The sequence below is a fragment of the Ascidiella aspersa genome, chromosome 9, assembly GCF_963924565.1.
Source record: "Ascidiella aspersa chromosome 9, kaAscAspe10.2, whole genome shotgun sequence".
In the NCBI taxonomy this organism is placed as follows: domain Eukaryota; kingdom Metazoa; phylum Chordata; class Ascidiacea; order Phlebobranchia; family Ascidiidae; genus Ascidiella; species Ascidiella aspersa.
The window spans coordinates 23,330,868-23,546,997 of NC_139455.1; the positions used below are offsets into that span (position 1 = coordinate 23,330,868).

General features: G+C 36.5%; 9 protein-coding genes, 1 long non-coding RNA gene, 2 other non-coding genes and 2 pseudogenes across 12 annotated transcripts; 4 read left to right on the plus strand and 10 right to left on the minus strand.

Moving 5' to 3' along the window:
- Nucleotides 1-2,714: 2,714 nt before the first annotated feature.
- On the minus strand, nucleotides 2,715-20,632 carry LOC146133695 (N-acetylgalactosaminyltransferase 7-like). The gene is made up of 15 exons (XM_083397581.1): nucleotides 20,410-20,632; nucleotides 19,657-19,749; nucleotides 19,007-19,083; nucleotides 18,133-18,285; nucleotides 16,089-16,255; nucleotides 13,669-13,796; nucleotides 13,093-13,217; nucleotides 12,094-12,231; nucleotides 9,716-9,833; nucleotides 8,466-8,588; nucleotides 6,802-6,857; nucleotides 5,956-6,078; nucleotides 5,430-5,568; nucleotides 4,765-4,917; nucleotides 2,715-4,021 (listed from the first exon to the last, which is right to left on the minus strand). The coding sequence occupies exons 1-15, from the start codon at nucleotides 20,602-20,604 to the stop codon at nucleotides 3,827-3,829; spliced, it is 1,983 nt and encodes a 660-aa protein (XP_083253707.1). The 5' UTR covers nucleotides 20,605-20,632; the 3' UTR covers nucleotides 2,715-3,826.
- A 3,783-nt stretch (nucleotides 20,633-24,415) lies between these two features.
- LOC146133696 (uncharacterized) lies at nucleotides 24,416-27,461 on the minus strand. Its single transcript, XM_083397827.1, has one exon. It carries the CDS (start codon nucleotides 27,459-27,461, stop codon nucleotides 24,639-24,641), a length of 2,823 nt encoding a protein of 940 aa, XP_083253953.1. The 3' UTR covers nucleotides 24,416-24,638.
- LOC146133697 (alkaline ceramidase-like) lies at nucleotides 25,176-36,869 on the plus strand. Its single transcript, XM_083397828.1, has 9 exons — nucleotides 25,176-25,314; nucleotides 27,760-27,833; nucleotides 28,087-28,199; nucleotides 32,872-33,012; nucleotides 33,360-33,480; nucleotides 34,414-34,555; nucleotides 35,379-35,516; nucleotides 35,812-35,952; nucleotides 36,665-36,869. Exons 4-9 carry the CDS (start codon nucleotides 32,911-32,913, stop codon nucleotides 36,867-36,869), a joined length of 849 nt encoding a protein of 282 aa, XP_083253954.1. The 5' UTR covers nucleotides 25,176-25,314; nucleotides 27,760-27,833; nucleotides 28,087-28,199; nucleotides 32,872-32,910.
- A 438-nt stretch (nucleotides 36,870-37,307) lies between these two features.
- On the minus strand, nucleotides 37,308-41,762 carry LOC146133698 (3-galactosyl-N-acetylglucosaminide 4-alpha-L-fucosyltransferase FUT3-like). The gene is made up of 3 exons (XM_083396934.1): nucleotides 40,988-41,762; nucleotides 39,737-39,940; nucleotides 37,308-39,532 (listed from the first exon to the last, which is right to left on the minus strand). Exons 1-3 carry the CDS (start codon nucleotides 41,707-41,709, stop codon nucleotides 38,884-38,886), a joined length of 1,575 nt encoding a protein of 524 aa, XP_083253060.1. The 5' UTR covers nucleotides 41,710-41,762; the 3' UTR covers nucleotides 37,308-38,883.
- A 16,650-nt stretch (nucleotides 41,763-58,412) lies between these two features.
- On the plus strand, nucleotides 58,413-123,878 carry LOC146133699 (uncharacterized). The gene is made up of 6 exons (XM_083396703.1): nucleotides 58,413-58,450; nucleotides 117,234-117,687; nucleotides 118,100-118,209; nucleotides 119,159-119,220; nucleotides 120,390-120,556; nucleotides 122,678-123,878. The coding sequence occupies exons 1-6, from the start codon at nucleotides 58,428-58,430 to the stop codon at nucleotides 123,134-123,136; spliced, it is 1,275 nt and encodes a 424-aa protein (XP_083252829.1). The 5' UTR covers nucleotides 58,413-58,427; the 3' UTR covers nucleotides 123,137-123,878.
- Nucleotides 123,879-126,053: 2,175 nt separating this feature from the next.
- Nucleotides 126,054-133,698, minus strand: LOC146133700 (cytosolic sulfotransferase 3-like). Its single transcript, XM_083397097.1, has 7 exons — nucleotides 132,868-133,698; nucleotides 130,740-130,850; nucleotides 129,942-130,051; nucleotides 129,139-129,289; nucleotides 128,243-128,358; nucleotides 127,551-127,719; nucleotides 126,054-126,576 (listed from the first exon to the last, which is right to left on the minus strand). Exons 1-7 carry the CDS (start codon nucleotides 133,019-133,021, stop codon nucleotides 126,467-126,469), a joined length of 921 nt encoding a protein of 306 aa, XP_083253223.1. The 5' UTR covers nucleotides 133,022-133,698; the 3' UTR covers nucleotides 126,054-126,466.
- A 2,962-nt stretch (nucleotides 133,699-136,660) lies between these two features.
- On the plus strand, nucleotides 136,661-142,399 carry LOC146133701 (sulfotransferase 6B1-like). The gene is made up of 7 exons (XM_083397290.1): nucleotides 136,661-137,248; nucleotides 137,693-137,803; nucleotides 138,699-138,808; nucleotides 139,392-139,533; nucleotides 140,054-140,169; nucleotides 140,766-140,931; nucleotides 142,155-142,399. The coding sequence occupies exons 1-7, from the start codon at nucleotides 137,026-137,028 to the stop codon at nucleotides 142,265-142,267; spliced, it is 981 nt and encodes a 326-aa protein (XP_083253416.1). The 5' UTR covers nucleotides 136,661-137,025; the 3' UTR covers nucleotides 142,268-142,399.
- Nucleotides 142,400-145,418: 3,019 nt separating this feature from the next.
- Nucleotides 145,419-146,413, plus strand: LOC146133702 (protein lifeguard 4 pseudogene; annotated as a pseudogene).
- Nucleotides 146,414-149,426: 3,013 nt separating this feature from the next.
- Nucleotides 149,427-149,558, minus strand: LOC146133703 (U4 spliceosomal RNA; annotated as a pseudogene).
- A 1,959-nt stretch (nucleotides 149,559-151,517) lies between these two features.
- LOC146133704 (sulfotransferase 1A1-like) lies at nucleotides 151,518-169,513 on the minus strand. The gene is made up of 7 exons (XM_083396814.1): nucleotides 169,227-169,513; nucleotides 168,338-168,448; nucleotides 167,718-167,827; nucleotides 165,397-165,547; nucleotides 153,528-153,643; nucleotides 152,951-153,116; nucleotides 151,518-151,837 (listed from the first exon to the last, which is right to left on the minus strand). Exons 1-7 carry the CDS (start codon nucleotides 169,465-169,467, stop codon nucleotides 151,728-151,730), a joined length of 1,005 nt encoding a protein of 334 aa, XP_083252940.1. The 5' UTR covers nucleotides 169,468-169,513; the 3' UTR covers nucleotides 151,518-151,727.
- Nucleotides 169,514-173,794: 4,281 nt separating this feature from the next.
- On the minus strand, nucleotides 173,795-175,349 carry LOC146133705 (uncharacterized). The gene is made up of 3 exons (XR_014501699.1): nucleotides 175,252-175,349; nucleotides 174,741-174,821; nucleotides 173,795-174,024 (listed from the first exon to the last, which is right to left on the minus strand). It is a non-coding gene; the product is annotated as an uncharacterized LOC146133705 (long non-coding RNA).
- Nucleotides 175,350-175,819: 470 nt separating this feature from the next.
- On the minus strand, nucleotides 175,820-210,323 carry LOC146133706 (uncharacterized). The gene is made up of 47 exons (XM_083397829.1): nucleotides 210,127-210,323; nucleotides 208,396-208,636; nucleotides 207,555-207,672; nucleotides 206,295-206,502; nucleotides 205,173-205,245; nucleotides 204,435-204,577; nucleotides 203,214-203,319; nucleotides 202,460-202,574; nucleotides 201,816-201,892; nucleotides 199,051-199,168; nucleotides 198,577-198,757; nucleotides 197,908-197,980; nucleotides 197,045-197,187; nucleotides 196,075-196,183; nucleotides 195,596-195,710; nucleotides 194,541-194,617; nucleotides 193,348-193,372; nucleotides 191,749-191,810; nucleotides 191,557-191,590; nucleotides 191,434-191,494; nucleotides 191,141-191,244; nucleotides 190,716-190,792; nucleotides 190,472-190,537; nucleotides 190,250-190,319; nucleotides 189,873-190,006; nucleotides 188,910-189,020; nucleotides 188,136-188,276; nucleotides 187,709-187,773; nucleotides 187,338-187,398; nucleotides 187,149-187,198; nucleotides 186,787-186,863; nucleotides 184,644-184,748; nucleotides 183,532-183,680; nucleotides 182,911-183,057; nucleotides 182,190-182,330; nucleotides 181,433-181,658; nucleotides 180,963-181,001; nucleotides 180,742-180,839; nucleotides 179,993-180,054; nucleotides 179,598-179,715; nucleotides 179,223-179,361; nucleotides 178,748-178,878; nucleotides 178,109-178,231; nucleotides 177,319-177,440; nucleotides 176,694-176,910; nucleotides 176,005-176,207; nucleotides 175,820-175,826 (listed from the first exon to the last, which is right to left on the minus strand). The coding sequence occupies exons 1-47, from the start codon at nucleotides 210,321-210,323 to the stop codon at nucleotides 175,820-175,822; spliced, it is 5,259 nt and encodes a 1,752-aa protein (XP_083253955.1).
- On the minus strand, nucleotides 177,723-177,797 carry Trnay-aua (transfer RNA tyrosine (anticodon AUA)). Its single transcript has one exon. It is a non-coding gene; the product is annotated as a tRNA-Tyr (tRNA).
- On the minus strand, nucleotides 200,640-200,721 carry Trnal-uag (transfer RNA leucine (anticodon UAG)). The gene has a single exon. It is a non-coding gene; the product is annotated as a tRNA-Leu (tRNA).
- Nucleotides 210,324-216,130: the final 5,807 nt, after the last annotated feature.

Sequence of the window (216,130 nt, forward strand, 5' to 3'; positions counted from 1 at the left end):
CTGACAGGCGCGGTGTAGGGCCGGAATTGTACCTTGGAAGCCGTATCAGGCCTCGCTGGAACCGACTTTGGCGTTGGGGTGGCTTGCTTCGGAATTGCTAGTCGGTCAAACATCTCTTCGATTTCTGCGTTTCGGCTGTTAACTGAAACAGACCTGTACAGCGTTCCGAATTGCTCGTCCATTTGGTAATCTTTGTCGAAAATCTCTAAAGTAAACAAATCTAGAATAGTAAAGTAGAAAAAGTAAAGGATTGGTTTACATCGTTTTTGAGTTATGTTGTATTGCAGATTAGCCTACGAAAGAAGTTACAATTGCTTCAAAACAGTTTCGCTGAACGTAGCATTATATAGGCTACGACGATCCGGGATATATTTCTGGCAGGGCCGAATTACACATTAGTCAAAATAAGCACTTGCTTAGGGAACTAAGGGAAGGGGGCACCACATAAATGTTCACACCTAATTTTTAATGGTACACCAGTATTTAAGAATGAAATAATTCGAGTTGGTCAGACGACTTAGACCTCAATAGTGGCCCGGTTGAAATAAATGTCTGCTTATTTTTTCTTGCTTAAGTATCATCTTTCTAAAACAAAAACCATGTAAATTAATCATATCGTGACCCTCAATTAGATTCGAATACCACATATAGGGCACCAAAGTCTTATGTGCTGAGGCCTATAAAGGCATGATGCGGCCATGATTTCTAAGTATTTAGTAAGAAAACATCTTGTCTAAGTACACATAAATGTATTTCAAACCTTGTACTTGCTTTAAACCTCTTGCGCGACTAGCACTATCTTACTGGGGAAATACCAGAAAACAAAAATCATAAAACCTGATTTTGAAAGTTCACACATGAATCATATTATGTTCTGTAATAGCAATCTTAAGAGAGTTTGCTCTAAGCGGCTCTGTAATTAAGTACTTTTTGCGTTAGGTTAAGACTGACACTAAACATTTAACTGAAAATAACAAAACTACTAAAAATCATTAATTCTACTCAACAGTTTGTATCGTCTGATTGGATCCGAAAAGAGCGACTCGAGTAGGAGATACGGTGATAAACATTAACAATTAACTAAAGCTACGCACAATAAGGACCACTTAAAATTAATATCAAGCGGTGTGCTTGTTGGGTTTTCGCAAAAGAGTGCTCGAAAAGCGGTTGTACAAGGGACGACACACTGGTACACTTCTACGTTTAATAACTGATTTTTAAAGGGCGATGCGGCTTCGAAATACCGGCAAGCGCGAACTTCACAACACAAAGACGAAAACTGCCGACAGGAAAATCGGGGTTGCAAACCACTTACATCAAAACCGAAATGGGAAACGGGAAATATTGCGGGCAAGCCAGCATGATTGAAACTGTCACTATTCTGACACATTATTTCTTTTACGAAATACCCCCAAAATTATCTTCCTTGGTCTCTTTTCTTTGAATATGACCCCGACCGAATCTACTACTTACTATTCACAGATATTAGTAAAAATATGATGTACGATAGTTGAGACATAATGGATAGAAATTGCTGGCAAAAATTGCATTTTGGACGTTGGACGTTTTTTGAGAAAAGAAAAAACAAGCATAGAGAGCAACGGTTCAGTTTTACCGCCATCCTTTTCGTAGGAGAAACAAAACACTTATATATTTATTTTTGTCAATGTCATGGTTTGCTGAAGGCACTTTGGTCGAAAAGTTGCACAAAGCAGTATCTACACACTGCACTGCCATTATCAACAACGATACACAAAAAGAAATACCGAAGAAAAACTCGTCAAACATCACAATCGAAATTCTAAGCACGCGGCGGTTACAAAAAAAGTATATATTCACGTCACAAGTGAAAACAGGGCGGTTAGATTTCACAAAGGGTTGAAAGAATATTTTACATAGCTGGTGTTCTACTGCTGGTTAGTTCAAAGAATGTTGGTTAATAAACGAGCAACGAGTAATAAACAAAAACACTGGCATTTTTTTACATTATATGTTCACTTGTAAACACTGTATAAAACAGTTGTGCAAGTTTTTCACATTTCACTGAATTATTTGGAACTGAAGGTGAAAACTCGGTTTGTTTTGTTCGCTATTTTTACGCACAGTTAACTACGAAAAACTAAATCTCCCAGTTAATTTTTTAACAGTGTAAAAGGTGGAATTTCGCCAAACGGCAAATACAAAAATTCTAAAGATAGAAAAATGGGCTGGAAAATGGAATCGCATGCAAAACGCACTTTTAAAAAAATGTTTGGTAGAAAGTGGTTTAAAATATCGATAGTTAACTATAGAAGCCAAGTGTCTACGAAATATTTTATAACTAAGCTACAATACACGCTACGCAATATATTTTTGAATGTCATGTTTGAGGAAAAAGCTACAGGCAAGGCTATACTAGCAGGGGACCCTCGTTTACAATACTTCACAACAGGTGGCCAACATTTCGCAAACCATTTGCCATCCATTAATATTTACGATAGATTTGTTTTTCAGTTTTATGGGATATGTCATAGGAAACATTTTTGCCAACCAAGATTCAATATGATTACATTATAGTGCCAGTTGGAAAACATTATTCAACGATATTTCCTTGAAAATTTGTCTTTTAATGTATTTCCCCCCTTTTTTCAGGTTATTCATATCTTCTTTAACCAGCAGTTTATAAACTAGTTTACAGTGTGATTAAATGAAAAAAACTGTTACAATTTCCTGGGGCTAGTGATTTAAAATGTGAACTGCACGATGATGATTTGATGGGAACATAAGCGCAAAACACGTGGAAACTGCTGACAAATTTCATGAAATCTTGTACAAAAATAACGAAATACATTCACAATAATAGCGGGATATGCTTAGGTAAAATACACAGTAGATTTTTAACTGCACAGGAGAAAACCTAACTTTGTTTTAGGTCAATAAATTACCCTTTAATACAGGGACATTACAGAGGTTGCAATAGTCTTACAGGTAACGTTTCTTTAACTATACCCTGACTTTTACAAAGAGTGTTTCTCAAGCCAAAAATCTATACACTGGAGTCATTGTTTCTTGCGAAATCACTTGGTTAATATCACATTCTTTTTCGCATAAAAGGTGCAAGATAAATTTATTATTCTATTCTAATTTTCGCTATTTTAACCAAGAATGTGTACTGTTCACTTATAATATCCTGACTAGCGAAACCTCTAAGAACCAGTTGGAAGAAAAGTCCGATTAAGAAACGTTAATCTTAGGGGAAAAGAAAAAGCATTCTATCGAATTTTCCGTGATAATTGTTAAACGGCAAAATACACCGACAGGGAAAACAAAACAAATCGGGAACCTTTTAAAGGAGAAAGTATTCTTTAAATTTAATTATATTTTAAAGTTTTTGCGGCAAATTAGAATTCTTGCGTGAAATTTACAGAAACTGCAATGGAACGATTTGGAATACAGAATTTCAGTCGTTGTTCAAAAAACAAAACAGTGCTTGAATTAACTGTTTAAAGCCAGATAAAGTGGCTGACAAAATGGCAAGTGCGTTATATGACTAAGTATGCGGGATATTGCGTCAATTGTCCCTCGATGTGCCAAGTATATTTTTGTGCGGTGACTCGCTATTGCTTTTAAACTGTTAGCACATCAGATAGCGGCAATATTTACTTAAAAATAAAACGGCAAAATTCCGACAACAAAAGGTTGAAAACCACTAGGCCATTTTACACTATAAATCGTACAAGAGCACTAATGGGCTATATCGTGCCGCTAAACTCTTCCCTGCGTCGCTAAAAAGCTACTCGACCCTCGTGCGTCATCAGTGACGTCACCACGTGGCGATGACGTAGGCCTAGACGTCGACGAGGTACGCGGCCTTGCGCAGGTCGGCGTTGAATCGCACCAGTTGCGTGATGTTGGTTTCGCTCCAGATCCAGCGCTGGTTCTCGTTGTCATGGTCACATGCGCGCGCATACACCTTGCCGTCGCCTGGCACCGCCTCTAGGCAGGAGTCGGACACAGAGTGGTAGAGCTGGCGGTGGTCGTACTGCAAAGAGAGTGGGTTTGTTAGTTGTTTTAAAACGGAACTGTTCTGGGGGGTGCCAAACTTGATATTTGCAGTGTTGTAATGACTGAGGTGAATGACTTGGCTTAAGTCACTGTTTTCAAATGACTTGACTTGACTTAAGTTTTTTAGACAAATTACTTGACTTGATTCAAGTTTTTGAGGCAAATGACTTGATGTAACTTAAGTCTTTTGCGCAATTACTTGACTTAAGTCTTTTAGATAAATGGGTCGAGTTGAAATTACTTTCATTAAACGCTTTTTCGTAAAATTGGGTGATTTATTTTACATTTTGCAAATAAAACAATTTGCTTGCCTATATTGCGCTTTTGGTATTTGTTAGTTCAGGTGTTGCACATATTCTGACCCAATTTTGAAAACTTAAATAAAGTATAATCTTTATGAAAAAAGTTGACTTGGAATTGACTTGCTTTAAATATGACTTGACTGGGACTTGAATTGTTATTTATTCTAAAAGACTTGACTTGGACTCAAGTTATTTTACAATCTACATATTACTTGACTGAGGCTTATGCCATTTCAAAATGAGTTGTTTACAACACTGGATATTTAACACACCTTGTCAAGAACGTCTATCTATTCTACAGGTATGTTTTAATAAAAACAAGACACATTTTCAGTAAAGAAATTCGACAAGAAATATATATTATTGTTTCACATGGCCAGCCACCTGACTCAAAACATCAGGACAAACCGTAACCTACCACGTATTTCCATAGCTGGTTTCCCTGCATGTGATGGCACTCCCAGAAGGAGACCACGTTATCGCGGCCCACACAATCCAAGCACACGTGACGTGCAGTGTCAGGGGTGTTTCCACCAGGACGAATGTCCTCGTGCCAGGTCAGCCACCATTTCTGCAGCGAACAAAAATAACGCTCGTAAATCTACTGATATATCACATTAGACCGAATCTGTCGAGAAATGATACAAGCAATGCAGGCAAGAAATAGCCTCATAAAGGGGTGGGTAACTTAAGGTCCACGGGACCAAAAACAACCACCTTTACGAAATTGGTAAGAACACATTTCTCATATATTACTATTTTACCTAGGTACATGCGTTCAGGTAGAATTTTTTTATCGTTGTGGTAAGATAATATTTTTTTCTATTTTTACCCCTAAACGTAAATGTTATTTTTACCAAATAAGTATGTTCTTGCTGTTTTGCTCATCCCTCATTTGTTGTATTTTCCTCATTATTAATAATAATATAAGTGATGGGGGTAAACAAAAATCTTCCACCAGTTTTCACAAAAACAACCCTCGTTGTTGGCCCAAAAGCCAAAAAGAACAGCGATACAAGCAACTTTTTCGAGATTAACTTTAAAAAATATTTCAAAAGCCCCCCCAAAAAATGAAAAACCTACCAATTCCTGCCCCCTGTCGCAGTCGCTGAGGGCCACCGGTGCCCCGGAACCACCGTTCCTGCCATCCAAACAAGTGTCCGTCCCAAGGTTCCTCATCTTGCCCCAGGCGCCGCTAGGGGGCTCCACAAGCGGGTAGTGCCTGAAAAAAAAAGAATAAAAAAATTACACAACTACCAACGATGCGCCATTTTCATTTATTGTAACTCCAGTGTTGTTATTAGTTACCTAGATAAATGACTTGACTTCAGTGCAGTTAAGTCACTGTTTTCCAATGACTTTACCTTGACCTAAGTCTTTTAAACAAATGACTGAACTTCTTGATGAATGCTTATAAAAATTGTAAATAACGCGATATATAGTTGTAGACAATAAATACAGTTCAAGAATCTGAAAAATATATGACTTTGAAACAACAAAATACATCTTTAAAACAACAAAACCCATCAAAAACAATCCTGGTACGACCGTCCAAGATTGTTGTACCGGGCTATTGCCAGCGTATAGGAGTTTAAAATGTGCGACTTACTGTGGGATATCGTAGGCGATTTCCTTCATAAACCAGTCGAACGATCGGCAGTGCAGCTTCTGGCGGACAGCTTTAACCTCGGTGAGGTCACCTTCATCCATTCCCTTTACTTCTGGCCGTCTCCTGTAAGAAATAAGGCAAATAAGGCGTGGAAATAGTTTTAATAAAGAAAATGCGCTTTTACAACTGATTACGTTTGACTGAATAGTTGCCGTCAAGCAAAAACTTAACGCCACTCTTAAAGCAAAATTCGTTTCGAAAAAGTACGAATGGAATGGTTTCGAAACAGACTAACCTGAGATTACGCCATAGTTGTTTTCGGACAGCAAGTTTTGTTTTTCAACTTTTTACGTAATCTGTACTGCTTTTATATGCTTTTAACTTTTTATTATTACTTTATTAAGAAATATATTTAACTTTACTTATGGGAACTTACGATGCCAGTATAGGAAAAATATATATATTGCTTTAAAATATGTCTGATCCTGGTTTCACACGTTTTTTTTTTTTTTTTTTTTTTTAACTTTAGAGTTTTATTGAACTTAAAATATAACAAGTAAATACAAATTTTTATTCAATTTTCAAATTTTCATAACAGTCAATTATTAATTATTTTTAGCAAAATAAAAGTGTTTTCGTTAGAAAAATCACCCACTTTGAATCGATTGAACTAAAACTTAGCATGGTGATATTTAGGAAACTTAGGATTTTCATTTAACGGTCAGCACGCAACTGATACACAACAACAGAATTTAAAGTGCAGTTTTTGCTACTAAACAACAAATTACCACCAACCATGAGCTGTTAATCGTGTAGTAAAGGACTTTTATCGAGAGAGCAACTTACATGTAGAAATATTTGGCGTATTCGTCCCACCATGTTTCTATAACTCGCTTGTAGTTCTGCACAAAAACAAAACATCACATGTCATGTCGGTGGCTGTGTAACTGGAAAGGATTCACTTCCTAAACTTTAGATTTGAAATAATTGATGTGTGCTTAGTACAACTGATAGCAAGAAAGTGATAAACGTGTTTTTTATAAATATCAGGCGCGGATTGGGGAATTTTGTTTGGTTAAGTATGACAGATCAAAAATTACTTCACACGGCTATGACATATCATAAGATTACGTCAAAATGTGACGTCACAAAGTTACAACTAAACGCTGCTACATCGATGTAATCGATTACAAAAACGCCTTCATAACGTTTAAGTTGCCCAAATGTTTTATTTTCGATGTTGCGATAGGATGTAGGATGCCTTTTGGCTGAAACATTTTTTTGTTTACGACTTGCAACTGGTATACAAGTCATCTCTAATTGGATGCAGTAGGAAGGGTGATTTGTCTGGTCATCACATTCTATCTTCAGCGATGACGTTAAAGCACTCCTGTTACGGGTGATATCATACACACGGTGTCATAAGTAAACCATATTCACACGTATGGCGGTGCACTGTAAGTGTAGTCTAGCCACTCATAAGTGGCATTGGTCAAACAATACCAGCCTGTATATCATTCATACACTTAAAACCAGGGGTTTTTAAACCGATTTTAACACGGACCATTAAAGACATTTTCGGGTTCGCGTGGACGCTGTTTGTCATGACATTTATAAAACTGGCTTCATAATTTGACGTCACGAAACAAGTAGACATAGAAACCTAATGTTTTTTTAAGTAATGTGAAACTTAATCGCCAAAGCGTTTATCTTTCTATTTATTCCAGGTTTAATAATACACTAAGATTTCTATCAGGGTTTCAATATCCCCCGAAAACTAGTCCAGGTAGGGTTTTCATGGACTCAAGTTTATGAAACCCTGCTTATGGATGGATATCAAAATTAACCGGTCAAATAGACTCGAAAGTTGGCATCTAACAGCAGGCCAGATTAATATGCCAGCCATACTTTGCAGACACCTTGCTGATCGACAGGCTTGTTAAGGCATCCTAAAAGCTTCCGGTGTGATGCTATTACAGAGAAATACGACTCCTGTGGTGAAGGCTTATGCGATAAGAGAATGATAACAGAACATGAATCACAACGAGCGCCCTATTTGAGATCCGCATAAAAGTGGTATTCAACAGTTTTGTAACAAGCCATTGTGAAATCACTTAAGCATATGTAAAATAACTTTAGTCCAAATAATTTTTTTTTAGTAAATAACAAGTCAAGTCAATTAATTCGAGGAAGTCAATTCTCAGTCAAATCCTTGTCACGAAAATTGCACGTTAAGCTTCCAAAATTGGGTAAACTCGTCCGATTATGAGCAATACCTTAACTAAAAAATACCAAAAACGCGAAATTCGTCCAGAAAATTGTTTTATGTTTTAAAATTAGGATGAATAACCCAATTTTACGAAAAAATGCTTAATGAAAACCCTTAATTTCAACCCAAGCCAGTTGTCTGAATAACTTATATTAAGTCAAGTCATTTGAAAACAGTGACTTTAGTCTTTAACACTGGTGTGATATTCCGACAAACACCAAATAAATGCCCTTCAACTGACCTTGAAGACGGCGTTGGCGGGCACATAGGCTGGAGGGGGGTTACCATGCCAACCAGGAAGTCTGTACACGTGACCGATTCGGCTGCAAGGAACAAAGAGAAGTTGTCCTCCGCACATCCAAGTCTGGAGGAGGAAGATCAATTAAAGAGCAAGCTCTTGGAGTTAGATGCTGACTTTCGATACCGAGTTCGCGTATGCAGTATTTTCAACGTGTATTTCGGGACAAAAAAGGAAAATTTCTTAAATTGTTATTTTTACACCAAAAGAAACTATAAAAAACTAAGTTGGGGGTGAAATTGTAGTGGCAGTAAAATATGTAGCGGGTGTATGTGCAGACTCGGTCCTCGTACAACCGATCTCCGTTTAAGGAGCTGGTGGTGCCGCCACTTAAAGTAGGGCCAGACTTTTACTGCTCATTGGCAGAAGGTTAACATTGTTACCTTTTTTGTTATGGTGTTTTTTTGTTATGGTGTCCCCCAAATTTCTCCAGCGGTTTCCCAAATTTTGGACTTGCAACTTTTTGGTATTTAAATGAAACACTTGCGGTCTCTTAAAACTGCTTAGCGGTCACCCAAACCAAACCTTTAAAAAAACCCTGATTTATGTCAACGTAAGCCCCCTCCACCCCAAAAAAAAGTGTTACCTGTAAAAAAAATGTCTTGACACTACCCAACAGCGAATAACCCCCGTTATGAAATAGTTTCGTTCACTTAAAAATTCGTTAGCGGCAACCACTTAAAAACCTGCTTACAAATAGACCCCATATAATGGCTGAGAAAAGTGGTTAATTAAAGAAACAACAATGAATGACGTTTTACCCTTTAATGCAGTGCTTTCAAAACCTTCAATTTGCGACCCACTTTTAATGCAAGTTTTATTATGCGACCCACAATAAGATATGGCCAACGAATAAAGTTACATAAAACCTGCATCTTTACGTAGGCTACTGAAATAGTTAATGCGACACGACGCATCTAAGTGTTACGTATTTGTTACATTGTTTCATAAATGTTACGTAATAATAATGCAATATTTTCCGATCTAACAGAAAACTGTAACATTTAGAAATGCTTCGCGACCAACCAATGGGTAGCGATCCACTGGTTGGGAAGCACTGCTTTAATGTATTGTACACTGAAGGCCTATTTGAAACAATAAAGTACAATGTATCTCAGAAAAAATATAAAATGAGTTACATTTTCGCCTAATAAGTTAAGAAATTAACTCCTAATATAAATATAAATGCGAACCTTGTAAGACAGTTCGAAATTCTCGCCGCCCCAAATTTCTAAACCATCGTCATAGAGACCAATCTCGAAGAAGAACTTGCGGTCAATGGCGAAAAGTCCCCCGGCCATGGCTGGAGATCTGAAGACAAGAATTATCAGAAGTCAATTAAAGCGATTTCCCGACTTGATCCGCTAATTTCATCGGCGTGGTAATGCATTTGACCCAAGTAAAAAAAATTGACGGCATAGTAAGGTTAAAATGTCAAGCATTGGACATCCCTGATCTAGTTGATGTAAATCATGACTGACATTTCTATATAAATTTTGTATCGAATGGGCAGCGATACCAGCCTAGTATCGGTCGAGAACTGATTGTGCCACTTGACATCGGGTATCGCTTTCGATCCGATATTATTGGACATCCCGACTTGGAGTCCCGACTTTAAGTTTGTCGATAAAACACACAGCAATAGAATGGAAAAACCTAATTATGTCGGGTTAAGGGTTCAATATAAAGGTTCTTATCACTGCTTACAGGGTTTAAAACTTTTAGAGGATATAATTTTCCGACTGAAATGGTCCCCTAATTAAAAACAGTAATAACATGCTCTGCTAAAATGTTTAAAATATTTCTAAGCAAACAATTCCTTACAAACTACTTAAATAACAGGTTTGTTTGAACGGGCGCTGAGATTTAGTGGAGACAGTAGCAAATAGCTTGACAGTGTTTTGCAAAGCCAAAAAGACATTCATCTTAATTTAGACGTTTTTTCGATAAGAACTTTGACCTTTTTGACTTTGCAATTGATCGTTATTAAGCTACATTCCAAATCCGTGCATAGCGTACTTAAGTATCAAATATATTTAAATACGAAAAATCTTGGATCAATTTATAGCCGTTAAACCTTTACTTTATTTTAAACAATTTAGGTATTTAAAGGCAAGCGTGGTTCCAAGCTGGGAACCTTTAAAAAATCGATAGTAATTTAAAATGAGACCGTGGGTCAATTGATTTGCTTAAGAGGAAAGATGGGTACTTTTTGGATCTTGAATTGGCAACAAAGTTCAAAATCGATTAATTAGGAAGCCGAAATGCAACAGGAAGGTTGACCAGTAGGCATGAATGCCCGATACTATCACGTAATGGATTTGGTGCACATTCTATTTTTAAAATCAGAGGCAGTTTAGTTAAAACGTAGCGTTTGAATCATTAAATCGATCGAATTAAGATATACTGACGATGCTTTTGCAGGTGATATATATATATATCTTTTAAGGCATTTTAATAGTGTCTGACCAGAATTGATAGCTTTGCTAAGGTATCAGGAATTAAGGTCGACATGTATCTTGTAAGGGTCAAGGTTATTTCTATCACATATTCAGTGCTACACTGAAGGTAATTAAATCGCACTTCCGCCAAAATATATTTGGGGTCTATACTTAGATACTACGGTCAATGTACGTCTCAGTTTGAATATTATAATTGTATTGTCTACAATAATGACGTCATTTTATATTTCGGGATTAACAATGAAGCATCAGACAACTCTATTGAAATATAAATTTAAATTTCTTGTTACAGAAAAATTCCACGAAATTTCTAGACTAGTTGTCGTTATCCTTTCAAATTATGTTTGGTAATGAACGCTACACCTGTGAAGCACCTAATGTGCTTAAATTACCGTCTAGACTTGGAATCAATCAACGAATGAACAACACTCCAATACCCAAATGCATTTTAATATGCATTAAAAGTGAAAAAAAAACTAACAGATATCAACGGTCATGAATGTTATCGCGCATATCTTTGAAAATACCCCCATAATAGTCAAATAAGTCATTTAATTACCCAAAGGAACCCCAGTGTTGTAATGACTTGACTTAGTCTAAATATTTTGGACAAATCACTCTGATTGGAACGATGCGTTTTCATTAAACATTTTTTTTATAAAATTGGATTAGTGATCTTAATATTAGCAAATAAAACAATTTTCTTGCTATATTTTGTGTATTTGTTATTTTTAGTTCATGTATTGCTCATGTCAAGTTTACCGATTAATGTTTACTTTTATAATCAAGGACTTGACTTGGAATTGATTTGCTCTTTTATGAATTAACAGGGACTTGACTTGGACTTCAGTTATTTCACAAATGACTTGACTGGGACTTGAGTCATTTTACAAATGACTTGAATGGGACTTTGTCTTGGACGTAAGTTATTTACAAATGACTTCAATTCGACTCAAATTATTTTACAAAAAACTTGACTTGGAAAGTTATTTTCAAAATGACTTGGCTTGGACTACTTGTCTTTAACTTTAGTTATTTTACAAATGACTTGACTGCGAATGCTAATAATTTATTTTACTGATGAACACTGTTAGTTAGTGACGCTTCACCTGTAAGGTTCAGTGAGTTGTTCCCGCCGCGCTTTTTCCTTCTTGGTAAGCGGGATTCTCTTCCAGGAGAAACTCCAGTCCCACGCCCCCCTGGCCAGCCCGTCCGAGTCTCCCCCGGCCTGTTCCGTGAACGTGTACCTGGACACAAGGTAGCGCTTTTTGCAATTGTTTTGTAAAGTTTTTGAGGCGAAATGGTTGGGTGTTGTAGTAAGATATAGTACGTATATCAAGGCCCATTGTTAGGTATAATAACGTTTCGAATAACTCTTCATTTATTCTTTAACATGGAATATTTCAAAAATGAATAAAGAGTTTATTCGAAACGTTCAAAATGCTACCTACTTCTGTATGGGCTTTGATATTCTTATTACGTTTTGTTATAATTATAAGCTTTGCTGAAAATCTTGTGTTGCACGTCAAACAAATGTTTAAAAAAAATTTAATACGGTTATAACATACTTTGGATCACATTTAGCGGGTCAGCAATTTAACTAAAAAGGTTTATTTTATTGGCAAAGAAACAGCTAAATCAATTTCCCCAGCATACTTTAGGACATATTACACGGGTTTCGTAACATTTTAAATCAAAAATGACAACTTTTACGTGAAAATTCTCGGTTTTAAAATGGAGTAAGTTGCACGTATGTACACTGTTGAGTATGGCAACATGAAATACTGCTGTACTTCTATAAATACCTTACGCGCCACTTAGACAAAACAGGAAACCCTAGGACTCTGCCTCTAAAAACACTACTGGACATGTCTTAGATTTTATACGCAATATGTGTTATAAGTTTACATATCTAAAAGTTGGACTTTGTTTCCCGTCGTTAATATAGAAATTAAATTATAGTTTCATCTCATCATTGACAAATAGACAAATTTAGCTGCGCATAACAATAACTTCAGAACTCATGCTAATGTAAATAAATATTAATAGCGATAAAAGTAAAAAAACTAAAACATTATATACAAACAAACAACGAAAAATAGACTGACTTGTTGCCGTCTATGACGTCAATAAGAGGTACGGTGCAGGCGCGGTGGTCGTTCACGATGGGGGTGATAAGTGGGGGCAACCAGTTAGGGCCAGCTTCACAATGGGCGTCAAGGTACACCAGAATCTGGGGTGAAATCATTCGTCAGCAAAACACAACGAAAACTTACAATAACATACTTAAAAAAAGTTATTGATGTGCGCGTTTAAAAACATTAGTTCGTCGAGGTATCTGGGGTGAAATAAATCGTTTTAAAGCCCAAACACGCTATAAATACTACGGCATTTTGCACTGTGTGACCTATAAACGCTACAGAAATGTTAATGTTAAAACTCATGATTTCAGTAAAGACAAAAAAACATAACTTAATGGTAAATTGCAAGGCCAAAAAGGTCGAGTATATCGACATCATCTTGATTAAGACGTTTCGATACGAACTTGTATTATCTTTTAGGTAAAGCAGTTCATTATGGTTAAGCTACATTACAGATCCGTGCATAGTGTACACAAGATCATAACTGTTGTGAAAGTTTCCGTGCTAAGTCAAAAGGGGCGTAAAACAATAACGCCCACAAACCTCGCCCGTAGACTTCTTAGCTCCGATGCTGCGAGCTCGAATCAACCCTTCCCTTCTGCTGTTGCGGTAAAGCTTCACGATGCCGTTGAACTGCTGAATGTACTCGTCCAACTTGGCACCGAGGTGATCTAAAGCACAATTGACAATGCTGTTATAGTATTGAAGGTGTGTAGCTACAGGGTTAAGGCAAGAACCGACTGCTGCAGGGTGGATTCAGACAATATCTCCCCTTTTTGGGTGGATTAACATAGGGTGTAAACAGCATTATCCTCCTTGAAGGTTAGAACGTTATACCCACATTTGGGTGGTTTTCGGAAAATAGAACCCAGGGGCATAAAAATTGATCCACTAGCGAAGGTAGGTAGATATATCTACTGTTTCAGTTTACAGTGTATGGTCTCTTACACGTTCCGTGCCACACCTAACTCCAAGGAGCAGGCCGCTAAAATACAGGTCCTTAACTTATTGAACTCTAGACAGAGTCACTTCACTCAGTTGAAATTGCTTGTTAAATCTATATTCACAAATCGCAGTACACACGATAACGTAACATGGTGATTCAAGCCGCTAGTATAAAAGCCGTATATAGTACAATAAATTGCGAAACGCCGATAACGCTCGGTTCGGGTGCTGGTCACACCTCAGTGGACACCGGTCACGTGCGTTGTGACGTCAAGTTGAGCAACGCAGTCGAGTAAGACAGGAAAATAACTTCCTAACCCTAACGAGAAAGTCGAATAAAGATTAGCTACAACAGTGATTCCCAAAGCGTGTGCCGCCACACATTAGCGTGCCTCGATAGATTGCCAAGTGTGCCGCGAAACTTTTTGTAATTTCGGAAAATAGAGTATTTGTATTACAATAGGCATACCCGCAAGCATTTTTGACTTAAATACGCACAATCCTTTACAAATTAGTTAGATATTTACATATAGTTTGTCGTGTGTTAAGGGCGATTGTAAAGTTACTCTATTGTTGTTCTGTTAAAAGTGTGTCGCAAAATATTTCAGCTTTTTTAGTGTGCTGCAAGCTAAAAAAATTAAAGAACCACTGAGCTACACCATCTTGGGAAAATTAACACGCAATGTTTTTTTTAAATGAGCCAAGGAAGATAATAACGTTGAACGAACTGGTGTGACGTTGGTGTGGGTTTTAGCTAGCCAGCGGAGTCTGTGGGTAACGGCTAATGTGCGATTTGCCGATGTAGCTAAATAGTGTGAGATTCTACTCGACAGATAATGCACATCGCAAAAACATCTTGAATAAATAATAATGTAAATATCTTTGATTACGTGTTTATATGAGCGTGATTGCGTGTTCATATGAGCGGTTTGGAATCAAATGCTCACATTAGTGTTTCGTGATTCTTTTAGTGAATAGGTATTCACATAAGCATTTCGTGATTATTCATATGAACCTTTCGTGAATAGGCATTCACATGAGGATTCGTGATTATTCACATGAGCATTCGTGATTATTCATATGAACCTTTTGTGAATAGGCATTCACATGAGCATTTCGTGAATAGGCATTCAAACAAGCAAACACTTCGTGAATAAAATTAACACTTGTCGAAAGATGTAAACCCTTTGACTTTTTCGACCTGAATATCACGTGTTAACAAAAAGTTTACACAAAATCGAAAAACATTTCGTTGCCAAAAAGTCCCAATAGTAATCATGAAAAGCAAAAAAATAAAAAAGTCCTACATGACAATAGGATATCCTAATCTAATCAATTTAATAAAACGAACTTTTATTTAACAATAACGTTACACGGATGGGCCTGTGTAACAGTTTTAAAGCAGTTTTATATTTTTTGCATTAAAAACAATTGTCACATTTTACTTGAATTCGATTTTTGTCACGGCTTGAATGAATGCAGGAAGCTCATTTAACTCCAGAAACTGCAAGCAAACTTAACTAACCATTGATTCCAAGTGAACTGCCTTATTTAAAATCAAGGGTTAAATTCAGAATTTAGAATTCGAAATAAATAAAAAACATTTGAAAACATAGTGGTTTTAGAGCGGGTGCCACTATTTTTTTAAAAAAGGGCTGGTTAACTCTTTAGGCTCGACCATTGAAGGCCGGATATAAAATTTTTCGTCAAACTTTATTACCTTGATCATTGTTAAATGAAGGAAATATAAATAACTATGTGATTAAATCTGTAGTATACCTTAATAAATAGCTGTTCCAAAATTAAAACAAAAATTCGTCAAAATTCAGTTTTGAATTGCAATCAACAACATTTCAACAATATTCATTAAGAAAATATGCTGTGGGCACTAGTTTGGCTGCCTCTGTTTTAGGTGTAAAATAAACAAAAAGGCCGATACAATAGATTGATTCATAGTGTTCCCAAATCGCTACCGACTTGTGTCTGGGTTTCGGTATTTGCAAAACCATTCAGGTTACCTTTTTTGCTGCCGTCATCAATCATAACGATCTCATGTAGGTTTTCCTTGGGTGTGTTGTTAATTATGTTGTGCACTGTTCGCATCAGGGGAGACCAGCCCTCGTTGTGGAACACAATGACTACACTGACTGCTGGAAGTTTCGGTGGGTAGTTCCAGTGCTTGCATCTGGAAAAATGTCAAAGAATATAATGAGTAAATATACCCAAAGTGATTAAAGGGTTGATTAGACACAACAGTGGTTGCAAAACAATTCTAGCTATTGTTATAAGTTTTCGAAAAGATTTCCTAAATTTTTCCTCAAAATTAAACTAAGTACAGAACTTAGCAAACCGAAAATCTTGCTCAGTTACTAAGTTCTGCACTAACCTTTATCATTGATGTGCAACCAGAATCGTTTGTTCTGTGCCATTCAGATTCAGGAAGATTTTGTTATTTGAAAGAAAATTCTGAACAGTTTTCCTCAAGGTAATAAAAATAAAATTAGTTTGGATATCTTTGTGTGAATTTCTTTTTTTTAAATGTAGGGTATTTTTATTCAAGCTGCTAAACATAATGGCATAACTTGTGGATAAATAAGCTGTAATACCTATTAATATTGCAGACTAAGTTGATTTGATTTTGAGTTTTTTTCTAATTAATGTTTTTTTTATTTTTTTCTAGTAAATGTTTAGATTTAGAAATTAGAAGCTACATTAGAACTGTAGAAAACATGTGTGTTTTCGAGAAATGCCATCAGAATCTTTTGGAGAAGCAATTGTTGAAAAAAGTCCTCATACTATATTTTTGGGAATAAAAATGTTTTATTCAACCTGTTAGGCTTGTTAAACATCACACAACACAAGGGTTACAATTTTGTACATACAATACAAAACATACACTTCTAGGGCTTGGTTGAAAAAGTTGTCGAAGTGAGAAATTTTGAACCGGCAAACTGTGGTTAAAAAGGGCCGGACATATTTTTTCACATGTGGATGACAAAAGTAATGCACTACCCACGCCAAACCTAAATGACATCCGATCTAAAAGCTCCACAGCAGGCACAACAAATTAGTTGGTATGAAATGTAAATCAAAGGTATCAATAAATACTGACTTACCTCTGTAACAGTGAGAGGGTTTTCTGAAGCTTTTAATGGGATTTGGCAACCTTGAGTGTCTTGGGTTTTGTTTTTTTGAAGATTTGGGTTTTTTGGGGGGGCATTTTCTTATTTTTGTAAAATTAAGTTTTAATGCAATTTAAATGAGAAATGTTATAATCCTTCCCTTTTGGTTTAATTATTCTTGTATTTTCATTAATTTTGTTAAATACAACAAAATAAACAGCATAAGAAAAAATAACTTATGCAGCTAATTAAGCATTTTACCTGGTTTTTCTATTTATCGGAACATTTTCAATTATTGATAGGGTGAATATGAAACACAGCACACCATAACCACATGGCATATACTATATGACCTCTTGACAGACTACCTACTGAATTTTGCATGATTTTACTTGTTGATCGCTCTGAGTATACAAATTATTTGGCAGTGTAATCATCACCTAAAACACAACATTTTGTTCAGAAAACGGGCAATCATAAAAGGCAATGCTTTTTTACAATATAATATGCATTTTCCACCTGTTATCACGTAAATTTTGGTTGGATCAATGATTTGAATTCTCGGCCGAAATTCTCTTAAGATTTTTTGAGTCCCTAAAGTTAAAAGCTGTGTTCGCTTGACAAATTCATGAAACTTGCCATGTTTAGGCGATAAACCAGGGAATATTTTAGCAATAGTCACCTAAGAAATAAAATATTCAAACACTTAATAGGGCAATTACCAACGAAAATAGTGATCTTATCTATTATATTTTTAAATTAACCTTTTTTTATAAATAAAACAATTTTTTGCACCAAATTGTTCGGTTTTCTGGCCAATTCTTCGGCCAACATAGTTGACAAAGTCACCAGCATTATGCCATACTGCTGAACAAGTATGTTAGGCTGTGTACATTCAGGAGACCAATACTACTAAACTCGCCTAGAGATAGCAACTTACTCCTGATGCCTCAAATCCTTTGGTGCACGATCAAGCGATATTCGATCACTGGCGACCATGTTGAAGCCGAACTCGCCAATCGACGATTTTACTGCTTGGTCTAGACTCTTGTCCAAAACCACTTCTTCTCCATACTCCCCTGCCCCTGCCCTCCTACAAAATAATCGGAATTATTTACATTATTTCTAAGTTTTGTGTTGAGAAAGCTAAACATGGCGCGCGGTTGTTTCATTATACTGTATGGAGCATTTTTAGCCAATTTAAAATCTTTATTTTGATTATTTTTTTTACAAAATCAGTAAAAAAACATTTAGTGTAAAAAAGTATTATATTGCAATATGTTTACAGCCCAACAATAATCTTTTTTTTTTATACAAAATCAATAAAAAAATATTTAAAAAGTAATATATTGCCATACATTTAAAACGTAAGACCTGTGCATGGCTGAACCCAAAATTCCCCAAATGCACATAATAGTTTTGCCCACATAGTTCCAAGTAATTTATCAAAAGCTTGAAACTTAACAGGAAAACCCTGGCTACTCTTGCAGCACAAAAGCATTATACAGCCGTTATTGTATCTCACTATAAAGGAAAAACCCTATTAAGACAACAGTAAATCATCCATTGTAGATAAGAATACTGTTATTCTTTGTTCTGGGGTTTATGTGTGTTCCAATAATCAAAACAGTTAATAATGTTTAAAATAATCTAAACAATAAATTTCAAAACCAAAATAACATAAATAAACACATTATCAGTTTGGATAAAATAAATATTCATTGCAATAAGGTTTCGGCATCTAATTTTTAAATCCATGTCCACCCAATAAACAATAAAGGCACAAAATATCAAACTAGATGACAAATTCTTACTTGGCTTCGGAAGAATCAGATTCATAATTTCCAAGTTTGTCATGATCCAGAAAGGGATATTGAAAATCCCCTGGACTCTACAACAAATAGAAGAAATATTAGTCTTCAGATTCAAAACTTACAACATATACAGAAAAAATTGCTGGGGTTTGTGGTTAGATGTAGAACAATAGCAAGCCTGTGCTTTCTTTAGCATGTTAAAAAAAGTATTTAATAAAACATTCAAAATATGCTTCCTACATTCCAATCTGGTATGATAATTTTTCCAAACCCATTTTAGCAAATTAAAAAAAAAGATTTGTGAGTGGTATTGCATTCAGAAAATAATGGATAGATTCAACCAGGGGGTGGCCAACCTAAAGCCTGTAGGCCAAATTCAGCCTGCCAATGAATATCATCCTTAAAATCTTTAAGGTAACATATGCTCAATGACCTAAGCAAAAAAGAAAAGTAAAATAATGATGAAAAATATTGCAGAAAAAAAGTGGTTAGTTTAAAAAAATCTACAAATGTAATAAAGTAGTAAATATCCTGTTGCCAAAAAAAAACTAAAAAAAAACTAAGTTCATCTGGTATTTATTTGAAAATAAAAATACTACAAACAAATACCAGAAGAAATTATTTTTAGTAATAAAGTAAATTGTACGCACTCTTCTTTCCCAGTCAAATGGAATTGAATCTCGTCCTTTCGGCCAGTCACTTTTGCCAACATGAATTTTCTCTGGTGCTTTCTTGTCGATAGGCTAGAAAACAAAATGGGCAACTGAACAGAAAGCAGCAAGTTCAACTTTAAAGATAAATATGTGCCCTTTTCAAGGATGTGATTTTTAGATATTTGTATATCGCTTATAACATGTTCCTTTTTTTAAGGGACCCAAATATAAAGGTTTGGTACAACAGCAAAGCTTTTGGCAACTGAATTACTAAACAGAAAGCAGCAAAATACACTTTAAAGATGAGCATGTGCCCAATTTCCAAGGGTGTGATTTTTACAAATTTAAATATCGCTTATAACAGTGTTCCTTTTTTGTGGGACCCAAATATTAGGGTTGAGCATCACAGCAAAGCTTTGGCGACCCAATTCACCTTACTGAACTCTGTGTGTAGCTTAAAGTGAACAAAACAAAAATAAGACAATAGCAAAAATAATTGATTGAACAAATATATTTCATGCCTTTAAGTACTTTGCAGCGTTTTTTAAACATAATAAGAATACTAGACCCACCCAAATAATATTAGCAATACAAACCCGAGACGAAAATGTGGTAACATTCTAAAACCAGCGCCCAATGAAGGTGGCCAAACAGAGTTAAAAACCATCCTACTCTCACAAAGAAATTGGGAAAACTAAATACAATTTTGTTAACCAATTTTTTACTAATTATGAAACAGTAAAGACCTACTTTAAAATTATGCCTTCCATCATTAACTACAGGTTTTTCAAAAGAGTCAGGATCTTTTAAGTCCTTGCGACTGTCTCGGCTTTTCACATCTTCCACTTTATGCTTGTCTTGCAAAAAATAGTAATAGTAGACACAGGAAAATACCAAAAACACAAAGAATGTCTTTAACAGGTTTTTAGATTTCCTTCTCATCATTTTTCTTAGTTATGTAAAAATTTGAATCTATTCTGAAAGAAAGAAGCTCTAAGTTAGTATTGTACTCAACAAACTTGTTACTCTTATTTAAAACATTAGCAACTTTTAAAGCTCTATTTAGGTGAAAAGTTGAATCTATTTAGAAAGAAATAGTGTCGCTATGTTAGTATTGTACAAATGACAGACTTGTTACCTTTATTTAAAACATTAACAGCTTTTGAAGCTCCTTTATAGAAAAAACTTTAATCTTATCTAATTTGAAAAAAAAATTGAAGCATTATGGTAACTTTAAACAAACCACGGCTTTGAAGTACTTTTCAAGTTTTTCTCTGTTAATAATTCTCGTTTGAATCCAACCGTTGCTTCACTATTAGCGAATCATCACTTAAACTAAAAAATGTTTGCTGATTTCTTGATAAACACACTACAACACATAATACCCAACAGTTTAATTAATATCGAAGCATCTATCCAAGCACTATAAGCCTAGCGCAATCACTTACCCACATATATTAAAGAGTATTCGTTAACTTTCTTTAAAACTTCTTACAAAATCAAATCGTTAACAACGTCATTTCTGCTAAGTGCTGTTACTGACAACACGACTGACAAACTATTTGCATGCACGATTTTTTTTTCTATCGCATTACGCAGTGAATTAGTAATGTTAAAGGCGCCTTAAACCGTTCAAAACCGCACACCAAGACTCGCGTTTTTGCATTACGCGCTTTAATATAGCTCGAAATTTACGTCGAACTTTCGTGCCAAAAATCTTTTATCGTGAGTAACTCATCTGCATGTTATTGTTGTGACGTCACGCTAACGACGTGTATGCGAGCAGCAGAGCGTGACGCGTCCTATACGTGACCAGTACTCTGGTCGACTGACCCTAGATCAGCTCCTTATGCAGCGCTATTATTAAATACAAGATGGTGTTTTTAAACCCATGTGTTGCAACATCCATGTATTTTAAAACCACATTCTGTCGAAAATAATACCGAGCAAATATTTCAGAACAGACTAAAATGTGAATATTTTGAGTTGGTGGCAAACTGAATGTGTAAAATAAGAAGATATTTCCTCGTCGACAATGACTTCAAATGGAAGAAAATATTCTTTAGACTTTCCTGTAGGTTAAAAAAGTGACTTATAAAGGGAGAAATAACAGACTATATTGTAAAAGGCAATTATTGCCGCTAGGTGACAGCCAAGATAAGTTGGTCGGCCAGAGCCAGAGGTTACCTCTGTCAATTAAATAAATGTACTGACATCCTAGGTTAAGAGTCGTAAGCCCTCCCCCGAGGGCTTTCTTAGGGTGCACATTGACTCGTAAAAAGTCCTCGCTATACAATGGGATTTGCGTCTAAATTCTGTTACAACCACAAAATGGATATCGTACATAAAGAATGGACTCGCTCAAAAATAAATTGTAACCCCTGTGTTGTACTTAAAAAGCAAGCTTTACATTGTCGGAAAAAAATCCTTGTTCTGTGAGGAAGCACAAGGTCAAACTGAACCACCACGGTGCGGCATCTGGCGGACGGCTTAATAGATTCTATTCTAAAAGGCAATGGCCGATAGGTGGCAGAAAAGGTGGTTTATTCGGTGAGAGAGCGACCTCTCACTATTAAATAAATGTAAAACCCACTTAATAGGTTAAAAGTCGTAACCCACAGATTTAAATTAGTTCCACGAAGCGTATTTTTGACTTTTTGTTTAAAATTGTTAATAAAACCCTATTTCATTAATATTAATAGACATTTTTCTTCGTAAGCTACATTTTTTACCTTCGAATAAAACAACGCAACTGCGAACAGCATTAACCAATTTAGTTTCGAAGTATTTCTGACGTTACGGATTTTACCAACTGCCATATCAAGCCTGGGCCAGTCTCAATTAAAGACAGCTCAGCAATTACCAAAAATTCAGAATAAATCCCGCAGACCTGGAATTGCTTGGTTTTTGTACCAAGATATAAGAGACCCAATTTAATCACTTACTACACTTTATTGTTTTAAATAATATTTTTTCTTTTTGTGCCAGAGCAGGTCCACGGGGCAATTTCCTGCCAAACTGTAAATTACGTAGGCTAAATGAGAACAACTTTAGATTTTTATAGCTATTTACATGTTTACACGATTTGAAAAAATTAATGTTTCACAAGGACGGTTTTTATCTTTGAATGTTTTAACTAGTTTTTTTACATTTGTCCACTAGTGTGCCCGAAAAGAGTAAGTTCTTAAGGCTAGGCTACTTGTTTTATAGCATCGCGTTATGTCGTAAAATGTTTTGCCAGTCAAAATAACATTCTGGATCCGCACCCTGTTCTTAAATGCGTTGCGATTTGTTAGGTAAGGCCTATGCGTAGTTATTCATGGTTGATAAGGGCACAACAGAGAAAAAGGATTAAAGAGCAGTGGTTTGGTTTAGAGCGGTTCCTTTTATTTCTTTGAATTAGTAAAGGACTCCCGCCAGCACAAAAACAAGTAATTTTTTGTGCACAAGCTGTCCAAGGGTCTGTGGACCCAAATTTAAAAAACACTGGTGCTGGACAGGGTGCGGAGTCGGTTAAAAATAACCCGATTTCGATTTACGCACAGGTAATTAAATCCATTGGATATTCAGCAATTTCACGGTGTCATATAATTCATCCAACCACAATACATGGTTAGAAAATAGCTACCACATGCTACTCCGCCTTTACAATTTACAGTTGGTGGCTATCAGTTTAAAATCTGGTACTGAGCGTGCGCAGGTCGGACTCCGGTATTTTTACGTGATCTTACTCGAGTCCGGAGTCTGACTTCGCAGCCCTGGTATATCTAATTCAGGAACAATATATAATAGTGAAATTAGTATAAACTTAAAACACAGCAGCAAGCAAAAACAAAGTTGTAGTTTTTTTATAGGAGGGGATTCCCCAAAACTCGCGCGAATTTGTTGGCTCGTGTTTTCTGTTGTGGTAAATTAACCGAGCTCGCTCAAGATAAGAACTTCAAAATATGCACTACTATAACCGGATCTGCAAAATTGCTACAGTTGTGCCAATTTCGAAGCTCGGTAAATGGCGTAAAAACTTCGGCGCTGGTCTACAATCCTGAACATAATTAGGTAAAGGTGCGGGTTTGGGTTTGGTTTGAGTAGGACAGGTTAGGGAATTGTAATAAATAAAAAACTATAATAACACTTGACCTACCCTCATCCAAACACCCACCCAAATATTGCAGAAAAGAAGCTATACTTCTTAGATTGCTAATGCTATATAGATGTTTACTGAACTTTAAACTTCCGAACATATGTTTCTAGTTTGAATTGACATTTAGGCGCTGGTCTAGAAATACCACAGTTCTAAAATCAACGCAAAAAATTTGAGTTAGGATGCGGGTTAGCGTGTGGGTGTGGGTGGGTCAAGTAATATTATATTCCTAATTTAATAATAATACTTGACCCATCTTAACCCAAACGCTAACCTGTACCCTAACCCAAATGGTGGTTTGTTGTGGTAGGATTCTAGACCAGTGCCAACATTTAAGTTATGGATTTAGCTCTTTGCCACATTAATAATGCAATGAAAATTGGTTTGATTGCAACCAATCTAAAAATACACACCTGCCTATATTTTATTATTTTATCATTGACATTCTGTTATAACTTTAAGTTGTGATTAACAGACCATTTGGATTTCTGCCATGGTAAAAAAACACAACAAAATATGATTTGTTACCTTATCTTTTTAAAAGAAAGAAAACTCGATATAAAATTAAAAAGCAATCAATAAGAATCTAACTAATGATAGAGGTTATGGGTAAGTATTAAAAAGTGCAACATAATGGATTATTGACATTAAACATGGCATTAAGCATCCTGATTGTCCATACATATGTTAATAAAACTGGTAAATGGTATGGTTGGTATGAAATGTGTGGATTTTATATTAATATATTAAAATACGTTTCTTCTGTTTCACACCTCTATGAATTTCCTGTTTTTATTCAGATAAAAAAAAACTGCTTTTTCAGTCTGTTCCTGCTTTTTCAGTCCAACGTTGAATAAAGTTGAAATGCCAGCTGAATGAGTTTTTTGGCATTCTCCATTTTGCCAAGATTGTGATATGCAAGGCCAACGTATAGAAAAAGCTCTAGATCTATGTCAGAATTGTAAAAATATTCCTGACCTTGTTCGTAATGCTGTACAACATTTTGTGGTTTGCCTAAACAAAAGTTACAATCTATAAGTGTACTGAAACACTCACCCAGACAATTGTCTCTCTCTGTACATTTGCTGAAGTTTAATAACATGTCTACATTGGTTTGCAATATATTGTTAGCTTCCTTGTATCGTTCAAGAACATTTAAACAACTCCCCAAGTCCAGCAAAGCTTTTGCCTTATATTGGCTATTTTTTAACCCCTGGTGACTATCTATTGCAGACATGGATAGGTTTAATTCCTCCAAAGCCTTTTCACAGTCATTGTTATTGATGTGAATGGAAGCTTTGACACTATGCCAACGAGCAAGGTTTATTTTCCTACGTTTTTCAAAACGGTCATTTTTGGGAAGCAGCGTTAGTGCGTCATGATAAAGATCTTTGGCTAGATGGTTATTTCTATTCTGGTATGCAATCTCGGCTCTCCGTGCTTTGCATTCCGATGGAAGACTGCGATAGACTTCGCTTAAAAAACAAGAATTCACTTCAAGGATACTTTCAGCTGTAAGTAGATATTTTTCGGCTGTTTCAAAATTCTTTATTTTTAAATACAAACCAGAAATGTTTAACATTTCCCAGGCTGTACGGTGATCTAAATCTTCTTTAACTGCTTTTTTACGGCATTGTTCAAGAAGTTTTTCACCATAAATTATGCTTTCATGCAAATCACCTCTGTAACCAAAATAAGTGCAAAGGCTGTTGAGAGCGTCTGTGCTCTGTATTTTTTTGATAGAGTCTAGCAGTTCTTCTGCTTCACACAGCTTGTTTTGATCCAAGTAACAGCGAAAAATTTTTACCTGCAAGTCTTGTAAGTCAGACTGTGGAGCACTGTATTCCAAAGCTTTTTCCCAGCATTCAATCGCCTTTATATGCATGTTCAACTCTCTGTAACAATATCCAAGATTATATAAAAACAGCCATCGTTCTGGGTTTGCCTCATCAGCCTCTGCCAAAGCAGATTCAAAGCATTTTAAAGCATCTTTGTATTGCTTCATTTGCAATAAACAATTACCTTTTATGTTGTAGAGAATCAGTAAAGATTTTGAGTCATTAACAAAACGGGAATGTAGGTTTATTGTGGTATTGACAGCACTTTTGTAATGACCTAAAGCAAAAAGTGTAACTGGGATAAGTACAAAGCTGTGACTTCCACTTGAATCTGAAAAGAGATGCTGCAACGAAAATACACAGGTAAAAAAATAAACTATCTTTATTTCCTCAACCATGCCACTTATCAAATCAGCAAACAGCTTCCCTTCTTGTCTGCTATCGATATAGTCAAATTGACTTGAGTATTTGAGGTAAATTCGCAATCGAACTTCACAGGCAAAGGCAAGAGCAAACGAGAAATTTTTAAATTGCTTTTGAGTTATCCTGCTAGTAGACAACTCTTTCAGAACCTTGAAAGAAGATGCAGAAGTGCAACTGCTCATTCTCCCGAGTGCTGATATAAATAAAGTGGCGCTACGAAAAAGTACTTGCTTGATGTTTATGAACTCTTTTTCCATTTGGTTAAGGCATCTTCTTGTTTGAAAGTTATCTATGTCCTCCCTAGTTTGAACATACAGACTTAACATAGAAAGAGGTTTTTTAATTATCTCACTTTTTCTCAGTTTCATTTGCATGTAGGTTGCTTTATCGCCACAAACATAACACAGTTTTGTCAAAATATCTGCCAGGTGATAGCCGTTCTTGAGAGCTACATCTCCTTCAAGATATTTTAGCATTTCGGAAACCGGTTTGATCAACTCAGTATCCCAGGGTTTGTTTGGTGTAGCTGACCTTCCAAGTGGAAATTTACAAGCGAAGGGAACCATGCCATCGAACGAGACACCGCGAGGCGTGTACGCATCAAAGAACCAACCCTTGCCATCATTTTCTTCAGGATCGTTTATGTAGGGCAAGGATACATGTGGTATTATGGTTTCACCAAAGTTCACGACAATTACTTGAAAAAGAACACTCACCCAACGAAAATATTCCAATATATCTTCATATTGTGCAAGTGACTGTATTCCATCTTCCAATAGAATGATGTGCTCAAAATCTGAGTAAGGTGTTATTTCCTTCTTAGCTAATGACCCCATACCTACTAAAGTATATTTACAAGGAGCTGGGCCTTTAGCTACTATACAAAACTCCATTACATTTGCCATGAGCAATGTGTAACGTTCAGAAATAATGTTTTGCAATTGCTCTGTCAATTGAACCCTTTTCATGTCACTCTGTGATCGCGACAATACTTCCAAACCTATTGCGTTTACCCAATGTCTGTGTTCATGCATTTGTTTAACACACTTTTTAACAAATTCCCCAATTTTTTCCGTTGTAACTTTAGATCCATTAAGTCGAATAATGTGTGCACAAAGATTGCCAAGATCCTTTTTAACCTCAACAACATTGTCAGGTTTCCGTACAATAGCTGCATTTAACAACACAGCGCTGCGAATGAGAGATATTTTCTGTTCTCGGCCATTACTTGACTCTTCGGCAATTTGATGATACACCAAGCCGAGCTTGTGAATAACATTTGCAGATAGTTTTGGGTTGCGTTCTTTGCCGTTCAGGTAGCACAGTGATTTTAATTCCTCTGCAAGGTGATACATTTTTCTTTTAGTAACTTCTGCTTTTCTTGCTGAATACTCTGCCATCATGGTATTATCTTCACAAAAAATAGTGATGCTCATTAAATTAAATAGCTGTGTTCACAAGTAAAATTATGTAAAAAATACATAAAAAATATTTTACAGGTTGTTATATGAAAGTTTTTTAATAAAACTATTTAGCAACTTAAAACCTAAATACTTCTCGTATTACTCTGACTTGTAAAAATATGATTAAAATATTAAACTTAAAGTAACATGCTCCTTAATGATCTAATTTTTTTACTAGTTATCACTATCTCATTTATTAAACATTATTTTAAATAGCCATTGTTTATAACTTCAGATCTGCCAGGTTTACATCATGAAGCATCATGAATTTTTATCATCCATGAAAACTGTATAACAACACATTTCCAGGTAAGACACACAGCTAAGTATGATGTATTTACCATATTTTACCAATTGTAATTGGTTATCTTGTCCAATTTTTATTTTAAACAGTTTACTTTTGTCATCATTTTGGATTAAAAACTTGTTATCATTTCTAGCTTTAGGAGTAACCCGTCTGAACAGATTTGCTTTGGTTCTACGTACATTAACTCATGCCACCCCCATACACTCTCAGGGAAACCAGAATTTTTTGTTAATATCGAGGATTTGTTTCTTTTAGCAAGGTACCCTTGACCGGTGGTTCTCAACCTTTCATGAGCAGTGCCCCTTCTGTGATATAAGCTTTAACAATTCGTAGTCTTCTCAAAAAAACATGTCACACAACTTCACAAGGTAAGTCGCTAAAGTAGTTATGGAAACCAGTGTTTTAATGACTAAAGTTAATTACTTGTCTTAGTGCACTTAAGTCACTGCTGTCAAATGACATGACTTAAATTAGGTATTTTTGGTAAAGTTACTTATTTTTTATTTTTTTTGGTAAAAATGACTTTACTTCAATCATTTAGACAAAAGACTTGACTTAGATTTAAGTGATTTACACCAATGACTTGCCATATGTTAAAGTGCTTTAATTGAATACTTTTTAGTAAAATTGGGTGCCTTAAGCCAATTATTTGATGTAATAAATGTTAACTGGACAGTTGTTTCGTTTCTTTGTGTTTTCAATGTGAAATATTGGCCAGAATGTAACGTGTTTATTATTTTTAGAAGGTTAATATTAACTTTTGATGCCAATATTGTGACTTGAAAATAACTTGCGTTACAAATGACTTGAATTAAGCAATACTTTTTACTGTTTCTTTTTACCTATAGACCTATTAAAATAGAGTTTTGAAATACATAAAAAAGCATTTTTGCAAAAGGCTAGTAAATGGAGTAACCACAAGTGACGGATTGTAATATATGGACAGAAAATGTGTTTCAACACAAACCTGTACACTTCAAGGAGACTTTAAAACTTGAGGTCTTGTTATTTAATGTTAGTGAGCAATTGAAAAATTAAAAAAAAAAGTTTTTGATTTTGAATCAAAACTTGTCTAATAAAAAGCATAAATAATTTATGGTAATACTGTAAAACTTCCCCTATATGAACAGAGCCTTACTCCAATCAACTTATTAGGTCACTTCTGTATTTCTTTTAAGTCAGGGTAACAAAGAAAGACATGGTTGCTAGGCAACAAGGGTAGCCACAACTTATCAATTTATGCATTACATTCTCTGCAGTCCCCTTCCACAGGAACGGGTTAAGTCCCAGTCAAGTCTAATGCAAAAAATTAAAGATAAGTCCCAGTCAAATCGTTTTGAAGCAAGTCAAATCACTGATATAAAAATAAATAGTAAACCATTAAGATTGGTAACCTCGTCCGATAATGGGCAATAATTCAACTGAAAAATAACAAAAACGTAGCATATAGCAAGCAAGTTGTTTCACGTGAAAAACTTAGAAAAATGAATTGATTTTATTAAAAACGTCCAAGCCAATTAATTTTTTCAAACATACTTAAGTCAAGTCATTTTGGTCAAAGGACTTACGCGCAGTCAATCACTTAATAACAGTAACTTAAGCGCAATTAAGACAAGTCATCGACTTTACTCATTACAATCGACTTAAGTAAGAACACTGAAAAAGGGAGTCGGGAACAATTATATTCACTGTCAATTATTTACGTGTTTTTTGAGGAAACAATACGGAATATGCACAGCCTATAATAAATAAGTTGTCTCCGCAATTATGGGTATTTTCACACACTTAATATTTGCGGTCTGTTAACTTTCCTAGCATACACCAAATAAAAGTCTGGATAAAACCTGTCGCTATCAAACCCAACTACAACGACGCCTTCAACGTTGATACACATGTTTCCCATTCGCGAACACTGCGATGTTTTACCTGAACAAAAAAGTCTCGGGTGGCATAGGCAACGGTTGAGTGCCAGTGCTTAAAAGGCTATTGTTGAGCCGTATCGAATTTCAATACCGCGCTATATTTGTCAAGTATTGCGACTACAGAAACTTGACACAATTTTAAGTGTCTACCAAGGCTGGTTTAATCACCTAAATACGTGTCAAAATGTCCGGATAACTTACTATTTAGCTGCCAACGAACAAAGTCTGTAAATTACTTAAACAGTTGACTTTCCATGGTTTTGCGAACCGTGTCACTGTAACTTGATTGATATTCACCCAAAATGTTGTGGAAAGGCCACCTCACGTTGAAAAATTGTGTGTCGATTAAGAAAAGTTTGCTTATTTGCGGTTTGCTTTTGGATTTCCAGTATTTATTAAATTTTAGACAAAGTTTGCAAGTTGCAACCCTTTTAAAATTTTACGATAGTGTTTGTCAAACTTTAAGGGTAAGTATTACGAAGCTTTGGCCACACAACTCTCTTTACTGAAGCTTTCGTAAGTGAACAATCAAATTAAAATTTACATTTCTGCTTAATGCTTGGAAGACATCTTGCTCAAAACCAATTTTAATAAATCGAACCATGTGAACCACTACAGTCGGCAACCCAACAAATCAAACTGCCAAACAAATTGGTGCGCGACGCATAGCTTGTGAAACAGTTACCGACTGTTGTCCATTAGCTGCTACAATAGTTCGCCTTAGCTTTGACAGCGTTGTTCAGTTATATTTATCATAGCCAAGAGATGATGGTGTTTTACTACAAGTGAAACAAATGACATATTTGTCTATTTTATTCTGTATTCTTTGATTGGACCCATTAAGAGCAAAATTGTACTTGTTCCTGTTTGACGTCATTTCTACAGCATGAAATTTGCATATTTTAAATGGGGTTTAACACTAAAAGATTTCGTTTATAAACGTTTTTAAAATTGTCTTGTCAATTTGCAATATTTAATATCATAGCGTGTTTAATAACTCTGTAGTCTGCATACAAAATTAATGCTTGTCTTCCAAATTTAGATAAAACTGCGCAACACAACAATGATTCATGATTTTAAACAAGCAATATCTTTTAAGAATTTTAAGCTAACGTTGAAGTTGTGTAGAAATTTAGCGTCTCGAAATGTGATACGCGTGTGTACGTTTAAGTGCTTCTTACCGTTCGCCTTATTCCGTTTTCGACGGTTTTCAAGTTCAATAAAAAATAAGTCCACCGAGGCATGTTTGCCTGCTCTGTATATCTGCTTTATAAACAAGCATTTTTTCAGAATTATAGAAGCTCTTTTTTTTACTTACAGTATTTCTCAACCTTTTTGCGACTCTCAAATAACAAGCGTGAATTATGTTAAGAAAGAATATAAACGAGTTAAAAATACATAACTTCGAATTTAATTAATGTAGGCATTTACTTTATATTCTTTATATTTATTTAGTAAATTTATTGCTGTTTTTTTAATGCAAGGCTCTTTGACCCCTAGTTTTAGGGGTCCAAAAATCGATGTAATTTTTAGTTTCTAATTTTTTTATGAAACTTAAAAAAAAAACGTTTTATATCTAAACCTTTTTTTTTTTAAACATCATATTGGGAGACTCTTTGCCGATCTTGGTCCACGCGAAGCAAAAATTATTTTATTAAAGATTGTTTAATAAAAACACAAAATTATTTGACACAATGACTTAATTAAGTGATGCCCAAATCATTGTCCAAACGACTTATTAAAGTAAAGTAATTTTGCCCAACAGACTTGAGTAAAGTCAAGTAATTTAAACACATTGTCAAGTCATTGAAGTCATTACAACATTAGCTTGAGGAATGTCCGGTAATAACTATACTTAATGGAAAAAAAGTAGGCAAAATGGCTTTGGGCAACGTTTTACGCGAAAAAGGGCATATTTCGCCCGTAGAAGATGCAAAGTTGGCGACTTCCAACCCTAAATGCATATTAACTGTAAATATAAAATACATCTGTTACGCGTGGTGACGATAATGCCTTGTAATATAAAACGCGACTGCAATCTCCGCTGCCTAAAATTTCCTCTAGTGTTTCTTGGTACACTTTTAATCCCCAAATTAAAACTCGCTACATCAGGGGTAGGTCGTTATAAAAAGTACTTCTAAGTAGATCGGGCAAGCAGTGGACTCTGGCAATTTACTTGGATATCAACCGCACAAGACAAAGGTATAGGAAAAAGCTGACAGTTTTTTTTTCGCTAATACGTTGATCTTTTTCTATGCGTTTAATTTGATGTAAAAGTTCAATGAACCGTTCTGCTGAGGCCTTTTTGCTCGTGGTATAGACTTTATTCTTTAGCTGCTTTAACATTAAATAATAGAGGATTGTTTAATACAATGCGAGTAGCATATGCGAATAAATCTCTTGCTAAAATTGTTTAGTTATTTATAGTTTTAAAATAGTTTAATTCGAGGACGTTCACATATATTAAAAGAGCCTTGTTTTTTTTTGTTATTTTAAGTCATACTCGCACCGTCCAGGCCTAGGCCCTACATCCATTTTTTTGTGCAAACGAATACTAAATGAACTCTATAGCCTTTAGCCTACTACATTTGTTGGGTATAGCGTAGCCGTAGTGCAGTGTTCTCAAATTATTATGGGTCGCGGTTTTGTATTTGGTTGGGTCACCGACTGCAGAAGTTTACATCATAAGATTTCTGTTTGGTTTATTTATAGAAAGATTTCTAGAATAAATAAAAAAAAAATGTAAAAATACGAATACATGGCTCATTTTATTCAAAATCACATTTATTTACGCTATTTTTTGTGGGTTTTGTTTACTAACAAAATTCACCAAAGATTTTCTGTTATGTTTATGCTTATTATATAGGCCTATAGCCTATTTCGGTCGCTGCCAAAAAGGTAAAGAACCACTGAAGCAGTGTATTGTTTCCACTTTTGGTATGGGTTTCTCTAGATGGGTTATCCCAAAAAAATAAAATAACCACGTTTTGCACCAAAACGTCGTTATAATGGATTATAAAACAGTTTTTTGTTTCTTGTTGGTTCGGATCGCTGAGTTTGACACCCATGTTCTAAAAGTCACATTTTAATCCAACCGTTGCTGTATTTTTCTTTCTAGCTGCCAGGCTTGATACAAACAAGAGACCAAGGGGCTAAAATGAACTTGTCTGACGATATATTCAAGTCCCTTTCTTCGGAGGTGGATTTGTGCGAACCGAACTACACCCAATCACTTTATATTGCTGAGATGTGGAATACTGTGAGTCAGTGTTGTAATGACTTGATTTGACTTTTTGCTTAAAATTACTTTTTTTAGCGCTGCTTTAGGTAACGTAAGTCTTTTGGACAAATGAATTGACTTAGATTTATATCATGGTGTCAAATAAATTACGTACGTTCATGAAACATACATTTAACTCATCCAGCCACAATACATGGTTGGGAAATATTCGACCATATGCTATTTCATAATTTACATTACAAGTTTCGAAATTTGGTACTGCGCATGCGCACGGTAGTCATACGGATCCTTATTCAAGTCCTGAGTTCAAATCAATCTCCGCAACCCTAAAACGTAATGCTAAGTCAATTTCGTTTTTTTACTAGCTTTCAAGTCTTACGATGGTTGTTATTTCTCTGGTGATGATGAACCTCTGCAAAGAATACGCTAGCAAAGTACCAAACTGTCACCACGTGAACTTCGTTTGGTTTCTGCTTCTAGTAGTCGGTGCGTATATAGTGTATCCTGTTCGCATTTGCAATTCGCTTTGCATTTGTGTGTGACAAGTTTCTGACGTTGTCTTGCGCTGTACGATGCTTTGATGTTATTGCCATACCCAACTTTTTGACGGGAGTATTGCGATCTGATCTGACACCAAACGGAAATAGATTACAGCATAGTTTGCCAGTCCGAGACCAACAGCCACATTTCTTACTTGGTTAACTGCCATAAGTCATGTTCCTTACTTGGTTAACTATGCCAAGAGTCACATAATTTACTTGGTTGACCGCAAAAAGCCACACCTTACATATGGACAGAAATAAATACCACCCTGTTTCTTCCTCATTTACAACCGATAGATTACGTGGAAGGCATTTATTCAATTAACCTAGTAAAGTACGATACTTTGAGGGTTCTTTTTAAAACCTCTTTTTCGGAATTGTTTTACGTTTTGCTCAGTTAAAAATGGACGCTTTAATCTCTAAACAATAGTTCCAAACCAGTGCGCCACGGGCCTACAGAAACAAACATACATTTTTATAATTTGTTTGGTTAATTCTATGTGACGTCACGTTAAAATATGGCTTGTGACGTCACATCTGAAAAAAAATTAATGTCGCCAACAAAAATCCTGCATCCTCACCTATGAGGCCTATTTAATAAAAACTTTAAGCAATGGAAAGAAATAGCAAAAACAACTCGCGTTTGCTTTGCACAATATACGCAGGTGCGCCCTGAAAAAAAAAATTAGGAAACACTTCTCTAATCGGACATACTATTTGCAATTCGGTTTTCGTGTAATTTCAAAGTGTATTTGCGTTAATAAACTTAGCTTACGATTTCCCCTTTATTATCGCCATTTAAATCGTAGGGTATTCTCATAAGAATAAACCTTGGAATCTCGGGGACTTTAAAACTATCAGGTTTATTTTTGTGTAGGAGTTGGCTCTGCTTTCTTTCACTCCACTCTGAGTCTCCTCGGACAATTTCTTGACGAACTCAGTGTTATCGTGATTTGCGTGGCTTCGATAGCTTTCTGGTGGCCAGAGGAAATGCTGATAAAACCGCTGCAAAATAACTGGTAAGAACTAAATTATTGTCAGAATTGGATCTGAAAACAGATGGGGCAGAAATGCATACTGAAACTCCCAAGTAGCAAAAGTTGGCCTTAGTCTAGAATCCCACAGCGAACATTATTTTGGTTAGGGTGCGGGTTATCGTTTGGGTTCTGGGTTGGTTAAGCAATATTGTCAAATAGTAAATATAATAATTTTAACTGACCCAAACCGACAACCTAACCCATACTGCGTGCGTTGGATTATAGACCAACGCCCAAAAGTTTTTTTTAAAAGATTATTTTTTTTTAGATTCTTCTCACCTCACCTCACTTGCACGATAGTCCTGATTAGGCCGACCGATTTGGGTAGACCTTTTCGAAGGTATCCGCTGTTACTTGGTTAGACTCTGCTAGAGTGACAAAGTAATATTTTTTGCACCACGGGTTATCCAAATATTTTTCCGAAAATCTAACAATCAAGGATGTCTGATATTTGGCATTTTATTCCGATCTCGATATTGTGTACAAAGGGTATCGTGATGCGGCCCGATACCAAATGACGTCATTACTATGTCCAAATAATCCTAACAGAATAAATTTAAGCGTTCAAAGATATTTTTTTGTTTCAGGTTATCAGGCCAAAATTCCTTTTAGAGTTTTTTATGTTAATTCGATATCACATCGAAACCGATGTCACCCTAGTATCGGGCGGACACCGATACTGCCACTTGGTATCGGGTATCGGCTCCGATCCGATATTATCGGACACCCCATCATGTCATTTTTACTTTTAAATGTAGCTGAGAAAACGAGTCCCGATGATAATATTTTTTGTTTCCCTAACTAGGAGTGTCTACCATTTGCTGACGGCCGTCATCGGGATTTTCGCAACTTCCCTCAGCTTTTTCAACCCCGCAATGAATCACTTGCTGCTTTTTGTGTTTAGCATTTCCGCGGGAAGAATGATGATCTGCATGATAAGGAGGTACGCAAAATGATTTCGCTGGTAAATGTTACCTACTTCTGTATAGGCTTTGATATTCTTACTATGTTTTACTACAACCTCCAGCCATTATCTTAGAGTTATTCGTAACGTTCAAAATGCTAGCTACTTCTGTATGGGCTTTGATATTCTTACTACGTCTTACCACAACCTCGAGCCATTATGCTCATTCACTGTTATATTTACGCTTTGTGTTAAGATCGCCGAAAAAAAGGTTGAGAAACACTGATGTAAGCTAAAGATTTCGAAAGTTGACGGCCGGACATTTTTATCGCAGGCATAAAGACAACCAAGACCTTCACGAGTTGATACGATCCGCCCTTAATTCGTTCTTGATCGCGTTTGTGTGTTGGCTGCACGACCACTCCTTGTGTCAGTTCTGGCTCAACATCAACTTTCCTTATCTGCACGGTTTCTGGTAAGTTTGGCGCAAGCTCAAAATTATTTCTTTAATTTTCTTTTCTTCTGCCGACTAAAATAAACTTTTGAAAAATGTTATTGGAAGCCGAAATGTTGTCAAACCATGATTCACTTAAAAAATATTAAGCTCCACATTGTAGTGAAACATGTTAATTGTTTAGTCACAACATTTTTTAATGTAATTTTGTTTTATTTACTAGTTTAAAATTATTTCTTTTCTCTACTTTTTTTTGCTGAATGCCATTAAAGTTTATAAAATGTTAATCCTGTTCTCTTCTTATCAGACATGCCTATCTTTTTTGAAAGTGTTTTTTTTTTCATCCACACACTTGTTTATTTATAATTTCGCGTTGGAGCAAGGGATTTTTATTTGGGGACGCTATGACATTTGTTTGCAGAGATGACGTCACAAATTAACGTCAAAACGTTACGTGAAAAAGTTACGTCTAAAGGTGGCGTCATACAAAAGTAATCTTAAGAAAACTTTGCGATTTGCGAACTTTTGGACTACTATGTTTAGTTGTTCGGATTTTTAAAGGGGGCGCGAAAAAAAGAGTTAAGAACCACTGTTTTAATTTCTCCAGCTGCACTACTGTATTTTCCAAATTATAACTTTAAGAAACGCCCCTCACACATAATTGATAATTCGGATAATCAGTGGGCTGTAGACTTTTCCCAAAACAATCTCAATGTTTCTCTACCTATTCCAGGCACATCATGATATTCAGGGCGTCATACAAGTTTTGCGTGGCCCTCTCCTGCTGCTACACACTTGCGAGTCGAAATCCGTCCTACCTACCCTACCTCAAATACCAGCACCTGTCTATTAACCGAAACCTCGGACTGTGGAGTGTTGGATTCCGACATCAACGCAATGAAAAGGAGCGTTGGAATGACTATTTTCAAATGACTTGACTTGACTCAAGTCTTTTGGACAAAATCACTTAACTTGACTTAAGTCTTTTGGACAAATAAGTCAACTTGACCTAAGTCTTTTGGACAAATGACTTAACTTGAAGCAAAACAAATATAAACGCTCAATTATAACAGCCACAGTTGACTATATATATGAATGTCCGATACTTGACATATTGTTTCGATAGCGCTATCCGATATTTTAGACAACCAGTATCGCGACCCGATACAAAATGACGTCATTATCGTGCTTTTTTCAGATAATTCGGCCAAAAACGATACCAGCCTAGTATCGGACGAGTACCGATAGTACAACTTGGAATCGGTTATCCGCTCCATTCCGATATTATAGGACTTTCCTATTTGTAACAAAGTCGACTTGGTATCGGTTAGAAACCAAACCAATCCAAACTAACAAAAGAGAAACAATTTTTCGTTCTCCCCACGACGAGGTATTCAGGGGTTTTTCAAAAGAGATTCACTATTTGTTACTATAAGGTGTTTTTTAAGTTCCAATCATTCAGCTTTGGTGATAAATGATTCTTGATGGGACAAATAATGCATTCGTGTTCTTCCACAAAAAGCGACTTTATATGACAACGAAAACACTTAAAATGTGAATCAGTGACGTTCTTGATGAAACTTTTCGGTCAAAAGCGGCAACACCCCTAATACGTATGCACGCTAACAATATGAATGTCGCTCATGCACGAATACAAAATAAACATCTACGCTTGAACATAGCAGCCAAACGTATGTAACCAGCCTAGAGACTACGAAGGTCTTTCTTAAAACAATTATCCAGAAACAAACTTTTCGAACAACTTAAAAACTTTTTGAAACAAACAGTTTAAATGCGTAGCCAGCCAGCCTTACTGAAAAACGAGACTTTATTTAGATATACAGAGGCATTTGCGTATGGTTTTAAAACGTTAAACCAAGTCTGTTAAAATACTACAAGTGTTCTTCCAAGATAAAGGTTCAAGATATTGTTTAAACTTTAAACGTGGCAGTATTAAGTTTTGCAGGCCGCCCTTAATTTTTCTCTTGCGTTTTCCTCGACCGTAGCGGACCGGACACCATCTACTTATAGCTGTGGTTCTTAACCTTGGGTAACCTGCCGAACCCCTATGTTCTTCTGCAAGCTTTCGTCGAACCCCAAGATTTCGCTCAGTTTTCGTTTCTTTCTCCCAGCAGCTGAAACTGGGCATAATAAAAAATTATAAACTTGCATTTATATACGTTAAATTGGCCTTTCAATTTATGGTATAACGTTAAATGGCACCTTGGCACATAAAATAGATTCGAATTTAGCTTGAAATAACAGCATTTATGTTTCAGAGGACGTTTTTGTCGAACCCTTGAAACAGCTTTGTCGAACCACAAGGGTACCACTGACTTATAGTCATAAAGTAAATATATACGCATCAATGCAGTCACATTTTGCGAAATAGGGTATTCAGGTGACACTATATAAAAACAACCTATATTGATTCTGGACAAGCATTCACACAACCGTGCTTCATCAGGTCAAACTAGAAAAATATGATTTCGAGAATCAATACAATTTGTCTTTATATACCAGTGTTTTAAACAAAGTCCCAGTCGGGTCTTTTAGAATATATAACAAGTCACATAATTAGAGCAAGTCACGTCCTTGTCATAAAAATAAAACGCTATAAAACTCTTAGAATTTTAAACTCTTACGACATTATGAGCAATAACTGGACTAGAAAATAAGATAAACCCAATATACAGCAGGCAAATTGTTTTATAAATAAAATTTGGAATAAATAGCTCAATTTTATAATAAGTCATTTGTACAAAATACTTTCATTTTGCCCGAATGATTTTAGTCAAGTCAATTATTTAAAAAACAGTAACTTGAGTGCGCTCAAGTCAAGTCATTGATTTAAGTCATTATAACACTGCTATATGTAGTGCCACCTGATTACTATATTTAGAACTAGACAAATACGGCGGTTTATAATTTGGAACCAATTCATTTCAGCAGCTAGCCTTGCCGGTCGCTGTACTTAAGGCACGTGCTGTTGTTCTCGTCTCCAAATAACCACCTCACGGACGATTCCAGGCGTTTAGGGGGCAAATAGCCGCCGTTTTTGCTTATCTCCATGCAGAGTTTGCACACGGCCGGTTCGTAACCAGGCCTAAGTAGCTGGAGATTGCTTTCTGCCGGCTTTTGAGCTTCCCTAGTCCTCCAGTCCAAGTACTTGCGATACTCAGGCTCGTTTTCAGCCAGTAGGTGCAGGTAATCAACCAATTCCTGGGGCGATTCGAAGTCTTCCGAGTGAATGTAGGAGTGCGCCGGCGCCACGGCGGCCAAGTCGGCCCGGGAGGGTCCCCAGACCACCGGAACCGCGTTAGCCATGAGCCCGTTGCGCCAGAACTTCTCTGTGACGTAATCGCGACAGTGGAACGAGTTTTCGAAGGCCAGGTAGAAGCGATAGGGCAGAAGGAAATCGTAGAAACCGCGCTTGGGAATCGCTCGGCCGAAGCAGGATCCGTAGAGGTCTACCTCCAGCCCTGCAGCGATCAGCTGCTCGACGTAGGCCTTGCGCGCAATAGCGCCCCTGGTGTTATTGCAGTTGCTCACCACCCACACCGCTAGATGGCGCTTGGCGTCAATGGCTCGTTGCACGTATCTGGTGCAAAAATGAAGGTATTATTGTTTAGATTAAGCTAACTCTTGAAATTAGTTTTATTTTTTTTAAATTGAACGCCCCAAAATAGTGTTCGCAAAGCAGGGTAAACTGATTTAGGTGGTGAAATTTAAGCAAACTTTAGCTCTGGTCAAAGTCTATAAGTTGAGAAATTTATTAATGATTAATCAGTTGTTATTTCCTTACTTTGGTGGGTCGACAAGGTAGTGATGCGCAATGGATCTGCGCGCGAACTCAGCGTTGCCTAGGAACCACACGATATCGGCGTCTCTCCTGTAGGACATCGTGTAGTTGAACATCGAGTCGAAGCGGCCCGACATGTGGCGCCTCAAGTGGTATGTCTTGGTAGGCGTCTCACGGTGCCAGAGAACGTAAGCCTGGCCGGGACTCCTGCCGAAAAAAAGAGTTTTTTTTCTTGAAATGTTTTGGACTCAGATTCGGACCCGGACTCGGCGAAGTTGGTGTTTCTCTGAATTGGGATACGGGTCTCGAGGAATACTACGTAAAACTACCCGAGTTCCGAATCTGACGTGCACAATGGGCCTTGCTAGGACAATAACTAGTATGGCCGCAACTGTGAATTGTAAAGGTGGAATAGCGTACTTGAGAATATTTTCCAACCACCGAACCGCGTATTAGCAGGGCTGCGTACTGAAACTCGAAATAGGACCTGAATTGAGAGTCGGTGTTTCTCTATTCGGAATTGGGACTCGAGTAATACTATGTAAAACAACCCGAGTCCCGAGTCTGTCGTGCGCATGGGCCTTGCCAAATTTAGTACCTGACAAGACCGAAAACTGTAAATTGTAAAGGTGGAATGGCATGCGGTAGAATTGCCAACCACGTATTGGGAGTGAATGAGTTATATGACACCCCCTATAAGTGGAAGACTTCATTTTCACGTTGTTTTAGTTACGTAAATGGGTAAATACAGACTGTAGAGTCGCATCCGGAATTGGGACTCGACGAAATCTCTCAGCTATGGCTCCACTCCACATAGCAGGGCTGCGGAGTCGGAATCGAATTCGAAAACTGAGAAGGCCGCAACTGTAAGTTGCGAAGGTGGAAAAGCATATGGTCGAACTTAGGCTCTCGGGCTTGATAAAGTCTAGCTGATGGTCATTTCTTTTAGTTAACCAGTATTTTAAGAAAAAGTTTAATTTAACTCATTGTTATGGATTTACTAGTTTCAGCATAAACCTATAAGTACCTCGTATCTTGTCAAATCTATAGAGTTTTTGTTTAATGTTGGTTTTTCAGAATGTGAAGTTTTCCTTTGGCATAATTGCTTACACATACTCCGGGAGTCTCTAAACGCACGGAAAACAAAATTCGACCAATTGAGTTTTGAGTGGATTCAATGTTTTTCAAATTTAGAAGTGAAGATATTTATTTCCGCTTATGAATTACATAAATTGCTCCCTATGTGTCCCTCACCTCTCAGGAGGTAGGTCCTCTAAATTCTCAGGACTTGGGACGTTATCAAAGAGGACTGCCGCGCTTCTTCCCAAGTACTTCCGCTCCATCGTGATCCGACAGTTGCCGCAATCTCCACGAAAAACCCTTTCCAGGAACTTAGCGTCCCTGGAGAGGTAGGCTGGAGGCCACCAGACCAATATTACATGCTGGTCGTCGCGTACAGGCTCTGTAATTCCGTTTTCGTTCACAACAGGGCAGGATAAGTCCTTAAAGAAGACGCTCAGTTCGTTTTCTGGAGGTTTTTCTTGTTTTTTATGAACTTTTTTAGGTAGTTCGTGATTGTTTCCTTTATCTGAACTTGTGCTGTCAGCTAGGTAATCTTCCTCAGCAGTTGCGGCCATTTCTGGCTCAGTTTCAACTTTTTCCGCATAGTCCAGCTGCGTTCCGTCTTTTGCAGCTGGCCAAGTCCGCTCATTTTCCGCGTATTCCCTTAATTCCAGATTTAAGCGGTCGCCATCCGCCAGCAGTCTCAACGATTCAATGTCGATTAAGACCGCTTCTGATTGGCCCCTTTCGTGCCTGTTGTAATAAACGCTCCTTGTTACGTAGATAAGGGTGAGAGCGCAAACTACTATCTTGATCGCCCTGAAGAAGCGAAACACGGCGTTCGATCCTAGTTTTCTCATCGTTCCATCTTTTGCTTTTGTGTTTGTCCGCCAATGTTTTGCGCTTATCCGCATCGCTTCATTTTCCAGCCTTTGACAGCTTAAAATTTTCGGAATCCAAGGTTACATTTAAAATTTGCCGGAATCATCTAAAAATGCAGCTCTGTAATCAATAAAGGGTAGAATTGAAAGATTTTTTATGTATAGTTTACTAGGGATGTCTGATAATATCGGGTCGGAGCCGATACCCCGATCGGACATTCTTAACTTTTGCTATATGAAAGCGTGTACTTGTAATTGGTTTAAAAAGTCACTAAGCTAAAACTTTTCGGAAGGAATTTTAAGACTATAAACTTATTAGAATTCTAACTCACAGTGTTGAACACTTTTACATTTCATTCCCATATCCAGGGTTTTAAGGTTTGGTTTGGGTGACCGAGTAGTTTTAAGAGACCGCAAGTGTCCGTTTCGGTCCCCCCAAAAAACCTTAAAAAAACACTGCCCATACCGATGCTCGATATTTTTACACTTGGCCAAACCAAACTCCACACCACATGACGTCATATCTATTTTGAAATATACAAAGTGCACTAATTTTTTCCAGGTTAGTAAGCCGAAATTAGCAGGGTAATGCAATTTTATTCAAAAAATGCATCTTTAAAGGGCAAAAATTCCACTTTAGATCGCAAAAGAAGGCTGTAATCCACGTACTAATTTGGTAACGGATCAACACTGATTCAACTCTTAGAGTATCGGACAATTACCGATATTATCATTTCATATTGGCTATCGGCTCTGATCTGATATTATCGGAAATACCTACTTATACCTTAACGATTTTCTCAATTCTGGTCAACATTGCAAATAGTGTAGTTATATCCAAATATCCTAAAAAGTTTAGCGTTGTATGTATGTATGTTGTATGTATGTATGTTGCTAACATAGGGTATTTACAAAATCGTTGGCAAAAATATCTAAATACGTTCAACAGGGATCCGCAAAAAAGGTCTTTAGAGTTCGCAGACTACAATGCACGACCACAAACTTATCTCCCGACAAAACAAGGCATCGGGCCTCGGGCCTCGGGCTTTTGCGCAATTACGATATCAGGTGATGCTTCGGCCCACATCAGATATATATTCAAAGGCCCTTTCTGCATTCTGGGATGCTATAATTCGCCCAAAATCGATGTTAAGTTGGAAACTTGATATCGCAGGCATTTCTTAGCGCAGAAAAGCTAAATCGTTTATCACAGCACGGTTTAACTAAATTTTTTAATACTTTTCTGAGTTACAGTTGTTAAAACAGACCGAGTGTGGACCATTCTAAATATGTAATTAATGGGCGAACTCCTAATGTAAACGTTAGGAGGGTATTGGCTTAAGATTGTAGTTCGACCTAAAATAAATATATACCAACACACGTACAAACGACGTAGAATACCATAGGTATATTTTTTTAAACGTTTGGAAGAAATCTTTATAGCATTTCTTGAAACGTTTACAAAATGCGACCTACTTTTTTGGGGGATTTATACCTACATGTTCAGACCTTACTAAACTAAAAAAATACCTTCCGTTGTGTACTTTTCCTGTTTCGAGAAAGGCAGCACCTACAGCTCCGTTATGGTCAGCACAATTTCCGTTAAAGTGGATTACGGGACAAGTTTATTATTCGCGCAAGCAATCGTGCACCTCGATGCCCTTTCGGGGCAATTTAGAAGGCGAACCTACACTACTCTTACCACTTAAAGTGCAATTCGCAGCTGCGGTAGGGCAATCAACTTGCCCTTTGTCCTAAGTAGGTCGCTGTAGGCCGGTTAGAACTGAACTTTGGTCAGGGAAAGAAATGCCCTATTCAATTACATGTTCCACGCGACATGCGTGGATTCCAGTTCCGCTTTGGCTTAACAATTTTGAACCAAGCAAAATAAAAGCAAATTCGTGTTTTTCCGTTGTACAATAATCGAGATGATATATTTTGTATCGGTTTGGATGTCAAAGCAACTATTCTCAATAGCTTAATGACAATAAGAACTCTGAGATTTGGCTTTTGATCGATTCAATACTGTTGCCGCCAGTTCTTCCAGCAAACAGTTTTATTACCAAATGTATACCGACGTTTCAAAAACCCATACAGAAAATCTTCATCAGTGCTTACTGCTAGCAAACTAGGCGAAAAATCTATATAGCAGCCCAGCAACAAATAAAAACCACAGTGGAACACGGTTTGCAAGACGAAGCGAGAAGAACAAAGGAATAAGAACAATTCCGGTTTTCTACATTTTTTGACTAAAATCGGAAGAAATTTCTTTCAACGTTTCAGAACGCTTTAAATTTTGAACTTTTTTACAAAAATGTGTCCCGTAAGTTTGACTCAAGGTATTTTCCGCGGAAAGTTAGGAATTTCACTTGGATGTTTAAATTACTGGGTATGGGTTGCCTTCAAATATCTCAGCCCCAAAAAGTGGCCAAAATGAGCTTTGTTTGCGAAACTTATATTTTAATCTACGATAAGGCGGATACAAAAAATAAGTAAAACCGTGTCACCTTAATTCAAGCAAGAAATGTTCTTCAAACACGCAAAACAACAACACTCAACTTTACCTCATGTTGCGAAATCGACGTTTAAACAGTTTTAAAATACTTTTCTATTTTAAAATACTTTCGGTAATACGAGCAACACAATGCTCGTTGGAAAATGTAATTTCGAAGGATGTACCTACAACAATGTCGCTTTGATATTCGAAAATAACCTTAATGGCTGCAATTTCCTATTTGCAAGTTCCTATACAGACGGGTATTAATCAATCGCACCCGCCGCTAAATATCCTTGACGCGTTTCCTGAAAATTGTTCTAAATCGGTTCTATTAGCAGGCCGTGTATACAATGCTGCCTACAAAACGGCTTTCGAAACACTAATTTGTATATTTTTCATGTTTTGCAAATTCACAATGTGATTGAAAATATTTGTAGTGACTAACATGACCGCTCTACAAATCCTTATCTGCTTGACATGGCTATTACTTCGGACTATTTCACTTGCTTTTGTACCGAGCGTGCACTATTGCTTTCGCGATACATTAACTATATAGCCTGTATTTGTGATTTAGGCTTGCCCGAAATTTCTGAAACTTGTCTTATTTCGACACAAATGCTATGTCGGGCAAATATCAAATACGGTATCTCCATAATAAGGCGCCATTTCAGCCGCCGTGATATTTTCATAACGACGTTTAAAGATTTTCTGACGTCAGCAGCCATTTGTTAATTTTATCCATCCAATGAAAAAAACACTAGAAGCTGTTGTGGTTGCTTATAACGATGAGCACAAATCTAGAAAGTCCTACGAAGTATATGTTTTCTGTGTAAATCGCAATTCACAACGTTAGACAACCTATAGTATTTGTATTATTTGTTTTTAACTGTTAATTTTTCCAACTTTAATTTGTAAAATTAACCAAACAAAATGGCAGATCTGGTGCCATAAAGAAGTAAATATAGTTTCTAGTCTTTTAGAAAATACAAGTTGCACCAACAGCAATTCTATCGACCTTTCGTCAAATGCATCTGCGAATTTCACATCAACGAAATGACAAACCCTTGCCATTACCTGTTTTCAATTGTTTATTTTTCCCAACTTTAATTTGTAAAAAATTACCCAAACATTATAGCAGATCTGCTGCCATTAAAACGTAAAACCTACTTTCCTGTCACAGCAACGTCACTGGCAGCAAATCACCTGATGCACCTGCGAATTTCACTTCAACGAAATGAAAACCCTTGCCATTACCCGAAAGGGCACGAGAGACATATGATTTCGTGACGAACGTCAGGAGTTGAAACCGATTCTAAAGGCCCGGGGCTATCGCGCATTGTTTTGTTCCTTGAAGGGTTTTTATGTATTCGACTGTTGTATCGCAAGTGTGATATTGTGCTTCGCATTAAGGCGACTTCACAAATGGTGAAAATTAAATCAATACCGTGCACTGAAACGGAACTTATTATTTTTAGGGATCGTGTAAATCAGAGGTAAAAGAAGAAACATTTTCTTGTCGTAACTCTTAAATTTTAAAGATGGTGTCACAGAGATACATTATTACTGGACGTCTAAGACAAGTAACTTAAGGCTATCGTTCGATGTTGTGCACAAATATGCAACTGGAATCTCATTTTAAACGCGTTCAAGAAGATTGCAGGCTGGCCTGGTAAAAAAGACGTTTTTTTAACGGTACAGTGATCCTGCAAAAAATATTTCACCATGACGCCTTTCGTTAGCGTTTCCTTTACCGGAAGGACGATTTTTTCCACTCATAAAAAACGTGCTTTTCAACCTTTGCATTTTTGTTATACCCTTATCACAGAAATCTGTATTTTGTTCACCCCACTGCAGAAACGCCATCGTCGTAAAGATCTTAATGACTATAAATGCAAAAAGGAAATAAAGCCTGAACAGTCCTGAATGGTGCTCCGGTGAAAATTTCTGGCAAAACAACAATTGCCTATACACCGTACCGCCAAAAATATTTTCTTTAATGACCCAGAATTTTGTTTTCCTGTTTTAAATGTATGTTTGTGCGCGACATTGATCTATCGCACAAAATGACATTGGACGATAGCACTGATAACACATTATTGTGTCGGGTGAACCATTTCACACCAGTTTCAGAAAAAAAACCTATAAAAATATTTCTCTGTAATAATTTTATGGTTTTGTACGGTCTGCGGCCCCATCCTTCCCGATGGATTTTCCACTGCATTTGAAGATAAAATCTGATGTGAACTACAATGTGGCGGATGGGCCCTTGACGGGCCGAAAGAGAATGTTTTTTTATTTATTTATGTGTAGAATCGTTAAGTTGGCATAAAATACTAAACAATGATTTCATTCCCAATATAATTTGACAAGTTTTAACTTGACGTAATGTTACAATATTGTCTCACCCACTATATCCATTGTTTTTTTAATGAAAGGAATGACCTAAATCCCTTATACTTGGGGAATATACTAACTGATTTTATACAAAAAGAGTTGGATTTTCGCACAGTCTTCTTTTTACGTCACAAAGAGCAAAGTGTTATAAGAAAACAGTTTCATATTTTATTTTGGCAAAACATAAATGCCATAAATGCTGTTATAACCATGCCTTCCTTAAAATGAGCTTTAAAAAAACGTTTCGGAATAGGAAGTGATTTGCTGGTATGCCAAAATAGTACTGCAAACTTTAGCATTATGGCTGTTCAGGCAATAAGATGTAAAACAGCTCAGTTAAATCAAAACAAAATCGGGCATTCTAACTTTAATAACATGCGCAGATAATATTAATGGCGTATTTCAGAAGGGATCAATTTGAATTAAAGACTTCCAACGTTTAAATTATACCAGATAAGATGTTTACTGTTAATAGCACCATGAATAATAGTGAATTGCAATTAGACTTTATTGAAACGATCCGATGATAGTACCAGGTTTAGCACCCGGATCCGAACGTATGGCGCCAGCTACATGGAACACCAATTTGCGCAAATATATTGCTTTCGCCTAGGGATCTTGTATTTAAATAAAGGACCGCCTAAAACCTTTTAAACTTTGATATCCTTTAGAACAGTGGTTCTCAACCGCCGGTCCGCGGACCGGTGCCGGTCCGCGTCAACTTTTCTGCCGGTCCGCCAAATATATTACAATTTTATATCTCAATTGCAAAATTATGCAAGATGTTAAAAGCTTGTTCACCAAATTAAGAACTTCGCCAGTTCCGTAATTTGTAGCATTGTCACGTAACATAAAGTTAATTGTCTACTTTGGACTTATTGTACGTTACAATGCGCAGTGTTGCCCAACTGTTTATAAGTAGGCACGTCGTTGAAGTCTTCTACTTTAAGATTGTTGTATGTGAAAACTTTCGTATACCACGTATGATATAAAAAAGACAGCAGAAAATTGCTAATTTAATTGAAGTTTCCAGTCTTTGCTTTTAAGTTGCATACTTTTGTCGTAATTACATTTTGAGTTGATTTTGATTTTTAAAGGTCCACCGGTCCGCAAAATTTGTTTTGAAATTTCACCGGTCCGTAAGCTAAAAAAGGTTGAGAACCACTGCTTTAGAACAGTGGTTCCCAACTTTTTCGTCTTCGCGACCCCCTTTTCACTTATTAAAAAGATATCTGAACCCCAAAGTTTGGTTAGTTCCTAATTTTAGTATTTTTTCTCTCCTATAGTATACTGTTGAATTTTAGTTTGTATTGTTTTTTTTTCTGTTAATTTTTGTTTAACAAATAATACAGGGCGACACCCTGGACAATCTTTCGCGGCCCCCAGGCCAGGAATATCTGCTTTAGAAATATGACTTTTTTGACTATTTACTGAAAGCTATAGTTTAAAAAAGGCAATCAATTTGGCGGTAAAGTTGCTTTGCAATTGAAAGCTTCATAAAGATATCACGTGATTGCGTTAGGTAGCGGGGAAATAGAAATTCTATTCGTGGATAAGTGACATTTCGATCTCGCGAGCGAAATCAATAGCTATTCGATTGAGAGTTTCAATTGGCGGCTATTTGGGCAGCAAAAGGACGACATCCGCTCTGTTATAGTTGCCTATGAGGACTGTACCTTGAAATACACAGGCAGCTTGAAAAGAGAACATAAATATATACAGGTGATTTGGCTCTTCTGATGCGGCCGAGTTGTAAAACTGAACGCGGATTATAAATGTGCATAAGTCAAAATAAAAAAAAATGTTTTGGGGAATTAAATCTTTACGCGGTTGTATAACTAGAGCTTGTTTTTGACCAGGCCTTAAAACATTTTATTATATTGGCTTTAGGCCTTTTTTAAGGCTTCAGTGGATTTTCAGTGGACGCATTGGTACATATCTATAGGGCAAACCTCGTACTTAAAATTGTAATTAAATGAACAATTTCGTGCAGTTGTACTGGAGATTGACGCGATAAGTCTACCATATCACGTTTGTCGAATGTGGACTTGAATTTTCACGACGGCCGTTTATTTTGCAAATAAGATTTGCATTTTATAGAATTCTGGTTAAATAGCGGAATCGTCGATCTTGCTTCGTTGTTTGGCGTATAAAAAAGTTTTCTCCTTTTTCCAGTAATACGTAAATGGCCTTGGGCGAACCTATAATTCTATTTTACATTTATTTAACTTTAATACAACGTTGGTGTTAAAACTTTCAAAAGAATTGTTTTTTGCGACACTTAAGTTTTGAAAAACATTGCAGGAATACGTTTAAAGCCCATTTGGTTTATTTTATTGCTTATTTATATAAGATGCATTAAAAAAGCTTCTATTCATCAAAAATAGAAACTATATATCGATCAGGTTTTCACAGGCAAAAAGTTTTTTATGAATAATTATAGTAAGGCGCGACATTTACTGAAAAAACGGTAGCTGCTTAATTTAATAAAGCAGTTGCCATTGGCAGGTGGTTTTCTAAAACGTTGCCCATTTCGTCCAAATTACTGCTTTAGGCGTTCGATGCTGCAAATTCAATTAAAGTTCGACGCCGCGTCAAAGTGCTTTTTAGCAATTAGCTGCGCTGTCAAATCTGAAACTGTAGCACACTTAAAAGTTTTTTTAAGCAAGTTGCACTTCTGAAGAGAAAAAAACTTTATTGGAGTTTTGAGAGAACCAATGTAACAAGGTTCGATTTTACTGCAGTGGAGCTTTACGGGAATTGGTCTCAGGGTTTATATTTACCAGTGACGCACTAATTACAGTTAGTTTTTCGACGAAATTCGACGCAAGTTTAAACAGGCGTCAAACAGTTTGTCAAATCCTTAGAATTTTAACTGCTAAAAGTGAAATGACACCGTAAAACATGGCGTTGTAAGTTAGTTGCGCCTATAGAATCTAATAAGCTTTTAAAAATTGCAATAAGGACGCATGACAAGTACTTTAATAAAGTATCACATAGAGGTAGTGGGCATTGACTTTTAAAATAAACAAAATGAGTTGACTTATGTGCACTCAAGTCACTGTTTTCAAAATACTTGACTTGTAATTTTTGACTTGACTTGGAAGTTTTTTTGCAATGACTTCATTTCAAAGTGACTTCTTTACAACACTGTTATATGGCATTTGAAAAACGCTTTGTTTGCGAAAACGTGTTTACGTAGTTTGCATAAATATAGTTGGCCATTATTATTTAAGGTTACTGGTGAAATCTGCCCAATACCTGAAAAGCCTTGGCTTTTATAGTGTTACAACACCGTTTGTATATACTGGTTTGAAGGAACACTATAGGCTGCAGTGTACTGCAAACATCAAACCGCGGAAATGCTTCGAAAATGTGACGTAGTTAGCACTGCTCTACGCGTACTATTACGTCACAAAAGCGTAGGCGAACCAATAAAGTATGAAAAGGCATTCTTATGAGAGGTTGACACCATTTCCGTACCAACATACTACCATATATACGGTTGTTGGAAAAATAATTTATAGTTCAGTGTTTAGAATTCTTTCGGTTATACCTTACTGACGTCATTGTTTTATTGTGACGTGTGAGTCAATTGACGTCAATTGCGGAAAAAACAACGGGAAATGGGGTCGCATTGAACATTGCGAGCTAGGCAGATTTCAAATAAAGGCGAAAACAAAAGAAGGAATTGAAAAAGACGCCGGCGTTATTTTTATATGGAAGTGCATGGAGTATATACTATACAATAGCTTATACAGCGCTTATCCGCTTAGTCGAGTGACGCATTGCATGCATGCATCTCTTGCTTATTGTTGTTTCCCGCTAGTGTGGTGCGACTTTACTATAGTATTACTTGGGCAGTGTGATATACACCGGCTGTGTTTAACTGAAATTAACCTCAGTTTACTGTCAGTTCTACTTCGGACGCAGTTTAGTTTGCAAGTAAACGAATGAAAAGAGAAAGCATAAGCCAGGTGGAGATTGTTTGGCCGTTTTGTGTTTTAGTTTGCTTTACTTTTGATAGAGTTAAGGACGGATTTATTACTCTTGATCTGAAAGCGTATCTATTTAGGGCAGCGGTTCTCAACCATGGATCACTGGTGGGCCATAAGAACATTTGAGGTGGGCCACAGACCAATTTAAAAAAGCTAGATTTAGTTTCATTTGTGTCACTATATTTAATTTTACAGGAATAATGGCTTGGGGAGGAATAAAAAAGGAATGTAACTTTATTGTTCAGCCGCAAGTAACTCACTGATGCGCACGGTTGAATAAATAATCTGTTTTGAAATATGTTCTGCTAATCTGCTGTGTTTTGTTCTAAACCTATTTTACAATTTTTTACTTTTATAAAACTGTTGGGCCACAGAATGGTTTGCAACGTAAATGGGCCACGAAAGAAAAAAGGTTGAGAACCACTTCTTTAGGGGAACACACAATAAGACATGCAAGGCAACAATATCTAAAGCAGAATAATCTATAATACCATAGAAATAAGACCAACGACATAATAAAGCCAAATTCGCAGTGATATTCACGACAGAATGAGATCTAAAATAGTCTGAATAAGACCAAAATATGTCGAAATAAGTAAAAAGCTGATAAAAGTAAGGCCTCTACCCAGTCCACGTCATAAGTTGCCAAAGTTAGGTCCTAGTCAAGTCATTTTTGGGCAAGTCAACTCCAGGTCAAACCACTAATATAAAAATAAAATGACAAACTATATTAAAATGGATAACCTTGTCCGATTATGAGCAATAATTCAACTAAACAACAAGAAAATTAAAACAACATGTATAGCAATCTAAACGTGCAGAACTTGGGACTTAAGTCATTACAACACTGGTATTTCGTACATACACTCTAAAATATTTGAAGACAGTCAATGTGTTGCGCACGCAACTTTCGGGTACAACCAATAGCACGGAACTCTTTTAACCATTGGCCAGCACACTTCTTTTCGTAAAAGACCGGATATCCCTTAATGATTGACGATCACGGACGTGCTATTTAGTTTCGATCTTACTTGAGTAATATTATTATTGTTAAACTAAGGAAGTGCGAAAAAAATCTTTAACATAAAAAAGGAGCATTATGAAATTGTCATTTAGTTTAAAGTTTAGTTTTGTTAAAACATTTAGGGGAGTAAAACTATTAATATCAGGATCACGATCCTAGTATGACCGGAGGTCGTGAGTTCAAACCTCACCGCAGGCTAATAGTAGTTGATTTTTGTAGCCTTCTAGCCTGACCTTGCCCTAAAATTGCACAACTGATTTCGGTTAGCCCCTCTTAAGACTTCCGGTGTAATTGGTATCAGGGGAAATTTAGACCGAAAAAATCAACCGATCGACCGGATCTGGCCGGCGGATTGTGGTTTCGTGACCCCCGTTTTAAACTAAGAAACACGAAAAAGTATTTTCTACTCGCAAAACGTCCTGTAATGCGTCATTCGCCGCTAAATTTCGTCGGGAAATTTCGCGCTGGTAATGTCACGTTTGACCAAGAGTTAAGTTATCCTGCCACAAAAATAGCAGCTGGGTGTCTCAGGGCCTTGAAAGCTAAACCCTAATAGGCCCAACGTAGACCATAAAACAGGGATGGGCAATCAGTTTTGACAGGGTGCCGCATAGAATGAACAAATGTCTCAGGACGGCCGGGTTCACATAGGATCTGGGTGCATATATCATGAAGGCTAAAGGCTGGTTCACACTAGACGCGTCTAGCGTTAACGTAAAGCGTTTTTAAAAAACGCTTCGGTTGCGGAAAAGTTGAAGTATTTCAACTTTGACGCTTTCGGTTAGAAGCGAGGAAATTTGCCGTTATCGCTGGCAATGCGTTATGTGTGAACTGGATGACGTAAGCCGTTAGACGCCAGACGCTAAGTCTAGTGTGAACCAGCCTTAAATTTTATCCAAAGAAGCTGCAAAAAGCATTTTTTATCATATTGCATTTAAAGTTGGCTTTAGAATTTCAAAAGACTAAAACGCCTCCAAGGTTATGTTCACATTAAAAAAAAATGCCAAACGGAATGTTGCGACGCCCTTGAACGATTAAAGCAAAGTACCTGTGCGTCACAACGTTCGAGAACCTTCCTTTCACGAATTACTTTTCCTGGGTTCTAAAAATGTGAATTGTTTTTGCTGTCATTAATGTTCTAATAAGCTAAGTTTCTGACTGTAATTGTACGTCATTTACTGACTCGAGTTTTATGGTATTACTTAAAAATGACTTGACTTGGACTTGGCTCAAGTAGTTTTATAAATGTCCTTGACTGGAATTTACTGGAGTTTTACCAATAAATAATTGATTTAAATTTTAAGAAACCAGTCTAACAACGTATTTCGTCTAACAAACGCATGTCGAAAGCCAATATATAGGTAAAAATGTACACAATTAGTTCTGATTAGACTGCATCAGCAGGCTGTTTTTTGCGATCTTAACTCTTTCCAGTAATGTTTGGATACGTCACTTCTACCTTGCAACTGTTTCGCCTTTTGTAGGCTGAAATACAGTAAAGTAAACTGCCATTATTAGTCAACAACAATAGTAGTTAACTGTTGAATATCGAATTTTCTATTGTTGCTGAGACAATCGATGTGCTTTCAGTGGTAAGGCTGTGGATTTGATAAAAACTGTATTTGTAGGTTTTGCCCTCTAAATTGAATAGTTGCAATACAGAATAGTTCACAGAATAGGCACAGTGTACTAGGCTGGATAGCTTGCTGAAGAAAGTTTTTACCTTTGGTCTAGTCAAAGAAATAAGATACATGTGTAGATTGTGTAGCCTACTGTATTTGCTTTTCCTAATGAAGGCATCCTGGATAGGTAGCTGAAACGTCAGATAAAACAAATAAGTATCGGAATAACTTCTTTTTTCCAGTTTATGCTTAGGCCTACTGTTTTTCTGTAAATAGCCCCCACAATTTGTAGCCTCCTATAAAAATATTTGTCCATCCATAATTAAAATTTGAACATTAAAAACGAGCCGGCCAGATAAACAATGTTTGAAAAAAAGTATGTGTTAGACAGATTTGTGGAAATGTTTGCAATAACATGATTTGTCTGTTACGCTATTGTGTTGAATATAGCTATGTTAATTGAAGAGAAAATTTTTGCAGTCCTAACCGTATAAAATTTTAAAATTTAGTGGTTCATAAGTTTCCTTGATTGCGAATAGATTTTAGTCCTTTTACCCATACTGGTAATTTACCTATATGTCTAAATTTTTTCTAACCGATATTGATAATGAATCTAATTTGACCACCTTGCTTCAATATGGTTTTTACTTCTTTTATTTAAAATCAAACCCATTATCAGGAACTATGGGTAGATTTTTTGATCAACAACAAGTGTGCAGGATATACCGTTATATGGTTGAAGAAAGTTGTGCTCCAAAAACTTAGTTTTGAGGCGTGACTATGCCTTATTCGTAAGCAGGCTTCATGTGCACTGTGTAAGCTACTTATTACGTTAACTTTCTTATCCCATGATCCGATACACAGAGAGTAGGCTGCGTAGTGGACATGTGATTGACATAAGATGTATGTTACATTCGAATGGTTATTAGAACTTAGTTTGCTGCGGTTGGTCAGTATCACAGTTTTTTAGGCGATGTTAAGCCTATTTATATGTTTTTGTTTTGGTGTTTGTTATTTCAAATCATGACAGGGTATATAGAGCAGAGCAAGAAACATGTCATATCTAAAGAAACTATTTGAATGTAAAGGCAGGTGTTGTTGCAACAGACAATATTAGTAGTTTGATGACGTTAATAGGATAACTGAGGTGCAGCATTGGTGATTCACTTTTTGTATGCCAACCTTTCACAGGTCACGTACCATTCTGAAGTGCTATGTGCTGTCACATTTTAAAATCTATGAGATACAATTACGAAAAAACAATAAATAAGGTCAGAATTCCATAATCATTAAGACAAATATGAGTTGAAAAAGACCACGTTTTTATCGATTCAGAAATTATATTGACAGCAGGTTTTTGCATTCCGATCACTGCTCAGCTGACACGCATATTAATCTAATGAAGGCCAGGCGCTTTCTAAAGGAATATGCTACGTCAATATGTCATGACATTGTGCTAGAAAAAAATAAAGTATGGTATAATCTTTCAACAGTTTTTATTTAATTAGAAACCATAATTATATCAATACTCTTTGGCCTTAGGATTATTATTCAGAACGTGATTTTCGTAGAACTGATGTTTGTCGGTGTTTGGTTTTAATCCAATATCTGGTAACTAAGAAATGCACTAATACCCTATTAATTTGTGTGTTTTTATACATTCACCTTAACCAGGGGTTCTTAAACCATGGGATATTTTAAATTCTTTTGGATTCCAATTTTTGCTCTATTGGTTACGATTCTTGCTACAATTTTTGTGTAGGATATAAGTGACAACTATTTAAAAGGTTTTATCAATGTTCTGTCTCAATCTGATTTGTTATGTTGTTACACCTAACAACTCAGTAAAAACACGAGCAAGGGTACCGCGCGTTATTTGTAATTTCTGTAGGGTGCCGCAAGCCAAAAAAGGCTGCGAAACACTGCTGTGTATCTACATCGTGGCCACAATTTTTGTCGCAAAAGCATTAGGAATCCATTAGAATCCATTACGCCCTGGCTGTACCTAAAATATACACTTGTGATCTTAGAAGATGTACCGAGAAAACTGTTTACACGATCGCTATTCAATATGTCTGCCCATGTGTGCGATCCACATATTGTCCCGTGGTTGTGTGTTGGTCTTATGCTTCCGCTGTATCTTTTGGCTGTATTATCGTGCTCTTAAATATAGGTTTTTGTTCAGGGCGCCTACATTTTTTTGATTTTTTGTCAAGTAAGCATGACAATTTTCGCCGAGTATTTTTAAGCAGTCGCGTTGTCCAATTCTGGCTTGGGTGTAATTTCCTGACCGAAATCAGTTTAATATATTGTTTCTGCTTTTGTCCGCACGAAATTTCGTATGGATACTTCCTTCTGGATAAAAGTAGAAAAAACGATTTGTTTGGCGTGTTTATAATAGAGAGTCTATTATATATATAATGCTAAACTGGACTTGCACACTTGATCTCGACCTAAGTCATTTTGTCAAATAACTTGGTTAAAAATTAGGTGTTCATTAATATTTTGTAAAAAAATTGGGTTATTGAATTAAATTTTTGGACGTAAAACAGTTTGCTTGCTGTGTATTGTTTTATTGTTATTTTTAGTTTAGTTATTTCTCGTAATCGGACGAGTTTACCAATTTCATTTGGTAAACGTTTTTTTATGCGATGATTTGACGTGAAGCTGAATTGCTCTAGTTATGACTTAACTGGAATTTGGCAAGTTTCTTTTTGCAAACAACCTGACTGGTACTTCAGCTATTTTAAAATGACTTGTTTTCAGCACTGCTATATACAATGCCAGTGTTTGAATATTTGAAGTATGCGAAGCCGTTTGCTTAACTGTTTGAGCATAATGGTTTGAGGTTGTAGCAAGACGTAATTATGATATCAAAAGTCCATACAAAAGTAGGTAGCATTTTAAACGTTGTTGAAACTGAATAATGAATTATTCGAAACGTTCAAATACTACCACTGTAAAATTTTGGAGGTGGTAATAACCCACCTTGGGGTGGAAATTTGTAAAAATGGTGTAAAAATCCACTATCATAAAAAAGGTAGAAATAAAACTCCGTGTGGATTGTTTCACCAACGCCAATAATATGAGGTTTACCTCTTGGAAATTTCCACCATGTGGTGCGGAAAGCGTGCTGAAAGTCAACGCACTTATGTATGGGCTTAATATTCTTACAACGTTTAACTGTTTGGTATATTAAATTGTGTCGTTATCCCCAATAAACTTGCAGTGTTCGGTTGGCGAAAACAATTTCTTCGGCCCAAATGAAACAAGCGCAAATCCAAAGGCATATACAGTGAGCGCCATGATTCTGATTCTTCTGTCAAGTGTTGCTTAACCAGCTGCACTTTGAAGGAGGCACGTTGAATGCGTAACTTCCTTTCGTTGTGACGTCACAGCGGGGAAGCAGTATAAGGTTTGTGACGAAACAGTCCAAGCTCGAAGGCGGGAAGTTAGACGGTCGTTCGAAATCGAAAAATGCGCCGAAGGTGAATTGTGCTTTACGAGCTTGATTTGCATAGGAAAGCCAACGTCGCTTATAGCTGGTTTGTAGTGATTTGCAGGCGGTATGTACACATCTTGTTGTTTTGAAGCTTGGTAATGTATCACAAAGCCAAAAAGATCGAGTAGATCGACACATCTTGATGAAGACGTTTCGATATGAACTTCTATCATCATCAGTTAATGTGACTTTGTTGTTTGTGTTTGTTATTATGCTGAAGAGCTATATAGCTGTATGTCTGAAACGGTAGTGAAAGCTGAGATTCACTAACTTAAACATTTTCTTCCCGTGCATTACAAAATACAGAAGTGAGGTATCGTTTAGTCTTTAGCCGAAGCACAGGTTGATTATATTATTAAAGAATTGTGTAACAAAAAGTTCGTGAAAAGCACTGCGACCAAAGTATCACAGTATTACCATCAAACCGGATAATCACATAGCCGTATTAAAACTCAGAATACTCTAGCAAAGCTAGCAATTGAGGTCAGGCACTGTTAAAATATCTTAAAAAACGCTTGGTCACTGGTCAGTGTCGCCAAATAATTATATATATCTTTTAAGATATTTTAATTGTGTCGTACCTTAATTGCTAGAGTATTCTGCTGTTACTCACCAGGAATAAATGTCGGAATTTGTCTTGCAAGGGTCAAGGTGATTTCCTATATCACATATTCAGAGCAACAGTATTTATTCACATACAATCCGTCCGCTGCAATTGGTTTCAATCGTTTACCTTGTGTAATTTTAGCTTTTTCTGTTACGCGATGTGTTTTTAGCTGTATGAAAAGGTATTATCCAGGTCTTGCATGTAGTTTTTTTTCCCGTTTTAAAAATTAACACTGCGAACGTGTGGAAACTGCATGCCACTTAACATACAGGAAGTAAGGCATAATATGTAAAAAAGTTTCGCAAACACAGCTTTAAAAAACGTTGACGATTCAAAGAAAGGTCTTAGTGATTCGAAAAACCTTTTTTTCATGCAAAGGATTTAGGTCATTACAAGACATTTTGCCTTGAAGGTTCAAATTCTTTCAGTTGAAAATTGTTACGTATGATTGCGCAATTACTGGAAAATATTAACGCGAAAACGTGTTTGGTATGCACTTAAACCCGCATAATTTTCATGGCTAGAAGTACTTCACCGAGCTGCCAAAAGGCGATTCTTTACGTAGTGTGCGTCTTACAGATTGCTCTCTTTAGTAAATTAAAATAGGTTCGTCTGGCATATATTTCTTCAACCAACGTTTCGGCTTACTATGCGTCAAGCCTTCGTCAGGGACTGACATGGCAACAGCATATTTATTTTATTCAGTAAAGTTTGTTGTTTATTAATGAAACTGATGTTCTATCTGCGCTTTTTGTTCTTCCTTATTTACGCGTATTTTGATTGCTTTTTTATATTACTGTGTGAATAGTGACATTACATGGAAACAAATATTCCCTTTAAAAACATATTTTCAACGGTTGGCTTTGATTATAGGTTTAACTTTAGTCTGAAGATTAATTATACACTCTCATATTGGTAATCCTAACTTGATCACAATCGATTTTTGCATATAGGTTTCCAGCTTGAGTTCACATAGGGCCATTGTACTTAAAGAACCGGACTGCTGCATTTGCGTTTTATGAATAGAGCGACTGACAAGAAAGAAGAACTAGAAACTTGGAGGAAGCTTGTGAAATGAACACAACCACGCCTTTACCACTCAGCAACATGGATGGGGAATTATTCTTGAGGTGAGTTTTTTTAAATTCAATTACACATTGTTTTTACTACGTCTCAATGTGAAAATCTGCTTAAATTGTCGTTTGCTGCGATGAGTTTAACGGCATGCAAGTTGTCTGTACCGACCAGTCAGGCTGCGTATATGCGAAAAGAAAAACTGAGGGAAACCGTCATGTTTAAATGCTTCGCTTATAAATTGTATCCTGCTTTCAAATTTCAATATAACTTAACGCGAAATCTAACTCGAAAGATACAACTGTCTGTTATTATTCATTTTTTTCATTTATTGTTGATGCTATTTTATTTTTGTTTGTATAATCAATTTTAAAGCCAAAAAGGTCGAGTAGATCGACATCATCTTGATTAGGCATTTCGATACCAACTTGTATTATCTTCAGTTAATGTGACAGATTAAATGAAGATGACACACATCAACTAAAGATGGTACAAGTTCGTATCTTAACGTCTTTATCAAGATGGTGTCGATCTACTCGGCGTTTATGGCTTTGCAATTTATTAACAAGTACATTATGTTTATATGCTATGAAATATGAGAAAACCGGTCGACCTTGCATTATGTTCTGAAGTGCAAGTAATGTTTAAGGGCTATCCTGCAAAAAATGACATGATAACACAGACATAGAAATGCCGCAATAATGAGAATAAGGCAGCACATCAAAGAGTCGGTTAGTATTCAAGTTGGCTTTTGAAGTAGTGTTTCGGGTGATTTGTTTTTTACCTAAAACCTCAATCAAACCAGAATACGCAAAGTAATACTCACTGTCAACTAAAGTCAGTGTGTTGTTTACTTGTTTTGCGAATTTCTGTCAATCTTAATAAGCCGTTATCAATTTATCAATATTATTATTAATGGTGCATGAATGTAAAAAAGTGCAAGCCATTTAATAGCTCCTTATCCAAAAATAAGGATACATTCATTACATTATCCAGCTTATAGTGTAAGAACAAAACTTGTTTTAAAATCTACTCCAAAGGTAAGGTTCTTTAATGTGTTTTTACGGTATCATAACATGGTGCTTTAGCACATTGATTGATGCATATTTTTGCTTGTGCTGCAAAGAGTGATGATCAGTCAACACGAACCGACTTCCTGATACAAACACTTGCAGCAGCCTGGCTTAAACACTTTAGATAAACAAACTCGCAGCTACTCAAACTCCGGTTCAAGGTGTTTTATCACAGGCTGTGTGACCATGGTTGGTTCCCCTCAATAGACCATTAATTGGTTGGCAGCAGGTCAATGTTGTTTTATCCCCTTTTCACTTACAAGCCTTGCAGTTAAAACACAAAAGTATTTCCGTGTTCGTTTGGGAGTAGAGCGTTGTTTAAACGTAACCACAAATACGAATATCTCTATGGTATCCCAAACTATTGAGAGCAGGTTTCTGCTTGTCGATCACTGTTCCGCTGACGAGTATATAAACATATAAAAAAACTCAATTTAAAATAAAAGTGAAATGCATGATCAGACGTATGCTTCAAGCATTGGTTTCATACTGATTTTTACCAGCCCGACCCCTTTTGCTAAATTAAAATAATTGAGAACACATTTCAAGTTTCAAATCAAGTTTTAGAAACAAGTTGTAAAACAGTTAAAAAGAAACACTGTACAATAATGATTTTTAGATCAAAATAAATGATAAGGATGTTGATTAGCTAAGATTGATTAGTTACAGAATTTAAAAGCCCTTTAATAATTTCTCACAGACTCTTTATTACTGGTTTAAAGAAAGATATATTGTTGATTATATTGAACTATTCAAGCAAACTGATGATACGCTTAGGCGAAGTATATAGTTTTATGCTCCAGTTCCGTCTTTTTTTCTCAAGTTTTAAAAGTCTTTGCTTTTCTCGTTTAAAAAGAACTATTACGCATTGGCAACCGAAAGCGGTCATTCACAATCGGTTGCCGTTTGACCAAGCAAACGTGCATTCTTGTAATCTGGTGCTACACTTTCGGCATTTCTTCTATTGAATATTCAAGTTGAGTAAAAAAACGTTGTCTGAGGAACCAAGCTCATACCGGTTTCGGTTTGCATAACTTTGTTGTGTGCAGCGGCATTTACTTTTTGTCTAGTTAACCGGTGCGCCATAGAAGGTTGCCAGGCGTTCCGACGGCTAATTAAACAAAATATTCTAAAATATAACATATCTATTTTTTGTCATTTCTTTTGTTTTTTGTCGGCTTAACTTATTCGGTCCACCGTACTTTTGACATACGCAATTATGAAGCCTGTGTAAAACAATCTTGCAGCAAATTCAAGAGACATAGTGCAGTATAAATATATATGCAAACACTTTGCACTCGATTCGCTTGCCAGTTGCGTCACCGCATTTTGAGAGGTCTACAGGTTCGCCCGGACAAAAAAAGCTAAAAAAACGTGGCTTTATGCTATCGTCTTACGTTTTATTTACAAACATGGGTGGTTCACTGGTTCATTTTATGCTTTATTTGGTTAAATCGTGGCAGTTTAACCACTGATCCCACAATAAACATTTGGATATAGTTTGATTTTTTCCACAAACTATATAGTCCTATTCACCATTTGTTTTAAATCCTTTGCCGGTTATTTTCGATGTTCTTGAAATGTGGCGAAATTGAAACAGTGCCGTTGTTTTTCCGGGACAAATTACGTTTAAAATTCTAGGCAAGAAATGCTCTGTTCATTAGGTGCAAATTCTTTGTTCTTAAATCTGATTTTTTCAGCGATTTGTCCAGCCTTTGTTTTGTTGCGCCTTGCATAATTTTACACTGGAAGCTGTTATTTTAAGATAATAATTAAAAACATAACATTTGTGCCATTTACTCCCACCACGTGACGTGATGTTTTAGCATAATTAACCGCAAGAGGCGTTAACGAATTGCTACGATTTTAAAACTCGTGACACGTGCCGAAGTCTTTCTAAAATCCTATTGCCGCTACATGTCGCAGTGGAGACACACGGCGAGAATTTCTGGTTTGCAAACATCACGCAATATACTGGGTAGTTTACCTGCTGTTATTGAGATTTAACTTTGGCTACGCTTTTAAATGTTGAGATTTAGGTATCCTATACAAAAAGATACAAAGTTTGTTGTATTTATTCGACTCCCCAAAGCAGTGTTGTAAACAAGTCATTTTAAAAAGACTAATTCCTAGTCAAGTTATTTGTGAAATAACTGAAGTCCAATTAAAGTCATTTGTAAAATAAATAAAGTTCCAATCAATTCATTTGTAAACGAACTAAGTTCCAGTCAAGTCATGACTAGAGCAAGTCAATTCAAAGTCAATTCCTCATCTTAAAAATTGATAAAAAGTACAATATACCCCAAAACGCAAATATTGCAAACAAATTCTTTTATGTGCAAAACTTAAGATAAATAACCCAACTGAAAAAAATCCTTAATGAAAACACTTCATTTCAATTCAAGTCATTTCTCCATAAGACTTGAGTCAAGTCAAGAAATTAGAAAACATTGACTTAAGTCAAGTCATTGACTTAGATCATTACAACACCGCCTTGAATGAACCAAACCTCGAGTACTTGACAAATGATAGCCCAAATTAAATAAGTATATAGTTTTTAAAATTGCAATCCACCGTTTACAGTCCTATTTGATGTCAACTTTACATATAGTAAAATGTGTCACTCGACGGACACTTAACATTAAAAAAAAGCCCCGTTCCGTTCCAATTAGTTTCAAGCATGCAATTTGTTTTATCTTGTAACACGTGTGTGGCCCAGGCAAAAACTAAAAGATCGATTGTAATTTGCTCCGTGCTTGCTCTTTCTTTTTAAATGGATTTGGCAATTGTTGTAATTAGGGCGCTTTTTGAGCGCTGCATTAGTGTCGCGTAGGGCAGCGCCGAGCGCGACACAAATGAATCTTGACGCGCGCCGACCGAAAACATCGATACCCGGCTTGTGACCTTTAAAAAAACTATTTTTAGCCATACCGGCCTCAAAATAATTGGCAATCTCCTATATTCCTACCAATTATTAATTTGATCAATATGCTGATGCCCTTTCATTATTTCTGTTGAAGAATGTTTTTTGGTAAACCAATATTTGTCGACCAATGCGTGTTGGTTGATCGTGTTGTTGTTTTCAAAATCACACAGTGCCTAATTGCTTTTTGATGTGTTGTCTTGTTAGGCGCCATTCTTGATCGCAAACTCTGTTGTTGGCATAAGCATTTTTAGCAAAGCAAACAGAATAAGGTTATCGATTTTTAGGGATATTTTTGCACCAATGTCCGTTTACACCATGCACGTTTGGCCCAGCTTTAAAACACTTTAAACACACAAGTTAGAAGCGACACTTGGCAAAATAAATTGATCGCAAAACGTCATTTCGACAACCGTTTAGCCATTTCATCTAAGGATGTCTGATGCTTGACTTTTTGGAGAAAAAGTATCGCGATCTGATACAAGTTGACGTCACTACTATTTAAAAAACAGCAAAATAGATTAAATTGAAAGGTTTAAAGGTATTTTATCCAGGTTATAAGGCCCAAATTTCCTTTAGCGTTTAACTCCTATCTATTTGTATTGTGAAGTAAATTCATAACGCCGTTTTTATTTTTTTTGTCACCCGTGGTCCACGCGAGGCAAAAAACAAAGAGGGGGTCGCGATAAAAAAAGTTTAAGAACCCCAGCTGTATAAAAAGCCAAAAAAAATCGGGGTAGACTTCTACAAGATAATTAATCTGTGAAAATCCTTCTGCCTAAAAATTCATTGCGTCCACGATTATTTAATCCTTTTATATAGTTTTAAGTGTTGTTACTAAATGCATCTAAACCGAAAACAACTAGAAGTTCTAATTGATCATTCAGTTTGTTCGCAAAACATGGGCAAGCTCAGTTTCAGTTCGCTGTATTTCTGGACTCAACACAATGCAGCAAATCCGCTCACCCTAAATACGCGGGAAGTACAAATTTAGAAGAATAGAAATGGCATACAAAGTATAGCGCGAGTAAATAGAACTCTAGCGGCAATTGGACCAAAATAAACATTTGTTATATATTTAGATTAACCCCTAAGCCAAACCGAGCATATAGAGGCTTTGCAACAACGCTAAGTCAATAGGGAAAGAGCATCAGCATTCAACGCAATTCATGGGTGTTCCGTGATAGACTTGTTTGTGACTTTGTGTGGGATTTAATGACGCATCTGCAAAATCACTGAGGCATTCGAAATACCTGTTTTTAATCGGCCCGCTTTTGTATTTTTGTAGCCCAAGATCGGTGGACATGGCTGCATTAAATCAAGCTTATTGCTCTTTTTCCTATATAAAGATTAAATTGTACATTACTAAGTTCTGTACTTAGTTTAATCTTTATTATTGATGTGCAACCCAAATCGTTTGGTTTATACCATTCAAATTTAGCCAGATTGTGTTATTTAAAAGAAAATCTGATTACTATTTTAATTACGCTTTTCAACCTTTCGATTAGGTAATGGAAATCAATTCATTGTGTCCGTTTATAATCGAGAATTTGCATACTTATCTAAACCTTGGTTAGCATTTTAGCCACCGTTTTTGTTAACCAAGTTGTTTCACATTTTAACAGTCTTCAGTCATATTATATTGAGCTGAAATCGTCTCTTTTAATCCACGGTTCCGCTTCATTTAAAATTTGACAGTTTTCGTAATCGCAAAACACAGCAAACACTAAGTTGTTTTCCAACCGAAACCCATTTCTCTAACTGGCGAAAAGTGGATGTTGTGAACAACACCTTGTTTTTCCGCAATCACAGAGTGTGTTGTTGTTTTTCCGTTGCAATTTGCAACCAAGGCTCGGGTTAATTTAGTGGAAAACAACACTGTCTTTGCGTTCAGCGGCGGAATAGATCGACCACCCAATGGCGTAAACACACACTTCAATTGGTACATAGGTCAAATTTCAGGTGTAAAATTGATGGGAAGAAAAATTGCGGCAAACATTAGGTTGTTTTCAGTCATGTCTTAGTTAGGTCAAGGGTGGTCCAAGATTGTCGGCTTCTGGTGACACAATATTTTTGATTGTTTTCCACCGGGCGCTGTAGTTTGCCCTGCAAACAAAGGAATGCAATTCAGGGCTTGAACAAAATTGTAAAACTATGAGGTTACACATGGAGACGCAAAAAGTGAAATGTGGTGAAGCAAAGCAAAGTAAAGCAAACAAAAAAACAACAATAAACTAGCGCAACGCAACACGCAACCTTTTCTGCAGTACAGTACTTTAGCAAAGAACACCTCATTTGGGTGAAAAAGGTCGCGAGAAGACTTTGAGGCTTTGTCGCGTGGAGCCGGTCTTACAACTTGTTTAGGGATACACCTTGAATTTTGGCATTAAAACTAACCTATGTTGAATGCCAAACGCTTCACGTTTTAACTTGGATCAACTTCAACCTTTTATATGCTATGTAAACTTGTAAAGAACCGGCTTAAACCCTGTGCTATCGGGAATATCTTTGAAGCATTTGTTAATCAAGATTGAGGTTTTGCCTATACCACGTTTTAAAACGTGCCCAAAATCATATTTGCTGTGTAATTTTTCTTGAATTTTTGTAATCGCTTTGGTTATATAAAATAATACACATATTGTAGGAAATTTTCGCTAATTAGTTGTTATTACAAAATAGGGTTCACAACTTACGTGTTGCATTTGGCCTAGTATTATATTGCGCATAAGGTAACTGTTGAGTTCAGAAATGTTGCGGTACTCCCAACTTTTATGTGTCATATTAAGAACCGGCTCAAACCCTGTGCTATCGGGAATATTTTTGAATCATTTGGTAATCATGTTTCATCTAACCACGATTTAAAAATGTGCCCGAAATTTTATTTTGCATCATATTTCCAATGTGATATTTCTGGAGCTATCGCTTTATATAAAACAAGTAATTTGCCCCAAATCGCTTTCACAATAAATTAGTTGTTATTACAAATTTGGGTTTAAAATTTGCGTGTTGCATTTGGCCCATAGTGTTATATTGCCATGAGGTAATTGTTGAGTTTACTAATGTTGCGGTGTTATCATACTTGAAATGCACAACACACAAAAATCATGCGATCATGACACTCTTCTCGCCAACCTACCTTTTTTTTTGGATTAATAAACCTTTATTCTATGTTAGAACCATTCGTGCCGATTCAGAAACATTTCTGTTATGCACCGAACCATTGTCCACACTAGACGCCAATCATAAGGCCGTATATACTAAGGTGTTTATTTTTGTATTTCAGCCCCAACATGCCAGGTCTTTCTTTGCAAACTGCGTCACTGGGCTTGTTTTGCAGCAAAACAATTAGTGGGCAACCTATAACGGTCTGTGATTGAGCTGAAAACAGCAAAAAGGCGCGAACAGACGGCTTCGGAAAGGCCAGCAAATTTGTCACCTGCCTTGGCTGCGTGCCGCAACCTTTACAATTGCGGTTACAGCAGATCAAAAATAAACTCCGTGCGTCATACGGGCTTCCTAAGGCCAAAGCGAGCTGTTAATTCGCGGGTTTGGTTTGGGGTGGGCGTCTGCAAATTAGCAGCTGTTTTTTGCAACTTACACAACGATATACGGGTTTAGAGCATAATGGTTAGAGGTTGTTGTAAGACGTACTCTGAATGTTTGCCTTCTCACTTTGTCTAAAATGAATAAAGAGTTTTTCGAATGGTTCAAAATGCTACCTACTTCTGAATGGGCTTTGATATTCTTACTATACGTTATACGGGTTTACTTTTGCAAAAAAAGGTATATGTACACTGTTAGTTGTTTGAAAATAATCACTAGCCGTAAAGATATCGTTTTTATGATTTCAAAAGATTAACAACAAAAATTCAAATGACAAAAGAGTTAATTAACTACATAAAAAGTGTTATTGGTAAGATTTATTTCAAGGGATTTGCAACGGTCAAATGTATGTCAAAAACGGTAGAGGCCAAAAATAAGCTAAAAAAATTGATTTTAAACTATTAAAACCGGTAACAGACAGGTAGGCTAGAAATACGTTTTCCAAGGTTTTTCAATGCTATGAAAATGACTGGGAGTTTTAATGGTTCAGAATCATTCACACAAACTTGGGTGTAATACAGTAGAAAAACTAGCAGCAAACTGCAATCGGCTGTGCTAAGAGTTTTTTGTCTGAACACCCAAAACGGCCGTGGCCTTACAGAGAGCTTCGCCAGAGAAAAACACGTGAAGTCAATCATACATCTTGCTTTCTTTTTGCCTGTAGAGGCTTGCTCGTGCGTCACAGACCGATTAAGACGCTTTCGTGCGGTCGCTAAGTTGACAACGTTCATTTAAAGTGTCACGACCACCTCGAAGGCTATGGTGGTTAGTCACTCCGTGATCTAAATTGCTGAGGTGGTCTGTGTCACTTTACGTTACAATAATTAAACTTTGGAAGTGTTTTGCCGAGGTGTTAATCACCATTGCGTACGTTTAACACTTGCACGCAGTTTGTGTCACGTCCACAGTGGTTTAAGGTGACAGTGACAAAGCCTTTGTTGTTCTCAACAAGTTGTTGTTTGCAAAATGCCTGAGTTTGACTAATATTAAAACAATGCAAGTCCAAGACAAGTCTTTTGACAAATTACAAAAGTTCTGGTAGTGCATTTATATGGCCGTACGCTAACTACCGCGGTTTATATAGTGTATTTCTCCTTGTTTCCTTCTTTTCTGCCGTATGCCTCAGCAGTATATACATACTTAGAATCAGTGCCTTCTCACAAATTGAATAAAGAGCTATTCGAAACATTTAAATTCTTTCTACTTCTGTATTGGATTTGATATTCTCATTACGTCTTACTACAACCTGCAACCATTATGCTTCAACGTTCCGATAGTGTAATTTGCAAAATGATTGACCCGAATTGACACAATTTCGAATTACCTATGACTTTACAAAGTAACTCAAGTCAAAGTCAACTTTTTAAAATGTTCAAATTAACGTTTTAAGATTTTGGCCGTAATGCTACAGACAAAGGGAATATATAGGAGGCAATTTAGCACAAATATTGCAACTAAATTGGCAAAATAATTTCCCGTTTTCATGATTGCCTAAAACGGACAAGTTACAATAGTGGAACCGCCCATAATCTATTAATGATACGAGAAATATTGACAGACTATTAGCCGAATAAATGATACCCGTTACCTTTTTCGGTCAGGTATGCGATAACTTTTTGTGAATAGAATAGAAAAAAGTTGAAGAGATAACTAGACTAGGCAACTAAAAATGAATTGTTTCGCAAGGAAAACGAATACACTAACGTCATATACTTGCTCTTTTAAAGATCAAACCGAGGACATCTAAAGTGAACTCGCTTCACACACTATTTTATGTGGGAGCCTTTGTATTAGGGCTGCCTAAACTTAACGAAGACATGTTGCAAGGACGTAGATGCATCTTTAAAAATAGATCTTCCTACGCACACGACGCCCATCCGGCCCACTTATAAGGCCGCTTAAAGGGTGCCCGGCTCCTTTTTTAACCATGCTTCCGTGTTTAGTTTAACCAAATCGTCTTAGAAAGCATATCGTGATTATTTTTCGCCAATTTGAAAGTTAAATGAGAGTTTGAACTTGTGCAACTGTTTTTGGTACCAACACTTTAACAAAATTTCTACTTATTTATATACCTTATATTGGCGAGGTTTCTAAAAAGGTAAAATCGTAATCAGGCCTAGTCGCGTTAAACTGGAAAAAATATTCCATATGTTTACGTTTTATTGTTTTAACACTGCGTCAGACGTTTTAAAGATACTATTATCACTGCTCTTACAAGGTATATGCGTATATTTATTCCCCCCCCCTTCAAAATATGAGAAATACAGACAAGTGTCTGAAAAATGGAGTCCAATTTTTTTGTGTTTTAATGCTCTTTACCAGGCGCTCAAAGCTTAAAAAATGGCCCGAAAAAAAACAAAGCCGTTTTGTTGAGGAAGTGGCCCTTAGGCGGCACGCCAACCTTTACAAGCCAGTCGAAGATACTGCGTCAACGAAACATCGTTTTGTCACGACTTGCTTATATTGCGCCGCAAGGTTTAGCCGGGTTTGTCTGTCCTACTTTACTGTAAACAAACAATTGACCGGGTAATTTAGGTTCAGATTCTCGGATATACTTGATGAAAGATACGCCATTTTGGGCGAGGCCGTTTATAGATAGATGTGACAGTATTTGGTTGTCTCTCGAAAATTGACTCTAGCAATGAGACCTAAATTGGAGAAACAATGATTTATCAACAAACCAATTTTAAATGCGAATTAAGACCAACAAACTAAACTCGGAATAAGGCCTATATTGGAGTAAGTACAACCTTTAAGCTAACCCCGAATCAAACGATTATCTTCTTTACCCACCAATCAATAACGCAATTCATAACCCAACGTCTAAGACTCTAACCCCATCCATTACCGGACCTTACACCTAATAAGGAGAAACAGTTGCAAAAATGGTCTTGTTTTCTATTTCTATACTTGTCGTTCGTTGGTGGTTGCAATACTATGATATTATAGATTATTCCTCTGCATATTTTGTTGCTTTATGGGTCTTATTGCGAAGTTTCGTTAACAAAAAATTCGGTTTTACTTAATTTAAGCCGATCGGGTTAGATCCCGCATTGAAATCAAAATCGGGTTTTTCAAGACGATTGCCTGAAAAACGTAAGCATTAAAACGAGTAAAACACCATCGCTGTGTCACGGCAACCTATATATATATGCAAAGATAAAACCATTAAAAGCAAAATAACGTCTTAAGGTTATTCATGTGCTTTTACTTTAAACGAAAAAAACGCTAATAATCTGATGAATTGAAACATAATTTTTCCATGAGCTTTCAACTATACTAATATCAAACTAATCCCACGAATAATATTAATATCGATGCTTCATAATCACAACCTTGCGCAGAATACGTCGGCCCACTAATAACAATCGTCACTTGGTCACCTTTCGAACTTCTGTACTAGGTACGATTAACCATTTTTTGTGAATGAAATCACCGCGTTTTAGTGGTACGGGACTCCCCCTAGGCAATTTGTAGCAGCGGTTTGTGAATTACCCGTGTTTATTTCATCTCTATAAATCCAACTCCCACATTGTTGTGTTGTTTGGCGGAAACTCCAGCGCAATAATCACGGATTTAGAATTCGAAATGTCAAAGCTGTGCGTTAGTCATCGGACTAGACATACCGACTGGATATTTTTCCGACTTTTTTTTTGCGTGGGAAAAAGCGATTCATTCATCAAAAAAGCGTCGATTTGTGTCGCGTAAGCACGCAAAAGAACCCCGGGGACAGATAAATCGAAAGATTTCATTAAGATTAGGAACGACGTGTATTGTAAGGTGAACACACTAAGGGCGTTAACCTGTCAAAACAAGTCTTTTAAATTGCGCATTATTCTTCTAGAGAGGCCATTGCGCCTTAAAAGACAAAACAGGCTTTTTCCGCTTGGTTTGTAATTTTGCTTCACTATGTAAGAGGTTGTTGTATGATCGGCCTTGCTGCAAACCATTACTACAACTGAGTTAAACTCAAATTCGAAAAACATATTTGCGAATTTTGGACTTGTGTTTTTAGAAATATTTCTTTCAATATATATCAACATAAAATATGGGTAAAATATTGTCGAATGGAAAAGCTAAATTAAACTGTAAAGAAATTTTAACTTACTGATGTAATTTTATAATGCTTACTGCAGTTGTAGTTAAATAGTTGTTTATATTTCCTTCGTTTAACCATAATTAGGAAAATAAAGTTCGATACTAAATTTTCTTGTCAATAGCACCATTGCTGTAAAAAACTTAAAAGTGTCGCTTTTCGGCTAACAAATATATATATATATATATATTGCCTAAGTGGCATTTTTGGACCACAACATAATTGCTTTTAGTTTCATAGAACATACAAATGGAACTTAAAAAAAAAAAAAAAAAAAATCTTTAAACTAACACTCGATCCTTTTCACTATTTAAAGATTTATCGTTTTAATGCCAAGAAATCTTTTATTTCAAAGGCAGTTTTAATATAGGTTTAAATAAATATTTTTACTGTACACGTGCCATGATTGAATTACGTTCTTAAAATATTAACTGTAATTTGACGCTGGGGAAAAAAATAACTTAATTACAATTTGATTGTTCCGGTATAGACAGTTAAGTACGACCTTATGGTCCGGGGTTAGAATAGAAAACTGTCCTAATGCTGTCTGAAAAGGCCTGTTTTGGCACGTATGACTCTTAATTCGATTTAATTTGTGCTAATTAGTCGCGCATAGGAGGCATAAGCTAAACAAATGAATCAGTCCCGACCGATAAATGACCTGTTATCTATCTTAATTTACTTAAACCAATGGTGGTACAAGCACGCTTAATGAGTATTTACGAGTCCTATCAGAACTTGCTATTCATAATTTGGGTTTTAATTATTGTGACACATTTCATTGTGAAGCTGTACAATTTCGAACTCAGAGGGTATTATTATGTAATGTTGTGTTGCCTAATGAGGACATGACTCTGATCCTTAAGTACCATGGAGTGTCGTTACATTGCTTTTCCGGAAATGTACCTCTGCACTAATTCCTTCGGGAAGCTTTCTGAAATGTAACATAATAAATTATTAATCAGTGTTTTGATGGGCGCATGTCTTTGCAAATGTAAATGCCTATATAAAAGATGTGCCCTGGTTTAAAGTATATAATTGAAGCAGAAGTCTTCTGAGTTTTTTTTGTGTAAAAGGCAATCACAAGTATAACCGATCGTGTTATGTAGTTCATACACGACGTAATCATTTTGTTTTTCTCTCTCTGTGCATTTGAAGGATACTTTTTACATTTTTTGTGCAATAATATGTTAAGGTTTTATTGGCCAAAAATATATCGTTTTCACGTAAAATAAAATAACACAAATTTATTTCAAATGTCTGTTTTATTAACAATAAAACAAAATATATCATTCCTTACTTAAAACTTTGCCGATTTTCAGCATACACTTTTTTTGCTGCTAAGTGCTTTATTTTGGTTGAATTTTCCCAATACGTGTATAAAGTGTCTGTCTTTAAAATTAAAAAACAAACAAAAGGTTTTAAAGGTAAACCCAAAAAACACAAGATGATTAAGAGTAAAAATCCGCCATAATACAATCTATCAGCATTCGACGTAAGGGTTTCGTTAACCACGCAGACGCACATCCGCAAACACAAACGCGTCCTTCAACTGTTTTAAGCCAAAGGACAATGAAACATGCAATTAGTCACTTTTTGAGATGTAATTTATCATCTTTGAGCGTTCAAATGGCCAAAACGTCTTTGTATTTTTGAACTGGTGTCGTGCGTAACTGGCCAGACGCATTTACAAAACGTGAAGATTTTGCGTCAGCGTAACGTCGTTTTAATGGCCGACGCACGTTGCCAACAATGACCCTACGTATGTTGCAACTTTCACTTCTGTTTATAACGTTTCTGAAAACTAACTGACGTTTTGGAATCCGATCTACGCACGTATATTCTGTTTCGATTACCAAAGTGCTTTTACAAAGAGCTCGTCCTAAAAAAGCTTTTTTTAAATAAGCTTGAATGTTAACAAGAAACTTAGATGTCAATAAACTGTTGCTAGCAAACGCCAAAACTACTTTACGTTACGTAACTTACATTCACGCACGGCTGTGACGTCATAAAAAGTCTACGTACACCGTACGTCTATTCTGTTTCGATCAACAAAGCGCTTCTCTACGCAAAATGTGCCGGAAATCAACGCGTTTTAAAATATTTTGAATGTTAACATACTTTGTTCAGCGTTGTCCAATAATGACAGGGCTGCTGATGGAACTTTCACTTCTGTTAGTAGCGTTTCGGAACGCTAAACTGAGGTTTTTGCGTGCGATATACATACGTACGGTTATTCCCGTTTCGAAACTTGAATGTTTGAATGAATGTTAAAAGGAAACTGTCAAACTAACTATACAGTGTTGTCAGCAAACGCCAAACGACGTTACGTTACGTACCTTACGTTCACGCAAAGATGTGACGTCATAAAAAGCCTTGATTTAGACTTAACATGGGCCAAATTGGTGGCGTGAACAAAGCTACAATGTGGGTTTCGCCTCTGACATTTCAAGCATGCTATAGGCAAGTCAAGCGACATTTTCACCTAATGGTGGGCGAACTGTGACTAAACATCGAACCAACTTGTTTTTTAATATTTCCTAATTTAAAAATATATTTCGCTACGTTTGTTAAATAGCTGTTCGGTGTTGTCTTATAAAACATTTTGTATTTATCCAGTTGTCTGAAAGTTTGTCAACTACCGTTTCGTTAGTGTACATTAATCCGCATAGTTTCGTGCCACAAGGAAATTGCTAATGTAATTTACAAAACGTAAAAGAACAACATTTTCGTAAACCTGACGTCGTTTGAATGGCTAACGCGCATTGTTTGATTATAGTGATTGTTGTATGTTTCAGCTTCCACTTCTGTTAATAGCGTTTCAGAAATCTAAACTAACGTTTATTAAAGGATTTACGTACTTCCGTCTATTCTGTTTCGATAAACAAAGTCCTTTTACGCAAAATGCGTCATTTGCGTAAAACCGACGTAGAATGGCCACGCGTATTGTTTGATAATAATGATCGTTTGTCTTTCACTTCTGTTAATAGCGTTTTCAAAAACTGAACTGACGTTTTTAAATCTAATCTACGTATTAACGTCCATTACGTGCTGACAAACAAAGTGCTTCTACGCAAAATGCGTCCGAAAAAGTAGAGATATTAATTACATTTCAGCACGTCCAGTAATGACCCAGATTCTGATGCGAGTTTCACTTCTGTTACTAGTCGTTCTAACAATAGAAAAAGCGACGCGTTTTCATAAATTGAGCTGACGTTTTTGAGTCGGATTTGCGTAATGTGTTTAGATTAACAAAGTGCTTTTAGACTAAATGTCTTCGAAATAAACGCGGTTTAAAAAATCTTTGAATGTCAACATGCTGCGTTCAGCGTTGTCCAATTATGACCCTGCGTCTGATCATTGATGTAACCATTCAAAGATATTTTAGAAAGAGCGATGTCTTTCCGGAACCTAATTGTTTGTGAATTGGATCTATACGTTATGACGTACGTTGTTCTATTCTCTTTCGATTAAGACAATGCATTTACGCAGAGTGCGTCCAAAAAAAGAAAAAAAACACGAAACATTTAGATGTCAAATTAATTATAAAACTTTAAAGCAAAGTTTAAATGTCAAACCAATTATACAGAGTCGAACAAACAAAAAAAATCAACAACGTTTCGTTGCGTCACTTACGTTCACGCACAGCTGTTACGTCATAACAGGCCTGGTTTAGGACTTATCCTAATTGTGCGTTAGCGCTCGTTCAAATTTACCAGGCATTTGACATTTTGCAAAGCGTAACGGGTTTTCAAGCTAATGATCGGGAAACTGTAACGGCAAAAAATCTCTTTTTACTTTTTTAATGTGGTTAATAAAATTCTTTAAAACGTTGAACTTGGTTTGCCAACCATTTAGTATAAGACCTTTTGCTTATGCCAACTATATATGTTTTTCGCGCAGTATTTTCCCAAGTGTACCCTGTTTAAAGCCATTTCGTGTTGTTTCTATGAGTTTTGCTTAACAACAGGTATAAACAAAATAGTCAATTCGACTAAATCGTTCCAGTAAAATTGCGTCTGTGACAAACTGTACTATATTTCAACTTGACGTCGCAACTTCCAGGATTGGAGGAAATTATTCGGACTTAACGTCACACATCCCGGTGTTGTTAACCAGCATTTCCATGAAAGTTACAAACGAGCGTGTCAAAAAACGGCTCGTCCCACATTTCATCCGGCCGCAGACGTTTCCACTTCCATTCGAACCTGCTCAATTTTCATTTGTGTCAACCCCATAAAAAACGTAACTAGACGTCACACTTCCACCCCAACAAAGCGTAGCTTTTTTGGGGCTCTTTTGCCTTGAGTTAGACGCCTGCGTCCCTATAATGCTTGCGTGCGACGCTGCGTCAAACAATTGCCCGTCGTGACGGAATAAACGTCAACGGGCTGTTTTCGTTCAAATCGAATGGACTACGCGTGCTGTTTTTGCGGGATACGAGTGACAAGTAGGGCTGGATGTCGGTTGTTATTCAATTCTCAAACCATTCGATTTGTTTTTGACTTTAGCTCAAACAACAAATCCGTTTCAACTGGCGAATTATTTATTTTGAAATAAATTGATGTAATAATCTTAGCATCTGGAAATGTTATTTAGTGTTTATTTTCATTTGAAAATAATCGTTGTATTGCCCCAAAATACTTGCACTAAACGTGCGTTTATTAACCTTTACGAGTTTTGCCGTACATTTTTTCACACTATAAAATTTGAATATTTAAATGCTTTTGCTGACGTAATTTTCGTCGGCCTAGCTAAAGTCGGCCATTTATCACAAATAAAAAAAACGTACATTTTTGTACTTTCCGTCCAAACGGCAAAAAATGATTGAGGTATTTAGATGGTATCACCTCATGAGCGGAAAAAATAAGTCTATTTACAACGGAACGACGCAGAAATGAACTCAGATATAGACACAACTCAAAACTTTCCGAGTCGAATTCTTTTTCTCGCCGTGGGCAAAACCACATAGCCGCGCCGGTTGCCACATTTAACACGCTTGTTGCTTATACATTGTACGCACAGCAAACACGCCGCATAAATATCAAGTGCACGTGCAGGTTTTTGGAGCAATTTTCTCCTAAAGCTTTTTTACCTTGTGTCCTGCATAATCGGCTTTTCTGAATTCGCTGAACTTTTTCCGGAAATATTTATGTCCAGGCCGGATATAGAGGTTGCCTTATAACACGGAGGGATGCCCCATAGTTCAAATTTTGTTCTAAAGATTCCCTATACATATAGATACCACATACCCGCAATACTATATGGTTATTGGGCAAAAAGTTAAGTTTAAATCTGCACGGATAATGTTTTGGGTAAATTTAATTTTAACAATGATTTAACAAAGATTTAATTTAACAATGAAGTATGTAAGGTTATTATTGTCAGCGAAATAGCACAAAGTAATACCAGGCACTTCTTTTGTTTTAGTTTTTAAATATAGTCGATTTAAGTCATTCCAAAAGCTAAGTAAAACATTAAAGAATCACTACCTTTAACAAAACGCCTTTAACAAAAAAAATCTGAAAGCGATTTATTTCCTGTTACTAAAGAATTTCGACTTTGCTGTTTTTTTCATGCATTCCAGTCAGTTCTCCTGTTTATGTAAAAACGACAGAAATAGACTATGATGAAAGGTTGGTCTCGTTTAACAGGAAGAAACACTCTTCCGTGACCCAGCCAAAAGATCTCGAGGACCGACTAGATGTTATCCGGAATATGGACCCGCGATATAAATGTGCAAAGTCACTGGCCAATAAATAAAAAAATGTCGCACATTCTTTACGATTTTGCACCAACTCTAGTTTAAACCTTATAGTTAATATAGAGATTTCCGATACCACGACCATTTTATACCGATACCCGATAATGTGTTCCGATCCGATAGCAAATGACGTCATTAAGGTTACATTCACCCAAAATAATAAAATCAAAGCAAATGTAGTTTTTCAGGCTGTTGGCTCAAAGTTTTCTTTAGCGTAAAATAAACTTTTTGTTTTATACATAGATAGATAAATAAATCTTAAATAGATTTTGTTAAAGTAAATAACGTTAGCTTTGGGATTGGAACGCAACCCATGGATGGAATGTACAAATTAATGAGACACAGTTGGCTATGGTACCTTCTAGTATCGGCCTAGTACCGATACTGCCACTTTATATCGGTTATTCAATCTAATATTATCGGCATTTCTATCAGGAATAATCCTGTGTTTACAGTAAGCCGCTTTGGCTCACCTTTCTTAGTACAAGTTATGTGACCTTTGGCTCACCTATCCTAGTACAAGTTATGTAAGTTTACACAGGTAAACCGTGCTATTAGTAAAATCCCGTTTTTAGCTTTGCAATATTATTTTTGAACAAAGTGCACCTTACGCGACCTCCAATTTCCATATAAGCAACCTCACCTATCAAAGCGTCATTAACCAAATTGACCCGCCATATCACCCCCGTATTACATTATTTCTGTCGTGGAAGCTTCAATTCTCCTTTGAAGCCTGTTTCTAGGTAAATATGTATTGACGCCCATTAACCTCAAAGTCAACTCTTCGGTCACTTCCCATTAGGTTTTCGCGTTATACGTCGCTTTTAGCTTCCACGACAGGAAATAACGCAATGGGTGATATGGTGGGTTAATTTGGGTAATGACGGTCTAAGGTTGAGGCTGCTTTTTTTTAAACCTCGCTTTAAGTCTATTATATCAAACGCCAAAGCATTTTCAGTTTGATTTTTTTTACTTTTAAAGTTATGTCCATATTCAGTCACTTTGTGAAATAGACTGTTATCCTGATGATATTTGTATGATGGGTAATTAAAATAGTATAGAGACTTGGCTTAAAGGAATTATAGCGCTAAAAATTGAACGCATGGTTGATAATAAAAAGTAATAAAAGATTTCGGTTAAAAGTTCAAACATCAAAAGTTTGTAGCACTTTCCAATAAAATAGGTTTCTCATTTAAAAATACAACGTGGTTATATTGTCAGTATATCCCTAACATTATTTAACTTGTGCCACAAACTAGCAAAACAATACGTTTTTGAGTCCCTGTTGCAACTAGGTCTGTGTTTTGTCTGTATAAGACCCCTGCTAACCTCGCGTCCTAATAGTAGACACAAAGCACGCAGTAGAAAAACGTCAATGTTTCTGCCTCATTAGCTTCACATCCGCTTCAGTCATACTACGCAAGTCTAACTGTCTGCAACCTTTCACCATTAATGCGACATACACTTGTTGTTCGGCCCGAGTATCTGCAAGCCAAGTCAGCAGTTTTCAATGCTGTTTGTTGTTTTTGTCACACCAAGGGTGGGCCGATACTTGACTTTTTGATCCCATACCGATACCCGATAACAAATGACGTCATAACTATGCCTAAAACAGTCAAAATAAACAGAATTGTTCCAGTTTATTAGGACAAATCTTGGTTTAGTGTTAATAAGTTTAATTACCTCCAGTTTCCCACCTACTTTTTAAGGTGGCCTATCACATTATAATCTCTATGTTGGATCACAAATACATATACTACCACTTGGCATCGGGTATCGACTCCTAAGTAATATTATCGGACGAATACCGATACTACCACTTGGTATTGGATCCGATATTATCGGACGAATACCGATACTACCACTTGGCATCTGAAATTCTTATATTTATTTGGTATCAGATCGGCACCGATACCATCCTAGTATCGGACGCGTTCGATACTATCACATGCCGTGGGGTATCGGCTTTGATCCGATATTATCCTAGTAACACAAAGCATTAGAAATGTCGGATACCTCGCGTTTTGCTCGGAATTTTTTGAAAACAAAAAACCGCCGTTTCTATACCAAGTGACGTCATTCCTATGGCCAAATGAACAAAAAAATATTTAAACGCGTAAATATAACTTTTCATGTTTTTAGGATAACGTTGAGCGTTCTAAATGACTTACCTACAATTGCTAATTCACTATAATCTTAGGAACTTGCGATTTAATGTTGAAAATGGTGCGTCATCTTAAATGCACAAATTGATTAAAAAACGAAGGCTCTAGTATCTGAGGAATGATGATATACACCTATGGTTTACATGGCTTTGGGGTTCGGCTCGACGAAAAAAATCGACGCCCTTTTATTTCGCTTTATACGATTTTTTGCCAAGTTTCCGATGGGACGTGCTCGGTGATCGAACCGCAAACCTCGGGAAATTTTCGCGCGAATTTCCACGATCACAAATCTAAACTCGCGCGAAACAGTCGTGCTGGATTAAGATCGCTATCAGGTAGACCGAACTTGCACAACTTCTAACTACATCTTGTTTGTTGACGGCAGCGTTCAGAAATAGCTTTTTTCACTTGAAACTTTAAAACCTCAGTGTTGTAAACAAGTCATTTAGAAATAACTTAAGTCCAAGTCCAAGTCATCGGTTGCCCAAGTCAAGCCCCAGTCAAGTTATATTTAGGGCAAGTCAAGTCCTTGTCATTAAAATATAACTCGCGGTAAACTTGTCCGAATATGAGCATTACCGCAAGTAAAATATTCATAAACGCAACATATAGAAAAGCAAATTGCTTTATGCGCAAATTTTACGATGAATACCCAATTAAAAAAAGATTGCTTAATATAAAAACTTTATTTCAATCCAAGTAAGTTGTTCCGAAAGACTTAGGACACGTCAAGTCGTTTTAAAATAGTGAATTAAGTGCACTTAAGTCATTGACTTCTTAGGCCATTACAACACTGCAAAACGGGCTGGATATAACCCTAATAATAACCCTCTGTTCAAACATTAAAGTGGCGCATGTTTCTCAAAAAGGGAGCAGCCATTTTAGGCCGACACGCCTCTAATGAGAGATGAGAGTGAAAAGGAATGTAGATAATCCCTCTTAGCCAGGTGTTAGCGTCAAGCAAATGAGACCCCGTTTAAAATTCGTTGCTTGGTCGTGGGTTTAGATCATCCTTATGCTTGTCCAAGTCGTGATACTTCACTGCGACCGGTTTAAACCTTGTTTATGCGATAACGATTTGATGGTATAGCCACGCCCCTTTTGTGTGCAAACCACGCCCCCTTGGCACGATTTACATGGCTCCTGACGTCAGACGATCAATTGGTGCTTATTGTCTTTTTCTCACAGCGTGAAAAATAACCTTATGCTATATTGTGCTTGTGGCCAACTATTTTACATTAAAAAGGGACTCTATTATATAATAAACAAAAAATTTCCGGGTTGTCTAATCGAAAATTTCAACATCATTATTTGCCCATGTCCGTGCTTTAAACTGGGTATTTTATGGTCACGTCTGAATTGTTTTGGGCCTTTTTCTAAATTTTTAGAGTTTTCGCAAAACTACATAGTTCTAAATAAGGCGTTTTATGAACTTGTTTCGAGTGTGATATAAATCACGCCTGTCTATTTGCAAAAGTTTGCGTAGCTGGGGTTTTACGATTTAAAAGTGATATAATTTATCATGGAAAACAAAGTTAAAACGAAATCTCCAACATAAGTTACTAACAAACGGCTAATTTCAGGAATCCCATAAAAAAAACTAAAATTTAGTCATACCAAAATAAATAATTTGTAGCAATGTTTAATTATTAAATATAATTTAATAACTATATCAGAAGATAAATCATCCACATGGGTCGCTATTCTATGGAATCAATAAAATGCTGTTTTATTGATTTATCTCTAATTTTGCAATGCACAATATCTAAAATTGAAGTCTCACATACTACATCTCAATCTACACAAGATGGAAAAGGCTAACTGAAAGGCCACTTGTCTAGTATATATGTGCTTATCGTTGGCCAGTACAATTCAAGAAGGGCTTGATCATAGATAAGGAGTGTGTAAGCGGTGTGTACGTTTCAGTTTTATCTCATTCTATCGCTGTTTACATTAGTTTTTCGCGTCTTATATAGTTACTACAATGTGGTTAACCTATAGCATTGCAATTTTAGAGGTAGCGGGTTCAAATCTCAACTCAACCGAGTACTACACAGCCTTGTTTTGCTTGCGTAAAAATCGTAGAGGGCCGACTTATTTTGGTTTTGGTTAAAGATAACATTTAAAGAAGAGATTCGTTTTCAGTTGATTTGTTGTTTTAAAACAAGTATCACTAAACTACTGCCCGCAAGGTTAATTTTTCCAGCCCATGGCTGATTGGCCTCACAAGGATGGTAAAAAGTTAAATTCTTTTCGGGCATAATTTCAAATGATAACCTCATAACTCAGTATATACTCTTTGGTATACGTGTATTTATATTTTCTTCTTTAAACTATAATTAAGGTGAAGTTAGAGACAAACAAAATTATATCCGCCCGCGGTCCTTAGCCATCACTGTTATCCGCGTTTTTATTAACAAAAGTTTCTCGCCACTGTTTTAAACCAAAGTTGGCTGAAAATATTGAAATGTTGTTTTGGGGTATGTTTTTGTTGTTTCCTCTCTATTTAAACTGGTCATGCCGTATGGTTTTTGTTGTTTCCTCTCTATTTAAACTGGTCATGCCGGTAACATTGTTTGGTGTTATTTTTAATCTGTGGTTGTTTGTGATGAAAGAAAATATTTCTGTGACTAACAGTTTAACAACAGTCAGTCAAGTTATTTGCGCTCCCAGTCAAATCACGCTGGTCTTAAAAGAATGCTACAACACGCAAATAAAGGTGACACATTAACAACAAGTTGTTTTGAACGTTTAAAAAAGGAGTTTTGTCGATTTTTTTAGTACAAGCTCAAAGGCAGTCAGGCGTTAATTTCGTCGAATTTTTTTCAACAAACATCGGCGGCGCTATTTTAAGGGGTCACGTGACACAGTGGTTCTTAACCGGGATGCTGTTTCTTATGCTCAAGGCTGCTAAGACATAATTTGTATTCTTTAGGATCATTTTTTTCTATCGCAATGTTGTGAACAACCTAGTTTCAAAATGACTTAAGTCCCAGTCGAGTCATAGTCCAGAAAATAGAGATGGAGTCATACTTCGTAAGTCATTTCATGCCCGAAAAAGAAAAGAACTTAATGTTCATCCAATACAGATTAAATAAATGTTGTTCAACTTTCTTTGTCTGGCGAACAATTCTTACTCTTGAAAACCTTGCGAATGACTAACCGGTATTGGTTAGTAATGATGATAAGTAATTCCCTATAAGCCCTTAGTTGTGGTGGAATAAGTGACGATAGTCGTGGAGCGATATCACACGAATTCACTGTAAATTGTGTATTTCTGTCGTGAAACTGTTGTTTGGTAGCTATTTAAAGATAGGGCTTACGGATTGAAAATCAAGCCACTATACAGTTTTCATGACTGTTCGCTTAACGCTGTTCTTTAAATACCATCCAACATGTTGATGAGTTACAGATCACTATACAACGAACAAGTGTAGAATCACAAAGAACTGCTCATAGAAATCGCAAAGAACTGCGGTAATGCAATTAAACGTAAACTCGCTGAACTTCTAATTGAACACAAGATTGTGTGTAACTTTGTATTTAGAGTGTTTGTTCTGTTACTTAAGTCTTTTGCCAATTTTTTTACACAGAAGGGGTTTAGGTAAAAATAGCTTAATTATTTTATGCTCGAACCTCTAAAATGCAAAATATGCAATTGGCTGAAGTTCCTATGAGCTTTGGTCCAAAAAAATATGAAACTGAAGTTGAGTCTAAATAAATTTAATAAGAAGGCACAAAGGCGTTTTTTCAATTAAACTATTTTCATTTTGAAAACATTAGTCGATTTTTTAAACAATACTCTCCGGTTTCAATGAGACATTCATGGACCCTCTAAAACATTGAAGGTTTTTACGGTGTGTTTTGTTCGTGTAAAGTTTTAAAATAACCAATCTGCATCAATTTTACTTGGGTCTCCATCGCTACGTGCTGTAAAAACTTTGTGGTTCTTCTAAAAAAAAAACTTTGTTGCCTGTTCTGTAAAGGTTAAGCACATGTGCCCGTTCCGTCAAAATTGTAAATTTTCCGCTACATTAGGTTAAAAACCACATGTGCGGTCTCATCGTCTTCTCTGGAATGGCTATGTGCCGCAAAAAACTGGCTTATTAGTTGCTGAGTGAGAGCAAGTGTTGTTTTGCAAGGTTAAAATTAGCCCGCTTCGGCGAAAGACGTTGATTTACCTGGAAAAGAGTCACCTGACTGCGTCAAACGTGCCTTGACCATGATAAATGGCACAAACGCCCGCTAAAATTAATATTTCTCTTCTGTTAATATACTCTTGCGCTCTTTGAAGGTTACTCGAGGTATTAGACCTCTTTAGCTAAACAGTCCCGAAAAGTCAATTAAGAATTTTATTTTTATTATTTTTGTCCTTTTTAACTTCTCAGGTATACTGGTTGCATAAACTGGTAAAATTGCATAGTGACGTATTTAATTCCAATACCAAATATTTTGCGCTGTAGTACAAATCAGTTTTATGTATCATGGTCAAATGCATTAAACAAAATTTAAATATGAACTCGTATACTTGTTACTGAGCCTTTTTTTGCCTATAACTTTTGGAATGTAAATTGCCTCCAATTTTCAAATATTTGTTTAAATAGGTCCTTTGAAAAAAAAGTATGTGTTAAATCTTTAACCACAGCTAAAAAGGATTTATTATTATGACTTTTGAAGAAGGACTGATACTTGCACATCCCTTTATTTATGTCGTGTAAACAATAGAGAAGGATTAAAACATTGGTCTAATTCCCTTAATATTCATTCACCCAATTCCAGTGAGGTACTGTTGAGTACTTTTAGCACTTCGTAGAAGAATAGAATTAGGTACAACGACTATTTTTATGTCAACATCAATATGTTTGGGTTTTATTATTTCTTTCACGTCTACAAGACATTTTGCTTCAAATTCACAATAAATAGAGTTTGATGTTCCCATTTGGAAAGGCACCATAATTTCAGCAAGAAAAAAACTGTTGCCCACAACTATATACGAACATACCTTCGTGCTTATACAGATACCACATAATGAATCACTCTCAATAAACAACATGTGGCCAATATAGCATTCCAACGAACTGCAATATATTTCGCCAAATAACGGAAATCCTCCCGTTAGTTACGTCACTGCTTAAACCAAACTGCGTCAGCGTTGGCATCTATAATGGAAAACGATTGAGGGAGACCGGGTAGTTTTACAGGCGGTTGGTTCTGGGTAAAGCTACTTTAGGGTTACACATGTTGGCTTGGAAAAATACGGAAAAAGGTGAGCTCAGTTTAAAGTTATTTCATAATGCCACTTCGCTTTGCTTTTCCGTATACGCACTAATTTCTAAGTTTACATAAAATAACCGGTTTATGATGTGTATAGGTATAAGCTTTATGCTGTTTTTCGCAAAATTAACCGCGAAATCAAAATAATACACCTTTTTTAGGTTTCAAATGAATGTGTGTTTTGTAGGTTATTATCATTAAAATCTCCAATATTAAAGCGGAAAGTTAATAATAATAATAAAATTCAAAAAGTATGTATGCGGTTTCCAAAATAGGATCACCGACCGATTGGGGCTGGAATCAGTGGTTCTCAACCTTTTTAGCTTACGGACCGTTAAAATTTCAAAACAAATTTTGCAGACCGGTGAACCTTCACAAACCAAAACCAACACAAAATGTACAAAAGTATGCAACTAAAAAGCTTCTTAGCTTTTACTTACAACTGGTCTTAAATTTAAGATTTAAACGAGCTGTAGCTCACTTTTAAACAGTACGATAAAGTGTAAAATAAACCATTAACTCTGTTACGTCAATGCTGCAAATACAGAACTGGCGAAGTTCCAAATTTGTTAGACAGGCATTCAACATCTTGCATTTTGCAATTGAGATATAAAATTGTAATATATTTGGCTGACCGGATAGGTTATAGTATTCATGAATCGAATGAAAGTTCGGTGTTATTAGTTCCTTTTATTATGCTTTTTGTTCATTTGCTGTAAGTCTGTATGAATGGGTGTTTTACTTGTCAATCATTTTTTATAGCTATGTACCCGCGAAGAATTTCAAAAAAACACGACGGTTTTTGTTATTTCCTCTTATTCGTAAACGCGACTAAAGTTTGACTTCTAAGAATGTACTTTACGTCGAATTACACCTTTCCTTGGCATGTCCTGCAAGATAAACCTAATATCCTATCATGCATACAATTCTTACACAGTCTGACATCACAGTCGGTCATAGTGACGTAAAATGCGTGGTTTGAAATAGCAATTTGGCAGCAATCCTTCAAGAGCGGCGCCTTTAATGAATTTGATCGAATGCAGACGAATTTTGTTTGCTCAAGCATATCGTAAAACTCATTTACGTCAGTGGCTTCCGGTGGTTTTAATGAAAGCGCCCTGGACGCCTGACGTTCGCAACGGGCGCGTGTTATGACTTATGATCACAATTTTTTTGATTAATAAATATTTGGTCGCTTTTATTGGCTGAAGGCCTTCTCCAATTTATTAACCTTGTTATTCATTCCCTCCTTAACTACAAGAGATGTCTGACACATTTTTGGCAAACATTTCGACCGTACGAACCGAAACCAACAGGATGCAGTCGTTTTATCCATGGTTGGCACACCAGCCCAGCATTTTTAGAGGTATATTTCTCAAAAAAATAAATTATTAATCATCAAAGATAAATAGACTTTCCAACGCTGCAGCAAATTTCGACAAACCTAAACAAAGCCTAATTTTGCACGTTTTTAATTCATTCTTACCCTATAGTATTGACGTCATATGGTATCGAATAAATGAGACTTACCTTTTTGAAGAAACATGAATAAAATGCGAAGTAGCAAAAACCCCTGCTTCGTAGCCGACAGCCGTGTATCAACATTTAAAAAACGGCCCAAAGCACAAAAATCAAAAAAGAGGGCCGGCTTTATGTGGCCTTATTAGCTGGCCAGTTTTTGCTTGTTTTTGCGCATGATTGAAAGGTGTGGTGCGTCTTTGCAGGCCCCAAATGCGTCAAACCCATTTCGGTCTTTCCTGTTTTGCTCAAGTCTTCGCTTGTTTTCAATCGCTCACCGTTAGAGCCTTGTTTAAAACCGTATTTAGCTAAACCGCGCGCCCGCTGCATTACGCACGTAGTTCGCAAAACTACCATTTTTTTCATGTGTGAAAATATGTTTTTAACCAGTGATTGTAAACTTTCATAATTTAGGAATTACCTATTCATATTTCTCTAAATAAGGTATGCAAGCCACCCAAAAGCTAGTTAACATACAAAATATCGTCCCATAATTTCAACGGAAAAATAAGCATATTTACTTGGCTTCAATAAAAATTACCACTAAACTAAGACTTAAAAAAATTTTACCACTAAAAAATTACCACTAAAATTACCACTAAACTAAGATAAAGCATGCGAGACTGGAATGTGCACTGTCCTTTAAAAAACTGATAATGTTATGGTATATTGCCGTTTTATATATTAACGGCTTTTGTCTCGGTGTTATTCTGTAATAAAAAGTACGCTACACACTTTTTGATTTTCTTGATGCGACACAAGCTGTTGGAAAAGACTGGTTCAACTGGAGATGGCTACTATAACCTTTCACTTTGACCATTCTATAAGGTGCCATCTTTAACCGCTTTGTAGCAAAAAGTTAAATGCGTTGCTTTATGTATTTTTACGTTTGAGTTTAGCTCAATTTGCCATTAACGTTTAAGAACCACTGCCCGAATTGCAAATTTTACTTTATTTGCAACTTAATTTACCTTCAGGGGGACTGAATGTGTTTAAATAGGACTGAAAACGTTATAAAAAACACCGATTACTTTTTCAGCCGACGGGTCACGTTCAAAAATAGCGTGTGCGCAAACAATATTAAACAAACTAGCTTATTTTTGAACTTTTGAACTTAATGTGTGCTGTCGTGATATACATAACCATTCACGATAACTGCTTGTTAATAATTGTGTAAAAAGTAAAAAAAACATGATAAACAAAACTAATAAAAGTAGCATTGCCGCCGGTTGATAGTGGCGTTATTTCTGGATACCGCATTACAATTTTTTTACTCGACACCCGGACATTATAAGCAAAGTGAATAATCACCTTTACCATAAATAATATACTTATATTTTCAAGTGGGTAGATTGTCTATTTCCGGGCAGAAGTTATACCGGACTATTTTTGCGCCTAAAGGTAAATTTAAATTCTAGTTTTCACAACGTTCTGCGCATACCTACATACCAGACATTTATCCAACCAAAATCACCAAATCCCCTTTGGCTATGCTTTAACCCAGCGTTGAGAATGCATTGTGACGACACAGTCGCCTAAGTACAGCCTCGGGCCTTTATTGTTGCGTCACAAAAATAATGATGACTGATAATCGCCTGCTGGTAACTGTAACGATGTATGCAAAATGTGGCGTTTAAAAATACCCGTTAAAAACGTTTTGCCACCACACAAACCTTTTTTTAATGTGACTAAAGGCCGATAACTGCTGAAAACGTTTTTAGGCCTTGCCTTTGGGGTTTTTTATTGATTTTTTTCTCCTTTTGGAACCATATGTTAATTTGATTGCCAATTCCCTTTTTGATGCAAATTTTGGTTTTTACCTTTTTCTTTTTTTTAGAGTGACTAACAAAACTTTTAAACACAGCGTTTCGGGTTTTTGTTGTATTTGGTGTTTCTTATTATTACGAAATTTATTATCCAACACCATATGGTCAACTTAGTTAAGTTGTTTACGATACAATATTAGCAAATATGATATGATATGATATTCGTTTTTTTTCAAATATTAACCTTCGCGCGACATTAACAAAAAGAAATGCCATGATTCAGTCATCAGAATAAATTTGATTATCAAACAATGTCGAATAAAATTTTGCTTGTTTTTTTTTGCCCACCTTGGTCAATAAGTGAGCTAACACGAATAGATGGTTTTCAGACGGACATAAATCAGCGTTCACCAAGTCACACGAAATGTGTTGAGATCCAAGTTGAAATTTCCCAAAAAGTGTTAAAAATTTTCCGATGTAGTTTTTATCTATTACTCGCCAACCGCACAGCACGCCATTTTTAATGTATTTATGTTAACAAAAACATAAATACACCAAAATTCCCACGCCCATAAAAATATATCAGCCGGAAACAACGCCCATGATATTTTTTACTTAAAAAAAACAAAAAAAGCATAAAAAGAGTGCCAGTCATACAAAGCCCTTCCGGTAGCGGAAACGCGTCACACAACGCCCCAAAAAATGCTGCAAATTCCATCAGCAGCTAACTGCACGAAATCATACATAAAATTCCAACTCGCTAACCCCGGGTGTTTGTGACGCGCGCCTACGTAACAAAGCCTGCGATTACTGGAGCGTGAAGGGGCCCCTGGCTGATCTAGAAGACGAAAATAGATCAGCCACGTGTTTTGCTGTGACCTTGACAGCGTGACGGAATCCGACCAAGGTCGAATCGGATCGGTGAAGGCGATTGCGATTTTGAGCGACTAAATTTTACAACTATTGGCGGCTATTATTAGACGCGTTTTAGACTTCCGCTATTGTCGAAAGATTTCAATTGAATCCTTTAAATTCGCAGCTTCTATAAATGACCGCCCTATTTTCGTTCACTTTGTCGTGTTTTTTCACGCTTTGATGGCGTTTCTGGCGTAAAATTAGCTTTTATTTCCTTTCAGCTCCTTCGTGAAGGTTTTATTGGTTCAGCCGAGCCTATACGCGTGTAAAATGGCTAACCGAACTTCGTGGGCGAAATTGTTCGCAAAAAAGTAAATATAGCTTTTCCGTTTATCTTGTACACAAGTTGTATAAAAAGATATACGAGTTTACCAAGCATTCCATCTGCAGACATTATACTTCCGCTTTTTTGTAAAGAAATTTTACTTTAAACACAAAATCCGCTCATTCTATAAATGTCCGCGCTATTTTTGTTCGCCATGTTGTTGTGTTTCACGCCTTGATGGCGTTTATGACGTAGGATTAGTTTTTTTTACCTATTAGGTCTCCCAAAACAGATATATTGATTGCTGTAGAATGCTTTGAATTGATATTGCAATCCATGAATAGGTATATGAGGATTTTGTCAACTCTTAATATGTTCCTGTTGGTTCTGTTAATACGCGGACAAAAAGGTTTTTTGTTGGATATACTTTTTGATTTGGTTGATTGTTTTTCCTTAAGCATTAATATTTACTGTAAAGCGGTTGGTGCTTCGACGCACGTCAGTATAAAATCAGTATAGGTTGCAAAACTGTCATTTTTTGCCTCAAGAGAAAATAGGAAATTAGTCCTGTCAATTTTAATTTTTTTGGTCCTTCTATACATTTTCCTACAAATCACGTTGCCGGTTGCTGCATTAGAAAACCTAAACCTGTCAATTAATTAGTTGGCTGCACAACTGCAACCAATGTTCTTGTGCCAACATCAGCGCGGTTCAATATATATTTTGTATTCAAACGCTGTTTTATGATTGTTTTAGTCAATTTCGATGTCCAGTTGTTACGCTGACCCAAGCCCTCGTTGTTATATCGATCAAATTAATGGAGAACGCTTTGAAACTCACATCTATTATTAAAGCAATAATTGAAGCACGACCAATTGACCATTTGTATAAACCGATTCGAAATTCGATCGAAAAAGATCAGGCGTCGGTATTACGCATGACTGGATCATGCCGTTTAGAGGTCCTAAGCACTTAAGACTTTGGTGTCCTATATGTGTCTTTGAAAATATAAACACAATAAACCTTATAAGATATTATACATAGAAAATAAAGAAAGGTTATGAAAATTAGGAAAATAAACGTCTGGCAAACTCTGATTATTTCATTAAACACTGAGGCACCATTCAAAATTCGGCTTTGCAAGTCTTTGTGAAAGGTTTATAATACATATATGTTTTAGACAAGATGTTTTTTTACTATATGCCTAAAAAACAGGGCCGGATTATGCCTTTAGAGGCCCTACTATAAGCACAGACTTTAGTCCTCTATATGTGTCATTCAAAACATAATCTATGGTCCAGTTATGATAATTTTATATGATTTCTGTTTTGAAAATAGTTCTCATTCCTACAAACAATTATAGAGAGGTTTAAGATGATGATACTTAAAAAAGAAAAGAAGGCAAAAGTTTGTTTCAACCGGTCAACTATTGAGATCTGAGTCGTCTGACCAACTCGAATTATATCATTTAAACACTGAAACTTTGAAAATTCAGCAAATGATTCTGTGATGTACCCGTTCCTTGGTGCCGTAAGCACGTGTTCATTTTGCTTGATGGTTAATCCAGCCCTTGCATACCGCAAATGCTGGTTGATCTAATGAAATAGCAACTTTAATCCCCGTCCGTTTATTACTTTGTTATTGATCCAATGCAGTGACGTTCAGCTTATCGATGGATCAATATGGCTTAATTCGGTTTTGAAACAAGGAGATTTGTGTGGGTTATTTATAGTGTGCTAGCGTAACGATGTAAGAGTATATGTTGAAGTATATTCCAGTTATATAGGGATATCTATTAATATCGGATCGGAACCGATACTCGATACCAAGTGGTGGTATCGGTACTCGTCCGAGAATATCGGATCGGAGCAGATACCCGATACCAAGTGGTAGTATCGGTACTCGTCCGATGCCTAATTAAAATGGGAATTCCAGCCTTTATGTTAGATACAAATCAGCGATATCTACCTTATAATGTAAATTTATAAAAAAATAACACTATAACAACTTGATGTTGCTAAACTTCTTACCCACAAGCAGACGTTCTCAAATCTGGAAAAAAAAATCCTTTTTTTCATATTTCAATTCCATTTTTTTTGTTTTGATAATTATTTAAGCTCAGTAATGACGTCATTTGGTATCGGATGGATCGCGATACTTTTTGTCCAAAATATCGGGTCTCGGTATCGGAATAAAGTGTCAAGTATCGGATATTTCTAATTCATGTGAACTTCAAATTGTCTAGAGCTCCTCCCCGGTGTGCTTTTTAACGTTTCTAGTCAGGCCTCAAGCTGAACCAGCAGTCGTTTATTTTTACAAGTTACAAGGGGTTGGGCACTGTACTTCGAAGAAGCTGTACATATTAATAAGCAGTATGTAAAGTGTGCGGCTTTAGCAAGTCATCACTGTTTAAACTTCAAACCTTAATATCCATGCTCCACATTCTCTAGCTAACTTTCTGTGCGCTTAAAAGTACATCAGAAGGACGCGTATATTTACATACAGTACAACATGTGCGATATTGATGTAATACGACTATATTTTTATACCAGAAAAACAGCTGCTTGTTTTATTATTTTTGACACATGGGAAGTTCAATATAGGAAAATAAGGGGAAAAAAGGTTTCCAATGTTTTCACCTCTTTAGGGCTTTTGACGGAAACCTTAAAATAAATGCCACGTACGACGGCCGACTAAATGTCATTGCGGTTAAATTCTGCGCCGTCATTTATCTGGGAGCGGGTGTATTTAAAGAAAACGGATGTGATGAAATCAGCCTTGAAACACCGACAGAACGGCGGCGTCACCTAAATAACGACTGTTTTAGCTTATCGTCGTTTAATCCACGTCTAGCCTTGTTGTCTGGTTCAAATCAGGCCAATTTGCGTGATACCTCAATAACTCTTTACCAGCCAGTGATGTATATAACCTTTTTTAGTCACACGCTGCTTTTAAAACACTATCAAACCCTAAATGTTATTCAAGACAGATCGTAACCAATTACTTTTTAAACTGCTTGTTCTGTTACACCCCTTGGGCTACGCAAATTAGTGTTAGGGCGTCCATAAAAGTCAATTGAAATTTTAGAGTATAATTTGAAACGAGGAATAAATGTTATAAAACAAAGAAGTTTATTAAAAAAACATATTTGGCGACTTCTTTTTAAATGTATGTAGATCTCAATTTCACAACTGTTGGGTAAAAAACAGCAGGTTTTTCTTAAGTCTACGTGTTTTATGACGTCAATTCGTGACGTCAGCTCTAAAAAATTCATGCTTTTTTTTCAAGAAATGTTTATTTTATATTTTTTACCCCTTGGTGGTTTGTGGTAATTGAAAACCACTGCTTTAGAAATACCGCTCAGTTAACTTTTTGCAAGCAAAGCAAACATATGTAACGCGATGTTGTTCCAGCAGTCTTTAAACTAGGCCAAAAAGCGTGAATTAAAAAGGGTTCTGAAACTTGCCCACCCCCAAAAACTGGTTTCCGTTAGATTTCGTATTTCTCTAAACCCCACACAAACACAGCATAGTTAAAAAACATGCAGACAGCTACGCTACTAAGAAAGGGGGCTTTACCTAAAGCGCGCTTCCATATTTGGTGATGCGCTTGTCGAAAATGTGTGAGCGTTCGAAGTCCAATATATCGCTACGTACGGTGCTTTTTCGTGTAACTCTTACTTCCTTTCGGTTTGAAAGTAGGAATGTAGTATAAATATTTTCCAGTTTATATTATTAACGTGAAAAAAATGTAAAAGCCTAAAAAGTACTACTAGCCTAAAAAATAAATAGACAATACTACTAATTTATCCAAACAAAAGTTTATTTTAATTGCATTAAAACCTAAATTTAGTGCTTAGAGTACAACGTATTTTCTCGTTGGACATTTGGTATGTAGTTTTTACGACTTTCTTAATGTGTCCCAATAGTTAGTTGTTGCCATAGTGCTGTATAATAATTACCAACGTATTTTAAAGATATACCGAAAATAAGTTCTTCTAGTATTTATTCTTTTACCGACGTTTCGGCTACCTATCCAAGATGCCTTCATCAGGGAATGCAACAACACCGCGTATTTTAAACATTTCAACAATTCTGTAGCATTTGATTCACGTATTTTCTCGGTAACCTGGATTTCGTCAAAATTACGCTTGGTATAACACAGCCCAAAAAAGCAAACATATATTGGTACATTTTTGCTGATTCTTTACCACGAAAACGGACTTGTCTGATTTATCAGGCCGGTCTCACCCCACATAACCTGTCGCAATGCGATTCAAGTACACAAAATTAAACCAAGTTAAACCGGCACACTATAAATAGGGTTTTCAAAGGAGAAATGCTCGATTTGTTAATTATCCGGTTCACTTATACCACATTTCACCGCAAAACGTTTCGCATTAGGACTTCGTGTTGTGCATTTTCCGCTAATCCCTCTTTATTAGCATGAGTTCACGATTGAAATAATCGATTCGTTTTTTTTGCAAGTTTTTTTCCTGTCGAGACGGTTTAAAAAGAAGTCGAGTTAAGCAACAGGTATTTTTGACCGGCGCTAGTTAAAGTTAAAAAGAACGTGATTTGCTAAATTGAGGCAACGCTCATTTCAATTTAAGTCGCGCGATAGCATAATAATTATGATCTTTATTAGTTCATGGATTTTGAGTTATTATCCTACAAACTGATCTTGAATAACGTTTATGAGACCGCAAAAATGCTTAGTTGCTAAAAAATATAAACTCAATGGTGAAAATAACGGCCCAAATAGACATAAAAAGCGACATTGGCCGTTGGTTTCACCATTAAACTTATGAACAGATCCGTATATAGTGTTCCAAAATATAAACTCAAATGTTATAAATAGCATACACTAAAATAAAATGATAATTATTTTGTGGATTTTTAATTCGTACTCTGAAAGTGGGCGGGACCATGTTGACTAACAATTGTAAAATAGCAAAAATATTTAATGCGATTCAAACGATATGCTTTGGAATATTACAATAATTATTAGTTCGTGGATCTTGTTTCTAAAATGGGCAGGGGATATTTTAATAACATTTATAAAATCGCAAAAATATAATTGCATTTCAATCATACAATATTTCAAATTAAACTTTAAATTACCACTGCTGTAATAAAACATCTTTAGTTCGCAAATTTAAAATTCGTATCCTAAAAATGAACGGGGAATTTATATTTGGCAACAAGTATGAAGTCGCAAAAAAATGTTTGCCATCATAATCACTGAAATACATATCTACGCTACGCCGGATACACGTAATTGTTACCATTTTAAATAGTTTTACTTCTTTAATATGCCTTTACAAACATCAATTCTAGATTTCAATATATAAGCACATAAAAACATTTTTAGATTGTATTTCCTACAGACATACTAATCATATAAAAATGTGCAGTGGTTATAAATATACGTTTATTTATAACTAGCTAGGCCCAAGGGTCAACTCTTTAACATTTGTTAAGGTTGCTAATGGTCAGCACGCAAACGGGTTGTTGTAGGCAAAATCTATTGTAGCTCTGGCTAACGTTTTTAGTCAAATTAGCCACGCCGAACAGAGGCCTTTTACTAAATGTGTGTGGTCTGTGTGTGGCATATTTTGGCTCTCAGATTTATTCTACCATTCTTTTGGCAAAAATCGAAAGCCAACAAAGATTTAAATAAAAACGTTAATATTGGTATTATCGTTCTACAAAATGTAAAAATGGATTTTATAAACAGTCTAAAACCATTTGCAGTATATAAACTAATAAAACATTATAATATTTACTTGAAAAGGGGATATTTAACAATTAATCAACGAGTATAATATTTATTAAGTTTACCTTCGTAATGAAGAATAAAAATCCAATAAAGATTTAAATAGAAACGTTTCTATCGTTCTCCTGAACGTAAAAAATGATGTTTTTAATCAGTTTTGTAAACTATGCAATATTAAATGTTTATATTACTAAATACATTAAAAAATCAATGAGCATTGTAAACGTTACCGTCAAAGTAAGGCCTAAATAATAACTAGCGATGAGTGGTTGTTTACCAAAAGTCCTGGCTACGTTGCAAGTCTAATTAGAAACGCACGTGTTTATATATTTGTGTGTGTTTGCGCGCTCGCGCGTGTATGTGTGTGCGTGTTGGCGTGGTACCTTTAGGCTAAGGTTGAAACGGAAGTTCAAAGCACTTTACCCAAAGGAGAACAACTGCTAATCGTTATTTGTGTCACGATGCGTTAATACGCCTCGATCGTGTCAATTATAAGCTTTTTTAGGCTTCCTTAGCCGAACCAACCCCCAGGCGTTGGCAGATTTTTGTCGCATTTCGATTCGGCGCTTAACTATTTAAAGCCGCGAGTTAGCGATAATTGTTTTTCGGTCGATTAAGACTCAGACACAGAAATAAGCTCGTTTTTCTTTCGGGCCGTTTTGTCATAACCCGTCGCGTGGATTATTATTCCGTTTCGGGCGTGTTTTCTTAAAAATACATTTAACTTTGGAACTTAATACACTGGTTGGTAATTTCAATGAAAATATTCAAGACGTAACATTCGGTGAATCGACATATTTCGCAGTTTTCAGACGTTTCACCTAGGGATGTCTGATATTTCAAATTTTTGTCCGATACAGATACCCGATATTTTAGAAAAAAATTATCGAATCTGATCCGTGGTTATCGGCTCCGATCCGATTTTTTCGGAGATTTCTAGTTTTAACAATAGCTAATGCTATCACCAGTTTAAAAACGAAGTAAAATATATATTTTGCCGACTTCGAACCTTACAAATTTGCCAATGTCATGTTCAGTGTAAAAACAAAGCGAAGCATGTCAACTTGATAATATCTTATGGCCCTTGTATATTTTTATTAAATTTCTTCTATAGTTGCAAAAAAGTCACGTTGTGTTGAGTCGAATTTCTGTGCCAGGTTTACCGCAATACAAATTGGGGGGGCGTATATATATTCGCAAATCATTCTGAATCACGGTTATTTGCCCGTGACTTATCCTCATCAGACGCGACCGCCAATAAATATATCACGGCGACGAGAAATATGGCGTGAATCATTCGCAATTTGCTTAATACTCCCATTTTCGCTTTGTCTTGCGGTAAACTTACAAGAGTATATACTGAAAACGCCAAATTGTAAGCACGGCTGTGCGAAAACTTGTCAGCATTACAATGCAATTGGTCGTTCAGCAGTGCCAGCTAATTTCCAGATTTAGAATTAGACAAATACGGCTTCAACAGTTCAGAGTATAATTCACATGGGCGTCTAAGTTTTTCCCATTGACAAAAACCGCTGATATTTGCTCAAGCCTTTTATGGCGCCCAGAGGTGTCAGAGCTAGACCGCAATAGCGATCGCGTCCTGTCCTCTATGACGTCACAAAGGGGTGATTCATCTTGAGATTACGGGCGTCTGGCGAAGTTGAGGTTATGGCGCGCAATCGCCCCAATTTAAGTACACCCCAAAGTTAGGGGCTAAACCGGTTCGTCAGCTGTAACCCAAACTTCGGTTGGGTTTAAATCACCGCTATTTGTTTCTGGGTTATTTTTGGCCCCGGATCTGGCCAGTCAAGGGGGCGTGGGCCACTTTTGAGAAAGTGGTCCTTTTGTGTCCGCCTGTATCTGTTACGCGCAATAGCAGAGCCTGGTGTATTTTGGTTTACTTCCCACGGGTGGACATAAGGGTCAAACGGGTTTCTTGTTTCAACCACAGTTGTCTGAGTGGTTATTTGTGTCCGTTGAAAACAATGCGAGGTTGTTTAGGTTTAAAAGTAACTTTTAAAACGACCAAAGAACCTAAACGAAATCAAGCAGCAAAAACATTAACCTCAAACAGTTTAGCTACCGCCAGCCTTCACCTATTGATTCACGGGAAAAATTACACTTATATTCACAGAAAAAAGTATATTTCATACACAGAAAAAGTATACTTATACTCACAGGAAAAAATAATACTTGTCTTATATTTACAGAAAAAAGTTACGAGTATATCTATAGTTAAATTTACCGTGAAGTATACTATGGTTTTGACATATATGCCTGGTTTGGTGCGGTTATTTCGAGTTAGCCTATGTTATGCTCGTATGTAAGCTTTAAACTACATAGAATCTTATGGAACCCTTTGAACTTTTTTTAACCCATTTCGAGAACGATTTCCGTCGGGTAACACTTGATATGACGCCGTAATGATGCAATAACAAGTTTCTATGAAGTGAATAGACAAAGCTATTTCAAAGCATGAGAGCACGTCTGAAAGGGAAACAGTTCGGCAACTGAACTGTACAAGGTTGAAAGGGTTTATTTTAGTAGGGGGAAGCGTCTGTTTTCCGTTTATCTATACGTCGTCTATCGGTTTGAGGAAAGTATGACGTGCATATACAACGTTGAATAAGATTCAACCGCCCAGTTACTTCCCAAACACTGTGTATAGTACCTTGAAAAGTTGTTTTGTGGGATTGTGTGAATAGCCTGTAGCGTATGACTGTTTTATAGGATCATGGGGAGTTACGTACATTGGCATGCATACGATAGGTATAAACGTTAAAGTTTCACAGATGTTCATTATGGCGTTTTTTTAGTTTTATGGCGTTTTTTTTTTTAATCATTTTTTGTTGATTTGAGTCCAATAAAAGCATTTTCTAAGGTTGAAACTTAACAGTTTGGGCGATCATACGGGGGGAGTATACCAAAATCAAGTTGGGCCCGGGCAAAAATCAAAATTAAAACGCCGAAATGAATGTCTACATCGAAAATCAAGTCAATACATGCATATCAGAAGCTATTTTGGCACATAGTTCCCCCAATTATAGGGAGCCGTCATCCAATTTCCACTGTATTTGTAAGTTTCACCGCAACACAACTTTGCTAAGCTTAAAAAGGCCCAAAAATAGGGTTAAAAAAGGGGCCAACTGCTTTAAAACGGCCTGAAAAAACGGCCAGCCTCACGATCCCGGTTTACTCGAACAATGTCTCGACGCGATAAGGAAGAGACGACTTTAAAAATACGCGGTTCCTGAAATATCACGCTGCGTGTATGTTGGTTACGTTGTTCGAATGTTAGTTCTTCCGCCTTTCCTTTTGTGAGGCCGTCGCTAAAAATACGCGAACCGGCGTGTTGGGTTTCTGTTGTTTTCCGGATTGTTTCTTGTTGTTCGTTCCTGGGTCACAACAACGTGTTACTCTGGCCTTTTCATGTTCGCCGAAATGGACGCTAGCCATTGGCTATAGCAAATGGGCGGCGATGCTAGGGCTATAGCAAAAAGGGAAGGCTGCTTTTAATAAAGGTACAGTGTTGGTGTTAGTTTTTTAAACACAAAGCTGAACCATTACACCTAAAAATAGTAGTAAAACCCTAAAAAACGTAGTTAAAACCCTAAAAAAATATAGGGTGATTTTTAAACGTCAACAAACGCCCATAAATAAAGAAAATGAGTCTTTATTTTTTTTTCACTTTATCCCAATTTTTTACCACATTTTTTCCTTTATCACCCTGTTTTTTTCATTTAACACTGTTTTTACATTTAACCTTGTTTTTACATTTAAGCCTGTTTATTTGTTTGGCCTGCCTTATTTTGATCCACTATTTATGTGATGCCTTACGCCCTCCAAACTGAAGCTATTTAAAATATGTTGTTTCTTGTTTGTATCTTGACGCGTATCCATCCATCCTTCCTCCATCCATCCGTTCATTCGTCCTTTGTTTTGTTCATAAATGTTTTTGTCGAGTTTATTTTGGTCTCCATACACTGACGCTGGTTGTCGGTTCCTTGTGCGCAAGCCAATAACGCACAGAGGTTTCCAGTTACTTTTGTCTTACCAATGTTTGTGAAGTGACGTGTATCGATGTAGAGCAACGTTTTTGGAGTGTTTGTCTGGCAAGACATTGACAACAGACATTTGACGTCTCACCTCTTTAGTGTCATTACCCACCTCTGTTTTCGAAGTTTAAATAACGAAGTTCATTAAAAAAATGAGTTTCTGGCAATCAATTAATGTAGGGCTTTGGCCATGTAAGGCTATCATGTGCGCTGGCAAATAAATAAATTATATTAAAAATTTTGTGTGATTTTTAAATTAGCTCATTATTCTGTTTGCTTTGCATTTCCGATTTATTAATCATTTATTAGGTATTATCATTACAATTTTATCACAATCCAACAAAATTGGCTGTTAGAACGCTTAGAACATGGGTACACTATTTGCATGGATCTGTAATGTAGCTTGATAATAAATTGCAAAGCCAAAAAGGTCGAGTAGGTCGACAGCATCTTGATTAAGACGTTTCGATACGAGCTTGTATCATCTTCAGTCTCTTATAAGTCTCTTATACGTCCCATCTCTTATAAGTGATGCTTAATGTGCTTCTCAGTAACATCAACTGAAGATGGTACAAGCTCGTATCGAAACGTCTTAATCAAGATGCTGTCGATCTACTCGACCTTTTTGGCTTTGCAATTTATTATCAAAATCTTATCACAATCCAACAAAATTGACTGTTAGAACGCTGTTAACTTTCCTTGTGGTAACTGTGACATTCAGTAAAAAAATGGTCTGCAATGAGCAAAAAAATCAAAAGGCCGCGGATACCCGAGGGCAAGTGGAAGTATCGGTGTCCGATACTAAATACATATAGGTATTTTTGTTATAATTTGCCATCCAATGCAGCAGTTTCTACCTTACAAGGCAAATTTATCACAAATAATAATAGATTAACAACTGAGGTGATTAATTCTCTCAGATTTTAACCTGCAATAATGAATTTTGAATGTTATCTATTTTTTTGATTAAGCATATTGGTAACGTCCTTATTATTGGATCGCGATACTTTTTCTAAAAAAAAACTATCGAGTATCGGAATCGGAATAAAATGTCAAGTATCGGACATCCCTCAAACTAGCTATTTGTTATTACTGAACGCGGTACAATGACACTGGTCAGTGACATTATTTGTTTCAACCTAGATTTTACGCGTGAGTGTGAAGTCGAACTTAAATAGAAATAACCCACTCTTACGACGCAATGCAATCAGCTCTATCGACGTTTCTTAATCTGTTATAAATATTTGCTCCTGAAATATTTGATTCGTGGAAATTATCTTTTTACGTTCTTGCGGCTGGCGACACGCAATAAATAAGACAATAAACGTTTAAATCAGTGGTGGAAGTCAACCACAACGTTCTAAAATGGCGTTTCGTTGAACGAATTGTTGCCTGTACGCAAATGCTAGTAAAACAAGGTCAGGTCACTAAACCTAATTTTTGCCTATTTTTATCACGTTATTGCACAATAAATTGAATACCATTATTTTAAGCAATGCGCTTCTTGGACTCAGTGCATTCAGTTCCTTCTGATTTGTTTGTTTGCCAATTAAAACCTTTAAAACCTATATAGTAAATTTTCCATAGTAATTAACTATATAGTATTTTTTGTCGAATAAATACTTTGTCTTTAACACCTTGAATACATTTATAATAAGCTTGCATCACGAGGTTGAACGATAACGTTTTCTTTGGGTCACTGTTTTATGACGTATATTATGACGTCATCTCTTAAGCTTTATATTAGTTACGGTTAAAATAAATCACCGTTCTTGTATAAAATCATTGTACTTTTGCGACTGGTTTAAATCTAAAGACAGTTTTCATCGACGTGGTTTTCAATTATAAAGACTTCCTCTTTTTACCAAATGCCCGGTTTAACCGCTACTATTTTCATGACCGCTTCCTTCGTTTTACATGTAATCCTAAAAATACATAAAATGAGTAAACGCAAATGAGAAATGATGTGGTTCTGTCCGTTGTGGGCGTTTTCAAGGAATTGACATTTTCGTCAAGCGAATACATCGCTAAATATACTTTCCAGGACAGCTTTGGCTGAAATAACCACGGACCCAGTTATACACTTGTATTGGCATACGCGTGGTTAATTAGGGAGCTTAAATGCTCTTGTCATGTTAATTCTAGTTATGCGAGGTATAGTGTGCATTCAAGTTTTGCATACTTGTCTACAAGCCTATTTTTTTTCTCCATTTTTTTTCTCTAGGCCTACATTTTGAGAATAACATTATTTGAGAATAACTTGACATGCACATATACAGACACACATACGCACGCGCACGCGACATTTATTTTACATATCCGGAATCGGTGTACATCCGTTGTATTTTGAATTCACATCGAGACGCCGGTAAAAACGTAACGTTACACATGATTTCTTCGAACGATTGGCATCATTATAGCGCTGCGTATTGTGACGTAACACGTGTATAGACGTAGAGTCAGTATGACAGTAAGCCATATTTGTTCGTTACAATCAAGTTTCAATAAAACACTTAATTTTTACGCGTAATTTACGGCATGTCTCTAAAAAGGTAGCGAGTAAAAAAAATTGGTTTATTCAATGCATTAGTATTTCTTCCACCTGGACGTTCCATTTTTTTCATTTTGCGTGTTTATGTGATTAAAACTTTTCTCTAACATTTTAGGTTTGACACAGTCATTTCCCGACTATTAAATCACCACTCATTGGTTCAAGTGATATTTATTTTAAAGGAGTGGTTTGACATTAGGTTTGTCATTTGCATGTCTAAAATAATAAATGCAGTTATTATAGCTTAAACTTTGTACAAAATTGATGTAGCCTCACTGAAGACCCCCAGTTTTAAAACACTGTCTAAGACTGCTTTTTAGTACGTAATAAAAAACAGTTTTAGGAGGAACTTATAAAGATGCAATCCGCTAAAAACTGCATTAGCATCTTCAGTTAAAATCAAACATGCAAACGGGACGATTATTTTGATCATTGCCCATGTTTTGGTGAAATGGGATTGGTTTCCCGTGGGACGAAATAATGGGCAGTGATGTAAATCCGCCGAAATAACATGCTTATTAACTATGTTCGACTCGGGACCCTTTGGTTTATAAGTATTTATAAATAGCCGAAAATCTGTCAGGTCAAATCTGTCATAGTCGGCTCGAATTCTATTGACAAAAACATAGTAACGGTTCGATTGTAAGGTGTTGCGAGTGTGTTGCAGGGTTGCCAGATCGAAAAAATAAAAAAAGCCAAACTTACCTTAAAAAAAGCCAAAAAAAGCCAAATCTACTACAAACTCTTAACAAGTCAATGTTTTTCCTTATATGAATAAAAAATGCAACTAATGGTCATGCTGGTAAATTGAATTTATCTTTTTGTGGCAAATTTTTTCTCTTTTTGTAATTTTTCTTGGCAATTTTTCGCTTTTTGCGATTTTTTTCTCTGTGTTAGTTTCATCTCTTCTTAATATAACACTTACGACATCTTTGAATAAAACAAAAAAAGCCAAATTTCATTTGGATTTTTTTTTTGAAAAAAGAAAATTTAAAGAGGTTTTAAAAAAGCCTAAATTTTCAAATAAAATTTTTCAAAAAATCCTAACTGGCAACCCTGGTGTGTTGGATTGAGATGGAACGATAAAAACGTAAATGTCGTGTTCTAAAAACCCCTTCCACTGCTAATTTTAACTTTAGAAGCCGTGTTGATTAGGTTTTTAAGTAAGGAAAGGCATATGGCGAATTTAGAATGAAACAAAAATATCGGCGTCGGCTTGACAGCGGTTCGTTATTTAGCCGAAATTAACGATCTACGGGCCACGGTTCCCCTATTAATAGGCCTTAATATGCGGCGAACGCCCCCATTGGGAAAAGCGCATATTTCTGGACTCTAAATGCAATCCGAGCGGCTTTTCTTAGTTATTTCTGGCCTTAGAACGTGCGTATGTAACCTCTCGAATATAAGCCCGGCGAAATTTGGCCCATTTGAAACTTTTTCATAGTTAAACGCCTTTTTTGATCGCCCTTGTCAGTTTTCTATTAATTGAATGATTTAAAAATTCAGCTAACGCAAAACGAAATGTTTTCAAGGCCTACTTTTTTAAAGAATTATTCTTGGACCAAGATCATAACGATTTTTTCGACCCATATAAATGTATTTGATTCCCAGGTTGATGGAATCAACATGGTGAATCACATGAATCCTAAAATAGTATAGAAAATATTACTCACAAAATAATCACAATGAATAAATAATAAACCTCCATAACAAGCTACTTAAGAGCTACAAGGGGGAAAAGGTACAAAATACGATTCAGAGAGAAACTATGTTTTTTTTTCTGTGAACTGGCTCCTTGAACAAAATTGATAAAGGTTGGTTCAAGAAGAAAAAAATTAAAACCCACACAAAGGTTTAATTACCATTACGTGAAGGTTTTAAATAGATCTGTTCATTTTCAAAATAGTAGTAGTAGCATAATTGCCATTTAAATTGAATATATATTTTCTTACATTGTTGGATATAACCTTTCAGCATATAGGAAACACACACACAGTTACTTATTTTAAAATTCCATCTACGCCTAGTTTATTTGCCTTCTATTAAAAAAGACGATAACTTAACTGCGTGAAAAGCGATACCAGCCCTATACCAACCATTTAAACAGGTATCACTTAACAAATTAAATACAAACAAACGTGTGCTATTTGGGGTCACACTTAACCGCAAATAAAGCCGTTTGTTATGTCACGGTTGTCTCTATGCGCAAACAAAGGGCACTTCAGATGTCAACGTTTGTACTTCCACGGCCTCGCCTAGCTTTTTTGTTTAATATTAATAGACCTTCGGCTGTCGGCTTTGACAAGACACGCCCCTTTAAAGTACAAGGCTAGGGCAGTGGCTTCTATTCTCTTGTGGGTTTTATGAAGCCCTTCCATAGGCTCTTAATTTGTTTCCTGTGCACGTTTCTTTATGGGGGAAACCATGGGTTGGTGTTAAAGTTAGTAATAGCCAGGGGTAAATTTAGACCAATTTTCTGCCAAAAACTATGGGGTGTAGGTCTCGGATGAAATACCCTGCGGGCTAGTATGAGCTTATGATGTCGCATATATAGAGCTTTTTAACATGGATTTGAATACGCTCGACAAAAATGCCGTCCAATCTATGGCAGTGGTTTCTAACAGAAACATTTTGTAAAATCATTGATTGGGCAATAATTTTGTTAACCGGAGTACACCCTTTCCGTTAAGTTATACAACTAATAAATCATTTGATATGCTGTTTATAGCAAGAGGCTTGTATAAATGTTGATTTAAATGCTAACTGTAATTATTGTACTTTGGTTTCTTCAATTTACCTCTAAAAAAATGATGGGTCCTTCATTGTTTCAAGAAAGCCAAAAAGGCAAGCCATGTTAAAAGAGTTCAAGAACCTCTGATCTATGGGTGTTTCTCTGAATCATTTCCTTGTTGTTACAAGGTTCTGCTAGTTTATTTAAGCGCGTATTATTAGCCCGTGTTTTCGTTTAAACAGCACCCGTTCTGTTACGTCACAACGGTAGAACGTGACGGAGGTTGAAACCAGGTTGTTTGTTGAAAGTCGAAATAAAATGGATTGTACCCGAGGTATTCAAAGTCAACCACCTTTGATGAACACACAGGCGTAACACTTCAGTTTATTCATTGCTTTGTGATGACCTTAGCTCGTTTGCTGTTGACTTTGTACACTTTAGCGCTCCTTATGAACACTTAGTAAATTGGGGTAGACAACTGGTTTTAGGTTTTGCAAGTGGATCTACATCATTTTCACACAAAATCCTACATCTATAGATAAACTACACACTATACAAAATAGCCTGCAAAAGCAGAAAACGAGAATTGTTTCATTTTCTCTGTAAATTTGAAGGATCGCAAACATTTTGAATCAAGATCAACCCGTTTTAAAATGCAATTTTTTTTAATGACACTTTGGTTTACAAACAACAGACATAAAACAAGTATTTAACAGCCATATGGAATAATATGCTATCAAATTGTTTTATAGAGAGTAATAGCAATTCAACTTAAATGTTACTCATGTTGAACAATTTGATTTTGCCATCTTCTTTGCCGATGCAACATCAGCTATAGACACTTTTCCACGCGTTGTCCAATGCATTTTCTCTTCACCAAATTGAACAATAAACCGGAAAAATAGGCAGAAAGTTGCTTTCAGAGAAACCTTGTAAACCAGCTTATCTGACAATGTTTCCATTTCCTCTTTACTGTGTGAAGTGCGAAGTCCAATTGCTTGGCAATTCCTGTAGCGCTGAAAATCTTCGGCGCCAAGAAGTCGCTATAGCTTTGCTTTCAAAGAGAATTGGTTTTCAAAGTTGGTCCCGTTTGTAAAACAAAATTGAAACGTGTTTTTTTAAACAGTGGGTCAAATGGTTCGGTTTAAATTTGTGAATGTGTAAGCCATCATCACATGATGTTTAGGCGAATTTAGCACGTATTGCGGTAATTAAACACATTTTAAGTTTTAACATGTTTCGGTACTCAATGATTTAAGTTTCGTTTAACGTATTAACGGTTTCAAATAAAGTAGCACTTTTAATTTCGTTGTAGGTCTCTGTATGGATCTTCGAAACACTGAAGGTTGACAACAATCGCTCTAAGGCATTAACCCAGTGTTTAATGCCAGTGTCCTTTATGGCTAGCGGCACCCCTCGGCAATAATAGATATATTGCGGCACCCTTATAACATTTTCATCAGTAAATCACTAGAATGTCTCAATAAACGGAATTGGAACAAAACACATCAACTCTACACAACGTAGGAAGTTATAATTGGATTCATTCCACTCCAATCCTACACAAAAAGTTGTAGAAGTTGAGCAAAAATCAGGTTCTTTAAGATTCTCAAATATCTCGCACCCTTTGGCATTAGAAATGGCACCCCAGGGTGCCGCGCCACCCCGGTTGAGAACCACTACATTAACCTGTCGCACTTTATTGACAATTTAAGAGAATATTAAATCTAAACCCCATCTCGACTAGTAAGGCTGATATTGTTTTGCGCATTTCAAATGCATTTTCAGTGTAGCGTGTAAGGAAGCCGCCATAACAATTTATTTTAATTCTGGCAAAATGTTCTGTGAAAACCATTAATCATACCAGATATGAGCGACTTTTTGCGGATGTATAAATTTGTATTCTATAAAGATACGCCCTTCTATAGAAATTTGTAGAATAGGAATTCGACTTTTCACATTTACGCATTTCCGTCCGATTTTCTTTAGAATTTTATGTTTTCTTATTACTTTTTTGCAAAAGCGCTCTTAAGCATGACTAATTGATCAAGTTTCCAGCGAAAGTCAACCAGTAGCTCTTATTTAAGGCATTAAGGCTTATTGGGCACAATCTAGGTTGTAAAGACTTCATTTCGCATATTAAGTTCTGTTTGTTACGTCACAGCTGTAGTTCGAAAACTGCTTTCGAAAAATGCGCGCCAAGCGTTTTTGGAACTAATTCGTGTTCGCCTATTCGGAAGGCGCCCGAACCTTTGTGACGTAATAAACGCAGCAGCTCCCGTCCGACAATCGCTCGAGTTGCAACAACTAAAACTCGCGGCCGGAGAAGGGAGAAAGCGTGTTTGTGACGTCACAATCTTGTCATGTCAGGCGCATTTTCTTTTGGCAAGAAAACAAAAAGCTTTTGAACAATTTACACGATGCTGTTGGTAAACAGCTTTTTTTTTCGTTTTCTTTTGGAGGAAAATTTTGCGACAATTGCTTAACACTTTAACTTGGCTATTGAAATTGTACGTTAAAAAATATTTGGGATTACAAGATTATTCGAAGCGTGATATATGTGTCATTCACGAAAAAAATCAAAGTTGACTTTCATTTAATGCCTGCCTTCTTCTCGGTCAAGTAAAAGCGGATTAGTTTAAAATTTTTTGGGCTAAAAGTTTAATTTTCCATCTTCTACAATTAGGTAAACCACTTTATTGTCGGGAAACATCTTGTTGTATTCAAAATCATCTTTTTTTGGATTAGTTTAGTTTGGTTTGATATATTTTAGACCGAATTTTGTCCTGCGTTTCATTCCTTTTTCTTCTTTAGTTTTGACGTTTGTCCGCCATTTTATTTCCACATTAATTCCAACACTGAACTTTAAGAGAGCTTGGAATCAAAACAACAGAGCGATAAACAATCGCCAAAACAACGACAAAACAATCGCACTTGTGACGCAACACTCGCGCGTGCAAAAGCCACCGACTGGTTCGCGCGGCACTGTGTGACGTCACAGCGAGTCAAACAATCGGCTTCGATGGTGACGCGACACTGGCTCGCTTCCCGACAGTAGCAGTTGCGGGTTTTGAGTTGTGACGCAACAATGAAGGAAGAAAACAACTGCCATTGTTGTTGCCATGACGACCGATTTAAACGTAAACAGTTTTCGAAAGTGTGGGGTGCACTAAATCTCAAGTGGAAACGATTGAGTGCAAAAGCGTTTTGGGGTAGCATACTTGAAGGGCAGTTATTGGGCGTAGGGGCATGGCCCAAACCAGGGTGCAAAAGGGCCCATAAACTTCCAAGGGGTATGGTTAGGCTTGGAATTGCGATTAAGCGTCACAAGACTCTTATGGAGTGGGATTGTTAATGGGGTTGAGAGCGTTAAAAATCCCAAGTGGGTAATTTTGGTCGCGAAACCCCAGGGGTAAAACGTACTATTGAGCGTAGGGGTACAAAACACATTTTTATGTGACTGGGAAGAAAAAATCAGGGACCACTAGAGGCTTAGACAAAAATTTGCGAATAGGAGCCTAAACCCCCTAGGGTTGTGATTTGTGTGCAAAAAACCCTCGAGACGACAAAAAGGCGGCGGTTGCCTAAACAGATTGCAAAATCTCATCGAAATATAATGCATTGCTCAATAAACACCGTCGATAATTTTTAATTCGCGAAAAGCAGTGATTGTTTAAATGCCTTAAAAGGGTTCAATCGTGTATCGAAGAATGTAGTGCTATTTTTTTGAAAGAAAAATTATCTTTCTGCAGTTATTAGGGAAAAGTCTTTGCGCTCGTTAAATCTACCAAGTTAGTTACCTGGCCTGCTTGTTGCAAATACGAAGGCTTTACACTGCCGATTTGCAAATAAATTCGACACTGCAAACGGGAAGCTACCACTTCCGCAAGTGTCAAATTTCAAGTAACGAATTTCCTTGTTAATGCCGATCAATTTATCCGCATCGCTTTCTCCTATTGACAATACAGAGGAAAACGTGACCCGGGTCTCGCGTTGTTCAAGGCGCTAGTGTTTGCTCGCCCAAAATAACAAAGTTTGGAGGAAATGCATTGCGAAGCACGCCTTCTGCTGCTGCGACAAGCTTGGCGTTAGTCATATATTCGGTCAACAACGTGAAAAGAGCAGCTGCAAATGAAAAAGCAATTCGAACACTTTGAAGCGATAGTGCTTTGCCCTAGTTTGACACTAGCTAGTAAACTTCTTTTGTGGTTCACTTCTTGACCCTTAATAGATATTTTGACGATTTGCAACCAAGGTTTTTTACCTTTATTACATGCTCGTTTTGCAAAATGTCTTAGTTCCATTTTCCAATAAACTTTTTTCACCTTTTTTATATATCTTCATTTTGTTTAAAAAAACATTTTTTTAATGATGTGTCCCTTTTCCCATTTTAAGCAATATTATTTTGTGCTTTTCTTACGTTTAAAGTTTGGTCGGATAAATATTGCCGCTTTAAAAGCAACAAACCCCTTTCAAATAATAGTTGAGCGTTTTGTTCCCAAATCAGTTTAAATGGAAATTGAAAAAAAAATCAGCTACTTTCAAAACCAAATTTTTCACCCATTTTACACATTAACATATTTATCCAAACAAAAACACAGTCGCTCACGTTCGCCCCAACTCCCAAACGGTCCTAAGTACTGGCTTCATAAAAAAAACGGAGCCGGCTTCGTCTAAAACGGCCAGAAAACCTGGCCTTGTGTCTTATCAATACAAGGCCTCGTCGGGATTACAACTTGTCAGCATGTTGGCCCCGGAAGCGTGGAACAGCGACCGGCCCGCCCCCCCAAAGTTCGCTACGTGAGGGGGGCCTGTCCGTAGCGCCGCTATCGCCTGTGTTACGTCACAAACGCGCGCTTATCACCCGTAGAGAGAAAGTCGGTGCAGAGCGGTTGATTTGTTGTTGATTGACGTCTGGCCCTGTTCAAGCGGCGAACGTGCTATACCAAATAGGTTATTGAACTTTTTAACAAGGAACCCTGAAAACATTTTTGGGATTTTCTGGAAAACAATTTTGGTATCGGCATGCTTTTTATAGCATAATTTGACGTCATAAAACAATTAAACTGATTTCTTTAAAAAATTCATTTCACTTTTTAATAATGCACTGAGATTTACATTAGGCCTCCACGTACCCCCAAGGGGTCGTTGTCAAAACTCTTCTATACTTCACCACTTTTTCAACGTTGGTATTCTCAAAACAACAATGTGGCCTTAAAAAGCTTTTAAATGGCGATCGCTGTCAACAATGGACATACCAGTGTTACGTCATAGATGAAAATCGGCGCGATCCCAAATCGGAATTCGTGTTGGAACTTGACCGCGTCCGCGATTAAAGGCTTCAACCCGCAGTAAACACCCAACTTCTAAAATTCCAGCCGCCAATATACTAAACACCATTACATGTTATTCACTGGCAGCCTAAAATAAGTACAACACATTTGTGTTGCTCTCGAAAAGCCAATGTCTCTCCCAAGCGCTTTCAAAGGTAACAACTTCTAAAATTCCAGCCGTCAACATACCAAAGCCAAAACACGCCGTTACATATTATTCAACCACCGCCCAAAAGTCTAGTGAATTTCTGTTGCGTTCTGATTCTGATATTTTTCGGGTAAAAAACACACCCGTTCGATCTAAAATAGAATGACGCCATAGCTATGGTGAAATGAACAAAACGAATTAGAGACTTTTAAATAGGTTTATGTTATTAGCTTGTTAAACTATAATTAGGACAAAAATAAGTTTAGAAACGCCCGATTTTTAAGTAGGAATCGCTGCTTTGGATCCTAAACCGTGGCTAAAATTATCAAGTTAGTTTGGTGTTGGATCAGCAGCGAAACTATACTATATGATACGCAAATTCATTGCTATGGTCTAATAAGCAAAATCGATCAAATTAAAAGTATTTAAAGTCAAGTACTATACGGGCTTTAAGAAGTAAATTTATATTTTACCTAAAAAATGTAAAAAAAAGACCACAATCTGTGACTAAAACAATCAAAATTCATATCAAATTTGCTCTTATATTACGCCGATATCTTACAAGTATCGATGTTTTCACCTTGTATCGAGTATGGGTTCCGATATTATCGTCGCTTTACCAAACGCAACAGGTTTTGCCGACGCTTACGCTTTGCACGCAATCCCATTGCGTAACAAACGCTACCCTAATCTTGCGGTCGTTATAGCTGGGGTCAACCGCAGTCGAATGTACAACAACAAGCGAGGCGTATTGCAATTGATTGGCCATATACAGAGCGCGTAGTTTGCTATTGGCCTTATCGCAGGTGCATCGAGCCAAAGGGAGCTTTTTTTGGCCTCCGGTGGTCCGCTTGCGTGCGCCGGGTGACCTTGACCCGCCGTTATTCGTCCTTGAAATGCTGTTTTCTGGCTCTGGTTGTAGTTTCTTCCGCTGTCGGTCAACCAGGAAGCGGTATTTGTGAATAGGCCTTTCTCCCGATAGAAAACAACCAGCAGGAATTAAGAGGAAATTAAAGCTATGGAGTTCCTGAGGCTTTTAATAGCGGGATAAGATTAGCAAAACAACATTGCTAACAAACAAAAAATGAACAAGTAAAACCGTTTTGAAAGCCCTAGTATAATACATATGAAGGACTGCAATCAAATGCTGTACATTTTTAAGTAAAACCACACCCCATTTTTTTCGTTTTATTTGCAAAGTTACGTCGGTTAATTTCAATTAAAACAAAATCGTTAAAATCTTCAGTGTTCCTCGAATTTTTCTTCAATTTAGGTTCTGCCGGATTAGGAAAAAAATGCATTTGAAAAATAACTGCTGTCACTTTTATTGTTCCGTCAAAAATACTGGATCCTCTACTTGGCGGCCTGTCGGATGCCTGAACGCTACGCGAGGCGTTTTATGATTGTACTAAACACAGTCATTATGCTCGAAAGTTAAGTTGTAATTTTGATGCTAATGTATGGTGAAAAAGCAAGTGAAAACGCAATGGTGGAAACCGCACGTACAAACGAGTGAAATAATCCATGGAACATCAGCAGTCTTACTTTTCTCCAAGGTTGTGCTGTGCTTGTCACTCGGGTTCGATAAGTTTTGCCGAGCGACCTCGCTATACGGGGGCACGAGAGCCAAATTGCCGATCGCTGTTCCAACAAGATCAGCGCAATATTACAGGAATTTCAAGGTTCCGGCGCCGCGCCGTGACGCAAAACACTCACAACAAACTTTTTAAATGCGACTGTGTTTACAGCGTTTCAAAATCACCCCCCACCCCCTTGCAAAGCAAGAAAACCCTTGTTCGCTTTCCGGCGTATCTTTAGGACCGCTTGTTCGACACATTTCCGTACAAGTTTCAGGGACAACTTGCGCGTGCGTTTTGATAGCAAGGACCGCTTGAAACTTTCCACAGGTCAACAAGGTTTCTTCTTTAGGCTCACGTACCCATTTTGAATAACACGACTGAGCCTAACCCCTTACTTTGAACAGCCGTACTACGTCCATATTAACCCTTATTTAAAACCGCGTGCGCATTTAAAACGGCGACATTTTTGGTGATAGTTATTGTAAAAAACTGTGTTTTACTTTTATTGTTTTAAAAAAAATCGTGCTTTTTGCTAAAGTTTGAGTTTTCCGATGTATGTTGATGTTAACTGTATTTTCGCAGTTTTCTGGTATGGTTTGAGAAGAACGTGCTTTGCTTCAGACTCAGAACCCGCTTATTTTCTACCAACTTAAGCGTCGTTCCTACATTTAAAAAATAAAACATAACAATTGTGCATAATTAGTTAAATAAATTGCTTCTATATAGCATCTCACTGTATTCACCCACTGCTGCAACACTATACCTGCTCCGAGTTGTTTACTCCAGGTTAGCATTAAGCTTACAAATCGTCGCCGTAAACATCGGGAGCCTATTTGATGTAGCAATGATATAACCGGCAAAACAAGCTCAGGCAAAAACTAATTTCCTTAGTGGAAAGGCGTGTCCAACATTCGGGCCAACATGGCAAGAGTTTAAAGTCCAACTCTAGACCACTGCTTTCTGCTTGTTATTCAGTGGTGCACCACAGCGAAGCGTATCATCAGTACATCGACAAGTCAATAATCTTGTTTGATGTTAGACGCTTGTAAACGAAGATTTTTGCTGACTTAAGGGGTTTAAGCGTCTTGTGAAATCTTTTAATTTCTTGCAAAACGCTCTGACGAAATCCGTTGTCGATGCTCAGAGATAAAACGTTATTACTGAAATTCGAAATCCAAGACGTGTTAATAAAGTTAAGCCTCTTATTCACAACACATAGTAGTATACTGAAATACAGTTGTTATTAAACACATATGTGTGTGCGTCTTTCATAGTATACTGAAACGTTTGTATATGCACATTGCACAGTGTGTGTTATGCGATCAGAAGCTTCTGGAAGTGTATATTATATTGAATAATATATTTATTCTTTATTTCGCAATATGTTTCGATGACGACATTTGTTGCTCAATAGAGAAAATGTTGTTGCTATTAGATCACAAACCCAATACGTGTTAATTTGACGAAGCTTCTTCTTTTCCCAATATGTCGAATTATTGCATAGATGCTACAGAGCACAAGATAACGTCATTTGGTTCAATTAGTCAAAAATCGATGAACTTCTTGCATAACCCGCTGACGAAATCCAATACGTGTTAATAACCTGAAGCCTCTATATTTCACAATATATCGAAGTATACCGAAACGCTCATACTGTGTGTATTCTGCGATCACGCCCTTCTTGAGTGTATATCGTATTGAAGTAAATATTGATTCTTTGTTTCGCAATATGTCCGCTGAAAAAAATGTTGCTTATCACATAAAACTAAATGCTACTACCGTAGAGCACGAACCCAATGTGTTAATTAAGCCTCTTGATTTCGCAATATGTCTACGTATTGCCTAGATGGAATAAAGCATAAGTTACGTCGTTTGGTTTTATGAGACAATTGGGCCAAAGTCGATTAACACAGCAGTATATTAATTGGGAAAAAGTAGATTTCTTCTTAGTTATCAAACTACTGTCAGCAGTTTGTTGAACATGGTCAGCAATTTAAATATCTTGCTTCATCGACATGTCATGTTCGCTGCTGATTCTTGCTTACATTGTGCTGACCTGAGCCACCCTGTATACCAGTGTTTCTCATCCATTTTTTCTGCGGCCATCCAAATACTTAGTGTGACTTTAATAGCGAAGCTTTGGCGACCAATTCTATTCATTGAATTTTTGAAGCTCAATATGACAAACGATTTATATATCTTTGTATTGGATTCAAAACCCCATTGAATAACGCTTTTAATGGATGTATGTCTCTACTCTCTATATATTTTGTTGGATCAATATCCATATGTGTTTTTAATGGATTTCTATTAACGCAAAAAACAATCGTTTAGCAAACAATAGTACGAAGAATTGATGTTCAATATTAAATTACTATGCGCTGCTTATATAACAATACGTAAATCAAGAACCAGCGCCAGCACGCAATTTTGCAATCGCGCGAATCCTGTATTGGCTCAAGCATCTAGTTCGAGGTCGCAGTATCGGCTTACTGATTGCCCACGGGCGGTTTCCACTTTCGTGACGTCACTTGTAGACGTGACGTCAGCAACAGGTCTGTTTTGCAAATATGGTGCTTGGGATTGTACTGAAATCGATAGAGTTACGACTTTAAATATTTCTGTGTTTTGAGTTAAAACAATGTTTTTAGCACCTGGGTCGCGAACCAAAATCACGTCGCCGTTTTATTTGCTTGGTTAGCCGAATACAGTAGATCAAATGGCTAGATTTATTGAGATTAATTTTTCGGTAGATTTGTAAAATTGCAAACGCAAAACCAAGACTTTATTTTTTGATAAATATTGTTGTGTGTTCGCCGTTATAAAAACTAAAGAAAAAGAAAAAGTCCGGCCCGCGATTGCCAATACTTGTAGTCTGTGGCCTCAAGAGATGCCCAATTGTGTCGCGACCTGTATATTTTGTAGACGCTGTACTGCGAATTTCTTTTTATTTGCTTAAATTGTGTCGCAAGCAAAGAAAGGTTGAGAACCACCGATCTATAAATTTCACCAGCCGTATTCATAGTCAGAGCATGGCGGCTGACACCAGCATATGTTTGATTGCATCCCGGTTATCTCGTGACCCGCCTATAGTCAGACGCACCAGCAGTTGTGAAATCTGATACGTTGCACGTGTCAACTGTTTCGAATCGTCTTTATGTGCGTATATTAATTTTATCACATGACCATCTGTCTAAATCTCGTGTTGTGGGCGCGTTTAGTTTTGGCGCACAAAGGGAAATGCAACACGCGCGCTTTTGATGAATCGAAATACAACTGAGAGGCCGTAAACGTGAATTAAAAAGGTAACCTTAAACCGGAAAATGTATGTTTATAGTCTTTACGATCAAGGTCTCGAAATTGTTTGACCGTTTGACTTGGTCGGGTCACCAAATGCAGTATCTTTATATGGCTGTATTTTTTAAATTGGTTGACCAAGATTACTCCATTTCTTAAGAAAATCGCAGAATAAGATTAATTGGCCTATTTTAATTCGCTTCCAACTTGTAGTCTGCTACTGTCTTTTTAGTGTTGCGCACTATAAAATTCAAGTCACGTCGTTACAGTTCACCTACAAGAAGCAAGGCGATTAAAAGGCAAAGGTTATAGGTTATATAACCTGCTTAATATTTCTCGCCACACAAAATTCATCATGCTGTCCAACAACTATTTGCCCGCTGCAAAACACGAAGCAATAAATGAAAAGGCAGCAGATGACGATTACGTCGAGAGGCATGGCAACGTGGTCGGTATGACTGGAATAGCTGGAATTATTGTTTTTTTAGTGTAAACTCACAACAAGTTCAGTGAAAAAAATTGGGTCGACCAAGCATCACTGGAATAATTACACTTAGTATTTGGGTCATCGCGAAAACATAAACACTAAAATAAAACATGGACGCTACGGTAACAAATGCCAACTGACCACAATAGGCTTAAAACAAAACAAAAACGGGTTAACCACCCTTGAAGTCTGTTTCTGCCAGGTCTGCTATAGACATCTTTGTAGCTTACATAATCCTTGATTTGTTATTGATTTCATTCGCATCGCGTAGGATAAGCTGTATTATTGCATACGTCAGGGTTTGCAGTGGGCAATAATAACAGAACAGTTTGAAATTTATTTTAAATTTGAAAGCCCCTATATTATCATTCACTGCTTTTTGTGTAATTTCCTACCTATTCAAAATCCATGAATATTAACAAAGGTTTAAAATGGGTAGAAAATTATTGTTTTTAAAAGGTAATGTGACACAAATTAAAATGATCTGGCCTGAGCGAAGGTTGAAACAACGTTCAAAATAGAATTTTAAAATAATTATAAAACCGACCACTATGATTCATTTTACTTGTTTTAATTTGATGTGAATGTGTGTTAATTAAAAGAGTTAGTGTATACGTGTCCATTAGGAAAAATCCCCAGTCTTACCACCTTACTTCCTTATAAAGCAATAGCGCCTTGAGTCGCATAACATCCTGCACGTTCACACTGTTGACGTAAAACCTGTCCCTTGCACGTGTTCAGGGTTCGGAAATACATCGCCATTAAACTATGCAAAAAAACAGGTGGCACAAATGGTGCAAGAGACATGCTCTTAATTGACTCTATCTTATTGCATTGCGACTGCGGCAATTCTAAAGCGTTAAGTGTATTTATAACTGACAAGTACAAAGGCGCCTAAATAGCTTGCCTTGTTGTTATGTGGACGCGTGACGCTTTTCACGCATTTCAGCGTTTATTTTAGGCTTAATCGAAATTAAAAGTCAGTGCGTCACGGAAAAACGTTGTTTAGATAACTTTATACGTAGTGTCTGTGTTTAGATCTAGAATGCGTAGCGCGTAATTAAATTCTAATACATGCCTAAACGTCACCGAAAGCCATCGCAGTCTTACTGGATGGATTTCGGTGTACTAATAATGCGTAAGCCGTAATCGTTGGTCAAAAAGCAGCTTCGGAAGGGCTGGATCACAATTGTCGAACACACAGCATGTGAATCTTTTATTATACGCCCAAAAGTTAGGTTTATTTAAACTGGTTAAAAATTTGGACTCAGTAATTTTTTATCGTCGAAAACGGATTCTATAATACACGATAATTAATTTATTTAAACCTAAAGTGTGGTTGTGACGCAACGTTTTTAGCAAAGTCAGGGTTATTTTAAACGCCCTTGTCTGTTTAAGGCCTTACTTGTGATAGTAAATGTTTTTGATTTATGTACTCTGAATCATTTAAAACGTTGTTGTTAACAGCACGCTTTTAGAATCCCTCTTTTTGCGGCTCGTTGCGCATTTTAAATATCCCCAATCGCTGGAAAATGAATCGCTTTCGGAAGTTTATTGGCTGTGAATTTTACACGGAAATTAACAGTTTATTTATTTCTGTCTAAATGTTAATTTATACGTTTGTTTCGTTGAAACGCCGACCTCGTATTTGCTGAACAGTCTTGATCTAATTGTAGTGCACACATAAAAAAAAAACTGGCATTGACCGTTTTTAAATCAAGACCGATTAAAACCCTAAAAACGCTTCTTAAAAGCCTTAAATGTCCCCGTTTAAAGTCATATTATTCTAAAGAGTCCCTTTCCCGATGTTTCATCCGTGTTTTCGAGGCGAAATTTGTCGTAACGATCGCTTTTGGCACGATTTTCTAACCCAATACCGCAATTGTAAAACGGTGGGTTTTAGAAACCCGAATTGGGTTTTGTCCTTTCGGATTTGTTGGATTGGGAAGGCAAATAAAAAGACGTTGCCGCCCACTGCACGTTTCACACATATCGCTTTATCTTTATTTACATCCTGGTACGATGCCCATCGGGCCAAAGTCGAAATAGCGGCGCCAATACGAGCGACTGACAGTTTCTATTTGCACGTTCGCTTCGACACTTAACAGAGCCCTTCGCCCTTCAAAACCTATTTTTAGACAAGTTAAAAGGAACAGCTTGCACCACTTTTCTGCATTTGTGTTTTACGGCTGTTTGTTTGGATATTTTTGTCTTTTCCATCCCTTATGTATGACTATGCATATAGCTGCTTTTAAAAGTACAGTGCTTTATAAATTTGCTGGGGGCTTACCTTTTAAATTTCGATTGTTTTCGTTTTTTTACTTCTCATTTATCGCACCGTACATTTAACCACAAATTTCGCCAACTGCGTTTTCACCTATTGGATTCCAAATGATTTTTAAGTTTTGACTACAAATGATACGTCAAGTTTCGACCACGGCGTGAGAAAAAGACAGAGCTGTTCGCAAAAAGGCACAGCCTAGACACATAAATTGGCCATGAAAACTTGCTCAGAATCGTAAAAAATGAAAAAGGCGAAAAATGAAGTTAAAATCTAATGCTTTTGAATCCGCTTAATAAAGCTAGGAAGAAAAATGGCCCAAAGCGCTGTTGACCAAAAAAAAAACTCACGTAAACCTTTCGTAAAATGGAAGTGGCTTTTAAGGTTACTCGATAGTGTGAAAATACAAGGTATTGGGTGGAAAAACGTCTGCTTTTAAATCTCTTACACGAAAACGTTGAAAAAATCGCTGTTAAAAAAAATTAAATTTCGAACTGTTTTAAAGGTCCGCCTTAATTCGCAGAAGTTAGTGCTTTTAAAACGACGCTTCTTGTTGGCTTCTCGATGCAATCGCGAACGTGAAATCGCTCGATTGTCACCAAACCGCGCGCGCCTTCCTTCTTTACGCGCGCCCGCCTGCCTTTGTCACGTCGGCAATAGCTTTTGTGACGTCACAGTGCTTATAAAGAGGCGCGCGCGGCGGTGTGAGGCAGTCAGTCGACTGAAGCTTAGAAGTCGATTAAGGTTTTTCAAAACGGAAGCTTAACAGCTGTTAGCAGAGCCTTGCGAGCTGGGATTGAATAAAATGTAGGTACATCAGTATTTAAACTTTACTGATTTTCGCAAAGAGTTGCAACGTTTGAATTGAAAACGTTGCAAAGAGCTTGTTTAATGCGCGAACTGATTGAAGTTTAGCGGTAAAACGAAATGTGCCCTTACAGTATTTGGGACATTGACTGATTAAAGCGCAAAATTAATTGCCAGAGGAAGCTATTACAGTTGTGTTTGAAACATTTCGACTAATTTTAACTATCGAGTGGATTTCAAAAGTGAAAAACAAGGCAGTCAAACCCTTCGCAGTGTACCAAGTGCATCCTTTTTTCGTGAACATTGCCTGAATTTTGAAAGTGTGTTTTCTAGCTTAATATTGTCCGCCTGCTATGAGCTTCAATTTCAAATAAATATTTCAACCTTCATTGACAGTTTTTTAACCGGTTACGCCTCTGTGTTTTTCAGCAACGGTAAATATCGCAAGTTGACTGCCAGCGAGCAACAACGACGACTGGAAAGCAACATCCAAGCCGGCACCAGCAGCCCGAGAAGCAGTCCCATCCGTCAGGATAAAATACCGAGCCTCGAACTGCCAGCAACAAGCAACGAACAAAATCAAAGAAGAACGACTTGGTACGCCGGTCAAAAAGAAGACAACAAAGCGAGTTTAAACACTTCAGCAGAAAGCGAGTTGAAGAGAAACAGCGACGGACTCGCAGCTTTAAGGATACCCGACCAATACTCGCTCCACGATAACTCGAAACTCGCCTTTACTCATCGCAGCGCGCCACAACTCGCTAACTCGGAAGCAGCATCGGGTGCGAGTAACTCAGGGCTGGAACGAAGACAGAATTCGGATCCGGCGGTAAACATTAACTCGCCAGTTGTGCGACTCAGAAAAAAGAAGGAGATTCAGTCGGTGAGTAAAACACTAAAAAAATGCAAGTTTTAATCCTAAAATTGTGCCTTATCAGAATAGAAATGTCGGAATGATTGCTTAAAAAATTTACTTAAAACTTAAGTTTTCCAACTAATTGCGCCAACCTTTGGTGAAATATTCTTTTTATTAAGCAAAATACTTTGTATTGAATTTAAGACACTGGAAATGTGGCTTCAACCGATTTATAAACCCGCCGGAAAACGGCCTTCATTTTCCCGCAGAAAATTGCCGGAAGCCATGGGGGTGTTAAATTTAGTGCAAAAAACGTTGCAAAATTTCTAACCAGCGCCACCATAGAAACCGCGGTGAATTCTCCTTTCTATAAACCGGCTTTTCCTCTGACCTTTTCGAGCGCTTTTTTATTAACCGTTGGTCTCTTTGTATTGAGCAGAACCAGCGACGCAACAAGGCAATCTCCACTTACGACTCTAGCGATTCGCCAAACACCAGCAGAAGATCAAGACCAGTGTCAGCTTTTTTCACATCGGGAATAATGAAAAAGTGAGTAGCTTTTGTAGTCGGTGTTCTGATAATTAGGAGACATTCTTTGTCGACAACTTCTAATCAAATCTTGACAAGTATATATTTTCTACTTTGATCCGATGAAGCACGGTTGTGCGACCTAAATTATGACGAACTGTTTAATATTTTAAAAATAAAAAAATAAATAAAAATGTTAAAACAGGTCTTTACAATCGCCCGTGTCAATAATTTACTTCAGCCACCATATAGCGTTCTAAATTAAAATGATCACTTGTAAATTTAAAACAGCGATTGTCAAAAAAACACCACAATTTCGGGGTTAAACTGCATTCAACATTGTATTGCCAGTTTTTCCAGAATTTTGGTCCAAATAACGACCAATAGCGCTTCGCAATACACTGAACAGCATTTTAATGTGTCATGGAATTAGGCCTTGCAACAATATCGTGAAACATTCGTGTCCAATAAAGCGGCAGGCGTTGGAATGTGGCTCATCAGCTCAGCTCACCAAGACCCACATATCCGCCCGCAGTTATAAATAAGCGCGGTTCGTCATCTTGTGACGCCAACACACTTCGTTCGCTTAATCACTCCAGCTTGTATGAAACAAAAAAACAAACACGTCTTGAGCAAGAACGAGTAAACCGCCTACAGCCGCCTACTCGTAGTACACTGTTACAAAAATGGCGCCTTTTTTATTCAATACGTAGCAGCCGATGGTTTCTCTCTCTCTCTATCTACACCATTAACTCAGTTACGCACGTCGACTAAACGTGTACATTTAATTTAAGGCTTATCTTACCACTAAGGCAAGGTCTATTTTAAGGTAATGCTAGCGGCGTCACTGTACAGTCAATACACCACGCGTCTTTTTAAGTTTGAGTTGGTGAATTACGTATTAACTTACGGTCAACAGCAATCGTTTCAAAGCGATTTTTTTGCTAACCTTAATTCCTTTTCTCCCCAGGCCACAAAGCAACATGATCACAAACGAACCACTCACTCTACGAGGAACCCTCGAAAACAAAAGTAAGTTGTGTGTTTTAACATGTAGTGCCTTGTCTTTTGTTAAGCCCGACAAACAAACCCCTCAAAAACTGCCCTGTTTAATCAAATAGCTTTCTCAGTGCGTCAAACGGCAGACAGACGTGTCAGAAATAGGACTGGCGATTAGCCTAAACGAAAATGGTTGCCATATTTTAGGCCCAATTTGGACGGTCTGGGTTGCTTTCTTTCTTAGAACCCTTGCGTACGCTTTGTGCGCCTAAATGCCACGCACGCTTTTGCGCCGCCACGCACTGCGTAACGGTCGTTAGGGGCACTTTTTTGGAACGAAACTTGCAAAGGGTGATTAGGGTACTCGGCATATCGGCAAAGACGTGCTTATAAGACGTTAGACGATGACATTTTGCTTTCAAAGGCCGCATTTAAATATAGATATACTGATATTTGAATCGGCGCTGTGCAAAAGGGGTATTAACTGCAAGTCCTAATTGCGCCAAGCTAAAAATCGCTTGTAAAGATAACTTTGCTATAATGTCAATATTTCTCAATCGAAAGCAGTTAAAATTGCGAGATTTATTAAATAAACAAAAGCATTTAGTAATACATAAAAGGTGCTTTGGTAACCTATCTTCTATAAACAATATACTGACGTTTTTGGAACACACACCTATACGTCAACTGTTTACCGCCGCAAACAATCCATCACCCGCGTTCTACGCCTTCTATGACGTAACAGAGCTTGCCGCGCGCGACTTCCCCTCTCCTGACACGTCCGGGAAGTGATCCTTCCTTCCTCCATCCTGCTTTTACGTCCTCAACCTCCGCATCAACCACAAACGCTCTATTCTAATCCCCCGTGTCACTATATTAGTAGCTTTTCCGTGAACGCTTTTTACTGAGGCAGTTATGAAGAAATGTAAACTCAAATTTTTGCTAATTCGTTTGGGCAATAAAATTTAAAACCTTTATTTTCGAAGCCTATTTTGATTATTCTTTGGTTGTTTTGTTGTGTGTTTGGCCAACAACCCAATCTAAAGCAGAGTTTTAAATTTTCTCATCTTTTGCTGGCATATTGTTTAACTGTTGGCGCACACCACTGAAGTTTCATATTTTTTCATTAATTTTAAGCCTTATTCATTTTCACAGTGATTTTGTTCCCAATTTTAAACCTTTTCATCCTTCCGCTTTTCCAGAAATGCGCAGCGCCTTTCTCAGCTTCCTGGACTCGGAGTACAGCGCCGAGAACCTCAAGTTCTGGTGTTCCTGTGAGAAATTCAAGAAGCTCAAGACCTCAGAACAGCGCTCTCGCGAGGGCGAAAACATCTACGAGCAGTTCATCTCGTCGCGCTCCCCCCACCAGGTGTGTATGACGTCACAGTAGGCGCGATTTTATTTTTTTATTTTTGAATTTCAACCGTCCAATCGCTTTCGAAGCGCAAGTTGTGGTACACGACACACCCTCCTAGTTAACGACACGCCCCCACACAATCGTCCACTTGTGACGTCATTGCGGGCGCCCCTGTACATCGAGCGGTCGGGGTTCAGGCCAACGAAGCGCAAAAAAGGGGCGTTTTGTGTATTCTGCTCTATTTCGGGCGCGCGATGTTGGCACAAGCTCTCCACGACTGGGGACGACTTTTACCGTAAATCTGTGTTTTATTGTAAATCGTGAAAACGTGGCGCCGTGATTCGCACAATGGTGAATTCGCTGATTTTATCGGAACTCGGAGTCTTTTTACGAGCGATTTTTATTGACGCCTGTGATAAAGTTTTTTTTGCGAAATATTAACCAACTTAATGTATTTTTTTCGTCATTTTTTGTAAATATAGCGCGAATAACTTTCAATTTGGGCCAACAACTTAAAAAACATAAAAACATTCAACGCTTTAATGAATACAGTTAACAAGGCCACTTACAACATGAAACTCTTTCAGCCAAAACTTGGAATGCCTTTATGAGGTCACAATAAATCGCGTGACGTCAAATTTGTCGGTATTTTATTGGGCGCGCCGTAAATTAGCTTGGAATGCTGCGATAAACATTTAATGCTCTGGCCTTCCTCGCATAGTTGAGATTCAAACCAAAACCGCAATTGTTTCGTCATAATGGCGCTTGTTGCGTGCAGACAATGGCGAAAAACAAGTTGCTTTTTGAACGTGGTCTGGAAACTTTCTTTATACCCGCAAAAGCCAATGTATTGGCATTTTAACCTGAACAACAGGATGTTAACTGGTATTTGCACAAGCGCAAAGTACTATAAGGAAGTAAACACGATTGTAAAACGTCAAATCAAGCTTGTAGTATTTCAAACGACCTCTAATTGGCCGCAATAGCCACGTTTGACCTCAAATGTTGATTGCTTGTGACAAGTGGCACTACAGTCTTTGTGCGCCATACTTAAGTGAGACCTGTCTTCAAACGACGTGATGGTTTAAGGGGGTTAATAGTGGACGCTCACGTCTTTACTGCGCCTCCACAAACCGTTAAACGCGTCGAACAACTTATAGGTGTCAAGTGGCCTTTTTGACTAGTCGTGATTTTTGATTTATAACAGTTTTCACTCAAATTTGGAACAAAACCTGGCAAAAAAGGCTCTAAAGATGTAAAAAACAGTGTTCATTGGCAAAAAAACACTAGTTATCTGAACACAACAAGAAAAAATCAGAGTGAAAACGGCTTATTGAGCGCTGTAACAAATCCGTACCTTATCACTGTAAAGCAGCACACATAGGCTTAGTCACCGCCGCTCTATATTTAGCGCGAGCCCTTCGGCTAACCGTAGATCCAAAATGCTCAATGGCCTCTTTGTGCTACCAGCCTTCCAATAGCTAGCGATGGTTAGTCATTCACAACCGCAGCGCGTGCTATTTTGGTCCGCATAATCTGTCGGTCTAGCCTTGGGGCGACCTGCGTATATTGTGTGTGTATGGCCTTATTGGGCTTGAAACCGCAAAACCGCCTTCTTCGGCGAAAGGCAAATTAAATTCGCGCCACTCAAAGAAGCTTTAATTGCATCCGTCGTTTATCGACTGATGTCGACTTTTGTTGTGGCTAGGATTCTTCCTAACACCCACCTATGTGGGTACGCATTCTCAATAACCGAATTCCTACGCGCAAATCACTTACTAGAAACGCCCAATTAAAAGCGGGCACCTGTAATTACAATACTGCAAGTCATTGGGCACTCATGAATTACAAACTTTCTAGGAAACTTAACAAGCTTAAAGCCTAAACTGTCAATCATTTGCCAATGTTGAAAGGCAAATTGGCCAAGCTTGGTTTAAGTTTGTCGGTTTTAACAGAATTAATTAATTTTTTTACCTTATTTAAATTGTAAGCTTTACACTTAGCAATCCACCATCTTATTCTGCCGTTCGTCATAGTTTAAGCTCTGTTGTCATTAGATAACAACTGTAATCGTAATTTTCTGCAACTCGATTTGGGCGCGAAATTTAAACTCTCTTTCCTTTGCTCTGATAGGTGAACATCGATCACATGACCCAGCGCCAGATCACGCTCATCATGATGGGAGGCGACGCGATGCCGGGAAACGTGTTTGAAGCCGCTCAGAGAAAGATCTTCTCCATTATGGAGAACGACTCCTACCCAAGATTCCTGCGCTCCGGTTACTACAAAGAGGTGGCCAGCCGAAAATCGCCCCTCGAGTCTTTTCTTGTCACTTTGCTTCCCGGCAGCAAATCGACCGGCAACAGCCAGCGGACAAAAGATGGCGCCCAAATCCACAACTCGAGCAACAACAACAACTGCAACTGCCTGAACGGCGGCGAGGACGACTCGAAAGCGTCAAAGGCGCGCAGGTCGGCCAGCGACAATAGCGCAAGCTGTGCGCGGGAATCCCTGCTCTCGCGTTATCGCGTTGACCCACAGGCCATTGCCCAGGGCCTCTGCGACCCCAAATCGAGGCTGAACAGCTTTTAAATCGCGAATTTGCCCCGAAACTGGCCCGCAAAGCGATGCTAAGAGCGCCGAGCGATAACTCGTGACGTCACTGTTTGGGGGGCTGCCCCCCTCGGTCCTGGGGCCGCTGCCCCCGAATCTATGTCCTACGCGCAAAAGAATGCGCCAGATGCACCGAAAATGACTTGAATGAGCCTAGAGATGCACCCGAAGTGGATAAACTTTTGGCAGCTCTGTTGCTCCGTCTAGCGCCAAATGAAATTTTGGAATTTATGATTTTGAGCCGAGTTTCTTCACATCAATTAACGATTTGGTTTCAGCTTGAACCATCTCCACTAACACTGTGCAACGGGATTTTGGAGCCTTGTGACCTCTGCTACGTTTGTGTAGCCGACCTGAGTGGAGTTTTTCTCGATCTATGCGAGTTTATAGCAGACTATGGTCAACCCCGTTCTATGCGTACTCTTTGCTATCGATTTTTTCTTGCTCTGCTTATACTGTGCTTGCCACGCCTTCCAGGAACTAAGTTTTGGTTTCGATGGTAGAAGGTTCACAGCATAAATCGCATTTACCAAATGATCACTGCGTATATCGTAACTAAATGAATATTTCCGGTATTTATATTATTTTCTTAAATCTTGTAAGTGAAATCGTTCTTTCGTTTGCGAATCGTTTGTTTTTGCTTTTTTCCTCTTTTACTTATTTGATTGATTATTTAATTGTTTATTCTAAACGCTCCAAAATAAAATAAAAAAACGATTTAACAAAAGTTGTGCCTTTCAACGAATTGAAGCATTTGTCTCAGTATGCTAAGGTTTAAGTAAAACAAAAACTGAGAACTTCAAATTCAATATTGTATAAAATAAAGCGTGTATGTTGAAACAAACAACTTTCAGTTATTACAATTTATTTATTATATTAACCGTCCAAAAAATTCTTTAAAGTTATGCCAGAAATCATGAAAGTTAATAGCGTAAACTAATGTTGTTAAATAAACAAAAAATAATAAAATTTTATATATAGTTTATTTGGCAAAAAAACAAGCATTAATATAATTTTTTTAACAACAAGTTACAAATTCTTTAATCATTAAAGTGTTTCACTATTATTTTATCAGGTATCAAAAGTGTAACAGTAGTTCTTACTTAGATCTTTCCTGGTTTATATTTTAGGAAGTTTTACCAAAATAATAATTTATGGGAGATTTACTTTAATTTTAGGGCAAAATACATGAATCTATAACCACATGAAACTAGTTCAGGTCAGAATTTGGAAATTTGAAAAATTGAGCAGCCTGTTTTAAACACTTGGTCTCGTTCTAAAGATTATTAAAAAAACGATTTGTTGTCTAAAAATTACCTGATTTTCTTTTCGCAACCAATTGAAACCATCTCAAACTGGTTTATGTCAGAATTTGAAAAAATTGGTAGCTAAAATGTTTTCACAGAAATTAAAAAAATTAAAAAACCGTGCCACCTGATTTTCAGGTTAAAATTTGGGGCAATTTAAACGTTATTTTAAACTAAAAAAAAAAAACATCCATTCCTTCATCAAAACCACCTCAAACCGGTACCGGTCATAATTTGGGGCCATTTAAAGCAAAAAATAATTTAAAGGAATTTTAAATATTGACAAACCTATAGTCTTACCTCTGTTTTATTTTACAAGATTAGAACCACCTCAAACTGCTCTGGGTTATAAATTTGTTCAATCTGAACCAAAAAAGATTTTTACAGAAATTAAAAAAGTTCTTGACCTGTTTTTGAATTCTAAAAATTTAAAGAAAACTTACATTTTTGTGAAAAATTTACCAAATATTTCATCCGCAACCAGTTGAGCCACTTTAAATTGGCTAGGTCAGAACTTGGGACAATTTAGATAAAAAAAAGTTCAATAAAAATTCAAAAAACTTGACAAGCCTATAGTCTTAATTGCTCTTTTTTTCTGGATTGTAAGATTTATTTAAAATATAACTTTTTTGGAATGTTTACTGGATATTTTATCAGCAACCAGTTAGAACCACTTTAAACTGGCCCATACACAGAATTTTGGGCAATTTAGAGCAACAAACTTTTTTACAGAATTTAACAAAATTGACAAGGCTATAGTCTTATTTATTTTGAAATCACAAGATTTATCAACAAAAAGAATTTTTGTGGAAATTTACTGAAAATTTCATCGGTATTACCGTTTGGAACCACCTCAAACACCTCTCGGTCACAAATTTGTGCAATTTAAAGCAAAAAAGATTTTTTCAGAAGTTAACAAAGTTCTTGACCTGTTTTTGGATACTAAAGATTTGAAAAAAAAGACAGTTTTGTGGATAATTTACCGAATATTTCATCAGCAACCAGTTAAAGCCACTTTAAATTCGTAAGGTCAGATTTGGGACAATTTAAAGAAGAAAAAAAAATAACTTTGACAAAAAATTTAACAAAATTGACAAGCCTAAATTCGTGCCCTTTTTGGGTTTCACGAAATTAATTAAAAAAATACCAGTTTTGTGGAAAATTTACCGCATATTTTATAAGAAAACAGTTAGAACTACCTCAAACTGGTTTTGCTCAGAATTTTGGACAATTTAGTCCAAAAAAGATTTAAAAAAAATGTAAGAGTTGAAGCCTGCAGTCTTGTCCTTTTGTTATTCCAAAGATTTTATAAAAGAAAAACATGTTTGTGGAAAATTTGCCGTCTCAAACCGTGCTAGGGCAGAATTTTAGACAATTTTGATTAAAAAATATTTTCACACAAATATAAAAAAATGACAAGACACTCACTCACACCTAGCAATTTTGTTTTATTTTTATTTTTTTAAGTTAAATTAACTAAACTACCTGTTATTACTCAGTTTTATTGTTAATAAGAAAAATAAAATTATTGGAATATCATTTTTTAAATTTTGTTTCATTCTCCAACCGAAAATATGTAACACTAGTTTCCAATAAATAACCAATATTACGCACTTTAAACAAATTTATTAGTAAATGTTTGTCGTTACAGAACATATATAGCAAATGACAAGGAAAAATCAACACTGCAATAAACATATTTTGCGAAAACAAACAAACCATAACTGGCAAATTAAAACTGCTTTTGAGAAAACTTTGATCTATTTGCAACACAAACGAAATAACATGACCATATGGCCTAATATGATCTTTGTGTATCAATACAAAACGGTCATTAAAAACGTATATGAAAACAATAAAACAAAATGTACAACAAAATAAAACAAAATAAGCGCATGTTTAAAGCGCTAATACCCGGCATATATAGATTGGATTTTAGCTGATATTTTGTGGAAATTTCACCACACACAAAGACAAAGTTTGCAACTTAACAGATAAACTTCTACTCGTATGTAAACCGGACGTCCGTATGACCAAGTTTTTCTTCCATTTGTGCATCGATAGCTTCTGATTGAGCGACAGTTAAGTATTCCTTCCATCCGCCAATCTCACCTGCGTAACAATCAACAGTTTGTTACAAAACAAGTAAACATTATTATCAGTGTTTATCAACCTTGTCAAGTAAACAGTTAAAATGTCAGATTTTTAAATTGTACCCAAGGCTGCCACTCGTAGGGATATTACCCTACGGTAGGGTATTTTCGCCTAATGTAGGGGGTAGGGAATACCTACGGGGAAAAGCGTACTTTGTAGGGAAAAGTAGGGTATTTTCGTAAAAAAGAAAATTATGGGGTTTAGACACGTGCAATGGAGTTATTTACCAAATAACATTAAATTATAGAACTTATTAGGCCTACAGAAAAAAAATATTAGGCCTACAGAAAGCAGACACTATACTAGCCGTTTACCGAACTTTAAATTTCAAACTTTGTGGACCGGCTCATTCTTCTAAAATGGAAAATTAAATAAAATAACTTAAAAAAATTTTAAGTACGGAAGCGGGTTGCCGGGCAAATTTCCTCTCCCTATTTTGTTTTTTAGCCCACTTACGTCAATGGAGTTGTTGTAGGGCCCCTAGATTTACCCGCAAAAGCGCAGGGAAAACGTAGGGTAAAACTGGCATGTGTGGTAGGGAAAAATGGAAATTTAGAGTGGGAGCCTTGATTTGATGCACTGGAGTCGGTTTTTAAATGACTTAAAAATTACTTGATTTGACAGTTCGTTAAGTAACTATGATTTAAATTGAAGAGCATTGATTTTATACGTTTTATTAAAACTGCGTTTCCTACCTCAATTAATTATTAAATTTAAAATTTAAAAAACTATTGCTTAGAAATGAAACGCGTTTACCCACTTTGTAAGTTCAACATTTATTTTTAATGCAACTGATGTGACTTGGGTTTAAGTTTTTATCGACCGTCTTGACTTGTACTTAAATTTTTATCGAATGACTTGACTGGGAGTGGGATTAAAGTCATTTCAAAATTACATGTTTAAAACACTGTGAGACACATAAAGTGAGTTACCTTTACGCATATTGGCAAGCTGGAATTTTTTCAAATCTTGATTTTGGCTTTGCAGTGCTTCATTCTTCATGCTGCCCAACGTGGACTGCTCCGCAATCTGTTCCGCCCTTTCTGCGGATAACTTCACGTCTAGGAATTCCGCCAGGCGGCGCAGTTCACCAGAAAAGTCCTGATTGAAAGTAAAATAAAGTTTGATAATAAGAAATAAACTTTGGATCAAGGTCGATGGCAAGCCTTTATTCCATTTTAAATAACCTGCTATAAAAATACAAGAGAAAAACATAAAAAAGGCACACAGCTATATATCCGGGTCGGTGTAGTGTCAGGAAAACAGGCATTCCCATAAAATTACAAATTAAGCAGTTTAAAATTTTACATATCAGGTACATTTTACATTTTATCATACCTTGTACGATAGTTTTACCGCCATTGCAGCATTGCAATTAAAATCATCTATGTTTATGGTGTTTTATGAAGACCACCAACTAGAATTACCAAGTGGATATGCTTTATTTATAAAAGTCGACAACACTTTTGGCCAATAATGTATCTGTCATGAGAACTTTTTTGCCAAAATTTCTGTGAAGTTTATTTCCGATTTGTATGGAAAAATAACTTCACACAATACCCGTAGTTTAAGGAGATGAATTTGTTGATTGAAACGTAATTTTCAACAAGAAAAATCTCTGTACCTTTTTAAGGTCTTCGTAGTAAAGGAAGTAAACGTTCTTGTTTTGTTTTTCCTTCCACCAGGATAGAACGTGTTCGGGATACCATTCGCCCTCCTTCATGTGAGTTGGAAAGCTCCCTGCAAAAATGTTAAACAGAAGTTAGGTAATGCAGTTGTAATCCAAAGGTATTTATTTTACTTTGCTTTATTTTACTTTGTTTAGTTTGACTTCACGTCACCTCATTTTACTTGTCCTGTGGCAAAACACGCCACTTCTTGGCCCGCTGTGACGTAACAAGCGCTCCAGGTCAAACCTTTCCCACTTATTGCCATTACTTGTTTTCTGCTTTTGTTTCAATGCTGAAGGGCAATTGCTAAGTTTTTGCAACTGCTGAAGCTAAATAACCCCGGCAGTTGGGTTTCAGGTGATACAGTGCGGTTGGTATTATGAACAAGCAAGCGACCCAGCAGCGTACACGATAGTCGCTATACAGATTGAGCCTAGTGTTAGCGTTGCGTCACACGGACATTCTGATAATAAACACTATGTTCAATTTAAGTTCGACATCCGGTCAGCGACAGGGACCGAAGTATTGCGCAACACAACAACTTGCATACAGAAGCCGGGTGAGTTTTGTTGTACACTAATTTGCGCGTTTGGTGACTACGTTTCGAAAAGGGTTTGAAAGTATAAACTTTGACTTTAAAATATCCGGTTGTGGAATTCGAAAACGCTTCCTAAAAGTAAAAAAAATCCCCAGAAGAGACTGGCCAATTTCTCAAGAGTAAACCTAATTATCCTAATGTGACTTCTTTTAAAAAAAAAAATGCTTTACGCAGTGAAAAACTTGTGAAAAAGTAAAAAACATTTCATACACGTTTTATGCCTTTCAAAGTTAACGCGATTAATTATCTTACCGCTCGTGAAGGCGTTGAAGTAAGTATTCCAATCCTCCATTGCTTTCATCATTGGCGAGTCACGCATTATTGGACTCATTGCCGCCATCTTGCGGAAGAAGTGAAAAAAGGAAACGATTTGATCCTTGGGATTGCGAAGCACATAGACGACCTAACAGAAATAAGTTGTTAAAAAATCACATTAAACAGGTTAAAATAAACAAGTGGTTCACAAGGACACGAGATGCCTACGGAGAGGCTCAGGATTTGTAGTGCAAGGAAAGGCTAGAAAAACAACTAGCCTGTGGTGAGGTTCGAACTCACGACCTCAGATTACACCGGTGTGCAATTCTGATTAGGCTGACTGATTTCGTTAAGCCTCTCAGAAGGCATATTGTGTACTGAACATTGGGTGTCGTTGTCGTTGGACAGTACGACTCCAGAAAGGCTTAGACACAGAATACCCATTGTGCATATGAATGTTTCAGTTTTTTCACAAGAAGTTTATATTAGTAGAAACTAAATTGTTGTAATAACTTTATTGCTCAATTAAAAGTATTTAAAAGTGTTTTACTTTTTTTATTGCATGAGTTGCCTAAAATGTGAACAGAATTGTAATTTATACAACTGAAAAATACCTTTCTCGAAAATATATGCTATTATAGACTAAAGAAAAGAAAGAAAAATTGTTTGTCTTGTTTTGTTCTGAGATATACTCAAATACAGAGATTATTTTATAAAATTAAAACCGATTTACCCTACTAATATACTAAACCGGTAAGCATAAAACGCATCTAACTCCAGTCAGTAAAATGCAATGCTACCTTTGCGTTTGATTTTATCAGGTTGTCCATGTTGACTAGTTGAGGTGGCAAGTGTGTTCCAATGACGCGTCTCTTCATCGGCAGTTTGTCCAACACAGAGAACTTCTTTACTGCAAACGAAAAGGGTAAAAAAACACTTTACAACGCTTTTTTGTATCCAGGTACTACCATGTGGAGGTGTAGGTTTTAAACGAGGACAGCTTTCAGTGCTAATATAAACGAATGAAAGCAGGTTTAGCTAGATATAGGAGTAGATAGCTACAAAAAACTAAAACGATGACGTCACAATATTTTAGATTTTTCCTCCCCTAATCAAAGGCCCCTAGGGGGCAGACTCCTAATCCCTGAAGCGCACCTACATACCACTCTATACGTCATGTCTGGAAACTTTTAAATTCTACGATGTATACTGTTTCTATGAAGCTATGAACTAAAAAAGAAAATCGATAAAGAAAAGCGGCAAAACAATATATTTCCCGAAAATAATTTTTCGGCCAACATAATTCTATAACAAACCTTATATTCGATTGTCTTATACGTTTCCAAATAAACGTCCTTCAGGCTGAGAAAATGTGCCATTTTACTTTAAATTTGCTACCTCTAACGATAGGATTAATCTATTAGCATTGGCCTTTTAAGATAAGTGTAACATCATATTTTGACACTCTAAACGTAACAGTTTTTACGATTTTAATATAATTTTTTTTTCGATTTTTTGTTTTACTTTAACGCGTGGTGGTACTAATTCAACTGAATTTTTAATTTGCTTAAAATCTCAATACAGAAACAAATGTTTACCTGAACCGGCCTCCAATATGTTTAAGTGAACCGGTAGCATTTTAATCATCTCGTAATCCTTGGAATCTTGGTGAAGCAAACGATTCAGGATTGACAATGTCCAATTTGTGCCTGAATTTTAATAAACAAATGTGTTTTAGAAGCTGCATATTTGCCTTATTTATATTAACAATTTTCGTTCCAAGACCCAGCCGTTGGGCGCATTAATCACCGATAATATCACTACTAAGGCAGGGGTCGCCCTTTTTTTTCTAGTCGCGGGCCTAAACCAAACTCAGAAAGGTCTCTGCGGGCCGCACAAAATGTTAACTAAGAATTGTGTTAGTGAATTGTTAGAACTACTGTAAATCAGAAGGACCTAGGATATTTATTGCACTTAAAAACGTGTTTAATTACATTTAAGGCGACAGAAAAGTGTTTGCGCAAAGCGCGAAAAAACGTTTGGTTTAAAATTCGAGTCCACGCGTCGACAACCCTACTACTAATGAAAAGTGTAATAAAACTACTTTGAACAAACGCGATAACTTTAATAGTTGTTAATCTAGTTTAATGTTTGTTAGCCTTATCGAGTCCGGGAACACCTGGCAAGCGAAGCGGGCGCGATTGTTTTTGGTATAACGGCATTTCTTTTAAATTGCTTGCAAGTTTTTATTACATTGCCGAAAATAAAAAATAAATATGTGCAATATTTTTGAATACGTTTTCTGTTTGTCCGCGACGAAAAGACAGCATCAAAAAGTAAACAAACCGGACGTAGAAAGATCATCGACAATTTTTCGCACTTAGAAGTTAAAATACCCCCAACATTTTTTTTTTACATTGGCGGGCCGCATCCGGCCCGAGTGCTGTAGGTTGCCGACCCCTGTACTAAGTAGTGTGGTAATACGATACTATGGGGCATTGCTTCTCAACCTATGGGTCGCGACCCAAAATTGGGTCGCTGTTTGATTTGGGTTGGTCGCCGACTGCAGTAGTCACATTTTTATACTAATTGAGATTGGTTCTGAGCAAGATTTCTCAATTAGGTAAATTAAGGAAGCAATACAAATAATGTATGGTTATTAAAATTCGAAATTCTTTATGCCAATGCCTAGTTTTTGTTCGCTTACATGAAGCTATTTTTTAGTTCGCTTACAAGAAAAAACAGTTGGGTCGCCAAAGCTTAGTCGTCATATTAAATTTAATATTTGGGTCGCCGCGAAAAAAGGTTGAGAAGCACTGCTATAGGTGCCGATCCGATCCGATACTGAACTGAAATTGGCATTTCTGTTTTAGGGTCCAATGTAGCGGTTTCTAACTTACAAGGTAAACTTTCTTAAAAAAAACAAATTTAAAATTTTTATTTTATTTTTATTTTTTTACGGTAAAGCAAATTTGGTTCAATAATCTAGAAAAAATATCTTTACACGTTTCAACCTAATCAATTTTGCTTATTTGATTTTAGTAAAGTTGTCGTTTGGTATCGAGTAGAACCAATGTTTTCCCCAAATAACGGGTATTTGTATCGCCTTAAAGTATGGTGCAACTTCACCCCATGTCAAGTATTAGTATCGGCACCTACCCGATGCCAAATTAACATTGGTTTTTCAGCAATAATTTGTTATTTAACGCATCGATTAATATTGAACGGTAAATTTATCAAAAAATAGTTAACAACTGAAGGTAACTAAACTTATTACCACTTAAGCAAATTTTGGCTTCATTACTTTTGAATTTCATCAGTTTTGATATTTGAGCTTAGTAATGACGTCATTTAGCATCGGATTGGATCGCGATACGGTCCAAAATATCGGGTATCGGTATCAGAATAAATGCCAGGTACCGGACATCCTTGAACCTAATTAGGCCACAAGTTACATTAATAACTTTTGTGAAGGCACCCGGTTCGGTTTATAGACTGTGCCTGCTGTTGGATAGGATGCACATTTTCGATTCATTTGTTAGCCGAGAACAATTGTAACTTTAACTATCGCAGCAAAAAATTCTCATTGCCCCCAAATAACAAATATCTTAGTTCCGCGGCTGACATTGACGTCATTTGGTAGCGGATTGGATGGCCGTTTTCCCCCAAAATTTCAGGTATCAGCATAGGAGTAAAATATACCAATACATTCCTAATTGGGCTTACCTGTTTTGGGATATGATGCCAGCAATACATCGCCCTCACGAAACGACCAGTCATTCATCGCGTATTCCACAGGTTCGGCCGAGAATCCGGGGGTAATTCGGTGCCCCCTCAGCATCTCCTGGGTCTGGGAACCCCCTTCTGCCTCATGAAGCATCTTGAAGTCTCTGTAGATGGCCGCCACTTCTTTGGCCAATTCTTTTCGACGACGTTTTCCATTATTTATTTTGGTAAAAAGTTTTGCGTGTTTTTAGAAAATATTTTCTGAAACAAAATAAAGTCGTTAATAACTCAGTGACCTAAATGCTCACAAGTTTTCCCGGATAGTACATCGTGTCTTTACTTCAATGATGAATCGCGCAACTTTACCTAATCGTCGTGAAGACTTGACTTATTAACTTTGAAAACGAACTGAATTTCGGTTTCTAATTGCTGTACTTAATTTGATCGGAGTTAATTAAATGCTTGTTGATTTTTGTCCTGTTTAACCGCTTAGCCTGCGTAGCATACTAAATGAAGGACTCTTTCGGTATGACCGAGGTCGTGAGTTCGAATCTCACTGCAGGCTTTATTTTGTTGAATACTTCTTTCAAGCCTCGACTAACTTTTAAACTAGTCGAAGGCTTTCTAGTTTTAAGTGAAAACTCAGCAATTGTTACAAAGCCGTAATATTATTAAGATGTACGATATAGCGTATAACTTTGAACTCTGCTTTTCAAACTGTTATAATTAAAAATGCATCCACCTTTAAACAGCTAAGTCTAATTTTTTTCAGTTTATCGACTTTTTGCAACTTTAACGACTCAAAATTCTCTTTTACACAGTTACCCTTTCTAATTTTAATTAGCGAAATGAAGGAACGTTTAACAAATAAAAACTCGGAGAAATTACCTAATGCTTTATCAGGTTTACTATTCTTCCTTAAAGCCTGATATGATCACAAGTGACAGTAGACCAGGCTTATATAGAGAGCGACAGGGACGAAAAACAAGCCGCGATGACGTCAGAACGCGCTACTTCTCGTGACGTCATATTCTCCACGTAGGGCGAGTTGTCGTTTGCCGCGCGAAACAAGGCTAGTAGGCCGAGCGCCGATCGAGCAGACTGTAATGTGTGAGAAAAGCACGTTTCTCGTGACCCGGTGTTTTGCCGGCATAAGCTGTTGCTGTTGTTGTTGCTCGTAAAAAGCTCCACGTTGGAAGCTTGAAGTGTTGTAGGTAGGTAAAGTAAATATCAAGCACGTAGGCTACGCAAAAGTAGATAATATTTTGTGGACGTTTCGAATAAATCTTTATTCATGCTCAACACTGATTTATGCGAAACGTTTCACAAAATGCGACTTACTCCTGTATGGGCTTTGATGTCCATTTTACGTCTAACTACAAGCTTTAACCGTTATTTTAAGGTTCATTCGAAACGTTCACAAAACCCCACCTACTTCTGTATTGGCCATGTGTTTTACGTCCCAACTACAACCTCCAGCCATTAAAGTTGTTTGCTAACAGTTTGGCAAGTGGTATTGATCGAATTGGGTGGTTTGATGTAGTAGCAAAAACCGCCTTGCTAAACGAACTATTGTGTAGCCATAAATGTTGCCGTAGGGTTATTTCAATGGGGCATTGGTTTAGACAAGCAAACAACCACCCGTATTTGCCAAGAATTCGAATATTTGCGGTCGTATGAAAAAGTTGATGGTTTTACCTGGCATGGCTGATTGGATGTGTTACAATGTAGCTGACTAGGCGTGTGTAGGGACGTACAGTGACCATTATCGAGAATAAAATCTCAAATTTGCGTTAGGTCTTGGTGTTTTGAGATGTTTGATAGTTTCGACATTTATTTAACCACCCTTAACTACCCAGTAAAAAAATAAATGCTACCCTATATTAAGTTGTTGTATGACCGCAAATTAAGAAAATAATCATGGCAATGATGTATTTAAACAAACAGTTATGTAACTTGAAAACTATACATCACACTGTCCACTGTGCAAGCTAAAACCAATAATAATGACTTTGCACATCAAGCAACGAATCGAAAATACAGCCAAGCTACAGCAAGATGCTTCCACGTGTATCGAAATAACGTCATAGCAGGGGAAACCCCACACGTAAACCAGTGACTTGAACAGTCAAACTGTCACAGGGTTTGTAGCCAAACCAGTCGGTCACGGGTTTTCGTGTTTGCTTCGTCTGACTGCCGGCCACGTGCCGTGTGCAAACAAGCATTTCCCGACTTACGTTTCACGCTCCAGTGCACATTGTACAGCAGCGATCCTTAACTTGTGATAGACTTATCGCTGGCAGTAGGCAATGGCTTTGATTTTCCTGTTTTGTGTGGGCAGCTATTAGGTCTTTGCCGAGATAAGAAAGTCGGAAGTTGTCAGTTGTCTCTTTGCAGTTTTAAATTGCTATGTAATCTAAAATCTACAGCTAGCGCTTGAAACAAACAAGTGTTTTTGTAGCTTAAAAAATTGATGGAAAGTCCGAGTTATTCAATTACTAGCAAGTTGTGTTTGATTGGAAAAGTATAACAAGATTTTTGCGATCAGAGAAGCAAAATGATTGCGCTTTATCGTTGTTCGTTTTGTAAATAAAACGAAAATTGTTGCTTAACCTATCTAGGACAGTAAACAGGGTGCAAAATTCAAATTGCAACAGAAGGTTTTATTGTTAATGCATTACAAAAAAGGCACTAGGAACACTGAAAATAAATCGTGCCTTATACGTCATAGTGACGTTACCCATGTTTGTAGTGAGCTATGAAGTTCAAAATTCTGATAAGCACTCGGGATGATCACATTGTACAGTTGTGCGCGTTGTGCGTTTCGTCGTATAACCGCAAAGAAGTCCGTCATAAGTTCAACAGGATTTGTTTCACACCGTTCCAATGCCGTGTCCCAAACAAGTGTCTGTAGGAAATAATTGAAGACTCATCACAAAGTCCTAATTCACAAAAATCTTGAGTAAAACCTAATGATTAACGTGATGAACAAAGAAAAAAATGTATATATAAATATAGGTATATGAACTAGGTTCTAGGCCAGGGGTATAATATCGGATCGGAGCCGATGCCGGATGCTATGTGACAGTATCAGTAGTCGTCCGATGCTAGGGTGATATCGCTGCCGGTTCTATACCAAATTAATTTGTGCATAACAATCTTTTGCGATTCAACCTAAAGCTTTATTTCTCTTAAAGAAAATTTCCAAGAAAATATTACTTGAAAAAAAATACAAAACATTTACTATGCTTTCTAGCGCACAAGCAAATTTCGGCCAAATTTCTCGAAAATCATTAGCATTGCACCTTTCAGTTTAACCAAGTTTGCTATTTTGACCTAGTCATGACGTGTCATGTTATCAGATCGGATAGCGATACTTTTTGCTCTATTTAACGGATATCGTTATCGGTTTGAATTGTCAAGTATCGGACGCTCCAAAATACCAAATAGCAAAAAACAATCGCGCTCGCCAGATGCGGTCTAAGGTCAAAATGCTTGATTATAGGCATACCTGGTATATTTAACTGTTGTGACACAATGTTGTGACGTCATGTCTAATACCTAGGTTGCTTTTTTTTCTTTAAATCTGCGGATGTCCACCAGAAGCGCCGAAGAGTAAGTTTTGTTCGGTCGTTTAAACAAAATGTTTTATCAGCGGTTTATAGTACAAAGAACGTCGAGTGTTTGTTCTAAGGCTGAAGCTCATTCAAGTTTCTAAGGTCAACAGAACTGCAAAAAAATGTCGTTAATCGGATGCGTGTGTGTGCTAGTAACACTGCAATGTTAGCTTCAGTGTTCCAGGGTGTTTAACTGCTTTTTAAATTACAATTAGGGAGTTAACAGCCACTTTTGTAAAGCGTACAGCCAATACACTTGTGGCAAATTGTGCTATCTTTAAACTTATACTTAGTTATACAGTATGTCAGTAATGATAATTGTGAAAATCAAGTCAGTTTTCGACAAAAAAGCAAAGTTGCTTTTGGGCTTTTTTTGAAAAAAAAAACACAACTACATCTGACCTAACATAGTACAGAAAAGTGCTGAAAAAAATGGACACTAATTTAACTTGAATGCATTTTGACTAAGTTTCCGTCGCGTTTTAGTGTTTCATAAACAGCGATCAAAAACTGCACTTAAATTAAACCAGTCGAAACCGAAATGGAAACTTTAAGCCAGGCTCTTCCGGAAAGTGTCCGACCCGCTCTAAAGGAATTGTTCGAAGATTTTTCGATGGCTGGCCAGAAGGGCGCCGGTACAGACATAAAGGTGATAAAGGGCTTCCAGTTATCTCCCGGGTTCGCCGTGGAACCGACTGAGTACGCCTTCGACCAGTGGAACCTGAAAGAGGGCGATGTCCTTTTGGCGTCCTTTCCCAAAACAGGTGGTTTCCCCGATTTTGCCTAGAAATCGATAAAGAATGCTTCGCTCGCTTCTAACGTTCTGCGAAAAGTGTTTTTGCTTTTATGCCTTTTTTAAAGATGAATTCGTTTTAAAGGGTTAAAGCATTGATTTTCGAAATGTGCGTAAAACAGTTATTTATTTATGTGAGAAAATAACCTACTTTCTCATTACAACGCATACAAGCAAGAATGTGAGACTTGAATAAACAATATCCATTAGAAAACTAATCATAATAAGACATTTATGCATTCGGGGCGATTGTCGTAGTATAACTGTTGTTTTGGACAACGTTTTTTTTTACTGTGCTTCCAGGCTAAAAAAAAGTTTGAGAATCATTTGTTAAGTGCACTTCTAAACCGCAATATTTCCATGTATGTAATACTTTAGTTATGAAGACAAATTCAACAATTTATTGTTAACGAAGGCACCAACTGGACTTTGGAGATCCTACGTCACTTGTTGTACCCAAGTGATGAAGATTACAAGATATCTACGTCACTGCCGCTTGCAATGTGGCTTTTAGAAGCGGGTACAGGTGAGAAATCAAGTATTTTCAGGAAGCACCACCTATACTGCTCCATTTGGATCGATTTGAATAAGTTTTTAGGCAGAACTGACAATGCATTCTGCGTAACCATGGTAGTCTGCTATTTGTTTTAGTAAAGTTGCCTTACATCTTTTTTTATACCCTTTGTGGTTCTGTTTGGATCTTTGATTACTTTATTGGCCAACTAAAATATAGAAGTTTATTTAAAATTATAATTGGTCGGTTGCGTTGTCTTTCAAATCGTCTATTTATAACAATGCATTGTATTTTAGGTTTGACACAAATAAATTCAAGATCGAAACGCCTGGCGTCTGACGTCAACCAATTCACATAATGTAAAGCACGGGTTCTTAAACTGGGGTCCATGGACCCCCTGGGGGTCCTTGAACTAGTTTTAGGGGGTCCATGAAAGCCTAATTAAAAAACTAGTGTATACTTAAAGTAATTAATGTTTAAACGAAAGCACTTTAATTAAAAAGTAAACGGTTTTGCACTGAATGTATAGTTAGACTCCACTTAACTTTCACATTTTTCGGACCGAAATAACAGAGTCATGAAGTCCATTTATTTTGTGACGTCATTTTATGACGTTATTTTGGAGCATTTCTTGTCTACCGGGGTCCATGCAAAGCAAAAAAAAAGTTTAGGGGTTCGCGGTAAAAAAGTTTAAGAACCCCTGATGTAAAGCGTTGTCAGCCTTTTACGGAAAATTTCTTCGTCCCAACCGAAAGCGGCAAAGGAAAATAATTGTCACAGAAAGCGTTTTAACGATTTTAATGCCGACGTTTACCTTTAACTCACAACGCGCCTAGTCTGAACCAACCTTTATTTACAAACCTGTGCCATAGTTTTCAATGTGCTGAGTTGATTTGCTTGCTTCCAGTGAAAAAGTTTCCGATCATGGACCACCTTCCCCTCAAGCAACGAATGTTTGGAACTCATCTCAACGCTGAACTTGTCAACGTGGAAAAGTACACAAAAGCAGGAGCGAAGGTGACATGGGACCGTCTAAACTAGGGGGGAGGGGCAATTATTTTTGACAGCGGGCCGCATAAGAAACAGAAAATGTCTTGTAAAAAAGGGATCTTAAAACACATAATACCGGTACTACATGTCCCGGATTATACTGCTTGGGGGCCCCGCGGGCCGTGGTTTGCCCAGGTCTGGCCTAAACCGTTGCGAATTATAGAAACATTTTGGGCTACTTAAATTCGGTAAAATTGTAGTTCGGGTGTCAGTCCGATAAGAGATTTTCACAGATAACTGCAATACTTAGCACCATCGATTTCGAAAGCTTTGTTTTACCAACATTATGAAAAACTAAAATTGAGTGACGGTTGTAATTATACAAGACTTCCCTATTTTATTTTAGGCCGGGCAAAATTTTTTATTGAAAAATAATTTGCAGTAGTCCATACTCGATGTATAATCCGGTGAAACAACGTTTAAAATGTAATCCTATTTACACACAAAAAACGGCCGATTTGCTTACGTGTTGACTTCGCATATATTTGTTGCAATATCATTGTGTCAATAGACAAACATTGTCCAAAATTTGTAGTTCTTAAATTGGCAGATAATCTACGTCATGCGCAACCCAAAAGACCAGATTGTCTCCTGGTACAACTTTATACAAAACATTCCGATGCTAAAGAACCATCCACTTGGTCATATGATAAACAACGGATTCGACAAATTCTTTGACAACGTTGTTCAAGGTAAGGTGGTCAATATTGCCTTATGTTTGAAAAAACTGTTTTAGTTTAAATAAAATTCAACTAAACAGGTTGCTGAAACATCTTTATATTACGCTTTGTAGACATGATTGTCCTATTTAATAGTCGCAATTTAAAAAAAACAACAAATAATTAAAAAAATATTAGTAGTTTACGAAATGTCTGTTGAAGACAATGTATCCTAAAGGTAAAAATACCCTTAATAGCCCTTTTAATAACTGACCAATAAATACCGAACATTTTTTCAAACCTTGGCGGCGTACCAGAGGTTTTTAGAACTGTTTTTTTTACTAAGATGTAAAGATGATAAATAAAAACTGTTTTAAATGTAATATCAGCATAAATCGCCCTTGGCTTCCTTGCTTAACAGTTTTAACAAGTTTTCGTCACTCTACAAACATAAAACGGCTAAATGAATCTCGTATAAACAGCTGACATTTCAAGTAATATCAAGTAAGCTGATGTAAACTAATCGTTTTGCAAAGATTCACTTTGATCGCAGGAAACATTCCGATCTGTACGAAGGAGGGCCAGTGGTACCCAGACCATATACTCTCCTGGTTCAAGCACAAAGACAATGAGAACGTCTACTTTCTCTACTTTGAAGATCTCAAGAAGGTAGAATATATGTCATTCGCAAAGTTAGGCGCCCGTTAGATTTAACAGTTGCGATTACCCGGGTTAAATAACCAGACCTTAAATGATTTTTATGCTTACACCTAGGATTGTCCGATTTTGAATCAAAGTCGATACCCGAAACTAAGTGGTAGTATCGGTACTCGTCCGATACCAGGGCTAGCGGTATTTACTTTTGTGCAAACAGTTGCGTATTTTTCGTATCACGACCTAAAATGTTGTCTACTGTAATTGCTTTTACTGAGTGTTCTGTGTAAGAATAGTTACTATAGTTATTTTAGAAAGTTTTTCCTTAAATATTATTTTGCACGTTCTTTTCTTGAAAGAAACTCGAACCAGTCCTTACTATTTCATATTTTGCATCAACCCCCTAAATCGTAACTGAAAGTAACTTAATTCGCAGGTCAATAATATGCAGAATCCATAATGGTCTTAATATGACCATTTATGGCTACTTAGTTAACCATCCAAAATAAAAAATACCAAATGCCGAATTAAACTTATAAGCCCGAAACATCTCGTCAATTAAACTAGTTGATTACGCAAACTAACTGGGAAATCAAAACGTGTTCGAGCAGGATTTCCAGGCAGCTTTGGGAAGTCTCGCGAAGTTCCTGGGAGTCGAGCTGACCGCTGAAAGATCGGCGGAAATCGAGAAGAAATGTTCTATCGAGTTCATGAAGGGAAACATCGATAAACAGAACAGCGGGGTTCGAGAATTTCAGAATCTCAATATGCGCAAAGGTGAGTGGATCACACAAGCGTTAGGGCTCAACCCTTTTTTACGCCTTTTGTTTACTTTAAATAAATATTGTACGAAAGGGGGTTTATGTGTTAAATCGCCTTTTTTTGCCTGTCGATTTTGACGCAAACTGAAAATATTTTAACGCAATAAATATTATTGGTGGTATTATCCCAGCTTTAATATAAATTTCTTTAGTTTGTTTGTATTGAGAAAAACGCCGAATTTAAAACAATAAAAAGAATAACGGCAAAAACAAGATATGTCCCGAAAATAAATTTTCGGCCCATATAATATTATCAAACTATACCTTAAAATCAAATTTTGAAAATCGATGAATAAAACTACTTTTTTTAATTTTTGTGTCAAATTTTAGCAAGGCGTTTATACTTGCTATTTAAACATTTGTAATAAGACTCTTACGAGTATAGCAATACTGCGCATATATATACAGCGTTTCCTTCGCCCGCTAGATTCCAATGTAAAAGTTTTGTCTCCCAAAACTTAAACTTGTAGTGTTTTTATTCTGCTGTTCGCTAATACTGTTATGTTTTTTGCTGAAAAAGATGTCATGACCAAAAGCATTTTGTAATCTGCGACAGTGTTTCTTAACTTATGGGTTGCGATCCAAAATTGGGTCGCCGACTGCAGAAGTCCATGGTTGGATATAATGAGATTGGTTCATAGCAAAAATGTATGCACTACTTCCAGAAAGTTGCGGAGATCATACGAATACGTATCTCATATTAATTAAAATCGAATATTTATTCTATCTGTCGTATGTTTCGTTTACTTACAAAAGTTAATTAAAGAGCATTGGGCCGCCGAAGCTTCGCTGTAATATTTAGCATTTGGGTCGCGGCAACAAAAAAAGAATGAGGAACACTGGTCTACGGTCTGCTGTCTAATTGCATCGGGTATCGTCTTTAATGCGATATTATCCGACATATCTTACCCCAACCCTTACAGCACCCAAAACAAAATGCACACCCCGAACAATATGTTTTAATAAATGCGTAAACACTGGGTGCCAACCGCCAAATCCATCGTAATACCAATAAGATTTCCTTTTTTCAAAATACAGTTTTAATGATGAGACGATACCCGATGCCACGTCTTAGTGTCTTTTTAATTATTTAGTGTTTTACCGCCCTATGTCGTTCGTGTATTTCGCAAATGCGTGTGATGATTGGCACGGAGTTTGTAACCATGTCTGTGTGTGTAGGGGAGGTGGGAAGTTGGAAATATCGGCTGACGGTTGCGCAATCAGATCTTATGGATGAGAAACTGGCCGAAGCGCTCGCAGAGACCGACATCAAGTTTACCTACACCCTGTAAACTGAAAACCACCAACTACTTTTTGCTAGAAATATTGCGACTGTTAAAGGGCAAACTTAATCTCACCAATATTAATATATGATTGTTGCGATGCTTACTTACAACTAGAAATCTCCGATACCTGACATTTTTTTCGATACGCCTGACACTTCGGAAAATAAGTTTTGGGATCCGATCCGATACTTAATGACGTCATTATATTCTGAAACCAAATAAAAAAAAAATGAATCGCTTAAAGATATTTTTCAAGAGTTAATTGGGCAAAATTTGCATATATTTTTGAAAAAATATAATATTGTTTCCGAAAACAAATTCCGAATAAATGTTTGAAAATGTGCTTTTGGAATATAAATTGCCTTCATTATACCTTTTTTTCTAAAAAATCAGTCTTGTAGCTTGATAATAAATTGCTAAACCAAAAAGGTCGAGTAAACCGACAGCATCTTGATTAAGACGTTTGGATACGAACTTGTATCATCTTCAGTTAATGTGTGGTTTCAGTCATCTTCAGTCAGATGATCCAAGCTCGTATCCAAACGTCGTAATCAAGATGCTGTCGATCTACTCGACATTTTTGGCTTTGCAATTTATTATCAAGCTACATTACAGATCCGTGCATAGTGTACCCAAAATCAGTCTTGTTTTTCTCATTTGTGTGCGTGTTTTTCCACTTCGTATTCTTTAGGAAATTTTTCTACGAGATATATTGTATTTAATTTTATGATATGCGACTAATTTTTTGAACAATGTTCTAAAAAAATCATTATATACCTCTTTTATAATTTTGAGCCTTTTATGAGCCTCTTGCTTGTTTTTTTTTCAAGAGAGTACCGCCTGGTTCTGATTGGCATTTAGTTTGAGGCCATAAGGCTTCCGAAATTAAAACCAACACGATTGTTTGTTTATTTTTTGGTCGTGGTAGAAGTTAGACCTGTCTATGCGTCATCCGTAATTAACCTATTTTTGTTTTCCTAACCAAATACAACGTATAGACTGACAATTGTATTGAATGTGAAAATAAATCAACTAAGTAAATGCTTACCTGCCTTCAGTGTTCAATAAAACAGGATGTAGTGATACCGCTTTACTGCTTGGTGCTGTTGCCTCTTTAGTATATGTGTGAAATTGTTTTTGCACTGGCAAAGAGTATTTTGTAATATATATACATTTATATATTGCTTTTTAAACTGTGGTAAACGTTTCACAATTTATTTGTGCAACCATAGCAAATTATTAGCAGTGTTTAGATTAAATTAAACTTAACAATTGGTAAAATATCTTAGCGGTCACCAAGTCTAGTTTTTACAAACAATGCATGAATTCCTACATTAAAGCAGAGCTTATCAACTCAGGATATATTGACTTCTAAGGGTTCATTGGTGAACAATGGAAAGGATTTATATGATTTTTGTAGAAATAAAAACTTTTATTTCTAATCACTGATACAGATAGCCTACTATTGCTTAAAGAACTCAAATAAAAAGTGATGGAAGATAGTTTGCTATAGTTTTGCTTTTTTGCATTTGAAATGGAATAGATAGGCACAGTTTTTGTTGTGGTTATTCATGACAATTACTTACCATGTATGGCATATTAGAATACTTGAAACGTTTCAATATATCTTACAAGCTTATTTCAAAATTTGAAGAAAACAACGAAAATTGGTCTTTATGAATAAGAAAAAACTTGAAAAACAAGCTTGAATATTCCAAGGTGAACATTGTAACTCGCGAAGCAAGTAATCTAGTCTAGATCAACGGTACACATGTGCTAGTGTTCACAGCGGTGTGCAAAGCACTGTTTAAACATCGGGCAAATAGTTCATTTCTATTGGAACACACAAAGGCAAATAGCCTACTTACAAATCAAACAAACGAACAAACCTGTTAATTTTCTCTGCGCCGAAATTTAGATTTAGAAAAATTAGTTGGAACGCTCAGGATTATGTCAAATAACGTTTGCCATACATAATTCTTCAAATTTGACTTCAGTTAAGTTGTGTATGAGTAACAATTGTGGCAAGGTGTTCCCAACCCTTTGTATATATTGTAGACCAGTGGTCGGCAAACTGTGGGCCACGGCCCAAATGTGGGCCGCAGAGCCATTTTTCGTGGGCCGCAAGTTACTTTTGAATAGCTTAGTGTTATCATGTAGTTGTGGGCCGCGTGATAGCCCTACATTCATTGCACTTTGTTTTAAAAGTACATGTGGTTTAGAACTTTTATATTGTCTCAGCGTGGTTCTGTCCCACGTGCCAAATGTGGTCCCGAGTACCTGCCGAACTATATTTTTGGCCAACTTTAACTATACGTAAACGCAAAAATTTTCAACATTTTCGTCAGATTAAAACACAGTTCGGAATAAGATCAAAATAGGACTAATACTAGTCGTAAAAACGTTTAAATCGAAATAAATAAACAAATCCGTCTGGATAAGAGCTAAATGGTAAGAATCAACCTAAAAAACACTCTACCTAACCCCAAACCCCACCCCTAAATATTTTTCTAACTCCCGTAATAATTTCAACCCTAACCCAATTTCTACCCCATTAATTAACCTACAATAACCCCAAACAGGACCAAAAATCCGTTGCAAACAAGCGGCGCCAGAGGCGTTATTTTGGCCATTTAGGCCTTATTCGGGTACGATTTTGATCTTATTCTGTACTGGACAGTAATATGCGTGTTTGGCTTTATTATGTCGTTGGTTTTATTACTATGGTTTTATAAATTGTTCTGCTTTAGGTTTTGTTGCTTTGTCTTATTGTGTTTTCCCAAATATAAATACCTTGTAGTAAAATACAATTAGAGCTTCATTGTGTTATTAATTTCCGGGTAATTTTCGTTGTTAACACCGTTATTAAAATCGTCGGCGGTATTTGTGAATAGCAATTATATAATAAAGTGTTTATTGAAAATACGATATAAAAGTGATTAAACCTTTAAAAAAACAATGGTCTTGTGAAAAAAGAATCCTACCACTTTTATTTAAAGCAACAAAACGAGCTGTCAAAATTGTACCACCTCCACCACAAACAAAAGGTTTAAACATTTACCTCACCTACCTACTAACTAAACCTACCAGCACATACAAATTGTGAAACTGAATTGAGAATTTATTTTTAACTGTGGTATCAAATATAAACATCAAAATGTCATCGTCTGCCCAACCAGATAGTTTTAGCATGTCAATTGCAGATGACTTTGCATTTAACAACAATGTTAAAGGAGCAACGTCTGCTGTGAGATTGGGCTCCATTAGAAAAGTCTATTCGATCCTCACTGCTCAATTACTGCTGAGAACTGCTGTGTGTCTGCTTTGTTTATGGCAGTAAAGCCTTTAAAGGTGTTTGCTCAAACAAACCAATGGATGTTACTGCTGTGTGTTGTTGCCGCATTTGGCTTGCTCATTGCCCTCCATGTTAAACGAACTGAGTTTCCAATCAACATGTATCTCCTTGCCGGTTTCACGCTGGTTGAATCTTACACCATTGCATCGGTTGTTATCTTCTACAAGGTTGAAATCGTTATCCAAGCCTTCATTTTGACTGTCGCCGTGTTCGGAAGTCTTACTTCGTACGCCATGCAATCCAAGAAGGATTACAGCTCGTGGGGTGCAGGACTTCTCGCTGCACTCTGGGTTCTCATTGGGGCTGGATTCATGGGGATGTTTTTCCACAGCGACACGTTTGAGCTGATGTGTGCTAGCGCCGGTGCCCTAGTCTTCTGCCTCTTCGTAATCTACGACACCCACCTGCTGATGCACAGGCTCTCGCCCGAGGAATACCTTCTTGCCTCCATCAGTCTCTATCTCGACGTCATCAACCTCTTCCTTGAAACGCTTCGAATTCTGAGCAAGTTCAACCAGAGAAACTGAAGGGTTTCTGCATCTGCTGCCGATTTCTTGCACTTAAAACAGAATAAATATATATATGGTGTAAACAAATGTTATTCGAGTGGCACTGCGGAACGGCAAGTTGCGTGTTTTGTTGGACAAGGTCCGACTTAAGTTTCTTGTTTTTTTATGCAGCACTATTGTGCAGAAATTTTGTGATTTTACTGTACTGTGTTTGTTAGAATATAATAAGAAAATAGTCGGAGTGTTCCAACAGTAGTAAAAAGTTGTGAATACTTACAGCCTTGCCTTGACTTGAATTGACGCTTGAATCTGATCTAGCTTTCCTTGGCAAGTTGTATTTTTAAGAAATGGACGAGCCATTTTACTAATGCGCTTTGTCGGTTTCAGGTTGGTATTGTTCGTTTGTTAGAGCACTATTATGTGCACCACAAATCGAATTATTGTAACCTACTTAGTATTGTTGGTGTGTAACATTTCGAAATATTTAATCGAGCAAGAGTACATAGTGTACTGGAGAAGAAATGGAGTAATATTAATTCCTGCCCATGTGTAAGATGTGGATCTGCGTTTTGTAAAGTCAATAATATGGTTCTTCGCTTTTAAATTTGTATGTATGAAGTATATTAGGCGTACTGTGCAAACAGTGGATGCAAAATTAGTAAACTTTTAAACTGTTTTATGCTAAAGTTCTTTAACATAAGTAGTTGCATTTCGGGTAACGCTTTATTTTAGGAGTTATATACTCATCTGACCTTGCTTGGTTTTCATATAGATAAATAGCGGTGTCATGAAAAAAAACAACAGATTTTTTTTTCAGGCAAAGCGTAAATTATAAAGTTTAATATGCCCAATAGTCATTCCTGTGTGCACATTTTTACCTACGTTGTTTTACTTTTTGTTATTTTCGGAGATTGAAATGGATTTTTCTTTCAGATCAAAGACAGGTAAAGTTGACTTTGTAAATAAAATATAATTGCTTCCAAAAAAAAAAAAAAGTAGAACGATGAAACTTTGAATTACCGTCTGAACTATTTGAAGAAAACAGAGGCTGTTTCTGACTGCCTGTGTGTTTTTAACCTTTAATTTGTAAAAATTAGACTGTCGCTATTGTGTAGAGATAATAAAAACGTTTTTACATTTAGATAACTTCTTATTCGGTACCAAAATATATCTATATTTGCGTATTACACGAAAAGTTTTCCGAAAATAAAAATTATTGTGAAAAAAATCCCCTACTCCGCTTTGCAACTCGGACCCTACCTTCGTGGTGGCACCTGTTCCCTGGTGGAGACAGGTTTAATAAAAGGCTTGGCTCAGACCATCACTAACCGTGTTGTGGTATTTCCGGCCCTTTTCTTCAGTTGGAAGAATCGAGCCAAAACGATTACTACAGCTTACATTCTATCAGATAAGTTCAGCAGGCGAAGAAAAAAAAATAATTTTACGGTCTTTAGTTAGTTAAAAAAACGCACTTTGTTTTGCAACAAACTGCAGGAAACTGTATGTTGAGATTTGTTTGTTATTATCTTGGCCTGGAGTTTTCAAATGGTTTGCTTTAATAAATTAATCGCAATTTACAAATTCATTAAAGCAGAACATTTTAGTTAATTTTTGCTACAGTTTCCACCAACAAACGAAAGTTTTTTCATACAGTTTATAACCTTAATTTAACATAGAGGTTTTGCATTACAACAAGCTAATAACACCTGACTTGTGGCTTTTGGGCGCAGCAAATTGCTCCCGTTAAGAGCTTCACTGGATGGGAAATGTGTTTGGCAACTCGGTTAAATGCTTACTGTCAATTGTTGCTTGCTAGCAGGAAGTTTTGGCGGTGAATTATGCACGCAGAAGAAGATCTGACATTGTCAGAATGAAAAATACTAAATAAAATTAATAACTGATAAATATTGAAAAAAAATTGGGGGTTTCGGGGAAATCCCCGGGGATTTTTTTTCAAAAATTCGCAAAATTGAAAAAAAATCAAAAAAACTTTAAAGTCGTTTTTTGACCTTATTTTAGGTGTTAGGTGGCTGAAACTTTACCATGTTTTTTGTACGCCCAAGGCGCGTCTACACACCAAGTTTCATCCAAATCGGAGGAGGTCGGTTTTTAAAAAATGCAAAAAATCGCGTTTTTTTGGATAATTTTTATAAAAAATGTCCATTTTCTCGTTAATTATAAAGAATTAGACTATATAAGTATCACCGTTGGATTCATATTGTCCTAACGCATCTTCTGTCAAAATTTCAGCAAAATCGGAGCAGGTCGAAAAAAATTCGAAAAAAATCGCTGGTATATGCGCGTCGAAATTGGCCAATTTTACCGATTTAGCCCTATGTTACAAAATAGGTAATACTGATGATGTGAAATGCGCTATAAGAAATAGTCGAGCGTTATATCAAACAGAAAAACTCGTTCTTATAACTATTTGTAGGCTGCGATAAGCTCCTTGTCGTCAACCTGTTATTTAAAAGTCGTTTTGGGAAAATTGTTGATTTTAAAATCCAACTTAAGATGAACTGTGTATATTCACCAGAAGTATTTTAACCACCAATCTTTAGAATCCACAAACGCTACTGTTTTTGAGAAAATGACTTCAGAATGAATAAATGATAATTTGCGGTTTCTCCAAGTGCGTTTGGACAAACTGCGTATATTTCAGCTGGCTAAAATATTTTTTTTTTGTGTAAAACAAAATGTTATTGTTCTAATATATTTGTTGTTACTTTTTTAATTAAAGTTCGTTTTCGAGAAGATAGTCTTAAGTATTTTTAGCCGAGTTGTTATCTGTAGGCGCGATGTTTGTAACTTTAGTATATAGTAGGTTAGTATTCTGCCACATCTAAAAAAAGACGTTGACGTATATTTTCAGTGATTTATTCTACTTGTTCCAATGTATATAGTAATTAACAACAATCAACATGCAACCAACTAACTATAATGACACTTGAATTACGAGCAGACTTCTTCAAACCGCCCATCGAAGTTCATAACCCAAGGCTTGCTTGACGATTTGGCTGGCGTAAACGTCAAGCAGCACTTCGCCAATCTTGAAGAAGACATCTTTAAACCTTAAATTTCGTTTTAAGTAATCTTCGATTAAACTTTCGTTTGTTGGTTGGCGACGAAGAGCTCAAGTTTCTCCGTGAGAACCAGACAGTGAGAATTCAAAATAGTTTATTTAGTTTCTATTGTTTTTTCACATTTATGTTTTTGCTGAAGCCGCTATCACAGTTTGAAGCAAATGATGTCAGTTGACTAAAAAGTTAAAACGAACACTTTGAATTTTACTTTTGAAGTCTACAATGTAATTTCTTTAATTAATGGACCGGCCTATAATAACTTAGTTTTATCTTATTTTTTTTATTTTAACTAGTAATAATCGCGCCTCGGATAAACCTCCCCAGCTACGATATCGCCTCTGTACAAAGTCAAACAAGTTTATTTTTTATTGTCGGGCATCCAAGAAGCGGTTAAAAATTATTTTTCGTTAACAAGTAATTTGCGTTTAAACTTTAGTTTGTTGGTTGATTCTCGTTTGAAGTATGAATCAAATTATTATTATGAAAATTACAACGTTTCACGTAAGCGACGACGCAGTGTTTTTTTTGTTATTTTTTGTTATTTTTATTATAACACAAGTTAGGTTCAATGTCGAGGACAAGTATATATATATACTTTTTTCATTATTATATAGTGGTCTATATGCAAAAAACTAATTACACCCATATGTTTTTTAAAAAAAATAAGAAAGCTTTTCATTATTTTTGAAAAACATAAATGCGAAAGCTACAATTTTACAATAAATCAGTGTTCTTGCCTTGGTTATGGTTTTCTTATGGGTTGGTAAATAAGTTTTTATTTTTATTGGTTTGTAAATAAGTTTTTTTTCGACGAAAGTCCAGCACTTTATTTTTATTTATTTATTTTTTTTGTATAATGTACTTGCCGGCAAACTGTGGGCCGCAGAGCCAATTTTAGGGCCCGTATATCACTTTTGAATTGCTTAGATTTATAATGTATTTGTGGGCCGCGCGATAGTCGTGCATTCATTGCACTTCTTTTCAAAGTTGGTGCGGCATATCATTTTTAAATTGGCTCAGCTTAGAAAGACCCGCGTACCAAATGTGGGAGCCTGTCCAACTATATTTTTTGCCAACTTAAACTGAAAGTACCGGTAATTGAAAATATTTTTGCGTTTCGCGCGTATATTCTTCGTTTTATAGTATGTTTTACATTATGATATGGCAGTGTTTTGGGCACCAAGGCGCCGTATTATATTTCACCTTCAAATCAAATATCCCGAATCCGCCACTTTTTTGGAGTGGTTTTACGTAGTGGGCCTTCAATAGCTCTGAAAAGGCTACTTTGGGCCGCGACAAAAAAAGTTTGCCAACCACTGTTGTAGACAATACTTTGTGTGATAAAGTATGCTAAATTAAATTTAGCTTTGTGACAAATTACAGAAAACTCACATCCTAATGTTAAACAAACAGTAGGCTCTACCGTCCATCCTATGTTTTGAGAATTAACTGTCTGCCTGTTTGATGTTTTAATTAAAGTCCCATCACTTAATTCCTACAAAATCAGAATACAGTTAGACGCGCGTACAACATGTGCTTTTAAATCTGTTGTAATTTTTTTTGCGGCCACAACTGCAAAACAATGGGACCTGTACGGCCATGACGTCATCATATAAGTGTAATTATTGAGAAATTTGATTTCACCTTTAAGTGCGGCATCTTTAGGCTGAGGATTAACCTCTGTTCTTCTTATTAGTCATTATTGTGTTAAGTTTGAATCATACATCATTAAACTAATATTCCTTCGAAGACTAAGTCATGTACCCTCTTAGTAATTTTCCAAAGCACCTTAGATTAATGTAGATTCAAATAGCTATATAATCTCGTAGTTTTGAGACTTTTCGTGATGTGTCCTTCTTTTGCAATTCTTTCGAATATTTGGGAAATCTTGTTCAGAACCAATCTCATTAAACCTAACCATGTGGATAACCGCAGACGGCGACCCAACAAATTTGAAAGCTATTAAGGGTCGCGACACATGGGTTAAGAAATACTGTAGCCTACTAGAGTATGTCTCCATATCTCGTCACCACACAGTCTTGACGTCACATTTTCGAGAGGGAGGGGGTATATTCTAACTTAGAATTAAGAACATATTTTCAATCTAACAGGACATTCACAAGAAAGCCATAACGGCATTTCTTTTAAAATGTTTTTTTTTATTAGATATGCGTCATAGTTGCATATGCTTACTTTTAATGTAGAATCAGTATGCTAGGTCAATTGGGGAAGTAATCAAAAATATGAAAGTATGTGGATGTCTGTTTTGATCTGCCACCGGCGCATCTGGCAACCTGCCATGGCGCACCGGTTAAAAAGCGCTGTACAAAAGTAACATAAACAAGTACATTTTTATTCAAAATATAATCAAAAATACAGATAATTTTGTAAATAATTTGATAGACAATTTACTTTTATGGACCACATAGGCCTAAACACACAAGTAAGAAGTGATAGCTACACTTGTACTGTTCATATTGGTACAGTTCAAAGTATGCTGTGGTAAACTTTACAGGGTTCTACTCGTATGTAAACCGGACGTCGGTATGACCAAGTTTTTCTTCCATCTGAGCATCGATTGCTTCTGATTGAGCGACTGTAAAGTATTCCTTCCACCCGCCTATCTCACCTGTACAGAACAAACAAGTCAAAGTTCTGTAATTTTGCCACAACGGAAACATGTAAAAACTTAATTTCCATTGCATGATATTATTGCTTTTCAATAACATCACATATTACAACGCGTCAGTAATTGTTAGTTATACTTTTAATTGATAAGTGTCCATTTAGCATATAAATATCAAGCCTGACTTTTTTTTACTTTCATATTAATCACGGCAAACAAACAAATAAACATGTAAATTTAGAAAACAACATAGTTGCTTTCACGCATAACACAAAATAAAATAATTATTTTTGTCGTTGTGTTCTTATAACGTTACGCAAAACAAAAAACACGAGGCTAAACAACCGACTTTTAACAAAGTTCCTAACCCCTCCCTTATTTAATTTTCTTTCCTATTTTATTTTCTTCGTTTGGTCCTTTTCTTATGTTACGTCGCAGCACAACTATCTAAAACCAAAGCGATAAAAAGTATCAAAACTTGTAAAAATTCGTTAGTTTGTTTTTTTGTGCCAAGTTATTGAAAAAATAAACAACCATTCGTCCGTTGGGTAACGGAAAATATGAGTGTGTTTTATTGATTTCGATGTGCATCGATTACTTAAGTTATGACGTTTGTTAAAATTTACTTGTCATTAAAACAATAAAATGTCTTTAATTCAATACAGCCCTATAATTACTGTCAGTTCAAAATGCGATTTAACAGCAATGGGGTAAACAAGTCATTAATTGTAAAGCCAAGTGCAAGTTAAGTCATTGAATAAAAATAAACGTTCAACTATAAAAATTAAAAAGAATTGAATTTAAGCAATAGTTGAACTAAAAATAACAAAAACCTAACATATAGCAAGATAATTGTTTTTTGTGCGAAAAATGAGATAAATAAGCCAATTTTATAAAAACGATGTTAAATGAAAACACTTGAATTCATCCTAACCCATTTAACTGAATGACTTAAGTCCAAGTCAAGTCATTTGTCCAAAAGACTTAAGTCAAGTCAAGTCATTTTACCGAAATGACGTAGTCCAGTAAAGTCTTTGAAAACAGTAAATAAGTGCACTTAATTCACGGCATTAACTTATGTAAATACAACACTGGTTACTTCCTTCTAAACTGTACCTTTTCTCAGGTTGGCATTCTGAAATGTGGCCACGTCTCCCGACATTGTCTCAGCCGCCTTCTTCATTGAACTCAAAGTGCACTTCTCGGCAATTTCGTCGGCCTTTTCTGAACTTAATTCCACATTGAGAAATTCCGCTAGACGGCGTAGTTCGCCCATAAAATCCTAGAATGAAACGCGAAATTGTAGAATGAAACGCAAAAAAGCGTTCCTAATTAGTTCAAGGGGTAGGGGGATCCAAGTGTTTTGTTTTTACAGTAGACTTTTAAAACAGAATGTTTCTTTGTTGCTATTTTGACTGAAATCTTAGTTGAAAAACACTAATGGTGACAAAACAGTGACTAAAACTTGTCTTTTTAGCATTTTAATATTAAAGGTTAATATCAGAAATGCTTTCGACAGTCCAAAACACACAGTATTAAAGATACATAATCTACATATAATTTATTTTGGACTCTCCTAAGTTAGACTACCAAAAAATCAACCTTTTGCCGAACTTATCGGTTCCAAAGGTTTACGCTGCCTAGGGTACATGTGCCTAAAATCAACCTTTATTCAATAATCTTTTTGACATGCCTTTTTAAGGTCTTCGTAGTAAATGAAGTAAACGTCCTTGTTCTGTTTTTCCTTCCACCAAGACAAAACGTGTCCAGGATACCATTCGCCCTGTTTCATAGCGGTAGGAAGCATTCCTACAAATAAACAATAAGGCTGTGTTAGGGTGAGGAATAAAACAAGCAAAAAACACAAAGTTCAAAAATGAAGTCACAAAACTGTGTCTAATTGTTCCGATTTAAAAAGCTACTTTAAAGTTTTAATACCTAACGAATGGTTAGAGGTCATAGTTTTTAAAGATGAAGCAAAATCTTTGAAATCAAGAAACAAACGCAAAAATATTATCTACACTTCAAACACTATTCGGCAAATCCAAATTTGATTTAGAAAAATTGTTTAAACAACGGTGGCAATTTCAGTTCGTTTCATGCTGAATTGGAAGGATACGCGCCTTTTAATTCTCAAACTGTGTGCCTCATATTCATATTTAAAATAGGCATACGCCTACAAGCAAACATGTCAGACTTAAATGCACACTATTCAGTAGATATTATTATACATGACTGACAATATACTTATTTCCTTGTTTTGTCGTAGAGGTGTATATCTATTTTCAGAACAATTTTTAAAAAAAACTTTAATAAGAATATCAAAGCCCATACAGAAGTAGGTATCATTTTGGACGTTTCAAATAACTCTTTATTCATTTTCAACATAGAGAGAAGTCACTGATGGAAGTGTATATATAGTGCAAAGGCAGACATCAGAAAGAAGGAAACGTGGATAGACACATAATCTAAACCGGATGTGCGGCGATAAGAAGGTAGGTCGCCGATAGCAGATAAGGCCGGCCATCCACGTGATCAGATGTTGAAAAGATAGAGTGGTATAGAAGCTTGGTCTGCGTTAATTTCCGGGTTGTGCCGTGTTATTTCAACGGTTTCCTTAATCAAAAGACGACGCCAACACCGACTTGTCGCAAGAATCTTGGGGTTTTTAAAATCGATTTTGTGACCAGGATTTTGATGCAAATGCCTTGCCACGTCTGTGTCCTGCGTGGACCGTGATGAAGGGTCGTGGTTGTCCATACGCACTTGTAGGTTACGCTTGGTTTGTCCAATATAAGTAGATCCGCACGAACATTGCACTTTGTATATAACTCCTGAACGACGTAACACATGCTGGTGGTCCTTGTGTATAAAAAACGAACTGATAGGTGTGGTTTCGTGGCTGAAAATAAATTTGACTTTATTTTCGGTGTTGCGCGCTACGAAGGTAGTAAGTTCTTTGCATATGTTCATCGATGTTTTCCAATAAACGGGAGCTTCATTGTGATGGTATACAACGGTTTGTTTTCTTCATGCTCTACCATTTTGTTTTGCACGTCCTTGTGTTTTTGGTCAAGAAACCTGTAAATGGCAGTATCAATAAACTGCTTGGGGTACCCATTCATCATCAACATTTTTGAAATATTGCGAAATTCGTGGTGCATCCCCATGTAAGTGTTACAAATTCTGTAAGCCCGGTGTAATAGGCTATTTATCAGGTTGCGCTTGTATTTAAATGGCACAAAACTTGACCATCTTGTTAGGAGGCCTGTATGGGTAGGCTTGCGATATACGTGAGTGCTGTGTCCATTAGGCATTTTCTTAACCAGTACATCCAGAAAGGGCAGATTATTTTCCTTTTCCCACTCACAGGTAAACTGGATATTTGGATGGATGCCATTTAGAGTGCAGAGAAAAGCCTCAATTTCATCACTGTTGTAGAATACGGCAAAAATGTCATCTACATAGCGGCATAAAAGATGGGGTTGTGCTGGGTTTTCCACGGTTTGATCAATTAACCAGTTCATGAAAACATCAGCAAGCAGAGGGGCGATCGGGGAACCCATTGCGACGCCGTCGATCTGTGTGTAAAATTTTTGCCTAAATTGAAAAGTGATGTCATTGCAGGTCCAATTTAACATTTTCTTGAACTCAGATTTCTTGAGTCCATGAAACAGCTTAACACCTTCCTTGTATATGTTGTTGAGAATCAGGTTGGTGGTAAATTCAACTGGAATGTTAGTGAACAGGCTTTTTACATCGTAAGATACCATGACCTTGTCATGCAGTTGTGTGTGGTTAACACGGTTCACAAAATCAAAGGTATCTTTTATATTGGTGGGATGTGCGCGCAGTGGTTGTAGAACTTCACACAGCCATTCGGCACAGTCATAGCAGAAACATCCACGCGAGTCTAGAATTGGTCGAAGTGGTACGTTGACCTTATGTACTTTAGGAACGCCATACAATGTAGGGGTACGGGCAGCGGTTGGTCTAATTCTGGCGTACACATCATCTTCCAGTTTATCATTCTTGTGTAAACGATAAAGAAACCCTTGAAAACGACTAAGCTTGGAGAGATTGTTGTCTTTCTGGGTGGTGACAAACTTGCTTGAGTCGTTTAAAACGGAATAAATCTTCTCTTCATAACCCTGGCTGTCGAGAATAACAACACCATTTCCTTTGTCTGGCTTGCAGATGGTGATGGTCTTGTCCAGACTGAGATTATGAAGGACCGTACGTTGTTCATCGGTGATGTCCATCTCAGTGTGACGCCTTTCATGGAAGAAGGAAGATTTATATTTGCTATATAAATTCATCAGCATACGTTTGCAGTCGATTTTCTTAGCAAATCCAAGCATCGGCCTTAATTGCTGGTAAAAGTTCTCAAATTCCGTTTGTACATGGGTGTAATTGAATTTAGTAGGAAAAATACCAAAATTCAATCCTTTATTAAGTACCGTTTTTTCCACAGAAGATAAGTTCTTCTTGGATAGATTAATTATGACTGCAGGCTGTGTGTCATCAAAATTGGTGACAAGTCCGAGATTTTTTAGTTTCTTGTTGTGGATGGTTCTTGTGAAAGCAACTTGTTCCCGAGAACGAACGTCTAAGAATCTGTTGACGTAGACACGCGATAAAGCCCCAATCTGTTGGTTAAGTATTAGACGAATATCTTGCTCTTCGTGCAAAAGCATGTCTATTTGTCTATGGTGCGCTTTAATCTCATTGGTCAATAAGTTCTTTCGGAAGGTAGCTGTTCTTTCACAGTGTGCAAGTTGACGTTTGTACAGCTTGAATCGTACAAACTTCGGTGTAAGGTTGTAGCGTAGGCAAGTCCGTAGAAAAGATACGTCCTCGCGCTTTTTGGCAAGCTTGCGGATGGTACTCTCCAGCTTGCGAAGAGTTCTTCTCGTCTTTTCTCCATAGTGGCTGACAATAAACTTTGGAGCATAATGGTTGGAGGTTGTAGTAAGACGTAATAAGAATATCAAAGCCCATACAGAAGTAGGTATCATTTTGGACGTTTCAAATAACTCTTTATTCATTTTCAACATAGAGAGAAGTCACTGATGGAAGTGTATATATAGTGCAAAGGCAGACATCAGAAAGAAGGAAACGTGGATAGACACATAATCTAAACCGGATGTGCGGCGATAAGAAGGTAGGTCGCCGATAGCAGATAAGGCCGGCCATCCACGTGATCAGATGTTGAAAAGATAGAGTGGTATAGAAGCTTGGTCTGCGTTAATTTCCGGGTTGTGCCGTGTTATTTCAACGGTTTCCTTAATCAAAAGACGACGCCAACACCGACTTGTCGCAAGAATCTTGGGGTTTTTTAAAATCGATTTTGTGACCAGGATTTTGATGCAAATGCCTTGCCACGTCTGTGTCCTGCGTGGACCGTGATGAAGGGTCGTGGTTGTCCATACGCACTTGTAGGTTACGCTTGGTTTGTCCAATATAAGTAGATCCGCACGAACATTGCACTTTGTATATAACTCCTGAACGACGTAACACATGCTGGTGGTCCTTGTGTATAAAAAACGAACTGATAGGTGTGGTTTCGTGGCTGAAAATAAATTTGACTTTATTTTCGGTGTTGCGCGCTACGAAGGTAGTAAGTTCTTTGCATATGTTCATCGATGTTTTTCCAATAAACGGGAGCTTCATTGTGATGGTATACAACGGTTTGTTTTCTTCATGCTCTACCATTTTGTTTTGCACGTCCTTGTGTTTTTGGTCAAGAAACCTGTAAATGGCAGTATCAATAAACTGCTTGGGGTACCCATTCATCATCAACATTTTTGAAATATTGCGAAATTCGTGGTGCATCCCCATGTAAGTGTTACAAATTCTGTAAGCCCGGTGTAATAGGCTATTTATCAGGTTGCGCTTGTATTTAAATGGCACAAAACTTGACCATCTTGTTAGGAGGCCTGTATGGGTAGGCTTGCGATATACGTGAGTGCTGTGTCCATTAGGCATTTTCTTAACCAGTACATCCAGAAAGGGCAGATTATTTTCCTTTTCCCACTCACAGGTAAACTGGATATTTGGATGGATGCCATTTAGAGTGCAGAGAAAAGCCTCAATTTCATCACTGTTGTAGAATACGGCAAAAATGTCATCTACATAGCGGCATAAAAGATGGGGTTGTGCTGGGTTTTCCACGGTTTGATCAATTAACCAGTTCATGAAAACATCAGCAAGCAGAGGGGCGATCGGGGAACCCATTGCGACGCCGTCGATCTGTGTGTAAAATTTTTGCCTAAATTGAAAAGTGATGTCATTGCAGGTCCAATTTAACATTTTCTTGAACTCAGATTTCTTGAGTCCATGAAACAGCTTAACACCTTCCTTGTATATGTTGTTGAGAATCAGGTTGGTGGTAAATTCAACTGGAATGTTAGTGAACAGGCTTTTTACATCGTAAGATACCATGACCTTGTCATGCAGTTGTGTGTGGTTAACACGGTTCACAAAATCAAAGGTATCTTTTATATTGGTGGGATGTGCGCGCAGTGGTTGTAGAACTTCACACAGCCATTCGGCACAGTCATAGCAGAAACATCCACGCGAGTCTAGAATTGGTCGAAGTGGTACGTTGACCTTATGTACTTTAGGAACGCCATACAATGTAGGGGTACGGGCAGCGGTTGGTCTAATTCTGGCGTACACATCATCTTCCAGTTTATCATTCTTGTGTAAACGATAAAGAAACCCTTGAAAACGACTAAGCTTGGAGAGATTGTTGTCTTTCTGGGTGGTGACAAACTTGCTTGAGTCGTTTAAAACGGAATAAATCTTCTCTTCATAATCCTGGCTGTCGAGAATAACAACACCATTTCCTTTGTCTGGCTTGCAGATGGTGATGGTCTTGTCCAGACTGAGATTATGAAGGGCCGTACGTTGTTCATCGGTGATGTCCATCTCAGTGTGACGCCTTTCATGGAAGAAGGAAGATTTATATTTGCTATATAAATTCATCAGCATACGTTTGCAGTCGATTTTCTTAGCAAATCCAAGCATCGGCCTTAATTGCTGGTAAAAGTTCTCAAATTCCGTTTGTACATGGGTGTAATTGAATTTAGTAGGAAAAATACCAAAATTCAATCCTTTATTAAGTACCGTTTTTTCCACAGAAGATAAGTTCTTCTTGGATAGATTAATTATGACTGCAGGCTGTGTGTCATCAAAATTGGTGACAAGTCCGAGATTTTTTAGTTTCTTGTTGTGGATGGTTCTTGTGAAAGCAACTTGTTCCCGAGAACGAACGTCTAAGAATCTGTTGACGTAGACACGCGATAAAGCCCCAATCTGTTGGTTAAGTATTAGACGAATATCTTGCTCTTCGTGCAAAAGCATGTCTATTTGTCTATGGTGCGCTTTAATCTCATTGGTCAATAAGTTCTTTCGGAAGGTAGCTGTTCTTTCACAGTGTGCAAGTTGACGTTTGTACAGCTTGAATCGTACAAACTTCGGTGTAAGGTTGTAGCGTAGGCAAGTCCGTAGAAAAGATACGTCCTCGCGCTTTTTGGCAAGCTTGCGGATGGTACTCTCCAGCTTGCGAAGAGTTCTTCTCGTCTTTTCTCCATAGTGGCTGACAATAAACTTTGGAGCATAATGGTTGGAGGTTGTAGTAAGACGTAATAAGAATATCAAAGCCCATACAGAAGTAGGTATCATTTTGGACGTTTCAAATAACTCTTTATTCATTTTCAACATAGAGAGAAGTCACTGATGGAAGTGTATATATAGTGCAAAGGCAGACATCAGAAAGAAGGAAACGTGGATAGACACATAATCTAAACCGGATGTGCGGCGATAAGAAGGTAGGTCGCCGATAGCAGATAAAGCCGGCCATCCACGTGATCAGATGTTGAAAAGATAGAGTGGTATAGAAGCTTGGTCTGCGTTAATTTCCGGGTTGTGCCGTGTTATTTCAACGGTTTCCTTAATCAAAAGACGACGCCAACACCGACTTGTCGCAAGAATCTTGGGGTTTTTTAAAATCGATTTTGTGACCAGGATTTTGATGCAAATGCCTTGCCACGTCTGTGTCCTGCGTGGACCGTGATGAAGGGTCGTGGTTGTCCATACGCACTTGTAGGTTACGCTTGGTTTGTCCAATATAAGTAGATCCGCACGAACATTGCACTTTGTATATAACTCCTGAACGACGTAACACATGCTGGTGGTCCTTGTGTATAAAAAACGAACTGATAGGTGTGGTTTCGTGGCTGAAAATAAATTTGACTTTATTTTCGGTGTTGCGCGCTACGAAGGTAGTAAGTTCTTTGCATATGTTCATCGATGTTTTTCCAATAAACGGGAGCTTCATTGTGATGGTATACAACGGTTTGTTTTCTTCATGCTCTACCATTTTGTTTTGCACGTCCTTGTGTTTTTGGTCAAGAAACCTGTAAATGGCAGTATCAATAAACTGCTTGGGGTACCCATTCATCATCAACATTTTTGAAATATTGCGAAATTCGTGGTGCATCCCCATGTAAGTGTTACAAATTCTGTAAGCCCGGTGTAATAGGCTATTTATCAGGTTGCGCTTGTATTTAAATGGCACAAAACTTGACCATCTTGTTAGGAGGCCTGTATGGGTAGGCTTGCGATATACGTGAGTGCTGTGTCCATTAGGCATTTTCTTAACCAGTACATCCAGAAAGGGCAGATTATTTTCCTTTTCCCACTCACAGGTAAACTGGATATTTGGATGGATGCCATTTAGAGTGCAGAGAAAAGCCTCAATTTCATCACTGTTGTAGAATACGGCAAAAATGTCATCTACATAGCGGCATAAAAGATGGGGTTGTGCTGGGTTTTCCACGGTTTGATCAATTAACCAGTTCATGAAAACATCAGCAAGCAGAGGGGCGATCGGGGAACCCATTGCGACGCCGTCGATCTGTGTGTAAAATTTTTGCCTAAATTGAAAAGTGATGTCATTGCAGGTCCAATTTAACATTTTCTTGAACTCAGATTTCTTGAGTCCATGAAACAGCTTAACACCTTCCTTGTATATGTTGTTGAGAATCAGGTTGGTGGTAAATTCAACTGGAATGTTAGTGAACAGGCTTTTTACATCGTAAGATACCATGACCTTGTCATGCAGTTGTGTGTGGTTAACACGGTTCACAAAATCAAAGGTATCTTTTATATTGGTGGGATGTGCGCGCAGTGGTTGTAGAACTTCACACAGCCATTCGGCACAGTCATAGCAGAAACATCCACGCGAGTCTAGAATTGGTCGAAGTGGTACGTTGACCTTATGTACTTTAGGAACGCCATACAATGTAGGGGTACGGGCAGCCGTTGGTCTAATTCTGGCGTACACATCATCTTCCAGTTTATCATTCTTGTGTAAACGATAAAGAAACCCTTGAAAACGACTAAGCTTGGAGAGATTGTTGTCTTTCTGGGTGGTGACAAACTTGCTTGAGTCGTTTAAAACGGAATAAATCTTCTCTTCATAATCCTGGCTGTCGAGAATAACAACACCATTTCCTTTGTCTGGCTTGCAGATGGTGATGGTCTTGTCCAGACTGAGATTATGAAGGGCCGTACGTTGTTCATCGGTGATGTCCATCTCAGTGTGACGCCTTTCATGGAAGAAGGAAGATTTATATTTGCTATATAAATTCATCAGCATACGTTTGCAGTCGATTTTCTTAGCAAATCCAAGCATCGGCCTTAATTGCTGGTAAAAGTTCTCAAATTCCGTTTGTACATGGGTGTAATTGAATTTAGTAGGAAAAATACCAAAATTCAATCCTTTATTAAGTACCGTTTTTTCCACAGAAGATAAGTTCTTCTTGGATAGATTAATTATGACTGCAGGCTGTGTGTCATCAAAATTGGTGACAAGTCCGAGATTTTTTAGTTTCTTGTTGTGGATGGTTCTTGTGAAAGCAACTTGTTCCCGAGAACGAACGTCTAAGAATCTGTTGACGTAGACACGCGATAAAGCCCCAATCTGTTGGTTAAGTATTAGACGAATATCTTGCTCTTCGTGCAAAAGCATGTCTATTTGTCTATGGTGCGCTTTAATCTCATTGGTCAATAAGTTCTTTCGGAAGGTAGCTGTTCTTTCACAGTGTGCAAGTTGACGTTTGTACAGCTTGAATCGTACAAACTTCGGTGTAAGGTTGTAGCGTAGGCAAGTCCGTAGAAAAGATACGTCCTCGCGCTTTTTGGCAAGCTTGCGGATGGTACTCTCCAGCTTGCGAAGAGTTCTTCTCGTCTTTTCTCCATAGTGGCTGACAATAAACTTTGGAGCATAATGGTTGGAGGTTGTAGTAAGACGTAATAAGAATATCAAAGCCCATACAGAAGTAGGTATCATTTTGGACGTTTCAAATAACTCTTTATTCATTTTCAACATAGAGAGAAGTCACTGATGGAAGTGTATATATAGTGCAAAGGCAGACATCAGAAAGAAGGAAACGTGGATAGACACATAATCTAAACCGGATGTGCGGCGATAAGAAGGTAGGTCGCCGATAGCAGATAAAGCCGGCCATCCACGTGATCAGATGTTGAAAAGATAGAGTGGTATAGAAGCTTGGTCTGCGTTAATTTCCGGGTTGTGCCGTGTTATTTCAACGGTTTCCTTAATCAAAAGACGACGCCAACACCGACTTGTCGCAAGAATCTTGGGGTTTTTTAAAATCGATTTTGTGACCAGGATTTTGATGCAAATGCCTTGCCACGTCTGTGTCCTGCGTGGACCGTGATGAAGGGTCGTGGTTGTCCATACGCACTTGTAGGTTACGCTTGGTTTGTCCAATATAAGTAGATCCGCACGAACATTGCACTTTGTATATAACTCCTGAACGACGTAACACATGCTGGTGGTCCTTGTGTATAAAAAACGAACTGATAGGTGTGGTTTCGTGGCTGAAAATAAATTTGACTTTATTTTCGGTGTTGCGCGCTACGAAGGTAGTAAGTTCTTTGCATATGTTCATCGATGTTTTTCCAATAAACGGGAGCTTCATTGTGATGGTATACAACGGTTTGTTTTCTTCATGCTCTACCATTTTGTTTTGCACGTCCTTGTGTTTTTGGTCAAGAAACCTGTAAATGGCAGTATCAATAAACTGCTTGGGGTACCCATTCATCATCAACATTTTTGAAATATTGCGAAATTCGTGGTGCATCCCCATGTAAGTGTTACAAATTCTGTAAGCCCGGTGTAATAGGCTATTTATCAGGTTGCGCTTGTATTTAAATGGCACAAAACTTGACCATCTTGTTAGGAGGCCTGTATGGGTAGGCTTGCGATATACGTGAGTGCTGTGTCCATTAGGCATTTTCTTAACCAGTACATCCAGAAAGGGCAGATTATTTTCCTTTTCCCACTCACAGGTAAACTGGATATTTGGATGGATGCCATTTAGAGTGCAGAGAAAAGCCTCAATTTCATCACTGTTGTAGAATACGGCAAAAATGTCATCTACATAGCGGCATAAAAGATGGGGTTGTGCTGGGTTTTCCACGGTTTGATCAATTAACCAGTTCATGAAAACATCAGCAAGCAGAGGGGCGATCGGGGAACCCATTGCGACGCCGTCGATCTGTGTGTAAAATTTTTGCCTAAATTGAAAAGTGATGTCATTGCAGGTCCAATTTAACATTTTCTTGAACTCAGATTTCTTGAGTCCATGAAACAGCTTAACACCTTCCTTGTATATGTTGTTGAGAATCAGGTTGGTGGTAAATTCAACTGGAATGTTAGTGAACAGGCTTTTTACATCGTAAGATACCATGACCTTGTCATGCAGTTGTGTGTGGTTAACACGGTTCACAAAATCAAAGGTATCTTTTATATTGGTGGGATGTGCGCGCAGTGGTTGTAGAACTTCACACAGCCATTCGGCACAGTCATAGCAGAAACATCCACGCGAGTCTAGAATTGGTCGAAGTGGTACGTTGACCTTATGTACTTTAGGAACGCCATACAATGTAGGGGTACGGGCAGCCGTTGGTCTAATTCTGGCGTACACATCATCTTCCAGTTTATCATTCTTGTGTAAACGATAAAGAAACCCTTGAAAACGACTAAGCTTGGAGAGATTGTTGTCTTTCTGGGTGGTGACAAACTTGCTTGAGTCGTTTAAAACGGAATAAATCTTCTCTTCATAATCCTGGCTGTCGAGAATAACAACACCATTTCCTTTGTCTGGCTTGCAGATGGTGATGGTCTTGTCCAGACTGAGATTATGAAGGGCCGTACGTTGTTCATCGGTGATGTCCATCTCAGTGTGACGCCTTTCATGGAAGAAGGAAGATTTATATTTGCTATATAAATTCATCAGCATACGTTTGCAGTCGATTTTCTTAGCAAATCCAAGCATCGGCCTTAATTGCTGGTAAAAGTTCTCAAATTCCGTTTGTACATGGGTGTAATTGAATTTAGTAGGAAAAATACCAAAATTCAATCCTTTATTAAGTACCGTTTTTTCCACAGAAGATAAGTTCTTCTTGGATAGATTAATTATGACTGCAGGCTGTGTGTCATCAAAATTGGTGACAAGTCCGAGATTTTTTAGTTTCTTGTTGTGGATGGTTCTTGTGAAAGCAACTTGTTCCCGAGAACGAACGTCTAAGAATCTGTTGACGTAGACACGCGATAAAGCCCCAATCTGTTGGTTAAGTATTAGACGAATATCTTGCTCTTCGTGCAAAAGCATGTCTATTTGTCTATGGTGCGCTTTAATCTCATTGGTCAATAAGTTCTTTCGGAAGGTAGCTGTTCTTTCACAGTGTGCAAGTTGACGTTTGTACAGCTTGAATCGTACAAACTTCGGTGTAAGGTTGTAGCGTAGGCAAGTCCGTAGAAAAGATACGTCCTCGCGCTTTTTGGCAAGCTTGCGGATGGTACTCTCCAGCTTGCGAAGAGTTCTTCTCGTCTTTTCTCCATAGTGGCTGACAATAAACTTTGGAGCATAATGGTTGGAGGTTGTAGTAAGACGTAATAAGAATATCAAAGCCCATACAGAAGTAGGTATCATTTTGGACGTTTCAAATAACTCTTTATTCATTTTCAACATAGAGAGAAGTCACTGATGGAAGTGTATATATAGTGCAAAGGCAGACATCAGAAAGAAGGAAACGTGGATAGACACATAATCTAAACCGGATGTGCGGCGATAAGAAGGTAGGTCGCCGATAGCAGATAAGGCCGGCCATCCACGTGATCAGATGTTGAAAAGATAGAGTGGTATAGAAGCTTGGTCTGCGTTAATTTCCGGGTTGTGCCGTGTTATTTCAACGGTTTTCTTAATCAAAAGACTTTTTCAACGGTTTTCCTTAATCAAATGACTTCTCTCTATGTTGAAAATGAATAAAGAGTTATTTGAAACGTCCAAAATGATACCTACTTCTGTATGGGCTTTGATATTCTTATTACGTCTTACTACAACCTCCAACCATTATGCTCCAAAAAAAACTTTGTTTTGAAAAATCTGCCGCAGTTTTTTAAAGATTATTGCCAGCCTGAAAAGGTTAAGAAACACTCCTGTAAATAAATTACAAAACCTTACCACTGGTAAAGGCTGGCAAGAATTTATCCCATTTGCCGTCAAACTGAGCCATGGGTGAATTTTCCATGTTGGCGTGAGCTTTCATGATCTTGCCAAAGAAATGGTAGAAAGAAACGATTGAGTCCTTGGGATTGCGCAACACGTAAACAACCTATTACAAGAGGGAAGTATAATAGAAGCAAACAGTGGAAATAGCATAGGACAGTGGTTCTCAACCTTTTTTCTTTCGTGGCCCATTTACGTTGCAAAAAAATCTGTGGCCCAGTAGAGTTTTTATGAAAGAAAAAACTTTAAAATAGGTTTCTAACAAAACAGAGCAGAACATATTTCAAAACAGATTATTTATTCCACCGTGCATTTGTGAGATACTTGCGGCTGAACAATGAATTTACATTCATTATCGATTCCTCCCCAAGCCATTATTCCTGTAAAATTAAATATAATGACACAAATGAAACTAAATCTAGCTTTTTAAAATTGGTCTGTGGCCCCCTCCAAAGTTCTCTTGACCATGACTTTTATTTTTCTGTCAAATGACTTGACTTGGAGTTGACTTTCTTTAAAAATGACGTGGGCTGGAAGTGGACTTGAGCAACAGATGACTTTAACTGGGACTTGAGTTATTTTGCGAATAACTGGTTGAAATAACCAAAAAATCGCACAATATTTGTACAATGTGGCCAAAATTATAATGGTAAAAACTTGTTTCGTTAACCAAACTGTTAATCCGTGTTGTTACACAAGACCCAGTCAACTCATTCGTCAAAACGCAAGTGCATTTCAAGTCATTGCCTTAAGTCAAATCCAAGTCACCTCATTAGCATCCTAATAAATGGTAAACTTAATAATTTTGGAAACGCGTTCCATTGTGAACATATTTCGCAATGAAATCATTTAAACTGAAACAAAATATGGGGTTAGACTTGATTCTTGACGTAATTGACCCTAATTTATGTTATTAAAATGATTCAATTAAAGCACTCAAATTTAGGAAAAATCATTTGCGTCAATGAATTTAGTTTTTAAGTTAAGTCATTTATCTAATTGACTTATACGTTAAGTTATTTTTGCCAAAATAATTATGTACCATCATTTAAAAACAATGAATTGATTTCATAATCTTGTTACACATTTTGCCAACTACACAAAAATGCGAAAAATTAAAGCTGACTGTATTAAAAATTGTCAATATAGCGATGCTAAGTGACACCGTATGTAGACCGAGTTCGATTAATATTACAAGATTTTGTGTTTGCCTACAAGGAGTTCCCGTGATCCAACCTGTTGTGGTGAAAGTTACAACTTCTACGAACTGCTGAACAGTTCACAAGTACAAGGCTGTTGGGAGTTAAAATGTACAGGAATGCGGGTTGGTGTGCAACTGCCTCACCGTACATTCGAAGGCCTTTCAGTTACATCTTATCTTTTTTTACTGTTAAAAATAACAGAATAGAACCACACTGGTTCAGGAATGGGCTACGACAGGGGTTGCAACCTTTCGCATACAGTGTGCCAGTTTACGAATAATGTTCAGCCGATACCTTGAAGTGTTAACTATCAGTTACTCTTTTAGCTTAACGCTTTTATGAATAGACATCAATGGCTTTAACGCAGTAAACATCACGCCACAAACATCACAGTTCGAAAGTCAGGTATTGTGACGTAAAGCGAACGGTTAGTCGTAAACAACAAATTTAACGCTTAACAAAAACTTAAAATCATTGGGGTGTTCTTATTACAAAAGTGCATAGATGGCTTGAATGCACAATAATAAACTAAATAGTGGGTTGTGCCTAACCTATTTTATTCTTGGGCTTCAGGGTTTTCATTCTTTGAAAAAAAATGAGATAAATGGCTCAACAAAAAAAAAAATTAACGCTTAACAAAAATTTAACAAAAACTAATGATAAAAACAACAGTTAAGACACTCATTTGTGACACGAACACTGCAAATCGAAATTAGTGATGTAATAATAATGGTATTGATGTAGTAGTGATGTAATGGTTGTACTTCGTTCGTGCGTGTAAATCATTTGGCGTGCCCTAAAAAATCATCTCTGCCAGGGGTTGCCGATCCCTGGGCTACGACCTAATATTATCGGTATCAGACACGGATCTAGGTGGTTATTTAGGGTTGGCATGTAATGATTAGATGACGCCACAATGTTACGTCATAACATGACGTTATTAAGCTATGTCAAACGTGACGTTAAAAAGTGAATAGTTTTGTGGCAGTTACGCAGTCAAAATAGTCAAAAAGTGCAGTTCCGTTGACCCCTCCCTACTTAGTGTTAAGCAATTTCATACACACGCTAGCCTACCTTTGCTTTATTCTTTCTCACACCTTCCATGTTGATGCCTTCGGCTGATAAGTGGGTTCCCAGAACACGTCGTTTTAAAGGGAGTCGGTCCCAAATGTCGAACTTTGTGCCTGGACGATATCATTAACAAAAACACAACTTTACTTCTTCAGTTATGCGAATAAATGGTCCATTCCAGGTCTTCAAGAAGTAAATGCAGAAGGTTCGTTTTACCAAAATAAATTACATAAGACGTACGCCAACATAAAATTCGATATTACGTTACATAGGAAAATAGGAACATAAAAAGTGTAGCGTTATTATCTCGCATTTTACAATGTGAAAAAAACCTCAATCAAAACATTTTCAACGTTTTCAAACAAATTTCTGATGTGTAATATCTGTAGTACACTGATAAAACAGTTTTATTTATCTTAAGCTGATACTCTATCAGGTCTTTTGGACAAATCACTTGACATTGCCTAATGAAAACACGTTATTTTAACCCGAGTCAATTGTACACAAGACTTAAGTTAAGTTAAGTCATTGATTCCAAAAGACTTGAGTCAATTCAAGTCATTGTGCCCAAAAAATTGAGTCAAGTCAAGTCATTGTGCCCGAAGTATGCTGCTATTACTTACTGCTTCCAGTTTCCAGCACAGTGAGATTGAGCGGCAGTAAACTGACAAGTTTCCATTCTGCAGGATCCTGGTGCAAAAGTCGCTTCAAGATGGTCAACATCCAGTTCGTACCTACGAACATACGCTGTCTTACACCCAAGGATTATCTTAGGAAAATGCATTGAAGTACCGAGTCAAAATTAGGGTTCTAAAATGCACATAATATACGAAGAGTGCTTCGAGTCCTTTGCGCAACACGTAAACAACCTATTACAAGAGGGAAGTTATAATAGAAACAAACAGTGGAAATAGCATAGGACAGTGGTTCTCAACCTTTTTTTTTCGTGGCCCATTTACGTTGCAAAAAAATCTGTGGCCCAGTAGAATTTTTATTAAAGAAAAAACTGTAAAATAGGTTTCTAACAAAACAGAGCAGTTAAGTTAAGTCATTGATTCCAAAAGACTTGAGTCAAAGTACCGAGTCAAAATTAGGGTTCTAAAATGCACATAATATACGAAGAGTGCTTCTTTTTTTAATATAAATCTGTAAAACGTATTATTTGTGAAGCTTGTATGAGGAGGGAAAAATGAGGTTGCCTTGCAATTGTAGTTTATTCAGTAACATATCCTAAAATCGAGATAAAAACGCAAAGGTTTTTTTACATTTTTGTATCAGACCCGAGTGGAATCAAATTGTTTGGGTCGTATTAGGAATGTTCGTTAATATTAAATTCGATACTCGATATTTCGGTTTCCTTTTTTTAACTTAATTACTAAAAGTAACAAATATATAGGCCTATAAATAAACCTGCGCCTAAAACCTGTAAAAGTACCTAAACATTGCAAGTTCTTCTTTGCCTACTCGACTAAATTAATGACGTCATGCACAATTAAGACGTTGTGTACAAACCTGTTTTGGGGTAAGACGCCAGAATGACATCGCCTTCTCTTAATGACCACTCTGAAAAGGCAAACTCGGCGGCCTCGGCCGAAAAAAGAGGGGGCATAATGTGACCCCGGAATATTTGGGGCTTGGGGGGCTCCGTGGTCTCCTGTTTGTGGGATTGTTCGAACGAAAACTCCTTAAACATTTTAGTCATATCCTCAACTAAATCTTCAGGCAGCATTTTTGCGAGTTCTTCCATTGCCATTGTTTTAAAGTTGTTCTTTTTGACTTGAATTACAAAGGCACTTTCAATTGCTAAAGTTTAAAAAGACAAAAAAACAGATTTTTTTTATGATAGTAGGCTATAGTGAATGATCAATTGAAAAGCAAGTCAATTTATTTTTTTGTCAGATATTTATATAAACTAGATAAAGAGCGGGAACTTGTTTTCTAAAATTTCATATAAACTAGATAAACAGCGGGAACTTGTATTCTCAACTCTTCTTTGACTGAACAAACTGATAAAGAACCCAATCAATTTACGTCCGAAATATGGCCCAACAAATGATTTCTGGAAACACAACTCGCTTCTGCAGAAAACGAAGGCACACAACACCAGTGATATGTTCTGGTCATCAACAGACTTTACTTTGTCACTTCGCCTAATTCCGTTTTTCGCATTCTACTCTCAAGTGTTTACCCAACCCCGGCCGCCTATAGTAGCCTATCTGCTTCAGAAACGTAAATCAGTGTAAATTGCGCGCTAAACACTCCCAAGCGAGGACAAAATACATTGCACCAACAGAAGAAGAATGGTAAGACAAAGAATCTCCTATGAACATTAAAGGCTAATACTGCATTACTTTTTACCGTCACAAATTTTTTACGTATTCTAGTTTAAATTTTAACCTCCAGCTAATATCTTGCTGCTTACATCCGTATAGGCATATAAAACTTAGCCGACACCAGAAAATCGATTTATCGATCGACTTCGGAGTTAACGCCTTGCATTGAATCAGTCACTGTTTACACTATGATAGCAAACATTATATTTTCAGCACAAAAGGCGGCTGCAGCCCAGTCGGCCAATGGAATCTCCTTAATACGCTTCTCTCTGACAAATACGTTTTCTTTGAACGACTGTTTGGTTAAACAGCAGGAATTACTTAAGGTCGAGTTGGCGAGTGTTCTAAACGAAAAACCTACTTTGCGAATCAGTACAAAAACTCCTGATAATCCTCCTATCTTTGTAAATCGCCTTATATGTCTTCATCTAAATTTCTACTTCGTGCATTTTTATTGCTTTGATTTCTTGAGCATGTAATACAATTTGTTTTTATATACTGCCCCCTGATTACCCTATCAGAAATACCAACACCGCGTTAATATGGATTTTCACCTAATGGCAAGTTTATTGTCACTGCGTAACGCCTGGCTGCAAAACAAAACGTTCAAAATTTGCTAACGTTTGGCATAGCCAGAACATAAGTAAGAATCTGTCTTACAGCGCTGGTTTTACATTCTAGGTCAGTGGTTCTTAACATTTTCTTTGCTTCACACCTTTCAAATCATCAACAAATTCTCGCATTAGCTTGAATTGCTTAAAAAACAAATCATTGTACTTTTATTTTAAAAGTAACTGGTAACACAGTAACACAATACCAAAGTGTGAGTTAGTTTTGCATTTACCTTAGCAAAAAAAAAAAGTAATGCACTTTCTGTGTCAGATTTAGCAAACCGACACCCCCTAGAAAGTTCTCGCACCCCTTGAGGGTAGAAAATAAGTCGACGTAATGTTGTAACGGAAATATCTTACTTACGACAGTCGCAATAAAATTACACTTGCGGATATTTTCCTAACTCAGCATAAGACCTGAATGATTTCGTACACTTAACATTAAGAATTACTGCCCTAGAGGAAAAATGGATCCTTTACTGCAGCTTCCCAACCTTTTTCAGGTTGCGACTCACTTTTAGTGCAAGCTTTATTGTGCGACCCACAATAAGATATCACCCAACGAATAAAGGTACATAAAACCTGCATCTTTACTACTGGCGTACGAACTGAAATAGTTAATGCGGCACAACACATCTATTATTGCATAAATGTTAAATAATGATAATGCAATAATTTCCTGATCTAATAGAAAACTGTAACATCTAGAAATGCTTCGCGACGCACTTGAAACAGCTTCGAGACCCACCAATGGGTAGCGACCCACTGGTTGGCAAGCACTGCTTTACTGGACACTCGCCTTTAAGCAGGTTTTTGTTTATTTAGTTCGAGGCGAGACGTGAAATCTACAGTGATATCAAAGTTCAAACTGGGCGCGAGCGCCACGAAGGATTCAGTGATGTCAAACTCTCCACGTGGCCTTTCTATTTTCACCTATGGGAGAAAGGCGCTGTAGAGGGTTTCGTTAAAATTGGGGGAAAGGTGAACGGCGCTGTTGTTATTCTGTGTACGTGGAACGTGCTTTTTATTATTAGTCAACTAGACCCACTTAATTTCAAACATGCCACCTTCACTCAACTTTGTTATTTAACCGAGTGGATTATTTTTTCTAGAAATTAATTCAGTACCAAAAATACACTGTCATGGGAGCCAAATAACACAACGAACAAATGTAATTCAATTCTTAATCGAAACTGTAGGCTACATATTTGGGCTAACAGTGCTTCTGGCATCTAAGAATTTGTAAAACCTAATAGATTTAAAAGCAACTCAAATAAAACTAATGTTTAAACAAGTTATAGTTTCTGTTAGCCCTATCCAAAGCCTAAATAGCTTGGTTAAAATACACAGCCTACCTAAGAGAATGAAGCCTACAGCAGTGGTCGGCAAACTTTTTTTTGTTGAGGCCCAAAGTGCTCTTTCTCTAACTATTGAAGGCACACTACGTAAAACCACTATGAGAATAGAAGTGGATTCAAGATATTTGTTTTGAGTTTGGAGATATTTGTATTGAATTAGACACCTGTTGTTCTCATAGTTAAGTATGGCAAAAAATATAGTTTGACAGGCAGTCTTAGGCCACATTTGGCACGCGGACCTGAACCACACTGAGACAATACTGTATAATACTTAGCCACGTCAACTTTTAAAATACAGTGCACTGAATGTTCGGCTATCACGCGGCCCACATTTACATGATTACACTACACTATTTCAAGCGCGCGGCCCACTAAAAATGACGTTTTTTTTGGCCCGCGGCTCACAGTTTGCCGCCCCAAGTGAAGCCTACTGTTTGAGAAAAGGTCAGTGAGGCGTTTGGTGGTTTCGCATAATATACTCGTGTTAACGGCTCATAGCATTTGAATGAATTCTCATGAATCTTCCCTTTACAAAGTTTCAAGGCACAAACAGCCCTCAGAGACCAGTGTTGTAACCAACTTTTGAAAGTCGTTTGCAAAATGACTTAATTCCTAGAGTCAAATCTTTAGCAAATCAAGTTTCAGTTCAAGTCGATGAAAAAAAATACAAATCACATAGTAATATAGTACTTTAGACTTCTAGTTGGAGTAAAAATCAGTCATTTGACACATTGCTACCATTTGAAGTCATTGTCGTCATTTACATGTATTAGGGCGAGGAGATATCTTCTTATTAACATATTCAATTTGCAAATCACATCGTACGTTGAAATAAAATTCTTAACTTAGACAAAAAATTGTCTTGAACCTTCCACAGGCGTTTAGCCCACTGCTGGTGAGCACTGGTAATACCCAGTTATTTATTAATAACATGTTTCTGAGAAAATGTTCAACTGCTAGCTCGAAGAAAAAAAATCTTTTAACAATACAAATAAATTCTACCAATCAAACCGTTCAACCCACAACAAATACCTTGCATATTACTAAACAACTTTACAGATTATAATATCATTTTGCCTATTTATTTCACACCTTCCAAAAACTATCAAGAAACTATAAAAGCATTTAGGACAGGCACGACATATTTTTATTAGTGAATTCTCTCATAAGGCCTGACCAGCGGTATCTATGTTGACTCACAGCGGTAGGTGCAGTTCACTAATTACACTTTAACAGCAAATATTTAACCGCATCCATCGCTCCTATCTATATAAGTACAAATAAATGGCAGTCAATAAAACCATTGAGACGAGAATAACTAATTTTATTACCTTAGACCAGCGGTTCTCAACCTGTGGGCCATAAGAATATTTGAGGTGGGCCACAGACCAATTTAAAAAGCTAGATTTAGTTTTATTTGTGTCACTATAATTAATTTTACAGGATAAATCTGTTTTGAAATATGTTTTTCTGTGTTTTGTACTAAACCTATTTTATAGTTTTCTCTTTCATAAAACTATTGGGCCACAGATTTTTTTGGCAACGTAAATGGGCCACGAAAGAAAAAAAGGTTGAGAACCACTGCCTTAGCCAGACGTTTAAATATTTGTTTTAAAAAGAAATTCCTAAAAAATCAAAGAGCAACATTTACCGAGAACAATAAATATTTTTTTGTGTGTTGTAATTCACGCAAAAAAGTAGAAGGCGTAACTGTATTCATTGTCAGAGTCGTACAATACTTCACATGATATCAAAGAATAAATCCAAAGATGCAAGAAGAAAACAAATTTTGCCTTGGGTGAGCGTCGATCTAACGCCCTCCGGAAAACGTCTTCACTGGTTCATATATCTCCTCAAACAGCTTGCTTAGTGGGCTATCCATTCACCTATAGAACGTGACGTCATCTAACTACAGCAAATGATGTCAACAAAACGTATGACGTCATCTTAATCTCCGGTAAGCTTCCGTCTTCAGAATGCTTTTGGTGGCCAAGTCGAGATTCGGATTCTATATGTGGTTAAAAAAGAGAGATTTTTTCGACAGAAATTAAGACCATCGCTGGTATTCGGAAATCAACACTCGAGTAAAGATTCAGATTATTCCACCATAAACAAATAAAATGTAATAAATTAGCAGTGTTGTAAACATGTCATTTTGAAATGACTTTAGTCCAAGTCAAGTCCCATTCAAGTTGTTCGAGCAAGTCAACTCCAAGTCAAACAACTAATATAAAAATAAAACCGTTAAATAAAAATGTAAAACTTGTCCGATTATTTTATGAGCAATAATTTGACAAAAAGTAACGATAAAACAATATATAGCAAGATATACGTATTACGTGCAAAACTTGAGATAAATAATCAGCTAAATTTTATTCTAAATTGTTAAATAAAAACTCCTAATTCCAACCCAAATCATTCTTCTAAAAAACTCTAGTCAAGTCATTTGAAAACAGTTGCCTAAGTGTACTTAAGTCAACTTAAGTCAGTAAAACAATGTAAATTAGGTTTCTTCCGAAAATATGTACTTTCGATATCATAGGACTTGCCATACAAGTCGAAAATATTGACGTTTAGGCACGAAATTAGGCTCTTGGTCTCTTACTAGCTGGCCACTCTTAGGTTTGGTTACAATAGAAAAATTGTGATCAACAAAAATAATTGTTCAACATAAACCACGTGAATAAATGTGATCGTGATGGATAAGCCTCGACAAATTCTTACCTGTAGAGCCGCTTTTAAACTTGTATTCGGAGCCTTGCTGCAAATTCTTGGCAGAAATTCCATCCAATCGTTGTCAATTTTCTGTTAAATTGTTGTTAAAATAAGCTTAGACGTATAGTGTTTTTAAATCGACGTGTTACATCTCTAAACGACGTGTGCGTTTTCAAATAATAATCAAACTTTAAACTATATAGTTAAGAATAAAATTGTTTTACGACAATGAAATTTGGCGCTTTTTAATGAAGAATTTCTTCTACATTTTTATAAAATGCTTAGAATTTCCAATTTCGTGTTACTGGAAATATGTGTACCTGCATTTAAAAATAAAATAATAAATGGCCTATTTGCAAACAACAGCACAGACCTAAAAAAACACCTAAACGTTTTAACTTGTGGGAATATATAAAAATAATTCCACCATAAACTCACTCAATCAGACACCGGCTAAAACCCAAGCAAAAAATAAGCGTTGCAATAGCAAAATTAATCTTTAAATTAATAATGAACTTACAGTGTGTGAAGCATTATAGAGACGAATAAATGCCGGTAAAAATGCAACGTGGCTAATGAGGTTTTCGGGGAGTTTGCTTCTGGAAAGCAACCTGAAAAGCACACAAGGGTTAAACAGATTAATTTCCAAGTAAAATATTTAAAGCGAGATGGGTTTAATTTTGTAGTTTTGCCATAAACATATTTTAAGCCCAAGATTTAGCTGACTACTTAACCAATTATCAGTGTCAGAGTAACACTGATTAAAGAAGGAGGGATTAACAGTTAACAATAAGTTGACACTTTAAACCAGTGGTCCCCAAACTTTTTTGGCTCGCGGCACACTAAAAAAATCTTAAAGATTTCGTGTGACACTTTTAACAGAACAACAACAGAGTTATTTTACAATCGCCCTTAACACACGACAAACTATATGTAAATGTCTCTATATTACTAATGAATTTGTAATGGATAGTGCTTATTTAGGTCTAAAATGCCTGCGACCTGCGTGTATGCCTATTGGTAATACTAATAACTTTATTTTCAAAATTATAAAAAGGTTCGCCGCACACAGTTTTGGAAACACTACTTTAAGTACTAAAAAAATACAATACAAAATTGATCGAATTCAAAATTGTATCTCAATTCGGAACAACGTATGTAAACCTTCCAAGTCTATTAAAACAATTAACCTACATAGGTGCACTTAGGTCATGGATATCCATTCTGGTTTTAACCGGTTTTAGACATTGAGTTTTTTTATTTGTTTACTCACCTTATGATAGCAGGTTGAATTTCAACGCAAGGAAAAAGTTGCGAGATTTGTTGGTCGTTTGAATCCAGGCAAGCCACCACCTCCCCCGGACACACATCACACAGAGCAGCGCTAACCAGATCGACGGCGTCATCTACTGTCCTGTTACGTGACATAAACTGGGCGGAAACTTGGAAAATGGCGCGTAGCAGAAACCACGTGACCTGTGAGGTAGAAAAAGGGATATACGATGGTTATATTTAAACCAGTGGTTAAGTTCTAAACATTGAAGGAAACATATTAAATTATAATCTAGGCAGCAATATACAGTTTAAATTCTAAACTATGATGGCCAAACGGTTTAAGTTCTAAACTGGGAGAAATATACAGTACACCTCAACTTTAAAAAACAACAAAAGTATTCGCAGGCGTTCTTAGGGAATCCACATGAGGCCCCATATAATAACACACTATTTGTGTCTCTGTCTGTGTGTCAGGGGTACTTTCCCTTGACGCACCGATAATATAGTTAAGGTATTAGAATACAGAACAATCATCATTATATATATATTCCATGAAGTAAAAAAACTAGAATGAACACTTACATGTGTTTTAACATGTTGTTGAGAATATCCTTCAAATATTGTATTACCTTTACTTTACACTACGGTGAGCGCTGAAAAATAAATAACTATTCCTTCAGTTATCACCTTAATATGTAGTCCTCTTATTTCTTTCAAGACATTTGCATTTAAATCGCTTGTTCCATCGCCAGTGAGGCATTTAACAACAAAGCAAGAACACACAACGCCAAGCAGTGTGCTACTGCCACCTAGCAGTTGTTTAAGTACTTCAGACGGGTCGCTAGATGGCGCTAACGAACCAAACTCGTTCAGACAGGAAATGATCTCATGGAAGTTGGACCATCTGCAAAAACAACGAAAAAGTTTATTTGAAATAAAAAAAAATTGCAAAAAAGTTTTAAGTTATTTCCTAATTAAAATGCATATACTTAGGCACACCATACACAGATCTGTAATGCATATATATATAAATCGATATCATCTTAAAAAGGACGATACATTCTGGTATCATCATCAGCTAATGACACTGAAACACGTCCAAACCTCACTTATAAAAAGGGGAACGAAATTATGATCATTCTGATATTGAGAAATTCAAAATGAACAATTATCGAAACGTCTTTATTAAGATGATGTTGATTTAATCTACCTTTTGGGCTTTCAAAATTATTATTAAAATGCATTTAAATATAAACGATGTTCGTGTAAATTATCACAATGTAAAGAAAGTATAAACGAGCTAACATTAAACCTTGTTTTTGAGAGAAATCTTAGTCGCGGCATACTCGGCCAGAACAACAGAAGGCTCATGATTAGAGAGGGTACTTGGGTGAAAAGCTGGGTAAGCTGGGGCGAAGAAGGGTCCCCGTGAGTCTGTGGGTGAATATTTTCAACAAAGTACGTTAAAACTTTGTCAAGAAAAATTAGAGTATAAAAGGAAAAGGAAAAACACACCATTTTGCTAATAGAGTGCAAAATATTTCAAAATAGCATGCGACAATGAAAGATACACAGTACACACACATATGTGCCCAACAACTGTGATCTAGCCCTTCTGAAGATGCTTTTAACCAACGATTACGGCTTACGTGTCTATCGAAGCTTAACCGAATCTGTCGATCAATGATGCTAACAGGGCAGGCCAGAAACACAACTAGCCTGTGGTGAGGTTCGAACTCACGACCGCCGGACATTATGGAACCGTCGCTCTACCAACTGAGCTACACAGGCTCAGAGAGGAGCGAGTCGAGAAACAACCATACGCCAATGCTTGTAGTACATATAAATAAAATACTTTTGATGGTCGACAGAACATTCTTTTCAAATATTCGCAGGCAGTAAAAGCTATTATTCAATTTTTTTTTTAAAAACGGTGTTTACAGAGTGTCCGATTTTGTAATAACACAACAAAAGACAACTATCGGACGAGTACCGATACTACCACTTGGCATCGGCTATCGGCTCCGATCCAATACTATCGGACATTTCTAGTTACTACACGTAGCTACGTCATCAACCACTACTTTGTACGCGTTGTGTACCTCAAGCAAGCCAGTGACGAGGTGTGACGTCAACAGCTTAGAAGTTTGGGGGTTCCCCAGCGAAATCTCGCCCCAAAAGCTGTGGCGGAAAAACGTGCCGACGAAAGTCATCAATGGCTTCAGCTAAAAAAATGAACAAGTAAAGCAAATGAGCTCTAATTAATGCTCGTAACGATTAGGAACGCAGAATGATAATAATTGCGTTACACATTTTATAAGTGAGGTTTAGATATATTTCAGTCGCATTTAATGATGCTGGAATACATGAGCGATTGAGCGTATAGAAACGTCTTTATCAAGGTGATGTCGATTTACTCGACCTTTTTGGCTTTGCAATTTATTATCAAGCAAATGAGACTTTTAGAAAAGTGAGGAGATAAAACTAAACAAAAACTTAACCAATCTTCTGGAATTTTTTGCGGAACTTTTCAAACATTCACGCGAAATGAATAATTCCATCCATAGTAATTAATAGAGTAACCTATATTCACCCTTATTAGAACACTCGTCATGGTATAATAGCTGTATGTATACATTTTCAAAAAGTCGCAAAAAAACTAATATTATGGGAAATATTTAAAAATGCGTCAGTTTTATCAGATTAATATTGTTTAACGGCCTCGAGGAATTTACATTTACCTTGTCAACAGAGTAGGCATCGCTATCGTAAGAGATTGTACTGTAAAGAAAATTACAAGGCAAGTGCAGTAGGAGTTGACTGCCCTCTACCGCCATCTCCCGACAGAGGTTATCCGAAACCAAAAGGTTTTCTAAAAATCAAAAGCTTTATATTACACGAGGTATTTCTCTGTTTGTAAGGTAAGTTTAATCTCATAATATCAGGACCTAATGTAAAAATGCTTGTTTTGCAATCGCTACAGTAACTGACAAAAAAGATTATAGATTACTAGTTTTACCTTGAAAACAATTAGTTTTTATTCGGATATAGTAATTTATAGGGAGTTTTTTCTATAAAAATCACCTTGTATCAATTTTTATTTTTAAAAGGCTCATAACTAGAGAGGGTACTTGTTTTTTTTTTTGTTTTTTTTAGTACCATGTTTTCTAAATGTGTTTTTCAGATTTCGATAACTATTATTTCATTTAAACTTACCAGCAAAACTTTCTACTATTTGGTTTCGACGTGACAAAAGGAATTCGATCAGCCAATCAGATGGCGACACGTCAGCCTCGAGGGCTCCCACTAGTGTCGAAAGTTCGGCGCAGATAAATTGACAAAAGGCGTTTGTCAGCTAAAAGAAAAATTAAACAGGATAATTTAGAAAATTTCGACCTAAAAACCTGAGAGAAAGTACCCTTCAACGTTTAAATTTAAACTATTTCGTTTGTTTGGATAGGGTCGCTATAATTTTGGTTTAAAATATCGGCTATCGGACACCTCTCATAGTTATGTGCCTTAAGCACTAGTTTATGACGGCTGCATTTAATATCTGACGTAATATCCATGTTTTCTCCATTCACAACCTACCTTCCCATTCTCACAGAACGTACTCCAACCGTTGAACATCAAGTGCATGACGTCACACAGGTGTGATGACGTCACAGAGCAGTTGTAGAAAATTTCAGAATACAAGCAAGACCTCTGGCTGAAAGATAAATATGGCATCTGTTGTAAAATCTTTTAACTACAAAGATTCGGCCTGATTTCATTTCTAGACGAATACCATTCAGCTCAGCTCATATTACTGAAAACAAGTATTTTGTAGAATATATAAAGTAACAGACTGAAAAATGAGTTACGAGAAGATTAAAATCAAAATAAAAGGGCAAAAAAAATAGATGAGTGTTGCACTTTTTAGAATATTATATGTATCAAAATCGATTAAATTTGTTAAATTTTTAATGTGAGTTATTATGTCTCACTTTTCGCTTAAGAAATCTTCGTCAGCTGCAAATTGTAATTCTCGAACTGCGAAATCCGTAATCTGAAACAAAGCAAACGTTAACTTGAAGTGTGCCACCCAATTTTATCCATTTTTGTTGCTTTACCAAAAAATAAAAACCAAAGTTGAAAAAACTGAGTAAATTAAAGAAACAGATATTAATTTTATGTAAGTATTATTCATTTAAATCAGGGGTTCTTAACCTTTTTTGTATGTTTTACCCTTTTAACAAAGATGAATATCAAAATTACCCCCAATCTATAAAATGGTGTTCAATCATAATACGAAAGTAACAAATTACACCAGTTATACTCAATGCGACAGCTGCCCTTCGACAAAGGAAGTAACTAAAAGACAAGGATGTTGCCAATAAACTAAAAAAATATTAATTAGCGAAGCATAACGTTACCGACACTAAACGATAAAGAATCAATAGGCTACTAGGCTAGCTTCGAATTAGCAGTTAATCTGAACTAGGAAAGTAGGCTATCAATATCTACAACTGAAACAATGTTTTTGTCCCGTCAACTGTTGTGGATATTTTGATTGAAAGCTCATTTATTCCCTTAAACGAGGAATTTTACCCCCTGGGGTAAATTTACCCCAGGTTAAGAAAGGCTGATCTAAATGGCACGTTTTGTTCCTAATTCGGAATTGAATAAAACATAGTTGCAATATTTAAAAAAGCAAACACGCATTCCAACAATTTTAATAAGTCTATCTTCTCACCGGCATTTTGTCGAGTTTCTCAATTTTCAAAAATTCTTCGAGCCGTTTGCGGTGATCACGTGATTCAGCAAGCAGTTGTGCGACATCTAGCGGCGAAACTGAAAGATTTACGTGACATTGCTTGTATTCAATTGTTGGTGCTTATCTTTAAAATATCGGGTATCGCTATCGGGAACAATATAAGTATCGGGCAAATTATATTATATTATATATACTCTTACCTGTATCTTCATTTTGCTTCTGTCTTTTAATTAGGGGGCCTAAAAAGATCAAAAATCATGTGTTTAGCATATTTTAGAGCTTCACAAGTAAACGTGTATGATCCTGGCTGACATTTACAGCTGAAACAGTATTGGGCGCATAGAGGGATCGCATCAATAACTTGAAGTTAAAGTAGCAGATAGTATAACTCATTATTTTGTTTTAAAACCTTGTTGGCCGTTACCAAGCTGTATTATTAGTGTCAGCTTACCAAGAATTACGCAGACCTCCTTCATTTTATGACTTCATTCCATTTATTTGTTGTTGTGCCAATTTTAACTTACTGTCCCAACTAGTTTTTATTGTTTGTTTAAAGAAAGAATGGAGTACTTAAATGTAAAAAGCGAAAAGAATAAAGTTTACAATAACATAAAGATTTGGAATAATTTTGAAGAAGAATAAAATCATTTTGACAACATTTCTTTCTTACCGCTGTCTCTCTCACTCCCTCTTGCGGCTAGCCTCGTTTCGGCGAAGAAAACGTCCCGGTAGAGGTCGGTAAAGAGCCCGACGCGGTTCTCGAACTCGGGTATTTCCCGCATGGATAGCAGTGCGCGAATGAAAAGGTTAAGGAAAGTAGTAGATTTAAGGAAGTCAGAAGGATTGAAGAGATTGTGCAAAGCGGCAAATACAAGATGGCGGATTTCACGGGCGACCTGTAAGATGTGCATTGAGACTCAAATTAGGAAATAAAAAAATCTAAAAAAGAGTTTTACAGAAACAATAAAAGATATCGGCAGTTTACAAGTAGATTACATGCCTTTCTGTTCGAATTTAAACAAAAAAGTTTTTTTTAAATAACCTATAAGACATATTAATTTATTGGTTTTGTTCTTAACCTAATTTTGGGAAATAAAGTACTTAAAGAAAATTATTTTTTCTTTATCTTGATGAAATTCAAATCATTTTTCTCCATTTTGACTCACTTTTAAACGTTATATATGTAAATATGTTAATCGGAAAAATGCATTTTTGCAATTGTTTCAATATACGTATGGCGTAAAATCATTTAAGTTGTGTTAAAACACAGCTGCTAGTAATCTTTTGCATATATTTCGCATGATTTTGGCAGAAATAAAATTTAAAGTTGCGGTAATCTCTTAAAACATGTACATGCCTTCATTTTTTCGCTTAACAGTCGATTGTCCTTACAAAAACGTACATATCTTAAATTATTTTGGTTTTACCTCTTTTGGCGCGCAGAACCTCGTTTCCAAATTATAAACAGTCCAAGCTGATTGGCTGGGCAGGTAAGCGATCGACCAATCAGAAGACGCTATTGTCCCCAACATGATGAGGATAAGACCGCGCTGATTCGATAAAGATTCCTGAATTGAAATACATCGCAAAAACTAACAATAAAACATAAAAAAAACATTCTTCAGAAAATCTGACCATATCAAAGTCAGTCATTTTAATAGCTATAAAATATAAATATATTTATGATTTTTTTTTAAATATAAATATATTTTACCTATAATGGCATCATCATTTTAAAAATACGAATGTTTTTTGATAACATGATTGTAGACTAAATACCATCTTTCACAAGTGACAAAAAAATGACTTTAATAGTTAGATCATTGTAAGGAGTTTTTTGCATATATTAAGAAGTCATTGTCATTATTTATCTACAAGGCAAGGCAAACTCTTTACAAATATGAAATTGCCAATCAAAAGTGCATTATTAAAAGCGCTCTTCATAACTTTTTCTCCAATACGTCCTAATGAAATAATAAGTAATAGAAATTCACAAAATGATAAATAAACCGAATCCCAAATGTTAAAAATATAGGGCGTATATTACTACTTTATAGTTGAATTCCTATGTTGTGTTTTCGCTAGGTGATTAAACGTAACGTAACAAAGAGATATTTAAACATGACGTCATAGTATATGACGTCATACCCTTTGCAACGCCATCGCCCGGTAACACAAGGCTTGCTTGAGAGCGAGGTGGTTCCCCAGAACCGCGACCAAGCGCTCCAGTTTTTCGGCGTCGTTTAAAACGAAATCCGCATTCGATCTCAGTGACGTCACAATGCAATCGGCGACCTGCAGAATGTGCCTGAGATTAGAAGCTGTGAGGTTGCGGAAAAAAAATTTAAAATACTGAAAAAGATTTTAAAATAGATTGAAAAATATGTTGGTGTATTAGGATGTCTATCAATACATGCACAATTTAAGTAAATCAAAAAACAATACAAAAAAGGCTTGGATTTGTTGACCTATAAGGCTTGTTGTATTATTTTGTTGATTATTTAGCGTGAAATATTCTAAAAGAAGAACAACTTTGATATTTAATGTTTAAAGTACCTTGCGTGGACTAAGAATAACTGCACTTGTATAACTTAAAAAAAACACGTAAAAACATAAAATTTCGTCTAAATGTTTTCCGATAAAAACTTTAACAATAAAAGGACGGGAATCGTATCTCAATTGCCCGTATGTAGTTTTTCCCTCAAACCTAACTAAATAAGACTTGTTAGTTAATCAAGTTGCGATATTTCAACAAGATTATTTTCCTACTTTTGTCGCTTCAGGCGAAAGCCGACTTTCTTTCGTCACGTCCACGCTGTCGGGTGACGTCATTGTGACGTCATGATCGTCGCAAATCGCGATTGAAGTGTCGTCTTGTAGCAGGGCGCTCAGGTGACGATGTAGGAGCTGGAGTTGTGCTGAAAGGAAATAGTTTTGAGGGTTAAAAAAAATACGACAACTTGAATAATAAGGCAACTAAACAAACCCCGTTAAGAAATTTCAAAATACCTAACTAGTTAAGGGAACACAATGCAGAGATTTAGCCTGTCTTAAAAAAAAACAATACTACATCGTTATTGAAGACGCTTGCACTTAATTTTGGTTTAAAAAAACAAGAAAGACGTTTGTTATACACCATGTGCACCATATTCCTTATTTATTAGTTTTGCAATAGTCAATTTATCTAAATTATGTTCGTATTTCTAAGACGAGCATGGAAAAGTTGATACACATTTTGTCCTTTTGTTATATACACTATACAGTACACCGATTCACCGAATCTGTCGATCAATGATGCAAGCAAGGCAGGATAAAAAAAAAACAACTAGCTTGCAGTGAGGTTCGAACTCACGACCTCTGTCATACGGTACCCCAAAGAAATACCAAAATAGATTGCGGCACCCTTACGAAATGTTTCCGTAGGTAAATCATTAGAATGTCACAATAAACGGAACTGGAGCAATACACATCAATTCTCCATAACGTAGAAAGGAATAATTGGATTCATTTCACTCTAATCCTTAGAAAAACAACTAGGTTGTGGTGAGGTTTGATCTCACGACCTCCGGTCATACCGGGCCATTTTCTCTACGAACTGAGCTATGCTGGTTCAGAGAAGAGCGAGTCGAGAAACAACCATACGCAACTGCGATGGCTTTCGGTGCACTAATGATACGTACACGTTGGTCAAAAAGTAGCTTCAGAAGGGCCAGATCACAATGGTTAACACCTATATTAGAGAGGAGCGAGTCTCGCCACTACGATCGTTGGTCAAAAGTGGCTTCAGCAGAAGGGCTAGATCACAGTTGTTGAACATGTATGTATGTGTATCTTCCACCATTTGTTGTATTTACAACACAACAAATAACAAATCCACTTACATTGATCAGACGCGAGCGGATTTTCCAAGTAGTTCGACAACTCGCGTTGAAGTCTCGACAAACTTTCGTCAAATGTTTCGTCTTCATCGTCGATTTCCATTGCATCTGTATAATATTAAAACGTCAATGTACATTAAATAAACGAGCCAAAATATCCGACACCTTGCCATTCAAAAACGATATTCAGGACTTATATTGAAGAATTATACGAAATATAAATAAGAATATCAAAGCCCATACAGAAGTAGGTAGCATTTTGAACGGATCGAATAACTCTTTATTCGTTAAAAATGAAGAAAGAGTTATTTGAAACGTTCAAAGTGTACCTACTTTTGTATGGACTTGGATATTCTAATTACGTCTTACTACAACCTACAACCATTATGCTCCAAAGTATACGAAATATGTTACTTAATAAATATGTGGCTCAAACTGAATCTGGGAACTTGGTTACTTTAAAAAAGTATTTTTATTTCCCTAATTAATTAAGTAAAACAGTCAATAAATTTATTCAATGTGGTGCAAGTTACCTTGGTGAAGTTCAGTTTATTTATACAAAAAATAGCGACCGGTTAAATTTCTTGCTTTAAATGCAAAATTAAATTGAGCTGTGGATGTCCGATATTAGAATTCCGATACCCGATACCAACCAAAAGTATCGCGATTCGATCCGATACCAAATGACGTCATTTCTACGCGCAAACAATAAAATAGACAAAATTGAAATGCCGAGTAAATCACTTAATACCTTCGACGAAATTGACATTTCAACTTATAAATCACTGCTTTGAATAGCAAATCTTATTTGAAATTCTTACATCAAAGTGGTATCTTACCACCCTAGTATCGGACAAGTACCGATACCACCCTAGTATCGGACAAGTACCGATACCACCCTAGTATCGGACAAGTACCGATACCACCCTAGTATCGGACAAGTAACGATACCACCCTAGTATCGGACAAGTACCGATACCACCCTAGTATCGGACAAGTACCGATACCACCCTAGTATCGGACAAGTACGGATACCACCCTAGTATCGGACAAGAACCGATACCACCCTAGTATCGGACAAGTACCGATACCACCCTAGTATCGGACAAGTACCGATACCACCCTAGTATCGGACAAGTACCGATACCACCCTAGTATCGGACAAGTACCGATACCACTCTAGTATCGGACAAGTACCGATACCACCCTAGTATCGGACAAGAACCGATACCACCCTAGTATCGGACAAGTACCGATACCACCCTAGTATCGGACAAGTACCGATACCACCCTAGTATCGGACAAGAACCGATACCACCCTAGTATCGGACAAGTACCGATACCACCCTAGTATCGGACAAGTACCGATACCACCCTAGTATCGGACAAGTACCGATACCACCCTAGTATCGGACAAGTACCGATACCACCCTAGTATCGGACAAGTACCGATACCACTCTAGTATCGGACAAGTACCGATACCACCCTAGTATCGGACAAGTACCGATACCACTCTAGTATCGGACAAGTACCGATACCACCCTAGTATCGGACAAGTACCGATACCACTCTAGTATCGGACAAGTACCGATACCACCCTAGTATCGGACAAGTACCGATACCACCCTAGTATCGGACAAGTACCGATACCACCCTAGTATCGGACAAGTACCGATACCACCCTAGTATCGGACAAGTACCGATACCACCCTAGTATTGGACAAGTACCGATACCACCCTAGTATCGGACAAGTACCGATACCACCCTAGTATCGGACAAGTACCGATACCACCCTAGTATCGGACAAGTACCGATACCACCCTAGTATCGGACAAGTACCGATACCACCCTAGTATTGGACAAGTACCGATACCACCCTAGTATCGGACAAGTACCGATACCACTCTAGTATCGGACAAGTACCGATACCACCCTAGTATCGGACAAGAACCGATACCACCCTAGTATCGGACAGGAACCGATACCACCCTAGTACCGGACAAGTACCGATACCACCCTAGTATCGGACAAGTACCGATACTACTACTGGGCATCGGGTATCGGCACCGATCCGATATTATCGGACATTTCTTAGTTGTAATTTTGTATGAAATTTAAAAATGAGCTGAATAAGTAACGCTCACCTTGCACCAGTAAAGCCATTTCTTCTTTGCAGCTTAATTCATATTTTTCGTACATCGCCTTGCTTATTTTTCCCACGCTATATTCGAGACAGAAAATAAATAAATTAGTTTGTTGTGGGTGATTTTCACATAAAAATTTAAATCGTATTCATTTGCAACGAATAATACTAAATTCAATTAAATATCCCTTAAAATTATTTGCGCTTAATTTTGTGTTTCAACGAGACGTTTTTTCATCGTTTTTTTCCCGTTTTTAATACGTTTTTTCATTTTACATAATGTAACAACAATGTTATGCCTTTATTGTAAATGATTTCAATTGCACGGACAAAGAATTAAAAAAAGAAAGTTAAAAAACCTACCTGACTAGTGTGGCAATTAACTTCATCTTTGCATCTTTCACATCTGGAAGCTGAAAAATGTCAAAAATACCATTTGTTACGAGAAAAAAAGCAGATCTGTAAAATATATACAAAGCGACAAGCGCCTTAAAAATTCCGCATTCGAACTGTTAATATTAAGTAGATTTTTCTAGTTAATAAAACACTTACGGGTCTTGGCCTCAATAAAGCGGGCAGAAATTCTGAGTTGAAGAAGTGCGGTTGAAAAATGCTGGAAAATACCAAACAAGACAACTTTATATTATCAAATTAGGTCAGTGAATAAAACACAAGTTTCTTCTTTAATAAATTATAAACTGGAGTTTTCGGTAATTGATTACCGTTTAATATATAGCGGTGGGTGAAGAATAACGATAGGATACAACTGGTTAAAATGAAAAGCAAATATGGAGGTAGTAAGAATACCAAAGCCCATACAGAAGTTTAGGCATAATTTTGATATTCTTACTACGTCCAACTATTACTTCAACCTCCAACCATTATGTTCCAAAGATTAATAATGGTTTTACAAACTTGTAAACCTTATTTCCTGAATCTTCGGAGGCACTTTGTTGGTTTTTCTGAATATTTCCACAAGTTCATTGACCTGGAAATTTTTAAACTGGTAAATAACATGCATTTTTTTATTAAATAAAAAGAAGGAAATTCGCAACTGCCCAAAAAAATCAGCAATTAGTCTTTATTGTTTTGTGAGACTAAAATTAGTCATTATTTTGAATTAAATTTGTTTAGGTTTCGGCAATTGCTAAAATTTTCCAATGTTCTAATATATTAGTTTGACTCTTTTAGTAGTGAATTAAGTCAAAAAGTAGTCCACAAATTTGTTATTTAAAAAGGTTATATACAGGTAAATTTCACCGTTATACAGTTAATTACTAAATATGAACATTATTTTTAAAAAATTACCTTCCCAACTACACCCGTAATTACACATTTTTCTCATATAACCTGTGTTTCTGCTTGATCGCTTTGAGTACAAGTTGCTGCTGGCTTCAGCTCAAATAACCTTGCTCGAGCCAAGCACAAATACTCGCTCAATATCTCCCGACAAGTCGCGTTTGGTGGATGAGGGGGCCTTAAGACGTGCACCTGGAAAAGCCGAATACTGTGAATATGTATCCGTCGCAAAAGAATATTCTGTCGCAAAATGTTACTATAATTGTAATGTACCTTTTGGGTTTGTTAAAATTTACTTTTACAGGGTGGTCACACAATTTTATAAAAAAACTTTTTCAAGAACTTTTCAAAGAAAATTTGAAAAACAAAACAAGACAGTTTAAATGCCATGGCAACAATTACAAAATTTAATTTTTAATTGTTTTTGTTTCAAGGCACTTTCAAAATACATAACCTAAAGCAGACATAAAATAAATTCAAAGATATTTGAAGGCTTTTAAAAAACATAGGATTTTTCAAAAGACTTTTGAATATGTAAATAAAACTAAAGACATTCAAAGACTTAAAGATTGACTTTGTTTCTCCACCTGTATTGTTATGGGTGCAAAGTCGAAGTTTTATTGAAGTTTGCAAAAAAATAATTTAAGGATAATACTTTCTTTATTTAGGTTAAAAAACATTAATAAAAAATATTTTATTTATTTATTTATAGAAATATCACCCTAAGAACCTCACAAAAACGCGTGCTATTGGCTCTACATGAAATACAACGCGTAGTCTTAAGGATGTAAATTAGAAATTTGGTTTATTTTTTTTAAATCTTACCCTTAAGAACTGCGCTGGCTCACAAGGGACAAGGTCGGTTAAAAGTTTGATCAGAAATCGAAATCCGGGGGGTGAGTGACCCATTGTTACGTCACTTCCACCAAAAGTGCGCTGCAAAAAAAAAAACGAAGTAAAACACTTTTTCTAAAAACTTTAATTTCTTATATTTAGCGAAAGTTGTCACCTTTTAAATATTTCTAAGACTTTTCATTCTATGTTTTTTAACATATTTAGTTCTAACGGACAACCAAATGAATACACTTTGGAGCATAATGTAAATAAAACTGAAAACAGATTTTGATTGAAGCTACAAACAAAACGTTTATTTTGAAGCATAATGGCTGTAGGTTTAAGTTATATGTAGTACGAATAGTATAAAGCCTATATAGAAGTAGGTAGCATTTTGAACGTTTCAAAAAATATTTACTCATTTCCAGAACAGATGTTGAAAATGAATAAAGAGAGCACGAATGAAGAGATTCGAAACTTTTAAATTCTAACCTATTTCACTATGGGCTTCACATTTCTACCACGTGAAACGTTCATTATTACATCTAACACAGGGGTTCTTAACCTTTTTTCACCGCGGACCCCTAAAATTATTTTTTGCTTCATGTGGACCCCTGTAGGCAAGAAATTATTAAAAATGACGCCATAAATTGACGTCACAATCAAATAGCATGTCAGAAATGTGCTGATGATTTAAGTAAAAAGGAGTCTAACATTTAGTGGTAAAACGTTTTATTTTAAATTAAACTTTTTTTTTAATTTGATTACTTTTTAAACGTACACTAATATTTCAATTTGGCCTTCATGGACCCCCTGAAATTAGTTCACGGACCCCAAGGGGTACATGGACCCCAGTTTAAGAACCCCTGATCTAACATATTATTTCTTTACAAACAAAAAATATACTTTTCTCGTCAAGTTGTTCACATGTTATGTTTAAATGCCAAGTATTACCTGAAACCATTCGGTGTAGGACGGGAATAGGTGGGCGCCTTCCAAAGAGCATTGTCTTGCGAACAATAGACCGACAATTAAATGTTCCAGACTTGAACTTTCAAATCCCGCACAAAGCTCGTGCCGAATCATGCCTGACGTTACAATAAATTAAACATTATCAAATTAACAAATATATCATGAAAATTCGTTATTTTATGATGAATATTTTATTTTATATTTTTTTGCGTTTTTTCTCTTAAAATGCAAAAAATTTAACTAGCCCTTAGTCATTTAAAAAAAAAAGTGTTTACATGCAATTTTGGATAATAGTGGTGCAGTCATTTTTACAAAAAACTTTTTGAAACTTTTTAAACCTTCTATTGTCAATTACTTACCTTCAAAGTTTAGATGAGGAAAGGTAACAAGCAATGAAGACACGACAGTAAGAAGGCGTTTCCAGTTTACCTTGGTAAAAAAATATGTTTCACATTTGTTAGTTCTTTAGTTTTCCTCAGACCAGCCGTTTTACTATTAAAAAGTTTGTTTTAAACGAGTATTTGGAAGAATTTCCAATTAGCACATATCGTCAATGTTTTGATGCTAATAGGTTTATTTACCTCTCTTTTGGCGACAGTTTTATGGAGCAACGTAACAGTATCGTCAGGTCCAATTCCTTTTATAATCTGTTCAAATTCAACATAAAGCCTAAATATAATGTTTTATGAAAACTTAGCAAATGTTTTTGCCAAAAAATATTCACCATGACTATTGACTATAGTACACAAATTTGGTTCAAATCAAAATTTCAAATTACATTTAATCAATTAACGGTCGCAATGTACGTTTAATGATGACACTTACATATTCGTAAGAGGTAAGGACAGCTGTAGAAAGTTGACATGAAGACCAATTTATTTGTTGATTCACTGCATCAGATGCTACAAACAAGCATTATTTAAAGTTCAAACAAAACTTACAGATTTGAATACACCAACTTTGAGAAAAAGCTTTTTTCATAACAGTTACAAAAGAAAAAAAGAGCAATTGTAAAATTAGTTGGAAGAAAGAACATAGACTCATAGAGAATATAAATAAAAAAAAACAGCTCCCCTGTTTTAGCGACCTATTCAAGGGTGAGTTATGCTGAACATAGAGAATGCAAGTGCGACTTTATGGTAATGGTAATGCATTTACTTAATAAGCACAGAAAATAAAAGCTATTTACAGTGTCCCAACGCAGAAAAAATTACAGCAAAAATACTAAATTCCAACAACACAAAGCCTACCTTTAAAAGTGCAATCTGAAGTCAGCCAAAGAACCAACTGTTGGGAAAAGCACTTTCTTAATTTATCTGCAGGAGCATCTTCGTGCAACCTTTCAAATACACATCTGAAACAATGTGTAGTTTAAGCCTTTTTCATACTTTCATTTTAAACAATACTAGTAAAAAATCCAAGTATGTTCAACTAAGAGATCACTGTCACTGCATATAGGTTTTTTATGTTGGAATTAATGCCTAAATATTAGCAGGCAGTGTTTTTAATGAATATATAACGAACAAAGGCGAAAGTGAGTTACTTTGTTTTTGTCTTGCTTGGGTGTCCATGAGGTTTCAATGCCATTTGCTTGGAGATTATTTCTAAAACAAAACAAGAACAGAATTGTCAGCAATTAAATTAAATAAGCTTCGCATAATGTTACCTGTAAAAACCTTGTGCAGAATGTAATGTGAAACCTAAACACCACATTATGGTCATAAACATTTAGAAAAAAAATACAGAAAAGGCATTTTTTTAAAAGGTATGATTAACAACATGGCAATTAGTTTTTCATAATAAGCACATGGTTTTTGTTTGTAATAAGTTTTAACTATTTACTGTTAAAAAAACTCACCTTTTCCACTGCCTTGCTGCTTTCAGAATTGCAAGTAACACAAACAAGGTAAGTTAGAATGTCTAAAAATAAAAATGCATGCAATATAGCATTTTTTACCCCAAGTTTGTATCACTATTTAAAATATAATACAAAAACAATAATTACAACAACATTTAAATAAGTTTTTTAAAAGCACAGACAAAGCATTTAAGGTTTTAATACTTAAATAAAACAAAAAACACATTAAAGAATGAAAACAAATGCATTCTAACAATTTTCAAGTTATTTTAATACACTCCATGGCTATTGAAATAATAATTAATTTTGACATACACACACCTGCTGCTAATTTTATTTGGTCATTATCATTTGACATTGCTAGTTCATGCAAACCGTTCAAGATGTCTTTCAGGGCGGTTCCATTTTCAACCAACCTAAATTAATTGTGCAAATTAAGGTTTTGGTGCATTGCTAATGACAGTTGTGGTGTTGTTAGTTTTCAAAGAAAGCCAGTGTTTATTTATTTATATTCACCATACCTTTTTAAGACATCCTGAATTGTAACTATCCCTTGATTTATAATTTTATAGAAAACATCTAGAGGTAGAAAATGCTATAAAACAAACGAACATCTATTAGATGATAGGTACTGTAAAAAAGCCAGAGGACATTAAGTTACAACAAAAAAAAAAGGGTATGGTACCTTCATGTCTTTCAAGTCCATTAAGATTTTATTTGGATCCAAGGATTTTTTTGCAACCTCAAAGAGCTTTGTAAAAAAATCCTAAAAAGTTAAAAATTATTTTAGTTTTTTCTAACATAATTTGAGTACTTAAGATAGATGAAAAACAAATTATTTGATGATTTTACAATGCTTTGTTTGCATCTTTAAAGCTCTGGTTACCAAACATACTTATAGATAACCAGAACGCATGGCGATATCTGTAAGGAATAAGTTTAAAATTTTGCATTAAAATTTAGTAGTTTGATTGATGTTAAATTGTAAAATTTAACAAAAAACATTTACTTACAAACACTGTAGTGAGCTTAATCAATTGTCATTCAGTTTAAAAGTTTAGTAAAACTTGGACTTTTGGAAATGCATCTAAACGCAATTTCCCGTTATTTGATATTCATTTGTCCATTCCCTTGACGAATAAACCTGCTAAGCCTGACATAACAAACAGTCATTAAAAAAATATATTTATAAAACTTGTAAATATGCCTTTTGAACTTCATTGAGTTGAACTTGGAATGTGGAGGAAAGTTGATTAAGATGTTGAGAGAAAATATTTTGTTTTGCTTGTTCCTGGCCAACATCAAGAGTTGTGGAATATAACTCAACATAGTTGTGTATTGATGAGCTGAGTAACTGGTCTATGAACAACAAATAACTTAAAATACAATTTTTTAAATCTGATTTTGGCAAGTTTACTGAACGCATCAGTTCATTAGGTTTTCTGTTTATTTAATACAACAAACTCAGTGTAACACCAGTATTTTTTTAAGTTGTAGTCAACACACAAATTTCAAAATAAAAAACAGTTTTTAAATAGTGGACACATTTCATTGCCAAAATAATCAATTCTAAAGTGATAAATTAAAAACTCAACCCACCTGTGTCTGAAGGATGAACTTTATTCTGTTAAAAAAAAAAAAAAATAACTTAAAAAATTATGAGATTTAAAGCAAGTTAGCATTTGGGTTTAAGTGGACCAAGTATTTTTATTAAATTTATTTTCACATAGTTATTTCAATCTAAATTTTAACAACTCGTTTATTTACTGTAAAAAGTGTCATGATTCCAGCCCAGCAACATTTATTCCATAATGTTTATTTTTGACGCTGGTCTAAAGTCCTACCATAACCCATATTATTTGGGTTTACCCTGCGCTGGTCTAGAATCCTACCACATTTCCATCGGGGGTTTACATTGCCAACATTGTTTGGGTTGCGAGTTAGCGTTTTAGTATTATTATATTTATTATTTATTTGTTCTTTGCTTTTGTTCTTTTTTTGACAACTCGTTTCTTACTGTAAAAAACTGATTTGATTCCAGTCCAGCACTTCAAATATCTTAACATGTTAGTTGTATATCAACTTTTAACCTTGGTGTCTTGAATTTCTTCGAGTAGGTCTGGCAAAGTTAGATGTTGGTCGATTATGTGCAAGGCCTCAGTCTTTACATATTCCAAACTTTCATCTGCAGCCGCGATCTCCATTGATCGCTTCGCTAAACCAAACCATCGCCCGAATGCATTTTATATCAGAATTAGTAAGCACAAAACATTGAAGACAAAATATAATAAATATTTAATTTGAGCAAATTCACAATTAGAACATAAATAGGGTATTTCCCAAAGTCTAAGCGCGGGAATTTTCTGAACAACATAGAATACTTATGCGGAACACAACGGCGAATGTTGCGACCCAAATCTGTCGAAATGTCCCGCCTGTAGTAAAACAAAGAATAGCCATTAACAAATTAGAAATTTTGGTAACAGGCTAGGAAATAACTATAAAAAGAAAGACTTAACGTAGGCTACAGTTATACATGTAAACTTACCTTAGTTCTTGTTACTGTTGGGTGACGTCGTATGGACCTAACCGTGGGAGATGAGACCCAATTGAAACTAACATCAACTCTATGTGGTCTGTCTAACGCTGTCTGTTCTGTTCTGTTCGCTTTAAATAACCTATTTTTACATATAAATTTAACTTAAAGATTTCTGAAATCATCAGAACCCCAAAACTGATAATTTTCGATTGAAATTTGCGTGGTGTGGTGTGCTGCCGCATTACTAACTTACGTCTCCGTAGGCTCCAGAAAATCCAGCTTGTCCTTGTCGTAATCCGGTGCTTGAAACTGTACCAGAGTTGGATCCATCTGAAGAAGTACAACAACGATAATCTTGTGAGCAACGAATAACCAAGGCTACATTAATAACATTAAAAATGTCCATGGCGGCCTTATAGTCCTAAACATTTTGAATATATGAGTTGTCAAAAGTAGGCTAATTTGTCCAATCAATACTTTAATGTTTGGTCGTAGCCAAAAAAAGGATTTCGGAAAAGCCCTGTATGGAATCTAAAATGCAAAATTGACAGCTTGCCTTAAATGCTAACGATTATATCAACTGGCAATTTTTCGGCTGCTAGTAAATTTTATCAATCTTAGTTGATCGCGGCATCCTTTTAATTCGAAAACTATTACCATAAAACAATTGTTCGTTCAACGGTGCCATCTAATTTCCAGATTATAATTATTATGTTGGTTTATGTATTTAGAATAACAAAATCATTTGAAAGCTTCCAGTAGCCACGGAACAGAAAGTAATAAAATCTGACATATACTGTAAGAAGCACAAGTTAGACAGCTTTTGATTCCAAAGCTTGTGTTATAACTAAGACACGGTCTTGTAAAAAAAGTCAGATTTGAAATGACATACATTCCAGTCAAGTCATTTGTAAAAAAACTTAAGTCCAAGTCAAGTCATAGATAGAGCAAGTCAATTTCAAGTCAAGTCCTTGTCATAAAATTATTAGCAAAACTATTAAAATTGGTTAACTATTATGAGCAGTAACAAAAATAGCACAAAACGCTACATAGCAAACAAATTGTTTTACGTGCTAAACTTGGGGTAAATAACCCATTTTTTTAATGAAACATCCTCAATGAAAACACTATATTTCAACCAAAATCATTTGTCAAAAAAACTTAAGCCAAGTCAAGTAATTTTGTCCAAAATTCATAAGTCAAGTTAAGTCATTTGGTCCAAAAGACTAAGGTCAAATCTTTTGAAAACAGTGATTTAAGTGCACTCAGTCAAGTCATTGACTGATAAGCCGATTTGCTTTTAAATACCTTCCAAACTGGTTCTGATGGACTCCATTAAGGTCGTAACGATCGTGTTAAGGCCAGAGAAGTCACTCAGGCTGAACACTCGTTCGTTGTTTCCAGCTTCGCCATTCGCTATTATCTGAAAAACACACAATGCGTTGTATGATAAATTGCACTTAAGTCAAGCCGTTAGCTTAAGTCAGGAGTTTTTTACCGTGGCCCTCCATTTTTTTTGCTTTGCTTGGACCACGATAGGCAAGAAATGTTCAGATATGACGTCAAAAATTTACATCACAATACCTGCTGATTTCGGTCAAAAAAATATAAAATCTGCTGATTTCGGTCAAAAAAATATTTTCTTTGAAAAATTGATTGCTTCTTAACTATACACTAACACTTTAATTAGGCCTTCAGGGATCCCCTAAAACTAGTTCACGGACCCCCAAGTGGACCATGGACCCCAGTTTAAGGACCCTTGCCTAAGGTTATTACAACACTGATACCTGCAGCTCGTTCATTGAGAAGGTCTGTCCAATTCCGATCCCAAAAATGATGATTCCGAGTGATCTTGCGTAAGCAGCAGTCTGGGCGACAAATATTTCATCTTCTGCCCTAGTGATACAGTTTGAAGGTGTATTAGTTTAAAAGCGTATTACACAGACACAATCGAATTCGTATAACATTTTTTCATGAACTTTTGAATTAAAATTCCTATATTCATTTCTGTTAAAAAATGGCGTATATTTATGGAATACAATACTATTGAAAAAATAATACTATTACTATTGACAATACTATTACTATTGACTAGATCACAGATGTTATTTAATACATATGTGTGTGTGTGTCTTTCATTGATTGATACGGACTGATGATCCCCCAGTGTGAAGTTGCTTGTACTAACAAAATGTGCAAGTATTGGCGCATGGTTGTTTCTCGACTCGCTCCTCTCGACGGTCCCCGCTTGACCGGAGGTCGTGAGTTCGAACCTCACTGCAGGCCAGTTGTTTTTCTGTCTTGCTCTGCTTGCATCATAGATCGACAGATTCGGCGAGTCTGCGATGGCTTTTCGGTGTACTATTGACAAAAGGTTTCTGCTTGTCGATCACTGTTCCGCTGATGCGCATATTAACAAATAAAACTCAAAATTCAAAAACCTGAGTAAAACCAAAATCAGTATATAAGTAAAACCAGGACCATGCCAGTATAGGCGAAATATATATTCCTCTAAAAAATGCCTGATCCTGGTTTTACTCAGGTTTTTAAACTTTCATTTAAATTTGTTAATTTGTGCTAACGAACGTTTCAAACCAAAAAATATTTTTGATTTTTTCTAATTTGCAAAGCAATGTTCGCCGTTGTGCAAAAGAAGTTAACTCACGCTAGTTTCCTTATTTACGATAAATGTAAGGTCGTAAAAAAGGTGCATCTCTTTAGCATATACGTTTGTTGTGAACAGCTTCCTATACACACCTTCCGTCCGTCAGTAGAACCATAACCATTTCGTCATCGGGGGAATTGTAGGTTGGGGCTGCTTGAAACTCCAGGACGGTTCTGTTGATTGCACGGGCTGTGTAGGTCCCCTTGCTGTGGTACGTTATGTTGTCCACTGCCGCCTGTTATATAGACTGTTGTTATAGTTAAAAATGTATATAATGATATCTCGTAATTTTGGTACGTCCAAAGCAGAGGTGAAAGCAGAGTAATTTTTTTGCCGAAGTGATTATTTTTTTTTACTGGAACGCTAGAAGAATTTCAGACAAAACGTCACAATATGACGTCATCTAAAACAAGTAACCTCAGGGAATCGGAGGTCATCGTTTAATGCGCGCGCAAAATGCAATTGAAATCTTATAGTTTGAATGTATCAAAAAAGATGACGGGATGGCCTGGTGAAAACGGGACATGGCCTGCTTGGTAAAACAAAGAACATTTGGTTTATCAGTACGGTGTATTTGCAAAATTCTTTTTAGCGAAACGCCGTTCCGGCTTATTTTCATCACTTGTCAAGAACCGAAAAGACAATTTGTCAGAAAATAGCAATTTTCTTGCTGCGCGTAATTAACCTTATTAAAGTGAAATAATCAAATAATACACAAAAGCCAATTATGTCAAACTACTATAGTTAACCTGGCTATTTGGCGTATTAATTTTACTTAATTTGGCCTTAATTGAGGCAAAATGTGGTATTGGGCCGGGCAGTAGGTGTAGGCCTAAAAAAAGCAGGAATCGGGGTCACAATATAAAACTAGCAACGAACATTCGTGATATTATTGTTAGTTATTTAATACTACATAGAGAACTATGTATTTGTAAAAAGTTTTTATAAAGCTCACCTGAAATAGAGCGTGATCCTTAAACTGCCCGAGACCAATTTCAACTTCTATATACTCTTGCATCTCCAAGGGTCTGCCAATTAAACATTCTGTATTGTTGTTATTTTAATTCAACTTTAGTCTTTGGGGTTTAGCGAATTCGATTTTTATCTAATATTTCACGGAAAACAGTTTAGCTGCCCTAATTTTAGCCCAGAATGTTCGCTCTGCCAAAAAATGCTTTAAAGCGAATAGGCGTGTCAATTAAAAATATAGTTGTAATTACAAATTGTGTTAAGTGTTTAAAATGAAAAAAAAACTGCAACAGTGAGTTTGTAAACCTTGCGAATTTCAGTGTAAGTGTTTTATAACTAATTCAATGATGTAAGTATTCTACTTATTCTACTATATTCTATTCCACCGTTGCAATTTACAGCTTGCCACCATATCAGTTTCGAAATTTGAAACTGTGCATGGACACGCCGGACTCGGGACTGGGGTAGTTTTAGTCAGCCTTATTCAAGTCCCGAGTCCGACTCAAGCAAAACAAACCGACTCTGTCGGGTCCCGAGTCCAACTCCGCAGCCCTGGTTTTCAGCTTGAAGTTGACCAATTGATTAAAAATCGACTCGGCTTGAAATGAAGATATTTTGTAAATGAAAAAAAGAAATACCCCACAAAGATACTCACACCCCAGGCTGATAGTAGGAATACTGGATAACGCCAATGTTGACCGAATCGGCGATATCAAACTCTGCCGATACGATCTTCACCCAATCTTTCACCATGTCGAAATTGCGTGTATCCCTGCTGTTCACCGAACCGGAACCGTCCAGAAGAAATATTATGTCCAAGTGGGTTTTCTGACATTCTACACGAATAAAGGTAGTTGTCCTTATTTGTTTTTAGCCGATCTGAAAAGCGGCCCCCGCGGCCAAATACATCGCCCAATAGTTCGGCACATAAGGCTGCAAAAATTGAATTTGTGACATTTAGTAAAATCCGTGCGATTGGCACACAAAAATTTACAACACAAATTTGATAACAAAAGAAGTAGAATACAATAAAAATCAGTTTGACATATTTAGGTTACAAACGTTCTAATAGGTACTTCTTCCATAATCAGAAGTTTAGGTTTCAATTTCATATTTGTGGCCGACTTACGGGTATCTATGTTTGTATGTTGTCCGCCCCACGTCATACCCGGTCCATTGTACACGTAACAAATACCCGGTGTGATGTAAGACGACGTGCAATTCACCATCCACAAGGGGGCGCAAACCTGCAACGAAAAGCGATTTCAGTGTTCGTTGTTTGAGAAAAGAAGCAGCAAACTGCTTTGAAGTTTTTAGTGTTGCGAGTAGGTAAGGGTAAGTAAGAAGCTGGCCCTTAACACGAGGGCATAAGTATATAGACCATGTCTTAATTATATAGGAGCAGGCCGCTAAAAATACCTGCCTTTATTATTTCGTCAACTCTGGACAGTGTCACTTTAAATAGTTGATATTGCTCGTTGAGTATATTCACAAATCTCAGTACACACGGTAACGTAAAGGCTGGTTCACACTAAACGCGTCTAGCGTTAACGTAAAACGTTTTTTAAAACGCCTTCGGTTGCGGAAAAGTTTAAATATTTCAAAGTTGATGCTTTCGGTTAGAAGCGAGGAAATTTGCTGTTAACGCTGGCAACGCGTTATGTGTGAACTGGACGACGCTAGCTTTAGCGCCAGACGCTAACGCGTCTAGTGTGAAGTGTGAACCAGCCTTAACGTTGATTCAAGCCGCTAGTATCAAACTGTACCCAATCGAATAATATAAAATAAATCGCGAAGCGCCGAAACCGCTCGCCGTGCATTGTGACGTCATACTCGGTAAAGTAGTGGAGTGATGCTAGATAAGGGCGTGAAAATAAGTTAAAATGTAGCTTAACGCGTTACATGTAATATTTGGTGTTTCTAAAGCAGATTCAAGAAATGTAAAACCTGCTGCAAAGGGTTGTTAATAACAAAACGACGATAAACACGAGTGTACAAATTTAGCTTGAAAACAAGTCTAAATTAAATAAAAAAAGCCATGAAAATATTAAAACCATTAGAACTGTAGGTGTATTCAAGTTTCTCCCTAAAAAAACATCTCGCTTTTAAGCATGTTTAGTCCATAGGATTGGATTTTTTTGTGGTGCCTGTTTTTTTAGTTACCTACCGTTAGATTTTCTGTCATGTCGTGCTGAAATATGTTCAATCCAATGGCCTCAACACCCGAAATGATGTTGTCCCCAGTAGAAAAATTGTTTGAAAACTCAGGTCGAACTGATTCGCAAACTGAGCTTTTGTTATCCGAGAATGTGAAATTGCACCCGAAAATGTCACCCTGTGCAGTATTGCCAGAGGAGCTGGACCCATATTTTGGAGCACCTATAATTAATCTGAAAAAAACAAACAAATAGGCCTACATTTTGTAGTAATAGTTATAAAATCAGTCTTTTTTAAGATCCAATACATTTTTTAAGGTTTGTAGCGCCTTTAAGTACAAACGAAACGAGTTGTCAAAATTTAAATTGCAGGACATAAATGAATATGGGGAAAAAATATGATGATATACTCCTACATAATTAATATAAGCGATATAAACGCTCGGACGAAAATGTGGTTGGATTCTAGACTAGCGCCAAATTGTGAAAATATATTTATTTAGGTTCTCTACTTTATCTAAAAAGGCGTTGTGTATGCAAAAAGCGAAAAATGGCAAAAGATTGGCAGCGGTGGGATTCGAACCCACGCCATATAAATGACTGGTGCCTAAAACCAGCGCCTTAGACCACTCGGCCACGCTACCCACGACTTATCGGTGCGAAAGAACTTTTATATTGACAGTTTCCTATCAAACAAATGCTGGCGTCTGGATCCAGTTATGAAGCACAAACATTTTTTACAGCAATATCTGATTTATTTCATGTTTTTCTGGTTTATAATAGGCATAAATTAAAAATAATAACGTAAAACTTAAAATAGTAAACCTCCTATTTGGAAACCGCTAATATAGGCTTACGCGTCGCGTAGTCGGTCAGTATGGACGATACAGATTTCAAGCATTTTTTCAGCTAAAGTGATTTTAGGTATGAGACTACTAACAACGATCAGAAATGTCATAAAACGGAGAAAATTACCTTTTAGGTGGCGCAGAATCCATCAATGAATGAACGGCGATCTGATATCCAAAGAAATGTGGCGAAACACCTTCACTTGAAGCATTTGTGTTCGACAAAAAACTGCTATTATTCGTGTTGAGATTATAAGTCAAAGCCGAACAAAAAATCGTCGATAAGTATAAAAATCTCAGCTCGCATTTCAGTAAAACTAACATAATTAAACTTTTAACTTATTATTACTTCGTCGATGCAGTTAAACTGCATTATTCTTGAATAGCTTCGTTACCATTTTAATCTAAACAATTTATTACCCGGAAATCGATTTTAGTGAATGAGGCATACAATGAGTAACAGGCCTTAATCATAAATATTGAAGTTCACATCAATGATTTCCATAATATAGCTGCTTTACTGCACTAATATACAACTAAACTGATATTTTGACTATGCTGAAACTTCGCTAAAAACTGACTGTTATTTCTATGAAATTCACGGTGAAATCCCTACAGACCTGTACACTAGCAAACCGGTATGGTAGAAATTAATTAAATTAAAAATAAATATTTTAAAATAAATGTTTTTATAACTTAGTTTAGGCTTACCTTATGCTCTTTAACGAAATTTTTTTGCAAACTTGAATTTTCAGTGAAATGGTGAAAATTTTTCACTTCAAAGTCAAAACTACGGTCATTTGCGCGTTCACAACATCAAACAACACCACATGCACACTGGAACACCACGTACAACCAAATATTCCCACAGCAAAATTTTCGTAACTAACCTTGCAATGCGTGCCTGACAAACCCATCTCGCCTTGTTGCAAGCCATTCGTCGTGTTGAATTTCGTAACTGAACCACCTGAAATAAAATCAACGAGTTGATTACTTTATTAAAATAAAGGCGTTGTACTGTATGCCTATTGCCTATTACCTACAACGTTGTCAACGCCAAAATGTATAGCAGTTCTCTATCTTTGCAGTATATAACCTACATTTGATAACAAATTAATAGTAAATAAAATAAACACGATTTTTTGAGTAACATATATTATAATTTTTATGAAGTTCATGTGTTTTTTTTCTACGCAGTGATAGATGTGTGACAAATCATAACCAGTTAGGTTTTGCAAACAGGCTAGTATTTTTTATAGAACGGTTGATATTGTCCATAAGCTTTCAAAAATCGGAAAATATTAATAAAAAAGTTTAAATTGGCTTCAGTGCTTAAAACTCAATGCTTAAAACGTAATATCACTTATCAAAATAAAGTCTAAAACATAAAAACTGTAAAGCTTAAAATCCCAGTATATGTCGCTGGATTTGAGACGAAATTTTCTGTTGACCACTTCGAGCGACCACTTTTATAATCATAATTCCTCAGCCGTTTTCGATGAGAAAAAAAATAGGCAGATTATAAGTGCCTTACTTTCCAGTATGCTAGCGATTGAGCTCTGAATAGTTCCGACGATGGCGTGCAAGTCTGTGAAGTCGTCCAAGCCGAAAACACGCTCGTTGTTACCCAGTTCTCCACTGGCGATTATCTGCCGTTTAATGACGTAACAATTAGAGCGGCCAGCATTGATTACTTTTGAATCTTAGGGCTATTGTATCTCCTATTAATTTATATTGTCGTTTATTTGAGATTTAAAGCGTTTTAAATACTCAATTTTTTAGTGATACATCAAATAAAACGCAATGACAGCAAATAATACGCAATGCTTTAACTAAAGTTATACTAATGCATTAATAAAGACCATTATAAATATTAAATATTAGGCTTAATGTTTTTTTAACGCAAAACAATTAACCATTAAAAAAATGTATTCATTCAAAATACCGATAAAAATTAAACTTCAAATACAATTATGTTTTTGATGCTGTAAATTTAGGATTCCTTATTTTCCTAAAATGCATCCTTGTTTATTCAAGGTTATTTAAAACCAATAAATAGTGATGTCCAATACTTATTTTGTGACAAATTTAACTTAAAATCGCAAAATAATTCTATAGACATGTGGTGTCGTGTCGATACCGAAACAAACCTAGTATTGGACCGTCACCTATACTATACTATCTGACAACATCGAACATCCTTATTATAAGGCACCCAGTAAATATCTGCTTCTTGAATCAAAACTGATTTAAACTTTAAGTTCATTCGACTGAATATACCAACTTACCTGTAACTCCGACCTAGAAAAACTGGCCACTCCCACTGCGTAGATTACAATTCCAAGGGATCTTGCGTACGCAGCCGAAGCAGCAAGGTAAGGGAAGTCTTGCGTTCTGGGCAAGAAAACGGAGCGGTTTATTAGTGACGTCATTTTGCGTGACGTGGTGCCAGCTTTGCGCGAAAGTCGCCTCTTTAACAAAGCATATACTAATGGAGGACATTCGACCAGCTTGTATGGTGTAAATCATCTGTTCGTTTTCATTATAATACGATGCCATTTTGCAGATGGAAAAAATTAAGGTGAAACCCGTTCATCATAGGTCTGCACGGAAGAAAATTATTTTTCGTTTTTTGAGGAATTTGATCTAGGAAGAAATTAATGAAAACATTTTAACAGTTTGCGTAAAAAACACAATGTTTTTGATTCCTAATTTTTATAATAAACATGGTGTGACATGTGGCGAGTTTTAACCCATAAAGACAAAACCATACATTCCGAGTCACGAAAGTCGTTTTTTGAATGAAAGCTGTTGCTGCAAAATTATGAATGAAAGTTGCTGCCACATTTTGGAATATAATTCTCCGATTTGTATCACGTTTGTACGCGGGGGCATTTGTAGCTTAACGTTCAATTAGTTAGCTTTGTTTAATTTAAAATTATAAACAGTTGTTGAATTAGTTGTTTTTAAGAAAAACGACTACAGAAACTACCTATAAACTTCGCTATTTAATTTTATTAAAACTGTTAAAACAATCTTTAGACAAATTTGGTTCGCGAGATTTATATTATATCAGCCGTGAAAAAAAATACTTATAAATTGTGGGTTAAGCCTCCAAACAATATTGCTTTGAATTGTCAGTGGGCCCAAATTCAGTTATTTTTGTGGTGATTATTTTAAATCATATCCGGATACAGATTTACCTAATTTTGTGCTATATAAAAGACAAAAAATACAAAACGTATAGCTGCAGCGCATCACGGAACGCGAAACAAACAGCCAACTATATTCAACTGGTACATTTTTACCATGATTTACACGTTGTGAAATAATAACAGAGTATATTTTAAAGCCCGCTAAAATATATCAACGGACAATTTCGGACATTGACGGCATATTTAGATAAATATTTGTTTGTTTTATGCCACAAATTGAGAATACAAAAGTATTTATCGAACAGGGTTATTGAAAAAAGTACATTTGGACAAACATAGTACATTTAACCCCACCTTCCGTCAGTAAGGAGAACCATGACTTTCTGGTTGTTGGTATCGTTGAACCTGGGCGAGGTTTGGAACTCCAGTATGGTTCGGTTGATCGCCCAGGCAGTGTGGGTTGTGTAACCTTGAAAAGGAAACCGGTCAACAGCCATCTGGAAAATAATGTTGTTTGATTATTAAGTAGGGTTTTTATTTTAAACCTTAATTTTCTTTGGTGTTTGGAACACTATTTATTTTCGTTTTTTTGTAATCTTTGCTGCGTTTATATGCAAATGGAAAACCTAAAATTAAATGAAAAACATATTTTTTTTTATATTGTTTTAACAAATTTTTAACTAAAACGACAAAGGTTTTGTTTAACACTGTCAAAGTCAAACGATCACGGAATGTTTTGATAAAAATAGCACATAAGTACGTGATACCTAATTGAAATAGGATTTTCAGACATGGGTTCTAGCGCAGCGATTATTTTTTTAACGTTTTTTAAAGTATGGTGAGCAACAAGAAAGGTTACCCAGTTAGAATTTTATTTACCAGCACTAAGGCAATTGTTGCTCAAAACTTTCCTCTTTTTTTAAAGGCAAATAATGCTTTCTTAAAAACAATAATAATGGTTTTCTTATAATATATGGTTAAATGTTTCACAGCAAACATAACAATAACATACACCACTTGATCAAATCTGACAACAGTTTAATCAGACTGTTTTCTACCGCAGATGCATTATAGTACCAAGTTCGACCATACCTGAAATTGTCGTTGGTCTTTATACTTCCCAAGTGGAATTTCAACTTTGATGTTTGCTTGTTGCGCCAGAGGTCTGCGGAATTATCGGACAAATTAGCTTATTGACAAAACTATACAAAGTCGCAATAATAAGGGAATTTTATAGGATTAAACATTTTGCGGGGTCAAACCAAACGAATAAACCTTAAAAATCGGGATGAGCTCTTTTGACTTTTACTCATATATCTTGTTTAATAACTTTGCTTTGTCTCAAGTTTTATGATGACAAAGGCTTAACCGGGGCTTAAATATTTTATTCACAAAAGGCAATATATAGGGTTTGCTATGAATTTTGCACACTTAGTAGTTTGCAATATATTTAATATTTTAGAAATCAAAGGTTGAGACTTTATCCAGTTAAGTTGTACAATCGTTTTAAAGACAATTAAATTAATGGGACATGACTTGCTTTTACTTAAAACTATTTAACTTGGACTTCACTTTTGTAAATAACTTCGTGGGATTTAAAGACGTTTTAAAAACACTTTCCAACACTGTATATACCGAATAAAGTTCACAAGGAACATGCAAATTAAATAGGTTATTTAAAGCAAAGTTTCCTAGACTGGCGTTCAACCAATAGAATAGAAACAGGCGACAAAAATTGCTTTCAATTTATTCCTTTTGCAGCTTTTTTTCACCTAATCTTGATTAAAACGTTTTGATACCTATTTTATCGTCATCATTTAATTTCTCAATCAAGATGATGTCGATCTACTCGACCTTTTTGGCTTTAAAATGCATTATTAAGCAAGATTACAGATCCGCGCATATAGTGTACATTAATGCGAAAAGCTTAGTACAAATATAAAAATATTGGCTGGCCCCCGATTTACTTACACCCCTCCTCGTAATGCGAAAAAATAAATTTTAAATCCAAAAAGGCAATCGACTTCATCTTGATTGGGACGTTTTAATACCTGCTTTTATCATCTTCAGTTAACGTCTGAATCAAGATGATGTCGAACTACACGACCTTTTTATCTTTAAAATTCATTATTAAGCTACATTGCAGATCCGTACATAGCATTGCGAAAAGCTTAGTACAAATATGAAAAATTTGGGATGTCCCGGTTTACTTACACTCCCTCCTCGTAATGCGAGTACTGCACAACTCCCACACTGGCGTCGGTTCCACTGGCGATGTTGAATCTAATCGTCACGTCCTTGACCCAGGCCTTGACCCGGTCAAAGTTCTCGGGGTCATTGAAGAGAACCGAACTCGAACCGTCAAGAACGAACATGATGTCCAAGTAATCGCTCGGGCATTCTGCAACGTTTGTAAACAGATCTTAAAAATTATGCTGCTCATGAAAAGAAGCTTCCTATCTTTCTAAGCCCTATAGATTTAGATCGCCAAAATTTCTTATTTTTTAAAGTTTATTAATAATATATTTTGTATATCTCTGTATGTCTCTACCATCATTCATCAACTATGCTCTTAGTTTGGCCCAAACATTTTCTTTCCACTGGTTTTCTGCAACTAAATCGAATCTCGTGGAGTTAGATCGAGAGTGTCTAAACAAGCCTAAATTTATGGGGTTAATATTCGTACACGTCGCCTAATATGTTGTCTTAACTTTAACTGGTGGTTCTTAAATTTTAGGAAACGCTCGGGCATTCTGCATGGTTTGTAAGAGGGTTTGACCTAGATCGAAAGTGTCTCGTGAAATTAGATCCGTAAAAATGAGCCTTATACATTTATGTGGGTTAATATCAGTATGTGTTGCAGTAACTTGACCCAGTGGTTCTCAACTTTAGCAGTCGCTTGGGCATTCTGCAAAGTTTCTCGTAGAGCTGCGGAATCGGAGTCTGACTTGGGACTCGATGGAGTCGGTTTATTTCGCTGAAGTCGGATTCGGAACTTTAGTAAGTCTACATACTCTACACGGGTCATGCGCAGTGCCTATTTGGCCGCGAGGTGTAAATCGTAAAGGTAGAATAGCATGCAGAGCAGTGTTTTAAACAAGTAATTTATAAATGACTTTAGTCCATAAAAAGTCAAGTCCCAGGCCAAGTCATCGGTTTCCCCAGTCAAGTCCCTATCAAGTCCACGTCAAGTCATTATTAGAGCAAGTCAACTTTATGTTAAATCACTGATATAAAATAAAACGATAAACCATTACATTTGATAAACTCGTACGAATATGAGCTATAATTCAACTCAAAAATAACAAAAAAACAACATTTGGCAATTTAATCGTTTTACGTGTAAAAATTGAGGTAAATGGCCCGATTTATAATATAATGTTAAATAAATACAACTCAAGACTCAATAACCTAAAAATATATTTTAATTATTTAAGGTGCAATTTTTTTGCCACAAAAATAATTTAAAAGCACCTGTTCCGCTTCTTATTTCGTCTTTGGACCAGGACGCTCCGAAGTCAGGTGACTTGTAACAACATCCAGGAGTCACCAACGTCCGGCTGCAGTTCTCCATCAGAAGAGGCCCACACGCCTGGAACAATATGGGACATAACAAGCTTATGACAACCATCAGTGTGATATCATTAGGATAAACAGTAATACACGCACGTAAACACGCTCGCACATATGTAAAATATAAACGGACGCATGTACCCACGCACGCACGCACGCACGCACGCACGCACGCACGCACGTAAAATTCTTGAATGTGGTTAGGTAATCAGTGATATCTCAAATTCTGCACCTTTATTTGTTGTAATTAGTAAAGGATTTGTATTTTTACTAGACTTTAAATGTATAACTTTGACGATTAAATGTAGAACTTGACTGGCACTTAACTTCTATCTACGGATTTTAATCCGCATTAAGACACACTAAAAGTATTTTCAAAGCCTATTCAAAACACGATTCACATTTTAAAAGTCATCCGTAATGATTCAATTGTTATCTGTTTACAGTAAAATTGGAAACATTGGTAAAAATACAAAAAAACAAAACAGTGTGGGTAAACAATAGTGTAAAAAAAATGTAAGCACCGCCATGTAGAAACATGCTGCTTATTGTCCGACTTGCTGTGGTGATAATGAAATGAAAAGCCAAAAAGGTCGAGTAGATCGACATCATTTTAAACGAAGTAAATCATTAGCAATTTTTTTGAATACGGTTAGGTTTGCATGGGGAAACGGAAATTGCCATGTTTTAAAATTTAAACCGTGAAAAGGTCGCATCAAACGGTACTTCACTAACCACTCACCGTCATGCTTTTAGTGTCGTCGTGCTTTATAAAGTTCATCCCGATCGATTCGCGATCGAACACCATCGTCTGTTTTTTGTTGTTATCCGCTGGGGGTCGCACCGAGCGGCAGCCAGGGACTTCCCCGTCGAAGGAAACCGGGCACGCGCTAATGTCTCCCGGGGCGCCCAGGCCAAGGTTCCGCCTTTCGGTCAAGGTGCTGTTCTTTGGAAAACCAGCCCTTGGTGAACCGATCAGTAGTCTAAAAAACAACGTGTTTTGTAATTCTCAAACCCGGTTCGATTCACGGCTGTGACAAATATAATTTTGACTACTGAGCTCTGAAAAATTTTTTAAAATGATAATATTTATCGTTTATTAACAACATTTTTGTCAGATGCAAAATTGAACTAAATTTTGACGAAATTTTCAGCTAAATGACAATTTTATAAAGCTTATCATATTTTTTGGTACTTATATATTTTAATATTTTCGTCGTTTAACTATATAGTCAAGTCAAAAAAAGTCGTAATAAATTTTTAATGTTGCCCGCCACCTTTAATTTTACGGTTATCCGGCCCGCGAGCAACAGTTCCTACTTTTAGCCGGCACTTTAATAAAAGTCAGGTTAACCTTTATCTATTCTGGGATATTTTTATTATCCTATTTCTACAGTATACAAAGCTGGGTAACGTAAAAAAAACTCTTCTGACATGTGAACATTTTGTTGCGCAAAAGTCGCAGCAATCGAAAACATGATTTTTCGATACCAAAAAATTATCAAATTCCTTTGGTGAAAAAAATTATTGAAAACTATTGGAATTTTACCGCCTAGTGCCTCGCAATGCAAACAAAATGTCACAAAGCGTTGCAAGAAAACAAAGTTTATTATCCAGCCGACTTAAAAACATTTTTATAATTGGTTTAGGATTTAATGTTGCCGGTATCTGATAGTCAAGCAAAAAGGTGAATAACTTTTTCTTTAACTATAAAAAAACAATTAAAATTGTAACACAAAAAGTCCGGCAGCCCTTATGCAAAATCTTAAAATAATTTTAACTACAGCAGGACATTCATAAAAATGCCAAAAGCTTGCTTCACAGAGTTACGCACGCGTTAGTGAGAAATGGTCGTTTCCGTGCCAACTTTTCAAAAGGTCGCTGACAAATTACTCTTGGAGATGACGTAATACTTTTTGCCCCTGTTTAAGGACATCAAACGAAAAAAACAAACAAATCAAACGAAAAAAATAAGAAAATATGTGATTTAAAGTAGAGATTTTTTTTATTTATTCCAACATAGACAAAGTACTTCAAGTTTAGTGTCTGCAATAAACACTAATTTCACTAACCTAATATTAATTATTCTGTGCTATTTATTTAATTTAACAAACATTTTAAGCGCAATATTTTACAGCCAAAACAACCATTGAAACACCTATATGGCTCTATGAGAAAGTAACGGGATAATCCAGATTGAAAAACCATTTTAAATCTTGTAGCTCAGGGCTGAACAACCTACGGCCTGCCTATGTACACCGCCACCTTATTTACAAACTGGGCACGAGACCGTTCTCTAATTCCCAAGTATTGTATAATATATAATGTATACATCAAGTATATTACAATTTTGGAAATTGTTTTAGTTCTAAAGGCGCAGTTTATATTCTAAAAAAATTAAAGTGCAACGCCATCTTAAGAAGCTTCAAAAACCAAGGTATTAGGCTGTCACTCGCATATTTTAGTTACTTACTCTGGATCAGCTGAGGAATTGAGGTTGATCGAATGCGAAATGATCTGATATCCAAAGAACTCGGGTGGGGAGTCGCTTGTGTTGGATTGTGTGACGAGCAAAGTTATATTCCAGTCCAGGTTGAAACCTGACACTTGTACGAAGATGAAATATGGCAAGATCAGCGCAATGGCGAACTCTACCACTGATTTATTCATACCTATGTTTGTTTTTAAATATTGCGAACAACTAAAATCACTTTTGCAGAGATAAAACAACGTTATTATGAGTGTTAACAAATATAGTTCACAAAAAACTAAGAAATAAAAAATCTGTAAATCTGTTCAAAACACAAACACAAAAGGTAGACAAGTGTGATGCATATTACCAATTATCAAAAAAACGCCGGAACGGTCTGAAACAGTTTTCCGTAAAATATGTTTTGCAGGTTTGCCGTATCGGTAAAACAAATTTTCTAAAAAAGATTTTTATTGAAAGCAAGCTATGCCCCTTTTTTCATCAGGCCGACCCGTCATATCCTTGATTGTATAAAAACTAGGTTTTAAGTTGCACATTTGTGCACAGCATCGAACGATAACTTCAGGTTTCCCAAGATTATTTGTTTTAGATGTCCCGCTATGACGCAACGTTGTGACGTCATCTCAAAATATTTCCTGCGTTCTGGTGAGAAAATGATTCTACCTTTTTCTTTGCCAATAGGTTTCAACATATTGCATTATTCACACAGGCGAAGAACCCAATTAAATCGCTTACAAGTGTAAGTTGAGTCTATGCAACCATTCTACGTAGAAGCTTAAATATATTGCTCATATGAAACAATCCGTTAACTCTTATTTTCAGCTGCAAATTGAGTCTGCTTACCAAATGTCTCAGATCATTTACTAAAGGTTTGTTTTAAATTAAAATACATCTCTTCTAACATATCTTCTAAACGCTGACTTAAGGTCAACTGTACATTTCATAGCTCGCTAAACTACAAAGGTCGATTACAAGTTCTGAGAGGCAGGCTGCTTATTTTGACATAAAGGTTCCATTTGGCGTACCTAGAGGTTCGCTAGGGTGCAGAAATGGCTCGAGCGCCAAATCAAAAGTCTGTTAAAGCGGAAAAAGCGATTAACTTTTTGTGGGTGCGTCACGATTTAACCTCACTCGGTTGCCGGAATCGGCATGGGGCCAACACATAACCTTTTCAGGGGGTTTCCCTGCTAGTAAGCATCTTTACACAACTGAAAACTAGCATCGCTGTGAATAAGTTGTATTGAAACATGTTAATCCTAAGACAAGGCCTTTAAAAAAAGTAAGACCATTTTCTTCATTAGCAACATTCAACACGATACTTTTCCATCAGGTTACCCTAAAGTAGACAAATTCTGGTTCATGACATTGCCAAGGCAAAGCAGAACAATAGTAATAAATATTGAATATATACATTTAAGTTGAGTTTTAGACAATCTTTTGATTCCGAGCACAATTTGGCCTTGCTTACCTGCAAAAGTAAGCTTCTCTTTTCAATTGGTTTAAAATACCGAAATCAACTAATTTAAGTACAATACTAAAAGACTAATACTGTCGGACTAACAATTTTATAATTACAGGCAGCAACTGTATATAAGTTTACCAAACTAATTACGACACTTTAACGCAGACTCCACAAGATACAAACTACAAGCAGCTTTTTGCTGAATATGTTACTTTTTCACCCTGAATATGTTACTTTTTTTCATGTTTCAAATAGCGCAAGGTAAAGTGGAAAATCGTGCTCCTAAGGCAGTTGCAGTTAATAAAGCGTCGTAGTCATTGAAAGTGTGATGAAACCTGAGGGATTTTACGCAAGCGTGACATTGGGAATGACACATACATGATTGTTAAGGTAACTCTTGATGATGACAAATTTGCACAGCAGTTACCCTTAAATGTTTTGTCATTAATCAACATTTATACATGTCAAAGCTGAAGTAACAATAGTTTTTAAGTTGTAGTGTTTTGCATGGGTTCTATCAAACCATTTACGTTATAATATAAACCTTTTTAATAATTTAATATAGATAGGGGTTAAGGAAGGCCCAATGTGTTTTACATCAATAAAACGTACACACTTTGCTATCAGGGAACCTGAAGTCTTGCTTTAAATCTGCCTGCATCTTGAACAGTCGCACTTTAAATTAAAACCAGACATTAGTAATGAAACATGATTATGTTGTCGCAATGCGTAGAAAGTTGCTTTATAACTTCGATGACCAAACGTATGACGACAATTTTCAGTTTTTTCGGGACTTTGCTAATCACTTGGAGCTCTTGTTTGGAAACTGGACGTCAGAGAAACGTTTCTACATCAAAGCGTTGTTTTAAACTCTGAACCAATGGTTCGCAGCATTTCATGGTTTGATGCGGCCTTTGTAGCTTACTTTTAAGGTACAGCATTTTAACGTATTTTAGCATATCCATTATAGAGAGCTCTATTAATTGATCCTCGAAGTTGTCCACAAGCAAAAGCATACCAAAACAATTATCGATGTTTTTAATATTTCGAAACTTGCTGTTCGTTTAACCATAGCTTCCCTGTTAAGATCTTTTCGCTTACCAGTGATGTATGCAAAAAAGTTTCAAAAAATTAAGCCGATTTATGTATTTCGCAAAATGACAAAGTCCAAGCTTTTTTTCGTATAATACAAAAGTTTTTAGCATCTCTGCAACCCAATCTGTTTAGCTTCACCTTTTGCTGCTGGGGTTAAAGTTCCACTTTAAGGTTGGACTCTGCTTAAACTTTTAAGCTAATTACTCCTTGCCAGCAAAGTCATTTCTAGCACATCAGGATACGTGCTTACACGTGTTTTGGCAACGTGACTGCGTAATGTGTTTCGTTGGTGCTCGAAAACCTTGTGTCAAAGTGGCGGTGAAGGCTTGTCACCTTCTTACAGCTTTGAAATCACGTTGAAAACCTATACACCAAATTGTATCTAAAAAAAACTACCCACTATATGTAGCTTGAAATATTTTGTGGCACGTTAATCTACAGCCTTTTTATTTTTTTTTGTTACCGGTACCTTAATGATATCCTTCCTTAATAATGTATATGAATTTATTCTCCATTTCAGAATAAAACTGTTTTGTCAAACATTCGTAGAGCATAGCTAAATAGGGCAGGCCACAAAAAAAGTAACTTCTAAAAAGTTTAACAAAAATCTTAATAACAAAAGTTATTTGTAAAATGCAGTACCAATGTGTTCGATAGGAGTTGGCAAGCATTCTTTGCCTAAGAGCTTAAAATACTACTTCCAGTAAACTAAATTTTACAAAAGTTAAAAAAAACGGCTTTGCTTTTATTCTTGGTTTAACGTACCGATTTAAAACACTTAAAAGGCCGGGTTTTATACATAATTTCGACTTTCCAAGTTTTAAAACTAACATGATACCGGAAACATTGAAAGCTAATCATTAATCTCGGGCGTGTGGTGAATAACACATAATACCCTCCTTTGATCTCAAAACTGGGTGAATTTTGTTTCTAGAACTCATTTGGTGACTTTTAGGCTTTTCGAACGAATTCTGCTAAAAGGTCATGAATAGGTAAAAGTTTCCTGGCCGAAATACGTTTTTACCAACGTCGATATGTATTTCTAGCCATCTTACAGCGGAACAATAATACCGGGTACAATTATTTTATATTTCGTGATTCCTTTTCCAAGGTAAAACTAATTACTTTAAAACAACCTCAGTTTTTCGGCTGTAATATTTTTTTTCTACTTACATGCACTTTTAAGTTTTACCTAAACCTGGCAAGCTGTGACTAGTTGTTACTGTCAACAACAGAATCTGGTTTTGATTGCGTCACTGCAAACTTTCGGGAAGACTTCTCAAGCTCGATTTCGCTTTGACATGTTTTTTTTTTAAATGTCAATCGGCGCTTGTGATGTCAGAAAGGGTGCAGGAACGTGCGCGTATGACCTCACAATAAATGTTTTCAGCTGCTGAGCGTTTTCCTACGTCAAAAAGAGATGTGATTGTACCTTGCTTTGTACAAAGCTGTGTATTAAACTTATCATTTCAAACGTTCGAACAGCGTGCAATTAATATAAGACTTAAGCATTTAGAACGTTTTCGATTTTCTAAATTATATTTGAACTAGAATTAAGTTCGCGAAAATTAAACTTTAATCAATTAAAAATAAAATTATTTTTGGTAATATCGCAATTTTTATTGGAATTAGAATGTAAAAGATTCGAACAGAAATATTGTTTGTTTTTTTTCAAGCTATTTATTCACCTGCAATGCACGCCACAAAAATTTGACCCGAACAAAAATTTAAAATTACCCTTTTGAAAAAGCTACAAATTATGACTGGCCACTGAATAATTATAAAATAAAAAGTAAATAGGCTTAATATCGTTTCCTATTGAGAACTTGTTGCTTTTCAATCAACTAAACTTTCAAAAGTAACAAATTATGATATGCAATCAATCAATGTAAAACAACCCTGTTACTTAACCCCAAGTAACCCCAATCACCTCTGACCGCTGGTGTTATAGCCCGGTCGTTATACTAACTTATTTTATGAATTTTGTAAGTTCGGCGAATCAGGTTTTGCTATTGTAGTTTTACCTCTGTCCAAGTGTCGATATATTTGAGAAAACACAAAAATGATATGCCGTTTTTTTATTATGGAAAATTTGTTATTGGGGTATTAAAAAACAATTACCGCCTGCGACCATGAGCTTAAATATACCACACTGTAGAGAAATTTTAATTGGGATTACCAAATGTAATAACAATACTGCCAAGTTTAAAAAAACAATAAAATTGAATGTTTTCGGCGATACAAACTTATAGGAATTATGGCGGGCTAAATATCAAAGCCGATAAAATATCTTTGTTAACACGCTCGTTTTATTATTTAATGCAAACGCTTTCAGAACAGTAGAATTTGTTAAAGAAAGGACCCCATATTGAAGCAAACATTAGTTTAATGTCAGTCATTAATTCTTATAACATTATCGACTTGATTGTGACGTAAAAGTCTTGATAATATACTCAAACATCCTACTAATTATATTTGTCATTGAATTATCACGCAGTTTTCAAGCGTGCAAATCTTGTTCACGTCTATCCATTAGCCAAGCCGCGTGGTCTGGTCACGTGTTTCTCGTAGTGATGTTATTTTCCCGGGGCCGCGCGTGTCAAAATAGCGACGTACATTTTGCTAGTGCTTTTAATTAATAAAAGTGCGTATCTTTAGGAATTTTAAAACTAGTAAGAACAGGTTTATGCTTGTCGATTACTGATGCACGTACCAAATGATATTCATACCAAGGTACCAAGTAATATTCGTAAATATTACTTGAAAAGTCACTTATCGAGCTTTTCTATTTGATCATTTGTTGCTTATTTGACCTAAGAATGATGACGTCATTTCGTTTCAACTTTCTGAATGATTAGCGTTAAAATAGACGTCTTTATATGAATTATAAAAGTATCTAAAATTGTTTTTTCGGGGTGAATGTCCACAGGTTAAGTACCATTGATTTATTTTGTGGAAACAAGAATATTTTAGCACGCGCAAAGCTTATCCATAATCCATATACATATAAGTATTTCTGCTCCATCTGAACTCCAATCACGACTCTTTCTAAAAATGTAAAGCGGTGTAGTGACAATCGACATACACTACCTTAATAACATCTTGTAATTTAACTTTTGTATTGAAAGTAACATCTCCAACTTAGAACATTAACGAACTGTGTAGTGTTCTTGGGGTTACTTTTAATGACGTCACGTTTATGTGTAACTTTGTGGCGTCATTTAATGACTTAACTTTGTGTCGTCATCTCTAAAAAACCTTCCCCCCACCGATACTAAAATCCAACATTCGCGCCCGGCAGTGACAATGCAGTTTAACATCGTAGACATGACAGCAAGACGCAAAGAAATTGCAGCTGCAGACTGAACAAAAATGGGAGTGGACTTAAAGCCATATTTGGTGTTTATTAAAACTGATTTCAATGTTTTA

Excerpts from the sequence above, each read along its gene's own strand:
- LOC146133704 (XM_083396814.1), bottom strand. The coding sequence starts at position 169,467 with ATGGCAATGGAAGAACTCGCAAAAATGCTGCCTGAAGATTTAGTTGAG. Across the intron at positions 167,828-168,337 it reads TGTGCTGGAAACTGGAAGCA|GCACAAAGTTCGACATTTGG; the intron begins GTAAGTAATAGC and ends GATATCGTCCAG. Across the intron at positions 153,117-153,527 it reads ACTACGAAGACCTTAAAAAG|GATTTTATGGGCGAACTACG; the intron begins GCATGTCAAAAA and ends GTTTCATTCTAG.
- LOC146133701 (XM_083397290.1), top strand. The coding sequence starts at position 137,026 with ATGGAAACTTTAAGCCAGGCTCTTCCGGAAAGTGTCCGACCCGCTCTA. Across the intron at positions 138,809-139,391 it reads ACACAAAAGCAGGAGCGAAG|ATAATCTACGTCATGCGCAA; the intron begins GTGACATGGGAC and ends TTAAATTGGCAG. Across the intron at positions 139,534-140,053 it reads CTTTGACAACGTTGTTCAAG|GAAACATTCCGATCTGTACG; the intron begins GTAAGGTGGTCA and ends CTTTGATCGCAG.
- LOC146133699 (XM_083396703.1), top strand. The coding sequence starts at position 58,428 with ATGGATGGGGAATTATTCTTGAG. Across the intron at positions 118,210-119,158 it reads ACATCGGGAATAATGAAAAA|GCCACAAAGCAACATGATCA; the intron begins GTGAGTAGCTTT and ends TTTTCTCCCCAG. Across the intron at positions 120,557-122,677 it reads CGTCGCGCTCCCCCCACCAG|GTGAACATCGATCACATGAC; the intron begins GTGTGTATGACG and ends TTGCTCTGATAG.
- LOC146133697 (XM_083397828.1), top strand. The coding sequence starts at position 32,911 with ATGAACTTGTCTGACGATATATTCAAGTCCCTTTCTTCGGAGGTGGAT. Across the intron at positions 35,517-35,811 it reads ATGATCTGCATGATAAGGAG|GCATAAAGACAACCAAGACC; the intron begins GTACGCAAAATG and ends TTTTTATCGCAG. Across the intron at positions 35,953-36,664 it reads CCTTATCTGCACGGTTTCTG|GCACATCATGATATTCAGGG; the intron begins GTAAGTTTGGCG and ends TACCTATTCCAG.
- LOC146133706 (XM_083397829.1), bottom strand. The coding sequence starts at position 210,323 with ATGAATAAATCAGTGGTAGAGTTCGCCATTGCGCTGATCTTGCCATAT. Across the intron at positions 196,184-197,044 it reads GTTCTACTGACGGACGGAAG|GGCAGAAGATGAAATATTTG; the intron begins GTGTGTATAGGA and ends CTGTATCACTAG. Across the intron at positions 187,399-187,708 it reads CCGAAGATTCAGGAAATAAG|CATTTTTCAACCGCACTTCT; the intron begins GTTTACAAGTTT and ends GGTATTTTCCAG.
- LOC146133700 (XM_083397097.1), bottom strand. The coding sequence starts at position 133,021 with ATGCTTCATGAGGCAGAAGGGGGTTCCCAGACCCAGGAGATGCTGAGG. Across the intron at positions 130,851-132,867 it reads GGCATCATATCCCAAAACAG|GCACAAATTGGACATTGTCA; the intron begins GTAAGCCCAATT and ends ATTAAAATTCAG. Across the intron at positions 127,720-128,242 it reads ACTACGAAGACCTTAAAAAG|GACTTTTCTGGTGAACTGCG; the intron begins GTACAGAGATTT and ends ACTTTCAATCAG.
- LOC146133698 (XM_083396934.1), bottom strand. The coding sequence starts at position 41,709 with ATGCGGATAAGCGCAAAACATTGGCGGACAAACACAAAAGCAAAAGAT. Across the intron at positions 39,941-40,987 it reads GAGGACCTACCTCCTGAGAG|GAGTCCCGGCCAGGCTTACG; the intron begins GTGAGGGACACA and ends TTTTTTCGGCAG. Across the intron at positions 39,533-39,736 it reads TACCTTGTCGACCCACCAAA|ATACGTGCAACGAGCCATTG; the intron begins GTAAGGAAATAA and ends TTTTTGCACCAG.
- LOC146133696 (XM_083397827.1), bottom strand. The coding sequence starts at position 27,461 with ATGGCAGAGTATTCAGCAAGAAAAGCAGAAGTTACTAAAAGAAAAATG.
- LOC146133695 (XM_083397581.1), bottom strand. The coding sequence starts at position 20,604 with ATGATGAGAAGGAAATCTAAAAACCTGTTAAAGACATTCTTTGTGTTT. Across the intron at positions 13,218-13,668 it reads CTAAGAAGTCTACGGGCGAG|ATTCTGGTGTACCTTGACGC; the intron begins GTTTGTGGGCGT and ends ATTTCACCCCAG. Across the intron at positions 9,834-12,093 it reads CAACTCACTGAACCTTACAG|ATCTCCAGCCATGGCCGGGG; the intron begins GTGAAGCGTCAC and ends TCTTGTCTTCAG.